At 44.1% G+C, this 270,719-nt stretch overlaps 2 protein-coding genes, 3 long non-coding RNA genes and 2 other non-coding genes across 18 annotated transcripts; 2 read left to right on the top strand and 5 right to left on the bottom strand.

Moving 5' to 3' along the window:
* Window positions 1–22,977: 22,977 nt before the first annotated feature.
* On the top strand, window positions 22,978–127,565 carry LOC137846720 (ubiquitin-conjugating enzyme E2 R2-like). 4 transcript variants are annotated; one of them, XM_068664835.1, is made up of 7 exons: window positions 23,110–23,250; window positions 60,451–60,575; window positions 63,203–63,355; window positions 109,074–109,160; window positions 118,696–118,793; window positions 123,248–123,382; window positions 124,722–127,565. In XM_068664835.1, exons 3-7 carry the CDS (start codon window positions 63,245–63,247, stop codon window positions 124,939–124,941), a joined length of 651 nt encoding a protein of 216 aa, XP_068520936.1. In that variant the 5' UTR covers window positions 23,110–23,250; window positions 60,451–60,575; window positions 63,203–63,244; the 3' UTR covers window positions 124,942–127,565. The 4 variants fall into 4 exon arrangements, with proteins under 4 accessions (XP_068520935.1, XP_068520936.1, XP_068520937.1 ...); XM_068664836.1 differs by having other exon boundaries at window positions 63,244–63,355; XM_068664837.1 differs by lacking the exon at window positions 60,451–60,575 and having other exon boundaries at window positions 23,116–23,250; window positions 63,244–63,355.
* Window positions 64,275–66,563, top strand: LOC137846747 (uncharacterized). The gene is made up of 2 exons (XR_011090629.1): window positions 64,275–65,926; window positions 66,096–66,563. It is a non-coding gene; the product is annotated as an uncharacterized lncRNA (long non-coding RNA).
* LOC137846735 (uncharacterized) lies at window positions 78,160–83,263 on the bottom strand. The gene is made up of 2 exons (XR_011090616.1): window positions 80,115–83,263; window positions 78,160–79,591 (listed from the first exon to the last, which is right to left on the bottom strand). It is a non-coding gene; the product is annotated as an uncharacterized lncRNA (long non-coding RNA).
* A 969-nt stretch (window positions 127,566–128,534) lies between the features above and the next one.
* LOC137846700 (ubiquitin-associated protein 2-like) lies at window positions 128,535–243,581 on the bottom strand. Of its 9 annotated transcripts, none has more exons than XM_068664783.1 (30): window positions 243,523–243,581; window positions 227,051–227,190; window positions 223,277–223,354; window positions 221,569–221,679; window positions 198,267–198,420; window positions 196,444–196,521; window positions 180,623–180,677; window positions 179,995–180,098; window positions 173,264–173,323; window positions 172,054–172,106; window positions 166,815–166,882; window positions 157,810–157,999; window positions 156,843–157,056; window positions 155,227–155,501; window positions 154,536–154,708; window positions 153,254–153,464; window positions 152,034–152,073; window positions 149,541–149,724; window positions 147,176–147,242; window positions 145,780–145,888; window positions 144,364–144,455; window positions 143,454–143,501; window positions 135,608–135,686; window positions 134,619–134,681; window positions 133,929–134,143; window positions 133,056–133,155; window positions 132,865–132,972; window positions 131,478–131,545; window positions 130,276–130,467; window positions 128,535–129,690 (listed from the first exon to the last, which is right to left on the bottom strand). In XM_068664783.1, the coding sequence occupies exons 1-30, from the start codon at window positions 243,572–243,574 to the stop codon at window positions 129,595–129,597; spliced, it is 3,477 nt and encodes a 1,158-aa protein (XP_068520884.1). In that variant the 5' UTR covers window positions 243,575–243,581; the 3' UTR covers window positions 128,535–129,594. The 9 variants fall into 9 exon arrangements, with proteins under 9 accessions (XP_068520884.1, XP_068520883.1, XP_068520878.1 ...); XM_068664782.1 differs by having other exon boundaries at window positions 143,454–143,504; XM_068664777.1 differs by having other exon boundaries at window positions 145,690–145,888.
* LOC137847576 (small nucleolar RNA SNORD121A) lies at window positions 155,018–155,102 on the bottom strand. Its single transcript, XR_011090972.1, has one exon. It is a non-coding gene; the product is annotated as a small nucleolar RNA SNORD121A (small nucleolar RNA).
* On the bottom strand, window positions 157,409–157,492 carry LOC137847577 (small nucleolar RNA SNORD121A). Its single transcript, XR_011090973.1, has one exon. It is a non-coding gene; the product is annotated as a small nucleolar RNA SNORD121A (small nucleolar RNA).
* An 8,715-nt stretch (window positions 243,582–252,296) lies between the features above and the next one.
* LOC137846741 (uncharacterized) lies at window positions 252,297–261,516 on the bottom strand. Its single transcript, XR_011090624.1, has 3 exons — window positions 261,438–261,516; window positions 253,888–254,425; window positions 252,297–253,187 (listed from the first exon to the last, which is right to left on the bottom strand). It is a non-coding gene; the product is annotated as an uncharacterized lncRNA (long non-coding RNA).
* Between the last annotated feature and the right edge of the window lie 9,203 nt (window positions 261,517–270,719).

Raw genomic sequence — 270,719 nt, forward strand, 5'->3', positions numbered from 1 at the left:
TATTTGATAGTGCCTGCATCGGGAACACATATGGGTCGGTGCGAGCGGTTTTGGAAAAGGTAGCCAACGAGGCATGCCTGTGGGCTACTGTGCACTGCATGCTTTTGTCGGATGGGGATGGTGAGGATAAGCGGGCCCCTATGGAGCTGCCAGTAAAAAACAATCTAGAGGAGGGGTCAGGACAGGTGAAGGAGGAGGCTCGATCTGGAGATGAAAATAATGTGGAGCAGGAGAAAGAAGAAGGTGGGAACCCCCTTGTGGCCCCCCCGCGAATTCGGTTAGATCATGAAAAAATAGCAGTGCCTAGTGCTCCCACGGCAGAAGGGAACGCGGTACATACTTCATTGGACGGGTCCTTTTGGGGGGTAAATAAGAAGGGCTCCCTTATCCTATTCCCTGCCGGGGGTCCTGAAGGGGTAGGGGTGGCATCCGGGCAGGCGCCGGCGTTTTCGGGCTCCCTCCGGCCGCCGCTGTATGCCCCTCCAGCGTTTGACCCTGGAGAGCGGGAGGGGGGGCAAGCACGGGTGGAGGCTTTTTCGGAGAAGCCCCTACCATCGTCCACGTGTCGCGTTCCCGTTCCGTCGGGTGCTGCACCCTGAGAGAGAGAACGAGTGGATAGTGATAGTTCAACAGATGAGGAGTCACGGGATCCTAGACAGGCTACCCTGCGGCAGCCGAAGCACATCCCCGAGGAGGTGCAAAAGGCAAGAGAAAAATGGACCATTAGCGCGAGAGAATGTCTTCTCTCGGGTTGTGAAATAATGCCAAGTCCTGTGCGGATAGGGTGCTATCCTGTTTTCATGGGGTCTCAAGGACATCAGTGGCAGCCGGTGGATTATAAGATGCTGCTACAGTTAAAAAAGGCTGTACAGGAGGGTGGATTTTCTAGCCCACAGACACAGGTTTTGTTGGATGCGGTGGCTTTGCAAGGGCCCCTGATGTTTGACTGGCGGCAGGTTGCCCGAGCCTGCCTGACGGCAGCGCAGGTACCCATGTTTGAGTCTTTGCTGGAAGAGGAGGGTGAAGTCTTGATGGCGTGTGCATGGGCGAACCCCCAGGATCCTTTACATGGCATGCCTGGGGAAGCATTGTTGGGACGAGAGTGGTGGAATACTCCGCAGGAACATCTGTTGCTGCTGCAACCCATGCTGATTGCCGCTGCCGATTTGGGCCGCAGAGCATTAGAGTGGATGAATGCTGTAGTCAGCCCGACTCCCAGTTATCTGCATATTCGGCAAAAACCTGAGGAACATTTTGGGCGCTTTGCAGACAGGGTGCAGACAGCTGTGGCAAGCAGTAATTTACCACCGGAAGCGCAAGATGTTGTTTTGAGGGAATGCTTAAGAACGGGAGCTCTGCCTGAATTCAAGGCCGCTCTTGCAGCGCTTCCGGCTTCAGCAAGCGCGGGCGAGCTGATCGCTCGTGGCTGTGCGTTTGGCAAGGCTCAGGAGATGCAACCTCTTGCTGCTGCCCTCAGTGAGCAGATGATGGGAGTCACGTCTGCCCTCCAGGCGTTTGCCCTCCAGATCCATCCTGGTGGTTGTTTTCGCTGCGGACAGTGTGGTCACATAGCTCGTGAATGTCCCAAGAAAAGGGAACCTGTGGTCGAAGACAGCCGTGTTCGTTGTTGGGTGTGTGGGCGGTCTGGCCACTGCGCTCGGGAGTGCTCACAACGCAAAGGGGAAGTGAAAGAGGGAAAAAAGGGGTGGGCAGTCGGGAAACGCCAACGCCGGGACGAAAAGGGACCCGCCGTCTCGGCCGCAAGCGTGGGTCCCAACCCCCATCGAGCAGGGGTGGACAAGTCCGCCGTCCAGTCTCGGGCCGGAAAATGATTGGTACAGGGAGCTATTATTATTCTACATCAGGGCCAGCTGCAGTGCCTACTGCTTTTTGGCTACGTGTCTGTGCCCCGCGTTGCGTTTCCACAATGGGATGAACTCCTTGCCCTCGCTATAGAGTGGGCTCAAATGAAGCAACTCCTGCTTGTCCTCACCTTGTGCCCTGCAGTGTACGGAGGCTACTGGCAGGAGTATGCTGTGGGCTACCGGACCGCTCCGCTATTTCCAACGCCATACGCTTACAACCTATGGTCTGCTGAGCCAGTACCCAACGGGACACTTCGTGGGCTGTTCCCGCCTGTTGCTTGCCGGGGAAGGAAGCTGACTACCATCCGTATCAATGCCACCGCGCAGGCAGGTATCAATCTGACACATGAAACACATTTGTCATCGGACGGCACCACGCATGCGGCGGAGGACGGAAAAGTAGCCATTCTGCTGGGGACACAATTGTGCGGAAGACAAAATAAAAGAAGAGCAGCATGACGCAGAACAGAATTGGCTGGGGGCAACTCTTGAGGGGCTAGGCCTTCATCTAGAAGGATGGCTTAAATCGCTTTTGCAAACAATATTGCTACTAGTAATGGTATTCATTGTGATAGGGCTAGTATATGCATGTATTAAAGCAAAAATAGCTAGAAGCAGTGTAATGAATCGCAGCATGCTGACCATTCTCACCAAAAATCATGAGGAGTTCCCATTGTCACCACTTGCTCCTGGGACGGATACGCGTCCCTAAGTAATTATGATTAAATCACACTTAGTGTAACGGGTTAAAGGGGGTACGTTACTGCATAAAGAGGGGGGAGATGTGGGGTTATTCTGGGTCGTGCCTGCGTGCACGAGGGGAAGGGTCTGGGGTGCCTGCGAGCACAGTGGGAGGGGTCCTGGGTTCCTGGGTGGGACGCTTTGACACTATATAAGATACTGTCACGCAGAAATAAATTGGCTTACGGCACAGAACGCTGGTCGTTGTGTCCGTTTGTCCCAGGGCTTTCGGTCGGGTTATCCAACAAAACATGGGTTAGCAATAGGGGAAGAGAAAACACAGAGAATAAGACCGTGGAGGTATTTAGGCACTCAGATGTATGCTCGTGTGGTTCAGCCTCAGAAGGTGTTGGTAGTGTGACGAATGTTTTAACAATTTGTGTCAATAGAGAGCTTGAAGGGAAATGTATTTGTAGGCTTTTCCTTGAAGTCTCTGATATCTGGGGGGTTTCAGAATAACTGCTAACTATTATGACTATTGCATGGGACACTATGCAAGTCCCTGATATCTGGCCAGGAGATAAAGGAGAAGGGGAAAGCTGAAGGACGGCTAAAAGACAAAGCTTGCAGGGGACGCTGCACAAGTCTCTGACATACAGCCAAGTTGGACAAAGGAGAAGGACAAGAAAAAAATCCTGAGAGGAAGACTATGAGCCTTCAGCACGAGAGACCCCCAGAGACCCCCAGAGGGACCACTGGAGACTGATACGCATGCTCCAGAGGGAGGGTTTGAATTCCGGAAACTAATTATAATAACCCTGTTTTTTTAGAAATAGTGATTCAAAGATCGAAGCTGGAATTTCTTTAAGTGGTATATTCTTTATTGCAGCGCTGGATGCATGGGGGATCTTTCCACCTATCGTGCATGTCCGAAGTAACAAACCATCTCATATTTATACAGCAAAACGATGAATATTCTATTAACGCCTATACATATTCATTACCTAAACCCGCCTACTCTCACTTTGTATGCTAATTAGCTTATCAGTCCTTGCGCTTGTGCAAAGCCTTCCAAGAACTGTGGGCCGGGGTCTTCAGGATGTGGGAAGTGGTCTTTGGGAGGAAGGCCGTAGGTCTTCCTCGTGATGCACTTTTCACCCTTTGCTTAAAAATTGCCAGGTAGGATGAATCAGTTGTTTTTCAAGCTGAGTTAGCTTTCGGCCTAACTGAGGGTTGGCAGATAACAGGATATCTTAGTTAACAAGACATAACAGAAGGTTGACTCAAGTTATCTCAAGTCTCAGCCTGACTGAGGGTCGACAGATAACGGGATGTTTCAATTAACAAGATGCTTCAACATAACAGAAAGTCGACAGATAACAAGATGTCATTTATTTTGTTCTCATTAATTTTTAACCACAAGATTTATTCTTTCCTAAAGTGAGTCTATACAATATCATTCCCCCCTTTTCTGGAAATTCTAGTAAATTCTTTTACTTAATACAAAAATTTTTCTTCCCAGTCTTTATGATATGTACCCCTCAATACCTTGCCATGCACATTTGTCAAGGAGGCTAACATGGACATTCGTAACAATTTCCAATTCCAAACAAGTAATACAAAAGGCAATATTAAACTTGTACCAACTAATATCAATAAAACAATAATTGGGTGACACGATGTGTTCAAAATCCCAGTTGCAGTTGGCGACCATCCAAAGAGTGTATCCCACCAGTTGTGATTTGTGTCTTGTTTTACTCTTTGCAAAACTCTGCTTATTTCCTTTGTATCATGATGGACAGTGATTAGAGTCTTCTCTCCATTCTCCTGAATGCCTTTTAAAATTTTAATCAGGTCTTGGTGTTTAACTAGTTGCTTCACTAGTGTGAGGTTCATCCCAGTAGGTGTAGGTAATAACTTATGATACATTGTGTTGTTAGACTTGATCAGCTGGTGGGATACCACTGGTGCCAAATATAGAAGATCACACCCGACGATTCTGACAAAGTTACAAATACAGAAATTAGAATGATTTTTGCTAGGGAGAGTTATATTCTCCTTATCTACTTCTACAAAATCACAAGCAGTTCTTAAACACACACACCCTTGACCAATATATACAAGCACAGTCTTTTGACTAGTATTTGGATTAATTTCAAAGTGACAGATACCTTGCTCCGTGTCAAGACATACATCCTGAGCATCAATTGTATTGCTTTCACAAATAAATCCTCGTTGTTCCCCAGTAACACATGATTCTAGATTTACAGACTGCCATTTCCCATTCTCCATCTGTATAGTAAGCACGAAGGCAGTAGCCATGTTAGCAATGGGATCATAAGTACAATTTACCAGGGTCCACAAGGACTGGAACTTCATCTCAAAATCATTGGCATTGTCCCAAACTGCCTTTTGGACTTCAGCTGGAAAAATGCCTTCACTTCCTTCCCTAATGATCAAGGCAGCCGTTGCCTGCAACCATAACTGTGTTTGCATACAACTAAGAGCCAAGGATACATTATCTTGAACCATACTAAGCACATCTATTATTAGTTTGTGCATTAGTTTTCTGCATTTTCCCATCTCGGTAACACTTTTGAAACTTGCCATTGACTAGTTCCCAATGCCAATAAGGATGATTGTAGGGGTTGTTTTAGTTTTGTCAAATCACTTGTTGCTGTGGCTAGCTTATTCATTAATATTTCTGAATCAATTCCATTTAAAACTCCTAACCCTGTTCCTAGCATTCCAGTTAAGTCTCTTTGTGTCCTGCCCCTGAAGTGTGTTTGCTTTTGTGACCATATTGTCCAGTCTTCAAATGATGTCTTTAGGAAAGGAGAACAGGCTGGTTGAACTTCCGAGATGTTGATTTGTATTAGCAATTCAACACGCTTGAGTGACCATTCTGGATTAAATAACAATTGCTGTTGGCCCATGTTCCTTACTACATACGGGCCTGTTTCATAAATTTTGGGTTCCAGTTTTGGAACCGTTCGGTTCCAACCGTTCGGTTGGGTGGGATTTGGTTGCCTGTGTGTGTAAGAGTGTGGCTGAGACGGAACTCAGTTCCGAAGCGAGTGTGGAGGTCTTCTAACCGCGGTTCCAATCTCCCGCGAGGGACTTGGCTGGTGAAGGACCGAAGCGATTCCTATAGGATTCGTGGGTGGGTGATAGGTCCTAAACCCCCTGCAAGACACTTACTAAGGTAACCAAGGGCTGTGGGAATTGCCATAGTAAAATTCCTAGACGGGTCAGACAGAATTGAAGACCAAGGACCAAAAGAAAGGGAGCAAATTACCAGACATACCACCAGAAAGTCCATTAAGAATAATGATTGGAAATTGGAACGATAGGGGCCCCAGAAAGGGAAAAAGTAAATTAAAAATGGTCCAGTATTGTATAATAGAATGGCCAAAGGAGCCTTTAAGACCACATGTCTTCTGGCCTGTTTTTGGATCTTTTGAAGACTGGATTTGCCAGGCCTTAAATATACATGTTAATTCAAAAAAACGTTTTTGCCAGGAAGAACGTGATTATGCAAGATTATGGATCAGGATTTCACGTCCAGCCTCAATATTTACACTAAAAGCAAATGAGAATTTTGAAGAAGAAGAAAAACAGGAAAAAGAAAAAGATGATAAATGGGAGTCACTGGATAATTTACCACCTCCATATCCTAACAATACACCCCCGGTGGCTCCCCCTCCGGTGGCCGTAATATCTCCACCAGTACCACCGTTGTTCCTGCCTCCACCACTAACAGCACCGGAATTAGACCAACCTCTGGCTGCATGTACGAGAAGTAGGACTGCCGTATCTGAGAGAGCTTCTCTATATCCCTTAAGAGAGGTACCCCTCGGAGGCAATCAGGGAGGCATCGGTTTTGTGGCAGTCCCATTAAATACCACAGATGTAAAGAATTTTAAGAAAGAAATGGGGATCCTATTAAATGACCCCCTCGGAGTAGCTGAAAAACTGGACCAATTCCTAGGCCCTAATACTTATATCTGGGAAGAAATACAGTCCATTTTAAGAATCTTATTTACTGCTGAGGAAAGGGGAATGATCAGGCAAGCCGGAATGAGGATTTGGGAAAGACAAAATCAAGCAGGACCCCCAGGAGACCAAAAATGGCCAAATGTGGATCCCCACTGGGATCATCAACAACCCCAAGGAAGACAAAATATGAAGGATTTGAGAACATTAATCATACAGGGAATAAGGGAAGCGGTTCCCCTAGGACAAGACATTAATAAAGCATTTAATGAACAACAAGGAAAAGATGAATCTCCAACAGAATGGTTGGAGAGAGTAAAGAAAAGCCTACAAATGTATTCAGGAATTGATCCAAATACAGTGGTTGGAACCGCACTCCTTAGAACACAATTCGTAGCTAAATCCTGGGGGGACATAAGAAGAAAATTAGAAAAGCTAGAAGACTGGCAAGAGAGAGGGTTAGAAGAATTACTTAGGGAAGTACAGAAAGTATATGTTAGGAGAGATGAAGAAAAACAAAAAGCAAAAGCCAAGATCTTTGTAGCAGCAGTAAGAGAAAGTCAGAAAAAGACCTTGTCCGGAGAGAGGAGAAAAAAAAAAGAATAGAGAAAACCCCTAGGGGTCAGCCTTGTCGAGGGAAATCGACAATTCCTGTCTGTTACTATTGCAACAAGAAGGGACATGTTCAGAGGAACTGTCGTAAGCGGGAACAAGATTAGAAAATATTCAAAGAATAGGGGTGTCAGGGGCTATATCTTCTGGGGACTTCAACATCAGTGTAGCCCTTGATAAAACTATTAATTGGTCCCCATAAAGAGGAAGTCTTATTTTTAGTAGACACAGGGGCTGAAAAATCCACTATTCAAAAACTTCCAAAAGGAATAGAAGAAGGGAAGAGTTATATGTCAGTAATAGGGGCAAAAGGAGAGCCCTTTAAGGTACCTGTTTTGAAAGATGTAGAAGTAGAAACAGAAAAAAAAAAAAAGTCTTAATGATTTACTTTTGCTCCCTGAAGCATGTTGCAGGAAGCACGGCTGAAAGCACGACAGACACCAGTATGGTCAGATCATGCTCCATTTTATTGCCCGAATAGCCTAACTTTTATAGTGAACTTAACAGGGGTGGATAGTGTCTCACACAAGATTATTGGTCAAAAGCACTCAGACAAACAACTGCAAGAAAACAACCCCCCTTGTGATTAGCAGTCACGTAGACCTTGTCCTTGAAGCCAGAGGCTGGTAACAATATTTTTCTAAATTCCTCAATTGGGCGATGTGGGAACAATGTCATGGGAACTTCTCATAGTTATCCTGGTAGCTTGGTTTGCTCAGCTGCAGCAAGCCATGGGATTTTTGCTGTTTCAAAAAATCCCTCAACAGAAGCAGAGTACAATCTACTAGGAAGGGATTTGATTTTGAAATTAAACTTGAGCATTCAAAGCCAAGGGGATAAATTGCAAATTAAATTATACACTTTAACACAAAAGGATGAAGAATTCATTACCCCTTCAGTGTGGTATAAGGAAGGGGAAATTAGAAAGATAGAAATGGACCCCATAAATGTTCAAATAATGGATCCACATCGTCCAATTAGAATCAAACAATACCCTATACCAATGGAGGATCGAAAAGGATTAAAACCTGTAGTTGACAGACTTCTGGAAAAAGGAACTCTAGAACCATGTATGTCACCTCATAATACACCCATCCTCCCTGTAAAGAAATCGGATGGGTCATACAGAATGGTACAGGACCTGAGAGCTGTAAATCAGCAAACAATCACTAAATTCCCTGTGGTGGCAAATCCCTATACTTTACTAAGTCATATCTCTCCCAGACATACTTGGTATAGTGTAATAGATCTGAAAGATGCTTTTTGGGCCTGCCCTCTGGATGAAAAATCCAGAGATTATTTTGCTTTTGAGTGGGAGGACCCTGAAACGGGACGTAAACAGCAATTAAGGTGGACCGTGCTACCACAGGGGTTTACAGAGTCACCAAATCTATTTGGACAAACTTTAGAAAAAGTTTTACAAGATTTTACATTACCCAGGGAGGTAAAATTATTGCAATATGTGGATGATCTATTAGTAGCAGGAGAAACTGAAGAGGGAACCCGAGAAGCTACTATTAAATTGTTAAATTTCCTGGGAGAAAAGGGATTAAAGGTGTCTTGATCAAAATTACAATTTGTGGAACAGGAAGTAAAATACTTAGGACATTGGTTGAGTAAGGGAAAAAAGAAGTTAGATCCTGACAGGGTATCTGGGATCCTATCCTTAAGACCCCCACAAACTAAAAAGGAAATACGGCAAATATTGGGATTATTAGGATATTGTAGACCATGGCTTGAAAGCTACAGTGAAAAAGTTAAATTTTTATATGAGAAATTAATTAATAATCGACTTAAGTGGTCTACAGAAGATGATCAAAAATTTGAAGAAATAAAAAAAAGCATTAATACAAGCACCTGTATTGAGCCTTCCAGATCTGGAAAAACCCTTTTATCTCTTTGTGAACACATCAAACCAGACAGCATATGGAGTTTTTACTCAAGACTGGGCAGGAATTAAGAAACCCGTGGGGTATTGTTCTAAATTACTTGATCCAGTAAGTAGAGGGTGGCCTGCTTGTCTCCAAGCTTTGGTCGCTACAGCATTGTTAATAGAAGAAGTTAGAAAGATCACCTTTAATGCTCCCTTAAAAGTGTATACTCCACACAATGTCAGAAGTGTCTTATAACAGAGAGCGAAGAAATGGTTAACAGACAGCCGGATCCTAAAGTATGAAGCTATACTAATTGACTCCCCTGACTTAGAACTAAGGGTAACCTCTGCTCAGAGTCCAGCACAATTTTTGTTTGGAAAACCATCAGAAGAATTACAACATAACTGTTTGGAGGTAATTGAGACCCAGACTAAAGTAAGACCCGATTTAAGAGATACTGAATTAGAGAAGGGAGAAGCACTGTTTATAAATGGTTCCTCCCGAGTAGTAGAGGGAAAAAGAAAATCAGGATATGCCATAATCAATAAGCACCTGGAACCTGTGGAATCAGGACCCTTGAGTCCATCGTGGTCAGCTCAGGCTTGTGAGCTGTATGTCCTATACAGGGCTCTGGAACTATTAAAGGGGAAAAGTGGAACTATATATACAGATTCTAAATATGCATATGGAGTGGTTCACACCTTTGGGAAAATTTGGGAGGAAAGAGGTTTAATTAATACTCAAGGGAGGAATCTTATACATCAAGAATTAATAATGAAAATTTTAAAAGCATTAAGGGAACCTAAAGAAATAGCAGTAGTACATGTAAAAGGGCACCAAAGAGGATTAGAATACCACACTATGGGAAATAACCTAGCAGATAAAGAAGCTCAGGAAGCAGCTTTAAGAATTCAGGCTGCTAAAATTAACATAGTACAGGAGGAAGAAAGACGAGAAGAAGAAAAGAGAGAAGAAGAAAAGAAGTTTACTCCTGAAGAACAAAACTGGAGAAAATAGGTGCTAAATTAGAACAAGGAAGATGGACATTGCCAGATGGGCGAGAGATGTTACCAAAAGCTTATGCGAAGCAAATATTGGGACGTTTGCATACACAAACACATTGGGGTACAAAAGCATTAAGTAATCATTTATTTAAACAATTTGGTTGCATAGGAGTTTTTGAAAAAGCAAAGCAAATTACACAACATTACTTAACTTGTCAGAAGACAAATAAGAAAGTGTTTTGACAAGTGGCTGCGGGAGGAAGGAAAACAGATTATAGGCCTTTCGAGAAAGTACAAGTTGATTTCACTGAATTGCCCAAGGTAGGGAGGATAAAATATCTATTGATAATAGTAGATCATTTAACACAATGGGTAGAAGCTTATCCCGTAGCACGAGCTACGGCACAAATGGTGGTAAAAATTCTATTAGAACACCTGATACCTAAATATGGGATAATCCAGTACATTGATTCTGATCAGGGCACACACCTTACTTCTAAAATATTAAGATTATTATGTCAATCATTAGGTATTCAGTGGGAATACCATACTCCATGGCACTCACAAAGCTCAGGGAAAGTAGAGACAATAAAACAACAATTGGCTAAATTAATGAACGAGACACAAATGCCCTGGACGAAATGCTTACCATTGGCACTTCTAAACATAAGAACTAAACCACACAGTGAGACTGGATTATAACCATATGAAATGTTATATGGTATGCCTTATTCACAGGGGATGCTTCTGGGGAACAATGTAGTTGAGGATCGTAGCATCCAGAAAGATATAATTACTCTTGGAATGAGATTACAAGAGCTAAGAGAAATTGGAATGATGCCTCAAACACTACCTCTAGGATTTGCTATTCATAAGATACAACCAGGGGACAAGGTCTTAATAAAAACCTGGAGGGAAGAATCATTGAACCCCCAATGGAAGGGACTGTACCTTGTTTTACTTACTGCTGAAACAGCTGTGAGAACAGCAGGAAAGGTTTGGACCCACGCATCCAGTAACTACCGAAACTTGGAGGGTTGTGTCCACCCCGGGGAACTGAAATTAAAGCTAAAGAAGAACTAATATTCTGGCAATAAGGCTCTGCATGAATTAAGGATGCCAAATAAAGGGGACAAGCCTGAAGGGAAGAAAGGGAGAAGGCAAGACCGGGGCAGGACCCTCCACTGTGGTGTGTATATAGTCTACCGAGGGAGGCAACCCCTATGGGTATTGACTGCCAAGTGAGGGGGCCTCGACCGGACTACTCCCGTACTAAGGCCAGGTTGTCCCAGGGAAAAGAAACAAACAAACAAACAAAAATATATATGTATATAATAAATAAGATTTTTTTAAAACCTATTGTAATTAGTTTTCCAGGAGCTGGATCACCCTCAAAGGCTGAACAGTAACACAAGCTCAAATAGATCCTGGAAGTAGGCCCAACCCCTTGATTGAAGGCATTTCTCACACCCCCATGCCACCCCCTGGACAACGCAGAAGGATGTTATACTTCCTGGTACTTTTTTTACAGGGGCAATTAAGCCATGGGCAAGAATGGAGGAATAACTTCATTCTGGGGGAGGAAGTGGCCAAGGCCTTTAACCTTAGCAATTGCTGGGTTTGTGGAGGACCGGGGGGAACCGAAAGTTGTCCCTGGGTAGCTGGCCCGGTTGAACCTATGTGGTGGGTTAGTAATTCAAGTGAAGTTCATAATGGAACACAATTCTGGAAAGAGGAAGAAGGCCCGTGGCAATTTCACTCATCAGAGCGGGGTATATACTGTTTTTTTTAGAAGTAGTAATGAATATGTATTAGTCTAGGAGCATAAAAATCAGCATCTTGATGTAACGGGTGTGTGTTTAGGTGGAGCGGAGACTCCCAGCGCACCCAGCGCTGTTTGCTTACCTCTATTCCTTTAATAAATTGTAAACTTTGATTATAATCCTATTTTGGGACTTAGCCATTTATAACAGTAGTGAACCCAAAAGTAGAAACCTTGAAACAACTGCAAGAGCTCGTAGGCTCAATGCAGTGGCTACAACAGTTTGCGTTGCTAGCACTGAACGAGATGAAGACCTTCACGGACCTACTGCAGGGAGACACAAACCTGACGGTGCCACGATGATTGTTACCTACACATCAAAAGTTGTTGCAGTTTTTTTTTTCGCGCGTGTAGGCGGGTGGGCTCGCAAGGCGGGAATTGGGGAAGGGAATTCAGGCACATATCTTACTACAGCATGAGGGGGTGGTCATAATATTGCACCAAGGGGACAGTCGATGCCCACTGCTTTTTGGATATTGTGTGGCCCCGAAGGTTGCGTTACCTCAGTGGGAGGACTTATTAGCTCTAACCATACAGTGGGCCCAAATGAGAACAGTCAGATGCTCCGGTGTAGAGCCTGTGTCAATTTCGTGTGCGTTATCTGCAACCTCATTGGACTTGTTGCAGAGGAACAGTATGTCAATCCAGGCCGCGTTGGCTGGGTATCCTGGTCAGTTGGAAGTGACGCGGACTTCCCCTTGGTCGGTAATTGTACAATTTGTCACCATACTGCCAGTGGTCCCGCTTGCCCAACAACCGCTGAAGGCCCTCAAAGTGTTCACAGATGCCGCAGGGTCGACACACAAATTTGCGGTGGTATGTGGGAAAAGGAAGTCAGGCAAGAACCGGGGGTGTCACTTCAACAACTGGAACTGAGAGCCGTGTTGCTTGCCTTAACACGCTTCCCAAACGAGCCCTTGAATACTATCACTGACAGTCAGTATTGTTTTCGAGCGGTGCAGTTGTGTCACTCCTGTCCCGCACTGTTACTGCTACACTGTTATACAATGTCCTCTCCAAGAGACCTTGGCCCGTATTTATCCAGCATGTAAATAGTCATACAGAGATCCCTGGATTTATCATTGAGGGAAACCGGGTAGCAGATGCTGCCTGCTATGTACTTGACCTTCGAGAGGCGGCAGCCCAATCCCACTGTCAGTTTCATCAGTCTGCCCTCGCTTTGCACCAGCAATTTAATCTACCATTATCTGAAGCGAGAAACATAGTGGCAGCTTGTCGCGCTTGCAACAGCACAGCACCCTTGCCCGCGGGGGTTAATCCTCAGGGCCTCCACCCCAATGAGTTATGGCAGATGGATGTCAATGAATTTGCGCCTTTTGGGTGACTCAAATATCACAGAATCACAGAATTTCTAGGTTGGAAGAGACCTCAAGATCATCGAGTCCAACCTCTAACCTAACACTAACAGTCCCCACTAAACCATATCCCTAAGCTCTACATCTAAACGTCTTTTGAAGACTTCCAGGGATGGTGACTCCACCACCTCCCTGGGCAGCCCGTTCCAGTGCCTAACAACCCTTTCAGTAAAGAAATTCTTCCTAACATCTAACCTAAAACTCCCCTGGCGTAACTTTAGCCCATTCCCCCTCGTCCTGTCACCAGGCACATGGGAGAACAGGCCAACCCCCACCTCGCTACAGCCTCCTTTAATGTACTTATACAGAGCAATAAGGTCACCCCTGAGCCTCCTCTTCTCTAGGCTGAACAAGCCCAGCTCCTTCAGCCGCTCCTCATAGGACTTGCTCTCCAGGCCCCTCACCAGCTTCGTCGCCCTTCTTTGGACCCGCTCAAGCACCTCGATGTCCTTCTTGTAGCGAGGGGCCCAAAACTGAACACAGTACTCGAGGTGCGGCCTCACCAGAGCCGAGTACAGGGGGACAATCACCTCCCTAGCCCTGCTGGTCACACTGTTTCTGATACAAGCCAGGATGCCGTTGGCCTTCTTGGCCACCTGAGCACACTGCTGGCTCATATTCAGCTGACTGTCCACCATCACTCCCAGGTCCTTCTCTGCCTGGCAGCTCTCCAACCATTCCTCTCCCAGCCTGTAATATTTGCATGTAGCAGTTGACATGTGCAGCGGTATCATGTGGGCTACCGCCAGTACGGGCTAGAAAGCGAAACAATGTATTGCCGCACTTCACATGGCTATTGCGGTCCTAGGCGCGCCTACCACCCTGAAAAACGATAATTGGCCAGCTTATATCAGTCATACTTTTACCTGATGGTGTGCTGCGTGGGGTATTAAGCTCGTTAAGGGCATTCCTGGCAATAGTCAAGGCTAGGTGATTGTGGAACGAGTGCACCGGACCCTCAAGGAGCGTCTTTGGGCGCTTAAGGAGGGGGGAGGTTTGGATACTCTGGAGCTATGCCCACATGCTTTGCTTCTGCGAGCTCTCTTTTCGTTAAACCATCTAGAAGGACAAGCTAATGACCACCTTTGGGATTCTGCAACACCCATTGGTATAGTCCAGACACGGACAGCAGCAGGCCTATGGTCGAAAGACCCGGTACCTTTATTGGTCTTGGGCTGGGGCTATGCTTGTGTGCAGCTCCCTTCTGGACCGACCTGGCTGCCAGCCTGACATGTACGCTCTGTGCCGAGGGGTGAATTCCCCTCGTGAGTAGAGGCTGTTTCGGCTGAGACGGACGATAGAGGAAGTAGGATAATGTTACTGACAACTGACTTATAACAGCCACATACTTGCTATTTGCAGTGCCTAGGGATTCTGCTGTTGCTGCTACCATGCTGCTGCGCCAGCAATTTCTGGCAACAACTCATGAAGCTGACTAGCCACACGGATGCGACGCTCTGCTTGGCTCTTACGGCGGTGGGTGACCCCTTTTCACTTTGCTTGTTCGGCATTCCACAGCCATTAAGCATACCTAGGAATGAAAGTGGCAAAGTGGTCGCTAACGTTTCAGTGGTGACGACCAGTGGTGAGAGCTATGCGCCAGACATCCTGAGAGTCTTGGACCCCATGGGGGTCATAAGTTCGAATTACACCATCGAAACTACATGTGACGGACTTAGAGAAAGCAACGTCAATGACATCTGCAATTTGCAGGTATCAGCAGTGTTGTCTAATGGTCCAAACAACAAGAAGACACAGAACTAGGGGTTCAGTCTCTGGGCTGCAATATTAGCTGCGAATTATAGCACCCCGGTGCTTGAAGAACTCTCTCCCTGGCTAACTTTGGACACAATTATACACAATGACACGTGCAGGAGTGGGTTAATCTTTTTCAACACGACAGAGTTGAAAAGGCGTTTTCTCCCACTGTGTTGGTGGCTGTATGCCACCATGGCAGAGACATTCCCTTCAATGCATCTGCCTGGTACAGAATATGATGATAAGAGGTGGGCAACAATTGTGGTATTTGACAGTCCCTTGATACCTTTGCGTTTGCCGTGGGGAATCTTTTTGCTTTGTGAGGGTGGTCAGGCTTACCTGACTATTCCCCCTAATGCTTATGGCGGACCTTGCGCACTTGGTACTTTGGCAGTTAGTCCCCTTGCACCCGATGACATCAGGAGCGCTACAGGGGAGGCAGGGAGTCGTCACAGGCGTTCGTTGAAAGATTCCACTCTAGATCCGGACTGCGATGACGGATGGTATTTGACTACCCGAGAACAAACAATTGTTGAGACGCTTTTTGTATTCCCGCAGCTTGTTCGAAATACTAAGACGAGCAGTTAGCTTGTTGGGCACTGAAGAATGCTAACCGCACAGCAAAGGCTTTGACAAACCTCATCGACGGCATGGAAGCTCTTAAAGAAGGATTGTCCTCGACAAGGCTGGCTGTGGACTACTTGCTTGCTCGAACTGGCATCAGTTGCTCTGAGTTGGAGGACGCTGGCGTCAAAGGTTTCTGTTGCATTGATTGGACAAAGAACACGACAACGGCAATTGAGCAAGCCAAGGGCGTGGTTGAGGAGTTATTGAAGAGTTAGTATGGAGATCGCATTACTGGGACTGGTGGAGGAAGGGCTGGCTAGATTGGCTGGGAACACCAGATTCGTGGATAACCTCTCTTTTATCGGCAGTTTTGTCGGTGGTGATATTATTGGGTGTCGGTGTGCTCTTCTTGCCCCTGCTCTTTTGACTATTGTGACAGCTGCTTGAAAAGCTAGTCCTGCGAATGGTGAATATTAACCTGCTTCTTAATGACGGAGTGCCTGCCACAAGAAGAGAATGATCGCCTTTAGCTAACACTGTACTATGCTAATATCTTTTGTAACAGGAAAAGGGGGTGCGACAAAAAGGGGCGTGATATATAGCATAAGGAGGAAATGTGGGAGGAGATGTGGGAGGAGGATTGAGAGGGACTGTGGGCAGAAGAAAGGGTCACGGGGATCCAGGGCTGTCGCGTGTACGGGTATAAGAAGCTATGCTATGTAGCAATAAATTGGCACTTGAGCTAGACACGTGCGTATCCGTCTCTGGTGTCCCTGCTCAGGGAGCAGACGTCCAGGCAGCCAATTGGTGTTGTCTCTTGGGCTGGGGTAGCACGGAGAGCGGCAACAAAAATGGTTTGGCTCTGGCTGTTTGGATCAACCCTATATTGTCCTCTGGGCAAAGCCATGTTTTTTTCAGAAGCTGGGACATGGCGTTAATGGAGCAATGCAGGAAAATCCTTGTGTTGTAACATCAGTGGGAAAGGGCACAGTGTGGCCCTCTGGGTTGGGTGCTTCCCCGGACTCATTCGCAATGAAAGCAGAGCATGTGGAGGGGAAGCTGGAAGTGGGTGCTGAGGTGTTTGGGAATGATAGTGTCCATAACATTAAACCTGTGCATTTGGGAGGTGGGGACGGAGGCATGAATGAGGCTGATAGGGTTTGGGGTGCAGGGAGATGTAATGAAGCAGTTAGAGTGGGGCTGTTGGGTTGGGAAGAAGTGGGATGAAGCCAGTGACTCATTGCAGATAGATGGGATGTGACAGGCAGAGCTGAAGTGCTTTCTCTCACTGCTGAGAGCACCATGCCTACAGCCTTTCCAGATGTGGCCCAGATGTTGACGCACTAAGAAGGGTGGCCAAAGCCAGTGTTGATGGAAGCACCTGCCACCAAGGGAGCACTCGGCTCCTGTCCCACATGTCCTGCCAGTCAGCCTGATCCCATATCGTCAAAATGTTAAATCCAGCAACTCAAGATGTAAATAAGAAAAATATGGGACTGAGATCCTGGCAGAAAATATCCCTCCCAGCATGACACAATCCAACCTCTGAAGAGCTCCTCCAACAAGCAGCTTCTCAGCCACACAAACAATGTGGAAGTGTTCACAATCACAGAATCACAGAATCACAGAACTGTCTAGGTTGGAAGAGACCTCAAGATCATCGAGTCCAACCTCTGACCTAACACTAACCAGTCCTCCACTTAACCACATCACTAAGCTCTACATCTAAACGTCTTTTAAAGACCTCCAGGGATGGTGACTCCACCACTTCCCTGGGCAGCCCATTCCAATGCCTAACAACCCTTTCGGTAAAGAAGTTCTTCCTAATATCCAACCTAAAACTCCCCTGGCGCAACTTTAGCCCATTCCCCCTCATCCTGTCACCAGGCACGTGGGAGAATAGACCAACCCCCACCTCACTACAGCCTCCTTTAATGTACCTATAGAGAGCGATAAGGTCGCCCCTGAGCCTCCTCTTCTCCAGGCTGAACAAGCCCAGCTCCCTCAGCCACTCCTCATAGGACTTGTTCTCCAGACCCCTCACCAGCTTCGTCGCACTTCTCTGGACTCGCTCGAGCACCTCAATGTCTTTCTTGTAGCGAGGGGCCCTTACTGAGGGTACACTCAATCCCCTCATCCAGATCATCAAAAAAGATATTAAAGAGAACTGACCCTAATACTGAGCCCTGGGGAACGCCACTAGTGACCGTCCTCCAGCTGGATTTGACTCCATTCACCACAACTCTTTGGGTCCGGCTATCCAGCCAGTTTCTAACCCAACGAAGCGTACACCAGTCCAAGCCAAGAGCAGCCAGTTTCTTGAGGAGGATGCTGTGGGAAACGGTGTCAAAAGCCTTGCTGAAGTCAAGGTAGACCACACCCACAGCCTTTCCCTCATCCACCCAGCGTGTCACTTTGTCATGGAAGGAGATCAGGTTCGTCAAGCAGGACTTGCCTTTCATAAACCCATGCTGACTGGGCCTGATCACCTGCTTGCCCTGCAAGTGCCGCGTGATGACACTCAAGATAATCTGTTCCATGAACTTCCCTGGCACCAAGGTCAAACTGACAGGCCTATAGTTCCCCAGGTCTACCCTCCAGCCCTTCTTGTAGATGGGCGTCACATTTGCTAGCCGCCAGTCAACTGGGACCTCCCCCAATAGCCAGGACTGTTGATAAATGATAGAAAGCAGCTTGGCCAGCTCCTCTGCCAGTTCTCTCAGTATCCTCGGGTGGATGCCATCCGACCCCATGTACATCCAAGTGCCGTAGCAGGTCGCCAACCATTTCCTCATGGATAGTGAGGGCCACATTCTGATCCAGATGTCCAGCCCACAGGCTGAAGGCCTGAGAGCAGAATTAAACAGCTTTCTGCAAACCTGTGCCAGTCCTGTCAGGGACAGTTTCTGGGGTGAGATGGGATGTTGCAAGGGCCTGTACCCCTGGCATGTCAAACTGCCAAACCCCAGAGTTTTTTACAGCCACAGGCTCAGGACCAGGCACCAGTGCCGGCTACAGAGCATTTCTGGAGAAGGTGATGGGGGCCTCCTTGGGGAGAGCTGGAAGAGCTGGAGGAGTATGAGGGGCGTAGTGGCAGGAGGAGGGAAGGGAGAAAGCTGTGCTTGCCGCAGGGACAATGGCAAATTTGTCCTATTAGCAGCTGGTGCATGGGGCAAGTGTGGTGTAATTGCCTGAAGTAACTAGGAAAATAAAACTAACATTCACATTTTAAAGAAAATGTACAGCATTGAAGAGGCTTTCAGGGTAGGGCATAGCTGCATTACCTGAGCGTTCCCTAGGCTTCCAACCTTAAATGCTATCGTGCTGGGGAAACCTGGTGTGCTAGCCCTAAGGAACAGTACGGAGCATAGAGTGGAGTGGAGACACCACGGCTAGGCTCTGTGACCAGGTGGGGACTCGATTGTTCTTGTGCACACCGAGATCGATAAGCCACGCTTTTTGCTACCCTGAGCCAAGGACCTGTCATGTTTTGACAAATGCTGTACCCTAGTGTACTTTTGCTCATTATAATATCATTATAATACCAAAACACACCTCCATCCCAAAAGCGACCTGCCTCCAAGGTGCGACCACCCCTCACTGAGCATGTGCCCTGAATTTCTCGGAGCCTATTACTTTAAACGGAGACGGGAGAACTTTTTACCAATCATAACTAAGATATGCTTGACTAGAGTCACTCAAGCTCCACCTAAAAGATAGAAAATAATATAAATTGGCCTAAGAGAGTGTCGTGGTTCCGCTCGAGTGGGCAGCCGAGCTCCACCACAGCCGCTCTCTCACTCTCCCTCCTCAAAGAGGAATGGGGAGAAAATATGTGAAAGGGGCTCAAGGATTGAGATAAGGACGAGAAAATCATGCAATAATTAGTGTAACGGGCAAACCAGACTCAGCATAAAAAGACAGATAGTAAAATTTATTGCTCATTACTAACAAACTAGAGAAGTGAGAAACAAAGGAAAGAAACCAAAAGCACCTCCCCCCCCATCCACCCTCTTCCACCTCCTCCCCCCGAGCGGCGCAGGGGAACGGGGGAATGGGGGTTATGGTCAGTCTACAGCGCTTCTTCTCTGCCGCTCCTTCTCAGTCACTCTCGTCCCCTGTGCTGTGGGGTCCCACCCACGGGATACAGTCCTTGACGAACTGATCTGACGTGGGCTTCCCACAGACAGCAGCTCTTCCAGAACTGCTCCAGATATGGGTCCGTACCACGGGGTCCATCCCTCAGGAGAAAACTGCTCCAACCTGGCTCCCCTACGGGCAGCAGCTCCTGCCAGGTCACCTGCTCCTGCGTGGTCTCCTCTCCACGGGCTACAGGTCCGGCCCGGAATCTGCTCCGGCAGGGGTCTTCCACAGGCGGCAGCCTCCATCGGTGCAGGGCCACCTGCTCCACCGTGGTCTCCTCCACGGGCTGCAGTGTGGAACTCTGCTCCACCATGGTACTCCATGGGCTGCAGGGGGACATCCTGCTTCACCATGGTCCTCACCACAGGCCGCAGGGGACTTCTGCTCTGGCGCCTGGAGCACCTCTCCCCCTCCTTCTACACTGACCTTGGCACCTGCAAGGCTGTTTCTCACTCCCTTGACTCTCCCGGCTGCTGTGTGGCGCAGCGTTTTTTCCCTGTCTTAAATATGCTCTCACAGAGGCGCAAAACAACATCGCTTATTGGCTCAGATTTGGAAAACAATGGGGCCCTTCCCAAGCATGGGGCAGCTTCTAGATCTTTCTCACAGAAACCACCCCTATGGCCCCCTGCTACCAAAACCTTGCCACGTAAACCCACTACAGAGAGAGGGGATGTTAGGGAAGATACCATCGTCAGGGGAGATACCATCTCAAGGAAATACAACATCCTTAGGACCAATTAGGATTTGACTCCTGGGACCAGTTGACGGGCTCTTCCCCCCCATTGGGACGCTTTTGGGTGAGATTTGAACACTTGGTTATAAATATTTCTAGAGTCTTTGATCCTTTTAACACATTAATTTCTAGGCTGTGCACCTGTAACACCTGTGTATTTCATGCATGCTAGCTTGCTTTTGCAGACAGCCACTATCTCCGGTAATCCAAAGAACCTGTGTACCTGTTGCTGTAATAAATCGCACTTGATTGAATTGTTACAGCTCTCATTAAACGCAACTAGGGCAAGGGTGGTTATATGTTACTGGTGAATCCGTGACTGTGGTAGTTCAGTGTTCTGAATCCAACCAGACCCCTGACGGTTAATGCATTATTGGTGAATCCGACTGGACCCCTAACAGTTAATGCGTTATTGGTGAATATCTGACCAGACCCCTAACAGTTAATGCATTATTGGTGAAATCTGTGATTGTGATAGTTCAGTACCCTGAATCCAACCGGGCCCATAACGGTTAATCAGCTACACCCCTTAATGCGACAGCAAGCATGCTGCCTTCTCCCAGGGCCACGGTCTGGGGAGTGAGACATGGCTCCCAGTGCCAGGAGGGGACTTCAGTGTCCACCTGCAGCACAGGCTGCCCCAGATCACTGCTGGATCCGTGACAGTTATCCCATGCATTCAGGAAATTCCATTGGGTCTGGAAAAGGTGGATTACAGGTCTAATGGTTACCCCTATGGCTGTCCTCAGGGTGGAAAAGCAGTGAGTGGTGGTGGAGGAAAGGCAGAAGGGTGAATCTACACAGGGGTGGAGGGATGGTCAGGCACAGCTTCTCCAGGTTGTTTGTCCAAGTACCTTGGGCCACTGCAAAGTGAAGTAGCCCTGCCATGTGCAGAATGATGAAAGCAATGCCTAGCAGAAATGGATTAAGGACCAAATTCTGGACAGAGTAACTTCCTGCAGCACTGAGTCCCATGGTCCAGTGAAGTAACCATTTGCCATTATCGGTTCCCACTGTCTGGACAGTGCCCTGTTCTTGTTGCCTGTGACTGCTTTGATCTTTTTAATTAATCTCATCTCTAAAGTAAACACTCTTCAATCTCTATTGCAGCATCTCAAGGTCCTTTACCATTTCATCCCTAGACTCCACGTAATCCAATGCCATAGATTTACATCAAGGCATTATATGATTTTTGTTTTCATTCATCCACAATTTTTATTTGACCGTAAGTACACAGAGAGCAGAAATATCCTTCTAGTAACTCTGACATTTTGGGGGACGTTACAAATAATTCAGAACTCATCATAGCATTTAGCTATTAAAATGATCCCCATTAGAACCCCTTTAATTCCGTATCAGGTAATACGCATCGACTTTTCCATGTCGGTGCTGTGTTACCTCCTCATTATTTCTCCTGTCTTGGCCGAGGAAAGACTTCCAGCTCACATGTGCGTCTGTGCCAGGCACGCTGCAAGCAGCTGAGTGGCCCCATATGCTGACAGGCAGGTGCATGCATTAATGCTTCCAGAAGCAAGACCCAGACTTGTGCCATCTGCAGTTGTGCTGTGCTGTTTGTCCTCCTTCTGGATCATCGCTTTTTTCTTTGATTCCATATAGACTTGCTAAGGAATATGAGCTCACAGGCACTGTCTCAGGTCTTAACCATGCTTTTGTGTTCACAGCCCTGTGTGTGGAGCTGTGGTGGGCACCGCCTTGACCCTGGAGGATTCTTTCCTCCTTGGGTGGATGGGAGGAAGGAACCCAACCATTTTCTGGCTGTGGTACCTCATGCATCTGTGGAGCTATGTGAAAACAGCGCCAATGCCTACAGGAGCACTGTCTGTTTCGATGTCACCGTTGGGTGTTTGGGGATCGCTATGGGATGCTTGCCATTTCCCAAAACACCTCTGTGTTTGGACTACCAGCCTCTGTGCCCAACAGCTTCCATGGGAAAATGGCCTCCGGACCATCAGCCTCTACACCCTTACCCTGCAGTGCAGCAGCTCCATGGAGGACCATGGACCAGGATGTCAGGGAGAAGCCATGCCAGGATGGTGGCCACCCACCCTGTCCCTATCCCAGTGGTGCTCTCGCTGTCACCCAGCATCATTTGCTCACCAGGAACAGCGAACACATTGCTGTGGCTGATCCTTCCCCAACACCACACTGACATGGCTGTGTCCTCCTCCCTCCACAAGCCACCACTAAGAACATGGCAGGCATGCGGGGGGGGAAGGGGGGGCAGTAGTGAAAGGAGGGAGTGCTGTTCCTTTAAGAACTATGGTGGGGGCGTATCTCCACCAGACTGGGGCGTGGTTCCACGGGGTGGGGGCGGGGCTACACAGGGGGTGGGCGAAGTCACACATGGAGCGGGCGTGTCTCCGCGGAAGAGCGGGCGTGTCTACACAGTGAAAGGGCGTGGCCACAAGAGGGGTAGGCGTGGCTATAAGGTGAATGGGCGTGTCCTGGTGGGCGGGGCGTGTCCCGGGGGCGTGGGGCGTGGCGCGGCGCGCTGAGGTCAGCGGCGAGCGGGTGCCGTCACAAAAGGAAGTGGCGGCAGCAGTAGGGGCCGGTACTGTGGGGCGGGGCGGGGGCTGGCGGCCGAGGCCGAGGCCGAGGCCGGCGGCGGCGGCCGTGCTATGGCCCAGCAGCAGATGAGCAGCTCGCAGAAGGCGCTGATGCTGGAGTTGAAGTCGCTGCAGGAGGAACCGGTCGAGGGCTTCCGCATCACCCTGGTGGACGAGTCTGACCTCTACAACTGGGAGGTGGCGATCTTCGGGCCGCCCAACACCCTCTACGAGGGGGGGTATTTCAAGGTACGCCTCGGCCCGCTCGCCTGCCCGCAGGGCCTCCGACACAACCGCCGCCCCGGCCGCCGGTCTCTTTGTCTCCGCCGGGAGGTCCCGGCCTCTCCTCGCCAAGCCTCGGTGGGGCCGTGCCGTGCCCGGCCCCCCCCGGTGGCCGTTGGGAGCCCTTCTAACTGGAGGCCTCGCCCCCGAGGGGTTGGGATGAGGCTGGGGGGTGAAGCCGCGGCTTCCCGGCCTTTTCTTCCTTTATTTTCTGCCTTTCTTTAATTAATTTACTTTATTTTTATTTTTTTTTTACTCCCTCCCTGTGTTTTTAGCTAAAGCAGAGGCTCCGTGGTGAGGTGAGGCCCCCCCCCGGCTATGGTCACCCGCGGGGGGGACCTTGGTTGGGTGGTAGCTGGGGGTGCTGGCCTTCCAGGCTGTGCTTTTTGTCAGAATCTGATGGTGCTGCAGTGCTGTGCGTTGGGTTGTCCCCCGGTTGTCATTCTTTCCATCCCCAAACTTAAGCAGATGGCCCTCAAAGGGCTACAGCAATGCTTCGTGGGCAAAGGTAGATAATTGCTTTCAATTCCTCTCGATCTTCCTATTAGTCAAAAAAAAAACAAAAAAACTTTTGTGGTTGTTATTTCCCCACTTGTAAACCCAGAAAGCAAGAAATCTGGCACCTCCTCACCCAAAAGGAACAAGACTTAAAGAAGGCTGGTGCATTTTCCTTAAAAGAACCAAAAGCTTTGGTGAAGCAAAAGATGCGTTGTGCTGGGCATCTCTCTCTGTGCTTTGTGGCTATTTGAGCTCTGGCAAAACCATGTCACTTGGCTTGTATCTCCCAGGAGTTATCGATTTAGTGGTACCTCTGACATCTTCCCTCTATTGCCAGTGCCCTTTGGCTTCTGTCAAACCAAACAAAAGCTCAGAGGATCTCTTTGCTTGTCTAGCATGCATCTTCGGTGCCTCTTGGCCTCTGAACCAGGGTTTAAGCACTCTGTCCCACAAAACCAAAATAACCTGTAGCTTGGGGAATAATGGATTTAGTCACGTTCAGTTTGGCCTCATTATTTGGAAGGAAGGGAAGATTTCGGCATGAGGCTTTCCTTTTGTAATGAGTTGGCTGGCTTACTCATGTAGGTGTGATATGTGTATTCTTAGACTCACCTCTGTTATTACTTTGTCAGGAAGTCCCTGCAATCTTGGATTGGTAACTGAGCTATTCCTACATCAGAATGGACTGGTCACCTCTTCCTGTACTTGGATTAGTCATCATTTTTATTTTATTTTTTTTTTTTTCAGAGAAATTACGAAGGCGTCAAAATACTTGGTTTAGGAGCCACCTGACCTATGCATTTGTAATTGTTCTTGGAAAGAAAGCTGAAGCAGCCAGTGGAATGACTTGAGGATGTGCCTCTAGCAAGTGCAGATATTGGCATGAGTGCTGGCGTTACTTTACCCCAGAGCTGTGATTGCGATGGCTCTTGCTGTTTGGTGTCCTTGAACTGTAGGGCCTTTTCCTCTAAATTCCTCTCCTGTTTGAGAGTGGGAGGTCTCATGATGCCTCCGTCCCCTCTGCAGCAGAGAATTCACTTCAGGCAGTGTGACCAGAGCCTGTCATATGGAGTTTCTGATCTCTCCTCTATAAGGAACCGTGCCTGCTCAGTTTGTTTTGGTAGTGTTCAGTCTTTAGTTATTCACCCTAAATTCTCAGCTCCTCAAAAAGCAGTCTTAGACGCAAATTTTCTCCCAAGAGAGGGTTCATGTTGTCCTGATCATGAAGTTCCTGACTTCTCTTTGTAGTGAGCCTTTAAGGCAAACCTTAAGGTATGTTAGGCTTGGCTTAGTGAACATTTTAGAGATGAGACGGGTAAAACTGAAACTTTATTTGGTGGAGTTAACTTTATCATGTACTCATATTTGAGTTGAATGCCACTTCAAATCACTACCTGATTTATCCTTAAGGTTTCTTGTTTTGATAACTTAAATATCTATCTATTCCGCTCTATGTTTTTAGTTTTCTAAGACTAGGTAAGTAGAACTTGAAATAATAGCAAAAAATAAAAGGTTACATTGTGTAATTGTGTAGAATTTCCTGGCAATGAGGGTTTGGCAGTTTTTCTTCCATTTGCTTGAGGTGTAGTTTGAGGACAGGGACTGGAAGGAAAGTACAAAATCTTTTGGTTAAACTTAAATGAAGGTATTCCTCAATATATTTACACTTAAAGTGACTTTATTGAAGTGTTAGCAATGCTTGATTCATGGTTCATGGAATCAGATGAACATATATCACAATGGTCATGAAGCTTTCAGAACTGGTAACATCAGCTTTTGGCACCTCATTTATTCTTGGAGAAATATGACCTTTCTCTATGGATTGTTGGACTAGCTGAATAAACTGAAATGAGTGAAGTGCTCTCTCTGCACCTCTTTGAAAGGAGCTACTGCTGTTCAAAGTTGGTCTAACACTTCAACTGCTTCTGGTTTCAGTTGCTAATCCAGTAATTTTATCACTTGATAAATTTAAGCAGAAAACATGTCTTGCTTAGTGCTTTTAGATTATTGATACCTTAGTGCAGGCCATAATAAAACCAGTAACTTCTGAAAACTTTAGTAACTGTTTTTTGCTAAGCTTATATCATCAACTATTCCATCCTGCTTAGCTCTGCTGCAGGACTTCATAGCTCAGGACCTCTCAGCTGGACGCATAGGGCAGTAGCTTTCAGAAATGTCCATTTCACACAGAGCTTGGTTTGGGTAGAGCTGTCCTGAACCTCACATCCCCATTGTACAGTTAGCTGAAGGTGCATGTCTGCAGTGGAGGCTGGGTCATGAGTCCAAGTGTGTCTACACAGCTGTCCTCTCCCCTGATGGACAGGCGTTGTCTGTCAGTTTGACCAAAGCTTCTGCCAGTGTTCTGGCCTAAATCAGTTGTATTGAGATACAGGTACTTGATTTTTTTGATCCCTGACTTATTCAGAACTTGCTTAAAGGAGAGAGGTGAGTAGACCTTGGGTGTTTAAGGTATGATTTCCTCACAGCTGATTCAGATATTGAGTTTTTTTTGAATGACAAAGGGAAGACTCAGAATAAAATGTTTCCTGCCAGGGTCATAAATGGAGTTGTTTCTTTCTTCAGCTGGGGAGAACATGGTGTGATGGAACAGATCTGTATTAGCTTGAGCTATGCGGTAGTTGTGAATTGCTCTTGAAATTGTGGGAATATTTCTCCGGCTTTTCAGACAATAACTGTAGTGAACTGTATGGTGAAACTCTTGTCATATCAGTTGCTGGTTGGTCTCTGGGTAACGTGTCTCTGTCTGCTTTGAAATCGATGTCATGCTTCAGTGCTTGAGCCTTCAAAACTTGGGGACTGATAAACTTGAGGGTTTTAATCAAGTGATGCTCTGAGGACACTAGCAAAACTATTAGAACATGCTTCCTGGTGGCTTACTTAAAGTTCTGTTTGTTTGCTGCAGTTGTACCTTTGCAGCACAACTTCTGTCTTCTACAAATGTAAGTCTTCGCATTTTATAGTTGAGTAGTGTTCTGCTTAGGTTGTGAGCAAACCTTTCAGTGAATGTGCAGGTAAAAGTTTCTGTTTGTAAAATTTCCTATTAATCACATAGAACTGCCTAAAAGCACAGTTTCACCAAGTATGCTGTGTTGAGAGGCATGTTTAATGTGGAGCAAGAGTCAATATTAAAAGCTCCTTCAGAGGTGATTTGGGCTGGGTAGATGAAAAATGAGTATACCTAACATGAAAGGAAACAAGCAAAATTAACTGGTATTGTTAGTTGCTGTTTGACGGTTCTTCTCTTAAGGCAATTTATTTCAGAAGGTATTCCTGCTACTTGAATGAGCAAGTCTTGACATGTAAGCTGGTGTGTGAGGGGGAAAGCAAGCATTATGCTTAGTTTTCTTAAGTAATTTGAGGGCTGAGGCATTGTTCTCCATGGTTTTTGTAACTTTTTAACCATGTGCTGAGTTCTGTGTTGTTGGATCTCAGCTTCTTCGAAGGGACTTGCTTGAATTCAAAGCAACTAGCAGGAATATATTTTTCATAGCAGATCAGTACAGGACTTTCTCCCACTTGTCTGATAGCAAGAATGAGTACTATATTCAAAAACTTGATACTGTAGACCAGTGCCCAGAAAGCTTGAAATTAAATGCTCAAGAAACTTCTATTTGTTTAAATGTTCTACCAGTTACATAGTTCTAACATTGCAAAAATATTTCTTGGGTAGAGCAGTCCTGAACCTCACATCCCCATTGTACAGTTAGCTGTTACTTCTACTTCTCTTGAAGTGTGGTACTATCTGCACAGAAGCTGACTTCTACAAGCCTCTGAATTGCAAGCTCATAGAGAATTTCTCTCAGTGTACATAATTTTCAATTTTTGTTGCCTTTAGGTATTATCGCTAATAAGCAGAGGTTTGCAACTAAGGGGCATGGAACTGCTTATAAACAGAATGTGCAGCTGCTGCTGCAGGTCTCAAGAGCTCCCATGTGGAGCTGGCAGTCCCTGAACTGGAAGAACAGCTAAGCCATCTGCAAGCAGGGAGGGAAGATGCTCGTGATGCTGGTTCACTGACGCTAAGCACAGTTATGATTTCTGGCTCAAAGGCCTAAGAAATGTTTAACTGACTCTTGCTGTGCTGTTGCATGTAGATTTTTAGTAGGCTATACCTGTGGGCTGCACAGGCCCCTCCAGACCACTTTCTTCAGGGCATCTGCCTCTCCTCAGGAGGCAGCAAGCAAGGTAATGATGACAACAAGCCCATAGTTCTTCCCCTAGGGCTTCTCTCAGCCAGGTGGGATTCTTGTACATGTTCTGAAGGCAGATAATGATTTGCCAATCTGTTGATACCTGAAAATACAAGTTTACATGCAATTAGGCACTACTGTATGACAAGAGGAAAAGCTGTGGCACAACCCGTCTCTTTCATTTTCAGTCTAATGACAAGCTTTTGATTTGGAAAAGATTAAGTACTGTTGGCTTGCTTTTTTTTTTTCCATTGTTTGGCTCTATTTCTATGAGTTTGCACAGAGTGATTCTCAGACAAGGTAAAATACATTATTTTTATTCTTAGATAGCAATGCAAAGAATTGTGCCTCTAAAATTCTTGCCAGTCTGTTCAAGAGAGAACTGTCTACATGCTTTTAATTACTAGGTCTGGCTAATATTCTGGGAATTAGTGGAAATATTTGAATTTCTCGTGTTAAGAGGGTGTTCTTAACTTTTTGTTCAGCTAGTAAATCCTGAAGTTCTCCAGTGTGCAATGGGTGTCTGAGTGTGAGACAACTTGTGTAACTTCTGAGAAGTTCAAGCATGTTCTTACCTTGCTGTTTCTGAAGTCATACTTACACTCTCCACTGTTTCACAGGGAGATAAATTCACACCAGGTATCTCCTTTTTAGTAGCATTTTAAGTCTACTGCATGATGCTCATTTTGCATTGGAAGGTAGGAAATGCCAGGAAAAAAAAGCTTGTTGAACCTTAACTCAGGTGTTTTTGATGTGCAGTTTGGCCTTGTGGTTTTTGTCTGTCCTCAGGTATTCATGATAATGAATGGTGTGGACTAAATGGTGGACGTTGAATTTGAATGTAGCTGACTTACATTTGGAAATATAACCAAATTACAGATGGACAATATTGTGGATGGACTAGAGGTTTTGTTAATTATAACTTGGGCTGTGTGTGATCAGATGTGAGAACTCATGAAACTTGCTTGCTGCTTTCCAGAGTTCTAGTACTTCATTTTTAAAACCTTAGTATTTTATCTAGCAATGAGTTAGTAATATTAATAGTAACTCCCCTAAGCTTTAGCAGTAGCTACTTACTGGGAATGTCTAGTCCAACCAGACCAGTTCAATGGTATAAACGGTGGCCTTGTGTGCCTTCCCCTGAAGTAGCAGTAGCAGCAATAACTAGCCTAATTTTCTGAAATAACTGAAATGCATTAGGATTCGACCAAAAAGGGGGTAAATGGTAAAGCTACTGAATTAGGTTATGAGTAGGATACTTTGGGATCTCTGCTTGAGGTGTAATGTGACCAGGACTCTCTGAAACTTTTTTTTTAGTTGAGGATATCACACAGGGAACAAGGGGAACATACAGGGGCTGTTTGTTGTAAGTGAATCATGCTTTCAGATATCATTGTATTTGTGATTAACAAAGATCTGGCAGGCAGGCTGTATCTTACTCCTTAAGGTCTTAGTACTGAAAGCATGACATGATATTCCCACTGGTCTATTTTGTTCTCTTAAAATCATATAAGTCATTTAGAGCTTCAAGTGAAGGGCTCTTACTGCAGAGATGCAACTTGGAGATCATAGCAGTGGAGACATGTTTGCGATACCATGTGACTTTTATTCTAGCTAAGATGTACACCCTGGTTAAAGAACTTAAAATGTGTATTTTCATGTTAACAGCAAAATACTTAGGAAGGTTGTTGAAAAAAATCTTTGCTAGGGTATTAGAATAATGGAAAGACCAGTGTTTAACTGGCTGTTACGTCAATTCTTGGGTGATAGATGCCTGCTATGCAAAATTTCTTGATTTTAAATCAATTCTTATACTCTTCTACAACTGGGGAACTTTCACTGTCAGAACTGGCAGAGGCTGAAGTGAGATTGCTGCAAGAAACACACTCCTTGGCCTTGTCAAAACAGAGCCATGCATAACCATGGTTTGTAACACATTCAGTTTAGACTCCATTTGTTCTTGTATCAAGTCTGCTGGCCTATGCTTCTAATTTGTGGATGTAAACTACACTGTGTGAGTGTTTGCTTTATCTTGGCTAGAATAACGATCTCTAAAAGTACTCACCTTTTATTAAAATAAAAAGCTTCTTAGAGTGTATTGAAGGAAACTGAATTTCGTTCTGGTTCTCTTGATTATTTATCTTGCAGAATAGTAACTGTACCCCCACTTAGTAGCTGAATGCCTTTTGGTAGTGCATTAAACAGGATAACGTGAGAGGTTAATATTTCTTAGAACCATAGAATATCCAGAGTTGGACTTGATGATCCTTATGAGTCCCTTCCAACTCCTGGTACTGCACAGGTCTACCCGAAAGTTTAGACCATGTGGCTAAGTGCACAGTCCAATCTCTTCTTAAATTCAGACAGGCTTGGTGCAGTGACTACTTCACTGGGGAGCCTGTTCCAATGTGCAACCACCCTCTCGGTGAAGAACCTTTTCCTGATGTCTAGCCTAAACCTCCCCTGCCTCAGCTTGACTACATTCCTGCAGGTCATATCACTGGTGATTAAGGAGAATAGGTTGGTGCCTGCCCCTCCACTCCCACCCGTGAGGAAGCTGTAGACCACGATGAGGTCTCCCTTCAGCATCCTTGTCACTTGGTCTGTTCAGCCTGGAGAATTCAGCTGCTCCTCATATGTCTTCCCCTCTAGGCCCTTCACCATCTTCATCACCCTCCTCTGGACACTGTCCAACAGTTTAATGTCCTTAGTACAAACTGTGGTGCCCAGAAATGCACGCAGTATTCAAGGTGAGGCTGCACCAGCGCAGAGTAGAGTGGGACAATCACCTCTCTTGACTGACTAGCAATGCTGTGTGTAATGAATGGCGAAGTCCCAAATAGGGTTACAATCAAAATTTACAATTTATTAAACAAGCAGAGGTAAGCAAACAGCGCTGGGTGCGCCAGGAGTCTGCTCCACCAAGACACGCACCAGTTATATCAAGCAGCTGATTTTTATGCTCCTAGGCTAATACATATGCATTACTACTTCTAAAAACAACAGGGTTACTATAATTAGTTTCAGGAATCCAAACCCTCCTACTGGAGCATGCGTATCAGTCTCCAGTGGTCCCTCTGGGGGTCTCTCATGCTGAAGGCTCATAGTCTTCCTCCCTCTTGTCCTTCTCCTTTGTCCAACTTGGCTGTATGTCAGAGACTAGTGCAGCATCCCCTGCAAGCTTTGTCTTTTAGTTGTTCTTCAGCTTTCCCCTTCTCCTTAATCTCCTGGCCAGACATCAGGGGCTTGCATAGTGTCCCATGCAATAGTCATAATAGTTAGCAGTTATTCTGAAACCCCCCAGATATCAGAGACTTCAAGGAAAAGCCTACAAATACATTTCCCTTCAAGCTCTCTATTGACACAAAATGCTAGACCATTCCTTTGCAAGGTACAAGAACTATATACATTAACCACTCTGTTTTTCTTAGACTTGTGGTTATACAAGGGTATGTAAGACAGAAGGTCACATTCCTCATACCATGTGGCCCTAGCATTGTTCCATACTGACACGAATCAGATGAACACATTTCACTGTGCTTGATGCATCCCAGGATACAGTTGGCCTTCCTGGCTTCCAGGACACAATGCTGGCTTATAGTCAACTTGCTGTCAACCACAACCCCCAGATCCCTCTCTGCAGGGCTGCTCTCCAGACTGGGTGATGAGATGCTGCGTGTATAGCCAGGGTTGAGGGGTGTTTTCTGCCCCCTATCTAAATCCCATCTAATCTTTAATTCACATAGTAACAAAATGCCCAAATGTTTCAAATGAAGGTTCATGCTGCTGCTGCTTAAGTTAGAAAGAGAAAATCTTGTCTGTTCTTCATGATACTGCTGCTTTTGCTGGATCTGCCTGACCCAATTTTTATGGCTTTCTTGCAGTAACACATATTGTGACCATAAGTTATTCAAAATGATAAGCCAAAAAGGCATTGAGGCTCAACTGTTCTTGAAAGCTTAAGTGTTAAAATTCTGTGAATGACAGTAACATTTCTTCTCCTGTATAATTCTGTAAGTGCCAAGTAGCTATCTCTTGAGTCAACTCCAGTCATATCTAAACAATCCTCTATAGAGGACCTGTTGTCACTTCCCTTATGGAAGACTAGTAAACTTGTAAATTAAATTAGGCATTTCATATTGCTGTATGAAGCATATAAAAATTAAAGCTTTGAGACAACATATGGAATAATTTCCATTTTTCAATGACTTCCAGAAACCTGAAGGCTTTTGACTAATTTGACTAACATGCATTCTGTGGAATGTAACTGATTTTTTTTTTCTTTTCCTGCTGATAGCTGTCTTCCACTTCTGTGGCAGAAGCTTGGCTGCCTTTGGCCTGAAATATGGCAGTAGTGATACTGCTAGGGGAAGCTGGATAGGTAAGGTAGACTTCAGTGAGACCAAACATCTGGCTTTTACGCTGTGAAATGGGCTGGATTATTTTTGAAAATTCATTAATGAAGCTTGTTTTGATCCTCAGAGGATTATGGGTAGGATTGTCAGGAGCTAAACACCAGCCTAGTCAGGGTTGTTGCAGAAAGTCACTCTGGAGCTCCATTTCAAGTGTCAATAACAGCACAGTCTGCGTCTCGGACCCATATATCTATGGCTATTCTCCAGCTAGAAAGAGGTTGTAGTTGTATTGGTTACTGCTGATAAGGGATGAGACCAATAGGCTGCTGGTTTTGGCTGCTTTCTTCTGGATGTTATGGAATAAGTCTGGCTTCTAGTGCTGTTAGAGGTAATATTTGGATTTCACTGATTTGAAGCAGCTTGCTTAATGTTCAGCTTGGATAAACTGAAATTTCATCCAAGTTGTAAGGTTATACGGTACCTACTAAGTATGTAAATGTTCATTTCTGTGATGTAAGCAATATGTTTCTGCTGGGGCTTTTCAACTGGGGACCATATTTGGCCTTCAAGGGACAAATAAGTAGCATGCTATGGCAGTCAACAAAGCTGTGCTGCTTAATAGGAACATCCATGGAGGCTGCAGCAAAGCAGGCTGGTGCAGGCATGTTGCAGAGTGTTGGGGCAGGCCAGGTTGGGCTAAGGGCTGTTTATAACCATCCCAGAGCATGGCACTGCCTGTTTTTCAGGTCTGATAGGGATGCAATGAAACATCACATAAGGATTTCCTCAACAATTTTTGGCATATGCTTGAAATACTTCTTACTGTCCAGGCAGGAAATGCTGTCTACTGTGAGGTTAGATGTGTTAATATGGCAGATACATCTAGGTGTGCTTAGCCACAAAAGACCTATCACTGTGGTGCTGTCAGGATTTTTTTTTAAATCTGTCTTGGGGTCTTTGGGGATCCAAGCCTACTTCAAGTGTCTCCCTTCTCCATCATCTCATTCCCTGTACTGGGCTGGCTGAACTTCAGGGCATGACTGAGAGCTGACTGACATAAGGCCACCACTTGTGACCTAACTAGAGCTCCTGGTGTCCTAGCCTTGTTCTGTTTGATCTTTCCCTCTGCAGCTCTCAGCTTTAAGAACGTGGATGACTTTTGCCTATTTCCAAGAGAGTAATGAAGTACTTTTGCACCTGCCTACTCTAATCAAGACTTCAAAGGTGGCTAATTTCTGCTACTAAAACAACAACAAAAAAAGCTTGCTGGTGATGTTAAGGGAACCTAGGTGTGGTACTTCAGCAAATCTAGCAAAGTTCTGCGTAGAGGTTGGTGGACAGGACAAAACTCTTCAGGTGTTGGAATCTTTGTCAACTATATCTCAAACTCCTGTGTGCACAAGTTTACTTTTGATCTCCTAGCTGTACTGATCAGAGGTGTATTGCCAAGGCGATTGGCTCTGGGGCAGACACGTTCTGCAGTGGAGTGGGGGATTGGGACAGGCAGGGCTGCTTTTTTTTTTTTTTTTTTTTGTCAAGACAGCCAAGGGAGCTGCCAGGGCCCGGACTCTCTGAGGGAGGCTGACAAGGCATAGGTGGAGCCAGCAACATACCTCTAAGCTGATAAAAGCAGCCCCTAGGGAGCATGAGCAACCAGGAGCAGGTGACCAGGATGGGCAAACAGTGTGGTGCATCAGAAGGGTGGGGCATGGCAGTTCCTGCAGGCAGGGTGAGCAGGGAGGGCAGAGCAATCCCCCTGCCCATAAGAAAAAAACCCTCTAACAGCTGTCTTCCACTAGCTAGGCCGCAATGGTCTATGCTAGTCAGAGAGCGCTCTCTAGGAAGTCTGTATCCACCCAGACTGACTGCCTGCTCAAAAGTACTTGAACTTCCCAGACTTATCCTGGAAGCACAACACAGCCCAGAGAAAGCAGTCTAGGAGGTTTCTGGAGAGCATGGAAGATAGCTTCCTGATGCAGCTGGTTAGTGAGCCTACCAGGGGAGGTGCCCTGCTAGACCTTCTGTTCACAGACAGAGAAGGACTGGTGGGAGATGTGGTGGTTGGGAGCTGTCTTGGGCAGAGTGACCATGAAATAGTAGAGTTCTCTATTCTTGGTGAAGTCAGGAGGGGGATCAATAGAACTGCTGTCTTGGACTTCCAGAGGGCAGACTTCAAGCTGTTCAGGACACTGGTTGGCAGAGTACCTCGGGAGGTAGTTCTGAAGGGCAGAGGAGTCCAGGAAGGCTGGGCACTTTTCAAGAAGGCAGTCATAGTGGCGCAGGAACGGTCTGTCCCCACGTGCCCAAAGACGAGCCGGTGTGGAAGAAGACCGGCCTGGCTGAACAGAGAGTTGTGGCTTGAGCTTAGGAAAAAAGAGGGTTTATAATCTTTGGAAAAGAGGGTGGGCCACTCAGGACTATAAGGATGTTGCGAGGCTGTGCAGGGACAAAATTAGAAAGGCCAAAGCTCGTATGGAGCTCAATCTGGCTACTGCTGTTAAAGATGACATGTTTTTATAGATATATCAATGCAAAATGGAGGACTAGGGAGAATCTCCATCCTTTACTGGATGCGGGGAAAACCTAGTTAGAAAAGATGAGGAAAAGGCTGAGGTGTTCAATGCCTTCTTCGCCTCAGTCTTTATCGGCAATACCGGTTGTTCTCTGGATACCCAGTACCCTGAGCTGGTGGAAGGGGAGCAGGATGTGGCCCTCACTATCCATGAGGAAATGGTTGGCGACCTGTTACAGCACTTGGATGTGCGCAAGTGGATGGGGCTGGATGGGATCCACCTGAGGGTACTGAGAGAACTGGCAGAGGAGCTGGCCAAGCTGCTTTCCATCATTTATCAACAGTCCTGGCTATTGGGGGAGGTCCCAGTTGACTGGTGGCTAGCAAATGTGATGCCCATCTACAAGAAGGGCTGGAGGGTAGACCTGGGGAACTATAGGCCTGTCAGTTTGACCTCGGTGCTAGGGAAGTTCATGGAGCAGATTATCTTGAGTGTCATCACGTGGCACTTGCAGGGAAGCAGGTGATCAGGCCCAGTCAGCATGGGTTTATGAGAGGCAGGTCCTCCTTGACGAACCTGATCTCCTTCTATGACAAAGTGACGCGCTGGGTGGATGAGGGAAAGGCTGTGGATGTGGTCTACCTTGACTTCAGCAAGGCTTTTGACACCGTCTCCCACAGCATTCTCCTCAAGAAACTGGCTGCTCTTGGCTTGGACTGGTGTACGCTTCGTTGGGTTAGAAACTGGCTGGATAGCCGGGCCCAAAGAGTTGTGGTGAATGGAGTCAAATCCAGTTGCAGGCCGGTCACTAGTGGTGTCCCCCGGGGCTTGGTACTGGGGCCGGTCCTCTTTAATATCTTTATCGATGATCTGGACGAGGGCATTGAGTGCACCCTCAGTAAGTTTGCAGATGTCACCAAGTTAGGTGCATGTGTCGATCTGCTCGAGGGTAGGAAGGCTCTGCAGGAGGATCTGGATAGGCTGCACCGATGGGCTGAGGTCAACTGCATGAAGTTTAACAAGGCCAAGTGCCGGGTCCTGCACCTGGGGCGCAATAACCCCAAGCAGAGCTACAGGCTGGGAGATGAGTGGTTGGAGAGCTGCCAGGCAGAGAAGGACCTGGGAGTGAGGGTTGATAGTCAGCTGAATGTGAGCCAGCAGTGTGCTCAGGTGGCCAAAAAGGCCAACGGCATCCTGGCTTGTATCAGAAACAGTGTGGCCAGCAGGTCTAGGGAGGTGATTGTCCCCCTGTACTCAGCTCTGGTGAGGCCGCACCTCGAGTACTGTGTTCAGTTTTGGGCCCCTCGCTACAAGAAGGACATTGAGGTGCTTGAGCGAGTCCAGAGAAGGGCGACGAAGCTGGTGAGGGGCCTGGAGAACAAGTCTTATGAGGAGCGGCTGAGGGAGCTGGGCTTGTTCAGTCTGGAGAAAAGGAGGCTCAGGGGTGACCTTATAGAGAGCGATAAGTACCTTAAAGGAGGCTGTAGCGAGGTGGGGGTTGGTCTGTTCTCCCATGTGCCTGGTGACAGGACGAGGGGGAATGGGCTTAAGTTGTGCCAGGGGAGTTTTAGGTTGGATGTTAACTTCTTCTTATCTTCTTTCATTGAGTATAAATCAATGAGTCCTGTACTCTAGCAGGAAGAGTAGATAACTGTCTTTCTTGAATCAAACTTGGTGTATGTATATATTTTTTTCTTTGCTTTTGTAGTTGTAACTGTTATGACTATAAAATATGTATATTTATAGAGATATAATGAAGTATGTATGAAGAATGTATTTTATGGCAGAAGAGCATAAATATGGTGTAGAAGAATCCTTATGATTAGAAAGAACTTCAGTTAAGTTAAACTACTTGGTTGCAATACATTACTTGTGCAACTGTGGTAATCCAGTAAAGCTGAGGGTGAGGAAACTTAGGCGGAGCCTAAAGCCTACTGTTAATCCATGGTTAGATCATAATTTGTAGATTAATGATTAGATGTCAACTTGAAATAAAAAGGTTATGGGAGATGAGTTGCTTCCTTTTGGGAAGGATTTGTCTGTTTCTGGATGCTCTCATGGCCATCCAAGCATTGTCTTCTGCTAGGTAGCAGCTAGCAGGTTTTCTTCAGAATCTGTTTTGTTGTGTTTTTTTCTTTTAGTACAGGTATTAAGTGTGACACAGAAGTATTTAACTCTGAATGTGAATGGCAGTAATCTGATGTCAGACTGGGTGAAAGAGATGCACAGTCCAGAATTCATCCTCTGTTACCCTTTTGTGTGGGTGAAGCATGGCACTTGTCGAGAACAGTCTGTGGGTACTGCACAAACAGGATGAAAGAGCCGATACAATGCATTAGTTTAGATCTGTTGAGGACTGTAAGAAGTGCTCTTCTGAAGGCTGTGGGGCTAGGATTGGAAGAGTTCTATAGAAGTGTGAGGGTTCTGTATAGCTTTGATTGTCAAGGAACACTTTGGCCCTACCTTACAACAGTAAGAGGCAGTATAATTTAGTGAATAAGATATGGACCAAGTCTCTTATCTGTAATGGGTTTGTGTGCATGATCCTAGTTAAGTTAGCATTTTTATATAAAATGGTTATAATAGCATGGGAAATATTCCAAAACAAATTCAACTTGTATGTTTACAAGTACAGTATTTAATTTTGGAATAGCTTTCAGGCTGCTTAAGCACAAAAGCAAAGGGATTTTCGCAATAAGAACTTCTACTTATTCCTGGCTTAAAAAAAAGAATTAAAGAGCAATCTTCTGAAGTGCCCCAGCACAGATCCTGATGTACTGACAAGTCACACTCTTCTTCTAAGAGCAAAAATAAAGTTGGGGTTGTGTAACTTAACCTGGGGGAAGAGGGGGACGTTCCTGGTGTTGAAGAGAAAGCAGTCAAGGCTTGGGCTTCGAGACTTGCTGGGGGAGACTTAGGATATGCAGGCTTCACAAATAATTCTCAAAAACAGTGTATTGAGAAATAATCTGGGTAAACTTCTGAGTGTTAGAGAGGGTAGAACTATGTTCTGGCTGTCTCATCACTTCAAATGTCAGAGGGATCTGCGCTGATTTCAGAGCTACCCAGATCTGAAATCGGCTCTCATTTCCCACCTCTGAGACTTGTCTTGTACTGTCTTAATTGTTCCAGCTCCTGTGCTCTTCTACTGCAACCAGCCCAGGTCTTCTCTCCTGTGCTTTGAAGATTAGGTTCAAAATAAAGCCTCTCAGCATAGTGAAACTGGCACGCAGGATTTGTGTGAAATGTGGAACAGCTCACGGCTCTGTAGCATGGCCAGGGGAGCAGCCTGGTGCTTTGCTTTGTGGACCTGGTATGTTTGCAGAGCAGGACTTGGTTCTAGTAAGTTAAGTTGAGATTTTAAAGTGTATTATTGATGTGCCTCCAAGTTCTGTTATGCTTGTCACCCAAAGTGCAATTACCCAGGCTATGCCACAACACCGAGCTTAAAACACATGGGCAGAAAGCCAAATTCTACACTTAGTAAGCACTTTAAATAGAAAACTACAGCATGACTGACCTGCAGGTACCTTTCCTTTTACAAAGGAAGCTGGTGTTTCTAACTGCTAAAGGCTTATTCGCTTTAATCTTGAATGTACTGATAAGTGCTGTTTAATTATATGCATTCACCAAAGTAATGTTTGACTGTAGCTTAATGTGATTGCAGTGTAGAGTTTGAGGTTCACTTTTACTTTTGTGAAGCTTTTAGGAAGTGAGCAGTGTCCCCCAAGGCCTTGGCTGCTGGCTGAGCTCAGCTGGCCTGGCCAGTGGCTTCTGTGGTTACCTGGGAACTGGAGGCTGGCAGTGACTTGCCTTGTTAAAATGTGTCTAACTCCCTTATTAGTTTCTCAGTGGAAGTTCTGTGATGTTCAAGTATAAATAAATAAATATGTATTATGGGTGTGTTTCAAAGGTTGAATTTGATAAGTATTCTAACAAATACTGAGTCACTCTGCTCATGGTAACAAAAAAAAAAGAGACTTAAATTATTGGAAATGACAGCACAGGCATGCATAAACTTGGTTTGGATGTGTACCTCTGATCATATTTTCTGCTTCATCACCTCAGTGCCCTGGAATTTAAGGTATTAAGCTTCTAGCTTTAAAGGAAACCTTTCTTTTGAGAGTATAATTGAAACAAATCTCTTTCTACAGAAGAGGAAAGGTTCATATTAAAGGAAATTGAATTTCTTAGGATAGAAGACCTCAAAAGCTAATAAAAGCTTAAAGAAAAAGCTGAACTTCAAAATGACTGCTTCTGGCAGCTGATTGCCTAGAAGTCACAATGAACTGAAGGGAAGCCTGAGATAGATGAGCTAAGGTGCTGGTGTTGATGAAGCAGTTGTCTTGGCAACTGCAGTCACTCAAATATCTCTAGGAAAATAACTTGCAAAATTTAAGATTGGGAAATGGCAATGGTTGATGGCAGCACCCAGAGCAATGAGCAACTTGAGATTTATGCAAGGAATAAATTGGACTACAATAGCAAGTTGCTGTTTTCAGTGGTGGGATTATTCAGCAGTGCCATGCTGATGGTTCTCTTATAACCACTGTCTGGCTACTCTCTTGCTGTGTGAAGCAAGATCCTTGGGGAAGAACACTGACTTCTCTAGGTACATTCATGCTCATAATAGTGGGAGATAGATGTGATGGGAATTCTGCTACTACTGAAGTGCTTCATTCTGCAGTCCCTCTGTTCAACATAGTTGTGCAAATATTGCAGCAAAAAAATGGTGCAAGACAAACTCTGTATGGAGGAAAAAAGCATGAATTGTATATTAATATCAGAACTAAATTACAGAACCTGTAACTGTTGGGGACTGTTTTAGGCTCTCATAATGCTCATTGTGGTGAGAAATTGAGGCATCTTGTGTTTTGTTGTGATTGTACATGCTGTTTTGTGGTTTTGTAGGTAAAACTGGTAAGTTTTAATATTTTCCTTATGGAGCAGTTAATTCTTTTATATTGGCACAAAAACAAACCCCAAAGAAAGGCTGACTGAACAAAACAAGCAGAGATGAGCCAATTGTTTCCTGCTGCCACAAGCATATTTGTAACTGCCAACTATGACAGGTATTCCTACAGGCACTGAAACTTAAGCAGACCACCGGGTGTTAGGAGAAGTTATGGAAGACTAAGTGTACATCTTTTGCCTCTCATCCAATAGCTGTTTCTGAGTGTCTTGAATGTAGTAACTTGTGAGAAGTCACAGTTTAAAAACTTCTTTCAAATTCAAGTGGGAACTCAGAAGTTGCTACTTACTGCTAAGGGGTGGAAACTAGTGGTAGGATCGCTTATCACCTTTTTTCCTTTCTTTTTACTGGAAAAAAATCTTACCCTACAGCAATAAGAACAGTCACTATATTTCTATGTGATTTTTATCTATGTCTAAAAGCTACCTGTCTCTGATTTGTGCTCAAGATACTAGGCAGGTTCCTGTAATGCAGACCTAGTTGGTGTTCCAGTTAATTCAGTCAAAGCTTCCAGCATTTGACCAGCTATTGCTGCATTGACTGTACTAAAAATGTAGCCAAGTCTCTTCTAACTTTCTCTAATAGCAATGTAAGTGTTACAATTTATAGGTGATTGGACTTGTGTATCCTTGCCAAATTAGAGGGAAGTTTTCCTTGGCGAGTGACATCAGCTTCTGCAGTACTGAAACTTTAAAGTAAAAATTCCAGTCCCTGACATAATGCAGGTAATTATGGCAGGATTTGTTATTTGTGAGTAACTTTTGCTGAAATAGCAATGACAGAAATACTTAAGCCAGAAAGGGGGGGGGGGGGGGAAGGGAAATGAGCTTTTAACCTCTTACATGTTCCTCTGACCCTCCAAGGTATTCTTATATTGGAGAAGTACTAATAACAGATTCAGATGCCTCAAGACCTGTAACTTCATCTTGCACTATGACTAAGGTTCAGAAATAACCTCTGAAAATAGTTCTGCATTTGCCAAAAATTCCCTATTGTGGGCAAAGAATAATGTAAGGGATAAAATCACTGTCAGTACAGGATGAAATCCGGGTAACCTGATGTGAATGCTTTGAATTCTACACTAATAGTGAGCTGCTCAGCTGTTTAGATTGACTCTTCTCTTTCTGTGTCTGCTTTGACTATTTTAACAGCAGAAGGTTCCAAAAAGGCCTGGTACAATCAAAACCACCCTCCTGTCAAAATGATGCTTGATATAGGGAGCTTGATAAACTATTGTGGGAATAAAAACGTTTTTGCAGAGTTACGTAGAGGAAAGGAATGTGGTATTGAGATATGCTTACAGTGATGAGAAAACTTAGCAGGTGACCTTGTAAAATGCAGCCAAGCAGAATCTTTAGAACAATTAGGCAGAAATCACCGTGTAAGAAACATTACCACCTCAAAGAGTAGAAAAGTCAAAAGAAATTTGACGTATAACAGGCCGGCAACTAAAGGCCATGTATTGTCTGTGAAGCATCAGATTGTGAACCTGGATTACCCAGTCAATGGGGAAACAGGAGAGGGTCCGGTAATTGGGGGGGGGGGGGGGAGTATATAAACTCTGTTACGCAACTAGTAGACACGCTCTCCTGCTTGTGGGACACCCACCATTGCAATCGCAAATAAATTGCTACTTCACTGAAATCCTCGCCTGATCCTTTGTTTCAGGCTTGTTGTTTTAACAAGTCACTGGCTATGGAGTGTTTCTGACAATTTGGGGGCTTGTCCAGGATCCAGTCACCTACTGGGGAGCCCCACCGCAGCAGCAGGAAGGCATGCCCCGCTGATTTCAGCGGTCCTGTGCATCGGCGGTGGTGGTTCTGTGGAGAGCTGACAGAGGGCCCGAGACTGGTTAAAGAGGCAGGATCCGTGAAGTAGTGGGGGAAGGAAGAAGGTAGGCACTCCGGGGTTTAAGAATTGACCCAGTAACTCTGTGCACAGACCAAGGTAAGAAATACTAAGTATTGCCTTGGGGGTTGGGTGAGACTCTGTGTGATGTGTGATTGAGACAAACTTTTGTACGAAGCCAGTGCGGAGTCCCGATCTGCGGTTCTGTAGCTCCACGAGGGGCGCACACGGAGACGGACGAAGCATGAGATAAGGGAGAGAAAGGAAGAGTCTTGGGAAATTTGGTGTACGGTAAGCCCTTGCACAGTGAAGTGCTTGGCAGTGCACCTGCGTTTTCCGGAATTTGAACGTTAGTGTGTGGTACCCTGCAGGAGGGAAATTTCTGTAGCAGCACACTGACAAGGGCTAGGAGAAGTAGCAAAATATGGGTTCCAGGGGACTGGAAGGTATCCCTGGAGTAGTGCCTACCGACAGTTCTTCCTGAAGAATGATAAACTGGAGAAATAATATCAAAATTAGAGGAGATGATAAAAGATGAAAATAGTTAAATATTGTGTATCAGTCTGGACAAAAGAGCCAATTAAGGAAACAGCAGTGTTCTTGCCAAAATACGGGTCTGATGAAAATTCAGCCTTTTTAAATTTGTGTGTAAACACTAAGGTTCCTTTTTTGGAGAAGGAGCCAAGTTATGCTCCCTATAATCCTAATATTGCACTGGTGGCAACAGCAGTCGCTCCAGGAAGGGAGACGGGGACTGCAATTAACACTGTCCCTAGAGAAGGAGCGTACTCTAGGCTCTGTTAAGAATTAGAACAAGGTAGAAGAGATACTGAGAATCTTGCCTTCCCTGGTACTATCAGTACTAACACTGTGTATCCTCTTAGGTGAACTTCCCCCCCCCCCTCCTTACCAGCAGAGAGGTTAGGACTTCTAAGAAGGAGAGGAAGTTTTTAATTGAGGACCCCATCAGGCTAGCTGAACTATTAGGTCCTAGGAACTGGTTTAACTTCTACTCTTGGGGGAAATGATGTGTATACGAAATAAGTTCTTTACAGGGAAAGAAATGGGAATGATCAGGAGGAGAGCTGCTATACAAAAATGGGAAAGAGAGCTCATCCTCCAGGACTGGGGGTAATAGCGGCAGGTACTTGCCGATTCTGGCTGGAATAATAATAGCGTGCAACACAGAAATCATGAGACACTTGGGGGCAGAATGAGAAAGTACTTGAGGATGAGTCCCGAGGACCCGGTATTCCAAGGGCTCTTGAACGTTCATTGTGTGATTAAAGCCTGGCAAGATACACGAAAAATGCTCCAGAAGGTGGGGGGATGTTGCGAACAGTCACTGGGGGACCCTGCTGCGGGAGGCCCTGGAGGGTGTGTGTCCGGAGGGGAGACGAGAAGGAAAAGCAGAGAGCGAAACTAATGGTATTGACAGCGCAGCAGGTAGTGAGGCAGAGGGTTGGAGAAAGGAAGAAAATCTTCAGGGGGAGTCAGGGCCAGGATGGAAAGGAGAGGAAGAGAGATGAAGGAATGGCAGGCAAGGAAAGCTACATGTGTTGCAGCCTGAATCCTAGCAGGGACAGGCTTTGATAAGATGTTTTGTGTGGCCAGGCTGGCCACTTCGAATAGGAATATCCAGAGTGGAAGAAGGAGAGAAGGAAAATGGAATTGTTATATATGGAGTGGTAATTCGTGTCGAGAAAATGGTTGATATTAATAAAGAAGGGGGAGATTTGGGAATGTGGCCATGGGGGTTGGAAAGCACCATGGTTGAGATAACATTAGATGCTTAACGACAAGGCCATCAGGAATATAAAAGAGTTTAGAGGGAACAAAGAAGGGTGATTCAGGAGACTCCATGCAGTCTCAGGGTTGCCTGTTCTGCAGCTGGTCTCTTGTTCTCCAGCCATTAAGGCATGGATGTTTCTGGGTGTTTGCTGTTGTTGTTACATTCAGAGTTGTTTGACCAATGAAAAGTTGTCTTGAAAAGAACTGCTGTGGAGAGAAGGGTATAAGAGGGGAGCCTGCCCTCAAAATAAAAAAGAAAAAGGCAGCACGATGAAGTTACATCAATAAAGAAGCAGGAAAAAGAAGTGAAGAGGAACAGGCTGTCAGAATGGAGACCAGGATGGGAACAGGCACTTTGATTGCCTCATGAAGATAGGTTCGGCCAGACTCAGCAAACTGCTCAGAGAAGCTCATCGCTGGAAATAGGTGCACCGGAGCTGGAGAGAAGCTCGAGCTGAGAGAAGTGGACCTGTGCACACAACTGCCTGTTGCTGGTAAGCAGTTGCACAGTATGGGGAAGCATACGTCCTTAGGAACAAAGACTGTCCTGGTAACCTTACAGTTCCTTCTCCTTATTAAGGGTTGGACAGTTTATGAGCCTGAAATATGGGACCAAACTGAGGTCAAGGTGTGGGACTCTGCAACTAAAAATGACAAGGTTGCAGTAGGATTGCTCGGCACCTGGCGAGCAATCTCTGAGGCCTTAAAGAGCCATGTGGAGCCACAATCGCAAATGTGTGGCTTGCCAGACAGTGAGGGAACTGCGGGCTCCTTTACTGATCTGACTGCTACGCCATCGGCCTCTCTGCTGCTACAGCCATCAAAGGCTTTTGTTGTTACGCCCCCTGGTGACCTGGACGTGCCTTTTGACCCAGGCCTCTTGGCCTTCACAAGGAGACAACTTAAAGCAAGACATTGTTGAAAAGGAATGGAAAATGCAGACTGTTAAGTTATGGAACTTAAAGGATTGTTTACTTGGTTACCTATCCTGATTGTATGTATGTATAGGCATACTCGGGTTATTATGTAAAGCAATGTTCTGTATACATGTATTTAGAACGTTTGTTTGTGTGTGCGTGTTGGCAGAGCGCAGACTCCCAGCACACCCAGCGCTGTTTACTTGCCTTTTATGCTTTTTATAGCTCTTATACCTTTTAGAAATACTTGTTTTATAAATATTACAAAATTCAGATTGACTTGAGACCTCATTTATAACAGGATGAAATATGGTATACTGATATGTTGTTTCAGCATCCTGGAGGGAGAAAGGAATGGAATTAAGTTGGCTAATGACTGAGCCTTTGGTGAAAGTACAGGTTGGAGAAAGATAGAAGTGTTTAAAAAGGGTTACTGAAGGTGTTAAAGGTGTGGCATGTAGCATTTGACAGAGCTGTTTGAGGCTGAATGAACAGGGAAAGGGGATGTAGGCATTATCTAAGTAACAGTCTAGAAGTTTTGGTATAAGTTTTGGTATACTTGCTGTGGTGTTTGGTCAGTTTCCAGAGTATCGGGGAGGGGGGTGGAGCGTGAGGACAGCCTGCTCCACCAAGGGCCTCTCCACAGGCCACAGGGGGGGCTTTGGCTCTAGCGCCTGGAGTGCCTCCTCCCCATCCTTCTGCTCTGACTTTGGTGTCTGCAGGGAGGTTTCTGGCTCCTCACTCTCCCTGCCGCTGTTGAGCAGCAGGCTTTTGTTTCTTTCTTTGTCTTCGTGGATGTGCTCTCACAGAGGCACGGAGTGTGTTGCTGATGGCTTGGCTCTGGGCAGCGGTGTGCCCCTTTGGGGCAGGATGAAATTGTCCCACATACAAACTTTACTATTTAATGTTATTAATGAGCCCCCTTCCAATCATAAATCCACGGAACTTCAGGAAAACACCTGAAACACTCAGTCTTCTGTCTTCCAGACAAACATTACCACCTTTTCCACAAAATTTACATTTCAGCAGGACCGAATTTCAAGCCGAATGCCAATTTTTCCCATGCATTTGTTAGTAAGCCCATACAAAACAAGGAATCACTCCTGTGTATCCACCAATAGGGGGGTTTAAAAAGGTATTGACGCCTAAATAAATTTGCTCTCCCCCTTCTTACCAAATTCCCAGGGATCAAGCCCAAACCACCAAAGAAACGACTCTCTCCGTTCTACCGCTTTGATAATCAGTCAGCCCCCTCCCCCCAATACTTGGGAAACTGACCAAACACCACAGCAAATATACCAAAATTTCTCAACTGTTAGTTACTTCGATAATGCTCCCACCTTTCTTGTCACACTCAAAGCATTTAAGAGCAAAAATAGGATCACAAGATACACCGCCAGGCCGATATACTGGGCACCACCAATCAAAACTTGGATAAAACAGCACTTCCTTTCCATCTGTCATGCGCTTCGTTCGTCTCAGGACGCTCCCCTCGTGGAGAGTTTTACCTCAGGGGTTTACAGGGCCACCAATTTATTTGGGCACGTTCTAGAAGAAATTTTGGATGAAATTGTCCCTTATCTGCCACGGGGAGCCTTCTGGATTCTTCTCGTGGGGGCTGCCACTACAGTGGCCTCCCCCCCCCCCCGCCGAACCTTGCCATCAAACCCAATACACTCGGGCAGCTAGGTCATTACTGGCCTGTAAAGTATCAAGGGTTAAATTAACTAATGAAACCCTAAAAAGTGATGGGGGTAGAAGGGGCTGGGATAAACGTGCCAATTTTGGGGGATACCAAGCTGAGACTAGGGGATAAAATGATCAGAGGTGAATATATCTTTGTTCTCAGGGCCTGAGAGCACCCCATTAATAACACTGTTATTCCAGTCTAACAATTTACTAGTTGAATGCCCAATTTCATCATCAAATCCCTTCCCAACAAGTTAGTCCCTGACTCGGATACAAACAAGTATTGCCCAGTGATCATTGGGCCAGGGTCTCCAGGATGTGGGCAGTGGTCTTTGGGAGGAAGGCTGTAGGTCTTCCTCGTAATGCACTTTTCACCTTTGCTTAATCAGTTGTTTTCCAAGCTGTAAAAAGGCTGAATTGGCTTTCAGTTTAACTGAGGGTCGGCAGATAACAGGATGTCTCAGTTGACTCAAGTTATCTCAAGTCTCAGCCTGACTAACGGTTAACAGATACCGGGATGTTTTCAAATAACAAGATGCTTAAGCATAACAGAAGGTCTACAGATAACAAGATGTCATTTACTTTGTCCTTGCTAACTTTTAACCACAAGTTTTATTCTATCCTAAAGTGAGTTTATACTATATCATTCCCCCCTTTTCTGGAAAATCTAGTACATTCTTTTACTTAATACGGAAATTTTCTTCCCAGTCTTTATGATATGTACCCCTCAATACCTTGCCATGCACATTTGTCAAGGAGGCTAACATGGACATTCATTGTAACAATTTCCAATTCCAAACAAGTAATACAAAAGACAATATTAAACTTATACCAACTAATATCAATAAAACAATAATTGGGTGACTCAATGTGTTCAAAATCCCAGTTGCAGTTGGCGACCATCCAAAGAGTGTATCCCACCAGTTGTGACTTGTGTCTTGTTTTTTTAACTAGTTGCTTCACTAGTGTGGGGTTTATCCCAATAGGTGTAGGTAGTAACTTATGATACATTGTGTTGTTAGACTTGATCAGCTGGTGGGATACCACTGGTGCCAAATATAGAAGATCACACCCGACGATTCTAACAAAGTTACAAATACAGAAATTAGAATGATGTTTGCTATGGAGAGTTATGTTCTCCTTATCTACTTCTACAAAATCACAAGCAGTTCTTAAACACACACACCCTTGACCAACATATACAAGCACATTCTTTTGACTAGTCTTTGGATGAATTTCAAAGTGACAGACACCTTGCTCCGTGTCAAAACATACATCCTGAGCATCAATTGTATTGCTTTCACAAATAAATCCTCATTGTTCCCCGGTAACACATGATTCTAGATTTACAGACTGCCATTTCCCATTCTCCATCCGTATAGTAAGCACGAAGGCAGTAGCCATGTTAACAATGGGCATGAGTACAATTTACCAGGGTCCACAAAGACTGGAACTTCTCAAAATCATTGGCATTGTCCCAAATTGCCTTTTGGACTTCAGCTGGAAACATGCCTTCACTTCCTTCCCTAATGATCAAGGCAGCCGTTGCCTGCAACCATAACTGTGCTTGCATACAACTAAGAGCTCAGGATACATTATCTTGTGTCCACTCTTCTCCTAGTTTTCACCATTCTGATGGTTTATGTAAATAGTTACCATTTGTTCACCAGATGACCATAACTGGTAACCTTCCATTAAAGTTTTTATCCTCTGTTGTTACGGCTTTAGTTCAAGGCCACCCACCATTCTCTGTTATCACAGAAGCACCTTCTTGAATCACAATTACAACTATAAGCCATAAAAACAAAACAATTCTATGAACAAATTTTCTGCCAACCATATTACCAAATACTCCCGACCATAATGTCCTCATCTTGTTCGACTAAGCTTTAGTTTCAGTTCATTGTCACCTAGTGTTACTTTCCAAGGAGCTCCTGGAGCCTTCTTCACTCGGGAATAGTGGATCCAAGCGGCTTGTTCTCTGATCTTGATAGCAGTGTGAGTTGTCAGCAACACTTGATACAGTCCATTCCATTTTTCCTGTAGGGGTTGTCCTGAAAAAGTCTTTATATATATTCCGCAGGCTTAAAGGGGTGGATTGGTTGATCCAACCCTCTAGCCCTGGTCCCTAAAACAAATTTATGTACTTTATTTAATTGTTTTTGAAGTTCAGTTATATAAGTATATAAATATTCTGATCCCAGCTGCATTAGATCCTCTCCACTAAATAGAAATTGATATGGCCTTCCATATAAAATTTCAAAGGGGCTCAAATTCTCCTTTACTCTAGGTTTAACTCTGATTCTAAGTAATGCTAAAGGGAGGGATCGAGGCCATGACAAATTAGATTCTTGTCCGATTTTAGCTATTTGTTGTTTAATTAAATGGTTCATTTTTCTACCTGTCCACTTGCCTGCAGTCTATAAGGAGTATGCAGTTGCCAATCTATCTTTAGAATCTTACTTATCTGTTGTACCACTTGCACACAAAAATGTGAACCTCTCTCAGAAGACATTGCTACTGGAATCCCAAAGCATGGTATTAGTTCATTTAACAAGTCTTTAACCACTTCTCTTGCTTTGTTTGTTCGACAAGGAAAAGCTTCGGGCCATCCTGAAAACATGTCAGTCAGAACCAGTAAATCACAATACCCCCCTTTTCTAGGGAGTTCTGAAAAAATCAATTTACCACTGTTGTCCCAGATAATTTCCTTTACCGATTATTCCAAATTTTATTCTATTCCTGGTATTGGGGTTATTACATAAACAGATGCTACATTGTTAAGTTACTTGTTTTATTGTTGTGTATAAATTTCATCCCACTAATGTCTGACTCAGGCTCTTATGCAATGTGTCAGCTCCCCGATGTGTTTTATTGTGTTCTGTAAGAACTATGGGCCATATCAAATTAGAGGGTATTATTACACAGTTATCTTTCAAATATACTCATCTATCTGGTTTCATTTTACCTTTCAAATCTTCAATTAATTTTAAGTCTTCTTTTGTATAATTTGGCTTTTTGGTTCATGTATATAGTTTGGATTTTACCGTCTGGTATTAAAGACAATGCCTTCACCTCAGTTATTTCAGCTGCCTGTTTAGCCTCCTGATCTGCCAATCGATTTCCAATTTCAAAATCAGAGTTTCCCTTTTGGTGTCCTTGACAATGCATGATAGCTACCTTTTCTGATTGTTTTACAGCCTGTAACAATTTTAAAATTTCTTCAGCATGTTTTCTTTTTGTTTTCCCTGAGCAGTCAGCAATCCACGTTCTTTCCATATGGCTCCATGAGCATGTATCATGCCGAATGCATATTTAGAATCTGTCCAAATATTTATTTTCCTTCCTGCTGCCAGTTCCAGTGCTCGTGTAAGAGCAATTATCTCTGCTTTCTGGGCAGATGTCCCAGGGGGTAATGGTTTAGACTCGATTACCTGTTGAGCAGTTTGTTGCCGACAGAAGGAAGACCCAGACGCTCAATATGAGTGAACCCTCTGGTATCATAGCAGGATTAGGTAGACCAGGTAATTGAGCTATCTTTGTATTCCGCGGCACATGCATTGGAGGAAACATTGCAGAAACTATAATCTGTATTTCCCCACAATAGTCTTTATCTATAAGTCCAACCAATATTTGTAATCCATTCAAGGTAGCAGACGATCTTCCGATCAATAAAGCTCCTACAGGATCACCATTGACAATAACTGGTCCCATAACTCCTGTTCCTACCCTGGTGGGTTTATAGTCCAATAGCATTACATCTACTGCTGTTGCCAAATCCAAGCCGAGACTCCCTCTGGTGACTGGTCGGAGGTAAACGGTGTCGTTCCGGCCGCTGTGGTAAATGCCGCTTTTTGTGTCGTCGCGGGGCGGTCCTTCCTGCTGCTCTGGCCGTTTCCTGACGCACCATACCGACAGATGACACCACACTGATCTTGTTTTGCACTCTTGTTTCCTATGTCCGGTGATCCCACAGCGAAAACAACGCGGTTGCAGTGAAGACCCTCGGCCAGTAGGACGGCCTCCGGGCTTTGCAAAGGAGCAAGGGCAGCGAGTACTAGATTCTGCGATTGCTGTGCAGTCTCTCTGCATACCTGTGCCTGTTCTTTCATGCTATTCCCTAGTTGTTTTATAACATCTACCAACATAGCCTGCGGACCCACGGGTACCTGAGCCATCCTTTCTAAACCCTCCTCAATTGTCCAAGTTCCCGGTAACGTAGCTAATATACTACGAGTTGAAGGGTTGCAGTTTTGAATTGCACACTGCTTTAGAATAGTGCCCTTTAGATAATCAGGTACCCCAGCCGCTTGTATTGCGTTTGCTACTCGATCAATAAACAACCCAAATGGTTCCTCCCTTCCTTGCTTGATGCCCATATAGGATGGTATCCCCCCTGGCTCTCTAATTTGGTCCAAGGCTCTTCGAGCCAATCTCATTGATTCTTTAGCTTTGTCTGGACCCAGCAATGCTTGTGTCTCTAATCTATAATATGGTCCGAGTCCCATCAATTCCTCCAACGTAACACCATACAACGGATCTCCAGGTGCCCTTATCACAGCTACTGCCTCTTGACAAACACTTTGCCAATGCGCATTAAAAAGAAGCTGTTGATGTTGTGTTAGGATCAGCTTCATTATACCACGTATGTCCCCGGGGAGCAATATATTAGTTCCCCAAATATAATCTAACATTTGCCGAGTGGGTTCCCCCTTTAAACCAGAATCATTTACTGTAGATCGTAATTGAGTTAATAGTTTCCAGTATAAATTTGTCATATTAACGGTCACATTCCCCTGTGCATCTGGTGGCGAGTATACTACCGGAAAAGCTTGTGTTAACTGTGCTGCCGTTTCATAATTCCCTTCACGCAGTGCCTCATTTGCTATTTGCCTCCATCGCTCCTTTCCAAGGCCAATAGGGCCTGGGTCAAAAGGCACGTTCAGGTCAACAGGGGGCATAACAGCAAAGGCCTTCGATGGCTGCAGACCTTCTCTTCCCTGCGCCCCCGTTGTGAAGGGATTTATATTTGATAGAAATGAGTTAGTACTGGTCCTTTCACTTGCTCCTTTCTCACTTTCTATTGGAGCAGTTGGAGCTGTTGGTAGTGAGAGCTCCTCCTCTGCTACAGAAGACATTGTCACAGGCACCCCCGAAATTCCCGAGGCCCCCTGTGTAATAGTAGAAGTTCTAACGGAAGGTGGCAACGGGCAATCTGTTCCTTCCATATTTATTTGCTGTGGATTAACATTATTAATCCTTCTTGGTGGTCCTAACCACTCTGTTGCAGCAGCGGCAACTCTTTGTTCATCTTTATGTGTGGCTAATGCATTAGCCACTGCTCTCCATGGCCTCATCAAATCTCCCAGTAAACTTAACATCGTTCCTAACATCATCAAACAATTTATTTCCAAATTTACGCCACTCTGTTTGTTCAAAAAACTGTATCAGGATTTGTAAAACAACCCTTAGCTATCCCATATACTAATAACCCTGGCAAATCTTTTTCTACAATCTGTATCTAAAATGCTCCGCTTTTCTAAAAAGCATTTGAGCAAATAATACGCCGCTTATCTTTTCATACCTTTATATACGTCGATTGCAGCCTTTGCAAAGACCTCGGCGGCGCTTTTCCGGCAGGACCCTAAATAGGCTCATCCCGGGTGCGGGGACTCCCTTTCACCTTCCGAGCTGCAGATCTCGGCGACGCGCGACCGGCGGGATCCACTCCCGGGTGCGGGGGACTCCACGTCCTTTTCACCTTCCCGGCGCGGGTGCGGGGATTCTTGTCCTTTTCACCTCCTGGGCTGCGTTGCAGGACCGGCTTCTCCTTTATTCCGGCCAACCGTGGCCCTGGATCACTGCCAGCAGTGTCCAAATCCCGTTCAGACCGGACCCTGTTCGGGCGCCAATTTGTTGCCGACGGAAGGAAGACCCAGCACATCAATATGAGTGAACAGTGAACTTCAACTTTAATGGATAGCTCAGTCGTCTTTTATCTAGTTTGAACATAATCAACTCATACATATTGCAGAAACTAAGCTCAGGATTGGTTAACACTTCCTGGGCTTTTCAGTCTGGTCCTCCTTCTTTTGGCTACCTGTCCCACCTTAGGGACTTTCCCGATCGCCCAAGGGCATCGTGTCCTTGAGCCTGATTGACTCTCAGCCAGCTGCATACGTGCCAAGGCTCACGTGAGTTGAGTACGGTACTTCACCAGCCCATTGTCTCCCAACTGCTCAACATTCACATGTCCTGCCTCACTTAACGATTCCTCCACAGCAGTTGTAACACCATATCCTGGCTTACGTTGTCCTTGTTTTACAAAGCTGCTCCCATCAGTATACCAAGATTCATCAGCATCTTCTAAAGGTTCTTCTTTAAGATCGGGTTGATTAGAATACACAGTCTCCATTGTTTCTGTACAATCATGGGTTATAGGTTCATCCAGAGTTCCGCTAAGGAAAGAAGCTGGATTTGCGACGTTAGTGACCACAATTTCCACATCATCTTGTTCTACTAATATTGCTTGATATTTTAAAAATCTTTGTGGTGAAAGCCAATGGTTTCCTTTTTGTTCCAAAACTGTTGAGACCGTATGGGAGACTAACACTGTCATTTTCTGTCCCATTGTAAACTTCCGAGCTTCTTGTATATTGATAACAACAGCTGCAACAGCTCGAAGGCATCCGGGCCATTCTTTACTTACTTCATCTAATTGTTTAGAGAAGTAAGCTACTGCTCGTTTATAGGGACCCAGTCTTTGTGCTAGTACTCCCAAAACTATCCCTTGTCTCTCACGAGAAAACAACCAAAAGGGTTTCGAGAGATCCGGTAATCCCAAAGCTGGAACTTGCATCAATTCTTGTTTAAGTTTTTTTAAAGGCGTTTCATGCTTCTCCAGTCCAGACTAACTTTGACTGATTACTCTTTATCAATTCATATAGAGGCTTTACCATTAGTCCATAATTATAAATCCAAAGGCGACACCAACCTGTCATTCCTAGAAAGGTTCGTAGCTCCTTTACCGTTTGAGGTTCTGGAGTCCGGCAAATGACTTCCTTACGTGCAGTTCCTAGTTCTCGCTGACCTCCCGAAATTCCAAATCCCAAGTAGGTCACGTGTTGTTGAACCAGCTGGACTTTCTGTTGAGAGACTCGATATCCATTTAAACCCAGAAAATTAAGGAGACTTATAGTCCATTGAATACAACTCTCTTTAGTCTTGGTAGCTATTAAGAGATCATCTATGTATTGTAACAAAGCCCCTTCAGTGTCCGGAGGTATCCGAGTTTCAAGTTCCTTTGCTAATTGGTTTCCAAAAATAGTGGGGCTATTCTTGAATCCTTGAGGTAGCACTGTCCACGTTAACTGTGTCTTTCTGCCTGAGTCAGGGTTTTCCCATTCAAAGGCAAATAGGTTTTGGCTTTCAGTGGCTAAAGGTAGGCAGAAGAAGGCATCTTTTAAATCCAGTACGGTAAACCAGACTTGACTATTCCTTAATTTAGTCAGCAAAGTATAAGGGTTTGCCACTACTGGATGTATATCCTCGGTGATCTTATTTATGGCCCTCAGATCCTGAACTAGCCTATATCTTTTTCCATCTGCCTTTTTAATTGGCAATATGGGTGTATTGTATTCTGATTCGCATTCAATCAATAATCCATACTGTATAAATCTATCAATTATCTCTTTAATTCCTTTCCTATCTTCTATCCTCAAAGGATATTGCTTAACCTTAACGGGTTTCTCTCCTGGCTTTAATTTAATAATTATTGGGGTCACATTTTTAGCTCTTCCAGAGACTTCAGTGGCCCAAACTCCTGGATATACTTGATTTATGATCTCTAAGGGTATTTCACTTTTAGGGTCGGTTTGTATTAGTGCCAGGCTTAACACATTTATTAGTTGTTCTTCTCCTATCCTTAATTCCATTTTCCTTTTTTCAAAGATAATTTCTGCTTCTAATTGTTCTAACAGATCTCAACCTAATAGAGATTTTGGAGATCCAGGTAGATATAAAAACCTATGTATCCCCATTTGTTTCCTGTTATAAATGAGGTCTGAATTTTGTAATATTTATAAAACAAATATTTCTAAAAGGTATATAAAAGGCAAGTAAACAGCGCTGGGTGTGCAGGGAGTCTACGCTCCACCAACACGCACACACAAACATCAAACGTTCTAAATACATGTATACAGAACATTGCTTTACATAATAACCCGAGTATGCCTATACATACATACAATCAGGATAGGTAACAAACAATCCTTTGAGTTCCATAACTTAACAGTCCCCATTCTGCCAGCCTGTTCCTCTTCACTTCTTTTTCCTGCTTCTGTACTGATGTAACTTCATAGTGTTGCTTTTTTTTTTTTTTTTTTCTTGAGGGCAGGCTCCCCTCTAATACCCTTCTCTCCACAGCAGTTCTTTTCAAAACAACTTTTTAATTGGTCAAAGAACTTTGAATGTAACAACAACAGCAAACACCCAGAAACATCCATGCCTTAATGGCTGGAGAACAAGAAACCACCTGGAGAACAAGAAACCCCAGACTGCATGGAGTCTCCTGAATCACCCTTCTTTGTTAATATCAACCATTTTCTCGACACGAATTACCACTCCATATATAACATTTCCCCAACTTGTATTTCAAAGGTTCACAAAAATAAGCCTTTTCGGTTGCACCCTTTTACCTTAACATAATCATTCCGTAAAGGCATTAATGCTTGATTTAGAACTGAATACGTTGCCCCATATCAATAAGAAATTTCACTTCTGTTCCTCTCCTAACTTCATTATAATCAGTGGAGGATCTGCTAGGGTAGATTCCCCAGGTCCCCATTAGACCTGTTGAAATCAGGGGCCGATGATTACCCTAGAAAAAGGCTAGTCGATTTGTCCTCTGAAGCCAGGTCCAAACCGTTTTTTTTTTTTTGTTTTTTTTTTTCTTTCTTCCCCATTACATTTCAGAGTTGGTCCAAAAATTCCACAGGGGTTTCTTTTAGACCTTGTTGGAAGCATATTCTCAATTCCCAATTCGTCCAGATTCTAGTATTTACTTAACCATTCATAATTTCATAAATTCATCACCTTCTGACTTAACGGACAGTTCCAGATGACCGGTCTACCAGAAAACCAAACCAGAATAAAGAATATACTCACTTACAATGATGGGGTCCTTGTCTGCCTCCGCAGTGATCCGGTGAGTCGAGGAGTCCCTCCGGGAAATCCCGGGGGTACCCTAGGGAGTCCTGTCCCCAGCGGGTCCTGCGGACCGGCAGAGAGGTTGTCCCATCTGGGGTGCCAAATTGATTTAAAGATCAAAGCCAAAATTCCTTTAAGTGGTATATTCTTTATTGCAGCTCTGGATGCACGGGGGATCCTTCCGCCTATCGTGCATGTTCGAAGTGACAAAATATCTCATATTTATACAGCGAAACAATGAATATTCTATTAGTGCCTATACATATTCATTACCTAACCCCGCCTACCCTCACTTCGTATGCTAATTAGCTTATCAGTCCTTGCGCTTGCGCAAAGCCTTCCAAGAATTGTGGGCCGGGGTCTCCAGGATGTGGGCAGTGGTCTTTGGGAGGAAGGCCGTAGGTCTTCCTTGTAATGCACTTTTCACCTTTGCTTAATCAGTTGTTTTCCAAGCTGTAAAAAGGCTGAGTTGGCTTTCAGTTTAACTGAGGGTCGGCAGATAACAGGAAGTCTCAGTTAACAAGACAAGACAGTTGACTCAAGTTATCTCAAGTCTCAGCCTGACTAATGGTTAACAGATACTGGGATGTTTTCAAATAACAAGATGCTTAAACATAACAGAAGGTCTACAGATAACAAGATGTCATTTACTTTGTCCTTGCTAACTTTTAACCACAAGTTTTATTCTATCCTAAAGTGAGTTTATACTATATCAAACCCATATTTTGCCACTTCTCCTAGCCCTTGTCAGTGTGCTGCTACAGAAATTTCCCTCCTGCAGGGTACCACACACTAACGTTCAAATTCCGGAAAACGCAGGTGCACTGCCAAGCACTTCACTGTGCAAGGGCTTACCGTACACCAAATTTCCCAAGACTCTTCCTTTCTCTCCCTTATCTCATGCTTCGTCCGTCTCCGTGTGCGCCCCTCGTGGAGCTACAGAACCGCAGATCGGGACTCCGCACTGGCTTCGTACAAAAGTTTGTCTCAATCACACATCACACAGAGTCTCACCCAACCCCCAAGGCAATACTTAGTATTTCTTACCTTGGTCTGTGCACAGAGTTACTGGGTCAATTCTTAAACCCCGGAGTGCCTACCTTCTTCCTTCCCCCACTACTTCACGGATCCTGCCTCTTTAACCAGTCTCGGGCCCTCTGTCAGCTCTCCACAGAACCACCACCGCCGATGCACAGGACCGCTGAAATCAGCGGGGCATGCCTTCCTGCTGCTGCGGTGGGGCTCCCCAGTAGGTGACTGGATCCTGGACAAGCCCCCAAATTGTCAGAAACACTCCATAGCCAGTGACTTGTTAAAACAACAAGCCTGAAACAAAGGATCAGGCGAGGATTTCAGTGAAGTAGCAATTTATTTGCGATTGCAATGGTGGGTGTCCCACAAGCAGGAGAGCGTGTCTACTAGTTGCGTAACAGAGTTTATATACTCCCCCCCCCCCCCCCAATTACCGGACCCTCTCCTGTTTCCCCATTGACTGGGTAATCCAGGTTCACAATCTGATGCTTCACAGACAATACATGGCCTTTAGTTGCCGGCCTGTTATACGTCAAATTTCTTTTGACTTTTCTACTCTTTGAGGTGGTAATGTTTCTTACACGGTGATTTCTGCCTAATTGTTCTAAAGATTCTGCTTGGCTGCATTTTACAAGGTCACCTGCTAAGTTTTCTCATCACTGTAAGCATATCTCAATACCACATTCCTTTCCTCTACGTAACTCTGCAAAAACAACATTTTTATTCCCACACCTTGTAAATCTAAATCAAATTTAGATTTTTTTCCCTTGAAGCTGTTTTCTAACTTTGTATTATAACTGTTTGGTAAGCACTACTTGAAGTGTATAATGCACTGAAAGTAATACTGGAGTAAATATGGCTTTCTGAAAGCATATCCTAAGAAGGATTTGGAAGTATAAATGCTGACTTCTGGAGTGTATCATCTGGTGTTTACCTGTCTGTACTGGAAAGATCCAGGGCAAACACTTTGCAGCCTTTAAGTGGCAGAACAAAATGGCACACATCCTATTTTGAATTGCTTTATTTTTAGCCTATTATAGAGTATTCAAAAATAATTTAGAACCTAATGACCTAACAGTTCAGTGGGAAGAGATCAGAGCTGTTCGGGCATGGAAATTTCAGATTAAATGTTACCACATATAAAACCTTCCAGTTGGAGCTTTTTGATTACGTGTTGGGGAAGGACTAAAGGTGTTCAGCGAAGTTAAAGAAGCTTCCTTGAATAGGAGGTTAGCGGAGGCTATTCCAAGCAAGCAGGCTAGGTGGCCATTTAGCTTCTTCTGATAGCCTGGCATCACAAGCTCTTATACTTCATCAGGCTTTATACTGATGCCCCTGAAAATGCTATATAAGTGTCTGGTGCAACTCAGCTGATGACCTAGCTGAAATATTTCTGCGATCGGAGTGCCCTGACTTCACAGACTTACCAGGCGTTTGCATCACAGCTCATGCTTCAGATTCTATAGAGGAGCTGCTGCTCTGCCTTATAAACACTGCTTAGCAGTTGAAGAAATGCTGGTTATTAGAGCTGAATTGCAGATATTTTTTTGCCATAGTACAGAACTCCAACTAAGCAGCTGCAGCTGGCTTCCTGGGATAGTGGAGCAGGAGCTATGAGCAGATGAAATGTTGTTCCCCTTGTGCTGCTGGACTCATTGACTGGCTTGTCAGTGTTGTCTAATCAACTTGCATCGCAGGGCTGTTTGAAGTATACAATATTTGGAAGGCATTGGCAAAATCAATAAGATGTCACTTGTTTTGTTAGTGCCTAAATTTAAAAAGTGATGATGCAGTCACAGGCAGACATCTTTATCCCTTGTTGTATTTCCTGTTGACTTGCGGAAATCAGCCTCTATAAAAATCAGACTATAACCTCAGAATAGTTATAAAGCAGGTGTGTTTATACAGCGCTGCGCACATGCTGGGTGTGAGGGGATCACTTCGCCTAACTTGTGTACCAAGGGTTACTGGCAGTGTGTCTATATCAGTGGAACAAATACATATTCATTTCATTTCCCTTAAGGCTCTTGCATATTCATCAGGTCTCCAAAGAATAATTAACATAGGTTCTGTCTCTATTTTTATGTGTAATGGAGTCCTTGGGTGGTCATCTGGCGTACTCTGGTGGTCTTTTGATGAAGGCCAGAAGTCTTCCTCGCTGCTAATCTTCTGGCCTTTCCCGTCTTTGACAGACTTAAGCAGTCAAGCCAGTTCTTGCTGGTTCCATTATCTATGCATACAGTCTTTTACTCCCTTATCTTTGGGGTCGTTAACATACAATTGTGCTAGCTAAGGCCTAGGAATCAACATGCTTCATCTTGTTCCCTGTCTCACTGTGGTAGATGTGGGTCATGATTTGTGTAACTCCCAAGTATCCTGTGAGGAAGGTTAAGAATTCCTAATATTAGTGCAAATGTTGTCCTTCTTAGCATGACATAGGATAACTACCTAAGGATTTTGAATTTTTTGTTATCCTAATGAGTTGTGTGCTGTTGTTACTTTAATACTGACTCTTGCTTTCTAGCAAGCTTTGACCTGACTTCCCTAAATGTTGGGAATATCAAAAGGACCCTTGAAGAAAAGTGATCTTTTTTTAGAGCTTCTCGCATAGTGGATACTGCACAATAACCTTCAGAGTGAACCTGGGATACCTGCTGTAAGCTACCAGGCAGGAATGTGTAGGAAATGCCATTTGTGGTGGCTGGGGGAGTGACAACTTATCCAAACTTCAAAGCATAGTATGATAAGTTGAAGCTGGATGTGTATTGAATTAGACTCCTTAAAAAAAAAAAAAAGACTAATCCTTACCCTACTGCTAAAACCTAGCTTGATTTGAACATATATTGAATGTTGGTGTTGTGTATTAATTCCAGTCTGTTGTTAACTTTAAAGACCATAATCAGCAGCAGTGTGGCCAAGATGTGGAGACTGAGCATCAAGAAATCTATAGCTGAGAAGGCAGATGCCCTGTTTGGGAGGAGGAAGTCCTTGTTGAGAAATGTTTTTTCATTTTGGCACGTTCTAAGTTTGACTTGAAACAAGAGCATGTGTAATGGATGTTGTCAATACTGTACGTGGATTCTGCTGCTTCCTGTGATAGTAATGGCTTTGATTCCCTCTAAATTCACATACTATACTGGTGGTGAGTGAGCTGTCTTGCTCTCCAGTAGCTTTCAGAAAGCACCAGATTCTGCTGACCTAATTGATGCCAAAGGTGATAATTAAGCTTTCTAAAAAGCTCTGAAGGCAGTCCAATTAGTAAGTATTCATGACTGTACTAATAGGTGGGTGAAAAGTGGGAGTTAAAAGAAATTCTCTTATTTCTGTGTGATTGCTATTGCCATGCAGGGGAGGAGAGCTCATCTGTTACTGCAAAGCATCTTGTAGTAAGGAGATGCTCATATTCAAGTATAAGTATTGCCTCTGGGTGTGTTCAGGTGCACCAATGTGTTATGTTTAAAAAAAAAAAAAAAAGCGTTTTTACTTTCATACTTCCCAGAAGTTACTTTTTTGGTAACTAAATATATGTATTGATAGCAGCAGTGTGACAATGTCTTTGAAATTAACAAGTTCAAGATGGTAGTGCTTGTGTTGGTAGATGTTAACATAGCAACAGGTGTCTTGGTAGTGAAACCAGTACTGCTACTAGCATAAATGCTCGATTTGATCTAAACAAAGGATAGTTAAGAAAATATTATGGGTACCTGGGAGATTATTGCTAGGTGAATGAATAGTTTGGAAACTAAGGTCAAACCAACCTTACAGTTTGGACTGGGACCAAGGGCTCAGAGAGCATGTGCAAGAAGATGAGGTAAAAAGTCCAACTCTGATGAAGACATCTTGCTTCATCTGGACGACCACCAGAGAATACTACACAAGCGCAGAAGGACTGATAAGATAATTAGCATACGAAGTGGGGCTAGGCGGAGCTAGGAAATGAATACGCATAGATGCATTGCAAAACTTAATGCATATGTAATATTTTAGGGTATAAAAGAGAACGTGAGTGAACAAATCGGACAAAATTAGATTTAGGCAGACATGCCCCTAACTTCCGGCACCTAATAAAAGCACCTTCATATAATCATTTTGTGGTTATGTGTCTTTGTGAACGCTAACATTTTGGTGACCCAGATGGGACCTCGTGGGCACTGCTGAGGCGGCTCGCAAACTGATCAAGCTCCAGCCGACACCGAGGAGTTTCTCGGGGAGCCATCGGCTGCGACCAACCCTGCTGCTCACAACACACCTCTGGAAGGGTAAGAGAAAAGGTGCTTTCTGGTAATCGGTACCGATCTGGTCTGGGAGCCTGCCGGTCAGACACAGCGAAAGCCACGCACGGTTGGGCTAGGGAATTCCCGGGGTAAGCCTAGGTGTCGTCCGTAAGACAGTCGCGAAAGCGCTGCAGGTTCGGCATCAGTGGTCTGGTTTGGTAAAAGGTTATAGCTATAACAAATAGAAAAACTTAAAGGTATTCTGGACGGCAATACTCCCGTACTGCGATCTTCCCCTTTGGGCTGTTTACTAGCACATTGGAAGGAGGGGGGCTTTGGACAGGAGTTACGAAAAGGTAAACTAGTTGATTATTGTAATGTTTGGTGGCCACAGTATGAATTAGAAGAGAGTTGGCCAGAAAATGGAACCTTGCAATACAATACTATCTTACAATTAATGTTATTTTGTAAGCGAGAAGGCAAGTGGGATGAGATTCCTTATGTAGAGCTATTTTTCTATTTGCGAAATAAGCCTAAGTGGCAACGCGCTTGCAGGATAATGGTGGTTAAAATAACTGTTGATGAGCAATGTAAAGCACGCACAGGAGAAAAGCGCTGTATAGGGCATCAAGCATTAGAGAATGGTATGTATTATAGACGGGACAATGGAAATACAGATTTGGAAGTAGCACCATCAGCCCTGTTAGAACAAGGGCAGACTGTCAGGGGAGAAAGTGAGGATAGTGAGGGGAAGAAGGGAGAAGAAAAAGGAGCAGTAGCTTTGGCTACCCCGGTATCATATAGAACTTGATGACGAGACCAGAAAGGTGCTGCTGAATGTATGATAAGAGAGAAAGACGGAATAAGACAAAAGAAAAACATAATTGCTTCACTTAGACAAGGAGTAGGGACAGAAGGGCCAGTATATGTTAAAGTACCGTTTACTCCAGGAGACCTAGTAATTTGGAAACAAGCAGCAGGAACATATCGGGAAAACCCGGATAAAGTAGCTAGGGTAATGAAAATGATAATTAAAACCCAGAATCCGGACTGGGATGATCTTCAAGTAATATTAGATACATTAATGGACTCAATAGAAAACGATATGGTGTTAAGGGCAGCTAGAGAAAGAGCGAGAGGATATCTGGAATAGATTAGTCCCAGGAAACATAGATCAGAACTTCCTGATGGAAGACCCGCAATGGGACTATAACACAGGGGAAGGTATGAGGAGATTGAAAAGGTATCAGGATTGGGTCTAAATAGGGGTGCAGAGTGCCATGCCCAAAACTATAAATTGGTCCAAATTGTATAATGTTAGGCAGGAGAAAACCAAATCTCCCTCCGCATTTTTGGAAAGGCTTAAGGAAACTGCAGAGAAATATACTGACCTAGATATAGAAACAGAACAAGCTAAAGCATGATTAGCTCTTATCTTTTTAGGACAATCACAGGAGGATATTCGGAAGAAATTACAGAAACTGGAAGGAGGAGACCTGAGAAATATAGATAGGTTGTTAGAAATAGCTTGGAAAGTATACAACAATAGAGAGAAAGAATCCACTAGGAGGCAGCAACAGAATTTGTTAGCAGTAATTCAAAGTAGAGGAAACCAAGGATTCAGAGGGAGAGGAAGAGGATTTGCTAGAGGACAGGGGGTTAGTATAGGAAGGGGTCGCTGAGACCTTCCTGGAAATCCAGGAGGAAGACTAGGATTGAATCAGTGTGCTTATTGTAAAAAGGAAGGGCATTGGAAAAATTAGTATCTATTTAGAAGAGATCAATTCTCGGGAAATTCATTTCAGAATCAGGAGGCTGCTAAGGCAATGGTATTAGGAGATTTTAGTAGCTGACTACATACAGAACATAAAGCAGCCAAGGAACATTTAGTAAAGATTCAATTAGGGGATAAGGAAATAAGGTTCTTGATAGATACAGGAGCAACATATTCAGTGTTAAATTAAATTGTTTAAAAGGACAATTAGGAACTAAGACAACTGCAATAATTGGAGCCACAGGGAAGGAGGAGGAACGGCCATTCTTACAACCCCTTGATTTGCGTTTTGGAGCTAAGAAACTAACCCATGAATTTCTGTATGTACTAGAATGCCCAATTCCACTCTTGGGACGGGATCTATTAGCTAAATGAGATGCAACAATAACATTTGAGGATGGAAAATTAATAATGAAGGTACCTGAGTCCAAAATAGGACAAATCCTGATGATCAAAGATAAACCCTTTGTCAATATCCCAAGAGAAGTAGAAAATGCAGTTATACCAATAGTATGGGAAACAGATGTACCAGGGAAGTCAAAACTGGCACAACCGGTAAAGGTGGAATTAAAGGAAGGAGCCAAACCTGTTTGAATCAAACAATATCTACTTAAGATAGAAGCTAGGCAGGGGATAATGAAAATTATTGACAAATTTCTTAAATATCTGATTTTGGAAGAATGTAAATCGGAATATAATACTCTAATTTTTCCAGTAAAGAAGCCAAATGGTGAATATAGATTGGTACAAGATCTTAGAGCAATAAATGAAATAACAAAGGACATTCACCCGGTAGTAGCTAATCCTTATACATTGTTAACATCTGTGAGAGAGAAATATAAATGGTTTACCGTGATAAATTTAAAGGATGCCTTCTTTTGCATACCTCTTGATAAAGATAGTAGAAAATTATTTGCCTTTGAATGGGAAAACCCGCAGAATGGACGACAGACACAATGAACTTGGACAAGACTTCAAGAATAGCCCGACCCTCTTCGGAAGTCAGCTGGCCAAGGAACTGGAGATCTGGACAACGCAAGGACAAATACAGGTACCCAGAAGTCAGTGTTTGTTGTTACAATATGTAGATGATATTTTGATTGCCACAGAGAATGAGTCGCTCTGCACCCAAATAACCATTGAGATTTTAAATCAGTTAGGAATGGGTGGCTATAAAGTTTCAAAGGAAAAAGCACAAATAGTTTGCTCAACTGTAACATATTTGGGGTGTGAGATTTTTCAGGGACAAAGAAGTCTGGGTATCAACAGGATAAAAGCTATATGCGCTATCCCGGAACCTCAAAATCTCCATGAGCTAAGGGCCTTTTTAGGAATAGCTGGGTGGTACAGATTATAGATAATGGATTACGGACTCATAGCTAAGCCCCTTTATGAAGCTCAGAAGGGGCATAATTTTATTTGGGGAAAAATACAGAAAGAAGCTTTTAAGAAACTTAAAGATGCTCTAATGAAGTCACCAGCTTTGGGTCTACCAGATTTATCAAAAGATTTCCAGTTATTTGTACATGAAAGACAACGACTAGCACTAGGGGTACTAACTCAGCAACTGGGAAGCTGGAAAAGACCTGTGGGATACTTTTCCAAGCAGTTGGATGCTGTAAGTGCAGGATGGCCCTCATGTTTGCGGGCAGTAGTGGCAACAGTTCTCTTAATCCAGGAAGCGAGGAAACCTTGGGAAATCATACTGAAGTTTTTGTACCACATATGGTAACAACTGTTTTAGAGCAAAAGGGGGGCCACTGGTTATCACCCAGCCGGATGATGAAATATCAGGCAATGCTAACTGAACAAGATAACGTAACCTTGAAAACGACTAACCTGTTAAATCCAGCAGTATTTCTAGGAACTGTTCCAGAAGAAGGACCATTGGAACACAATTGTGTGGAAATAATCGAACATGTTCATGCCAGCCACGAAGATTTGAAGGATGTACCCCTTGAAAGGTATGACTGGGAACTTTTTACTGATGGTAGTAGTTTTGTGGAGAATGGAACATGATATGAAGGGTATGCAGTAACAACCCTGAAAACGGTAATCGAAGCAAAACCTTCACCACCTGGAACATCGGCACAGTGAGCGGAACTGATAGCTCTAACTTGAGCACTGGAACTGAATAAAGGAAAGATAGTAAATATTTGGACAGATTCAAAGTATGCCTTTGGAGTGGTCCACGTTCATGGAGCATTACAGAAAGAAAGAGGGTTGTTTTCCTCACAAGGGGCCAATATAAGATATCAAGAGGAGGTGTTAAATTTGATAAATGTGGTACAAAAACCAAAACAAGTGACTATTATGCACTGTAAAGCCCATCAAGGAGGAACCTCGAAGATATCAGAAGGGAATCAGTTGGCTGATCGAGCAGCTCGACATATTGCTCAGAAGGTGTGGAATGTGATGGCTTTGGTACCACTCAAGGTAGGCCCCACTCGTCTTAATCTTCCCAAGGAACCAAGATATTCACCAGAGGATGAGAAATTAGCAAATCTATAGGCCCAAAAGAACTCTGATGGATGGTATGTAACTGCTATGGGCCAGGTAGTAATACCCCCCTTGGTGATGCGAGAAATACTTCAGATAAGGCATAATGAGTGTCACTGGAGCGCAGAGGCAATAGTAACATTTCTAAAATGTAGCATTATCTCTACACATATGTTAACAATGGCAAAATCAGTCATGTCAAAGTGTGAGATTTGTCTGAAAAATAATCCAGTAGCGAGAAAACATGCTGAAATGGGAAGAGTCAGAATAGGAATAGAACCAGGAGATTACTGGCAAGTTGATTTTATAGAGTTACTTAGGACTAGGGAAATGATTTATAAACTTACAGGACAAGTAGGCTCGTGAGAGCCATGAAAGAAGGCTTTAGAGATTTTAATATCCAACTACAAGCTACAACTAAAATGGTTCTACAAAATCGATGGGCATTAGATACACTGTTATTAAAGGAACATGGGTGTACGGATTTCTAAAAGATCGCATTGATCATTGCTGCATCCACATACCAAATGTGACTATTGATGTAGAACATGACACAGAACGGCTGGCTAGAGTGGAACAAGATGCAGAACAGGAAGAGAAAGATATGACAACAAGCTGATTGGATAAAAATTTTAGCGGATGGAATATTAGTAATTGGGCTAAATCCTTACTGGAAACGGTAATTATATTGGTAATTGTAGGGGTATTAATTTGGTTAACATTGGTAATGCTGAAAAGTCTGATCCTAAAGAAGACAACATGGAACCAGAAAGTGATGCAGACCATTGCTCGGCAAATGGAACCACATCCTCAATACCCTCCGCCGGCATATGACAATTTTGGATTTCAGAGAGAACCTGAGGAATCCAGGGGTTAAAGATGGCATCCACTCCAGATTAAATGAACCCAATCAGGAAGGCGAATACGACATAAAGCAGAAGTAGTGGATTTCAGATTTACGGAATGTTGTGACAACCCTAATCTTTGTAATTTTCTTGATTATGTTATTGGTGTGTGCTGAGTGTGAGACATTTTAATTAGTTAGTGAAAGCATTTGCCCTCCTTGAAGGAGTGAAATACTTTCAAAGGGGGGAAATGTTGGTAGATGTTAACATAGCAACAGGTGTTTTATGTTTAAAAAAAAAAAAAAGCGTTTTTACTTTCATACTTCCCAGAAGTTACTTTTTTGGTAACTAAATATATGTATTGATAGCAGCAGTGTGACAATGTCTTTGAAATTAACAAGTTCAAGATGGTAGTGCTTGTGTTGGTAGATGTTAACATAGCAACAGGTGTCTTGGTAGTGAAACCAGTACTGCTACTAGCATAAATGCTCGATTTGATCTAAACAAAGGATAGTTAAGAAAATATTATGGGTACCTGGGAGATTATTGCTAGGTGAATGAATAGTTTGGAAACTAAGGTCAAACCAACCTTACAGTTTGGACTGGGACCAAGGGCTCAGAGAGCATGTGCAAGAAGATGAGGTAAAAAGTCCAACTCTGATGAAGACATCTTGCTTCATCTGGACGACCACCAGAGAGTACTACACAAGCACAGAAGTACTGATAAGATAATTAGCATACGAAGTGGGGCTAGGCGGAGCTAGGAAATGAATACGCATAGATGCGTTGCAAAACTTAATGCATATGTAATATTTTAGGGTATAAAAGAGAACGTGAGTGAACAAATCGGACAAAATTAGATTTGGGCAGACATGCCCCTAACTTCCGGCACCTAATAAAAGCACCTTCATATAATCATTTTGTGGTTATGTGTCTTTGTGAATGCTAACACTTGTGTGAACCTTAAAACAAATGCAAGTGATGTTACTTTCCTATGTTTAAGGAAAGGGTGTGTGAGAAACACTCTGTAGCCAATAACATAGACTCAGGTGAGGATCTCAGTGAAGTAGCAATTTTATTCGAGATTGCAATGACATGTGTCCCACAAGCAGGAGCATACCTACTAGTCACATAGTACAGTTTATATACTTCTCGATAATTGGGACCCTCCCCTGTTTTCCCACTGACTGGGTAATCCAGGTTCACAACCTGTCTGATGCTTCACAGGCAATACATGGCCTTCAGTTGTCGGCCTGTTAAATTTCAGATTTCTTTTGACTTTTTATTGCTCGAAGTGGTAATGTTTCTTCACTTATCTGACTTGACACTGTGATTTTCACCTAATTGTCCTAAGGAATCTGGTTGTCTGCATTTTACAAGGTCGCCTGCTAAGCTTTCTTATCATTGTAAGCATATCTCAATACCACATTTCTTACCTTTAAACAATGAAACTCTGTGCAAAACCAACATTTTTATTCCCACAGGTGGAGCTGGTACTTAGGGACGTGGTTTAGTGGGTGACATTGGTGGTAGGGGGATGGTTGGAGCAGATGATCTTGGACGTCTTTTCCAACCTTACTGATTCTATGATTGTAGTTGTTTGGTGCATGGGGAAGAGGTGACTTACTACATGCCATTTTGTTGAACCACTTTGTCCTTTAAAGTCTGAGAGTTGTTGAGTTCAAGATGTTTGGCATAATTAAAAAAAAAAAAAAGTATTTTGAGGTTTTGATTAGTGGTGTAAACTTGGAGGTACTGGGGGATGTGCTGTATTGCATTAGAGCTAGCAGTGCTGGGTTTGAACCAGTACAATGCACGGATGGAGAATAATTGTAAGGATCAGCTATGCGGCAGTTCTTAGGGGCAGAGTAATGCTTGGTTGGGCTGTTTGTGTGCCTGACACAGAATGAGAGCGGTGGCGTGGCTGGGATCCCTGGCACTTGATCCTTCTCTGCAGCGTATACAAGTGTATTTTGCACTAGTCACCTGAAATCCTGTCTTGGTGTACCCTATGGGTATTGCTGGGGCTGTTCCTGGGAGATGCATCATCTTTATTTCACAGGGCTGTTTGGGGCAGGAAGGATGAAGACTGCTGATCTGTGAAATGCTATGCCTTTTGGTACAGGAAGAGGGGATCTCAGATCTCATCCTCAGCTTCCCAGGCTTCCTTAAGTGCCAGCCAAGATTACTGCTGTTGCTGCCTCTGATGAAAACTGTTTTGCTTGGCTCAAAATGTTTTTCCTTAGAGGCCACAAAAATTGGGACAAAGTGGGGTAGGAGAGGTTCCAGAAAGTGGAGCAGTGGTTATCGTCAGTAATGCTGAGTTGTTAAGAAAGGGTGCAAGGGTGATTGTGTGTTTTTTCTAATGGTGAAAAGTACTTGGAATCAGTTCCTGCAACTGTCCCCCATGCTCTACTGCTGTTATAGTGCAGGTATTTCTACCACTTGTTCCTTGAAACTCTTTGCAGTATGGCAGTGCATAGTCAGAGATGGTTTTGTGAGCTGACTGTGTTCAGTGATTGCCCTTGCATGGCTAGATACTGCTTAAATTAAAACCATATGTATAGCATAAAGGCTTTTCCTAGTCCAAAATTTCCAGCACATGACTGCTCCTGTACAGAAGCACAACTGAGGAAGACAAGGAATAAAGCAGCTGTAGGAAAGCTGTTTGCAACTGTTGGTGACTTTGCAGGGTTCTCCCATCCCAGTAAATAGCGTGCTGATCTGACTCTGCCAAGACATACAGAGCTGTAAATGCATGCTGTTGCATGCTTGCTCCACAGTAGCATCTTGGTTATTCTGATTTATTTTTTTTCAGGAAAAGATTTCATACAGGAACATAATTGTAACTACTTGAAACTATAGCTTTGCAGACTACATAAGGGAAAGGAATTGTATTTGACTTCCAGTCAATTTGCAGTGTAATTCTCATCCAGAGATCTAACACAGCAGCAGGGTTTATTATATTTATAATTTAAATAATATATGATGATGCTTAGCTTTCTATATATTATTTATTAGGCAGGGAATGCCTTGAGGGCTATACTTTCTGTTTTAGTATATCCAGGTCTTCCAAAGCGAGCCCTGTCAAGTGGCAATTGCTGCAAGTGGGCTTTCAGTTGGTCTGCATGCAGCTGTGTAATTTCTGGTACTATTTGAAAAATAATTCAACTTCAGTTCCGTTAATTATTTTTTTTGAGAAATTTTAGTTTGCATATCAAGCACAGTCATGAAATAGAGATCTATAGCTTCTTGTGAAACAAATCTTTCAGCTGCTGAAAGACAAACCTTTCTGAAGTACTTTAACAGTACCCAGCTTGTAGCTGCCATTGCGAAGTGCTGAAACAGCATTAACCTTTTCGACATCTGAACCTTTTAGCAGAAGCTGGCTGCTTTGCTCAGTGACTGATGCCAGCTGATGCTGCACGTCCTCCAGTTCTTTAAGGGCCCTTACTGGAAACTACATGGCATGTGGGTGGATGCAAGCAGATCTCCAAATTATTTTGGACTTGGCTTCTTGTGCTAGGCTGAAGAAAACATTGTCAGTATTGGTGATTAACAAAAAGCGTAATATTTCCAAGCTTTCTGAGGGAGTGAAACTAGCTCTCTGCTTTTTGCTATACAGCACATCAGTATGCCTTCGTACTTGGGCTGCAGGAGTTATGGGGAGCTGGAGGTCGGCCTCTTCTGGCAGATAACTAGCAATAGGACAAGAGGGAATGGCCTTGAGTAGCACCAGGGGAGGTTCAGGCTGGAAACTAGGAGATCTTTCTTCTCAGAAAGAGTGGTCAGGCATTGCAACGGGTTGCCCAGGGGAGTGGTGGAGTCACCGTCCCTGGGGGTGTTTAAGGAAAGGTTGGACGTGGTGCTTAGGGACATGGTTTAGTGGGTGACATTGGAGGTAGGAGGATGGCTGGAGCAGATGATCTTGGAGGGCTTTTCCAACCTTACTGATTCTGTGATTTGAGAAGCTGTGTAGCTGCTGAGATCTGTTTGCAGGCTTGCCAAATGGAGTGCAAACAGGAGAGGTTGCAGTTGATCCTGTCAACAAAGTGCATGCTCTGGAAAAGTTGTCTTCTAAAGCAGCGTTGAACTGAGAATGTTCACATATGGAACATACTGCCCTAAAGTCGGTGTAAAATTGCTCAAAGGATTTGTTTCTGTGGTGCAGATTTTAAATATCCTTATGTTCTGTGTGCATAGACACAATTTAATTAAAAATAGTAGTTGGTCTGTCTGTGGGACTGGATAAATCAGGTATGAACACTGCTCCATGCTCTAGGAAGCTTTTGGAATTCTTTATTCAGTTTTGTGTTGGGTCTATGTGGGATGGAGTCACCTTTCCCTGCAGCAGCCCACACAGTGCTGTGCTCTGCACTCGTAGCTGGAACAGCACTGATATCGCTCCAGTGTTGTGTCTATTGCTGCATAGTGCTGGCACAGCATCAGGACTCCTTCCAAGCCCCCAAGAGCCAGCAGGCTGGGTGTGGGCAAGTGATGAGGAGGGGACATTGCCGGGGCAGCTGACCTAAACCAACCAAAGGGATATTCCATAACACCTGATGTCACACTCAGCAATAAAAAGGGGGGCTCTCGTGGGGGAGGGGGCTGTTCCTCCTGAACAACCACTACGTGTTTTGAGGCCCTGCTTCCCAGGACATGGCCAAACATCGCTCGTTGATGGGAAGTAGAGAATAATTTTTTCCCTTCTCTCTGTGCTTCCACGCAGCCTTATTGTTTCTTTTGTTTATTTTTCTCCCCATTCCCTTTCCCTTTAGTTAAACCATTCTCATCTCAAACCTCAAGTTCTCTGTGCTGTATTTTCTCCCTCTTCCTCTTTGAGGAGAGGGGGGAGTGAGAGAGCGGTTGTGGTGGAGTTTGTCTGCCCACCCGAGTAAAACCACCACAAGTTTGTATACCAAATGCTATCTGCAGTCTGAGGAGGACAAGAATTATTGAATCAAGGCAATGTAAAATCAGTAGACAGAGCACCATTTAAATCAACTTACTCGGCATAAAGTGTTTTTGTGGCTTGCAGATGCTGATTGCTGGTAATCCAACTAGAAGCAATGCATTGATAGGCCAGCACAACTGTCAACAAGCTTGTTGGCACTTGGCCTTGTTGAACTTTATCATAGAGTTGACCTCAGCCCATCCGTCCAGCCTATCCAGATCCTCCTGCAGAACCTTCCTACCCTCGAGCAGATCGACACATGCACCTAACTTGGTGTCATCTGCAAACTTACTGAGGGTGCACTTGATCCCCTCATCCAGATCATCAATAAAGATATTAAAGAGGACTGGCTCCAGTACTGAGCCCGGATGTAGGCATCTCAGCTCAAGTGTCACGTAGCTGAGGTGCTGGCTCGGATCAAACAACTGAACAACATTGGGCTTAAGTTTTCAAAAATTCATCTTGTAAGCTGGGGAAGCATATCATTGTGGGTTCATGGCTAGCATATAAATAAGGGTGAATTTTCTGTTCTCTGTCACTTCTTGGTTTTGACATCCCCAGTTTATTCCATGTACAAACCAGCAAGTCCTGTGCTCAAGTCTCAGGCTTTGTAGATGTGCAGGTATAACTCTTCTCTGAATGAAGAGGTGTTAAAAATTCCCAAATAGGCCATGTAGATGTCACAGCTTTTGAGTGTGACAGTGTGCTGGAGCACTCTGCTGGAGGTATCAAGGGGCAGTGGGCGCATTTGTGGAGTAAGCTGCGACGGTCTCTATAGTTGCAGGTACTTGTGTGTGCTTAATCAATGACAGAGTGTCTAGAGGAATCTTTGCAGGAAAGCAGTATGACTCATTCCTGGGGAGGCTTCAAAATAGGAAGGTGCTGCATGACTGCTGTCACACAGGGGGAATGCTGGGTTTTATCATCTGTCCTGGCATTCAGTTAGTGTCCTTAAACTTCAAAACCTTAAAGGAAGGGTGAACCTGAAAAAGAAGCCTTGAAGAATTCACCAGAAGGCTCTAAATAGAAAGCAATATTTCACAATAGAGAGCTTGCTCTGTCTTTTAAGTTTCTTAAAATATTTTCTTCAGGCATCAGCTATTCCTACAACTGTCCATAGCCATAGTTGTAGCATCGCTTGCAAGAGCTCTCTTCCTGTGAATCTACCTCTGCCATTTAATCTTGTTGCTCAACTTTGTGAGAAACACTCTGTAGCCAATAACGTAGGCTCAGGCGAGGATCTCAGTGAAGTATCATTTTTATTTGTGATTTCAGTTGTGGGCATCCCACAAGCAGGAGAGCGCCTACTAGTTCCATAACACAGTTTATATACTTTTTGATGACAGAACCCTCCCCTGTTTCCACACTGAGTGAGTAATCCAGGTTCACAATCTATCTGATGCTTCACAGACAATGCATGGCCTTCAGTTGCTGGCCTGTTAAATTTCAAATTTCTTTTGACTGTAGATAGCTGTAGAGAATGCAGATGGGAACCCTGATATTGCTATCATGGAAGGGAAAAGCAAAGAGAGACTTAGAGTCCTCATTTCTCCAGGCAGTCTTTTCTAGGTACAATGCAATCATACATCACATCCCCTGGGAATCCTTGGTCCACCCCCATGGGAAGGGCACTATCTGGGCAATCGGTCATCCCGAGGCACAAGCATTGCAATTGCTATGGTCGAGACTCTGGACAGAGTATTTGACCCATTCTATCCAGGCATTCACATCCCCATACCCTGTTTCAATCTCAAATGTTTGAACTTCCGCATTTCAAAGAGGGCCTCCTGTTTTCTCTCCTGTTTTCTCCTCGAGTTTCTCCTTCTCTGATGGCAATAGAGGATCGTTTCCATACAGCTATTCTCAATCTGGCTGTTGGGTCTCTCCCAGTTATTTGCTCTCTCTGCTCGATTGTCGTTGGGCATTTAAATCTCCCCAAGCTAACGCCTCACAAGCATCAAACATGACAGACATAACCCTCTGTCACAGTCACCTATATTTTGAGGGGGTATCCTGTCTTTGCTGTTATCTGGTCATGCCTTTTCCAAGTTGCCAATTGACCAAGGCCTTCTCTAAGGCCTACAAATACTTAGAAACAAAATTAACAGTTGAATTTTCCCTGTCATTATTTTAAACCTGTAGGTTTCCAAATAATTATCAATACAAAGAATAAGATATATGTACTACTAGAACAAAAACCCCTTGGGAGCACTTCGATTTGCTATAGGTCTGTCCTTTCTCTCAATCACAAGTCACACTCGTTAGTTACCTGTGAAAATAAAAGGTTAGTTTACAGTTGTAAGCTTTTATCCCACTCAGAGTCCACTATGAGATTTTTCTCTTTGATTTCAACTTCCAACAAGTCCGTCTTCTGTAAGAACAGCTTCCCAGGTACTAGGGTCAACGGATGCCTTCACTCGAGTATAGTGAGTCCAACCTTTTTCCTCGGTTCCTATGGCTGTTTCAGTGGTTAGTAATGGTCCTTCCCTTTCAGGCCGGAGTTGATTCTTTACAGGTCTGAATCAGGACCCAATTTCCTGGGTGATGGTGGTGAATGGGGAATTCCAAAGGTGGGGTTTGAGCCAACAGCCCACGGGTCCTGAGAGATGACAAAGAAGAGGACAACCCCAGAATAGAGTTGTTAAGAAAACTCTCTCTTGTTTTGAATTGTGGTATCTCATCCCTTCTGCCCTGATAGGGCAATCCGAACAGCATCTCATATGATGAAATTCCTATATCCTTTATCCTATATCCTTTCTTGGTGCTGTTTGAACCTATAGGAGTAAGCATTTCACCCAAGGAAGTTGGGTTTCTAACGCTAATTTAGTTAATTGCTTCTTTAATGTCTGGTTCATTCACTCCACCTTCCCAGAAGAGGAGAGGTGCCAGAGGGTGTGAAAATCCCACTCAATCTCTGAGGCCTGCATTAACCCTTACAGTACTTCTGAAGTGAAATAACTTCCTTGATCTGAATCAATGTTTTCAACTATACCCTATCTAGGGACTATTTGCTCCAGTGATACCTTAGCCACCATGTTTGCAGTGGCAGATACCAAGGGGAAAGCTTACACCCATCCAGTCACGTGGTCAATTAGGACAAACAAGTACTTAAGTCTGATTAAGGAGGTATTGGGGAGGCATTGGGGAGGCAAGGACAATCCCCAGACATGGACTGTATATCTCGAAACAAGACACTGGAACTCATGATAAGGAAGCGGCAGTCGGACAGAGAAACAAATGTAAGGACTATAAATCTCAAAACTGGACATTGGAATTCATTATAAAGATACAACAAACGGAAGAATTAGCAACAACCAGCTCTCGCAATTAAGAAACGTGCCAATTCAGCAGATTCCTGACCAAAGGTGAAAAGTACACTGTGAGGAAGACTCGGGGTCTTCCTCCCAAAGACCCCTGCCCACAATTCTTGGGAGGCTCTACGCAGGCGCAAGGTGCCAAAAGGCTAATTAGCATGAGAAGCGAGGGAAGGCGGGGATAGGTAATGCATATGTATAGGCGCTTGTAGAATATTGATAGATTGATTGTATAAATTCAAGACTGCTTTCCGCTTTGGGTATGCACGATAGGTGGAGAGATCCCCCGTGCATCCAGCGCTGCAAGAAAGAATATACCACTTCAAGGAATTTCGGCTTCGATCTTTGAATCAAGTCTCCCTACTTCAGGTAACCCAGTAAAGTCTACCTGTATCCTTTGGAGAAGTCAAATCCCTGGCTCCCGTCCCCCTCTAGGTGGGTTACGGATGACCTTTTTATTTACCTTTTGACATGGTACATCCTCTGCATATTTGCTTCACTGAAGTGTATATTCCTACACAGACATAATTTCTTAGCACAACATCACACATTGCTTGCACCTCCCGATGACTCTTGATGTAAAACAATTAATATTTGCCTCATTGGTGCTTTATTCAGCATTTCTCTCCCATCAGGGAGTATCGATTTTCCTTCAGACTTTGTGGCTCCTGATTCCTTAAAAAAATCTCTTAAAACTTTTTAGTTCTTTCTTAGTTTTTAGCAATTCCCTGAATCCTCTCTGGTTTTATTCTTTGTTTTCCCTCAGACATTAGATGCCTTAAATACCTGACTTCTCTTTCTCCATATTGTAATTTATTTTCCAATACTCCCAAACCCTGCTTTCCCAGAAAGTTGAATAGCTTGTTAATGGCTTCCTTCACAACTGTTTTCTCCTGTCCTGACAATAAAAGATCATCCACATATTTGTAACAGTAATACCTCCTCGGGAGGCTGGAATTGCTCCAAAATTTCTTCTAGAACTTTCCCAAATAAATTGGTGGCCCTGTAAACCGCTGAGGTAAAACTGTCCATCTGCATTGCTGCTTCTGCCCCCTTTTCAGGGTCTTTCCAGTCAGAGGTGAATATATCTTTGTTCTCAGGGCCTGAGAGCACCCCATTAATAACACTGTTATTCCAGTCTAACAATTTACTAGTTGAATGCCCAATTTCATCATCAAATCCCTTCCCAACAAGTTAGTCCCTGACTCGGGTACAAACAATTATTGCCCAGTGATCATTTTATCCCCTAGTCTCAGCTTGGTATCCCCCAAAATTGGCACTGTTATCCCAGCCCCTTCTACCCCCATCACTTTTTAGGGTTTCATTAGTTAATTTAACCCTTGATACTTTACAGGCCAGTAATGACCTAGCTGCCCGAGTGTATTGGGTTTGATGGCAAGGTTCGGCGGGGGGGGGGGGAGGCCACTGTAGTGGCAGCCCCCACGAGAAGAATCCAGAAGCCTCCCCGTGGCAGATAAGGGACAATTTCATCCAAAATTTCTTCTAGAACTTGCCCAAATAAATTGGTGGCCCTGTAAACCCCTGAGGTAAAACTCTCCACGAGGGGAGCGTCCTGAGACGAACGAAGCGCATGACAGATGGAAAGGAAGTGCTGTTTTATCCAAGTTTTGATTGGTGGTGCCCAGTATATCGGCCTGGCGGTGTATCTTGTGATCCTATTTTTGCTCTTAAATGCTTTGAGTGTGACAAGAAAGGTGGGAGCATTATCGAAGTAACTAACAGTTGAGAAATTTTGGTATATTTGCTGTGGTGTTTGGTCAGTTTCCCAAGTATTGGGGGGAGGGGGCTGACTGATTATCAAAGCGGTAGAACGGAGAGAGTCGTTTCTTTGGTGGTTTGGGCTTGATCCCTGGGAATTTGGTAAGAAGGGGGAGAGCAAATTTATTTAGGCGTCAATACCTTTTTAAACCCCCCTATTGGTGGATACACAGGAGTGATTCCTTGTTTTGTATGGGCTTACTAACAAATGCATGGGAAAAATTGGCATTCGGCTTGAAATTCGGTCCTGCTGAAATGTAAATTTTGTGGAAAAGGTGGTAATGTTTGTCTGGAAGACAGAAGACTGAGTGTTTCAGGTGTTTTCCTGAAGTTCCGTGGATTTATGATTGGAAGGGGGCTCATTAATAACATTAAATAGTAAAGTTTGTATGTGGGAAGAAACGTGTAATCCCAGAGAATTGGGACATTGGGGAAGAAGATTAGGAAAAGATAGTAAAAACCTGCAGTAAAAAGGTTTGCGTGGAAACTGAAACAAAGGATAGTAACTAGTAAGGAATAGTAATAAATACATAAATAAATAAATAAAAAAGGAGTTGGAAATCAAGGAAATGAGTAATACCCAAAACAAAGACGTTTTAAAGAAAGCCTCCTTGGGTGCATATTGGCACATTCGAAGGATATTGTTAGAACTGGGGGCACAGAAAGCAAGAGGACTTTCAAGTATTGCAGTCACCGGTGGCCGCTACGTAAGCTAAATGGCCACTTTACAGATCAATCGAGCCTTCCAAGAATGTGGGCAGGGGTCTTTGGGACGTGGGCAGGGGTCTCTGGGAGGAAGACCCTGAGTCTTCCTCACAGTGTACTTTTCACCTTTGGTCAGGAATCTGCTGAATTGGCACGTTTCTTAATTGCGAGAGCTGGTTGTTGCCAATTCTTCCGTTTGTTGTATCTTTATAATGAATTCCAATGTCCAGTTTTGAGATTTATAGTCCTTACGTTTGTTTCTCTGTCCGTCTGCCGCTTCCTTATCATGAGTTCCAGTGTCTTGTTTCGAGATATACAGTCCATGTCTGGGGATTGTCCTTGCCTCCCCAATGCCTCCCCAATACCTCCTTAATCAATCCCCCCTTTTCTTTTCCCATGCAAATTCTTTTGCATCAGATACTTTCATTATTTACAGTAACACAACAAAGCAGGCATCTAAACAACATGCACACAAATATTCCTAACACTACTAATGTTATAGAGCAATGAACACTTGTTTCAAACATTGGAAATTGGGCAACCAGGAGGTTAACTTATTCCTTATTTCACTAAAACTCCATGAAAGATCATCTTTACTGATCTCATGTAGGACCCTTGTCTGCTTCCATATTTCTTCCAGGTCGGTAGAGATCCTTGCACTCTGATCTACATACACACAACAACTTGTGTTTATTACTGTACAGACTCCCCCTTGAGCGGCCAGTAACAAGTCTAGGGCCATCCGATTTTGTAATACTACCTGTGATAAACTAGATTTCTCTTCTTGTTGAGCCTTTATAGCATCCAGAGTTTTGTTTTCTAACTTCTCTATAATTGCAGAAATATTAACTATTGCCTTTTCCAATTCACTCACTCCTAACCATGGGATAAACCATCGAACAAAACTATGAAAAGCGGTGTGTCTCTCTATCAATGGATTGTTAATTTTTCGTCTAATTCTCCGGATATGATTTCTCAAATAACCTCGAGGCGCTACATCATGTATGGTCAAATTGGGGACTACTGCTCCAAGAGTGCAAGTTCCCTTCCAATTCTCGGGCAAGACCTTCCGGGCTGTATCATTGCATAGCCAATACCACCCTTTTCCTTCTGGAACCGGCCAGCTGGTTGAATTTGCCCAGCCGCTAGTCGTACTAATATCAATTGCTCGATTACAAGATGTCTGATTTCCCACATAAGTAGTATCCGTATTTATACAATCCTGTTTTCCCATACCCCTAGGTGGGTTACACCTTTGTACACATACATAGTAAGATTCCAACGGCACAAAGCTACTCACTTCTAGTTCCAAAACTTCTTCATATTTTCGACCCCAAGATGTGTTTTCCCACAAATTAGTCCAAGGTAAGTTTGCAGGCAAGGGAATCCTGATTAACGATACACCCTTATTCCCATGCTGTGGCAGATGGGTGCATACCCAACAGTTTGTCTTATTAATTACTTGAGAAATTGTTTGTATCAGGGACAGGTGTAAGTTCTCATCCCAAACTGCCCACCCCGAATCTGAGAACCACACCCCTGCAATCATTAGGATCTGGAAAACCATAATTTTGTTGGTCCAATTGGAGTGGTGGTCCATATCCTCGCCAGGGCCTTCTTCACCCTTGAATCGTGGATCCAAGCTGCTTGCTCCTTAATCTTAATGGCGGTGTGTGTTGTCAGTAATACCTGGTATGGTCCCGTCCACTTTCCTTCCGTTTTTCCTCTAGGGGTTGTCCTGAAAAAGTTTTTATATATATATAATCCCTGAGCTTAAAAGGGTGGATTGGTTGATCCAACCGTCTAGCCCAGGTCCTGAGAACAAATTTATGTACTTTATTTAATTATTTCTGAAGTTCAGTTATATATGCATATAAATATTCTAATCCTAACTGCGTTCGATCCTCCCCACTAAATAGAAATGGATACGGCCTTCCATATAAGATTTCAAAGGGACTCAAATTCCCTTTTATTCTAGGTTTAACTCAAATTCTAAGTAATGAGAATATCTTTAGAATCTTACTTATCTGTTGTACCACTTGCACACAAAAATGTGAAACTCTATCAGAAGACATTGCTACTAGAATCCCAAAGCATGGTATTATTTCATTTAACAAGACTTTAACCACTTCTTCTTGCTTTGTTTGTTCGACAGGGAAAGGCTTCAGGCCTTCCTGAAATCATGTCAGTCAGAACCAGTAAATCACAATACCCCCCTTTTCTAGGGAGTTCTGAAAAATCAATTTGCCACAGTTGCCCCGAATAATTTCCTTTACTGATTATTCCAAATTTTATTCTATTCCTGGTATTGGGGTTATTGTGTAAGCAAATGCTACATTGTTGAGTTACTTGTTTTATTGTTGTATATAAATTTTGTTCCACTAATGTCTGACTCAGGCTCTTATGCAATGTGTCAGCTCCCCGATGTGTTTTATTGTGTTCTGTAAGAACTATGGGCCATATCAAATTAGAGGGTATTATTACACAGTTATCTTTTAAATATACTCATCTATCTGGTTTCATTTTACCTTTCAAATCTTCAATTAATTTTAAGTCTTCTTTTGTATAATTTGGCTTTTTGGTTCATATATATAGTTTGGATTTTACCGTCTGGTATTAAAGACAATGCCTTCACCTCAGTTATTTCAGCTGCCTGTTTAGCCTCCTGATCTGCCAATCGATTTCCAATTTCAAAATCAGAGTTTCCCTTTTGGTGTCCTTGACAATGCATGATAGCTACCTTTTCTGATTGTTTTACAGCCTGTAACAATTTTAAAATTTCTTCAGCATGTTTTCTTTTTGTTTTCCCTGAGCAGTCAGCAATCCACGTTCTTTCCATATCGCTCCATGAGCATGTACCACGCCGAATGCATATTTAGAGTCTGTCCAAATACTTATTTTCCTTCCTGCTGCTAGTTCCAGTGCTCACGTAAGAGCAATTATCTCTGCTTTCTGGGCGGATGTCCCAGGGGGTAATGGTTTAGACTCGATTACCTGTTGAGTAGTTGTAACAGCATATCCTGCCTTACGTTGTCCTCGTTTTACAAAGCTGCTCCCATCAGTATACCAAGATTCGTCAGCATCTTCTAAAGGTTCTTCCTTAAGATCGGGTCGACTAGAATACACAGTCTCCATTGTTTCTATACAATCATGAGTTATAGGTTCATCCAGAGTTCCGCTAAGGAAAGAAGCTGGATTTGCGACGTTAGTGACCACAATTTCCACATCATCTTGTTCTACTAATATTGCTTGATATTTTAAAAATCTTTGTGGTGAAAGCCAATGGTTTCCTTTTTGTTCCAAAACTGTTGAGACCGTATGGGAGACTAACACTGTCATTTTCTGTCCCATTGTAAACTTCCGAGCTTCTTGTATATTGATAACAACAGCTGCAACAGCTCGAAGGCATCCGGGCCATTCTTTACTTACTTCATCTAATTGTTTAGAGAAGTAAGCTACTGCTCGTTTATAGGGACCCAGTCTTTGTGCTAGTACTCCCAAAACTATCCCTTGTCTCTCATGAGAAAACAACCAAAAGGGTTTCGAGAGATCCGGTAATCCCAAAGCTGGAACTTGCATCAATTCTTGTTTAAGTTTTTTTAAAGGCGTTTCGTGCTTCTCCAGTCCAGACTAACTTTGACTGATTACTCTTTATCAATTCATATAGAGGCTTTACCATTAGTCCATAATTATAAATCCAAAGGCGACACCAACCTGTCATTCCTAGAAAGGTTCGTAGCTCCTTTACCGTTTGAGGTTCTGGAGTCCGGCAAATGACTTCCTTACGTTCAGTTCCTAGTTCTCGCTGACCTCCCGAAATTCCAAATCCCAAGTAGGTCACGTGTTGTTGAACCAGCTGGACTTTCTGTTGAGAGACTCGATATCCATTTAAACCCAGAAAATTAAGGAGACTTACAGTCCATTGAATACAACTCTCTTTAGTCTTGGTAGCTATTAAGAGATCATCTACATATTGTAACAAAGCCCCTTCAGTGTCCGGAGGTATCCATGTTTCAAGTTCCTTTGCTAATTGGTTTCCAAAAATAGTGGGGCTATTCTTGAATCCTTGTGGTAGCACTGTCCACGTTAACTGTGTCTTTCTGCCTGAGTCAGGGTTTTCCCATTCAAAGGCAAATAGGTTTTGGCTTTCAGTGGCTAAAGGTAGGCAGAAGAAGGCATCTTTTAAATCCAGTACTGTAAACCAGACTCGACTATTCCTTAATTTAGTCAGCAAAGTATAAGGGTTTGCCACTACTGGATGCATATCCTCGGTGATCTTATTTATGGCCCTCAGATCCTGAACTAGCCTATATCTTTTTCCATCTGCCTTTTTAATTGGCAATATGGGTGTATTGTATTCTGATTCGCATTCAATCAATAATCCATACTGTATAAATCTATCAATTATCTCTTTAATTCCTTTCCTATCTTCTATCCTCAAAGGATATTGCTTAACCTTAACAGGTTTTTCTCCTGGCTTTAATTTAATAATTATTGGGGTCACATTTTTAGCTCTTCCAGTGGCCCAACTTCAGTGGCCCAAACTCCTGGACATATTGATCTGTGATCTCTAAAGGTATTTCACTTTTAGGGTCAGTTTGTATTAGTGCCAAGCTTAACACATTTATTAGTTGTTCTTCTCCTATTCTTAATTTCATTTTCCCTTTTTCAACGACAATTTCTGCTCCTAATTGCTCTAATAAATCTCTACCTAAGAGTGCCCATGAGGAGTTAGGCGTATATAAAAATCTGTGTATGCCCCATTGTTTCCCTAACTTGTACTTCAAAGGTTCACAAAAATAAGCCTTTTCGATTACACCTTGTCCTGGTTTCAGTTAGAATAGAGTTAATTTTTTTCCTAGTAGCTGGTAGAATGCTACGTTTTGGCTTAGGATGAGAAGAGTGTTGATAACACCCTGATGTTTTAATTGTTGCAGAGCAGTACTTATTCCAAGCCAAGGACATCTCAGCTTCTTGCTCTGTCCTGCCAACAGGCAGGCTGGGGTGCAGTAAGAGCTGGGAAGGGACAGACCCAGGACAGGTGACCCAAACTAGCCAAAGGGGTATTCCATACCATCTGACGTCATGCTAAACAATATATAGGGGTGGCTAGCCGGGGGAGGGGGCCGGACTGCTCGGGGTTAGGCTAGGCATTGGTCAGCGGGTGGTGAGCAATTGCATTGTGCATCACTTGTTTGTACACATTATTAGTAGTGGTACTATTATCATCATTGTTTTATTACTATTATTATTATTATTATTTTGTCTTATGAAACTGTCTTTATCTCAACTCACGGGCTTCACTTTCCATTTCTCTCCCCCGTCCCAGAGAGGGAGGGGGAGGGTGAGCGAACGGCTGCGTGGTGTTTAGCTGCCAGCCGGGTTAAACCACAACACACCTTTTACCCTAACATAATAAATCTGTGATGGCATTAATGCTTCATTTAGAACTGAATACGTTGCCCCATATCAATAAGAAATTTCACTTCCATTCCTCCCCTAGCTTCATTATAATCAGTGGAGGATCCGCTAGGGTAGATTCCCCAGGTCCCCGTTATTCCTGTTGAAATCAGGGACCAATGATTACCCTAGAAAAAGGCTAGTCAATTTGTCCTCCGAAGCCAGGTCCAAACCGTTTTGTTTTATTTATTTATTTATTTATTTTCATTACATTTCAGAGTTGGTCCAAAAATTCCATAGGGGTTTCTTTTAGACCTTGTTGGAAGCATATTCTCAATTCCCAATTCATCTAGATTTTAGTATTTACTTAGCCGTTCATAATTTTAGGGATGATTAGGGTCTCAGTGGGGTCGGTCAGGGGAATGCAGTTGTCCACAGTTCCCTGAGCGGTCCCATCGGTAATCTGAGCTCGCACATGAACTCAGGTTGTTTTAAGAGTTAACTGTTTTTCTGTTTCCATAACAACTCTCTCTCGGACCCATCATGATCCATTTGCCCCAAAGGGCTAACACCCATGATTTTAAGATCTCTGCCTAGAGCAGAGGCAGAACTATTAACATTCCTACATCCTCTTTCCCTGCTCATTCAACTTCAAACACCTTTAACACTTTCAACTACCCTTTTAACACTTCCTTTATCTTTCTCCAGCCTGTACTTCTCTAATGCCAACATCAAAGGCTCAGTCAGGGGCCAACTTAATTCCGTACCTTTTCCCACCAAGATGCTGAAACAACATCAGTATACAACATTTCATCCTATTCTCCTTCTCAAAACCAACATTAACTGTAGCAAAACATTAGAGTTTAAAGTTCCATTTAGGGGCCACTTTTCTCCACATTCCAGCTTATAAAGCGGCCACCATTGATTACAAAATTTTATCAATGTTTTCCTGTTCACACTTCCACCGGCAGATCCTCCAATATCCTTCCAGTGACTCAAAACACATCCTAACGCACTTTTCTTAGGAATTTCACTGCTTACTCGCCCCCCCATTTTCCAGTTTACACTTTCAGAATACACGTGTTACTTACAAAAGCGTATCACAAAAACGTATCACTCACAAAATTACAGGCACGCCATATCTTTCAGTAGCGATGTCACAAAGCTACTATTACCAGCAATATTGCTAAAATCACAATAACAATAGTCAGAGTCAAATTCCACATGCGATAAGTCAGAAAACCGAACTGTGTAACACCATAACGATATCTTTCTTATAACAATGCCACGAACCTACTATTACCACCAGAAAAATAGCCAAAATCGCAGTAACAATAACCAGAGTTAAATACCATACTCCATGAGTCAGAAAACCGAAATAGACAACACAATTCCAGATGGACCTTAAAGCAAGCTCTTTCCTTAAGGTCCCCAAATATACTTATGGTGCTTACCACAAAGTATATACCAAACACTGCCTCGCAGAAGATCACCTTCTGACTTACAGACAGTTCCAGATCCAGATGGACCTCAAGGTCCCCAGATATACTTGTGGTACTAACCACAAAGTATATACCAAACACTGTCCTGCAGAAGTCACCTTCCGACTTACTGGACAGTCCCAGATGACCGGTCTACCAGAAAACCAAACCAGAATAAAGAATATACTCACTTACAATGATGGGGTCCTTGTCTGCCTCCGCAGTGATCCGGTGAGTCGAGGAGTCCCTCCGGGAAATCCCGGGGGTACCCTAGGGAGTCCTGTCCCCAGCGGGTCCTGCGGACCGGCAGAGAGGTAGTCCCATCTGGGGTGCCAGATTGATTCAAAGATCGAAGCTGAAATTCCTTTAAGTGGTATATTCTTTATTGCAGCGCTGGATGCACGGGGGATCTCTCCACCTATCGTGCATACCCAAAGCAGAAAGCTGTTTTGAATTTATACAATCAATCTATCAATATTCTACAAGCACCTATACATATGCATTACCTATCCCCGCCTTCCCCCGCTTCTCATGCTAATTAGCCTTTTGGCACCTTGCGCCTGCGTAGAGCCTTCCAAGAATGTGGGCAGGGGTCTTTGGGACGTGGGCAGGGGTCTCTGGGAGGAAGACCCTGAGTCTTCCTCACAGTGTACTTTTCACCTTTGGTCAGGAATCTGCTGAATTGGCACGTTTCTTAATTGCGAGAGCTGGTTGTTGCCAATTCTTCCGTTTGTTGTATCTTTATAATGAATTCCAATGTCCAGTTTTGAGATTTATAGTCCTTACGTTTGTTTCTCTGTCCGTCTGCCGCTTCCTTATCATGAGTTCCAGTGTCTTGTTTCGAGATATACAGTCCATGTCTGGGGATTGTCCTTGCCTCCCCAATGCCTCCCCAATACCTTCTTAATCAGTGTTCTGCAGAAGATGAGGACTGCACATGAGCTGGTTTCTCTTCAGTAACCATTTCCCTAGGCCCATGCTGCAACTGTGAGGTCTGCATGGTGCCGAGCAGGAAGCACTCAAGACGTGGTTCAGACAACAGTAGTACTTCAGAGCCACCAGAACAGCTGAATACCTTGTCCCTGTGACTGCAGCAGCAGCACTTTGTGAGCACAGCACCCACTTTTGTTCAGTGTAAGAGCTAAAGGGGGTCCTCTGCCTGCTGTAAGGCAGTTGTTACACGTAGGCTTGCGGGAGCTGGTACTGCGGTGGTTTCTGGCCAGCATGTGCTTTGGGCTGGGAGCAGGACTGCTTCTTGGAGTGAGTAGCAGCAGCTTTCTGCCGTGAGGTCTCAGTGAGCTGCCAAGTTTTGGTATTGATGTAAGGTGGGTGTCTGCTTTGAAATCATGAAATGAATTAAATATGATTCCAGCCGAATAGCAGGCCGAAGCTCAAATCAAGATGCATACACTTTAATGTTTTGGGACTTATTTTTTTTTAAATGAAGAAACAAAACCCACAATCTGAGGGTTCATCTCATTAATTCTCATCCCTTGCTGTGCTGTTTGCTGGAAGCCCAAGTCATTGCTGCTAATGAGTTAAGCCACACTGATTGTTATGCAGTGAGTTCCAAGTCACTAAAAACATGAGGCAGGGGTGAAAAGAGGTAGAGAATGGCACAAAACTGAATGCTTCTTGAATTTGACTCCTCACTAATAAAAAAGAGACACTGTTACCTTAAAAACAATAGCCTGGAAGCGAGGTTGGGTATATGTATCAGCTAATGCACTTATTTTAGCTTAAACTTAAACTTGATCTGCTTGAAGCAGCCTATTATAATAGAGGTGATAGGCACATCATTATGCAGTAATGTGAAACTACCCTTTTGTTTCTCAGATGCAGGCTTCCCACTGGTGAATGCCTCCTGACATGGCTCTAGTTTCTGCAGGGAGCTGGGAGGCGCTGGGCAGGGGGCAGTTTACAGGGGTGCATCAAACCTTGCTGGCTCAGACGAGATTGCAGACACTTGGCAGGCAATGCATCATACAGTTACATTTATACAGGCTTATAAATCTAAATTAATACAACCCTGACCATGTCTCCTCTCTAGGAGATGGTGGTGCTGTACTTAGTGCTCTGGGTTGGAAGTAGGGTTGGAAGTAGCAGAGCCCAGCAGACATGCTTGCCTGCTGCTGAGTAAGTGCTAGTTGCCTCTGCCTGGACTTGCTGCCTGGGACCAGCTCCCAACAGGAGGGTTCACAGCTGGCAGTGCAGCACCTGAAAGGCAAGAGTCATGGCTGTGTGAGTGCTTAGCTGGCTTCTGTGTGGCAGCCAGCATAGGTAAGTTTCTTGGAGGACTGCATTTCCTAGGTTCAGTTGTTACAAACCTGTCTTGTTTAAATAAAAGCTGGTGTGCCAGCTTGAGAAGCCTCTTGAAGAACTGCCTGCCTGCTGTGATGAGAAATGTGAAGTTGTGTAACACTGCAGCTCTGTGCTTTGGTTTACACTTGCAATGCTATAAATATTCCGTTCCCCTTGCTGCTTATTGTTATATATGGAGTGGTAATTTGTGTCGAGAAAAAGGCTGATATTAATAAAGAAGGGGGAGATTTGAGAGTGTGGCCATGGGGGTTGGAAAACCCCATGATTGAGATAACATCAGACTTTTAACGATGAGGCCATCAGGAATGTAAAAGAGTTTAGAGGGAACAAAGAAGGGTGATTCAGGAGATGCCATGCAGTCTCAGGGTTTCTTGTTCTCCAGCTGTTAAGGCATGGAAGTTTCTGGGTGTTTGCTGTTGTTGTTACATTCAAAGTTGTTTGACCAATGAAAAGTTGCTTTGAAAAGAACTGCTGTGGAGAGAAGGGTATAAGAGGGGAGCCTGCCCTCAAAATAAAAAAAAAGACAACACGATGAAGTTATGTCATCAATAAAGAAGCAGGACAAAGAAGTGAAGAGGAACAGGCTGGGAGAATGGAGGCCAGGACAGGAACAGGCACTTTGATTGCCTCGTGAAGATAGGTTCGGCCAAACTCAGCAAACTGCTCAGAGAAGCTCGTACAGAAAGTCGCTGGAAATGGGCACACCGGAGCTGGAGAGAAGCTCGAGCTGAGAGAAGAGGACCCGCACACACAACTGCCCCTCGCTGATAAGCAGTTGTGCATTACGGGAAATCTGATTAAGGAGGTATTGGGGAGGCATTGGGGAGGCAAGGACAATCCCCAGACATGGACTGTATATCTCGAAACAAGACACTGGAACTCATGATAAGGAAGCGGCAGACGGACAGAGAAACAAACGTAAGGACTATAAATCTCAAAACTGGACATTGGAATTCATTATAAAGATACAACAAATGGAAGAATTGGCAACAACCAGCTCTCGTCCCTGCCCACGTCCCAAAGACCCCTGCCCACAATTCTTGGGAGGCTCTACGCAGGCGCAAGGTGCCAAAAGGCTAATTAGCATGAGAAGCGAGGGAAGGCGGGGATAGGTAATGCATATGTATAGGCGCTTGTAGAATATTGATAGATTGATTGTATAAATTCAAAACAGCTTTCTGCTTTGGGTATGCACGATAGGTGGAGAGATCCACCGTGCATCCAGCGCTGCAATAAAGAATATACCACTTAAAGGAATTTCGGCTTCGATCTTTGAATCAATCTGGCACCCCAGATGGGACTACCTCTCTGCCGGTCCGCAGGACCCGCTGGGGACAGGACTCCCTAGGGTACCCCCGGGATTTCCCGGAGGGACTCCTCGACTCACCGGATCACTGCGGAGGCAGACAAGGACCCCATCATTGTAAGTGAGTATATTCTTTATTCTGGTTTGGTTTTCTGGTAGACTGGTCATCTGGGACTGTCCAGTAAGTCGGAAGGTGATCTTCTGCAGGACAGTGTTTGGTATATACTTTGTGGTTAGTACCACAAGTATATCTGGGGACCTTGAGGTCCATCTGGATCTGGAACTGTCTGTAAGTCAGAAGGTGATCTTCTGCAAGGCAGTATTTGGTATATACTTTGTGGTTAGCACCATAAGTATATTTGGGGACCTTAAGGAAAGAGCTCGCTTTAAGGTCCATCTGGAATTGTGTTGTTTATTTCGGTTTTCTGACTCATGGAGTATGGTATTTAACTCTGGTTATTGTTACTGTGATTTTGGCTATTTTTCTGGTGGTAATAGTAGGTTCGTGGCATTGTTATAAGAAAGATATCGTTACGGTGTTACACAGTTCGGTTTTCTGACTTATCGCATGTGGAATTTGACTCTGACTATTGTTATTGTGATTTTAGCAATATTGCTGGTAATAGTAGCTTTGTGACATCGCTACTGAAAGATATGGCGTGCCTGTAATTTTGTGAGTGATACGTTTTTGTGATACGCTTTTGTAAGTAACACGTGTATTCTGAAAGTGTAAACTGGAAAATGGGGGGGCGAGTAAGCAGTGAAATTCCTAAGAAAAGTACGCTGGGTTGTATTTTGAGTCATTGGAAGGATATAGGGGGGGCTCTGGGTGGAAGTGAAAATAAGAAAACCTTGATAAAATTTTGTAATCAATGGTGGCCGCTTTATAAGCTGGAATGTGGAGAAAAGTGGCCCCTAAATGGAACTTTAAACTCTAATGTTTTGCTACAGTTAATGTTGGTTTTGAGAAGGAGAACAGGATGAAATGTTGTATACTGATGTTGTTTCAGCATCTTGGTGGGAAAAGGTACGGAATTAAGTTGGCCCCTGACTGAGCCTTTGATGTTGGCATTAGAGAAGTACAGGCTGGAGAAAGATAAAGGAAGTGTTAAAAGTGTTGTTGAAAGTGTTAAAGGTGTTTGAAGTTGAATGAGCAGGGAAAGAGGATGTAGGAATGTTAATAGTTCTGCCTCTGCTCTAGGCAGAGATCTTAAAATCATGGGTGTTAGCCCTTTGGGGCAAATGGATCATGATGGGTCCGAGAGAGAGTTGTTATGGAAACAGAAAAACAGTTAACTCTTAAAACAACCTGAGTTCATGTGCGAGCTCAGATTACCGATGGGACCGCTCAGGGAACTGTGGACAACTGCATTCCCCTGACCGACCCCACTGAGACCCTAATCATCCCTAAAATTATGAACGGCTAAGTAAATACTAAAATCTGGATGAATTGGGAATTGAGAATATGCTTCCAACAAGGTCTAAAAGAAACCCCATCCGAATTTCTTGAAAGGCTGAGGGCAGCAATGCAGAAGTTTACCACTATAGACCCTTCCTCTTAGGGGGGTAGACTTCAATTAGTATCTCTATTTTTGGGTCAATCGGCAGAAGATATTAGACGAAAACTTCAGAAAATGAAAGAACCAGACGTAAGGGATTTGGAAAGATTAGTAGAAGAAGCCTGGAGAGTGTTTAGAAATCGTGAGGGGAATGAAAGGCAAAAGTTAGGTGAGACGATTGCAGCAGCCACTGTGGCAGCCCTGCGAAAGCAGGAAGAATCTTTTCGAGGCAGGAGAAGGGGGGGGAAGGTAATTCGACTCCCCTTGCGGGCTGAACAGTGTGCCTATTGTAAAGAGATAGGACACTGGAAAAGGGAATGCCCGAAGCGGCAAGAGGAAAATAAGCTATTAATGGCTACAGAACAATGAAGGAGACCGGGGGACTCTACCCTAGCAGATCCACTGGTTAAAATTAAGCTAGGGAAATTGGGTCGGGAAGTAGAATTTTTAGTAGATACAGGAGCTACATATTCAGTGTTAAATCAGAAGTTGATGCCAGAAGATAAAGATTTTGTGACAGTGGTGGGGGCAACGGGTAGGCACGAAAAAGCTTTCTTTTTAAAGCCATTAGAATATGAATTGGGGAAGCAAATGGGAATACATAGGTTTTTGTATTTGCCGGGATCTCCTAGATCTTTATTGGGACGGGATTTATTAGAGCAATTAGAAGCTGAAATTGTTTTCGAAAAGGGAAGGGTAGAGTTAAGAGTAAAAGAAGACCGACTTATAAGTGCACTAAGTTTGGTATTGATCCAAACTGATTCTTTTAATGAAACCCTTCCGGAAATCCAGGATCAGGTTTATCCAGGGGTGTGGGAATCTGATGTCCCTGGGAAAGCAAAGAATGCTGCACCAATAATGGTAAAATTAAAACCAGGAGAGAAGCCAGTAAAGGTTAAGCAGTACCCCCTTAGAATAGAAGATAGAAGAGGAATAAAAGATACAATAGATAAGTTTTTGAAATATGGGTTACTGGTCGAGTGTGAATCAGAATATAATACTCCCATCTTACCAATTAAGAAACCGGATGGGAAGAGTTATAGGTTAGTACAGGACTTGAGAGCAATAAACAGGATCACTGAAGACATACACCCTGTGGTAGCAAACCCTTATACGCTATTGACCAAGTTAAGGGACAAGTTGGTCTGGTTTACCGTACTGAATTTAAAGGATGCCTTCTTTTGTTTAACCTTGGCCCCAGAAAGCCGAAACCTCTTTGCCTTTGAATGGGAAAATCCTGACTCAGGACGAAAAGTCCAGTTGACATGGACAGTGCTTCCTCAGGGGTTTAAAAATAGCCCTACGATTTTTGGTAATCAACTTGCAAAGGAACTTGAATCCTGGGAAGCCCCCAATTCTGCAGGGATCCTGCTGCAATATGTTGATGATCTCTTGATTGCTACCGAAGACAGGGGAAGCTGCATACAGTGGACGGTGAGCCTCCTTAATTTCCTAGGAATGAATGGATACCGGGTTTCACAACAGAAGGCACAATTGGTTCAAACCCACGTGACGTACCTAGGATTTGAGATCTCAGGAGGACAACGTGAATTGGGGACGGAACGCAAGGAAGCAATCTGTCGTACCCCAGAACCACAGACTGTTAAAGAATTACGAACTTTCCTAGGAATGACAGGTTGGTGCAGATTATGGATCAACAATTATGGATTAATTGTAAGGCCTTTGTATGATTTAATTAAAGATAACTGCATAAGACTAATATGGACAGGAGAAGCCTGAGCAGCCTTTAAGAAGCTTAAGATGGAGTTGATGCGAGCCCCAGCTCTTGGTTTACCAGATTTGTCTAAACCCTTTTGGTTATACTCCTATGAAAGACAGGGTATGGCCTTAGGGGTACTAGCACAAAAGTTGGGACCTTACAAAAGGGCAGTGGCTTATTTCTCTAAACAATTGGATGAAGTAAGTAAAGGATGGCCAGGCTGCCTGCGAGCAGTGGCAGCCGTAATTATGAATATACAAGAAGCCCGGAAATTTACAATGGGGCAGAAGATAACAGTGTTTGTCTCACACACTGTGTCAGCAGTTTTAGAACAAAAGGGGGCTCATTGGTTATCTCCTCAGAGATTTTTGAAATATCAAGCAATATTGGTAGAACAGGACGATGTGGAAATTGTGATAACTAATATTGTGAATCCAGCCTCTTTTCTTAGCGATGCTCCAGCGGAACCTGTGATTCACGATTGCTTAGAAACTATGGAGACTGTGTATTCCAGCCGACCAGACCTTAAGGAGGAGCCCATGGAAGATGCAGAAGAAACTTGGTTCACGGATGGGAGCAGTTTTGTTACACAAGGACAACGTAAAGCTGGATATGCTATAACAACTACTCAGCAGGTAATTGAGTCTAAGCCTTTACCCTCTGGAACATCAGCTCAAAAGGCGGAGATAGTTGCTCTCACGAGAGCATTGGAACTGGCAGCTGGAAAAAGGGTAAATATTTGGACAGATTCTAAATATGCATTCGGCGTGGTACATGCTCATGGAGCAATTTGGAAAGAACGTGGATTACTGACTGCTCAGGGAAAACAGATAAAACATGCTGAAGAAATTTTAAAATTGTTAGAGGCTGTAAAACAACCAGAAAAAGTGGCTATTATGCATTGCCGAGGGCATCAAAGAGGATCCACCGACTTCGAGATTGGGAACAGATTGGCTGATAAAGAGGCAAGAAGGGCGGCGGAAAGAGGTCAAGTGGAAGTGCTTGCTTTAATACCAGACGGTAAAATTCAGACATTAGAGAAAGGACAGGCTCCTAAATATTCAAAAGAAGATTTAAAGTTGATCGAGGATCTAAAAGGGAAGCTGAATGTTGATGGGTGGGCTCATTTGAAGGACAACAGGGTTGTTATGCCCTCTAATTTGGTGTGGCCTATGGTTTTGGGGGAACACAACAAAACCCACTGGGGAGCCGATGCCCTGTATAAACTATTAAATCGAGTCTTGGTAGCAAGAAATCTGTATACCACAATAAGGCAGGTAACCCAACAATGTGACACCTGTATGCGTCATAATCCCAATACAGGAAATAGGGTGACATTTGGTGTCATTGGTAAAGGGAACTATCCTGGTCAGCATTGGCAAATTGATTTCTCGGAACTACCAAGAAAAGGGGGGTATCGGTACCTATTGGTTTTAACAGATACCTTCTCGGGATGGCCCGAGGTCTTCCCTTGCAGAACTAATAAGGCTAAGGAGGTAATTAAGGCATTATTGAATGAAATAATACCCCGATTCGGGATCCCAGCAACCATTTCCTCAGATAGAGGCTCGCATTTTGGTGCAAAGATTGTTCAGCGAATAAGCCAGGCTTTAGGGATAGATTGGCATCTTCACACTCCTTATAGACCACAGGCAAGTGGACAGGTAGAAAAAATGAACCATTTAATTAAACAACAAATAGCTAAAATCGGACAAGAGGCTAATTTGTCATGGCCTCAATCCCTCCCTTTAGCATTACTCAGAATTAGAGTTAAACCTAGAGTAAAAGAGAATTTGAGCCCCTTTGAAATTTTATATGGAAGGCCATATCAATTTCTATTTAGTGGGGAGGATCTAACGCAGCTGGGATCAGAATATTTATATACTTATATAACTGAACTTCAAAAACAATTAAATAAAGTACATAAATTTGTGTTAGGGACCAGAGCTAGAGGGTTGGATCAACCAATCCACCCCTTTAAGCCTGGGGACTATGTATATATAAAGACTTTTTCAGGACAACCCCTAGAGGAAAAATGGAATGGACCGTATCAAGTGTTGCTGACAACTCACACTGCTATCAAGATTAAGGAGCAAGCAGCTTGGATCCACAATTCAAGGGTGAAGAAGGCCCTGGCGAGGATATGGACCACCACTCCAATTGGACCAACAAAATTATGGTTTTCCAGATCCTAATGATTGCAGGGGTGTGGTTCTCAGATTCGGGGTGGGCAGTTTGGGATGAGAACTTACACCTGTCCCTGATACAAACAATTTCTCAAGTAATTAATAAGACAAACTGTTGGGTATGCACCCATCTGCCACAGCATGGGAATAAGGGTGTATCGTTAATCAGGATTCCCTTGCCTGCAAACTTACCTTGGACTAATTTGTGGGAAAACACATCTTGGGGTCGAAAATATGAAGAAGTTTTGGAACTAGAAGTGAGTAGCTTTGTGCCGTTGGAATCTTACTATGTATGTGTACAAAGGTGTAACCCACCTAGGGGTATGGGAAAACAGGATTGTATAAATACGGATACTACTTATGTGGGAAATCAGACATCTTGTAATCGAGCAATTGATATTAGTACGACTAGCGGCTGGGCAAATTCAACCAGCTGGCCGGTTCCAGAAGGAAAAGGGTGGTATTGGCTATGCAATGATACAGCCCGGAAGGTCTTGCCCGAGAATTGGAAGGGAACTTGCACTCTTGGAGCAGTAGTCCCCAATTTGACCATACATGATGTAGCGCCTCGAGGTTATTTGAGAAATCATATCCGGAGAATTAGACGAAAAATTAACAATCCATTGATAGAGACACACCCGTTTTTCATAGTTTTGTTCGATGGTTTATCCCATGGTTAGGAGTGAGTGAATTGGAAAAGGCAATAGTTAATATTTCTGTAATTATAGAGAAGTTAGAAAACAAAACTCTGGATGCTATAAAGGCTCAACAAGAAGAGAAATCTAGTTTATCACAGGTAGTATTACAAAATCGGATGGCCCTAGACTTGTTACTGGCCGCTCAAGGGGGAGTCTGTACAGTAATAAACACAAGTTGTTGTGTGTATGTAGATCAGAGTGCAAGGATCTCTACCGACCTGGAAGAAATATGGAAGCAGACAAGGGTCCTACATGAGATCAGTAAAGATGATCTTTCATGGAGTTTTAGTGAAATAAGGAATAAGTTAACCTCCTGGTTGCCCAATTTCCAATGTTTGAAACAAGTGTTCATTGCTCTATAACATTAGTAGTGTTAGGAATATTTGTGTGCATGTTGTTTAGATGCCTGCTTTGTTGTGTTACTGTAAATAATGAAAGTATCTGATGCAAAAGAATTTGCATGGGAAAAGAAAAGGGGGGATTGATTAAGGAGGTATTGGGGAGGCATTGGGGAGGCAAGGACAATCCCCAGACATGGACTGTATATCTCGAAACAAGACACTGGAACTCATGATAAGGAAGCGGCAGACGGACAGAGAAACAAACGTAAGGACTATAAATCTCAAAACTGGACATTGGAATTCATTATAAAGATACAACAAACGGAAGAATTGGCAACAACCAGCTCTCGCAATTAAGAAACGTGCCAATTCAGCAGATTCCTGACCAAAGGTGAAAAGTACACTGTGAGGAAGACTCAGGGTCTTCCTCCCAGAGACCCCTGCCCACGTCCCAAAGACCCCTGCCCACATTCTTGGAAGGCTCTACGCAGACGAAGGTGCCAAAAGGCTAATTAGCATGAGAAGCGGGGGAAGGCGGGGATAGGTAATGCATATGTATAGGTGCTTGTAGAATATTGATAGATTGATTGTATAAATTCAAGACTGCTTTCCGCTTTGGGTATGCACGATAGGTGGAGAGATCCCCCGTGCATCCAGCGCTGCAATAAAGAATATACCACTTCAAGGAATTTCGGCTTCGATCTTTGAATCAAATCATACGTCCTTAGGAACAAAGATTGTCCTGGTAGCCTTACAGCTCCTTCTCCTTATTAAGGGTTGGACAGTTTATGAGCCTGAAATATGGGACCAAACTGAGGTCAAGGTATGGGACTCTGCAACTAAAAATGACAAGGTTGCAGTGGGATTGCTCGGCACCTGGCAAGCAATCTCTGAGGCCTTAAAGAGCCCTGTGGGACCACAGTCAGACACGTGTGGTTTGCCAGACAGTGAGGGAACTGCGGGCTCGTTTACTGATCTGACTGCTACGCCATGGGCCCCTCTGCTGCTACAGCCATTGAAGGCTTTTGCTGTTCAGCCCCCTGGTGACCTGGACGTGCCTTTTGACCCAGGCCTATTGGCCTTGAATAGGAGCTGTCTATGCTTTTCTTCGATCTGGGAAGAACGGGATACATAAGGCCGGCCCAAAGACCGAGTTGCTTGACAACTTAAAGCGAGACATATTGTTCAAAGGGAATGGAAAATGGAGACTTGTATGTAATCAAGAAAAGGAGTGGAAAATGGAGACTGTTGAGTTGTGGAACTTGGAGGATTGTTTGTTACCTTTTCTGATCGTGAATATGTATAGGCGTACTCGATTTTAGTAAGTTATGGAACTCAAAGGATTGTTTGTTACCTTTCCTGATTGTACGTATGTATAGGCATACTCGGGTTTAGGATGTAAAAGCAATGTTCTGTATATTTAGAATGTTTGATGTTCGTGTGTGCGTGTTGGTGGAGCGTAGACTCCCTGCACACCCAGCGCTGTTTACTTGCCTTTTATGCCTTTTATAGCTTTTATACCTTTTATAAATATTTCTTTTATAAATATTACAAAATTCAGATTCAGTAGAGACTTCATTTATAACACTCCTATTACATTTACATTTACAGCCTAATTAACACAGAGAAAGAAGCTCCCATAACCAACAAAAAAAATCAAGCCTCACTTCTTTATTCCCTAGCTTTATTTCAATCAGTGGACCTGCTAGGCTAGATGCTCCAGGTCCCCATCAGTTCTGACTGTTGTAAGTTTATCCTGCAACCTAAGATAATTTCTTCCCGGTATCAGGGCTGATTGCCCTAGAAAGAGGCTAACCAATTGCCTCTGTTTGTTTTCTGAATCCAGGTTCAAAAAAATTTATATATATATATATATTTATTATTATTATTTTCTCTTTGAAAGTTTCCTGAGCGGTCCCATTGGCAATCTGAACTCACACATGAACTCAGGTTGTTTTAAAAGTTAGCTGCTTTTCTGTTTCCATGACAACTCTCTCGGACCCATCATGGTCCCTCTGCCCCAGAGGGCTCACACCCATGATTTTGAGATCCCTAAGATATCAGCCTCGGGTTGAGGTGGAACTATTAACATTCCTACATCCTCTTTCCCTGCTCATTCAACTTCAAACAGCTTTGTAAAATACTACAAGCCACACCTTTAACACCTTCAGCAACCCTTTTAACTCTTCCTTTATCTTTCTCCAGCCTGTGCTTTTCTAATGCCAGCACCAAAGGCTCAGTCAGGGTCCAACTTAATTCCATACCTTTTCCCTCTAAGATGCTGAAACAACATATCAGTATACAACATTTCATCCAATTTTCCTTCTCTCCTCAAAAGCAACATTAATTGCAAGATAGTGTTATAGTCGATTGATCTGTAAAGTGGCCATTTAGCTTACGTAGCGGCCACCGGTGATTGCAATACTTGAAAGTCCTCTTGCTTTCTGTGCCCCCAGTTCTAACAATATCCTTCGAATGTGCCAATATGCACCCAAGGAGGCTTTCTTTAAAACGTCTTTGTTTTGGGTATTACTCATTTCCTTGATTTCCAACTCCTTTTTTATTTATTTATTTATGTATTTATTACTATTCCTTACTAGTTACTATCCTTTGTTTCAGTTTCCACGCAAACCTTTTTACTGCAGGTTTTTACTATCTTTTCCTAATCTTCTTCCCCAATGTCCCAATTCTCTGGGATTACACGTTTCTTCCCACATACAAACTTTACTATTTAATGTTATTAATGAGCCCCCTTCCAATCATAAATCCACGGAACTTCAGGAAAACACCTGAAACACTCAGTCTTCTGTCTTCCAGACAAACATTACCACCTTTTCCACAAAATTTACATTTCAGCAGGACCGAATTTCAAGCCGAATGCCAATTTTTCCCATGCATTTGTTAGTAAGCCCATACAAAACAAGGAATCACTCCTGTGTATCCACCAATAGGGGGGTTTAAAAAGGTATTGACGCCTAAATAAATTTGCTCTCCCCCTTCTTACCAAATTCCCAGGGATCAAGCCCAAACCACCAAAGAAACGACTCTCTCCGTTCTACCGCTTTGATAATCAGTCAGCCCCCTCCCCCCAATACTTGGGAAACTGACCAAACACCACAGCAAATATACCAAAATTTCTCAACTGTTAGTTACTTCGATAATGCTCCCACCTTTCTTGTCACACTCAAAGCATTTAAGAGCAAAAATAGGATCACAAGATACACCGCCAGGCCGATATACTGGGCACCACCAATCAAAACTTGGATAAAACAGCACTTCCTTTCCATCTGTCATGCGCTTCGTTCGTCTCAGGACGCTCCCCTCGTGGAGAGTTTTACCTCAGGGGTTTACAGGGCCACCAATTTATTTGGGCAAGTTCTAGAAGAAATTTTGGATGAAATTGTCCCTTATCTGCCACGGGGAGGCTTCTGGATTCTTCTCGTGGGGGCTGCCACTACAGTGGCCTCCCCCCCCCCCCGCCGAACCTTGCCATCAAACCCAATACACTCGGGCAGCTAGGTCATTACTGGCCTGTAAAGTATCAAGGGTTAAATTAACTAATGAAACCCTAAAAAGTGATGGGGGTAGAAGGGGCTGGGATAACAGTGCCAATTTTGGGGGATACCAAGCTGAGACTAGGGGATAAAATGATCACTGGGCAATAATTGTTTGTACCCGAGTCAGGGACTAACTTGTTGGGAAGGGATTTGATGATGAAATTGGGCATTCAACTAGTAAATTGTTAGACTGGAATAACAGTGTTATTAATGGGGTGCTCTCAGGCCCTGAGAACAAAGATATATTCACCTCTGACTGGAAAGACCCTGAAAAGGGGGCAGAAGCAGCAATGCAGATGGACAGTTTTACCTCAGCGGTTTACAGGGCCACCAATTTATTTGGGAAAGTTCTAGAAGAAATTTTGGAGCAATTCCAGCCTCCCGAGGAGGTATTACTGTTACAAATATGTGGATGATCTTTTATTGTCAGGACAGGAGAAAACAGTTGTGAAGGAAGCCATTAACAAGCTATTCAACTTTCTGGGAAAGCAGGGTTTGGGAGTATTGGAAAATAAATTACAATATGGAGAAAGAGAAGTCAGGTATTTAAGGCATCTAATGTCTGAGGGAAAACAAAGAATAAAACCAGAGAGGATTCAGGGAATTGCTAAAAACTAAGAAAGAACTAAAAAGTTTTAAGAGATTTTTTTAAGGAATCAGGAGCCACAAAGTCTGAAGGAAAATCGATACTCCCTGATGGGAGAGAAATGCTGAATAAAGCACCAATGAGGCAAATATTAATTGTTTTACATCAAGAGTCATCGGGAGGTGCAAGCAATGTGTGATGTTGTGCTAAGAAATTATGTCTGTGTAGGAATATACACTTCAGTGAAGCAAATATGCAGAGGATGTACCATGTCAAAAGGTAAATAAAAAGGTCATCCGTAACCCACCTAGAGGGGGACGGGAGCCAGGGATTTGACTTCTCCAAAGGATACAGGTAGACTTTACTGGGTTACCTGAAGTAGGGAGACTTGATTCAAAGATCGAAGCCGAAATTCCTTGAAGTGGTATATTCTTTCTTGCAGCGCTGGATGCACGGGGGATCTCTCCACCTATCGTGCATACCCAAAGCGGAAAGCAGTCTTGAATTTATACAATCAATCTATCAATATTCTACAAGCGCCTATACATATGCATTACCTATCCCCGCCTTCCCTCGCTTCTCATGCTAATTAGCCTTTTGGCACCTTGCGCCTGCGTAGAGCCTCCCAAGAATTGTGGGCAGGGGTCTTTGGGACGTGGGCAGGGGTCTTTGGGAGGAAGACCCCGAGTCTTCCTCACAGTGTACTTTTCACCTTTGGTCAGGAATCTGCTGAATTGGCACGTTTCTTAATTGCGAGAGCTGGTTGTTGCTAATTCTTCCGTTTGTTGTATCTTTATAATGAATTCCAATGTCCAGTTTTGAGATTTATAGTCCTTACATTTGTTTCTCTGTCCGACTGCCGCTTCCTTATCATGAGTTCCAGTGTCTTGTTTCGAGATATACAGTCCATGTCTGGGGATTGTCCTTGCCTCCCCAATGCCTCCCCAATACCTCCTTAATCAGACTTAAGTACTTGTTTGTCCTAATTGACCACGTGACTGGATGGGTGTAAGCTTTCCCCTTGGTATCTGCCACTGCAAACATGGTGGCTAAGGTATCACTGGAGCAAATAGTCCCTAGATAGGGTATAGTTGAAAACATTGATTCAGATCAAGGAAGTTATTTCACTTCAGAAGTACTGTAAGGGTTAATGCAGGCCTCAGAGATTGAGTGGGATTTTCACACCCTCTGGCACCTCTCCTCTTCTGGGAAGGTGGAGTGAATGAACCAGACATTAAAGAAGCAATTAACTAAATTAGCGTTAGAAACCCAACTTCCTTGGGTGAAATGCTTACTCCTATAGGTTCAAACAGCACCAAGAAAGGATATAGGAATTTCATCATATGAGATGCTGTTCGGATTGCCCTATCAGGGCAGAAGGGATGAGATACCACAATTCAAAACAAGAGAGAGTTTTCTTAACAACTCTATTCTGGGGTTGTCCTCTTCTTTGTCATCTCTCAGGACCCGTGGGCTGTTGGCTCAAACCCCACCTTTGGAATTCCCCATTCACCACCATCACCCAGGAAATTGGGTCCTGATTCAGACCTGTAAAGAATCAACTCCGGCCTGAAAGGGAAGGACCATTACTAACCACTGAAACAGCCATAGGAACCGAGGAAAAAGGTTGGACTCACTATACTCGAGTGAAGGCATCCGTTGACCCTAGTACCTGGGAAGCTGTTCTTACAGAAGACGGACTTGTTGGAAGTTGAAATCAAAGAGAAAAATCTCATAGTGGACTCTGAGTGGGATAAAAGCTTACAACTGTAAACTAACCTTTTATTTTCACAGGTAACTAACGAGTGTGACTTGTGATTGAGAGAAAGGACAGACCTATAGCAAATCGAAGTGCTCCCAAGGGGTTTTTGTTCTAGTAGTACATATATCTTATTCTTTGTATTGATAATTATTTGGAAACCTACAGGTTTAAAATAATGACAGGGAAAATTCAACTGTTAATTTTGTTTCTAAGTATTTGTAGGCCTTAGAGAAGGCCTTGGTCAATTGGCAACTTGGAAAAGGCATGACCAGATAACAGCAAAGACAGGATACCCCCTCAAAATATAGGTGACTGTGACAGAGGGTTATGTCTGTCATGTTTGATGCTTGTGAGGCGTTAGCTTGGGGAGATTTAAATGCCCAACGACAATCGAGCAGAGAGAGCAAATAACTGGGAGAGACCCAACAGCCAGATTGAGAATAGCTGTATGGAAACGATCCTCTATTGCCATCAGAGAAGGAGAAACTCGAGGAGAAAACAGGAGAGAAAACAGGAGGCCCTCTTTGAAATGCGGAAGTTCAAACATTTGAGATTGAAACAGGGTATGGGGATGTGAATGCCTGGATAGAATGGGTCAAATACTCTGTCCAGAGTCTCAACCATAGCAATTGCAATGCTTGTGCCTCGGGATGACCGATTGCCCAGATAGTGCCCTTCCCATGGGGGTGGACCAAGGATTCCCAGGGGATGTGATGTATGATTGCATTGTACCTAGAAAAGACTGCCTGGAGAAATGAGGACTCTAAGTCTCTCTTTGCTTTTCCCTTCCATGATAGCAATATCAGGGTTCCCATCTGCATTCTCTACAGCTATCTACAGTCAAAAGAAATTTGAAATTTAACAGGCCAGCAACTGAAGGCCATGCATTGTCTGTGAAGCATCAGATAGATTGTGAACCTGGATTACTCACTCAGTGTGGAAACAGGGGAGGGTTCTGTCATCAAAAAGTATATAAACTGTGTTATGGAACTAGTAGGCGCTCTCCTGCTTGTGGGATGCCCACAACTGAAATCACAAATAAAAATGATACTTCACTGAGATCCTCGCCTGAGCCTACGTTATTGGCTACAGAGTGTTTCTCACAATTTGGGGCCTTGTCTGGGATCCAGTCAGCTACTGGGGAGCCCCACCGCAGCAGCAGGAAGGCATGCCCCGCTGATTTCAGCGGTCCTGTGCATCAGCGGTGGTGGTTCTGCGGAAAGCTGACAGAGGGCCCAAGACGGGTTAAAGAGGCAGGATCCGTGAAGTAATGGAGGAAGGAAGAAGGTAGGCACTCCGGGGTTTAAGAATTGACCCAGTAACTCTGTGCACAGACCAAGGTAAGAAATACTAAGTATTGCCTTGGGGGTTGGGTGAGACTCTGTGTGATGTGTGAGTGAGACGTATTTTTGTATGAAGTGAGTGTGGAGTCCTGATCTGCTGTTCTGTAGCTCCACGTGGTGCGCAGCCGGAGACGGACGAAGCGTGGGATAAGGGAGAGAAAGGAAGAGTTGGGAAATTTGATGTACGGTAAGCCCTTGCATGGTGAAATGCTTGGCAGTACACCAGGGAAATTTGGTGTACGGTACCCCTTGCACGGTGAAGAGGAACAAAGCAAAAAAAAGATTTTAAGGAAAAAAAAAAAGGAAAGGTTTAAATATGGCTTGGTCACCTTTTATAAATGGTTAGAGGCAATTGTGTGTGCAGCTACTTCAAACATCCCATCTTCTGCTTACATGTAGGGTAGCAGCCTCTCTGCCAGAGATGGACACCTGAGGCTCACTTGGGCACTGCAAAGCGTTTGAGAATGGCACAGTGCAACCCAGTACTCCTGCTTCTTCATGTTAGCAGAAGGATAATTCGTTGAAAATCTCGGTTAACCTTTGTTGGAATCACTCTGTAGCCAATAACTTAGGCTCAGGTGAGGATGTCAGTGAAGTAGTAATTTATTTGCAATTGCAGTGGCAGGCATCCCAGAAGCAGGAGTGTGCCTACTAGTTCCATAACACAGTTTATATACTTCTTTTTTCTCGATGACCGGGACCCTCCCCTGTTTCCCTATTGACTGGGGAAGAATCCACATTCTTATTGATTGTTACCCACCAGTTCCAAAACCACCTACTAGTTCCAATAGAGTTAATATACTTTTTGATGACAGGACCCTCCCCTGTTTCTCCACTGGGTGGATAATCCAGGTTCACAATCTATTTGATGCTTCACAGACAATGCATGGCCTTCAGTTGCTGGCCTGTTAAATTTCAAATTTCTTTTGACACTTTTACTGTTTAAAGTGGTAATATTTCTTCACTTATCTGACTTGACTTAACACTGTGATTTTCACCTAATTGTCCTAAGGAGTCTGATTGTCTGCATTTTACAAGGTTACCTGCTAAGCTTTCTTATCACTGTAAGCATATCTCAATACCACATTCCTTTCCTCTAAACAATGTAACTCTGCAAAAACAACATTTATATTCTCACAGAGAGGAGTAGAATAAGTCAGTGTCAGACTACAAAATGTCATATAGAGCTAAGGTGGAATAAATACTGAATTTCTAGACAGCTGAATTTAGAAGGGAATCCTGCTCATGTTAGTGTTTCCCACCAAGAGGGAGATGGTATGAATATGTACCTGCCGCTTCAGGTATGTTTCAAGACCTCTGGAAACTCAGAATCATTGCAATAATTATTCATAATGACTATCAGGGCTTAATTCAGTGGTTGGCAGAAACATTAGCTTTGCATTTTCAGGCTGATAACATGGATATCAAGTAGGATTTTATTTTTTTCAGCATATATGGATTTCGCTAGGGCTGTGCCTTACCAAAGCTGGAGACTGAAGGAAACTGAAATCTGAAGTGCGATCATCATTGGCAATGTCAAGGAGCAAGGCAGTAAAATAGGAAACAGCTGAAATGAGTGTGATATCCCAGTAACCTTAAAATGTGGTGTGCTGCGACTTGGGGTTCTTGTGCAGCAACTGTAAATGCCTGCAAAAGGCTGAATCTTCTGACAGTCTGGCCTGTTGAATGGCAAACTAGGGGAGCTCATTGTTAGAAATGGCTCAGGATTCAAATTAGGATTAAATAAAAAATAGGATTTATTAAAAGAATATAAAAGAATAGAGGTAAGCAAACAGCGCTGGGTGCACCGGGAGTCTCCGCTCCACCAGGACACACACCAGTTACATCAAGCAGCTGATTTTTATGCACCTAGACTAATACATATTCATTACTACTTCTAAAAAAAACAGGTTATTATAATTAGCTTCTGGGGTCCAGTCCCTCCTACTGGAGCATGCGCATCAGTCTCCTCTGGGGGTCTCTAGGGGTCTTTCATGCTGAAGGCTCGTAGTCTTCCTCTCCAAGTTTTTTTCTCGTCCTTCCCCTTTGTACTCCTTTGGCACCGTACCAAGTTTATAGAACATCCCCTGCAGGTCTTGTCTCCCAGCCGTCCTTCAGCTTCTTTTTTTCTTCTTCTTAATCTCTTGGCCACCTGGCCAGATACCAGAGGCTTGCATAGTATCCCATAACAGTCACTAGTTGTTATCAGTTGTTCTGAAACCCCCAGACATCAAAGACTTCATACAAACACAAATAGCTTTCTTATTGACACTTCACCAGTAATTAAAACATTCTTCACCAGCCATTCACAGGGACAGTCACACCTATAGCAGTGTTAAGTTAATCTCGAAGAAGACAAAAAAAAGGCTGTAACTGTTAGAAATGGAAGTCCAGAATAACAAAAGCAAACAGGTTCATAAATTTGAGGAGTATTTTCTGAAGACTTGATAAATTGACTAGAATGAGGGGGAGACTGGGACACACTGCATCTGTGGTTCAAGAATTAAATTGCCAGTGCAGGGCCCAGAGGCAGACAGGACTGTTCTTTATGGACATGAATTGTTAAAACATTCCTCACATCATGTTTTTAACTTAGTGTTTTTTTTTCCTCTAGGGACCATACATATGAGTTGGGGAAGGGGGAATGGGTGGGTAATTGGTCAGTGTTCCCCATATCAAGGGCATTCTGTGGTGTCAAAGAGCCATGGTGAGACAGCAGCTGAAATCAGGGTTATTTCTGGTTAATTTAAGAGTCAAACAGGTAAATGCAGTAACGGCTGGGTGCTTGAAGGTGTGTGTGGATGGCAACAAGGTAAATCCGGAGTCCTAAATTCATCTGTTTGGTTGTAATCAGTCTGGGAGCGAGCTGCCCTGCAGCTCTGACACTCCGAGTATGTCGCAGTCCCTGGCTGAGCTTGCCATCTGTGGGAAGCAGCTCAGAGCTGAATTTACCTTAGATTGGTGAAACTGCAGGGGGGAGAATTGTGAGCTACTGCTTTATTTGAAAAATGTGGTTATTGCCTACTTCAGTCCCATTTTCCCCCCTTAATATGTTTAAAATTGGGCTTTTAGTGTGTGTGTGGGGGAACCTGACTTGTAACTGTGGCTGTTGCCGAGTCTCTGCAAGCAGTCTTGCAGTTTGTCTTGGAATTTCTTGGCTAACTTAACCCACCAGAAACTCAAACAGCATGTAGCGAGTGTGGAGTGGTTCTATGTAACTTCCAGTGATAACTTGTGTTATAGAAGAGATGCAGAGTAAACCGCGAGGACCTATTTATAATGCTCTGGGAAAACAGTTGGTTTTGCTTTTCAACTTCTGAATGATCTCAGTGCAGGGACCTGAAAGTGGCGCTTTTTAGAAAATCCCTGCCTGTAGTGTGGGGTTTCTGAGTTCAGGGGCTTGTGGCTCTGAAATCAGGCTTTGTACAGAGGCTCCGTGTGCTTTGTGCTCTACCACAGCATCTCAACGTGCTAAACATGCAGGCTAGTGTTACATATGGAGTGGTAATTCGTGTCGAGAAAATGGTTGATATTAATAAAGAAGGGGGAGATGTGGGAGTGTGGCCATGGGGGTCGGAAAGCCCCATGGTTGATGATAACATCAGACTCTTAACGATGAGGCTATCAGGAATGTAAAAGAGTTTAGAGGAAACAAAGAAGGGTGATTCAGGAGATGCCATGCAGTCTCAGGGTTTCTTGTTCTCCAGCTGTTAAGGTGTTAGAGGATGTTGCAGGAAGCTTGGCCGAAAGCACGACAGACACCAGTAGAGTCAGATTATGCTCCAATTTTATTGCCAGAATAGCCTAACTTTTATAGTGAACTTAACAGGGGCGGACAGTGTTTCACACAAGATTATTGGTCAAAAGCACTCAGACAAACAACTACAAGAAAACAACCCTACCTGCAAGAAAACAACCCCCTTGTGATTAGCAGTCACGTAGACCTTGTCCTTGAAGCCAGCTGCTGGTAACAATATTTTTCTGAATTCCTCAATTGGGCGATGTGGGAATCACTGTCGTGGGAGCTTCTCATAGTTATTCTGGTAGCTTGGTTTGCTCAGCTACAGCAGGCCATGAGATTTGCTGAGGCCTACCCCTGGTTGCTTAGAACAAGCTCAGATCGAACAACTGTTCCACGGACTCAAGTCCACATCCTTTGTGCTAATTCCTAACATTAAGGCATAGAAGTTGCTGGGTGTTTGCTGTTGCTGTTATTTGCAAAGTTGTTTGACCAATGAAAAGTTGCTTTGAAAAGAACTGCTGTGGGGAGAAGGGTATAAGAGGGGAGCCTGCCCTCAAGATAAAAAAAAAAAAGAGGCAACATGATATGATGAAGTTATGTCATCAATTGCGGGTTCGAGACCCTCCAATTTTGGCGTGGGGAAGCAAGTGAACAACTCAATATGAGTGGTAATACAAGCTTCAACTTTATTGCGCATATATCCGTATATTTATACACACAGCTATAATTATGCCTACTGGTCACTACCCTATTGGCTAAGCCTAAAAGTGTTGCAAAAAATACTGTTTCTCCTACTTGTGGTTACAGCGCATAAGCTACTCCCTTATCTTCCCAGGCCTCAGATCCACCTGTTTATCTCTCTCTCAAGGACAGACTGCTCTTTGCATATTTTCACAAAAATGCTTCTCATCTGGCCTACTCCATGACTATAAACTCTCAATACAACAATCAATAAAGAAGCAGAAAGAAGGAATGGAAAGGAACAGGCTACCAGAACAGAGACCAGGATGGGAACAGGCACATTAATCGCCTCATGAAGATAGGTTTGGACAGACTCAGCAAACTGCTCAGAGAAGCTCGTACAGAAAGTTGCTGGAAATAGGCGCACTGGAGCTGGAGAGAAGCTCCAGCTGTGAGAAGCGGACCCGCACACACAACTGCCCCTCGCTGGTAAGCAGTTGTGTATTACGGGGAATCGTACGTCCTTAGGAACAAAGACTGTCCTGGTAGCCTTACAGCTCCTTCTCCTTATTAAGGGTTGGACAGTTTATGAGCCTGAAATATGGGACCAAACTGAGGTCAAGGTATGGGACTCTGCAACTAAAAATGACAAGGTTGCAGTGGGATTGCTCGGCACCTGGCAAGCAATCTCTGAGGCCTTAAAGAGCCCTGTGGGACCACAGTCAGACACGTGTGGTTTGCCAGACAGTGAGGGAACTGCGGGCTCGTTTACTGATCTGACTGCTACGCCATGGGCCCCTCTGCTGCTACAGCCATTGAAGGCCTTTGCTGTTCAGCCCCCTGGTGACCTGGACGTGCCTTTTGACCCAGGCCTATTGGCCTTGAATAGGAGCTGTCTATGCTTTTCTTCGATCTGGGAAGAACGGGATACATAAGGCCGGCCCAAAGACCGAGTTGCTTGACAACTTAAAGCGAGACATATTGTTCAAAGGGAATGGAAAATGGAGACTTGTATGTAATCAAGAAAAGGAGTGGAAAATGGAGACTGTTGAGTTGTGGAACTTGGAGGATTGTTTGTTACCTTTTCTGATCGTGAATATGTATAGGCGTACTCGATTTTAGTAAGTTATGGAACTCAAAGGATTGTTTGTTACCTTTCCTGATTGTATGTATGTATAGGCATACTCGGGTTTAGGATGTAAAAGCAATGTTCTGTATATTTAGAATGTTTGATGTTCGTGTGTGCGTGTTGGTGGAGCGTAGACTCCCTGCACACCCAGCGCTGTTTACTTGCCTTTTATGCCTTTTATAGCTTTTATACCTTTTATAAATATTTCTTTTATAAATATTACTAAATTCAGATTGAGTTGAGACTTCATTTATAACGCTAGCTAGAAAAGGCTCACTGACAGATAGCGTGCTCCTGTGAGTCCTCCGAACATGCGAGTGGTTACAGGCAAGCTTGGCTCTCAGCTGCTTCTGCATGAGCAGAAAAGACTTCTCTAACTTCTCTCCAGTTGCATTTTCTGGTGCCGGAGCTCAGAAGGCATCCTTCCCATGGCAAAACACCAATTTCATTAATTCTCTAATGTTTGCTGTTGCAGGCTGGCAGATTGCCCTTTTCTATTGTAGAGCTATGGCTACAGAACAGGATTTAGAAGTTGGAAACCATCTTCCAGGGCCTATAACTTCTGCATGGCTGTCGTGCACAGAGCCCATGGATGCTGGATGGCTCAGCTTTCCCAGTGGTCTTCACCCAGCCCTGAGGGCTTCATCCCAGTATGTGGGAGTAGAGAGACTGTGTTGTGAGGGATTGGACCTGCTTCCTCAGCCCCCAGCCGTGTATATGGGGTATGAAGATGATGTTGATAAGCTGCTGGCAAGGTTTTTTAGCTGTCTAGTAACTATACCAGTGTAGAAGACACGCATGTAGCTCCTGCCAAGAAATCTTGTAGCTAGCCCCATTCTGAGTTTTGTTGTTTCTTGTATTTTTAATCTCAGTCCTTGGGCTGTTTCAAGCCTTAGATCTCCTGAAACTGCATGTAAGCACAGGAATGGGCTTGGGAAAACCCTGGTAGTCCCAAGAAGTCTGCAGCTATGAGATGCAGTTCTTAAGGTGAAGTAAATCTGCCCTGCCCTTGGTAAATCTCTGCTCTGCTCCCAGTCCTGGGCAGCACATTTTGGAGCCAGATATCGTCTCACTGCAGCAGCTTATTTCTGCAGTGGTGTGGTGATAACAGGCGTTTGCCTGCTCTCTTGGAACAGTGCCATTCATGTAACTGACCTTAAACCAAGGGCTAGGATTGTTTAAGCAAATCCTGAGTTGTTTGCTTGTGAGCATGCTGGGGCAAATTCCTGTGGTGGAAGGACTTGATGCTGCCGTAACATACCCATGTGCCGCCAGTAGCACCAGCAGATGTGCAGCACGTAAAGCCATGTGAGCTGCTCAGCTTGTTTTATAAAGTTGAACAGAAAACCTTCTGTTCTTTGCTCCCTGGAACTTTGGCCCAATAAAAGCTGGGTTATGATGCAAAGATGTATGCCAGTCTGTAAGTAAAACTGTAGCCAGCTGCTTAATCACTCGTGATTTAATTTGTTTGCCTGCCTGCTTATATTTCTGGGACCTGGGACAAAACCTTCCCATGCCTTGTCCTGTGAACAAGGTCAGTGACCACCTCCTGGGCTGGGTGCTTCTCTAGAGATCCCACCTGGGGCTGGCGGTGGGAGTCCTGGCAGGCTGAGCAACACTGAGGGGAAGATTTAGGCTCCGCAGCCCAGAGCATGGTGCATAAGCCCCATTTTCTGAGAGGAGCATTCCTGCCATTTAACCTGTCCAGGTTCAGCCCTTTTTCCCTACTTCGCTGGCTTTTCCAGCTGCTGCGAGTGGCAGGGCAGCACAGCAGTCATATCCAGTGCTGGGATCTCTGCAGCCTCTGCACAACTGACTCAGCTCAGTCTTGCTCCACTGCCGTCTGCTGACCTTGTGCATATGGAAAGGCAATGCTCACTGTCCTGTCCCATCCGCGTTTGGTTCATTGAGTTGCACGGATTTATTAAACAGACACAAACAGCATTCAGACATGTTTGTTGTGGCAAGAAGTATGATATTAAGAACCCAGGTAGACCAGTTTTATTCTCACAAGAAAGGCAAAAAGCCCTGGGTGTCAGTTCACAGAATCACAGAACTGTAGGGGTTGGAAGGGACCTCGAAAGATCATCGGGTCCAACCCCCCTGCCAAAGCAGGTTCCTCAGAGCAGGCTGACCAGGTAGGCATCCAGACAGGCCTTGAATATCTCCAGAGAAGGAGACTCCACAACCTCCCTGGGCAGCCTGTTCCAATGCTCTGTCACCCTCACCATGAAGAAGTTCTTTCGCATGTCAGTGCGGAACTTCCTGTGCTCTAACTTGCAGCCATTACCCCTTGTCCTGTCCCCACAAACCACTGAGAAGAGGTTGGCTACATCCTTCTGTCCCCCACCCCTCAGATATTTATATACATTGAGGAGATAGAAGTCAGTTAAGCAAGTGTTTAACAAATCTTCTCTCTGGAAAGATGAAATTAAAATTTTTGCACTGGCACATATAGAACAGGTCTTCTCATCATAGCAAATGATTTTAGCCTGCTTCTGAACCCAGCAAGAAAACATTTTCTTGTCTTTTCACATCTATTTTGCCCTGTTGAACAACAGTTGCTGGATAGTGCTGCATGAATCAGGACATGGCAAACGCCTTTTGGCTTGTTCTCAGGACTGACCTGGGCTGGTAAGGCTCAGATATTTAAGTGTTGTTTATTTTTTTTTCTTGCTTAGTTACAAAGACTGCTTATAAGAAACTAGGGTTGTACTGTGGTTCTACATGGACGCTGGTATGTAAAACGAACTGCTCAATGGGCTTACTTGAAATTGTTTTCCACTTTTTCATTGTCATGGTAGCTTGTTGATCTCCTGTTGTTCTGTTTCCTAACTAAAATATTTTTTTCTTTTTGCAGGCTCACATTAAGTTTCCTATTGACTATCCATATTCACCACCTACCTTCAGATTCCTGACCAAAATGTGGCACCCCAACATTTATGAGGTAAGGTTTTTAAAAGAAGTTTTCCTAGGCATGTGAGAAGGCTTTCTAGTTCCTTAAATTTTAGTACTGTCCATACTTCCATATCTCTAGCCATAACTAAAGTGGTAAGCTGTTTATGTTAAATGTCAGGTTTGTGGTTCAGCAAGAGTTAATTACTAAAATTTGTAGGAAAAGCTGTTCTTGCAGGCAGGGATGGAGCCTTTCTCCTACCTGCAATTGCAGCCTGTAGCCCCAGATGAAGCACTGTACTGCAAGTGCTGGCAATTTTAGAGGATTCTTGGATGAAAGCTGGTTTGGTCTTTGTGTTACCCTACTGTGATACTTACACAACTAGTGGTTATCTGTATGCTGTTCAAGTACATCTTTGTTTTTGGCTTATCCCACTGTTTTGTGTGATGCAACAAGATGTAACGGGGAAACAAGAAACAATCTTCTGCGAATGAAGGAGCTTGGTTTCAGGGCACTCTGACTGCAGAAGAACCAGAGCTGGGCTAGAGTCCAGCTTCAGGAGTCCTGTGCAGCCTGGTTGCTCTTCAGAAAAGACTGAACAGATACCTCTGGGCTAAATGTCTGCAGGCCAGCTTGGAGCAGCACTTAGTTCAGTGCGTGTGTGGGTCACGTTCAAAGGGTAACACCTGTGGGCTGTTGCATCCGTAATTGGATCATGGTATGAGTATGTAGCAGCTCCGGAAGGGGAACGTTTGTATACAAATGCTCTTCAGAAAGCAGCACTTCCTAGCTTGAAAGTGTTGTCTCTGATGCTGAGAACAGGCTGCCTGGAGAGGCTCGGGGTAAAGGCAGCACGGGGAAGTGCTGTGCTGAGGATGCCTGGTGCATCCCGGCACTGCGTGAGCATGGGGGCTGGCAGGGTCAAGCTGTTCTCCTGTGCCACTGTTTGGGCATAGCACAAATTGCCCTGCGTGTGCCACAAATAGGCTAGGCTGTGTTTCTTGCTGGGCTTTCGTATATCAAGTGATCTTTAGCTTATCAGCCTGGCTGAGCTGAGCTGTCGTGTTACAGAGCAGCAGCTCAAGACAGACTTCAACAGTGCTGGTGCAAAGACAGTGAGAAGGAGTGTTTCGTTTCATGGGTGTGATGTTGCTTCTAATCTTAGTGCAATCAGTTCAAAACTACCCAATTTCAATGAGCCGTATTTGAAAGTTGAAGGCCTGTTTTGGATTAAAATTTGATTTAAGCTTTTAGTGGAGGCCAGTCAGGTTCCTGTTAAACTTTAGAATATTCAAACCACGTGTCAGCCTGCTAGGACTGCTGCTTGGAGTAGTTTGAGAGGCTAAACATTTTTTCACAAATGTTCCTGTTAGTACAGCTCTGTCATCTTGTCACAGGTCTCTGAGTTTCTGCAGGCTTCCTTTGGGTCCCGTTCAAAACAGGAATGTCACTTCCTCACTGTGAACAAACGATGGCTTTGCTTGATGCCTTGGGCTTGGAAGGTCCTTTTCTATAAAGCTGCTGCTGCTGGATGTCCATCCTGAATGAGTACACTTCATGTCACACTAAACTGCACTGATGTTCTAGTCAGAAATGCCCAAAAGCCTGTCCAAACTTCAGTGCAGAGCAGGGTAGTAATCCGTCCTAATTACTGGATGCTCAGGAGGATTGCCTTGTTATGCCCAGGGACTTCCTAAAATCAGACATCTGATAGTCTTCTGGCTTGAGTTTTGGACTTGACATCAAATCTAACATATAGCCAAGGATGGTGTTTTTATGTACAAACCAAATCTTGGAAAGGCCCAGTCCCAGTGGGAAAGATGAAAAATTGACTCCAGGAACAACTGAAGGTAGGAGGAAAAAGTAAACCCGCATTTAATACTGGGGTTTTTATTTTTGAGGTAATAAGGCATTTCAGTTCTGTCATAATAAAGTATAGGCTAGTTCCTGTGCTTTTTCTTCCTCTGGCTTATAAATACACCATCCTCCTTGTTCCTGTCTTTCAGGATATGTGTGTATGTAGGATAAGCTCTCCCCTTGCCTACACTGATCCCTAAAATCTCGTGCTGATCTCAAGCCCCACGATGCTTGTGCTCTTCTAGACTAATGTAGTGCTACCCTATTTGAATTCTCAAAGATGTAATGTTGATTGTTGAAAAAAACAAACAAACAAAAAACCCCACCAAAACCTAACATCCTTATTTCCCTCTTTGTTTTCACATTGCAAAATATCTGTTGGTCTGTGTGCTGCTTGCTTGATGACATGAGGGACTTGCCCAGTGTGCTACAATGCTTTCTTTTGGTCAGCACTAGGTTTTTCTGGGAGACGTTTAATGGAGAAACTGTGTAGGCTAGGGGAAATTATGAATAAATACAGAATAGGCCATAGACATAAATGTAATTTAGCATTAGCAAGGTTAATTTCACCTTAAAGTGATATTAAAAATATTTATGGATTGTGCAAGTCTCTTGGAGCCCTAAAAAACAAAGAAACAAATGAACAAACAAAAAAACAACTGCCTTGTTATGACAAACTGTTCCAGCAACAGAAGCGTATGCCTGGGTATTCAGCAGCTCCAAGTGCTACTTTGCTTTTTGTAGTTATGTTCTTGACAAAAAGCTGCTTCAAAATGACATTGGCTTGCTAAATTAGCATACCTGGCAGGTTCAGTGCGTAGCTGAATGTAGCTGAATTCTGGATACCAATTGCAAGCCTCCACCATTGAAGTAGGATCTAATTTGACTGTAAAACAAATGTCATTGTTAATCATGGTGAACTGAAACATTTGGGAGGCTCCTCAGGTGAGCTGCTGCTATCTGTAGCTGGGATCGCTGCCTGGGGTTCAAAGGCACAGATGCTACCACTGAGAGCAGTGCTGCTGCTTTGTGCTCCAGCTGCCAGGGGCAGAGTGTTGGAGAGTCCTCAGGACATAGCCGAGAATGGGGAGCTGCCTGTTTGCAGCCTCCTACAAAGCTGATCCTCAGTTTCTCTTGTTCTTCTAACCAACCCGTACATTAGATCAAGGTGACAAGTGACAGCCTTGTCATTCACCCCATCCTGCGGGGTGGCACTGGGACCCCACAAGCCCCTGGGGTTGGCTTTGCTGGAGGACATCAGCTGTGGTGAACATTGCTACAGTACTCCTGTGGAGTAATCATGTCAGGGTGCTGTTGCTGATAGAAACCTGTAAAAGTAATTCTCTTAGTGTTTATTGTTGCAGGAAGAACGTCCGAAAACACGACAGACACTAGTATGGTCAGATCATGCTCTCTCTTTATTACCCAAATAGCCTGACTTTTATAGCAAAGTTAACAGGGGCAGATAGTGTCTCACACAAGATTATTGGTCAAAAGCACTCAGACAAACAACTGCAAGAAAACAACCCCACCTGCAAGAAAACAACCCCCTTGTGATTAGCAGTCACGTAGATCCTGGCCTTGAAGCCAGCTGCTGGCAACAATATTTTTTAATTCCTCAGTCGGGTGATATGGGAACATTGTCATGGGAACTCCTCGTAGTCGTCCAGGTAGCTTGGTTTGCGCAGCTGCAGCAAGTCATGGCCTCCTTGCTGTTTCAAAAATCCCTCAACAATTCCCCCTTTTTCTTTTTGAGCAAACCAAGCCCGATGTAACCATTTTGCAAGTAACCCTTTAACCACATTTATTACAATACAACACGCAATGATGATTAACACCACAACAAACAGAATCTTTAATCCCTCTGATTAATCCCAGTAACCATCTATGCATCATTTCAAACAAATCAGTGAGCCATTGATTGAGAGGATTGATATCATATTGAATCTTTCTCATGCGCTCTTTCAGGAAAGTAATGGATTTGTGAATTGACTCATTATGATCAGAAAGGTTCATGCAACACATTCCCTCAAAGTCCTCACACCCATGCCCTTGAGCCAGGAGCAAGAAGTCAATAGCAGCTCGATCCTGTAAGAGCGCATGTCGCAGACTATTTTGATCTGGTAACATCTCCTCAAGTATCTCTGTCGTGGCATGGGCTTGCTTCTCGGCCCAGCATGCCAATTTTTCTAAATTATTAAGCATGGCCGCAGCTGCTGCTCCTGGCACTAAAATTGCCAATGCTGCTCTAGCTGCAACACCAAGCAATTCAACATTACCATTGCAATCCGGTGCGAGCAATGCCCATTTATGTCCGGTGATCTCCCACAACTGTGACAAGCTAGGAGCAAATATAGTAAGTTTACCTAAGTAACATGGACCTCCGATAGCATTTGCAGGGATACCTTGCCAGGCCCTATCCCTGCAAATCAGAAAAACATCAGGAGGTAAGGCCATAGCTGTAAGATTGTTCCAAATGCTGTAGTTGTTACCTCTTGTCTCCGCACCATAAGCCCCTAAACCCTGCCTAGCAGTGTCATTGTAACCACAGGTGTTACTTGTATTTCTGTACCCGTATGGCCCTTTCCAAGTTCCTGTGGCAGGATCTCGGTATAATTCATTCTTATTTGAGGGAACACATTTGGTGCTGCTATATTTATTGTTTGAAAGTGAATACTCGCAGGAGGGTCTTCTCGGTCACTAGTCAAACATAAGTGATTCAAGACAAACACCGCCTCGGACAATCGCTCATCGATGTTCTTGATCTCTTTTAACCTCACTAATTGTTCCTTTAAAACCTGATGTGATCGTTCAACCATCACTTGGCCCGTGGGAGAATATGGAACACCTGTGATATGCTTTACTCCCCACATTTTCATAAATTTTCTAACCCTTTTGCTGACATACGCTGGACCATCGTCCATCTTGATCTGCTGTGGCACTCTCATAATGGCCACACACTTTTGTGTGCTTTTTCTCCCCCCCTGTGCCGTTGCCCATATGAATCTTGAAAAAGTATCAATACTCATCAATTTGTCTGCTTGTGAATTACCTTCTGCTAACCCAATTGAGAACTGATGACTATGCATATGGATAACACAGTAAGGTGCAGTTCTCCCCTGAATGGCATCTCGCAGCTGCAGAATCAATAACAATCTGTCCCTCTTAGTTTGCCGTATCAAGGCATCCTCTATCCGTTTTACCATGTTGACAACATACAGAGAGCCTGAGACAAAATTAATTGGCTCATGCATCCAGCACTGACAAGCCCAAACAACTGCAGACAGCGCCAATGTTTGTAATGAATCCCCTGTCTCCCCCGGAATTATGTATTTCTCCCAACTTCCGTTCTCGTACCACACACACACAGCCTTCCTACTTGCCGCACATGCATCAGTGTATACAGTGCGACCCACCACTGGTTGGGACGAAAGCCGTGGTACTATCTGCCATTTATATGATCTTATAACTTGCCAGAGAGGCCCCTTTGGAGTTCAGGAATGTACCAGTCCTGGGTAATCTAACACAGCTTCTTGTAGTGGTATGGATTGCTGTAAACACCATTCCAAATGATCCTGGCAGATCTCCTGGTTCCTGCCCGCTGATCTCAATACTCCGAGAGCAACCCTCACGTACTAACTGCGATAGCTTCTGCCCGTGTCTGAACACTCGTTTTTGGCTGAATCTGTAGGAAAATCCATTCCAGAACTCGAAAATGCTGCCCTATCATTCCACCCTTGCCATCACCTGTGTCACTTATACTACTCCTATTACCCATGCTGTTAGTGTCAGTGGCATCCTCCTGATACTGTTTCTGTCTTTGTCGCCCCTTACTCTCCCCCTTTTCTTTTTGCCACTGACCAAGCACCGCAAATGGATGAGACACATGATCGCTAATTAGGAAGGAGAGTGCAATGACTGCTATACGGCTGCAACCTTAGAAGCTATTTGTGAAAGAGCCTGCCGGTGGTCATTTGTTAGTGTAATCTGTGGCTCTGCACTCCTGCACCTCAATAAAGGTAGTAATATAGCTAAATTGTCATTAGTAATCCGTACAATGTGGCAACCCCACTGAATATTATCCAGGAACATTTGTACATTTATCAAATTATGTAACACCATAGTTAGATCACCTTTCTGGGGACGAATAGTAGAGTCTGACATTTTCCATCCCAAGTATAGCCATGGCTGTTTCTGTTGAACCTTCTCTGGGGCTATCTTCAACCCTGTTGCTTCAAAAGTATCCTGAATAAACTTTAAATCTGAATCCTGGAAGCATTCTGGCCCACCAAACCGAATGTTATCCATACAATGGTAAATAATTACGTCACACCACGCTGTCCAAATTGGTTGTAATGCCCAGGCCACATATAATTGACATAATGTAGGGGAATTCCTCATCCCCTGTAGAAGCACTAGCCATTCATTGCGCTTTGCCAGGGCCTTTTTGTTAATGGAGGGTACCGTAAAAGCAAATCTCTGACAATCCTGTGCCACCACATCTGGTTGCCTGGACTGATTGATAAATTTAGCATGTGGTTCCCCAGGGGCCTGTTCTACAGATGCGAATGGAGGTGCTTTCTTTTCCCCCGGGAGACTAAGAAGAGCCCTCAGTGCGAGCTGCGCAGCTGTTTGGTGAATAATCGCAGGGAACTGCAACTAAATCTGGGTATTGAGATAAGGACCTGTCCCCTTTAACATCTCTGCAGTAATGCCATACAGAGGGTTCCCCGGTTGATGCGGTTGACCCGCTTCCCCCTGTGGTAACTGCAACCATTCCCTTTCAAACAATAACAATGGGGAAGGAGTTAACATTAAGCGCGCCAAGTTTCGACAGTCAAGTGGACACATTGGTTTTGCTTGAAAAATCCATTGTATTATCTGTTGAGCCGCCTGGGATTGTAATCCATAGTCCAAACCCATTTTTCGAGCTTGTTGTAAAAGCTTGCAGTCATGTGGCTGCCACAACCCAGTGCCTTGCACAGGGTCGATAATAATAGGGCAGGCCAAGGATGTAGCACGCCTATGCCCCTCTATGAAAGCATCACATATGATGTCGGAGCACCTGTCCCTCCTTGGTGCCGACGGTGTTGTAGCGATGGATAATGAGGGAGTCAGCTCTGGTGGGGCAGACAAGAAAGGAGGCTCCTCCGAATCCGTAAGTTTTAAGTTCTCGAATTTTACTAGCAGTTCTTTGAACAACTCCTCCAGTGAAGGTCAATTTTCGCAAGCTGCTGCTGCACCTCTCATTGGCGAAGCATCCCGAGTGGATTTATTGCTGCCTGGCAGCGGCACAGATGCTGGCAGCACAGCTTTATCAAGATTTTGATAAAAATCTTGGCGCAGGGGGTGGGAAGGGCAGCTCCCACTCCCCATCAGCACTCTGCCCCGATAGTCCCTCAGTTATTTCTGCCGCTGACTGATTTATTGGAGAGGTCATACCCCGAACCGCGGTGGGTGCAAGAACCGACGATAAAGATCGTGTCAGCCGCATTCCTGAGGTCTCAGGTTTCATACTCGGCGTTCTGTCAGTCCCAGACGGTACTGAGAAAGCTTGCGCTGCCGCCATAGCCAGCTGCCGTTTCCACAGTTGCCTCCAATCTCCCATAGCAACTGGACTCCGGATGTCCTACGTCTCACCGCAATACGTCACTTTTCCGCGTCTCACCGCGATCTCTATATTTGGGTCTGTGCTCGGAGTCTCTCAGCATCTCTCAGGTCTCTCAGCGTCTCTGGGTCTCAGCCTGTTTGGGCGCCATATGTTGCAGGAAGAACGGCCGAAAACACGACAGACACTAGTGTTAGAAATGGCTCAATCTTCAAAATAGGATTAAAAAAAAATAGGATTTATTAAAAGAATAGAGGTAAGCAAACAGCACTGGGTGCACTGGGAGTCTCCGCTCCACCAGGACGCACACCAGCCACATCAAGTAGCTGATTTTTATACTCCTAGAATAATACATATTCATTACTACTTCTAAAAAAAATAGGTTATTATAATTAGCTTCCGGGGTCCAGTCCCTCCTACTGGAGCATGCACATCAGTCTCCTCTGGGGGTCTCTAGGGGTCTTTCATGCTGAAGGCTCGTAGTCTTCCTCTCCAAGTTTTTTCTTGTCCTTCCCCTTTGTACTCCTTTGGCACCGTACCAAGTTTATAGAACATCCCCTGCAGGTCTTGTCTCCCAGCCGTCCTTCAGCTTCTTTTTTTCTTCTTCTTAAACTCTTGGCCAGATATCAGAGGCTTGCATAGTATCCCATAACAGTCACTAGTTGTTATCAGTTGTTCTGAAACCCCCAGACATCAAAGACTTCATACAAACACAAATAACTTTCTTATTGACACTTCACCAGTAATTAAAACATTCTTCACCAGCCATTCACAGGGACAGTCACACCTATAGCAGTGTTAAGTTAATCTCGAAGAAGACAAAAAAAAAAAAGGCTGTAACTGTTAGAAATAGAAGTTCGGAACAACTAAAGCAAACAGGTTCATAAATTTGAGGAGTATTTTCTGAAGACTTGATAAATTGACTAGAATGAGGGGGAGACTGGGACACACTGCATCTGTGGTTCAAGAATTAAATTGCCAGTGCAGGGCCCAGAGGCAGACAGGACTGTTCTTTATGGACATGAATTGTTAAAACATTCCTAACACTAGTATGGTCAGATCATGCTCTCTCTTTATTACCCAAATAGCCTGACTTTTATAGCAAACTTAACAGGGGCGGATAGTGTCTCACACAAGATTATTGGTCAAAAGCACTCAGACAAACAACTGCAAGAAAACAACCCCACCTGCAAGAAAACAACCCCCTTGTGATTAGCAGTCACGTAGATCCTGGCCTTGAAGCCAGCTGCTGGCAACAATATTTTTCTGAATTCCTCAATTGGGCGATGTGGGAACACTGTCATGGGAACTCCTCGTAGTCGTCCAGGTAGCTTGGTTTGCTCACCTGCAGCAAGCCATGGGATCACTGCTGTTTCAAAAATCCCTCAACAGTTTATAAATGATACGCATTATGAAACTTTGAATGTATATTCAGGTTATAATGCTGGTGAGAAAAACACAGCTTGAGGATTATGTAGCTGTATGGCTTCCATATGCTGCCAAAATATTCTTTCTCTTGCATGCTGGGAGGGAGGGACTTTCTGTGAAACCTTCAGGGAGCATCTCCTGCTTTTTCACCTGATATTTCAAACAGCTATGTCTTTGGGGAGCAGCCTCAGCCTGCCTTGCACCATCTGTTCAACCTCTACGCATCCCAGGAGAAGCACCTGATACCTGATCTAGGATAGAGTGCTAAATCCCTGAATTTAAAGATTCTTGTAGCTAACTCAGTTACCACTGGGGAAGAAAAAAATTAACCCTACTTTAGGTCTCACGTGACTAAAGTTTATCTCTATCACAATGGCAGTATGTGCTGTCTAGAGACTGATTTAGTTTTACGTGACTTTACCAACTGTTGTTGGTTGCTTTGCTACATTCTCTAAACTACATTATCTAAAATATCTTGGCCTGAGATTGTTTTATTTCAATTTGCAGACTAAGGGAAGATTTTGAACATATTAATATGGCAGACCTAGGAAGGATTGAGAACTGTTTTCAGTTCTTGCACGTTTTTTTCATATCAACAAGGCAAAACTGCTCAAACACAGCCAGAGATGGAATTGAGTCTTCAGACCTTTACCTTGAGCCGGGCTGTTCTCAACTTTGCTTTCTGTCTTTCAGAACGGAGATGTATGTATTTCAATTCTTCACCCGCCTGTAGATGACCCGCAAAGTGGAGAGCTGCCATCTGAGAGGTGGAATCCTACCCAAAACGTCAGGTAATAGTGTGAACCAGTGGTGTACAAAGCTGACCTCAGAGGCCTGTCATCTCTCCTAGACTAAAGCCTGCGTTGGGAAAAGGTTTGGAAGGGAATTAAAGACTTTAGGGGGTTTTAGAGCTTGAATCAGGTAGGAACGGGATTCACCAAGCTGTCTGAAGATACTGGGGGTGTGCTCTGTCCTGATGCTGTGTTAATGATGTAGAGCCGTCTGCCATATTCACAGGTTTACATGTTCTTAAAGCGATCTCAAACATTTTAACCTTTCCCAAGGCATGTTATTCAAACTCTTCTAAGATACCAACTAGTAGAAAAGGACATCTCTGAGTATTCAGGCCCTGTAGGATTAAAATTATGCATAGTGCTACCTGCAGTTTGCCTCCTAATACTTGTCCCTATCTCCTGTCCTGTAGTGTGGTGTCTTGAGCAGTTAGCTAGGTAGTTCTTTTGCTGCCAAAACCAAACAATCACTAAGTACCAGCAGCATTCAAGGCTAGTATGTCCATTTTTGAAACATCAACTGGATTTCATTCTAATTTCAAGACACTACCAATAAAGCTACCAATAAAGAACTCACAGAACAAACATCAAATGGCAGATCAGTGACCCATGCAGCAGGAGTGACATAGGGAAATAATATAATAATAAATAATATTTTAAACTGTGTACTGCTGAGCTACGTTGCATTGTCCCTCTGCTCACATGGCTATTAACCATATCAAATGTATGAAAAAACAGTATATCTCCTCCAGTTGTTAGGACTAGACGTCAAGCAAGTTAAACAGAGTTTAGAAGCAGCTTAAGGAATTAATTACTTAGATCACACTCACATTCTAACTATTTCATTATATGCAGCACTGAAAGCTTGATGTAAAACTCATCTTGCCAGTTCTGGTTGCTGCTTTTCCTTACCACAATGTGATTTTTGGTGCTTACTCTCTTAGAATGTTTTGGGCTTAGGGGTGATGTCTGAGGAGAAAACATTCCTTGGATGTGTTGGCAAGTGGCAACAAAACTTGTCCTTAAATATTAGCCCACTGCCTGTTGGGCTGAATGCCTCATACAAATGCTTCCTGCTGGGGTCCCATCTGGCTTTGCAAGGCTCCAGAGTTTGTCAGATTGAAGGCAGCAGGACTGGAGGTGCATGAGGGGAGCACAGTTCTAACGAGCTGCATGTGTAGCCTCCTTAGTTACTGAATTTTGTAAATCCTGCTGAGTATTGGCAATTCACTGCAGCTGCCCACGGCTAAGTGTCTGCAGGGTGGGATATCATTCAGCTTGGAGAGCACCTGTGCTTCCACCTCTAAAGGTGTCAACCATATTTGTTTTTATTTTTTTAACATGGACTTCCCTGTCACTTGGAGCAAGATGAGTTAGCCACAAGTAAGTATGGCAAACATCCAGCATTCCTGTGAAGGAATGCAGCTATGATCTGTGTGGCAGAGAATGCTGCTTATCCTTGTGTCCCCAGGGCCATAAAGCTGAGGAAGTGGTGGCAGGTCTTAGGAGCTGAGGGTCTTTGATCATTTTGGCTACCCTTCTCCATATCTCCCCTGGCTCCACTATGTACTTTGAGGTGTTCAATATTCAGCAGGTACACTCAGCACAATATTTGAGATGCTGCTACATCCATACCTTGTGAAGAGAGGTGATGCCTGGCCTCACTGCTGCTTTGCTTCCTGAGGATGCTGACTTTTGTTGGCTCTTTCAGCTGCCAACAGTGCATTGAGTTGCTTGACAAGCTGTTCATATCTAACATTTGACTTCAGCTAAATGGTAAACCTTTTACTTGATATCAGAGAATAAAAATGTGCTAAGACAAATCTACGCTTACCTCTAAACCTCTGAAAATGGCTTTGAGAAGATATAATGTGGATAGCAGCTGGAAGAAAAAAAAAACAACTTTCAGTAAGGTATGTAACAGGATGCACTGGTTGGGACTCCCAACCAGTCTACGTGATATCTGCTTGGGTTTAGATGATGAAATTCACCTATTTCTGAGCCTTCTATAGATTCAAGAAGACAAAAAGGCACTTAACAGAGCTGATTCCTTGAGCTTCTGCTGGCTTCTCTCCTCTGATGATAAAGGGATCTGGAGGGACTTGCTCTGATGAAGACAATGGCACTGTAAACATTGAAAGTAGTGTGACAGCTGATAGGGAGCAGCTGACAAGGTAACTGTTTCCAGAATGAGGAGGGAAGGATGCACAAAAGCACAAGGCAGGCTTGAAATCCCTGCTCTTCATGCAAACAGCTTGAATATAGTGTGGCCTGAATGAGAAACAGATCCCCAAGAACATTGCAGAAGGTCAGTCTGTATCTAGGATGGTGCAGTTTGCATCTGGTGCTGAGGGTGTTTTCAGTCCCCATGAGTCACTTGTCAGTGGTGTTGGGTCCCATGCACTGGGATCCCTTCTTGTTAGTGTACCTTGTGTACCCACAATAGTAGAGTTTGAGTCAAAGCATTGTACAGTTCCAGAGGTACCAAAATTCCCGGAGCTGATGTAAAACCCTAGCTGGGGATGAGCAGCACAGTCTCACAACTCATGGCCACTGGCCTTGGTGGTGTGCTTAAGTGGCTTTGCACTGACTTTGGAGCCTGGGGCACTGCAGTAGAAATCTGCCCTTTCTCACTTTGTTTGAAGTAAGATGGGTAGAGCAGATGCTAAATCCAGCTACTAATTCCTGTCCTGGGCCTTCCCCAGGTTTTGCATGATCTAATCACTTAACTTCCTGGCTTCATAGCCTGGCTGGGAATAACCAAAGGCCTTTGAATAAATTGTTGAGATGAAGTGGAAGACGGGCACTCTCCTGCCCATCATTCCAGTCTGGCCAAGCAGTTTTTTCCAGAGCTGTCATTCTCTTCCTACTGAATTATGTCCTTTGGAAAGCAAATTGTAGAAGGCTCTCTTGATAGCCATGCTGAGCAGGCTGGCCAGACATAAGTGTTTTGTTTCAAAGTCTTTCAAGAAGCTAAGCATCCAAATGACCGAGCGTTTCCTGGCACTGTATCCCAGTTAAATGCACAGTTAGATGTGCTTAGCATATACTGCTCTGAGTGCACCTCTAAATCAATGTAAGTACAGAGGGGGCCCTAGGTTCCTTTAATCAATTCTGCAGGGCAGTTGTTGCGTACAGCTGTATTCCAGGACCTATTACTTGCCTGTGGTCTTTCCTTCAATTTCCATTGAAAGCTTTTGCCAGTGGGAGAACCTCAGGAGGGTGAAGATGTTGTGGTAGCTGCAGCCAGGTTGCTGCATGTGTAGAGCTGCCTGACGTGACTTGCTGTTGAGTTTTGTGCTTGTTATGGCAGTGTGAGTGCCAAGGGGCTGAAGCTCTGGAGTGCAGAGGGTTGTAGGAAATGCAGGAGAAGGGGCTGGGTGAGATGTGGTGGTAGCCCTCACTGAATGCTTGAGGAGAAGTGTACCTAGCTAGCTTGCTGCTGTTGCTAGAAACCCAGGAAAGCTGTTCATCTGCAGGGTTTATGTGCCTGGTTCATGCTGGTTTTGCTGAGGATTCAGTAGCTGAATCCTGCTGGTGCTTGGCAGTTTGCCTGGATATTGGGAAACATCTATGTTGTCCTTCCATTGCCACACGTGCTGCTGCAGCCCCAGAGGTGCATGGGCTGAGGAGAGAATATATCTGGCCACAGCTCCAACCTCTGGACTTCCAGTTGGGCATGGGGCAGCAGCACAGCCCTATCAGCAGGCCTCAGGTTGCTGCGGTCCTCCTTGTTCTGCAGGGGGACAGGCAAAGAGCCCGTCTCGCTGCTAGGGAGCTGCATGTCACCAGGAGCAGGCTCACCAAGCATGTTTCCAACCCTGTACCATCCCCAGGAGGTGTGGATGAGCTGAGTTGGTCTGAGCTGAGCTCTGCTGGTCACTGCTGTCACAAGGACGTGAACAGAAGTGGTGGGCCAGGTGCCAGAGTGCACTCGGCTCTGTGTTCCCTCCCCACACTTGTTTTCTTTTCTAGTTAGAATACAAGCTCTGGCTTCAGATAGCAGAGGAAAGGCCTCTGCAGCTCAGTCTGTGGGAACCCTTGGGCAAGGCAGTTGGAGCACTCTCTGGGCTGTACTCAATTGGTGCAAAACCACTTCGAAGTCAGAAGTGTTCCCCAGCCCAGCCTGGAGAGGTGCTGGGACCGCCTTAATAGCTTTTTGTGCTAGAGAGCTTCTCCCCTCTAGATTTTCTAGAGCACATTGCTGTCTGTAGTCAGGTCCTTGAGGTTTGTACTGTATCACCTTCCCCACACTGCCAGACATGGTCTGAAGTTCATAAATACCTGCTTTCACTCTAGCTCTCGGTCAGTTGTGCTTAGCTTAGGTTTGACTTTAAACAATGCATTCTGATGCTTTTCTGATACCTCGCCTGGGAAAAAAAAAAAAAGCTGTCAGCATCCATGACCCATGAATGCTTTAGCCCTGACCCTGCTGTTGTGGTTACCTTTTTCAGGACTATCTTACTCAGTGTAATTTCTCTGCTTAATGAGCCCAACACATTCTCTCCTGCCAATGTGGATGCATCAGTCATGTTCAGGAAATGGAGGGACAGTAAAGGAAAAGACAAGGAGTATGCTGAAATCATAAGGTAAGTTTTGTTCTGTGTGAGGCTGTGCTACCAGCCTCCTGCTCCGAATCCTGCAAAACAGACTGATTGCAGAACTTGCTGAAACCAGATTCTCACTCTGATTGCTTCTTTAGAAATTAATTCTACAGTTTTATTCCAAGTCCAGGTTTCTGGTCTCTAGATTTTTCAGCACAGAATTGGTGCAGACCTCTGGAGCAGAAGTACCAGGCTGATCTGTCTTTGAATTGTTCTTTTTTCAGACTAATCTGGCATGATGCTCCGCAAAACCTATTGGCTGCTAGTAAATCCCACTTGAAGTCCCCACTTGCCTTTGAGTACTGCTTGCATTGCTTAGGATGTGATTCAAACTGACTGCATCCTACTAATTCCATGCTTAATGCACTCATGAATCATAATCTTGTCCCTCCAATTTGAAGGAATATCAGCAAGATTTGGCAAGTGTTTGCAAAGCTTGGGGTTTGGTTAGCTGGGAGCACTGTTCAGTCTTGACTGTCCCTTGCTTGGAAGCTCATGGTTCATCAGGTGCTGTTGGAAGATGATATGAACTTGAGCCAGGGTAGCTTGGAACCACAAATGAGCAGCCCCTACCGTAGAGTGGCTGCTGTCTCGCTTGGCAAAATACCAACTACATCTGCATTGACTCAGCTAGCTGGGCATGCAGAGCAGAGCCATGGTTGGACCTGAGCGGGGTGGTTGCTGGCCTGAGCTGGGTGAAGAGCCTTGCTGGAGGTTACCTTTGTCCCCGGCAGCTCCGCTGGCTTCAGCAGAGCTGGCCTTGTTCCAAAACAGAGCAGGAGGCAGCTTGCAGCCCACCCTGGGGTGTTGGGGAGTGCTTGTGTCCTGCCAGCCCTGGGCAGCAGTGGGGTTACAGCTCTGCCTGCTCCCCTGGGGGAGCCGAGCGGTGCCAGATACCTGTGGGAATGCCAGGTTGGGGCATGTTGGGCTGGTCTTTGCTGGTGGGGGAGGCTGCAGATACCACCCCTGAAACCGTGATGGTAAGTCGCCATGGGAAATCCCTGAACAGCTCTTCTACAGCGGGGCAGTTAATGTAAAGAACCTTGCTCTGAGCCCTGGCAGGCTGCTCGTGCAGGGCCCAGTGCAATAACCAACCTCATATGTCGCTGGAAGTGTGGATGCTGCAAACAAACTTGGAGTACTCCCAAACCCAGGGCTATGGGAACTAAATCTGTTGCTGGTGCTGCTTGTGGTGCTTCAGCCAGACACGGGCGGTGGCTGAAACAGCTCCCTGGGCCCTGGGCTGCCAGGAGAGCAGGGCCGGGAGGCGGAGAGCTGCACCAGCGTGCAGCCCCAGTCACGCTGCTCTGTCCTCCTCCCGCAGGAAACAGGTTTTGGCTACCAAAGCCGAGGCAGAGAAGGATGGCGTGAAGGTCCCCACTACACTGGCAGAGTACTGCATCAAAACTAAAGTGCCTTCCACTGACAACAGTTCGGATTTGCTTTACGACGACTTGTATGATGATGACATTGATGACGAAGATGAGGAGGAGGAGGACGCTGAGTGTTATGATGACGATGATTCTGGCAATGAGGAGTCGTGACCTGCTCCCTCTATGCCCTTGTACTGCCCTGCTGACTCAGGCCAGAAGGGAGCAGCGGTAACCTAGCAGCAGTCCAGCAAAAAAAGTGTGTATGTGGGTGGGGGGGATCAAAAACCTATTGTCTCCTTCTGTCTCCTGTTGTATGGATCTGTTTGCTCCTTTTTTATGGATCTCTTAGAGACCCTCAACAGAATGTCTGAATTCTTGCATTCTTAACCCTTTCATCACTGTATTATGATTTCTTTTTTTAAAAAGAAATTCCCCTTTTCACTTCTCTATGAAATGCTCACAGTGAAACAGGGTTGCTCGTGTTTAGGTTCTTGAATTCAATACAGTCTTGCATTGAGATGTTTAATGTATTTAAAGCTAGACCAAACCCATTGGAAGCTGGGTTTTGGGGAGCTCAAGTGCTGCGCTTACTGGGAAGAAAAAAAATCTACACAAATTGCCAAGGTTTAGCTGCTCCATTTACAATAATAGCATGTGTACATTCATTTAGCCTTGTGGTGGTGGCTTTTCCTTTTTAAGGTATGGGGCGGAGAGTGTAAAGCTAGTGTGTGTTGAGCTTGATGGGATGTTACTGAAAGGTACAGTATTCCTTTTCAGCCTGCTCAAGTTAGGAAATAGCTGGCCACTGAAGCCCCGGCAGGCACAATCAGCTTTGTCTCTGAAAAGGCTTGTGATATGAACCCTAAAATAAACACTTAACACTTCACGTCTGTACAACTCAGTCCTGGGTTGCTATTTATTTTTTTTCCAGGATAAATTGGGGTTGAAACAGTCCAGATTAGCTACACTGCTGCGACCTGCTGCCAGCTGCCCCTCTCCAGGAGCGCAGATGTGTCCTGCTGCCCCTGTGGCCACCTGTTGTGGCCAGCACTCATCCCAAACTAGTCGCTGGCATGGGGAAAGACCGATGGCCTCCTGCCCCAGTGCTTGCTAGCAGTGCATGTGCTTCCTGTGCCCTCAATCCAGTGCTGGCTGAGCCTTTTTTCTCTTGCTTGTGTAGATCAGGTGTGGGTAAGTACAGCCCTGCTGCAGCTATGGGCACCAGGGTGGGGTGGTGGTCATGGCAGGGGCCAGAAGGGAAGCAGGGATACCGGGCTCTCCCCCTTCCTCCCTAGCAGCCCCAGGGGTGCAGTGAAAACCCTATGGGGCTTGCCAAGCTTCTCAGCAGCATGCTTCAGCTGGTGCACCTGCATGTTCTTGGGAGCTCATGGCAGAGCTTGTAGCCCTCCCCTGTGGGCAGGGACATCCTGCATGCTCAGTTCTGCAGAACTCTTCCTCAGTACCCTGACCCCTTTGCAATGTGCTCTTTTTGTTTGGCTGTGGTGCAGCAGCCTGAATTCACCTTTAGGATGAGATCGCGAGCAGCAGCCAGCCCTGCCTTCACCTGCTGAGCGCTGGGGCTGCTAGCCCTGTGGGGTCAGACTCTCCCCTCCCAGTGGTACAGAGGAAGTTACCCTGATGAGAGCTGCTGCTGCGGGCACTTACTTATGCCCCTACCATGTATCGCAGGGGTTTTCATGGTATGGCACCAGCTGCAGGGGGAGGCGAGAGCAAACTAAGGGGAGAGGTGGTTGTGGGCATGGGGATGTGGTCCCCGCAGCACAGTGGCTCTCCCAGAGTGAGTGGAGAGGGGGAGAATGTCTGCCAGCACCTGGGTTCCTCAAAGGTTGGCTCTGCCCCCACATCCCTCCCTGCTGGGGGGACAAAAGGCAGTTGTGGTGGTGGCACCTCGTCCCTTAGTGCTCCCTGAGTGTCCTGCTTGTATGGTAGCAGGACTGCGGGACCTCTCCTGCCCTTTGCCAGCCATGGGGTTTAGTGAGGCTGCTGCCCATCCTCCCCTTCCCATGGACTCAGTGCCACTGCCCCTGGCCATGGTGGGCCCAGGGCTACCCCAGGCCCCTGCTCGTCACATCTTGCAGGGAAAGCAGCCGGCAGCTTGCAGTGTGGAATAGGAAGTGGTGCAGCGAGGGCCCTGCTGATGACCTGGTTTGAAATGAGGATACTGCATCTTTCAGAATCGCCCGTGTACTTTTGACTGTTTTCACTGTGTGTATCAGTCAGTCCAGTGACTTGCATCTTACAATACCAAGCTTGAAAAATATATTATCATGACTCTTCCGTTACCCTTTTTTTAAAGGGAAAAAAGTGACCTATTTTGACAATGTCTACTACTAGACTAATTTCTCTTCCCTAGTGTCCCTTGCAGTGTCATTGTTTGTTGACTTGCTGGGTTCCTTTTTCTGAGATGCAAACTGAAGTTTGAGTTTTTTGAAACTATTTAAAAGCTTGAGGAAAAATGTTTACCTGATCTGTGTATTCTGGTTTTTCTTAACCCCCTCGCACCTCTCTCAGCCACTATTAGCACTTACATTTGCAACTACAGCCTCCTTCAAATGCAGTTTTCAACCATTGTCAAATGAGCAGGGTACACTAGATTTCTTAGTAGTTTTCTTATCTAATATCCCATGTCGTCTTTTTTTTTCTTCACTATAATTTACCAGAAAGAATTAACTGATGCTTTTTTTTTTTTGTTGTCCTCTCCTTCAGTAGTTATATTTTGTCTTTTCTGCACATCTGTCTCCTAATAAAAAATAAAAAATGAAAATATCCCTGTACTGTAATGGAGCTGTTTTATTTGCCTGTGTTGTTTAAAGTTCTGAATAACAGCTCCTGAGATGTTTTATGATGCTTTCTACTGTCATGCAGTGCTGTAGGTACAGGTAAGCATACAAGAAAACTAGTGCCACCCATACAGCTAGAGGATGGAAGTTTTGTACCTCGGGGCTGTGGAAAAGCAGTAATGTAAAGGGGACAAGCGTGGGCCAGTACTGGAAGGTAGTGGGGTTAGCAGAGCTGCAACCCCCCCCCCCCCAAGCATGTTTGCAGCAGGTGGCAGTGGGGAGGCTGCCTGCTGCTGGAGGGCTGCCGTTGTAAAGCCTGGGGCAAGCAAAAGGCTTCCAGTGCAGTTCTTGGCATGCTGCTTCAAGTATGTGAGGGGCTGGGTATGCATACTGACTGCTTCCAACACAACATAAGGGGGTGCTTCCAGACCGGGCAGCTGGCAAAAGTGTGGCGGATTTAAGGTAGAAAATCTGGTTATCACCCTTAAAAGTATTTTCTTTCCTTGTCTTCAACCATCAACAGGGCAGTAGTGCAAAAAAGCTCAGCGGCCAAAGATGGCTTCACAGTTACTGCCTCCGCTGCTGCCACAACCAGTGCCAGGCCCTGAAGGGACAAGCTAGAGGCAGCTCTCCCTCAGGAGCCCCTAGCCCTAACCTTCCTCTTGGTGTGCACATGCAGCAGATGCTCTGCCTGCCTAGCAAAGCTGTGCCCCCTCCTTAGGCATTGTGGCTGCTGCTGCAGGGACCAGGAGAGAGCACTGCAACCAAGGACACCATAGGCAGACAGCAGAGGTTGGAGCCCCTGCACCAGCCCTGCATCCTCTCCCTGCTGCAGTGAGAACCCTTGCCTTGTTATTCAGTGCCTCCCCAGCTGAGCTTTGCTCTAGTTGCTGCAGGAACAGGGGGAAAGGAACAGGCAAAACTGCTCCTAGAGCCTTTGAAAATGCAGACAAACACCAGTGATAAGCTCAGACCTTTATTAGATGGAAGAAGGGCTAAAACAAAATAAAACTCCTAACACATTCACTGCAGGACAAGGAGGACCAGGAGCTGCCTCCCTGGTCTTTGTTTTTTTTTAAAAAAGGGGGAACGGACAGGTGAAGTTTCCATTGGTCAGCTCTGGTGATCCTGGGCAGGGTGGCTCAGGGCAAAAAAGAGGTAAGAGACACAGCTTATACTTTTATTTAAACCACTATATTATATTTGCCTCTAATGATGCAAAAGGGAGTTCCAGGACACATTGAGCCATCTGAAGTCTCTTGCTTGAGAAACAAAACCAAAACAAAAGTGTTGTTGTGTTTTTTTTTTTTCCCCCATTATTATTTATTTAAAAATTGGAAAATAAAAAGGTGAGGCTGCAGCTCAGGGCCACAGTGACCAAACTGCCCATGAGTTCATCTTCCACAGCAGGAGGACAGGGGGAGACTAAAGAAAAGGGAAAGACCACAAAACATTTTTTCCTTTTTTTTTTTTTCTCCTTTAAAGTAACAGCTATACTGGGGCTGGAGGCAGAAATTAAACCAACAGGACATATTGATTCTTTTTTTTTTTTTTTTTTTTTTTTTCGGGGGGGGGGGGCAGGTATCCTTATTTGCCTGAATTTAGAACTGCATTAAATAAATGGGCTCCAGCTCCAATAAAAATGACGCAGTTTGCTTTTGACAGAGGTATAAAGCCCATAGAGCTTAAAAGAGGAAGGATGCCCTGGTGCAGATGGGAAATTAATAATTAGTTTTCCTACAAAGAAAATAAAATGGGCTGCAAGATGCAGAAAAAACACATTTAGGCTCTATTACATTTACAAATACATACATAAATATATTACAACAGCAACTCAAAGAGGAAGCGGGTGAGTCGCACAGAGGATGGTTGACTGGCTGCAGTTCTCCCCACACAGACATTTGGCTGAGGAGTTACTTCTCCTAATAATTCCAGAAATGGGCTTCAGCTTCTTTTCTCTTCTTTCTTTTTTTTTTTTTTTCCTCCTCTCCTTTCATTCTCTCCCCCCTCCCCAGTTTTGGATTTAGTTTGTCCAGTATGGAGAAGTGCCATAGGCAGTTTTGGTAGCCTGAGACTTTTGCTGCATGGTGCTGGGCTGGTTGCGCTGACCAGATCCACCCTAGAAATCAGAACAGGAGGAGACATCAGCATCAGAGGCAGGAGGCCACAAGGAGAACAGCAGGGCTGTGGGAAGCAGAGAAGCATTCTCAAGGTGAATAGAGACTGCACCAGCAGGATGTCAAGTGTTCAGAAGGAGCAGTTACTGCCTATTTCTGGACTCCAAAGCAGAACACTTTTTTTTCAGGGAACATTTACAGTGAGGAAAAGAAACGCACCAGTTGGTGAAATCAAATCAGAAACTGGAGCTGACACGCAAGGGGAAGCTTGTTTTTTTGTTTTTGTTTTTCCCAGTCACAGTGCAAATGCTCGTGTGCTCGTGTCCAGGGAACAAACAGCACCAGCTGCCTCAACCTTCCACCCCCCGCACCCCTCTGTGTCCACATTGCAACAGCCTCTTCCAAACAGGACTTGGCCTCCAGCCCTCCCAGGCTAATAAACAGCATCTAGTCTGCTAGCCTGCAACCCTGCCAGGCCATATTCCCAGCAAGCAAAGCAAAACAAAAACAAAATAAAACCAAAATCCCACACTGGGAGGTAAGTGGGAGCAACGTGCGCTTTGCAAAAGCTGCAGGGGCTGACTCACCTGCCCATCTTGTTGAAGATGGTGATGCAGCATCTGGGAATGAGGCTGCTGATGTGCAGGCACGATGTGGAGAAAAGGGGCTGGAGCATAACCTGGGGCAGCACCAGGGTTCAAGGGCCCAGTAGATCCGAGAGCAGAGGGCAGGCTGAAAGGAGGCGGTGTGCCAGTGTGGAATCCCTGCTTGTCAAACGTCTGCACGGGAGGCAACGGGGACAGCATCAGAGACCGGCAGGAACAGCCCCACAGTGACCAAACAAGAACAAGAGTGGCCTGAACACAGATCCCTGCACCTCTCATCAACCCTGTGAGCAAGCCAAGTCAGGCCAAATACCTGTGGGCACTTCAGATTGAGTTCAACTCCTCACCCGTATTTCTGCACTGATGCCCAAAACTTAATTTTATTTCCATGGCTACTGTGTTCCTTTTTTTTTCTCCCAACCTCTTTTTGCTTAGTGGGACATAGGGTGGCAGCAGCTGCCTGAAATCAGTCTATCAGACCTCTCAGGGGCTCAGGCTGAATTATTTGACCTACTCAAGGCATCCTAACAAAAATGCAGGAAGAAACTGCACTAAGGTTTGGCTCCCCCAACCAAAGCTCTGCCCCTAACGCTACACATGTATCCAAGAGCTGCTGTCCTACTCCTGGGCATGAAGCACAGCCTGATGCACACTGCCCTGACAGAGGGTGCAAGGATGGGGAAAGGAGCTGGCTGTAACTCCACTGCATAGCTCATCGAGCACTTTCTGCTCTCCCTGGGAACCTGTGTGCAGAGCAAGAGCCAAAGGTGGAGCAGAGTGGTGCTGGCACCCATGGGAGAGACCCTCAGGTACAGGGGTGGGCACTGCTGGCTCATGTCTCTGAAAAAAGCTAACATCCTCTTCACTTGTCTGCTTTAGAGGCAATTTTGATTGTGCTATCCTGTTTATTTGCACCCACAGCATGCGTGAGACAGCATGTGACAGTGCAGGGAGCTCTGCGTCTGTGCCAGCAGCTTTGGCCAGGAGTGGACATGGCAGAGGCAGCAGAACAGAAAGCAAGACTCCTCTCCAGCTAGCAGAGCCAGCATAATAAATGCCAAAGCCTGCCGACCCCAAGCCCAAGCTGCCTGGGAACTGTCCCCAGCTGCCAGGGCTCTGGCACAGTCCCACCAAACCACCCGTAATCAGGGAGCCACCAGGGTAGAGGGTCCAGTGTTCCTCACCTGAGTCTTGTTATAGACTGAGCCACTGATATCAGGCACACCTGTGTTACTTGAGGTCACAGAAACACCTGGAAAACAAAAAAGCACTGAAAACAAGAAAGCCAAGCAGCACCCTATGTGTGCTTCGCTCCTGGTACCTCAGTGGGGGCACCTGAAACCGCTGCTTCACATGCCCTCCTGCTTGGTGCTCTCAGACTAACAGCACTCCGGCCAGGAGCAGGAGCTCAGCTCCCTGCTGCAGAGCAGGCAACCAGCTGGGGACAAATCACCCATGTCCACTGCGCACAGATTACAGCTGGGATTCAAATGCACTTCACTGGGCAGCAGCTGGCTATGCTGAATACTTTTAGCTCGCAGAAAGCCAGCTTTCCCCCAGGATTAGGGATGCATTTGGCTCTATCACAGCATTCAAGAGCTTTCCAGTAGTGTGCTGAGCAATGAGCCTCAGCAGCTGATACATGCTTATGCCCTTGTCCTTTCGCATCATGCAGAAGGATGAGGCCTGCCCTGCTCCTCCACCCCTACAGAATTAGCATCACTGGCTCAGGCTGGCTTCCACCTGGATCAGCTGGTGCCACAAATGGCTCAGGAACAGACACTTACCAGCAAAGGGACTCTCAAATTGGCCACTCATTTGTAGGTTTACAAGGACAGGATCCGATCACTTGGATCGGATTACAAGCAGTGGTTCCTGTGGCCACTGAATCAGATGCCTGGACTTGGTGGGTTTGCACTGCTCTAAGGCTGTACCCTTCCTAGGAGATTTTACCCTTCCTAGGAGATCTCTCCTTTTTGCAGGCCGCAGAGGAGAGCACGATCAGCTCCTGCTTGAAGACTGATGTCCTGACTAGTCCAGGGGGTGTTTCAAACGCACAACAAGTGCTTGGTATTTGCTTAAGCCCAAGGATGAACTAGTTAGTGCTAAGCAGTTTGGTATACATTTCTCAGGTCTAACCAGCACGTGCAGAATAAAGCTTTCACATGAGCCATGTACATTCCTTAGCCTTTATGGTCACAGAGGACCTGTAGGCATGAAACAATGCAATGAGTTACAGAGCATGGGGACAGCAGCTGAAACAGCCCCAAGATACGTGAACTGCCTGGCTTGCTCTGAATGTACGGCTATCTCAGGCATCTACCAGACTCAAAATCCAGTCAGTGTTTGGCAGAGGACCATTTTGGCAGTAGCATCCCACTACTTCGAGACCATTTACTCTTCACCAAAGCCAACTCTGACAGGGAAAACAGCTCACTACTTCTCCCATGTGTAATTGAGGACAAAACTGCGCATCTCCCATGTGTAATTGAGGACAAAACTGCACTGGCAATGCTGGGAGTTTGCCCTGCTGAATCCCACTCAGGAGTAACCTCAAGTCTCATGTGTTACCTTTCCCAGGTCCAGTGCCAGCAGATTTGTTTTGTGCTTGAGATGACCCACTGTAGCCTCCTTTGCCGAAATCTCCAGCTACCGTTCCCTGCGTTAAGTCATCATAGCCTGCCAGTGTGTACAAGACAAGGTGTTACAGGGTGCAAGCAGCTCTGCAGACGCTCCAGTGAAAAGCGCAGTGACGAGCGTACCTGCTCCATAGCCGTGCTGCCCGTAGCCACTTGCCTGCTGGAAAGGAGTGGACGCGGTGTTCAGATTGACTCCGTGCTGCTTAGCAGATGCCGGAGGTACCTGGACAAAGGAGGAAGGATAACAAAAGCTGCTGTTAGCTGGGGAGCAGCGCACAAAAAGCAAGCTCCCTCTGCCATCTAGTGGGGAAGGCACCTCCAGCTCACATGGGAAATAAATTGGAGCCAGGAGCACTGGAATCACAGGGGAGGTGGCACTCACTGCTGGAGCAGCTCTGTGCAAGCCACATGTTTCCTGCTAGAGCTGCCCTTTCCCATGGCCTTTCTTCCCATTGCAATACAACCACATCTCAAGCTGCCTTTTATTTCATATGTGCAATGAAATTGACTGCAAAAATCAAGTTTTTTGCCTTAAACCAAAACCAAGCAACCACAGCGCTCTCCAGAATCAAACAAAACCAGCTTCTGCCAGAGGTTGTTTCATAAAACGTAGTCCCTACAGTACTCTAAAATAGACTTATCTACCCTTCTGGCCTGGAGCATCACCTCTTCCCAAATAACTTCCTCCTGAGACTACCAGTGCTGCTCTACAGCTTCTTGAGGTCTTCTTTTGACTCTGCAGAAGCTCCTAAGGGTTTTCAGGAACACTATAAACCCATGAGCTGCAGCTGTCTACTATTTACAGTAACCTGTGCCTATGAGTTCTGGCCTTTTGAGTTTCCTCTTGTGGAAGGGACAAGCAGGTATTTTCTCATCCTTGCACAACTTTTTTAGAGATCCTTTGCAGGATGGGGAAGATGTAGGCCAGATTTTGGTGGAGAGAGCAAAACCAGGTAAGTATGAAGCAAGGGTTACAGTTGAAGCCAACACACTTACAAACATGGTTGGCCCATACTGGAATGCGCTGGGTATGCCTGGCATCCCAGCGTAGTAAGGGAGCCCGGTATAGCTGTACCCCGGTGGCAGGGTCGGGTTGAGGAAGGGCTGCTGAGTCGTGTGGTGAGTCTGCGTCTGGTTCTGCTGCGGCTGGGCTAGCGTGGTAGTGGGAGCAGGGGAGGCAGAATCCCCACGGCCAAATTTTGTTACGTCACCTGAGAAGGAAAAGACTGATCAGAAAGGGATGAAAGCTTCTCCACAAGGATCCTCTGAGTACACATAAACTAACAAAGAGCACACCCTACACTTGAAAGGCTGCAGGTTTTCATGGGAAGAACTTTCCCGGTCTCTATTCCTGATGGCCACAGGGACATGGCCTGTTTGTGGCACAGAGCTCTGTGCCATGGCTAATCCATTGATAGAATGGAGACACCGATACTTACCCATCTCATGCACACCAAGCAGATTCATTACTATCAGATCATTGCAATAAAATATGCTAAAAGCAGAACTATGGTAAATAGCCAAAGTGCAAATGGTTGTTGGGTTAAAACATGACTCTCCTGGAGGTTAAACTGATTAGCCAAGCTTCATGGGCTGAGAGCAAGTTAAGATTTACAGGCAGTGTTGGGCATGTTTTTGTCAATGTTTATTTATGAAGCGTGACTAGTTAGATGTCCGGTTCCTCACACCACCAAAGTTCTGGAGACAGTAGCTGAAGGCCAGGAAAGCAAGGCTTGCATCGTGGACCACCTTATTGAAGAAGTAGGAAGGGAAATTGGTTATTAACCCAAAATCAACTCCCAAGAGAAGTGACTACGAAACAGAAAACTCCAAAACACTTGCATTTTTCTGACAGCCTACAGAGCAGCATGTTCATATGTTGCTGTTTGTTTTTTTTTTTTTTTAAACAAGATGACACATCGTATCTCATTCCTGACCAGTACTCCTCTTTGTTGGTTGCCAAGAAGAGTGACAACATTCAATAACTGTGTTATAGGAATCGTAATACCTATGGCTACAGTTTTAAGCTGTAATCAGATGGCAGTGGAAGAAAAGCTCTTGCTGAATATGCTGTACAGCATTAATATCATCTTTGCACATTGATAACTGAAGAACAAGAATGAGGAAGAGCTTCTTAGACCACATGCTTTTGGGAGCGAAATCCATTAGATTTGAGGAGGGCAGGGGAGAACCTGCTAGAGGCAGCTCCTGGTGGCAACATACAAGTGCTAAAATAGCAATAACCAAGCACAGGTTGCAGCTGAAAGGGTTCTAAAAGGGTCTATTCCAGTGCCAAAAAAAGGAAAGCCAGCCAGCTGAATTTCAAGGAAAAGACCAAATAAACTATCAGGTATCTTCCAAGCACCTGTATGTGCTTGGGAAAGGCACTAGATGACACTGGCATTTACATTTTTAACAATTTTGCACTTGCTCTCAAAGACTATCCAACTTTATCCCAGAAGAGGTCATGTATGAATTCCCAATTAAAACCATGAATAAAAATCCATGTCAAAATTGAGAGGGAGAAGCTTGTTTTTATTTACTTATTTTCAGATTGGTGGATTTAAATTGCCTACAGAAGGGAAAAATGACTGCTCCGTCAGCAACAGCAGGATGACCTGCATTTAGAAACCAACACATGTCACTTATTGTCCTTGTCTTTAAATAGCACTCACCTGAGTATGGGTTGTTAGCAAGGCTCCCATCTCTGCCTGTCAAGGTTGCAGGAGCAGGGAATGTAATTCCGTAGTAATCCTTAAACAAAGGTGACATCATTTATTAATAGTTGAAACCATAACAGAGCTGAGTAGCTCTTACAAACCCTGCTTTATAAAAATAAGAATTTTAAAAGCACGGAATAAGGGAAGCTATAAGGTCAGTTTCTGCCCAAGCTTAAAACAGCTAAAGATTTACCAGGATCCTCAATTTCACACTAAACCTGCTCTATGGACACTTAATATCGTCTGCAGTCACTTTATCTCTTAATGGCAGCTTCTGCTTAGCCTGCTGATACATCTAAGGGCAGAGAGGAAGGTCACTTCTTGCTGAGCATCCACCTCTGCTCAAAGGCAATGACTAAAAGCTCTTCTCTCCCAACCCTCAGCTTAGAGCTGTCATCAAGAACAGACCCTGCAGGGTGCCAAAGACTTGAAGTCAGGCCAGGACCATAAAAATAACGGGGATGTAGTCTAAAGGTCTTATACAATGCCCTGTTCTCTAAAAGTAAAAAAAAAAAAAAAAAAAAAAACACAGAAAAAGAACAAACTTGAAAGAAAATTGGAGCAAGAAGTTGCTACCTGATGACAGAAAAGATTATTTAAATTATGTCACAGAAGACTGTAGATCAGTGGACTGCAAAGTGGGGTGCCTAAGACAATCTACTGGAGTATATGAAGATTTTTTTTTGGATACCATTAATAACATGAAATAAAAAAAAATAAGGGGCTGGGTGCTCAACCCCTTACCCCCTCCCCAAAGTGATAGGGGTGCATGATCAAAAGAGGTGGAGACCACTGCTTTGGATCATATTCTAGGTCCTCTACAGAAAGACAGTCCTCACCCTGGCAGGCTTGCACTCTGAGATAACAGAGCACTCCAGCAAAAACAAAGCAACATTTCATTTTCAGTTAGGGTGAAGAAGTTGCCCTTCCCTCTCTGGGTGAGCTCCACCTGGGAGGCTGGTACTCCACCAAGCAGTTTTCCTCCTGATGTTCACTTACTCCTCACCATCCAGAGCTAGTTAAATGCCCTCACCACTCCTCTCCCCATTTACACATTCTCCAACACCGGAAAAGTATCCTCCTCCACGCTCATCTCTGCAAATTCCCTGACACCTCAAATGCTTTCTCTAATTTAATTGGACCTTCTACCTTGCTGCAATTCTGCGTCTCGCTGTCCTGTTTCATACACATCATCCTCCTCCATCACTGAACATGAAATAACCTGGCAAAGATTTAGGATTGCAGGGACTTTGTGTAACTTGAAACCACACCATATTTCATCATTCTTTCCTTCCCAGGTAATTCTGTCTTATCAACTCATCAAATGTAAACAACAAAAAGTAAATAAAGGGAAACATACATAAACAGAAACACAAAGAGTATCAGAGCATTATATAAGAAAAATTGATTTGGGTAGGCAAGGAAACCTGAAAATAAAACTCAAGCAAAACAGTCCATGAAAGCAACAAAAGGGAAACCCTAAAATGCTTCTGCAGCACAGCTGCCCCAACCGCCCCTTGCCACAGTGATTTCACATCCCCCACCCAGCCACATTGGCCTGCAACCAGCCTGACCCGCAACTGGGACACCCCAGCACCCCGACAGCAGTGCTGGGAAAAATGCGTGCTGCCCCTGCTTGCAGCATGTGGGCACACCTCGCCTGGCTCCACAGAAGATTGAAGGAAAAAGGCAAACAGAAAGCAAAACCAAATGGAAATAGGGGAAGCTGGCTGTGTCTGTGAGAGAAAATAAAAAGGGTTTTTTTAGATATGTGAATGGAAAAAGGAGAACTAAAGAATACATAGGGCCGCTCCTTGATAGGGAAGGTCTCCTCACAGACAATGACATAGGCAAAGCAGAGACGCTTAACGCCTTCTTTGCCTCTGTCTTCAATGCCGATGATGGGCTTCGGGACCCAGGGTGCCCTGAGCTGGAGGACCGGGACGGTGGGGATGACAAACTCCCAACCGACCCTGAACGTGTGCGGAATTTGCTACTCCACCTGGATCCCTACAAGTCCATGGGTCCGGATGGGATTCATCCCCGGGTGCTGAAAGAGCTGGCGGACGTCATCGTGGAACCTCTCTCAATTATTTTTCAACGATCCTGGGAGTCTGGAGAGGTCCCGGTAGGCTGGAAGCTGGCAAATGTTGTGCCGATTTTCAAGAAGGGTCAGAAAGAAGACCCTAGCAATTACAGGCCTGTCAGTCTCACGTCAGTGCCTGGTAAAATCATGGAGAAGATGGTTCTCGAACTTATTGAGGCGCACCTGGGGGACAAAGCAGTCATTGGTCCCAGCCAGCATGGGTTTGTGAAGGGTAGGTCCTGCCTAACTAACCTGATTTCCTTTTATGATAAGATCACCCGTATGGTGGACCAAGGGAAACCAGCTGATGTGATTTTTTTGGACTTCAGCAAGGCTTTTGACACGGTTTCCCATAGGATCCTACTGGACAAAATGTCCACCATACAGCTAAATAAAAACATCATACGATGGGTGAGCAATTGGCTAACGGGCAGGGCCCAAAGGGTTATGGTGAATGGGGCTGCGTCAGGCTGGCGGGCGGTCACCAGTGGGGTCCCTCAAGGCTCCATTTTAGGGCCGGTACTTTTCAATATTTATATAAACGATCTGGATGTAGGAATAGAAGGTATTTTGAGCAAGTTTGCTGATGACACCAAACTTGGAGGAGTTGTGGACTCGGATGAGGGTGGAAAGGCCTTGCAGAGGGATCTGGATAGGTTGGAGAGATGGGCGATCACCAACCGCATGAAGTTCAATAAGAGCAAGTGCCGGGTCCTGCACCTGGGACGGGGAAACCCTGGCTGCACGTACAGACTGGGCGATGAGACGCTGGAGAGCAGCCTAGAAGAGAGGGATCTGGGGGTCGTGGTAGACAGCAAGCTGAATATGAGCCGGCAGTGTGCCCTGGCAGCCAGGAGGGCCAACCGTGTCCTGGGGTGCATCAAGCACGGCATCGCTAGTAGGTCAAGGGAGGTGATTGTCCCGCTCTACTCTGCGCTGGTGCGGCCTCACCTCGAGTACTGTGTGCAGTTCTGGGCACCACAGTATAAAAAGGACATGAAACTGTTGGAGAGTGTCCAGAGGAGGGCTACGAAGATGGTGAAAGGCCTGGAGGGGAAGACGTACGAGGAACGGCTGAGGGCACTGGGCCTGTTCAGCCTGGAGAAGAGGAGGCTGAGGGGAGACCTCATCGCAGTCTACAACTTCCTCGTAAGGGGGTGTCGAGAGGCAGGAGACCTTTTCTCCATTAACACCAGTGACAGGACCCGTGGGAACGGGGTTAAGCTGAGGCAGGGGAAGTTTAGGCTTGACATCAGGAGGGGGTTCTTCACAGAGAGAGAGTGGTTGCACACTGGAACAGGCTCCCCAGGGAAGTGGTCACTGCACCGAGTCTGACTGAATTTAAGAAGAGATTGGACTGTGCACTTAGTCACATGGTCTGAACTTTTGGGTAGACCTGTGCGGTGTCAAGAGTTGGACTTGATGATCCTTAAGGGTCCCTTCCAACTCAGGATATTCTATGATTCTATGAATTCTCTCTGGATGATGACGAAGGGAAAGATGCTGCACCACATAAAGCCCAACACACGGCAGCACCCTGAGCATTGCTACCACCCACACCACCACCCAGCCCCAACAGGCTCCTGCCCAGAACAACTCAGGCCCCACCATGCCTGGGCCCACAGCCCTACCACCAACAGGCATCTACGGCACCCTGGCGTTCCCGCTCCTCCCTCACACCTCCTGCCAACACCTTCTCCTGCAGTCCCCTGTGCCTCCACGACAGCGCCTTCCCCTGGGACAGCCTCCAGCTCCTCCGGAACATGGCTTCCAGCCCCACACAGCCCTGCCCGTAACAACACGCACCTTGCTCCTTCCCAGACACCCTCCTAGACACCAACAACACACAGCAAGCCGCACACACTGCCCTCCACCTCCTCCAACAACTCTTTGACATCCTCAGCAGCCCCAGCACCCCCGCGCACTGGCTCCACACCGCACGCCACAACCTCCTCAACCAGCTCCAGCACCACCTCCAGAACCACACCTACAGCCCCTGTGCATGGGACCACATCCGCCTCGAGGCTCATGCCTGCTTCCAGCGCATCCACTGCCTCACCCATGCCATGCTCTAAGAGGAGCCACACACATTCCTCCCACACTCCTCCTATTTATCTATTTATTGCAAACAAATTAACCTCACCTTTTGTAGAAACTTTGACAGTGGCTCTTGTCTCACCAGCACAGAACCTCCTGCGGGGGCAGCCCACCTCCACACACAACCACCACACTGAGCTCCACACAGGGACACAAACACGGGGCCATCTCCCCTTCCCTTACGTCCCTCATGGCAGCCAGAGCTGGTATAAGGCAGCGGGGAACAAAAGGCTGCTCCAGCGTGCTGGGATCAGTCCTAAATGCTCATATCCCCAGGGCCTCCACAGGTGCTCCACACTCAGGCAGCACCAAAGGAAAAGACATGCCACCCTCACTCAGCGTTCAGCTGGACATGCTGGAGATGTGGCACAGGACCTTCTTGCACACCATGTCCCCATGCTGCTTGCTGTACCGCTCAGACCTGCAGGTCACCCACAGAAGGGCAAAGGCCATACACAAATAATTTGTACTATCTTGACTTCAGATACTGCCTTTACATGCATGCAACCCTTGTAGACCTGCCAGGATGGACTTAACTCCATTCCTTTAAGTCTGAACTTCCCATTCTTGTCAGCTTGCTGAACCCGTGTGCAGAACTGCCCAAGAACCTACAACTCCATTATGTATTAATCTATTTGTGAGAAACAAAGTTATGTTTTTGCAGTAGAGAACTAATTTTCTGTATTCCAAGGTAGTTGTGTAGTCATAACAAGGAGAAATGCTAAGTAGATAAGTGGACAGTAGAAGGCCTCACTGTTCCAAAATAAGGTGGAAGCTTGAGAAAAACAGGATGAGCAGTGTGAGAACAGTAAAAAAAAAAAAAAGATCACAAGTTCTCAAAGCATAAGAAAGGAGAAATTAAAGGGTTGAAAAAAAGAAAAACTGTACATATATGGTATAGAGGAGTGTCGAGTAGCTTGTGAACCTGTAGTACTCAGCCAATGAGGAAACAGGGGAGGTGATCAGGTGTCAGGTAATAGGGAATAAAAGGTTATGATTTGTTTACTGAAATGCACTCCTAATTGCCAGGACGCCCGCCATTGCAATCGCGAGTAAAATAGCTTCACAGAAGATCCTGTCTGAAGAAAATTATTTGAGATGTTTCTCACACACAACTTTTTTTTTTTTTTTTTAGAAAAAAAAGTGAACAGATAACAGCAAAAATAATAGTATTCCTAAAATATTTTTATGTAAGTCACATGTTTAACAGGCACAGCAGGGAATGGTTACAGGCAGGTGTGCATTCACAGCCCCACACACAGATCTCCTGCACAAGCCTTATTTTCTCCCCCACCAAACCCACACTGGCAGCTGCGGACAGCTGCTTTGAACTAATTCCAGTGCTGCCCTGAAACAAAAGCAGCCTCACTGACATTCTCCTGTCCCCATGACACCATTGGTACCCCATTCCTTGTCAGCTAAATGCAGGGGTAACCCCCAAATGTCCAAGCTGACATGGACACTGTCCCTTACTGAATGCACACACTTCAGAATCAGCCTGCCTGAACCTTCATAAAAATCACTTCGGAGATGTTGCATCATATCCAGCAACCGCTCTTCTCTGCTACTTTATTTATCTAACTCTTTTTCCTCTCTTCACAAACCAAAACCTACAGCACCAGATCCCCACTCCAGCATCCTCTGCTTTTATGGGAATAACAGGGGAAAACCCAACTACACCATCTTTCCAGCAAGAACCTTCAAACAACGCCCATGGAAGAGTAGGGGTGAGGCAGGAGATCCCAAACACACTCCCCCCAACCAACAGCCGTGGGCCAAGACACAGGCTTGGACAGCACATGTTTTGTGTGACAGCAGCCCCAGGCACACACCCTGACGTCAGCCCAGCAAATCCTGCACTTCTTGCTCTTCTGCACTGAGCCCAGGCTACAGCTCATACACTCACTCCCTTGCCTCATTTCTTCCACCTACGCTTCCTGGAGAGCCTTCCCATGTTTCCAGTTTCATTGCCTTGTCATTAATGAACTCGCATCATCACAGACACATCATCACAGTCTGTTCTGTGGGAAGTACATCTGGTGTAGAACCATGAACCTACTCCTAACACTCCTCCTTGCAGTAGACCTGTCATAGTTTTCTTTTTTTTTTTTTTTTGATCCAAGCATGTTCTTATTTTAATACCAATATTGTCATTTCCCTAATTCATTATAGTATTTCTTACTTGTTTTGAATAGCTTCACCTCAATTTGTACAACATATCTGCTATATTTTTGTAGCCATCCTATATTTTTTTTCCAGAACTGATATCAAGCTGCCAGGTCTTTGTTTAGCTAGGTCTTTCCTTTTATCTCAATGTGACTTTATCTGCTCTCACTGCAACTTTCCTGGGTTTCAAAAAACTTTCACTAGAAAGTAAGACATCCTCATACAAAAGATTTTCCAGAAACCTTCATCACTTATTTCCAAATCATTGTGTGCTATTTATATTGGACATAAATTTAAGGTCTTCTGCTGAATACATGAACAACTTCCAAATAACAGAAATGTTAGTTTTCCACTCTAATTGTCTGACAGGTATGAAGCCTCTTCTGAAGCTAAGTACTTTTTCCATGGCCTTGATTTTCCCATTACAGGAAATATTCTACCTTTTTTCATTACCTTATTTTGGGTCTCACTTTTAATTTCTTCTGGCAATACTTTTTTTTCCCCCCAATTTAGTATTAATTATCAGATATTGTCCACATTTTTTTTTCTAACTAATTCCGTTATCTGTTAGACTGGTTCTTCTGAAACACCATTTTTCTCAAGTGGTTTCTGTTTGCATAGAATATTTCCAAATCTTAACCGCATTATCACTTGTGGCCTACTCTTCCTTTGATTTTGATGATGAGCAGACAGACAGGGTTTTGTCTGGGACATCCCTGTACTCCATTTGGCTAACCCCCAGATTCCACATGGAAGACTCGGTACTAACTTGCTTAATTACAATCTTCATCCAGTAATACCTCCTTCCAGATCACTGCTCACTCATTGCTCCAGTTTTGCCTTTATGGATACAGTGCATTAATCAATCCTTTGACTTTTCTCAGTTACATACTACCAGCCTTTCTGAGTTCCTTACCCCAGTTTTGGGGTGGGGGGAAACAACTTCTCACCTTTCTGCATTCTAGGCTGAGGTTCCCTGTGAATCTAATTACCCGTGATTCAAGTTTCTCCAATACATCATTTATATTCTGGATTCATTTAAGAAAGAAAATTGTGTACTTCCTCTCCTGCAGCTTACCTGCCGATGCATTTGTTACCACGATGCATGCAAAGAATTCCAGCTTTAATAGCTTCAGCAACTTGTTAGTGCACCCAGTGGCTGTCAATTTGTGTACTATGTCTTGTTGTTCAAGCCCACCCCTTGCTAAGAGAGAAGCTCATGCTCAGATTTCAACTAGCTTTGAAAAGACTTCGAAAAGATGGAGTTTGCAGATGGACAAATGTAACAATCGCTCTATACCCATTTATATCACCTAAAGAAACAGTGGATATTCAAAAAACAGAACATAAGGATAAGCTCTTAATCACCACTGAGCAAAGCAATTTGTGTTGGACAGAGGATCAATACTGAAGATAATGCTTAAAATGAAATAAACCAAGCTATTTACTTACCATTGGCAGCCTGGATTGAAGCATCTGTAGATCATCATAACCATAAATCTGCTTGAAGACAGATAAAAATACAACATCATTATAACACTTTTCTCTGATGCTGACAAATTTGGGGCTTTAAACACAGTTTGATCTAGGACAAGTCTATGTTAAAGGTGTATGGCTCTATGCTGTATTGTGTAATCATGAAGCACTGTAGAATTGTAAGGCTAGTAGAGCTTAAAATGGCTTGTCACTCTAATATTGTTTTCAGGTGACAGTAGTCCTCTGAGGAGAGTCTGCCTGTGCAGTCTTCAATACTGTTTTTACAGATGTATCATTCATGAATTAATAAAGATCTACTGGGCATTCAGATTTGGGAATAAAACCAAGTCTTTTCTGCAATTATTCTTTCAGAGAATATGACAAAGACATAATGAATAGGCTATCGAGCAAACTATAGCTCACCCCTCACATTCAATGCAATAAGTAAAGCAGTTAGAACAGTTTCTGATTCAAAAATTATATAGCGAGATGTTGATCTTGGTCAGACATCAAAAATCTTTGTGCAGCCTTTCAAACTATGACAGACAGGACACATCGCACAGTCCGACCATTACTATGGTAAGTCTATTCCAGTAACACAAACCTGAATAAGTCTAAATTTAATGAAAAGGCCTAAAACCTTATACCACCAAAAACCACAGCAGAACACATGATCAACTTTGACAGCAGCCACACCAATTTTGAAATTTTCTATGAACAGTAAACTCCCACTGAATATATTGCATATTTCTTCGGCATTTGGAAGAAGAATTCCAGGTGCAATACATGACAAAACAAATGCCTTGGCATAGACAGCAAGAGTTCTGGAGGGCCCACTTGCACCAAGGTTTAAGTAAACAAGGACAGGTACAATTAAATTGCTTACTGGGTAGGCAGGCAGAAGTCCTCCAGGTCCCACAATATACTGGTTATGCAACAAGGGCGGTACACCTTGGGGCAGATTTGAGGGAGCTTTGCCTGTAGAACCAAAATGCAGACACTTTAACAAGCCTTTAGAAAAGAAAAGGCTTCAGCACCGAGACAACATAGCTCACGAGCCCTGGCAGCTGCACTATCATAGCTTTTAAAGAACAGTAAAATTTAGTGCTAATTGATGAAAATGCTCAAAATAGCCTGAAAAGTTGAACCATACCTAAAGGAAGGGAAAGCACAGACTACTTCAAATTGAAAACAGCCTCTGCAGAAAACAGCCAAATTTTGTCATTTACTCTGAGCGGATTACAGAAACTTCTCTCCTTTCCTTGGTCCCCTCCTGAAGGTAAAACGTAGGCATTGTTCTTGATCTGAGAGCAAATTATTTTCTTTCATTTTCTGCCCTGTCAACACATTTCCCCTTGCTGCCAGCAAGGGACCAGAAAGCACTAAATATCGCTATTAAACTTTTTGTGGGTTACTTATTGCATTTGGGAAAATAAAGAAGATTGAGACAGTCTCAGGTGCCTCTATGAAGCAGAGCTAGTAAGCAGAAGGGTAAAAAGGCACTTTGGCTAGTCAGACGCTTCATTTACAAAGAGTGGGAATAGGAAATGAGAAATTCTTGTGTATTTAAGTTTGATCTTAATATTTACATCATTCACTTCCCTCCACAGAATTTCCTTTTAGCAGGTTATGTTGATTAGAAGAGCAAAGAAATTTAGCATTGCTTCCACTTCAGTGGAAGAAGCCTCCCCACCTTCTGTCAGTGGATGCTTTGGAAGAAGTGATTATTGCTGTGGAATAACCCACACATCAGACAGCTTTTTTCCTCTCTGCAGATGTAGCAGTAGGGATATGACACATGATAATGAGGACACTGCAGTGTACTTTGATACTACCGAATGAATTCAAGTCACAGAGAAGACTGAAAGGAAAGCTAATGTAAACTGACGGTCAAAAGCTGATCACAACCTGGAATATAAACTGTGCAAGTCTTCTAGTCCAAAACTTGAAGTGAGAACTGCTCTGGTGTCTATTTATAAAGCTCTTTAGGGATAGAACGTGCTATATAAATGCCATACATCACACCCTAACAAATACTTCAAATACACAAAATCAGACAGCTTCATTTTATAAGCCAGCAAATAAAGCATACTGAAAATGCTATTCAAGAGTGTGGATTTCTTAGCATAGTTATTGCTGGTGAGATGCTCAACTGACAGCCCTGCAGACTGGAGTCCTCTGTCTATCCATGTGATCTGTTAATATTGCAAACCTGAAGACACTAAGGGAGCTGCCCGCGTGGTAGCAGCTAGTATAGACACACTGGTAACGCTCAGGCCAAGGCTGTTTGTAGTGTTCATACTGCTTGCCATGCTGACAACCGAAGAGGTGGTGCTACTAGTGGCTGAGGTTGAAGCAGTTGAAAAGGTTGTTGAGGGCTGGAGCGAAGTTGTGTTCTCAACACTAGTGTGCTAGAAAGGAAACAAAAAGATTGAGGATCACAGAGCAAAACCACAGTGGAAGACGCTGTGGAAAAAAGACAATCTTATAAGTAACAGCAGCACATGCAAGAGAATGTTTAATAGTAAATGCATTACTTATGTACCAAGCAAGCAACTAAGTCGCATGCTTGTGATTTTCAAGTATTCAAAGAAAATTATTAAAGTTTAAATTAGGCAGCTATATCATCACAGAATTGTATCACAAAAACTCAAGCATCCCTCCATTGCATTCTTTCTTTGACTGTTTACTCATTTCAGCTAGTACTTATTATATAAACTTCTATATTCTTCCAAAAGACAGTATTTTTTTCAGAATACAGGACACTGCTATTGTCATTTCCTCGATGCACTTTGCGGAATTTAAAACATTAAAACTGCAATGCCCCACAACAAAATCAATGTGGTAAGCAACCGCAGACCAGATATATTACAGGAACACAAGTATAACAGAGTTCCTGGTTTGAATCCAGCAAAATACAGTGCTTTAACTGTAAAAGCTGATGACACTTGCAAAACAGCGTCATCGACACACAGAAGCTAAAACAGCTCCCACAACAGGGAAGAAGGACATTTGCCCAAATGTGAATTTTCAAGTTACACATTCAGTCAGGATGAAGTATTACAAACTAAATAAACAAATAAAAGAAGAGCAAAAGCCTATCAGCACACCCTAACTGGGATTGTACAGAAGTACACTATCACATAATAAAGCAGTGTCTGACTTCCATTTGTGTAATCTCACCTACAGTACTGTATTCAATACCATTTGCCTCACTCTAATGAATTACTCACATGACAACATCATCACATGGTAAACTCCAGTATCATCTGTCATGAAGCATTTGTCATGATATATATCATTCCATCACACCACACTTTGCCTGCTAACCTCTCCAGTGTAGATTGCTAACATTCCACCTTTTGAAGCAGTTTCAGACAGCCACTTCTAAATATTATTTTTAATACAGTTGCTGCAAGAAATTCTCTTCACTCCATCTCCCTTTCCTGGGTAAAATTTTTTTCTGAAGCTGTATGACTGGCCAGTCTCTAATATTTAATTCTTGATCTAGTACAAATCACAAGTAGTAATGACAATCTTTTTGTCACTAGAGGGCTAGCAGTCCTTCTCCCAAGACAAGCCTCTTGTCTCAGTTCCTGGTGTACTGGGACACAATGAACTTTAAGAGAGGGTCTTCATCATCGGGTTAACACTGACTATATATGCCAAACATCTGTTGAAACGCAAACAGGACTTACTGCATGTGATGTGCTTGAAGACAACACTGAGACAAGGGAGAGGCTGCTCTGATGATTGGAAAGGGAGCTAGAAAGAAATTGCAAAGAATTAACAATGAATTTTTCCTAGAAAAAGCTATATACACACTGTATGTATATGCACACACACACACCCCTACAGGTAAATTTTCTTTAATACCTACCTACTGTTTAATAAAAAAATAAGAGAACTATTAATAACAAGAAACATGATAAACACCAATCATTTCTAATTATCAGTTTACTATATTTTTAGAAAAAAAACAATAGTTGTTTTAGCAATTATACAGCAATGCCTCCAAGTCATGTAAATTCCAAAACCAGAACATACCAGAAAGTTTCACATAACACATGGCTTGTTAATTAGTCTTTCCCTGAGCAACTGCTGCTGGATATCACAGGGGACAGGTACTAGGTGAGGCAGTGCTTTGATTTGATTCACAACATTTCTCATGTTTTAACTGCATTTCTTTAGTTCAGCTAACTAGATCTGTTAAGGTATGTGCTCCATAACTCTGCCAACAGCCTCGATACTCTCTTCAAAAGGCAAGGCTCAAAATAAAAAAGCAAACAAATAGCACCTGTGAAAGCAGGAAAATTAGACATACTACTACAGAATTTGTTAATTTAATCAATGCTTGTTCAAACCACTACAACCCCTAAAAGCCTTTTCCTTATTCAGAAGATGAATCAGAACAATCAGTTCAGTTTTATACATACTGTAAAATTTGAGAATAAGGAAATCACTGATGAAAAACATTTGAGATAACTTCATTTTAGAAAGCAGCTCTGCATTAGCACCACTTTTTTCCCTAGCTGACCAGGCCTGTGAGTTTGAGGTAGTAACAGCAGCACCAACATTCATTTGCAATCCAAAGCTCTTTAAATGTCTCCTTGAAAAGCAACAAACTGGTTTGCAAACATTTACACTTAAAAGTTCTACCTTACATTCAAGGTCAAGAACACAAAAAAGTACAATATAAATAAGCAAAATAACCAAATGAATACTGAACAAAGCCAAACAGTCATACAAAGCACTTATGATTTGGTGTTTAAAAAGCTCATAATGTGAATCAGAAGCAAAAGAGATCCTAATAACAACATGTATTTTAATATTCTCCATAGAAATAGCTACAAGAAAATAGAGCAGTGTTTTTTAACAAAGCTCTTGACTGAATCATATGACCTATTTTAAGGGCAAAGACTTCTGTCACAAGCTCTTCAAGGTGCTGGGTCAGACTATTATCAGTTTCAACAGATTAATTTTCCTTCAAGCCTTTAAAACCAATTCCCCATCTGGAAGAAATAGGATGACACCAATTCAGGCAGCAATAAAATAAATGATTGAGTCCAGCATACAGTTTTAAACCATTTCCTTGTCCACCCTTCCCTTGTGAGAATCCTTCATTAATTCATTATCTGACCTATGGCAAAGACTCAGACAACAGCTACCAGCACAACCAAGTCAGACATGCCTGGAGTTCAGGCATCATCTTGTCATGGCACTGATTCAAAGATCGAAGCCGAAATTTCCTTAAGTGGTATATTCTTTATTGCAGTGCTGGATGCACAGGGGATCTCTCCACCTATCGTGCATGTTCAAAGTAACAAACCATCTCATATTTATACAGCAAAACAATGAATATTCTATTAACGTCTATATGTATTCATTACCTAAACCCGCCTACTCTCGCTTTGTATGCTAATTAGCTTATCAGTCCTTGCGCTTGCGCAAAGCCTTCCAAAAATTGTGGGCCGGGGTCTTCGGGATGTGGGCAGTGGTCTTTGGGAGGAAGACTGTCTTGATGCACTTTTCACCTTTTGCTTAAAGAATGCCAGGTAGGATGAATCAGTTGTTTTCCAAGCTGCAGAAATGCCGAGTTGGCTCAAGCTATCTCAAGTTTCAGCCTAACTGAGGGTCAGCAGATAACGGGATGTTTCAATTAACAAGACGCTTCAACATAACAGAAAATCGACAGATAACAAGATGTCATCTATTTTGTTCTCATTAATTTTTAACCACAAGATTTATTCTATCCTAAAGTGAGTTTATACAATATCAGTACTCAGTATCTGCCCAACAGTTAACAATTTTCCAACTAAAACTCCTACCAGCATGCATAGAGCCCCTTGAAACACAAAGGTGTTTATATGCCATGAAAATTTGAGGGCAGCACTGTTGTAACATAAAGAGGCAGCCCTACTTTGCAAACAGAAACATCCTCTTCTGAATCTCTTAATTCCAGTTACTGTCAGAAAAGAGCACCCTGTCAGCCGATAACCCCAATGTCAGCCACCCTTATATTTGCCCTTTCCCCAGAACAGGTTACCACAACTCCTACCATACCTGCTTAACTGGGAAAGTGAGCTGCTGGCCAAGTCACTGGACTGAGACAAGCTGGGCAACGTTGCCGCATGCTGCGATGCTGAAGACAGAAGCGAAGTGGTGGTGGACACCACGCTAGGCATAGAACCAGCAGAAGATAGTGAGGGAGAAGGCTCTGTCTTAGACACTGGAACTGATGAAGTAGCTGCAATGAATTGAAAAAGAGGCAGTCAGAGACAAATTCCAGCATACCTGACTCCCAAGCTGGATTCAGGAACATTAAGTATTCTACCTTGGTTTACAAAAATCTGGCTGTTAAGAACAAGGAATGGTGTTAAGCCATCTGGCTATTAAGGAAAAGTCAGATGGCACCAGAACTATCAATTTCTCTCTTTAAGCTCTTCACTCACAGAATTATAATTTTTACTGGTACACATGTAGTAAACTACAGTCTTCTATGCTTCACCTCCCAGTATCTGATTATTAGCCTTTGCTCACAAGTCCATCCTCATTTCAAAGTTCTTTGCATTTGATTCCAATCCCTTTCTTCAAACAGAACGTGTTTGCACTCTTAAAGGCGCTGCAAAAGTTTACCTACAGCTCCAATTCTTCACTCCAACCTACACAGCACTATTGATGCCTGAGATTTGGATCATTGGGGTACAAAGGCCACATAAAACTAATCTGTCTGGAGTACTGACTCAAACATGTAACACTTTAAAAATAAAATCTCATCAATGTGTATAAATACCTGAGGTGTGGGAGACAGAGGGATTTGGCCAACCTCTTCTCAGTGGTTTGTGGGGACAGGACAAGGAGTAATGGCCACAAGATAGAGCCAGGAAGTTCTGTACCAACATGCGAAAGAACTTCTTCACAGTGAGGGTGACAGAGCACTGGAACAGGCTGCCCAGGGAGGTTGTGGGGTCTCCTTCTCTGAAGATATTCAAGGCCCATCTGGGTGCCTACCTGGGCAACCTGCTCTAAGGAACCTGCTTTGGCAGGGGAGTTGGACCCAATGATCTTTTGAGGTCCCTTCTAACCCCTTCAATTCTGTGATTCACTCCTTGAAATCAAAGTAGACACCCCCAGTATAAGGGACAGAATCACCATCTTCATTAAGAAGAAAACCAGAAGACAAATAGGATGGTCAGAATTATAATCCCAGCATGTTTTGAACAGCTTCATGTTTAGGAAGGATGAGACCTGGACATTAAAGAGCACCAGTAGGAAAGATGAGAGATGACCAACTAAGGATATTAGCGGCATATACGGAAGGAAAACAGTCAGTGCTTTCAAATGTTTACAAAAAGACAATTTCAAAATAGTTTGGACACATGAAATAGATACACAGTAGAAGGCTGATTCTGGTTTATGGGCCTGAGATAAAGAAAAAAAGAAATGCTGTCAAAGGAAACCAGTATAGAAAAAGGGACTAATAAAACTGTTACACAGTAATTACAAAAAAAATCTCAGATCTTTGTTTTCCATAGCAAAAAGACAAATCCCGTAGTGAATTTACAAAATGGTTAATTCTATACATGAGAGTAAATAAATTTTCTATTTGCAAAGTTGTCCTATCCATTAAAATCTTTAATAAGTAACTATTTAGGCATATACCCTTCCTCCTGCTCACTTGAACAGAAATTGGCATTAACAAAACAGTTTATAGGTCTGAATACTCAAGTTCTTGGCACTCAGAAATATAAAAAAAAAAACTGTCCTGCTGCTGACATACCTGAGATGTTTAAAAGATTGATAGACTTAAAACTGAAGTGCTGGAATTCCAAAAGATTTTAATTCAAGCTGCTAGAAACTTCCATAACCCAGAATATAAAAGTCAAAAAGAGTGAAAATTACATTTTAATTATTTTGACTCTGGGAAGAGAGCTACTGGGGTGCTACAAGTAAATTTCCACATGCCAAGAAAAAAAAAAAAAAAAAAAAAGGCCAAAATGAAGAGAACAGTATTGTCTGTATCAGACAACACTGTTAATCTATTGCAAGATAGCAAGCAACCCAGCAGAAGGAGCATGTTAGTCACCCTTATGTCCCACAGGGTAGCAATTGAGCATTACAATTACAGCAAGAGGTGCTTTCAAAGAATGACTGTTTCATTGCCACTAAATGCTAATTGCAGCTTTCCAAACAAGAGCTGGAAGAATGTATAAGAAATTGTATATTAAGTAATTTGCAGTAGAGAAATCCAAAAAGGGAAAAAAAAAACAAAAAACAGCAAAGCAGCTTTTCTAATGTTTAAGACTGCTCGGGGTTATACACACTGGGTACAGATTCAATAGAGCTGTTTCCGTATTTCAGTTTTCTCCAATAAGCAAGCAGTACATCCTCTGTAAGTACAAAATAAACTCAGATTGATCAGCCAAAAATTAGTCAGAACTATATAAAACCTTAAACCAGATGTCATATTGCTACAACTGTGTGCATACCAATTTGTAAGGAAAGACTAGAAAGAGTCATTAGAGTCCTGTACACATCCAAGCTTTGTAAACTTACTGTCAAGAGCTGCCTGTGTTCTAACACCACTGTGTCCATTCTGTAAACACAGGAGAAATTAATAAATCATCTCAGAGGTATATCACATTTTCCAAATGAATCACACATTTAACGTGCTTCATGCAAAATTCTATATTCATTCTAAATTGAAAGACAAAACAGGCAGAAAATTAGCTTTTTACTGCCTTTAACAAAACCACATAAAATTCTCAAGCACAAAGTGTCCTGAACATACAGAATCCCATACACTGCCCATACTACACCCATCAGCAGGAGACCTTCCCATGTACTGTATATAACAAACTTCAGGGTCACACCAATATGAAAGAAAGGATTTAATTAACATCTAGGAAATGGTTGTGCTTTTGAACTAATGCAACTCACAATTTTAACTATCCAAGTTACACAGACGCCATTTTTTTTCCATTGAAAGATAAGACTTGAGAAGCACCAGTTGTTTTTTGGATAACGCTGGAGTATAGAAGTGGATAGTCTACGCTTGATCCTCACTAGTACATACGAGCTAGTGCAGAAGACAAGTGTGACTGAACCATTACATAACAAAGGCCAGAAGTAAATAAACTTACAAACTCTCACAAGTTCCTTAAACATTCAATAAATTATTCTTTTTAAACAAACCTACATTCTGCATACAAAAAGTAGGTGCTTTTAAGTATCTCCCAAGAGATACTCTGTCCTTGATCAGATCTCACCCTATCCTTTTAAAATAAAACAATACTAATTCCTACTGGTGTTTAAATCCAACAAAAGAATAACGCTAGAGGGGCCAAAGCCAGTTTGAGATCTATTTGCTAGATTCCTTATAAATTTAATAAATTATATGCCTTTGGATAGAAACTGTCCAGTTATGGCAGAATACCATGATTAATATTTACATTGACAGTGAGTTCCTTTTTTAAAAGCTAAGCTTCAGGGAAGGAAACTCAACTAGAATGTTGAAGTGTTACTAAGAAAAAAGGTCAGGCGGCAATTTAAGATGTCAAGACCCATAAAATCAGAGGACGCAATTATATCCCAAATACAGTACAGCCCAAAATGGCTACACAATAGGAAAAGAAAACACAAATAACAGGGTGGGCTTGGGAATCAAAGAAACCACTTGGCTTGGTTAAAAACATTGACGTAGCGGGGTTATACGAGTCCAACATGAATAAGAATATTTCATCTTTTTCTAGGTCTTATTTCTGAAGTTCACTCACCGTAACTGCAATAGGGGGTGGTTCAGATGGAGCCATGGAGCTTTGGTACGCTATCCTACTATGCACAGAAATCTGTTCATAGGAGGAAGTTGTTGTTACCAGGCTAGTGCTCTGGGATGAGCAGGTCAGGCTAGAAGAGGTGATGGCAGAGGTTGTGTAGGTGGACTCCTGTACTGTATTGGATATTGGCAAAGAGGTATTCAAAGAATCACTGGAAAAAGTAAAAATTATTTACTATGATGGTAAATTAGATATCAAACACCTTCATGAAAATATCAGCTCCTACACAGCTATCTAAAACTACTTAAATAAGACATAGTCAGATTTACACTATTTATTTTAGAAGAAATCATGAAAAAATACAGTTTTGTTTTGGTCCCCAATAATTACTTCAAAAACACCAGCTGCTTTAAGCACCATTCACCTTCCTCCTGTAAGCCCAACCAAACAATACTTGACACACACTTGTCAACTTATTTCCATCCTCTCAAAGGATAAATTCATGATTATAACCTTTCCTAATAAACTAGATCCATAAAGTCCAGAATATGATGATAAACACCTAATCTTTTTAGAATAGAAATCTAACATTACAGTAGCAGTCTAACACAATATGCAAACAATAAAAAAAAACCAACCCTGAAACATGCAGAAGTTTTATTTTCTAAACAGCTTAAATCATTTATAGAACTAGAAATGAATGTGGAAGTTCGTTTTTACTAGTGTTTCTGAATAAACTTCAGGAAGCTTTCTACTGAAAGCTAAAAGAGTAAGGAATAAAAATGGGTTATTGACACATTTGTCTTTATCATCACCTATTTCAGCATTTCAGTAAAAGCTTCTGCAGACTGAAAAGCTTGGCTTTTCTCATTCTATAGGAGCATCAGATCTGCAATCTGGTGCCAATCTACTGACACACATATATGGTACAAGGTTCATCTATCCTTGATCAAAAGCAGAAAAATTGAAGTTGTAAGGAACAAAGCCTCTGGCAAATTAAAAAAATCGGGAAAATCAAGCATGAGGAAGCAATTCTATAAAAGGTAGCTTGCTTTAAGGTTCTTTCCATTCATGTCATCTGCAGCTTCAAATCAACCTGTCCGTGAGGTTTTGATTGTAATTAGAAGAGAGACTTCTTTTAACATGCCATCCACAGAAAACAGCCTTACAAGCCACCCTATTTCCCCCTCCCATTACACAGTAATGGTGCCTTGACATATTTTACAAGAACTTGACCCTTCAAGAGGACATTTCAGAAGGCACAAGGGGAACTCACACGTACTTTACAGATTTTGAGTACGAGCTATTGTTGGTCGCCTGGCTGGTATTCTCACTGCTTGAAGTTGATCCAAACTCCGGGAGTGAAGACTCTGATCCAAACTCAAGAGCTCCAAACTGAACATTTAACCCTGTCACATCAGCTGACCCAGGCATCTCCACTGCAGAAGCAGGAATCTTAAAAGGGAAAGATAAGCCACAGTTCCTTTCTGTGTACTATCTGTATTAAAGATACCAGTGACTGACACTCTTCTCCCATAACTAGACTTCTTCAGCTACTGCCTCAATCTTTCCTCTTAACTACATCTGTCACAAAGCCCCAGTTTGCATCGCAAATTAATTCCATTATTTCAATCTGAAATTCATTTATAGATTCTTAGATCCAATCTGGGGCTGAAAGCGTTAGCCACTGTATTTTGTGATACGCAACCATCACCCATGCCCACCCCCATTCATCCAACATTCAATTTGCGGCCAGTTAAGTCAATCCAAAATCACTCAGCATCAGTCATTTTCCACACAGAACAATCAGGTATGTGCTTGGAAAAGACAACATCATTCTATTTTGGACTGTAGAACTATCTAGCTTAGAATTCCCTGCTCTATAAACAGAAAACATATGATGGTCTTTGCCCCTCTTCTCCCTAGAAACTTATACGCAATGATTAAGTACTTGGTGCCACCAAATTACCCACCTTGGATGCTGGAGTTATCCTCCGTTTTGGTGGTTTTATCTGTTTCTGCTGGGTTTGATGGGCAGTCCCTGCCTGGTTCTCCATAGACATACTGGGCAGCTGTAACATTTTGCTGACAGCTGTAGAGGTGTCTACCGGGGATGGCTCTCGGAGTTTCACCTGGGATGAGAAGGACTCCAGCCCAGGAGGAGGAACAGGGACTGCCTGTGTTTGTTGCTGCTGTCGCTGGGTCAGCTGGCTCAGAACTGGGGATGGTTCAGGCTGGGATTTAAAGTCTGGACAGCAATCGGAAAAAGAAAAATTAAAGCATTAAACTCTGCTCTTCATGAAAGAATCTGGGTGACTTGACACACTTGACAGCTATTATTTTCTAGTGCATGCATCACACAAGTTCCATATAGAATATTACCATTGCAATAACAATGCCAACATTTGATATTCCTTATCTTAAATGAACACATTTCATCAAGCATTATTTAGCTTTCTTTACGTTAGGCATCAAAAAGCTTGTGGATTATTTTAGTCAAAGATGGCAAGTTTCACTGCAATTAACTGTACCAATAAACTGTGATAACTTTCAAGGTGTTTGGAGTTGCAATTTAGATGTATTATGAGTTATGATTTCCTGCCCCACAAAGGCAAAGATTTTCAACACAAGGAGGAATTCATCTACCATCTCCATCTGGCTGAAAGTCAAGACACACTGGATATAGACAGTTTTTTCCCCTATGTTTTTCTCTTCCCCAGTTTTCAGATGTGAAAGCCAAACAACAGCTTGAAGCATTGGCCATCAACCATAAATCCATATCACTTGCAATCTGACGGGGTTTTTTATTCAGTTGGCAAAGTGCATTAGAAAGCAACTCAAAATGCATACAAACATTTTTTTCAGAATTACTGCATGTAAAATATTACAGCTGCTATCAAATTGGCTGCTTTATCTATTTGAAAACACACACATACAAGAGCTAGATACAAGAACTATCATTCTTTAGTGAGAACACTGCTACAAACTGAACTGCAAAGAACAGCTTCTTATCACGTTCACCGCTGTTCCTGTCAATTGTACTTAATTAAATGAAAAATCCATCCAATTACAAACAGACAAAATTAGTAATCTGCATCATTCTGAGCACATGCAGACTTCAAACAAGGAGATATGATGCACTTTATGAAGAAATTATGTAGTGCTCATTCAAAACTCATGTAATAGTTATAAGAGGAAAAAATGGGAGAAAAAATATGGTACAACCTTATATTCAGCTAGAAGCAGCATAGGCACAAAGACTAAAATACTTCTTTTCCAGGATTTGCTGAGAATGAAGTCACATCAAAGTTCCACTTAAATAGACAGGCATACCAAATCAAAGATGTCACTATATGAAGGCTCAACAACTTCTAAAGACTCTATGGATAGGCTTTAGCCCATCACAACTTAGTTTGTGATATATTTGTAATATCTATTACCAGCAGATAAGCTTAACTTAAACCTTGCAACCAATTTTATTATTAGAATTACATTTTAAAAAGCCTTTCATCAAGGCCATTTTAAACTGTCATCGGCGTTAAGAAATTTTACAGACTAATAGAGAGAGAGATTATGTGAAAGCACTTACCAAACTGACTGAGGACTGAGGACTGAGTAATGGGTGGTTTTAGATCCCAAGACAATGTGGTAGTTGTGGTAGTGGTGGTAGAGCTACTATTGTTTTGTTGAGAGGTAAATTGATCCAAATCTGGAGATTTCAATTGGTCCAAGATTTGGGATCCAGTAGAGTTTGCCAATTTAGAGGATGCAAGTTCTCCAAAGCCAGAACAAAGAACTGCAGACTACCAAAAGACAAGGAGAAAAAAAAAAGGAACAGAAGAATAGAGTTAAAGATTTAATAAATCACTTGAAAATAATCATAAGATCAGAGTCTACAGCTGCTATTTGGCAGCAACTGAAACCTCTTCAGCCCTAGATTACTAATAAATGACAAATGAAAAATTCAGATGTGGCATATGGCCAGATCATCTCATTATCACTAATAAACTTTTACCACTGATTGCAACAAGTGATTTTCTTGAATCCACACATCCCAAAAACATTTAATTACTAACAGCTGAAGAAATTTTCAAAGAATACAAGTGCCCAATTTTAACTCTCATAATCATTAAACAAGGGAAGCCTTTTTCATCACTCCAGAAAACTCAGAAACAGTCATGTTTCCACAAAAAGCAGTTAGATATGTGCTTGGAAATGTCACATCATGGTTTTCTGGCATAGAACTCTTTGGCACAAACGATTCAATCCTAAATCAGCATGCAGTAAACACACCTGCTCCCCACGCAAAAATTAATACAAGTAACTTCATGTAAACCAAGAAAAAATTGCCTAGCAAAAAATAAATAAAAAATAAAAACAGAAAAAAAGTTTTTTGTGTATGTGTGAGAGAGGCTATTCTTAATCCCAGTTCTTCAGCATTTGGGACACAAATTTTACTAATACTGAAACATTTCATGAAATGACCAGTATTGGAAAAGCTGCTTAACCTGAAGTATTTCTTCATGAAGAACACTCAAAGAATAAGATAATTTTACCAGATTCTGAGGAGAATAGGAATTTACAGCACTGGAACTGCCAGTTCCTGATGCCATCTGGGTGCTGTGCTGAGAATTTATGAAGACTAGAGCTTGGCCAAAGGTCTGCTGCTGGGGAGTCTCAAATGAGTTGCCTTCTGTCTCTTGAGTGGAAGTCACAGGCTTCTGAAGCAATGTTACCAAATTAATACTGTAAGAAAAGTAAAGTTTGGCTAGAATAAACATGATGATTTGGCTGTGCTGAAACTGAAGAAAGCAGTAACAATATTAGATAAAGCTGCCACACCAGCAATAGAACTAATACTGATCAATAGCTTTTAAGAATATTGCTTGTCTGCCACAAAAACTCTACACACAAAGAGGAAGAATAGAGGAAGAAAAATCCTGCTAGCTGACACATTCCACTACAATTACAATCGAAATTATCTTTGCACTCTGTCTGAAAAGATCAACTTTTGTAACATCACATATCACATAAATAACCTATATGATCACTATAATCAAGTAACTGAAGACAAGTTATAAAAGATACGTCACATTTGAGTGGATCCTACCTGCCAGCCCATTATATATATATATATCAATTATCCACATTGTACATCACACTATCCCTCTAAAAACATGCAGGGATCTACCCTCTGTACACGATGGGTTTGACGACAGTCAAGAATCAAGTCACAAATACGGCAATTGAGTGAACATGTGGTGACATGGAAGTCCTAAGAACAGCAGAAATAAATGTTTCTCAGACAGTAGCCACATATCCAAAATTACACTACCACAAATACCTAAGCAGAATGAGAAACATGCTTTCTTACACTTAACATGGCTTGTTAATATCTAACAGAGGTTTATCCAAGGAAAATAAAGCATTCAGACAATATAAGATACCAGAATTTTTGGAAAAGTTTTCCTAAACACACTGCAGGCTTGGGCTGAAGAGTTGCTCTCAGTGCTTTCATCACTAGATTTCTTAATGCCCAAAATTTTCTTCTGGCAAGTAAAAAATTACCAAAACTTAATGTGATGAGCTAAAATATTTTCTAACATAATTTGGGGGGCATCCACTGGAAGAATATTTGTTGGGAATTGGCATACAGAACATGGACATGTGCCCGTGGAACAATTGTTCAATTTGAGCTTGCTTTAAGCAACCAGGGATAGGCCTTAGAAAATCTCAGGGCCTGCTGTAGCTGAGCAAACCAAGCTGCTAGAGTAACTGTGAGAAGCTCCCACGGCTATGACTCCCACATCGCCCAATTAAGGAACTCAGAAAATACTGTTACCAGCAGCTGGCTTCAAGGACAAGGTTTACGTGACTGCTAATCACAAGGGGTTCTTTTCTTGCAGGTGGGGTTGTTTTCTTGTAACTGTCTGAGTGCTTTTGACCAATGATCTTGTGTGAGACACTGTCCGCCCCTGTTAAGTTCACTATAAAAGTTAGGCTATTCGGGCAATAAAATGGAGCTTGCTGATCACTCATATTGAGTGTGCTTGTCTTCCTTCCGTCGACAACAAATGGCGCCCGAACAGGCTGACAACTGAATGGGATCTGGACACCGCTGGCGGTGAACCTGGGCCACGGCTGGACGGAATACGGGTACCGGTCCTGTAATGCAGCCCAGGAGGTGAAAGGGATGTGGATCGTGGCTTGGTATGAAAGGTGAAAGGGACGAAAACTTGGAACCCCTGCACCCATCCGTTTCGCCGCGGTCTGCAAGGTGAAAGGGACGAAAACTTGGAACCCCTGCACCCGTGTCTCGGAAGGTGAAACGGAGTCCCTGCACCCGTGAGCGCCTATAGAGGGTCCCGCCAGATACGCGCCGCCAAGGTCTCGCAAAGGCTGCATCGGTGCTAATATAAATAAAGGTATGGAGAGACAAGTGGCGTATGATTTGCTCAAATGCTTTTTAGAAAAGCGGAGCACGCAGCTTATAGACTGCAAAAAGGATTTACCAGCATTATTAGCATTTGGAGTAGCGCAGGGTTGTTTTATCAATCCTGATACAGTTTTTGAACAAACAGAGTGGCGTAAATTTGGGGACAAATTGTTTGATGACGTTATTAATGAAAATAAGGCTGCTAAAAAATTATTGAAGCCTTGGAGAGCAGTCACTAATGCTTTAGCTATACATCAGGCTGAGCAGAGTGTCACTGCTGCCGCTACAGAGCGACTGGAATTGCCGGGAGGTGCTGCTAGTGTTAACCCTCAACAGGGAGGGATCGAGGGAGCTGGGGATTGCCCATTGCCGCCTTCAGTGAGAACGATAACGCTGCCTCAGGGGGCTATGGGGCAATGGGAGCCTCCCCCCCCCTCAGTCACCGCCACGAGCAGCGTTGCGCTCCGAGCTCCGCAGAATCGAACGGGAGTCGACCCTCACCATGTGGCGAGTCGGCACAGAGCGGAGGGACGGACATCAGGACCCTGCAGCCTGTCTGACGTAACCATGGAAGCAGTGGCAGCTGTGCTGCTTCTCTCTGGCATTCTTTTTATAAGAAGTTTATCTTGCAATGCAAAAAAGACTATTCGTCCCCAGATCGGTGCTATAATTATGTTTCTGGATAACATTCCGTGGGGTTGCCACATTCTACAGATTACTAATGACAACTTAGCTCTATTACTACCTTTATTGCAGGGCAGGAGTGCAGAGACGCAGATTACACTGCCAAATGACCACCGGCAGGCTCTTTCACAAACGGCTTCTAAGGTTGCAGCTGGCACTGCCTGCAGCCGTATAGCAGACATTACACTCTCTTTCCTAACTAGTAATCATGTGTCTCATCCATTTGTGGTGAATGGTCAGTGGCAAAAAGAAAAGGGGGAGAGTAAGGGGCGGCAAAGACAGAAACGGTACCAGGAGGATGCCACTGACAGTATCAGCACGGGTAATAGGAGTAGTATAAGTGACACAGGTGCGGGGCGGTGGCGGGCACTGCCGCGCTGTGGGGCACTCTGCCTGCTGCTCGCCCTCACCTGCCTGTGCACTGCTGCTGACAGTGCTAGAGTAAAATGTGAAGACTACTCAGATGGCAGTGATGAGAGTGCTTGTGTGAAGAAGACGTGTGCTGAATCTGACTTTGTGTGCAACAGTGGTCAGTGCGTGCCAAACAGATGGCAGTGTGATGGGGATCCGGTCTGTGAAAATGGGTCTGGTGAGAGTGCTGATCTGTGTCCTATGAGAACATGCCAGGTAAATGAAATCAGCTGTGGTCCTCAGTCAACCCAGTGTATCCCAGTGTCCTGGAAATGTGATGGTGAAAAAGACTGTGACAGAGATCCTGACTGCAAGGACTGGGGTGATGAGTCCCTGAAGGAATGCATCATAAATGAATGTGACTGTCCAGCTGGGTTTGAGTTTGTAGACAAGAGAAACTATGGAGATATTGATGAATGTCAAAACCCTGGTATCTGTAGTCAAATCTGTATCAACCTGAAAGGTGGCTACAAATGTGAATGTAGCCGTGGCTATCAGATGAATCCTGCTACAGGAACCTGGAAAGGGCTATATGGGTATAGAAATACAAACAACACCTGTGATTACAATGACACTGCTAGGCAGGGTTTAGGGGTTTATGGCACGGAGACAAGGGGTAACAACTACAGTGTTTGGAACAATTGTACAGCTTTGGCATTACCTCCTGATGTTTTTCTGATTTGTGGGGATAGGGCCTGGCAAGGTATCCCTGCAAATGCTATCAGATGTCCATGTTACTTAGATAAACTCATTGTATTTGCTTCTAGCTTGTTACAGTTGCATGAGATCACCAGACATAAATGGGCATTGCTTGCACCGGATTGCAATGATAATGTTGAATTGTGTGGGGTTGCAGCTAGAGCAGCATTGGCAATTTTAGTGCCTGGAGTGGCATCTGCGGCCGCACGTAACAACTGCTCGGCTGCGGGGATCGGCTGCGGTGTGGACGCCCCTAGGTGCACCCTGAGCGTTTTGTTTGGAGGGGACTCCACTCTCAGCTGCTTACCGCAGGAGCAGACAGAGATCTCCTGAAGCTGCAGACAAACAGTATGTTTTCAGCTGCTGGAGGGATACTAACTGGAGTGTTAATAATTGCATGTGTTATTCTTAAATGTCCAGGTATTTTGTGTTGAAAGTATTTGTGTAAGGGTAAGGTTTTAAAACAAAGTGTTGCAAGTCACTTCACGAGGAACACAATGAGAGACAATACTTGTTTGCTTGCTTATCATTCTAAATTATATTCTTGTGGTATGATTGAGGTTGTGGTATGATTGAGAGTGAGATGTGCCAGAGGCCTCTGGGTGTGCAAGTGTGTTGTGTGTGTGCGAGTGTGCTGTGTACTGTGTTAGTGAGAGCGCGTTCATAATGAGTCAATTCACAAATCCATTACTTTCTTGAAAGAGCACATGAGAAAGAGTCGATATGGTATCAATCCTTTCAATCAATGGTTCACTGATTTGTTTGAATGATTACTGGGATTAATAAAAGAGGGATTAAGGATTCTGTTCACTGTGGTGTCAATCATCATTGCATGTAGTATTGTGATAAATGTGGTTAAAGGGTTACTTGCAAAAATGTTATAAAATGTTATAGAGATCTTGAAGTGGTGCCGGAAACAGGTACCCAGTGGATCACTGCAAAGTGGACTGAAGCAGCTTTAGAATCTGCACACGCCGAAGACGACCATGAAGAGGTTCCTGATAATCATTCTGACAATGACGTGGGCTGTGACACCTCAAGGACTGTCAAGAACAGCCTTCGATCACCATCAAGTGATTAGGTTTAAGTGTGTTACTATTAAGTTGTGTTGCTTACTATTAAATTGTGTTACCATTAAGTGCTTACAGTAATTGTAGTGTTATTAGGGTTAAGTTGTATAGTTGTGTTATGTTATGTATTCGACATCTGATGAAAAACCAAGTACTGCTTGTACAAAAAGAAAACGGGGGAATTGTTGGGAATTGGCATACAGAACATGGACATGTGCCCGTGGAACAATTGTTCAATTTGAGCTTGCTTTAAGCAACCAGGGATAGGCCTTAGAAAATCTCAGGGCCTGCTGTAGCTGAGCAAACCAAGCTGCCAGAGTAACTGTGAGAAGCTCCCACGGCTATGACTCCCACATCGCCCAATTAAGGAACTCAGAAAATACTGTTACCAGCAGCTGGCTTCAAGGACAAGGTTTACGTGACTGCTAATCACAAGGGGTTCTTTTCTTGCAGGTGGGGTTGTTTTCTTGTAACTGTCTGAGTGCTTTTGACCAATGATCTTGTGTGAGACACTGTCCGCCCCTGTTAAGTTCACTATAAAAGTTAGGCTATTCGGGCAATAAAATGGAGCTTGCTGATCACTCATATTGAGTGTGCTTGTCTTCCTTCCGTCGACAACAAATGTCCTCGCAACAATATTTACATCAGAACAACGAATGTATTAGCATATCACGTTTAAGAAGCAAAGGAATATAAGTTCCAGAAGAACTGACACCGTGACTCCTCCAGGTTTTAACCATGTTACATGGATTATAACCATGTTACATGGAAAGTTTTGCTGCAATGTGGAGTTCAGCAATACAGCTGTACCAGGATATTCGGGACCGTTAGGCCATCTAGTTTTCAGATCTCATGGTATCTAACTCTCCTCTGACCTGAGGAAATGTTAACTAATGCAGGCAACAGATCTGTACCACCACCTGCCAGGCACTCAGTGAAAATGAAGGCAACCACAGCAAGGCTGCAACTGCTGTTTTTTTTACACTCTGATCTTCCAATCATGAGTAAAGGCAAGTAATCACGATGCTTATCAGCAATTTCAGCATCTTGCTAATGCAAACTTTTCTGTTAACATATTTGTCAAATGCTGCATTCTGAATACTTTTTGACTCCTCGGGGCAGGATTTCTGTTTCCTGGACAAAGCAAGTGCCTCCTTTTCAACAGCACAAAACTTCCCAGCTATCTTCATTCTTGCCTGTAACTAGTCTTTGTGCAGAAGAGTCTTCTCACAGACTCACAGAATTTCTAGGTTGGAAGAGACCTCAAGATCATTAAGTCCAACCTCTGACCTGACACTAACAGGTGCCTTCTTGGCCACCTGAGCACACTGCTGGCTCATATTCAGCCAACTATCAACCAATACAACCAGGTCCTTCTCCGCCAGGCAGCTCTCCAACCACTCATCTCCCAGCCTGTAGTTCTGCTTGGCGTTATTGCGCCCCAGGTGCAGGACCCGGCACTTGGCCTTGTTGAACTTCATACAGTTGGCCTCAGCCCATCGGTCCAGCCTATCCAGATCCTCCTGCAGAGCCTTCCTACCCTCAAGCAGGTCGACACACGCACCTAACTTGGTGTCATCTGCGAACTTCCTGAGGGTGCACTCAATGCCCTCGATGAAGATATTAAAGAGGACCGGCCACAGAACCGAGCCCTGGGGAACGCCACTAGTGACCGGCCTCCAACTGGATTTGACTCCATTCACCACAACTCTTTGGGCCCGGCTATCCAGCCAGTTTCTAACCCAATGAAGCATATGCCAGTCCAAGCCACGAGCAGCCAGTTTCTTGAGGACAATGTTGTGGGAAACAGCGTCAAAAGCCTTGCTGAAGTCAAGGTAGACCACATCCACAGCCTTTCCCTCATCCACCCAGCGTGTCACTTTGTCATGGAAGGAGATCAGGTTCGTCAAGCAGGACCTGCCTTTCATGAACCCATGCTGACTGGGCCTGATCGGCTGCTTGCCCTGCAAGTGCTGCGTGATGACTCTCAAGAGGATCTGCTCCATGAGCTTCCCTGGCACTGAGGTCAAACTGACAGGCCTATAGTTCCCCAGGTCTGCCCTCCTGCCCTTCTTGTAGATGGGCATCACGTTTGCTAGCCGCCAGTCAACTGGGACCTCCCCCAATAGCCAGGGCTGCCGATAAATGATGGAAAACAGCTTGGCCAGCTCCTCTGCCAGTTCTCTCAGTACCCTTGGGTGGATCCCATCCGGCCCCATCGACTTGCGTACATCCAAGTGCCATAGCAGGTCGCCAACCATTTCCTCATGGATAGTGAGGGCCACATTCTGCTCCCCATCCCCTTCCACCAGCTCAGGGTACTGGGTATCCAGAGAACAACCAGTATTGCCGCTAAAGACTGAAGCAAAGAAGGCATTAAGCACCTCAGCCTTTTCCTCATCTTTTGTAACTAGGTTTCCCCCTGCATCCAGTAAAGGATGGAGATTCTCCTTAGTCCTCTGTTTTGTGTTGATGTATTTATAAAAAGATTTTTTGTTGTCTTTAACGGCAGTAGCCAGATTGAGCTCCAGATGAGCTTTGGCCTTTCTAGTTTTGTCCCTGCACAGCCTCGCAACATCCTTATAGTCCTCCTCAGTGGCCTGCTCTTTTTTCCAAAGATTATAAACCCTCTTTTTTCTCCTAAGCTCAAGCTGCAACTCTGTTGAGCCAGGCCGGTCTTCTTCCACGCCGGCTCGTCTTTGGGCACGTGGGGACAGACCGCTCCTCTGCCATTAAGATTTCCTTTTTGAAGAGCGCCCAGCCTTCCTGGACTCCTCTACCCTTCAGAACCGCCTCCCAAGGGACTCTACCAACCAGTGTCCTGAGCAGCTCAAAGTCAGCCCTCCGGAAGTCCATTACAACGTTTTTACTGGTCCCCTTCCTGGCCTCGCCAAGAATAGAGAACTCCACCATTTTGTGGTCACTCTGCCCAAGACAGCTTCCGACCACCACATCTCCCACCAGTCCTTCTCTGTTTGTGAAGAGAAGGTCTAGCGGGGCACCACCCCTGGTAGGCTCACTAACCAGCTGCGTCAGGAAGCTATCTTCCATGCTCTCCAGAAACCTCCTTGACTGCTTTCTCTGGGCTGTGTTGTGCTTCCAGGATATGTCAGGGAAGTTGAAGTCCCCCATGAGAACAAGTGCTGACGATTTTGCAACTTCTGTCAGCTGCCTGTAGAACTCCTCATCTGTCTCCTCATCCTGGTTCAGCGGTCTATAACAGACCCCAACCAGGATGCTAGCCTTGTTGGCCTTCCCGCCAACCGAAAGGGACTCAACCTTGTCATTCCCAGCCTCGAGTTCCACAACATCGAAAGATTCTCTAATATAGAGAGCCACACCACCACCCCTTCTGTGCTGCCTGTCCCTTCTGAAGAGCTTATAGCCAGGCATTGCAGTGCTCCAGTCATGAGAATGGTCCCACCACGTCTCCGTGATGGCAACCAAGTCGTAGCCTGCCTGCTGCATGATGGCTTCCAGCTCCTCCTGTTTGTTACCCATGCTGCGTGCATTGGTGTAGATGCACTTCAGCTGGGCCATTGCCTTCTCTCCCGGCCTTGCCATTGTTCCCCCTGGCACAGCTCCAACAAGCCTTGTTTCAGCCCCATCCTCCATCTTACCTAGTTTAAGGTAAGTTCTCAGTATTATCCTCAGTTCTCAGTATTATCCTAGTTCTCAGTATTATCCTCATGGATTTGGTAAGTTTGGCTACACATCCATAGACCAAAAACAGGATTATAAGTAATACAGGAACCCACAGAACCAACTATTTGCAAGCAAGGTTAAGCTGCTTTCAAAACTGTAAAAGCCAATCTCTGACCAGGGCCATCCTCATGTTTCATAGAATCACAGAATTGTCTAGGTTGGAAGAGACCTCAAGATCATCGAGTCCAACCTCTGACCTAACACTAACAAGTCCTCCACTAAACCATATCACTAAGCTCTACATCTAAACGTCTTTTAAAGACCTCCAGGGATGGTGACTCAACCACTTCCCTGGGCAGCCCATTCCAATGCCTAACAGCCCTCTCAGTAAAGAAGTTCTTCCTAACATCCAACCTAAAACACCCCTGGCGCAACTTTAGCCCATTCCCCCTCATCCTGTCACCAGGCACATGGGAGAATAGACCAACATCCAACATCACAGACAACATGGGCGAACAGACCAACATCATCCAACATCTGCTTTAATATGTGCAAGATAACATTGCTTCACTAGCAGAAGCTTTTTAAGATATAGGCGAAATGGGGAAGAGCTTACCTTTGCCCAGGAGTCACATGATTCTCAGCTGGAACAGAGGAAGCAGTAAAGACTTTTGTTTCAGAAAGCTGAAAAAGAAAAAAAATAATCATACAAATGTTCTTGCACCTCACTGCTGCAATATCTGAAGAAGTTCCATCCTGGTCATGTACTGCCAGATAAAAGTAAATGCCAAACTACTTCTACAACCGGTTATGCTGCAGCTGTGCTTAAAAAGACAAAAAAACATAGTGAAACTTCAGCAAAGTCTTTACCACAGAATCAAGTACCGATTTAATTAGTGTTAGGAAATTTGATCTACTGAACACACAGAATGATATACCATGGTACCTACTCTAGTTTGGGCAATAATAACTGAAAAATATTCCAGTAGAAACTACTTAATGTGGCAGTATATTATCAGCATAAAGATAACTTTTGTGGACACAATTTAGGATGCCATAGAGCAATAAATCCCCCTGCAGAAGTCTAAGGCACTGCACTGTTCCCCTTTACTCACTTCACCTATCCCTTTGTTTTACATATCAGCTCACCCCACCAGCAGACGCAGGTTTGCACCCAGGTGTACACCAGGAACTAGCATTCAAAGTTCCTTCTTGGCATTTTTGCTAGGGACAGCAATAACATCTTAAACTCTTTGCTCTGCAAGCATGAGTTTGAAAACTATAATAAAGGAAGAGGCATGTAGATGTTTCATAGAATCATAGAATCATAGAATATCCTGAGTTGGAAGGGACCCTTAAGGATCATCAAGTCTAACTCTTGACACCGCACAGTTCTACCCAAAAGTTCAGACCATGTGACTAAGTGCACAGTCCAATCTCTTCTTAAATTCAGACAGGCTCGGTGCAGTGACAACTTCCCTGGGGAGCCTGTTCCAGTGTGCAACCACCCTCTCTGTGAAGAACCCCCTCCTGATGTCAAGCCTGTACTGTTTGCACTAGTACAACCAGTTAGTCCATCCACAGCAGAAGCCTGTAGTGTTTACACCATTCTGTTACAATAGATAGCTGCACACATAGGAGGAAAAGGGGAGGGGGGCTGGCTGGTTGGTTTGGGGAGTGGGGAGGGCAAAGGGGGTGATTATTTTTTATAGCTTTCCTTTTATAAAAATAGCTACACAGCTACAACTTTGTAGGGCTAATTCGCTTCTGTTGACAGGAATACTTATAACCAAAATAGGTTTTAAGCCAATACAGGTTGGGTTTTACAAGATTAAAAATACACATATAATAGTAATATTTTAAATTAAGGGTGATTTTCTGCAAATTTAACTACTATGGTGTAACTTTGCATTCTGAATAGCTTGGTTATTCTTTACTCGAACAGTTACAAAGGATCCTTTTAGAAGGGGACATCTGACTACAGCTCTTGCAGGAAATTACACCTTTTTAATTGCATACGCTGCTAGTGGCCCAGTTTAAAAGCACATCACAGATACCAGCCAATTTCACCTGCCATCCCATGGGCAGCTCTGCTGAACACACACATCCATCCATGCATGCATGTGTTCAACTGATTAGGCTTCTGTGAATTGCTGCTGATTTAAGCTGTCTGGAGCTGAGTGGGAAGTGATAGCTCCCACTCAGAGGCAAAGTTCATTTTTTTCCTCATACACTGCTACAACTCTCTTATTCACACCACAGTGGGTCATGAAAAACTGAAACTCACCACAGTTCCTCCATTTCCCTCCCATCACTGCCAAGACAAAGTATTTTAATCCCATCTTTTTGGAACATTTCTCATCTCTGTCCTGTGCATCACACTGCAAGCCTGCAACTCAATGGACTGATCAAAGCTTATAAGGAATCAACTCATTATGTGATCAAAAAGCCTCTTCCTTTACTGTTCAGCCCTTTCTCAACTACATGTGTTATTTTAGAACACCTTGTACTGTACTTTTTGTAGCATTATGAGATTCCTGCATTATACAGTATAAGGAGGTCAACTAATAGCAGAGCAACAGCTCTGATCTGCAATCCCTTGGTTAAATATTAAGTTATTTGTAATGTCAACAGTTTCTTCTGCCCACACAACACGGGGAAAGACCAACTGTGGCAAAACCACTGATGAATCCTGAAAACTAAGCAAATCAAGGAGCCCAAGGATGTTTGTGACAGCCTAAAAGTATGCTCAAAGTATGTGAGAGGAAACAGTCTCCTCAGGTAAAACAGCATGCAAAATAACTCCCAAGTCTTCAGCTACCAGTTCTGCTACATTTAAATTTACACTTGCACCCTGTCCCAGCAAACTGCCACAAACTTAAATCAAGCAACTAATTCTGAAGTCTGGGGAATAATGGCATTTATCCAAACACATACTTTGTGCAGCAGCTAACAGATTTATTTGGTTACACAGATGTATTCAGTATTTCTTATAGGTAGCATTACTGTCTTTTGACAAAGTCATTTATTCTCACCATATACCATGTTCGCAAATCTTTCACTGAGGCACTGTCAATTCCCCAGAACCAAATGAACAGTCACGAACCATTTGCATGTGGCAGCTTCACAGGGATATTTCCTCCATCTGCAGTGAAATAAATTCCTGTGCTTTTCAGTACTTGTTCCTATTATAAAATTGTTTTCCAATCACCAAGCAGATAACACATTTAACAACTAGTTAGCTCCTCCTATGGCTAGTTAATATGAAAAGGAACAGGAAAACATATTTGAGCATTTACGGTACCTCAAAATTTGTCTGGTCCTTCACTGTCTGTGTTCTAAATGTCCCTTCAAAAAAATACAGCCTCCTATTTTCACTGCAAATAGTTTCCACCCTATTAAACATCACGCTGACAACCTACTGTACTCATTACTTCATCAAAGATAAATACCAGCCAGGACTATCAGATCACAAAAATCTAATTCTACTCAGATCAAGCAACATTAAATTTCACTCGCCTGTTCAAATACTGACCTTGCAATATATCTGACTAAAGAACAAAAATTTAAACAAAAGTGTTCTTCAGAAAAGCACCTGGTCTTTATCAGCAGACAGCATATACATCAGCTTCCTTGATCGTTTCCATCATTACTCACACTGCTAGACTTGTTTAATTGCACATTTAAATGTGTGGCTCCATTTTCCACACACAGGATCATATTATGCCTTTCTGCTAGATTAGGAACTGAACACATATGCTAATCAAGTAACCCTTTTCAGATTCAGTAAACTATGCCAAAGAAATTGAAAATCTCACTCTAGCACCTCTTCTATCAGTTAATACTTTTCAACTATTTCCCCCAGTCAAAAAGTTATTTGCCTATAGGCAAAAAGACTGCAGTAGCTTTTTTTTTTTTTCTTTTTTTTTTTTGCCACAGCATCAGCCCTTTAGGAAACCATGCTGAGCTGCTCTTTTTGCATCATGCATTAAAACACTAAAATATTTTCAGTTGCTGCTTTCCAGAAACCAGTCCCTTGTTCTGGAGATACGCCTTGCATTCTTTATTCCTATGTAAGGAAAAAAAAGGCTGAGGGGTAGCATTTGGCTATATTAAAACATTTTTCATCTGAACAAGTCATATCTAACAGTGATCAAGATTTCTCTGCATGACTAGTTTACTTTTATTACCCAATAATTTTTTGGTTTCCCAAATATTTTATTCAGCAGTGATTTTATTTTTTACTTCCAAAACATTGATAAAGACACTAGATTGCATCTGGCCTAGGAATGGATTGCTTTGTAGCCCTCTCAGAAGTACCCACGTTCAGTAAGGATCCTCCTGCAAAAGGCTATTTGCCAAAATTTACAAGAAAGATCACAATCTACTTAGTGTGGTTTTTGGTATCATGAAATTATTTTTAAAAGACAACAAAAGATATAAAATGAAATCTCTTACAAGGACATACTTTATCTTCACACTTAAATATAATCTTGGTCTTTAAGTAAATTAAAAGTTATTTGGACTTATTTTCCATAAAGCAACACTGAATTGCACAAACTGTATTCTGTACTTCCCTTTTTTCTTTTTTTCTTTTTTGACTCAGATTAATCAAATTTCCCTTTATTTTTCTCCAGGCACATTCTGGACTAATTTGCCTGCAGTTTTCCATTTCATTCTTTCTGAGCATCAACACATGAATAACTTTCTCCTAGGTTACAGGGATTCTTCCAGCTTTCCATAATTAATGAAAATTAACAACAGGATAGAGATCGTACCAGTCCTAAACAGAGTAGAGAAACAATGCCAGACATTTTCATTGTCCTTAGCCTTCCACTAGCATCTACTGCAGAAATAGAGGACGGCTTTATAGAAACAAACAAAAAAGCAGCATTTGATGGAGGTAACCAATACAGAGAACCTAGGACTAGGTCATATTTTAGAGTTCTTTTAATTTTCTCAAAAGATATGGCCTCCTTATTGGGTAAGGACAGTTTTGTATCTGTTACGTGACCTGTTAACACATCTCTGAGGATAACACCGATGTGCCACCCTACAGGAAGCAAAAGGGATGGCTTCTGAAACAAGTTTACTCTTCAAAAAATAATCTTGAGATGATAGATGTTTCTATAAAAATGAAAAACCTCTTAAACACTAAGGTTTTCTCTCCCTATTTCTTGCTATCTCATTTGTTTTCTGAACTGCTTAATCTTTATTATGATACTGAAAACTTAAATCACAAACAAACAATAAATGTCAAATATTTTGCAGACGTCTCTTGCCTGATAAAGAAAAAAGATTGTTCCAGTACTTTAGACAACACATCATGATGAAGCAACAGGAATGAAGCAATTAAGTATCATCTTCAGCACACTACTAGCTCTTCTTTTAATATTCTGAATATGAAGAGGACCAATTGGAACAATTATGCACATTTCAAGAAAAAAGCATCAATGATGGGTCTAAACTTGATAGTAAGCTTCAGCACTTCAACATAAAATCTTGTGATCTTGTGATAATATGGCTTGACATCCCTACATAATATTGGGGGAGGTATGCAGATACCACCCATCAAAATTAAGCAGTAAAGAACTATAATTTGCTAATATTTAATTTGGGACAAAACTTAACATTTTATTATCCATATATAGGCCACTCAGCAAAATAAAGATATTTCTTGACTCAATTTGATTTAAAATTAAGCTTTTCTAAATATATGCTCTTAAATGGGAATTACAGCAAGAAACATCACTGCATAACTACAAGAAAGAATTAGAGCACTGAGGTTTTGAAAACAACGTAAAGACTGAAAAAGGTAAATAATGAATGCTGTCTATCTAGGAAGGGACACTTACATCTTCGTTCCAGTCTTCTGCTGTCCATTCTTCTATTGAATTCTTCCATGCTCCTATTACAATTTGGGGAAGGAAAGAAAACAGTTACCAGCTAAAAATACGTCATATTTCAACCCTTCTGCATTATAAGCATTTCTGTTTTGATTATTAGTAAAACAATGTGAGGAGATGGTGGCTGGAAACATGGGCAGCCCTAAGAAATTGGTCAGCAGATTTGAGCTTTTGAGAAGTATTTTTTTTTAGCTCTGGTCTATGATTTCAGGAGTTTCTTAGCCACTGTGGTCCCAGACATAATTTACACAAAGGCATGTCTGCAACCAGTGATTAATATCAAACATTATCAAGAAGTTCCTCCTATACCCACCCCCATGACAGGGAGGGATTGCTCAGCCCCTCCACAGGATTTCCCAGCTCCATAACAAATTCATACAACCAAAACACCTGCTCTGACATCCATAATCCCACTTTCAACGTACTCAAACTCAAGACCCAAGATATGCTTCTGGAGGCTCCTTTCCAACCTGTTAACCCTCTCCTCAGGGCAGAGGGACCCAAATCCCTTTTCCTCCCAGAAGGATTTGATCTTAAAACATATATAATTGATATCATGGCAGCAGAAGAGTCAATAAGCTTCCACCGTAGCTGCAAAACATTTCTTCCCATCACTGGCAGCACAATTTGGCAAACACCAGAGCACAGTACCCAGTCCATAGCACGCAGCAAATGTAAAACTCCAAGAAACGACCCTACAGATTTAAAAACCTGATCCCTTCCCTAGGAAACAGCAGACACAGACATGCAAGAGCAATGAACGGACTGCCAGGCCTTGCCCACCAGCATAAGCACAGGGAAGGGTAACCCAGCAACAACCTGAGCTGCCATCTGAACTACAAAACCACAAGCCAAGAAAACACCAGCATTTGAAGTTCCTGGTACCATCTCCTTCATCAAGCACAAAAGCAGAAGAACTATGACTGGACTTCCATCCTTTGTTGAACCAGAAACCTCCTGGAGACACATCAGAAACAAAAGCCCCCTAAACACAGCACCAAATCCCACTTGTGCTGACAGGATCACTAAATTAGTGATACCTTCTGTACTCTTTTAGAAAGCAGCAGCCAAGCCAGAGCAGGGCTGAACGGCACTAATCTAGTGATCTAGGCCAACCACAGAGAGATACACACAAGGAGAGAAGGGAGGGATTTTATACCTTGGAATCCAAAATTATTTGGCAAGTCCTGAGCAAGGTAACATCCACTCTGGATTAGCTCTGTGGAACAATATAACGTTGCCTGAAATATCTTGCTCTTGTTTTTACCACAGCCCCTAACTAGGGGAATCTTTCTTACTGTGAAATATCAAGGCACTTGAAAAATAACTACAGATTATATGAAAGCACACCAAAATTAGCACCTCAAATTTATAGCCTAACCCACCCCTTTCCACAAAAATAATGGAAAGGACGCAAAGCCTCATGAACAGGACTCTTGAGAGAGTTTTTCTTTCCCCTCTCCTGACCAGTACACAATCTCTTCCTCTGATATTTCTTCTTTAAAGAAATTCATCCCCATATTTGCCCTGCCTGGATTTGTCTCACGTTGACCAGAGCAAGGCCCATTTCTTACCAACAGGGATGGGCTTGTTAGGGATGTGAAGGCTGGGGGCAGCTTGGGATGCAGTGACCATGAGATGGTGGAGTTTAAGATGGAACTTGGTGGAAGAAGTAAGGCAAAAAGTACGACTGCAACCCTGGAGCTTTGGAGAGCCAACTTTGACCTCTTCCGGGACCTGCTTGGGAGTATCTCATGGGCTAGGTTGCTAGAAGGCAAGGGTACATGTGAGAGCTGGGCAACATTTAAACAGCACTTCTTCCAAGATCAGGATCAGTGCATCCCCAAAGAGTAGGAAATCGGGGAAGGGGGGTGGGAGACCTGCGTGGATGAGCAAGGAGCTCATCAATAAGATCAAAAGGAAGAGGAAGGTCTATGAAATGTGGAAAAAGGGCCTGTCCTTTTGGGAGGAGTAGAGAAGTGTTGTCAAGGCCTGCAGGGATGCGACGAGGAAGGCTAAGGCCCACCTAGAGATGAGGCTTGCATTTGAGATAAAGGATAATAATGTCTTTTTTTTTTTTTTTAAATGTGTAAACAGTAAAAGGAAGACTAGGGATAATGTGGGCCCCTTGCTGAAGGAGGAGGGTGTCCTGGTAACGGGGGATGCTGAGAAGGCGGAGATACTGAATGCCTTCTTTGCTTCAATCTTTGCTTCAAAGACTCCCCCCTAGGACTCCTGGACCCTGGCAGGAGGAGAAAGGGTCTGGGAAATGGAGGGCTCCCCCCTGGTTGACAAGGGAGTGGTTCAGGAGCATCTGAGTGGGATCAACGCACATAAATCCATGGATCCCGATGGGATGCATCCACGTGTGCTAAGGGAGTTGGGAGAGGTGATCGCTGAAACGCTCTCTATCATCTTTGAAAGATCCTGGAGAACAGGAGATGTGCCTGAAGACTGGAGGATAGCCAATGTCACTCCGGTCTTCCAGAAGGGCAAGAAGGAGGATCCGGGAAACTACAGGCCAGTCAGTCTCACCTCTGTCCCTGGAAAGGTGTTGGAACAGCTTGTTCTGGATGCCATCTCCAAGCAATTGGAAGAGAAGAAGGTTATGAGGAGTAGTCCGCATGGATTCACCAAGGGGAAGTTGTGCGTGACCAGCCTCGTTGCCTTCTATGATGGCATCCCCAGCTGGGTAGGATGGGGGGAGAGCAGTGGATGTACCTTTACTTTAGCAAGGCTTTTGATACTGTCTCCCACGACATCTTGCTAGCAAAGCTGAGAAAGTGTGGGATAGAGGAGTGGACAGTAAGGTGGGTTGAGAACTGGCTGACTGGCCGAGCTCAGAGGGTGGTGATCGGCGGCACAAAGTCTGTCGGGAGACCCATGACTAGCGGTATTCCCCAGGGGTCGGTGCTGGGTCCAGTCTCGTTCAACATCTTCATCAATGACCCTGATGAGGGAATAGCATACACCCTCAGCAAGTACGCCGATGATACAGGGAGGAGTGGCTGACACGCCAGAAGGCTGTGCTGCCATTCAATGAGACCTGGACAGGCTGGAAAGCTGGGCATGGAAGAAACCAAATGAGGCTTAACAAGAGCAAGTGTAGAGTCCTGCACCTGGGAAGGAACAACTGCATCTATCAGTGCAGGCTGGGGGGCAACCTGCTGGAGAGGAGCTCTGAGGAGAAGGACCCTGGGGGTCCTGGTGGACGACAGGTTGACCATGAGCCAGCAGTGTGCCCTCATGGCCAGGAAGGCCAATGGGATCCTGGCATGCATTAAAAGGAGTGTGGCCAGCAGGTCAAGGGAGGTGATCCTCCCCCTCTACTCTGCCCTGGTCAGGCCTCACCTGGAGTACTGTGTCCAGTTCTGGGCTCCCCGGTACAAGAAAGACAGGAATCTCCTGGAGAGAGTCCAGCGGAGGGCCACAAAGATGATACGGGGCCTGGAGCATCTTCCTTATGAGGAAAGGCTGAGAGACCTGGGTCTGTTCAGCCTGGAGAAAAGAAGACTGAGCAGGGATCTCATCAATGTGTATAAATACCTGAGGTGTGGGAGACAGAGGGATTTGGCCAACCTCTTTTCAGTGGTTTGTGGGGACAGGACAAGGAGTAATGGTCATAAGATGGATCACAGGAAGTTCTGTACCAACATGCGAAAGACCTTCTTCACGGTGAGGGTGATGGAGCACTGGAACAGGCTGCCCAGAGAGGTTGTGGAGTCTCCTTCTCTGGAGATATTTAAGGCCTGTCTGGATGCCTTCACTTGGGCAGCCTGCTCTAAGGAACCTGCTTTGGCAGAGGGAGATTTGACCCGATGATGTCTTGATGTCCCTTCCAACCCCTTCAATTCTATGATTCTGTGATCTCTGCAGCAGACACACCTTGCACTGGTGCCAGATCTCCCCAACAAAGCTCAGAATCTGGTAAAACAAAGAAAGAAAAGCCTTGGCAAAGCACACCTGAGCCCCTTGCATTTCTCACCACACCTTCTGGAGACTGGAGCTGTTTGGAATAACACTGGGACATTTTCCTAACACTCCATGTAAACATTTATCTGTTGCTTCTACTCATGACTACACTTCTGTGCATTCACACCTTTCAAATACTGAACGCAACCCATCACCCTTTAATTAGCTGACCCAGGCTAAGTTCATCATCGTCACTTATTAACACACTGCCTTCCAAAAATCAATCCTTCCAACGTCAGATGTTTTATTGCTCTTCTCTGAATTAAATCCCCATTGCTAACAGCTTCCTGGCATTGACAGGCTTTAAGTCTGATCTTGCCACAAGTCTAACAATTTCCTTTTTGTCCATAATCCACCTTGGTATTATTGTAGCTCCATAAATCCTCTTCCCAACCTTTACCCCATGCCTTGCAAAGTATTACTGTTTAACAGTTCTGTTTTCCACTGAAATTATGCTTTATGTTTTCAAGGATCCTTGTCTATCAGCTTCAACATACACTCCCATCTCTGACCGTTTCATGTTTTCTTCTGCAAAAAGTTCAGTTTCAGAAAGTCATCAAGCCAATAAAGTATAACATATGGTTCTGGTACAGCTTCAACTATTTTCCTCCAATTCCTCACTTCCTGTCACTTCCCCCTCCCCTTTTTTTACTCAGCCATATGTATTTGCCCCCAAATTATTTTATTTTGGTCTATCTCAAACTTCTGTATTAATAAGTATATTAATCCTTTTCTTCTGGGTTATATCTTCGAAAGATCTGAATGATTCCTTTAAGTGTTCCTTCTGAATCCTACAGCAGTCCTGAAAAAAAAAAAGCTTCCTTGCAACTTCCAAGCTACCCAATTCCCTTCTTCCCCCTTGACAGATACACTGTAATTTATTTTTTTCTTTTTTGGTTGTCATTCTTCAGTTTCAGAGTCATTGCAGGCTGCTCATAAACAAGATGATATGAATAAAGTTTTTCTGTGAAATTTATGAAACACTATCAAAGTCAAGGTAACAGTAAATTACCACAATACAATATCCATTTTTAGTCTACTTTGAGAGGTGAGCACCTCCATCCTCATTTATTTTCTTAAGAACTGGTGCAATTTGTTGTTCAGGATCTCCCATTGCCTTGGGCATTACAAAAAAAAAGTAAGAGAATGAAAACTCAGCATGCCTCTAAGAAAGCATCAAATGAATTGTTCAAGTATAATCCCTTTTGGATAAGACTTGGTCATTTTGTTTCCTTCCACTTGTCCCTTCCCTTTACCTTTCTGTAGAATGTTACTTCTATAAGAATTAGGATGCTGAATTATTTGGAATACAATTACACACATGGAAGCAACATTTTGGAAACAAATAATGTGTTTGTTTTTAATTGAAAATTTTTAAGTTAATCCTCTCCCAGCACTGGCTTAAAGAGGAAATACTTTGTAAATACTTATTCTCCAAATTTAAGTTCTCTGTGGAGTTCTGTCTTCAGAAAACATTTTAATATGCAAAACTGGCTTAGCTTTTCCAGGTAGCTGCACCCTACCTCCTTTTTAATGAAATTGCAAACAGAAGACATTAATCCTCCACATAACAAGAATGCGTTAATTTTGTTTCTTTCATTGTGGATGAAAAGATATGGGACCAACACTTGTCTAAAGAAGAAACACTGCAAAATAAAATTTTCTCCCTATACTGATACATATATACAGGCATTTTGACTTTGTTTTGTCAGTTATGGTGCCTTTACACTCACTGAAAGTAAAGGAAAATTAGCAGCAGAAAGTTACTTAACATCCATAAAGAACATTCACAGTCATCTACTTTACGTTTCCACTCACCGAATTATTACGGAGGAAATTCCCTATGTTGACAAACACCCCTATATCGCAGGAAACTCCCCACACTCATACACCTAAGAGCCAACTAGGCCAAGCAAACCTCTCCTCACACTCCCCAACATCCCATACATGCCTTAAGTTGCTTCACTGAAATCCAATGCAGTTCTCGCTAACATGCGTAGGGCCTAACAGCAAAAATGGACATGTCATCAAAAAACAAGTTGTACACACACAGGCTGGTGTGCTTTTAATTTCCACTGATTTCCTTCACAGCAAACCTCCTCATGTAGACACATTTATTCTCTCCAAGGGATCTGTTCAGCTTCACCCACTCTTACTCCTGGGCAGAATTCTTCCATTACTGAAGACTGAGGAGATGCCCACAAGAGGAACAGGTTGCAAGGAGGCAGCATACATATACAAAGGCTATACAGTTCGCAGGGAGGGTCACCACCATTCAAGCTCACTTAGGAAGCAGAGCACAAGCCAAAGTCGTTTATAAACCACAGCCTCCTAACTGTGATCATTAATAAATAAACAGGGAATTTTCTACCTCTGTTCCAGCGTCCTCATGCCTTTCTTGAATATCTTTAGTCAGTCAACTTTATTGCTTCTGTTATACTTGTGACAACACATCTTGTCCTCTGCTACCATACAGCAAACATCAGCATCAGTATTCTTAAGGGTATTTTCAAGTCATTAGCTGCTCTTCTAACTCCTTACCTGATAAACTTATTTGAAAAACTAACATGAGTGAAAGTAAAAGGCATGCTCCTGTTTGTGCTACACCACCACATCACTTAAAATGCAATTCCCCGGAAAGATACCATATTTGGCAAAAAGAGCTCCCCTTCCAATGACCATTAATGTCCTCAGTGCCACTCTCCCACACTGGATTGCCAGGCAGTAGTAGCTCTCAAGTGACAAGACAGCTGCCTAGTAAGATCACCTAAACTCTGAGCCTGTTACTGCCTTCTCTGGTTAAATGAAAAATGGCTTTTATGAAGTTTAGAAAGCTGCACCTCAAGAGGTTCACTGCAGTGCTCTACGAAGCACACGATGGCCTCCAATATCAGTCTTTTCCTTCCACACTTGACGTGGAGGTTGTGAAAAAAATCATCTCAGCTAGCTTCAGCAATGAAAAGATCATAAGAGTCACTCTACTGGGTTTTTAAAAACAAGAAATCTCTCCTGTCAGTCAATGGTTTCCAGGCGTGAATGATAACATACATTAATTTCTCCATCATGGCACAGGCTTCCCTTGGTCTTCATCTCCTGCCACAGACTATGAGAAGCAGCAATCTTGTTTTTCCAAGTCACAGACAAGCACATCACATTCTTTATTTCTGAATCACCATGAAACGACTGTGAAGTGGTTCCTTTCCAGACCATCTTGTCTCTTGCCTTTAGCCAGGAGTGCACGCTTCATACTTGAAACTCCATGTAGAAACATACAGCTGCCTCTATCTTCAGAGGCAGACTGCTCTTCTGGCTTCCGTTCAAGTGCCTACTCAGGTTTTAGTTAATAATTCTCTTCAAAGGCACCAGATCTTGGAACTCTCCTCCATCCCAGAAACTCACATGCTCAAGTTCATGTGTTGTATAAGTAGAGCTTCCACAGTCATCGCAGTGTCACAAAGTGGATTTATATTTATCAACAGATTTTCCTTTTTCTTTTTCTACTTACGTATTCAGATCCTACTACTCAATGCCTGTGAACCAATCATTTTCAGTGGTACTTGCAATCTTAACTTCAATTAGGTGAAATCTTAAGCAGCACTTAAGATATCTAAACAATTCTCTACATACAAGGTTCTTCCAATAACTCTTCCAATAACCCTTTGACTTTCAAGGGATTGTTAGTACTAAAACAAAAAATTGCAAATTGCCTTCCCCTCAGTTTAACCGGAGAGTCACTTGAGCTACAGCATGCGCTATGCAATTCAGCAGTAGTTAAACTATAAAAATGAACTACTATCTGTGCCATGTGAGATGTATTCACATTTTCAGAAGGTAGCTGAATACTAACAGAACAGTTATTTTAACTGCCATTTGCTACAGGTCTTCATTCCAATCCTTCCACTTCTGGAAGCATCTTACCAGTTCCATCATCTGCATCATTCTGATCAATCTCCCAAATCTCTGATTTTGTCCCAAAGCCATCAGTGGCAGAAGACTCCGTATAGTCTGCAGGGTTAAATGTCCTAGAGTTTTAAAAGTTAAGAAATGGAAGAGAACACATGGGTCATTCATTGAACAAAACAAAAGTTTTGGTTTCCAAAGATTTTTTTTTCCTCTATGAGCAGACACGGATTAAAAAATAAAAAGAAGAAAAGAGAAAAGAAGGAAGAAAAAAGCATGGAAACTGTAGAGAAACTGAACCAAAATAAGAATTCCTGAAAATGCAGTTAACAGCATACCTAACTCCTCCCCATCCTCTAAAGCATTAGTTTATATGCTCAGCTGTGGTTGTTACTGATAGGTACAAATGGGTTCTTCCAAGTTTGACACATTAACATCAAGTGAACTTAGATTAGGATTCTATAGATGTATCCAGTCAAACGCTGGATTAAGACAAAAGTAATCCAGTTATTATCTAACGGATATATGAATTTTTGCATCTGTAGTGATTTTTTCATACATACAGCAATATGAATACGTACAGTGGCAAATAATCTTGCTACTGAGTTTGACCCTCTCCGAAATCTGTGCTCTGTATGTTTCTTACCCCATGCCTTGGGCTGAAAACCTCCCCGCTCCTCTCCCTCTGCCACGTCCAAACCCTAGGAGAGAAAACACCATTTAACAGCAACAGCAGAAAAGGAGCCGGTCACTAGTCTGTCACATTAGAAAATGCTATGATTGAAGTAAACTACCACAGTAAAATATATTTCCTTCCCAAATTTTCTCACAGGAGAATGTTTCCCTACCATACGCAAGCCACAGTTCGCTGCACGTTTCAGTAGTACTTCCATTTGCTGGCTTTTCTGTAACTAGAGAAGTAGCTCAAAATTCTAACAAAAGGACTTACCTAAAGCCTCATCCCAAATGAGTCTGCCATTGCCAAGTCAGTAGCCATTGTTCAAAAATTTGTCTCTAATTTCTCACTCTTGCCTAAGCAGCTCTAACAGCCCAGCCCTCATGCATGGTCTGGTCTCTCCAGAAATTCTCTGTCACTCCTTGTTGGTGACAAGAAAATTTAAGTACACCATTTATTTCCTTCTTTCCATCAGACTCCCTTGTCCACCTCTACCTTCTTGCACTTTCTCCTGCCTGCAACCACACATTCCTTGCATTTGCCCCTTGTAGTCACTGACATGAAAATTACTCAATTCAGATTACTCAAACAACTCCCATTATCACCCGCAAAAATTTCTTTCTATTTAAACAAAAAATTTGTTGTCCCAAATTTTGATTCCAGCCTCAGTTCACAAGCTTCTTGCTCCAGTGAATGGCTTTATTTCTGCATGCAGCTTAGCACCAACAAGGCATTTAGATTTTATTACTTAACCATCCATACAGTACAGCTCTACATAAGCCTCTAGAAACTAATTTCTTACATGTATCATTTTCTATAATGATTTTATTTTTATGCCTTTTTAGGATATCAATATCTGAGGCCTTTCCAGTTGTGTGTTTGGTTTTCTTTGAGAACTATGATTTCATATTACAAGGACAGGAGCAGGTCAAGAGCTGCAGACTGAGAACAAAGCGATGTCTATTTTAATGACAAAATTATGCAGTAATTACAAGTTAGAAAGCAACTACAAGTTTACCAGAATACAAATATTATAATCTTAAATCCCCAATGCACGGGTTGTCCAAACATCAGAACTACCTAGCATAGGCAGTTTGAAATTGGATCAAAATTACCCCTTATTTTCAGGGTACTATTTAAAATGAGTTAGAGCAATAGTTCCAGGACATGGTAAAACCAGTTCGGGAAGTTCCTTTTCTAATGACTTTCCTTTCCTTCTGCTCACCACTCGTTCTCCCCCTTGCCCTAGTTCACTGTGCAAGTTTTGAAAGATTTCTTGTTATTTAAAACGTTTCCTACCTACATTTTTAAGGACTTCTCAGAAGCATTGAGATACCAGGATAGCTTTATCCACATTTTGTCAGAGTTTACCCATACTCTATACAAGATACTGCTAGCTACAGGGAAGCTTTGAAAATCTGCAGAAGGATTTCCATCCAGGCACACATGGTATTTTTGTGGAACAGGAACACAGAGCTGAAGCCTGACAATAGGCCAGGCCTGCTATCTCTACATTTTCCTCTATTTGCTCTCTTTTCACCATTGGCTGGAGAAAGGAGAGAGGTTAGCAAGGAGGTAACACCAGCTGCCATCCAGCAATTGCCAGCCCTCTTCACTGAGGGCACAACATGGGGCTGTGTATTTAGCCATAAATGTAATTCCCCCAAACCCCACTGTACCAACTGATCCTAACTCAGGCTCTGAACCTCCTGTTGCAGCCTCATGCCTCTCCTTCACCCAGCTGATATCCCCAACCTGGGGAGCTAGTCCATGGCATAAAGGGGTTGCAGCACTCAGACTCACAAAGACAGAAGCCAGTGCAGCATTTATTAATGGAGCACACAACAGAGGACAACATTTTTTTGGAAAAGCTCAGCTATGAAACAAATGAGGAGCTGCAAACCACAGAAACAGACAAGCAGCAATACATTTGACTAAGGCAGACATCAGATATAGAAACATCAGCTAGAATAGCTAGCATGAAAGGAGGTAAAGCCTTCCCAGCCTCTCAAGTTCAAAAATCCCAAAGAATGACCTTAGCATATAAAGCGGAAGATGGTTGTAGCAAGTGAGGCTTACATAAGATGATGTATCAGCATCTGCACAATAAACTACCAGCTAAAAGCAACATTAAGAATCTCTAACAACTTTAAAGTATTTTGACTGTAAAAGAAATCACACTGTTTACGTTACAAGTCTTAGAAGACTATTAGCCAGCAAAGATTTGTCTGTATCAGATCACTTTGGAAATTAATCCCGAACTTGAAATTCAGTGGGTTCCCTTAATTTCACAAAACCATGTCAATGCTTTTTGTCAAAACAAATTCATTAACATTTTATCAAATGCTTACTCATTTCTGTTCCAGGAAACCAAGAGTGGGGAACTATGTTTCAAGTTGATTCCAATTAATATTCCTGCTACTACCCTATCCAATGCCATAATTTTAAGTGATGAAATATTCAAAAGATTTTGTTTTCTTTAATATTTTAACACTGTTCAATCATGTGTTGTTTCCTTTTATGCTCTCCAGCACATCTCAGTCAACTAGGTTCACATTGGTATCACTTGGTCACTTTACAGTTAACTTCTCCAACATTCATTCCAGAAAAGAAAGCAGGTGGGGAGATTTTCTGTTTCCAGTGGGAAAATACACTGGGAAACACACTGGGAAACACACTGGGAGTTCAAAACTCCCATAATCACATGAGTCTTAACTCTGATACTTCTCCTACATAAGGAAAAATGCTTCAGCTCACTCAATTTCTTCCCCAAAACAAATGTACACTGACAGGGAGCACAAGATGAATGTGTAGTCCCACAACCTAAATGGGACTATCCCATTAATGTAATAGCCTATTTTATAGAAAACAGATTAGTTTACGGACTGAAATCCTTTCGCAGAAAGGTACACTATTTCAAAACTAAGATTTTCACACTGACTGGTTTAAATTAGACAAAAATATTATCAAGGTTAAGAAAGAGGCCTAAGAATAACTGAAAGGGAAAGGAAACAGACTGGAAGACCAGGTAACGCTCAAGAGCTGTGTTTATCTCAGACTACAGAGTAGTTGGTGTAGTGGGTTTACGTGGCAAGGTTTTGGTAGCAGGGAGCCATAGGGGTGGTTTCTGTGAGAAAGATCTAGAAGCTGCCCCATGTTTGGTAAGGGCCCCACTGCTGACCAGAGCCGAGCCAATAAGCGATGTTGTTTTGCACCTCTGTGAAAGCATATTTAAGACAGGGAAAAAAATCACTGCGCCGCACAGCAGCTGGGAGAGTGAGAGGAGTGAGGAACAGCCTTGCAGGCGCCAAGGTCAGTGCAGAAGGAGGGGGAGAGGTGCTCCAGGCGCCGGAGCAGAAGTCCCCTGCGGCCTGTGGTGAGGACCATGGTGAAGCAGGATGTCCCCCTGCAGCCCACGGAGTACCACGGTGGAGCGGGGTTCCATGCTGTAGCCCGTGGAGGAGACCACGGTGGAGCAGGTAGACCTGCACCGATGGAGGCTGCCGCCTGTGGAAGACCCCTGCCGGAGCAGATTCCGGGCCGGACCTGTAGCCCATGGAGAGGAGACCACGCAGGAGCAGGTGATCTGGCAGAAGCTGCTGCCTGTGGGGGACCCAGGTTGGAGCAGTTTTCTCCTGAGGGATGGACCCCGTGGTACGGACCCATATCTGGAGCAGTTCTGGAAGAGCTGCTGCCTGTGGGAAGCCCACGCCGGATCAGTTCATCAAGGACTGCATCCCGTGGGTGGGACCCCACAGCACAGGGGACGAGAGTGACCGAGAAGGAGCAGCGGAGAAGAAGCGCTGTAGACTGACCATAACCCCCATTCCCCCGTTCCCCTGCGCCGCTCGGGGGGAGGAGGTGGAAGAGGGTGGATGGGGGGGAAGGTGCTTTTGGTTTCTTTCCTTTGTTTCTCACTTCTCTAGCTTGTTAGTAATTAGCAATAAATCTTACTATCTCCTTATGCCGAGTCTGTTTTGCCCGTTACAATAATTACTGCATGATCTTCTCATCCTTATCTCAACCTTTGAGCCCTTTTCATCATATTTTCTCCCCGTTCCTCTTTGAGGAGGGGGAGTGAGAGAGCGGCTGTGGTGGAGCTCGGCTGCCCACTCGAGCGGAACCACCACACTTATGTTAAACCTAAGTTCTGGTTAATCTCAAAAAAAAAAAAATCACATAATGCTAACTACAGCGAAACTAAACAGACTTCAAACTGTGACCTCCAGAAGGTCTGCTCTGCATTCCTGTTTTAGAAAAACAACATCCTTACTAGTTCTGGCAAAGCAAATTCAAAATATGTTCTTTTCCAACTGTGCTAAGGTTTTAAAACAAGAAAATGTTTAGATATGCAATTCTGGTTACAGAAGCTCATTTTCTTCCAGATATCTTTTCTTCTTAACTTTTTAAGATAAAAAATAGGCTATCACAAACACAATTTGGACTAGTCTGATATTTACGAAAAAGGCACACTGCTCTATTTTCTTACGAAACCAGGAAATGTTTGAAAGGTTCCTTGTCAGGTACTTTAAATCCAAAATTAAAACCTCATGTTTTCCCCTTTCACTTTTATTTCTGTTTCGCTAGATTGAATTTGGTGTTGGTCTCCACATTTTTGCCATGTGCACATTGCTCTGGAAGAATGAAAAGGAAAGGAATTCAGGAACAGAAGTACAAGTGATAAATCCACTTTCACTTTGCAAACGAGTTGAATTGCTACACATGTATCTAATAATTTATGTGCTGAATGAAGCCGAGAAGTAGATCTACGTACAATCTTGTCATTGACTACTGTCAAAGTCTGTGGAAACGTATAAGAGTTGAAACCACAACACCATTCCTCTGGACACAATCCTGATCTTCAGCCATTTGTAGCTCAGACACTTCCTGAGCCAAACAATTTACATAATTCACCAGCCTTGTTCATTCAGCATTGTTTTTCAATTTGGTTAGTTAGTTTGTTGTTATGTTTGTTGTTTTTTGTTTTTCTTTTTCCTGTGATTTTTTTTGAATACATTTGTCAAAACACCCCACATATAAATTTTCAGCATCCACAAGACCTTAAGTAAAGAGTTTCTCAGGTTAACTTCATATATTAAAACCACTTCCTTACATTCGTTCTGAACCTATAACTTACTGATTTAATATCCTCTCACTCTCATATTTGCATGAGTGATGAACTCATTTCCCCACAGAACTTTCTCGCTAGAAACTTTACAGATGTCTACCACAACCCTCTGTTTTGCAGTCTGCGAAGTCCTACTCTGGAGATATTCAAGGCCCGTCTGGATGCCTACCTGGGAAGCCTGCTCTAGGGAACCTGCTTTGGCAGGGGGGTTGGACCCGATGACCTCATGAGGTCCCTTCCAACCCCTACAATTCTGTGATTCTGTGATACTTTGCTTATTATTCCTTACATCCCATAAAAGCAATCTTCCCAGTACCTTTCAAAGTCTTTTTTCTTGCTCTACCATTCCCTTTTTAACATAGGGTAGAAGAGAGGGGGAGAACCAGACCTGCACTTAAAACTGAAAATGAGGGAATAGTACCAAACAGAAACATCAAGAACTATTGTGCCTATATAGTTCTTTAATTTATATATAGCACTGCAGCTGTATGAAACACAAATAAAGGGAATGTTTCAAGAATAAAGAGTCTTGAAGACATAACCATCAAATATAATCACTTTGATGCAATTATCAATAACCATTATAGTATGTTTCTAACAGCAAAATAAAACTCATTCAATAAATTCATTTGTGGAAAGACAGACGGGAAGGCGACATTACAAAACCCAAGTTCCTTGACTCCTTTCCAAATGAAAGTTTACAAACACTTCAGCAAGCACAGATTAACAGCTGAGAAGCAAAGCAATTCCAGCAGGGATGTGTCCCGAATTGCATCCTGTGGCACACTTCTGCTTTCTCTTAATCCCTCAGTACTGCATACTGAACTGGTTTCAGATAGGATAGTTAATTTTCCTCCTAGTAGATGGTAGGGTGCTGTGTTTTGAATTTAGGATGAGAAGAGTGCTTATAACATGATGATGTTTTAACTGTTCCAGAGCAGCGCTTACACTAAGCCAAGGACTTTTCAGCTTCTTGCTCTGTCCTGCCAGCGGGCAGGCTGGGGGTGCAGCAGGAGCTGGGAGGGGACAGACCCAGGACAGCTGACCCAAACTAGCCAAAGGGGTATTCCATACCATCTGATGTCATGCTGAACAATATATAGGGGTGGCTAGCCGGGGTGGGGGGGCCGGCTGCTCGGGATTAGGCTGGGCATCAGTTAGCAGGTGGTGAGCAATTGCATTATGTATCACTTGTTTTGTACACAGTAGTAGTAGTACTGTTATCATTATTATCATTTCCCTTTCTTTTCTGCCCTAATAAACTGTCTCTATCTCAACCCACAGGTTTACATTTCTTTCTGACACCCTACCCATTCCCAGAGAGGGAGGGGGGAGGGGGAGCGAACGGCTGTGTGGTGCTGAGCTGCCGGCCCGGTTAAACCTCAACAGTCCTTTTGGCGCACAACGTGGGGCTCGAAGGGTTGAGATAATGACAGATCTGACCAGAGTGTGTTAAACTAAAATTGGTATAAGTATTAGACCTGCTTAATAGTTGCTAGTCACAGCATTGATTGCTTTAATCTCAAGTCTGCTGAGCCTGTTTTCCAAATTGAGTATTATAGCACGTTACTTTCTGTATGTGCTCCCTGTTGTGCTGTTTATCCTTTCCAGGCCGTGGTTTAAGGTCATTATGGTACTGTGCAGTGCAACAGTGGCTTATGATATGATGAAATTTCTGGTCATGATTCTAACCTGCTGATTTGTACTCAGCACTGTCATCAACTCTACTTTGGAAACCATATCTTGGAAACTATTAACAATTACACCTATTGCTTTTTTTCTTCAGGGAGCCAATCTGTTGAGGGGAAAGGGGAAGATATTTTTTCCTACTTGTTCACTCTCCCTTTCTCCTTCACCACCCTCTTATCCTCTGAGATACTTACAATAGTTCTCCAAGATGTTGGATATCCTTGGGATGTTCAGACTAGCATGGTGTTATTGTTATGTCTCCTGAATGCGCTTCAGGTTTTGTCTAAGGTTAAAAACCTACTTTGGAATCTCATCCAGAGATGTGTCCTGAGGCAGGATAGTTGTGAGTGGCAGGGAGTGTGGGAGGATATAGGCAGGAATCTAGAGCAGTGGGCACCTCCAGTGCTTTGGAAATTCACCCCTGAACAACTGCAAAATCCTAAAATACTGATAGAATGCTTGAAAAAGGGGTGTCATGACTCTGGCAATACCACAGAGACACAAATCACTACAACGTGCTAGGGCCTGGCCTATGCCTACTGAGCTGCAATCAATGCCACTATAACCCTAGTGACAGACCCTGCGGCCACTCCAAGTCCCATGACAGGCCCAACGGCCACTCCAACACCTGCAGCCACTGTAACCCCTACGACAGACCCCACAGCTGCTCCAGCCCACGACAGGCCCTGCAGTTCTTCCAATCCCTGTGAAAGGCCCTGCAGCTGGGTCAGGGAAAAAGACTGTAGCAGTGCAAGTTGCCCCTGTAGCGAAGATAAAACAACGGATGCAAAAGTCATGTCGTTTAGAACACAGAGACACTCCTACTGGGGAGGAAGACAATGACAAGATGGGCTACTCCGAAGTGGATGGGCCATCACATGAACGGGAAGATGAAGAAGAAGATATCACAAAAGCATCAATAACTTCAGAAGGCCTATCCCAGCATGAGCTACGAGATGTGCAAATAGATTTTGGTCACTGAATAGGTGAGCAGCTTGTCACCTGGCTGCTCCGGTGCTGGGACACCGGAGCCAAGTGTGTGGAATTAGAGGGCAGGGAATCCAGGCAGCTGGGATCCTTTGCTAGAGACGCAGGCATTGACAAAGCAATTGCAGATGGAGCACGACCTCACAGCCTCTGGAGGAGTCTCCTCTCAGCAGTGAAGGAAAGGTATCCCTTCAAGGAAGAACTTGTATGTCTACCAGTAAGTGGGCCACTATGGAGAAGGGAATCCAGTACCTGAGGGAATTAGCCGTACGGGAGGTGATTTATGAGGACCCAGACCTCAGACAAACATCCACAGATCCAGATGAAGTCAAGTGTACACTACCCACGTGGCAGAAGTTTGCACGGAATGCACCATCATCATATGCCAGCTCACTGGCAATAATGGCCTGGAAAGATGATGAGGAATCCACAGTGGATGAAGTGGCTAAACAACTCCGGCAGTGTGAAGGAAGTCTCTCCTCTTCCTTACAGGCCTGCGTCTCAGCTGTGGAGAAACTTTCTGAAGAGTTCCAACAACTTAAAGATATTCTATCTTCCGCCCCACCTGAAAAAAACAGTGTCCACCAACTAAAAGAGAATACTTTTGAGAAATTGTCTGAAAAGTTCCACCAACTTGAAGAGAGATTATTTTCCTACCCACTCGTACAAACCGGTGTCTCAGCTATCAGGGGTAAGTGTTCATCCGCACAAGGAAGACGATATGGTGGGTACACACCCCATGCCACCCTGTGGTTTTACCTAAGTGACCATGGAGAGGACATGAGAAAATGGGATGGAAAATCTACCGCGACCCTAGAGGCACGGGTACGTGAGTTGCAAAAGAAAACAATCAGGAAAAAGGGGTTCTCTGAAAAGCTTGCTGCTCCAACTTCCAGCAGGCAGTCCTTCAAACACAGAAACGAAGAAGATTCTGACCAGGATTAGAGAGGCCTTTCCTCCAGCCAGGGGAAGGAAAGGGACAATCGAGTTTATTGGACTGTGCGGATTCGATGGCCTGGCACGTCAGATGCACAAAAGTATAAGGCTTTAGTAGACACCGGTGCACAATGTACTATAATGCCATCAAGCTATAAAGGGCCAGAGCCCATCTGTATTTATGAAGTGACAGGGGGGATCCCAGCAGTTAACTGTATTGGAGGCTGAAGTGAGTCTGACTGGGAATGAGTGGGAAAAGCACCGCATTGTGACTGGCCCAGATGCTCCATGTATACTTGGCATAGACTATCTTAGAAGAGTATATTGCAAGGACCCAAAAGGGTTCCGGTGGGCTTTTGGCATAGCTGCCTTAGAAACAGAGGACATTAAACAATTATCTACCTTGCCCGGTCTCTCAGAGGACCCTTCTGTTGTGGGGTTACTGAGGGTCAAAGAACAGTGGGTGCCAATCGCCACCACAACTGTGCACCGGTGGCAATATCACACAAACTGAGACTCCCTGATTGCATCCATAAGCTAATTCGTCAATTGGAGAGCCAAGGAGTGATCAGCAAGACTCATTCACCTTTCAATAGTCCCACATGGCCAGTGTGAAAGTCTAATGGCGAGTGGAGACTAACAGTGGACTATCGTGACCTGAAAGAAGTCACACGACCACTGAGTACTGCTGTGCCGGACATGCTAGAACTCCAGTACGAACTGGAATCAAAAGGCAGCCAAGTGGTACGCCACAATTCATATCGCTAATGCATTTTTCTCCATCCCTCTAGCAGCAGAGTGCAGGCCACAGTTTGCTTCACTTGGAGGGGAGTCCAATACACCTGGATTCAGTTGCCCTTGGGGTGGGAACACAGCCCTACCATTTTCCATGGACTGATCCAGTCTGCGCTGGAGCAGGGGGAAGCTCATGAACACCTGCAGTACATTGATGACATCATTGTGTGGGGTGACACAGCAGAGGAAGTTTTCAAGAAAGGGAAGAAAATAGTCCAAATCCTTCCGAAGGCTGGTTTTGCTATAAAACAAAATAGTCAAAGGACCTGCACGAGAGATCCAGTTTTTAGGAATAAAATGGCAGGATGGACATCATCAAATCCCAGTGGATGTGATCAACAAAATAACAGCTATGTCTCCACCAACTAGCAAAAAAGAAACATAGACTTTCCTAGGTGTCGTGGGGTTTTGGCACATTCCAAATTACAGTCTGATTGTAAACCCGCTCTACCAAGTAACCCGCAAGAAGAATGAGTTTGAATGGGGCCCTGAGCAACGACAAGCCTTTGAACAAATCAAGCAGGAAATAGTTCATGCAGTAGCCCTTAGGCCAGTCCGAAAAGGACCAGATGTAAAGAATGTGCTCTACACTGCAGCCGGGGAGAATGGCCCCACCTGGAGCCACTGGCAGAAAGAACCTGGGGAAATTTGAGGTCGACCCCCAGGGTTTTAGAGTCAGGGATACAGAGATGGAAGGCTGCTGTATGGAGTCCTACACAACGAATTGCAGAAGCTGCTGAGGGAGAAGGTGAATTGAGTCAGTTTTGTAAAGGTATGCCACGTAGATGCTCATGTGCCCAAGAGTCAGGCCACTGAAGGACATCAAAACAACTAGCAGGTGGATCAGGCTGCTAAGATTGAAGTGGCTCAGGTGGACCTGGACTGGCAACATAAAGGTGAATTATTTATAGCCCGATGGGCCCATGACACCTCGGGCCATCAAGGTAGAGATGCAACATACAGATGGGCTCGTGATCGAGGGGTGGACCTGACCATGGACGCTATAGCACAGGTTATTCATGAATGTGAAACATGTGCTGCAATTAAGCAAGCCAAACGGTCAAAGCCTCTTTGGTATGGAGGACAATGGCTGAAATATAAATATGGAGAGGCCTGACAGACTGATTACATCACGCTCCCTTAAACCCGCAACGGCAAGCGCCACATACTTACCATGGTGGAAGCAACTACCAGATGGCTGGAAACATAGCCTGTACCCCATGCCACCGCCCAGAACACTATCCTGGGCCTTGAAAAGGAAGTCCTATGGCTACATGGCACCCCAGAAAGAATAGAGTCAGACAATGGGATTCATTTCCGAAACAACCTTTTAGACACTTGGGCCAAAGAACATGGTGTTGAGTGGGTGTATCACATCTCCCATCATGCACCAGCCTCCGGGAAAGTTGAACGATACAGTGGACTGTTAAAGACTACACTGAAAGCAATGGGTGCTGGGATATTCAAAAATTGGGATACGCATTTGGCAAAGGCCACCTGGTTAGTCAATACTAGGGGATCTGCCAACCGAGTTGCACCTGCCCAATCAAACCTGCTATGTAATGTAGAAGGGGACAAAGTTCCTGTAGTGCACGTCAGAAACATGCTGGGTAAAACAGTCTGGGCTACTCCTGCCTCAGGAAAAGGCAAAACCATTCGTGGGTTTGCTTTTGCTTTTGACAGAATTGGACAAGCACAGAGATGTGATGGAATGAGAACGGGCTTCAATATCTGACGATCTAACACCACATACTATCTCTTCTTGACATCAGGAGGGGGTTCTTCACAGAGAGGGTGGTTGCACACTGGAACAGGCTCCCCAGGGAAGTGGTCACTGCACCGAGCCTGTCTGAATTTAAGAAGAGATTGGACTGTGCACTTAGTCACATGGTCTGAACTTTTGGGTAGACCTGTGCGGTGTCAAGAGTTGGACTTGATGATCCTTAAGGGTCCCTTCCAACTCAGGATATTCTATGATTCTATGATTCTGCCCTAAAAAGACTGCTGTGACAGATGGAGCCCCAAGTCAGTCAAGACTAAACAAATTTAATGGACATTTCATATACATATATGAAGGTGGTGACTAACTGGAACGTATTGGGAAGCATGGAATCTAAGCATGACATAAATGGTATGGAATAAGGGGTGGATATTGTTCTGGTTTCAGCTAGGACAGAGTTAATTTTCTTCCTAGTAGCTGGTAGGGTGCTGTGTTTTGAATTTAGGATGAGAAGAGTGCTGATAACATGCTGATGTCTTAATTGTTGCTGAGCAGTGCTTACACCAAGCCAAGGGCTTTTCAGCTTCTCGCTCTGTCCTGCCAGCGAGCAGGCTAGGGGTGCAGCAGGAGCTGGGAGGGGACAGACCCAGGACAGCTGACCCAAATTGGCCAAAGGGATATTCCATACCATCTGATGTCATGCTGAACAATATATAGGGGTGGCTAGCTGGGGTGGGGGGCATTGGTTAGCAGGTGGTGAGCAATTGCATTTATTATTATTATTATATTTATTATTATTATTATTATTTTCCTGTCTTAATAAACTGTCTTTATCTCAACCCACAGGCTTCATTTTCATGATTTTCTCCCCCATCCCAGAGAGGGAGGGGGGAGGGTGAGCGAACGGCTGTGTGGTGTTTAGCTGCTGGCCGGGTTAAACCACAACATGGATCTACTTCAAATCCCTGCTCTCCTGAGTGCCAACAACCAGCACTGTTTGTATGCTGTCTACATACTACCCTTCATAGTTGCAAGGAATGGCACAGTCATTAACCGAAGATCAGTCTGTTAATGGCACAGTCACAGAAGATCTACCACATCAGTAAACTACAGCACTTAGTGCTGCCTACAGCACTAAAGCTGAAATGCTTATAATCAAGCTTTGCTTTTTTCCTCCCCCAATGAATACTTCACTATCACCACAGAATCTACCCCATTTCTGCTGGTTTCAGTGCATGTCATTTCTTAAAAATTTTTTCTACAATGAAGCAGTAATGTGATGGCCCAGCAAATCTCTCTCTAGAAAGCAGCCAGTAAGATAATTCCAGCCTGAGAAGGTACCTTAAAATAGCTGGAGTACGTTGTTTGCATATTAGCTAACCCCTAATTTTGTATATGTTTCCTAGATTCCTACAAACACACTGCATGAAACATTTCCAAAAAAAAGGTCTCTGTTGTGATTACTGTTATATATGGAGTGGTAATTCGTATCGAGAAAATGGTTGATATTAATAAAGAAGGGGGAGATGTGGGACTGTGGCCATGGGGGTCGACAAGCCTCGTGGTTAATGATAACATCAGACTCTTAACGATGAGGCCATCAGGAATGTAAAAGAGTTTAGAGGGAACAAAGAAGGGTGATTCAGGAGACTCCTTGCAGTCTCAGTTTCTTCTTCTCCAGCTGTTAAGGCATGGATGTTTCTGGGGGTTTGCTGTTGTTGTTATTTGCAAAGTTGTTTGACCAATGAAAAGTTGTTTTTGAAAAGGACTATTTTGGGGAGAAGGGCATAAGAGGGGAGCCTGCCCTCAAGATAAAAAAAGGCAACGTGATGAAGTTATGTCATCAATAAAGAAACAACAAGAAGGAATGAAAAGGAACAGGCTAGCAGAATGGAGACCAGGATGGGAACAGGCACATTGATCACCTCATGAAGATAGGTTTGGCCAAACGTAGCAAAGCGCACAAAGAAGCTCATATAGAAAGTATCTGGAAATGGGCGCACCGGAGCTGGGAAGAAGCTCAAGCTGAGAGAAGCGAACCCGCGCACACAACTGCCTCTCACTGGTAAGCAGTTGCGCATTATGGGGAATCATACGTCCTTAGGAACAAAAACTGTCCTGGTAACCTTACAGCTTATTCTTCTTATTAACAGTCAGACAGTTTATGATCCCGAAATATGGGACCAAACTGAGGTCAAGGTGTGGGACTCTGCAACTAAAAACGACAAGGTTGCAGTGGGATTGCTTGGCACCTGGCGAGCAGTCTCTGAGGCCTTAAAGAGCCCTGTGGGACCACAGTCAGAAACGTGTGGTTTGCCAAACAGTGAGGGAGCTGCGGGCTCCTTTACTGATCTGACTGCTACGCCATGGGCCCCTCTGCTGCTACAGCCATCAAAGGCTTTTGCTGTTCCGCCCCCTGTTGACCTGAACGTGCCTTTTGACCCAGGCCTCATTGGCCTTGAAAAGGAGATGGATATGCTTTTCTTCAATCTGGGAAGAACGGGATACATAAGGCCTGAAGACCGAGTTGCTTGACAACTTAAAGTGAGACATATTGTTCAAAAGGAATGGAAAATGGAGACTGTTAAGTCATGGAACTTAAAGGATTGTTTGTTACCTTTCCTGATTGTACATATGTATAGGCATACTCGGGTTTAGCATGTAAAAGCAATGTTCTATATATTTAGAATGTTTGATGTTTGTGTGTGAGTGTTGGTGGAGCGTAGACTCCCCGCACACCCAGTGCTGTTTACTTGCCTTTTATACCTTTTATAAATATTCCTTTTATAAATATTACTAAATTCAGATTGAGTTGAGACTTCATTTATAACATTACCAATCTATATACTTTTAGCTGAAGTACTTTATCCCCAAATGTGACTATTATTTTATTTAACAGCAAATAAAGACTACTGAATAAAATGGCAAAAGCTTTTTTCTTATATCTACTAATAACCAGGAGGTTATGCATCCCTGAAAAGATGTGAATTACACAGCTTTATGTTATTCCCTGCAGATTTCAAGGGCTTGCATTATTAAATTAAATTAGGTATTTCCTGCCATATAACACACACACTTGTAATATAATGATCCTGAAGCCATTCAAAGGATTTATTACAGACAACTGAGGAGACTTCATCAAGACACTTTGTTCACATGAATGTAGAGTCTAAACTACTGGGTAGAGATACAGATACACTGTATACACTATCCCAGCGAACAGAAATTGGTTTAAGTTGTTCCTGTTTCTTCAGTCAGGTATGTCAGTTTGATACTGATGATTAAGTGCCTTGGCTTGAGACGTACAACGTTCATCTGGAGAGCGACAGAGTTGACAATGAACACAATGAATTGCTCTTAAAAACAAATCAAGAACTAGAACTTGAAATTAACCTTTAAGTTTCATGCAACAACTTAAAAAAAAATCCTAACTTTGTATTTACAACTTGTATAAAGAATTATTGTATAAAGCAAACACTTAAAGACTTAAGTTCCACCTATAACACTATATACCACGCCCTCCCCTGCAAAGGGCTTTCTGCACAAGCCATTTCATGACTGCTGATCTGCTGATTACATGCACAACCAAGTCACTCACAACCCTCTGGAAGCTACATGTCTTTGCATCTTTCCACTCCCTTCAAGATACAGATTTGGAGACAATGAAGTTGGATGTGCCAGTCATTGAATGCCTCGTTACTGGATATTCCAAAGAGAAGAGTCCTTTTTTGAAGGTAGGAATGTTTTTCCATAACTTGGACATTACTTATTATGTTAGCCCTGCTGTGCACTTCATCAGTTTAATACCCATCTCCCAATACAATCTTAGGTTACCCATTTCCCTTCCTCTTGCTTTAAGAAAAACAAGCTTCTTTCCACTCAAACCCATGAAAATCCAAACAAACTATGCATCCCTTGATTCCGCATCAAGTCCATTGTCAACATCTTTCCCATCTCTTTTACAGGATGCACAATTCTACCTGTGACTCCACAGTGATCTTTCCACACCTCTCCTTATCAACAACTTCATGCCAAAACTTCTCTCACCAAAAAGCCGCTAAGTTAGCTAATGCTCTCTGACTGGGTACTGAAAGCAGAAGACAAACCTAACAACAGGATCTACCCCAAAGAAATGGGGCAAGCACACAACAAATCCCTCCCCGAGAGCTCCACAGATGGAATCTTGTGCTTTCCTGCTACCAATGTACATCTTGAAGAGCCCAGTGCACTCCAACTTCCAGGCCACCATTATTCGATCTGGGAAAACAGCTCTCGATAGCCAGAGCACACCAGCATACCACACGAAAAATTGCAAAAATAATTGATATAAATCACCTTTAAGTCACTCTAAGACCAAACAATGAGAAGGGCTATGGGGGGTGGCAAGTAACTAAATTAAAAGTGGATGAAGTGCTTATGGAATCAAAGGATAACCAAATACTTAAGTTTTTAAGTAAGCACATGCGGGGGGGGGGGAGGGATTCCATTTCAGGAAATGAAATCAGGGCCAGTCCCACACCAATGCCACCATCTCACCTCTCCCACGGCCACGTTTTCCACAATCTGAAGGCCTGTCTCCTTGATTGTTGTCCAATCCATTCTCTTCATCTCTAACTGTGGAGAGAAGACAGCTTAACAGAAATTTTAGAGATTCATACATAAGACAATATAGCCATCTGCTTAAATTGAATCCTTTGAAAAGGAAATATAAGATTTTCAGAGTGGTATGGTCAAGATATCAGTCACCCCTCTTCTTTGCAGGCCTAGCCACAAGCAAGTTGCTTACTTGGAATTTGACAATTAGAAAGGAAAATGTCCGTTAAGAGGGAAACATATCAGATGCTTATTTTTTGAAGAAGTGCAGCGCTTTGCAGCCTACCCTATTAAATTAGTTATAGTCCCACTTCTCTGAATAGGGAAGAAACGAACTGCCTCATACTTCACTTTCTTGTGAATGTGTTAGTTGGCAACAGTGGAAGAATAAGGGATAACCAAGAATACCAAATCTCCTATCTGTCAGTGTCACATCCCTACACAACAAGGAGAATTTAACTCTCCTCTGTATTTAAATCAGAGGATGATGGTGACAGAAGGCTAGATGTTTGAAAAGCACTACAACTTCTATTTTGTGGGAAACTGCTGAGTAGATATGTAGATATTCTGAAAGATGGCTGGCTCTCTGAAGAAAATTGATGACTGTCCACTTAAAACACTGCTGAGTATTTTGTATTGCACAGTTTGTCCTAATAGCAGCAGCAAAACCATTAACACATGCATAAAAAGGTGGGAAGAAAACACAAGATCTGGTAACCACCTGAAAATCTTTAGTTTCAGTTTAGGAAAGAAACAAACAGCATCTGTTTCTGGCAAAAATCTTGCCTCTCACTTTCATTTTTGATGTTACTCTATCCTACAGAGCTTCTCAATGCTTTCAACGGCACAATATTTTAATATATTCCAATAATTAATTAGAAAAGTTGGTGATTGTTATAAATACTTTTTCCTGCTTCTCAAGGAAAAGGATTGTTCTTTTTTTCATCTCTCTCCATTCTCTGCTCATTTATCAGTGCTGTTGATGGCTCTTATAGGCAATACATGTAGCTTAGACATTGCTAAGAAAGCTTAGTAGAAAAAGGCTATGTGAATCCAATAGCAATTTAATGTGTTTGAGGTCTTGTTAGTGTTAGGTCAGAGGTTGGACTAGGTGATCCTGGAGGTCTCTTCCAACCTGGATGATACTGTGATGCTACCTGCTTTGGAAAATATTAGTCCTCTTTTGCACAAGGTCCTATTAGACCTGTATAAACTGTAGCTTTTTCTTTTTTTCTTTTTTTTTTTTTTTTTTAATGTTTTAGTTCACAAAGCACTTTCTCCGTTGTAGTAACTCACCCGTGGCTGGCTTACATCAGTAATACATGCTAGAGATCGATAATGATCCCAGTCTTTTCATTCCCCTTATGAGAAGATGAGAACATTTTCAGGTTATCCCACTCATAAAAGGAGATGGAGTCAAAGCTGGATATTTTTTTCATTAAAAGAAACAAAGTATATCAGCTGTGCAGTGAAATACTTGCTCTCAGTCTTACAAAGACTCAATTATAAAACTTAAATAAAAGACCAGTAAGCACAAGATCAATTAATATAAAAAAAAAGGACAGAAACTGAAAAATACAAGCACAGACTATCCCAAAACTAAGTCACATAGAGAGATCAAGCATACCTGTCACGTAAACAAGTTATAACCACTTAGGCATGGAGCTATACCTCTGACGTTCTTATTCCATTACGCATTTGCTCTCAATCAGTTTCACCTGCAAGAAAAGTGCCTGAAGCTTTTAAAAATGAACCTCCGTACGTACACTCTCGGCAACGGCTGCCTCCTCTTCCCCGTCTGCTGGAACTTCCCCGTCCACGACTCACTTCTCTGTCCCCTCGTTTTTCTCTGTTCTCTTTGTTTTCTGAACTTTCTTTTCCAAGGCTTTTCTTCTTTCCCCCTACAGTCTCCCAAGAAGTCTATTTGGATAGAATAGAATTAGATATAAATGTCAAAAAGAAAGAGGCTTCTCTGTATACTACTGCCTCTCACCCCTCCAGGTAATAGGAAAAAACAAGTTTTTGTATAATATCACATCAGTAAATACCTACCAGAAATTACACTGACACAAGTGGAAAACCAGGCTGTATTTTTTAGGAAAAGACAAGAAAGAAACAAGTTACAGAAGTTAAACTTTCTTATGAATGGGAGAACACCAAATATTTCCAGCTACACATTAATTATAAAAATTTTATATATCAATTTTAACTAGTCCAAAGAAGCCTAAATAAAACCACAACATAGAAAAAAACAGAGCAACATTTTCCCTTTTAACTACCTCCATAAACCTAACAAGGGAAAACGCACAGAATGTAGTATAATTGCCTAAAGCAACTAGTAAAATAAAAAAAATATTCACATTTTAAAGAAAATGTACAGCATCTGTAGCAGGAAGAATGGCCGAAAACATGACAGACACTAGTATGGCCAGATCATGCTCTCTATTACCCAAATAGCCTGACTTTTATAGCAAACTTAACAGGGGCGGATAGTGTCTCATACAAGATTATTGGTCAAAAGCACTCAGACAAACAACTGCAAGAAAACAACCCCACCTGCAAGAAAACAACCCCCTTGTGATTAGCAGTCACGTAGATCCCGGCCTTGAAGCCAGCTGCTGGCAACAATATTTTTCTAAATTCCTCAATTGGGCGATGTGGGAACACTGTCATGAGAACTTCTCATAGTCGTCCTGGTACCTTGGTTTGCTCAGCTGCAGCAAGCCATGGGATCTTTGCTGTTTCAAAAATCCCTCAACAATTCCCCTTTTTTCTTTTTGAGCAAAACAAGCCCAATGTAACACTTTTGCAAGTAACCCTTTAACCACACTTATTACAATACAACACGCAATGATTGCGTGATTAACACCACAACAAACAGAATCTTTAATCCCTCTTTGATTAATCCCAGTAACCATCTAGGCATCATTCCAAACAAATCAGTGAGCCATTGATTGAAAGGATTGATATCATATTGAATCTTTCTCATGCGCTCTTTCAAGAAAGTAATGGATTTGTGAATTTACTCATTATGATCAGAAAGGTTCATGCAGCACATTCCCTCAAAGTCCTCACACCCATGCCCTTGAGCCAAAAGCAAGAAGTCAATAGCAGCTCGATCCTGTAAGAGCGCATGGCGCAGACTATTTTGATCTGGTAACATCTCCTCAAGTATCTCTGTCGTGGCATGGGCTTGCTTCTTGGTCCAGCATACCAATTTTTCTAAGTTATTAAGTGTGGCCGCAGCTGCTGCTCCTGGCACTAAACTTGCCAATGCCGCTCTAGCTGCAACACCAAGCAATTCAACATTATCATTGCAATGCAGTGCGAGCAATGCCCATGTATGTCTGGTGATCTCCCACAATTGTGAAAAGCTAGGAGCAAATATAGTAAGTTTACCTAAGTAACATGGACCTCCGATAGCATTTGCAGGGATACCTTGCCAGGCCCTATCCCTGCAAATCAGAAAAACATCAGGAGGTAAGGCCATAGCTGTAAGATTGTTCCAAATGCTGTAGTTGTTACCTCTTGTCTCCGCACCATAAGCCCCTAAACCCTGCCTAGCAGTGTCATTGTAACCACAGGTGTTACTTGTATTTCTGTACCCGTATGGCCCTTTCCAAGTTCCTGTGGCAGGATCTCGGTATAATTCATTCTTATTTGAGGGAACACATTTGGTGCTGCTATATTTATTGTTTGAAAGTGAATACTCGCAGGAGGGTCTTCTCGGTCACTAGTCAAACATAAGTGATTCAAGACAAACACCGCCTCGGACAATCGCTCATCGATGTTCTTGATCTCTTTTAACCTCACTAATTGTTCCTTTAAAACCTGATGTGATCGTTCAACCATCACTTGGCCCGTGGGAGAATATGGAACACCTGTGATATGCTTTACTCCCCACATTTTCATAAATTTTCTAACCCTTTTGCTGACATACGCTGGACCATCGTCCATCTTGATCTGCTGTGGCACTCTCATAATGGCCACACACTTTTGTGTGCTTTTTCTCCCCCCCTGTGCCGTTGCCCATATGAATCTTGAAAAAGTATCAATACTCATCAATTTGTCTGCTTGTGAATTACCTTCTGCTAACCCAATTGAGAACTGATGACTATGCATATGGATAACACAGTAAGGTGCAGTTCTCCCCTGAATGGCATCTCGCAGCTGCAGAATCAATAACAATCTGTCCCTCTTAGTTTGCCGTATCAAGGCATCCTCTATCCATTTTACCATGTTGACAACATACAGAGAGCCTGAGACAAAATTAATTGGCTCATGCATCCAGCACTGACAAGCCCAAACAACTGCAGACAGCGCCAATGTTTGTAATGAATCCCCTGTCTCCCCCGGAATTATGTATTTCTCCCAACTTCCGTTCTCGTACCACACACACACAGCCTTCCTACTTGCCGCACATGCATCAGTGTATACAGTGCGACCCACCACTGGTTGGGACGAAAGCCGTGGTACTATCTGCCATTTATATGATCTTATAACTTGCCAGAGAGGCCCCTTTGGAGTTCAGGAATGTACCAGTCCTGGGTAATCTAACACAGCTTCTTGTAGTGGTATGGATTGCTGTAAACACCATTCCAAGTGATCCTGGCAGATCTCCTGGTTCCTGCCCGCTGATCTCAATACTCCGAGAGCAACCCTCACGTACTAACTGCGATAGCTTCTGCCCGTGTCTGAACACTCGTTTTTGGCTGAATCTGTAGGAAAATCCATTCCAGAACTCGAAAATGCTGCCCTATCATTCCACCCTTGCCATCACCTGTGTCACTTATACTACTCCTATTACCCATGCTGTTAGTGTCAGTGGCATCCTCCTGATACTGTTTCTGTCTTTGTCGCCCCTTACTCTCCCCCTTTTCTTTTTGCCACTGACCAAGCACCGCAAATGGATGAGACACATGATCGCTAATTAGGAAGGAGAGTGCAATGACTGCTATACGGCTGCAACCTTAGAAGCTATTTGTGAAAGAGCCTGCCGGTGGTCATTTGTTAGTGTAATCTGTGGCTCTGCACTCCTGCACCTCAATAAAGGTAGTAATATAGCTAAATTGTCATTAGTAATCCGTACAATGTGGCAACCCCACTGAATATTATCCAGGAACATTTGTACATTTATCAAATTATGTAACACCATAGTTAGATCACCTTTCTGGGGACGAATAGTAGAGTCTGACATTTTCCATCCCAAGTATAGCCATGGCTGTTTCTGTTGAACCTTCTCTGGGGCTATCTTCAACCCTGTTGCTTCAAAAGTATCCTGAATAAACTTTAAATCTGAATCCTGGAAGCATTCTGGCCCACCAAACCGAATGTTATCCATACAATGGTAAATAATTACGTCACACCACGCTGTCCAAATTGGTTGTAATGCCCAGGCCACATATAATTGACATAATGTAGGGGAATTCCTCATCCCCTGTAGAAGCACTAGCCATTCATTGCGCTTTGCCAGGGCCTTTTTGTTAATGGAGGGTACCGTAAAAGCAAATCTCTGACAATCCTGTGCCACCACATCTGGTTGCCTGGACTGATTGATAAATTTAGCATGTGGTTCCCCAGGGGCCTGTTCTACAGATGCGAATGGAGGTGCTTTCTTTTCCCCCGGGAGACTAAGAAGAGCCCTCAGTGCGAGCTGCGCAGCTGTTTGGTGAATAATCGCAGGGAACTGCAACTAAATCTGGGTATTGAGATAAGGACCTGTCCCCTTTAACATCTCTGCAGTAATGCCATACAGAGGGTTCCCCGGTTGATGCGGTTGACCCGCTTCCCCCTGTGGTAACTGCAACCATTCCCTTTCAAACAATAACAATGGGGAAGGAGTTAACATTAAGCACGCCAAGTTTCGACAGTCAAGTGGACACATTGGTTTTGCTTGAAAAATCCATTGTATTATCTGTTGAGCCGCCTGGGATTGTAATCCATAGTCCAAACCCATTTTTCGAGCTTGTTGTAAAAGCTTGCAGTCATGTGGCTGCCACAACCCAGTGCCTTGCACAGGGTCGATAATAATAGGGCAGGCCAAGGATGTAGCACGCCTATGCCCCTTTCCCGGCAGCAGCCCATACAGTGCTGTACTCTGTACTTGTAGCTGGAACAGCAGTGTTATCACACCAGTGTTGTGTCTACTGCTGAGCAGCAGTGGCACAGCATTGGGCCTTTCTCTAACCCTCCTAGGGGGTGGGCAAAAAGTGAGTAGAGAAACATCACTAGGGCAGCTGACCTAAACCAATCAAAGGGATATTCCTTACCATGTGATGTCACACTCAGCAATAAAAGGTGGAAACAGGAAGAAGAGGGGAGGGGTGGGCTCTCGTTGGGAAAATGTCGGTCCTCCTCCCGAACACCGGCTACGTGCGTTGAGGCCTTGCTTCAAGGACGTGGTCAATCATCGCTCATTTGTGGGAAGTAGAGAGTAATTTCTTTCCTCTGCACTTCCATATAGCCTTCATTTATTTTGTTTGTTTTCCTCCCTTCTTTTTATTTTTCCCTTTTCCCCTCCCTTTTCCCCTTTCCCTTTTTATTTCCCCTTAGTTAAATTGTTTAGTTCATAATAATCTTTATTTAATTATTATTATTATTTCCCCTTAATTAAATTATCCTTATCTCAACCCGTGAGTTGTTCTTTGCTTTACTTCTCCCCCTCCTCATCTAAAGGAGGGGGAGTGAGAGAGCGGTTGTGGGGTTTAGCTGCCCAGCACGGTAAAACCACCACAGTCCTTTTTGGCGCCCAACGTGGGGCTCGAAGGGTTGAGATAACAATAGAATTGATTAAACACATACAACTAACACACTTGCTTGCTAGTAACCATGTACATTGTCCTGTTAATAATAGCTTTGTTCATATGTCATGCAATCCGTGTCATATTCTCCTTTCTCCTATATATCCGATCCGACAAAGTGCTACAATCTGTGTTCACTTTTTTTAATTTGCTGTGCTGCCAAGCACTGACCTTGGGTTTAATCTGGAATTCAGGCTCTGCGCTGTTATCATTTGGGTCTCATGGAAACTATCTTTCAGAGAATGTTCAGAACTACACTGCCTTCCTTTTCTCATCTGGACACCAGTTTATTAATAATATTAGGAATGGTACCTTTCCCTTCTTTCACAGTGGGCTAATTACAACAGTTTGGGGGTATTTTGAAGATCCATCTGTAACCCATGTATTGCTATTTCTAATTCTGAATAACAGGTTTCATTTTCTTTCTAAGATTAGTCGATTGTTTAGAAAACTTACTTGGGAATCTGTCCTGAAACAGTCTTGTGGTGAGTGGCAAGGTGTGTGGGATGATGTTGGCAGATACCTGTCACGAGTGTCTCCTCCAATAGTTTTGAACTTCACCCCTGAGCAAGTGCTAAATCCTAAAAACTTGGTAGAATGTTTGAGAGTTGTATGTCCTGACCCTGATAATGCTGGAGAACGACAGCTTGCAGCATCGTGCTGGGTCCTGGCTTATTCCTATCAAACACTGTTTAACATCATCCAGCAACTTGAAGAGAGGGAGGAAGTCTCTGAATCTGATGACCAAGTAACACACGCTGTGGCTGACCCAGAGGACCAACCAACTATGGTATCAGTCGCCCCCATAGTCAAGTCAAAACAATGGAAACGGAGGTCAGCTCGTTTAGTAAGGGAAGAAGCCTCTCCTAAGAAGGAGGGAGAAGGGGAAATGGCAGGCACCTCTAAAGCAGAGCCATCACAAAAACAGCAGGAAGAAGAGACGGAAATCATAAAGGAATCAGAAATCACTCGATCCTTATCCCTGAGTGAGTTGCGAGAAATACGAAAGGATTATAGTCGACGCCCAGGTGAACACATCCTCACCTGGCTACTTCGATGCTGGGATGCTGGGGCCAATAGCCTACAATTAGAAGGCAATGAAGCCAAGCAGCTGGGATCCCTCTCTAGAGAAAGGGTAATCGACAAAGTAATTGGGAGAGGAGCACAGGCCCTCAGCCTCTGGAGACGACTCCTGGCAGCTGTGAGAGAAAGATATCCCCATAAGGAAGATATTGTATATCACATAGGCAAGTGGACCACTATGGATAAAGGTCTCCAGCATCTGCGGGAATTAGCTGTGCGGGAGATGATTTATAGTGATTTGGACAACGCCCAGACACCTCAAGACCCCGATGAAGTCCAGTGCACAACATCCATGTGGCGTAAATTTGTGCGGGGTGCACCATCAGCCCATGCCAGTACCCTGGCAGTAATTCACTGGGATGAGGGGATGGGACCAACAATGTATGATGTGTCCTGACAGCTTCAACAATATGAAGACAATCTCTCTGCTCCGCTACAGTCCTGTGTCTCAGCTGTGGAGAAAATGTCTAAAGGACTTGACCAGCTCGTGGAACAAGTATATTCCCCCTCATTTAGACAGAGTGATACTTCAGCCACTAAGAATCAGCATTCGCCTGCTCAAGAGAGAGAGTACCCAAGACGCACACCACGTGGCACCTTGTGGTTTCATCTGCGTGACCATGGGGAAGATATGAGGAAATGGGATGGTGTACCTACTTCAACCCTAGCTGCTCGGGTACGTGAACTGAAAGGAAATACAGTAGCAAGAAGCAGCAAGAAGAGGGGCTCCTAAGAGAAATGCTGCTCCAGTTTCTGTTGGGCAGTACCCCAGAGGCAGTAGAAGCTGATGTTATTCTTGACCCTGATGAAGGGACCTCTGCCTCTCATTTGCAAGAATTAAGTTGCAGATGCTCCAGCCAGGACTACGGGGGCCCTGCCTCTGGCCAGGTAGAGGAGAGGGATAACCGGATTTATTGGACTGTGTGGATCCGATGGCCTGGCACATCAGAACCACAAGAATACAAAGCTCTAGTGGATACTGGCGCACAATGTACCCTAATGCCATCAGGCTACCAAGGGACAGAACTCACCTGTATCTCTGGAGTGACAGGGGAATCCCAACAACTATCTGTACTGGAGGCTGAAGTAAGTCTAACTGGGAATGAGTGGCAAAAGCATCCCATTGTGACTGGCCCAGAGGCTCCGTGTATCCTTGGCATAGACTATCTCAAGAGAGGGTACTTCAAGGATCCAAAAGGATATCGGTGGGCTTTTGGCATAGCTGCTTTGAGCACAGAGAAGATTAGGCAGCTCTCTACCCTGCCTGGCCTTTCAGAAGACCCTTCCGTTGTAGGATTGCTGAAGGTTGAAGAACAACAGGTACCAATTGCTACTACAACGGTGCACCGACAGCAATATCGCACCAACCGAGACTCCCTGATTCCCATCCATGAGTTGGTTCACTGACTGGAGAGTCAGGGAGTAATCAGCAAGACTCGCTCACCCTTTAATAGTCCTATATGGCCAGTACGAAATTCTAATGGCGAGTGGAGGCTAACAGTGGACTATCGAGGCCTGAATGAAGTCACGCCACCACTGAGTGCTGCAGTGCCGGACATGCTAGAACTTCAGTACGAACTAGAGTCAAAGGCAGCCAAGTGGTACGCCACAATTGATATTGCTAATACATTTTTCTCCATCCCTTTGGCAGCAGCATGCAGGCCGCAGTTTGCTTTCACTTGGAGGGGCATCCAATACACCTGGAATCGGCTGCCCCAGGGCTGGAAACACAGCCCTACCATTTGCCATGGACTGATCCAGTCTGCACTGGAGCAAGGGGGAGCTCCTGAGCACCTTCAGTACATTGACGATATCCTCGTGTAGGGCAACACAGCAGAAGAAGTTTTTGAGAAAGGAAAGAAAGTAATCCAAATTCTCCTGAAAGCTGGCTTTGCCATTAAACAGAGCAAGGTCAAGGGGCCTGCACAGGAAATCCAGTTCTCGGGGGTAAAATGGCAGGATGGACGTCGCCATATTCCAATGGTTGTGATCAACAAAATAACAGCAATGTCTCCGCCAACTAGCAAAAAAGAAACACAAGCTTTCCTAGGCCTCGTGGGATTCTGGAGAATGCATGTGCCAGGCTATAGTCAGCTTGTGAGTCCTCTATATCGAGTGACTCGAAAGAGAAACTATTTCGAGTGGGGCCCTGAGCAAACACAGGCATTTGAACAAATCAAACAAGAAATAGCTCGTGCAGTAGCCCTTGGGCCTGTCCATACCGGACCAGCTGTGCAAAACATACTTTACACTGCAGCTAGGGAGCATGGCCTCACCTGGAGCCTCTGGCAGAAAACCCCAGAAGAAACTCGAGGTCGACCTCTGGGCTTCTGGAGTCGGGGCTATTGAGGATCAGAAGCCAATTATACCCCAACTGAAAAGGAAATACTCACAGCATATGAGGGTGTTCAAGCTGCTTCAGAAGTTCTGGGTACAGAAGCACAGCTCCTCTTGGCACCGCGGCTACCTGTGTTACATTGGATGTTCAAAGAGAAAATTCCCACTACACACCATGCAACTGATGCTACATGGAGTAAGTGGATAGCGTTAATTACACAGCAGGCTCGAATGGGAAAACCCAATCGCCCAGGAATCCTGGAAGAGATTATGGACTGGCCGGAAGGCAGAGATTTTGGAGTGCCAACAGAAGAGGTAACCCGTGCTGAAGAGGCACCACCATAAAATGAGATGCCAGAAGACAGAAAGCAGTAGGCGTTGTTTACTGACGGATCCTGCCGTGTGGTAGGGAGCCATCGGAAATGGAAAGCTGCTGTGTGGAATCCCATACGACGAGTTGTGGAGGCCATGGAAGGGGAAAGTGAGTCGAGTCAGTATAAAGAAGTAAAAGCCATACAACTAGCCCTAGATATCGCCGAAAGAGAAAATTGGCCAGTACTGTATCTTTACACTGACTCATGGATGGTGGCAAATGCTCTGTGGGGGTGGCTGCAGCAATGGAAACAAAGCAACTGGCAGTGCAGAGGTAAACCTATCTGGGCTGCTACCCTGTGGCAAGATATTGCTGCCCGGGTAGAAAACCTGGATGTTAAAGTACGTCATGTAGATGCCCACATGCCCAAGAGTCGCGCTATTGAAGAACATCAGAACAACGAAGAAGTGGATTGAGCTTCAAAAATTGAAGTGGCTCAGGTGGACCTAGACTGGGAATGTAAGGGTGAGCTGTTTGTAGCTCGATGGGCCCATGAAACATCAGGACATCTGGGGTGGGATGCCACTTACAGATGGGCTCATGATCGAGGGGTGGACTTGACCATTGAAGCCATCACACAGGTTACCCATGAGTGTGAGACATGTGCTGCACTCAAGAAAGCCATGAAGGTAAAATCTCCCTGGAACAGGGTGAGATGGCTAGGGTTTCAATATGGTGAGGCCTGGCAAATTGACTATATCGGACCACTCCCACAAACCTGCCAAGGCAAACGGTACATATTCACCATGGTAGAAGCAACTACTGGGTGGCTGGAAACATACCCTGTAAACCATGCCACGGCCCGAAACACTATCTTGGGCCTGGAAAGACAAGTATTATGGCGTCATGGTACACCAGAGAGAATTGAGTCTGACAATGGGAGTCATTTCCGAAACAATCTTGTTACCTCCTGGGCCAAGAGGCATGGTATTGAGTGGGTGTATCACATCCCTTATCACCCACAAGCCTCTGGGAAGGTTGAGAGGTACAATGGACTGTTAAAGACTATGTTACGAGCATTAGGTGCTGGGACATGGAAACAATGGGACACAAATCTACCAGAAGCCACTTGGCTAGTTAACAATAGGGGGTCTGACAGCCGTGCTGGTCCTGCCGAAACAAAACCCCTACACACTGTGAAAGGAGCTAAAGTTCCCGTAGTGCATGTAGGAAGGTGGATGGGGAAGGCAGTGTGGGTTGCTCCTGCCTCGGGAAAAGGCAAACCCACTCGTGGGATTGTCTTCGCCCAAGGACCAGGGTATACCTGGTGGGTCATGCAAAAGAATGGGGATATCAAGTGTGTGCCTCAAGGAGATTTGACATTGAGAGAAAACTAATCTGTAATCTAAGTTATATGTTGTAGGAAGATGCTGTAGGATCAACAACAGGTCCACTTTGCAAGGAGCCGGGCAGTGCAACAAGGACTTGAGCTAAGCTGGTGCTGGTGTCCAGACATCCAACTCCACCTGCCTTGAGTGGCCACTTTGGCAGATGAAGACCTAATCATCAACAGTTCTTATGAACATTTTCCAAGAAAGACCTATGGAATGAAAAGATACACCTGCCTATTAATCCTGTCCTGTTAAATCCTTGTCCTGTTAAAGGACAAGGAATAATGATGAGAATGCTTGTATGCTAAAGTATGGGGATCTGAGTGTGACACAAATGTTATGGAATAAGGGGTGGAGGTTGTACTGGGTCTGGCTGGAATGTTAACTTTCCCGGCAGCAGCCCATACAGTGCTGTACTCTGTACTTGTAGCTGGAACAGCAGTGTTATCACACCAGTGTTGTGTCTACTGCTGAGCAGCAGTGGCACAGCATTGGGCCTTTCTCTAACCCTCCTAGGGGATGGGCAAAAAGTGAGTAGAGAAACATCACTAGGGCAGCTGACCTAAACCAATCAAAGGGATATTCCATACCATGTGATGTCACACTCAGCAATAAAAGGTGGAAACAGGAAGAAGAGAGGGGGGATGGGCTCTCGTTGAGAAGACGTTGGTCGTCCTCTCAACACCGGCTGCGTGCGTTGAGGCCTTGCTTCAAGGACGTGGTCAATCATCGCTCATTTGTGGGAAGTAGAGAGTAATTTCTTTCCTCTGCACTTCCATATAGCCTTCATTTATTTTGTTTGTTTTCCTCCCTTCTTTTTATTTTTCCCTTTTCCCCTCCCTTTTCCCCTTTCCCTTTTTATTTCCCCTTAGTTAAATTGTTTAGTTCATAATAATCTTTATTTAATTATTATTTCCCCTTAATTAAATTATCCTTATCTCAACCCGTGAGTTGTTCTTTGCTTTACTTCTCCCCCTCCTCATCTAAAGGAGGGGGAGTGAGAGAGCGGTTGTGGGGTTTAGCTGCCCAGCACGGTAAAACCACCACAGGAGGGCAGCCCCCTCTCCCCATCAGCACTCTGCCCCGATAGTCCCTCAGTTATTTCTGCTGCTGATTCCTTTATTGGAGAGGTCATATCCCGAACCGTGGTGGGTGCAAGAACCAACGATAAAGATCGTGTCAGCCGCATTCCTGAGGTCTCGGGTTTTGTACTCGGCGGTCTGTCAGTCCCAGACGGTACTGAGAAAGCTTGCGCCACCGCCATAGCCAGCTACCGTTTCCACGGACGCCTCCGATCTCCCATAGCAACTGGACTCCGGATGTCCTGCGTCTCACCGCAATACGTCACTTTTCCGCGTCTCTCCGCAATTCCTCTGTTCCCGCGTCTCACCGCGATCTGTATCAATCAATCAATCTCTGCGTCTCACCGCAATCTCTATCAATCTCCACATCTCACTGCGATCTATGTATCAATCTCCAAGTATCACCGCTATCTCTATCAATCAATCTCTGCGCCTCATTGCAATCTGTCAATCAATCTCTGCATCTCACCTCAATCTGTATCAATCAATCAATCAATCTCCACGTCTCACCGTGATCTCTATCAATCAATCTCCGTGTCTCACCGCGATCTCTGTATCAATCAATCAATCTCCGCGTCCTACCGTGATCTCTATATTCGGGTCTGTGCTCAGAGTCTCTCAGTGTCTCTCAGGTCTCTCAGCGTCTCTCAGCATCTCTCAGCCTGTTCGGGTGCCATATGTTGCAGGAAGAACGGCCGAAAACATGACAGACACTAGTATGGTCAGATCATGCTCTCTCTTTATTACCCAAATAGCCTAACTTTTATAGCAAACTTAACAGGGGCGGATAGTGTCTCACACAAGATTATTGGTCAAAAGCACTCAGACAAACAACTGCAAGAAAACAACCCCACCTGCAAGAAAACAACCCCCTTGTGATTAGCAGTCACGTAGATCCCGGCCTTGAAGCTAGCTGCTGGTAACAATATTTTTCTAAATTCCTCAATTGGGCGATGTGGGAACACTGTCATGGGAACTTCTCATAGTTGTCCTGGTAGCTTGGTTTACTCAGCTGCAGCAAGCCATGGGATCTTTGCTGTTTCAAAAATCCCTCAACAAGCATCGAAGAAGAGGCTTTCAGGGTAGGGCATAGCTGCATTACCTGAGCGTTCACTAAGCTTCTAACCTTAGATGCTATCACGCTGGGGAAACTTGGTGTGCTAGCCCTAAGGAACAGTACGGAGCATAGAGAGGAATGGAGACACCACGGCTAAGCTCTGTACCAGGTGGGGACTCTATTGTTCTTGTGCACACCAGGACCGATAAGCTGCACTTTTTGCTACCCTGAGCTAAGGACCTGTCATGTTTTGACAAATGCTGTACTCTAGTGTACTTCTGCTCATTATAATATCATTATAATACCAAAACACACCTCCATCCCAAAAGCGACCCACCTCCAAGGTGCAACCACCCCGCACTGAGCACGTGCTCTGAATTTCTTGGAGCCTGTACCATTAAACAGAGACAGGAGAACTTTTCACCAATCATAACTAAGATATGCTTGACTAGAGTCACTCAAGCTCCACCTAAAAGATAGAAAATAATATAAATTGGCCTAAGAGACAGGGGATGTTAGGGGAAGATACCACCGTCAGGGAAGATACCATCCCGAGTGAATACACCATCCCAAGGACCTCCTGACTCCTGGGATCAGTCGACAGGCTGAGCCTCTCATCCACCCACTGAGATGCCTTTTGGTGAGATTTGAAGACTTGGTTATGACAGAATCACAGAATTGTAGGGGTTGAAAGGGACATCAAGAGATCATCAGGTCCAACCCCCCTGCCAAAGCAGGTTTTCCCTAGAGCAGGTTGCCCAAGTAGGCATCTAGACAGGCCTTAAATATCTCCAGAGAAGGAGACTCCACAACCTCTCTGGGCAGCCTGTTCCAGTGCTCCATCACCCTCACCGTGAAGAAGGTCTTTCGCATGTTGGTACAGAACTTCCTGGGCTCCATCTTATGACCATTACACCTTGTCCTGTCCCCACAAACCACTGAGAAGAGGTTGGCCAAATCCCTCTGTCTCCCACACCTCAGGTATTTATACACATTGATGAGATCCCTTCTCAGTCTTCTTTTCTCCAGGATGAACAGACCCAGGTCTCTCAGCCTTTCCTCATAAGGAAGATGCTCCAGGCCCCGTATCATCTTGGTGGCCCTCCGCTGGACTCTTTCCAGGAGATCCCTCTTTTTTGTATCGGGGAGCCCAGGACTGGACACAGTACCCCAGGTGAGGCCTGACCAGGGCAGAGTAGAGGGGGAGGATCACCTCCCTTGACCTGCTGGCCACACTCCTTTTAATGCATGCCAGGATCCCGTTGGCCTTCTTGGCCATGAGGGCACACTGCTGGCTCATGGTCAACCTGTCGTCCACCAGGACCCCCAGGGTCCTTCTCCTCAGAGCTCCTCTCCAGCAGGTTGCCCCCCAGCCTGCACTGATAGATGCAGTTGTTCCTTCCCAGGTGCAGGACTCTACACTTGCTCTTGTTAAGCCTCATTTGGTTTCTTCCATGCCCAGCTTTCCAGCCTGTCCAGGTCTCATTGAATGGCAGCACAGCCTTCTGGCGTGTCAGCCACTCCTCCCTGTATCATCGGCGTGCTTGCTGAGGGTGTATGCTATTCCCTCATCAAGGTCATTGATGAAGATGTTGAACGAGACTGGACCCAGCACCGACCCCTGGGGAACACTGCTAGTCATGGGTCTCCAGACAGACTCTGCGCTGCCGATCACCACCCTCTGAGCTCAGCCAGTCAGCCAGTTCTCAACCCACCTTGAGTGTCATCACGCAGCACTTACATGGCAACCAGGTGATCAGGCCCAGTCAGCATGGGTTTATGAAAGGCAGGTCCTGCTTGACGAACCTGATCTCCTTCCATGACAAAGTGACACGCTGGGTGGATGAGGGAAAGGCTGTGGATGTGGTCTACCTTGACTTCAGCAAGGCTTTTGATGCTGTTTCCCACAACATTATCCTCAAGAAACCGGCTGCTCGTGGCTTGGACTGGCGTATGCTTCATTGGGTTAGAAACTGGCTGGATAGCCGGGCCCAAAGAGTTGTGGTGAATGGAGTCAAATCCAGTTGGATTTGAACACCACTAGTGGCGTTCCCCAGGGCTCGGTACTGGGGCCGATCCTCTTTAATATCTTTATCGATGATCTGGATGAGGGGATCGAGTGCACCCTCAGGAAGTTCGCAGATGACACCAAGTTAGGTGCGTGTGTCGACCTGCTCGAGGGTAGGAAGTCTCTGCAGGAGGATCTGGATAGGCTGGACCGATGGGCTGAGGCCAACTGCATGAAGTTCAACAAGGCCAAGTGCCGGGTCCTGCACCTGGGGCACAATAACCCCAAGCAGAACTACAGGCTGGGAGATGAGTGGTTGGAGAGCTGCCAGGCAGAGAAGGACCTGAGAGTATTGGTGGATAGTCGGCTGAATATGAGCCAGCAGCGTGCTCAGGTGGCCAAGAAGGCCAACAGCATCCTGGCTTGTATAAGAAGCAGTGTGGCCAGCAGGTCTAGGGAAGTGATTGTCCCCCTGTACTCGGCTCTGGTGAGGCCGCACCTCAAGTACTGTGTTCAGTTTTGGGCCCCTTGCTACAAGAAGGACATCAAGGTGCTCGAGCGAGTCCAGAAAAGGGCAACAAATCTGGTGAGGGGTCTGGAGAACAAGTCCTACGAGGAGCGGCTGAGGGAGCTGGTTTTGTTCAACCTGGAGAAGAGGAGGCTCAGGGGCAACCTTATCGTTCTTTTTAAGTACCTTAAAGGAGGCTGTAGTGAGGTGGGGGTTGGTCTATTCTCCCACGTGCCTGGTGACAGGACGAGGGGGAAGGGGCTAAAGTTGCACCAGGGGAGTTTTAGGTTGGATATTAGGAAGAACTTCTTCTTTACTGATATGGTTGTGAGGCATTGGAATGGGCTGCCCAGGGAAGTGGTGGAATCACCATCCCTGGAGGTCTTTAAAAGGCGTTTAGATGTTGAACTTAGTGATATGGTTTAGAGGAGGACTGGTTAGTGTTAGGTCAGAGGTTTGACTCAATGATCTTGAGGTCTCTTCCAACCTAGACAATTCTGTGATTCTGTAATTGGCAGGACACCCACCATTGCAATTGCGTATAAAATAGCTTCACAGAAGATCCTGTCTGAAGAAAATTATTGAGATTTTTCTCACAATTTGGGCGTTCGTCTGGGATCTTTTTGCCTACCGAAGAGTTTTTGCTACCACTGACAGGAAGGTGCACCCCACTGATTTCAGCGGTCCCATCAGGGGTGGCGGGTTGTCTCGGTATGGCCAGTAAAGGACCGAGACTGTTAATCTGAAGACAGGCTCCGTAAAACATTGGGGAAAAGGGAAGCCACCATGGTCACAGGGATAACTGCTGATAACCCAGAACAGGAAGTCCATGCACAGACCAAGGTAAGGGAAACTTTACCGTATATCGCCTTGGGGTGGGTTCGGGGAGACTCTTGTGTGGAATGTGAATGAGATGCACTTTTAGTGCAAAGAGAGCGTGGAGTTCCAATCTTTGAGGTTTTGTAGTCCTGTGAGGGGATGAACGATGTTCCCTGGGCTGGAGAGGGACGAAGCGAAGGAGAGATGAGCAAGAGAGAGTCTCAGGGGTTTGGGCCCTTCGGTGTACAGTGAGGTGCTTGGCAGTACACCACACTAATCCTAGGTGAAGGCGTGTGGTACCCTGTGGGTGGTAAAGTCCACAGCAGCACGTCAGGAAGAGCTGGGGATTAAGGGTTCCAAGAGTCAGCAGGGTGGGGTTGGAGACCCTGGGATTGTGCCTAAAGACAGTCCTTTGGAGAGAATGGTAAGGATGTGGAAAAACAACCCAAAAACTAGGGAAAAAGATTTAAAATAAAAAGTTACATATTTTGTAATTGTCTGGCCTAAAAAGCCAATAAAAGGAACTTCAGTATTTTGGCCAAAATACAGGTCTGCTGAAAATTCAGGCTTTGAATTTATATGTAAACAATAAGACTCCTTTTTGAGAGGAGGAATCAAGTTATGCTCTCTATAATCCTAATATTGCACCGGAGGCAGCGGCAACTGCTCCAGGAGGGGAGACAGGGACTGCAATTGATGCTGCCCCTGTAGAAGAAGTACACTCTAGGCTCCGGTAAGAATTATAACAAGGTAGAGGAGATATTGATAATTTTGCCTTCCCTGATGCTAACGGTACTAACACTAACCATGTATCCTCTTAGGTGAACTCCTCCGCTCCTTACCAGCAGAGAGGTAAGGAGTTTAAACTTAAAGTGTTGTTTCTTAAAGGTCTTTAATTGAGGACCCTATAAAACTAGCAGAGAAGTCAAATCTATTTCTGAGGCCTAATATGTATTCCAGGGGGAAGGGGGAATGTCAATCGGGGGAATGTCAATCTTGAGTATGTCATTCACTGGAGAAAAATGTTTAGGAGGGGAATGGAAGGCAGGCAAAGCTGCCTGTGATGCAGCCTAAATCCTAGCAGGGACAGGCTTTGAGAAGATGTGTCCACGCTAGCCACTTCAAAAATAGGTATCCTAAACAGGAGTATCTAGAGCAGAAGGAGGAAGAGAGATTGCTGTTATGAATTCAGAATGGGGGGGGGGGGGGGGAGCTGCCGTCAGTCTGAGTCTGTGGTGCTTTGTTTCCACTGGTCTTTCACAGTCACTCTCTCCCCTGCTCTGGCATGGGGCCCCTCTTGTGGAATGCCAACTTTCCTGGGCTGGTCCTGTGTGGATTTCTCCACAGGCAGTGAAAAATGGGCTCTTTGGGAGCTGCTCCAGGTGTTAGTCTGTGCCACATGGTCTATATGTCAGGAGGGGGTTGGTCTGGCTTGGGACCCCCTGGGGTCCACCCCCTGCCCCTGATCACCTACTCCTGCATGGGCTCCTCTCTACAAGCTGCAGCATGGAAATTGCTCCACTGTGGTACACCATGGGCTGCAGGGGGGGCTCTGCCTTCCCCACCACGGGCCTCTCTGTGGGCCACAGAGGGGCTTTGGCTCCAGCACCTGGAGCACCTCCTCCCCCTCCTTCTGCACTGACCTTGGTATCTGCTGGGAGGTTTCTCACTCACTCTCCCAGATGCTGTTGTGCAGCAGTTCTCCTTTTCTTGGATGCTCTCTCACAGAGGCACAAACTGCATTGCTCATTGCTTGGCTCTGAGCAGCAGTGGGCCCCTTTGGAGCTGGCTGAAACTGGCCCTTATCTAACCTGGGGCAGCTGCTGGATTCTTCTCACAGGGGCTACCACTGCAGCCCCCCCACTACCAGAACCTTGCCATGCAAACCCAATACACTGAGGCAGCTAGGTCATTACTGGCCTGTAAAGCATCAACGCTTAAATTAAGTAATGAAACCCTAAATGTGATGGGGGTAGAAGGGGCTGGGAAAACAGTACCACTTTTTGAGGACACCAAGCTGAGACTAGGGGATAAAATGATCACTGGGCAATAATTGTATGCACCCGAGGCAGGGACTAACTTGTTGGGAAAGGATTTGATAATGAAAATGGGCATTCAAATAGTAAAGAATTAGTCTGGAATAAGTTTTATTAACGGGGTGCTCTCAGGCCCTGGGAGCAAAGATATATTTGCCTTTGAGTGGGAAGACCCTGAAATGGGGTGGAAGCAGCAGTGCAGATGGACAATTTCACCTCAGGGCTTTACAGGACCACTGATTTATTTGGGGACATTCTAGAAGAAACTTTGGAGCAATTCCAACCTCCAAAGGAGGTGTTACTGTTACAAATACGTGGATGATCTTTTATTGTCAGGACAGGAGAAAACAGTCATGAAAGAAGCCACTAACAAACTATTCAACTTTCTGGGAAAACAGGTCTTGAAAGGACTGGAAAATAAATTACAATACATAGAAAGAGAAGTCAAGTACTTAGGGCATGTATTGTCTGATGGGGAATGAAGAATAAATCCAGAGAAGATTGAGGGAATTACTGAGCTACCCCTGCCCGAAACTAATAAGAACTAAAGAGTTTTAAAAGAAAGAGGTTAAGGAATCAGGAGTCACGAAGTCTGAACTAAAATAGATACTCCCTGAGGGGAGAAAAATGCTGAATAAAGTGCTAATGAGTCAAGTATTAGCTGTTTTACATCAAGTGGATCATTGGGAATTCAAGCAATATGTGACACTGTTCTATGGAAATATGTATGTGTAGGAATATATACATACACACACTGGCTGAACAAGTATGCAGCAGTTGTGTAGTATGTCAAAAGGTAAATAGGAAAATTATCCAGTCAGCCTAAAGGGGGGGGGGGGCAAGAACCAGGAATTCAACGTTTCCAAAATGTACAGGTAGATTTTACAGAGCTCCTTAGAGTAGGTAGATGTAAATACTTATTAGTCTTTGTCAGTCATTTGTCAGGGTGGGTGGAAGCTTTCCCTTCAGTATCTGCAACTGCAAACATAGTAACTAAAGTAATTCTAGAACAAATAACTCCCAGGTATGGAATTGTTGAAAATATTGACTCTGATCAAGGAAATCACTTTATGTCAGAAATATTGCAAGGGCTAATGTGGACTCTAGGAATGAAGTGGAAATTTCATACTCCTTGGCGTCCTTCCTCTTCTGGAAGGGTGGAGAGAATCAGACAGTAAAGAAGCAATTGACTAAGTTCTGGAAACTCAACTTCCCCAAACAAAGTGCTTACCTTTGGCACTTCTCCGAATTCAAACTGCACCAAGAAAAGATGTGGGAGATTCACCATATGAAATATTATTTGGATTGCTGCACATGGACAAAGGGAATGGATTGCCTCAATTTGAGACAAAAGATGCTTTTCTTAAGAACTATATACTCTGTCATCCTCTTTGTCATTTCTCAGGACCTGTGGACTGTTAGCTCAAACCCCACCCTTGGAAGCCCTGATCCATCCATTCCGAGCAGGAAGTTGTGATCTGATGCAAACATGGAGAGAATTGAAACTGCAACCTGAGTGGGACAGACTGTTCCAAGTGCTCCTGACTACTGAAACAACAGTAAGAACAGCTGAGAAAGGGTGGACTCATTCCTGGGTAAAAGCATCAGTTAACCCTGATACCTGAGAGACTGCCTTAACAAAGACTTTTAAGATTAAAACTGTTAAAACTATCTATTGTAAACCTTTACCTTTTCCTTAGAAGAGTGTTTCCAGGGAACACTCCCTGTAAGTGGGAGAAGGCGGGGTATTTAATCCCCGCCAGAAGAATCCTTATTAGTTTGTGTACTAACACTGTACAAGGTACAAACCCATCTCAGCTTTAATATAAAAATCCAACCCCAAAATAAATTCAGGGATAATATCAGTTCCACATGAATATCTGTAGGGGTTGAAAACAAAATGCCTAAAACACTTGCTAAGTATAGCACAGCAATTCATTATGCAATTGCATGGTTAGTCTATTGAGCCATAGTTGCAAAGCAAAGAAAGGTATTATTGGTGAACCATTAAGATAGGAGATGCTTTTATTGTCTCCACCTCTAGGAGCTTATAGTCTGGATAAGGTATTCAAGCAGGAAAACTGCATATGCAGATAAGGTGCTGTCAAGCGTGAAGCACTAGATTGTACTGGGTCTGTCTGGAATGTTAACTTTCCCTGCAGCAGCCCATACAGTGCTGTGCTCTGCACTTGTAGCTAGAACAGCAGTGGTATCACACCAGTGTTGTGTCTGCTGCTGAGCAGTGCTGGCACAGCATCAGGACTCTCTCTAACCCTCCTAGGGGGTGGGCAAAAAAGTGAGAAAAGAAACATCACCAGGGCAGCTGACCTAAACCAACCAAAGGGATATTCCATACCATGTGGTGTCACACTCAGCAATAAAATGTGGAAACCGGAAGAAGGGAGGGCTCTCATTGTGAAAACATTGGTCCTCCTCCCAAACACTGGCTACATGCATTAGAGCCCTGTCTCAAGAACGTGGTCAAGCATTGTTCATTTGTGGGAAGTAGAGAGTAATTTCTTTCCTCTGCACTTCCACACAGCCTTTGTTGTTTTTTTCCCCCTTCCCCTTTTTTCCCTTTAGTTAAAATTGTTTAGTTAATAATAATCTTTCCTTAATTGTCTTTTTTTCCCCCTTTAATTAAATTATACTTATCTCAACCTGTGAGTTGTTCTTTACTTTACTTATTCCCCTCCTCATCTAAGGAGGGGGAGTTAGAGCACACTTGTGGTGTTTAAGCTGCCTAGCACAGTAAAACCACCACATAGATAGAGCCCATGGCTTCACAACAGGCAACTACATGAAAAGAAGGTTGACTATCAGTAATTTGGGTCCTGTGATCTCTTAATTCACACAACAGCAGCTCAGAAACCCTCTCAAGGTAGGCAGTGACCAGCTAATCCCATCTGCCTAGAATAAAAAAGAAAAAACTAACATTACCAAACAAGCAGATGGCAAATCAGCTTGCAAGTATAAAGTCAATGTTTTAGTGTCTTGTTTGAGAGATTAAGTACTAAAAGAATGGTTACTCATTTTTTGTAGCAGTATAGGTTAGAAAGAAGCTGAAGTCACTTTTCAATTTCATATCTGGTATTGAAGACTACACTACCATAGGACAACTTAGGTAAAGCACAGATGGTGCTGATTAGAAGTGCAAAACTACTTGTTTGAGCAATGCCATGTTACTTGTTTAACTGAAAGCTTGGTCTCCTCCAGTAACTATCACATGACTTCACATGTCACAGCCTGTGTAACTGCATTGCACACTAAGACCCTCCAGGAGTTTGAGATACTTTAAAGGAGAATAAAAAACTGCAATGACAACTTAAGAACCAAATCTAGATGGTTCAGAATGCACTACATTGCTAATGGGTATGGTGCCAAGTGATCTTCAATTGTTTTAAGAAATCTCCAAAAATGGATGATTCTACAAATCTTAAATAAAATACTATAGTAACACCTTATACAACCTAAGTATCAGTAAAAAGAACTATAAAAGCATCAGATCCATGCTTTATCATAAGTAAGATTTTCAGACAACCACAAGGATTTCAGGATTTGTGAAGTTTATTATTATTCATATAGGGAAAAAATCAATGTAATTTGGAAGAACACTGAGAAGCTGAGTATAGCACTATCTCTGGGCACGGATATGCGTCATAGACCAAAGCTGCCTGCCTTTGTAAACTACAATTTCAGCTGAGGATGCTGAATTACCATTATGGACTTGACCCTTGAAAATATGTAACAGAAGCCTTCTTGCTGCCCTGATCTCGGGGCGCAGGGGGAAAAGGAATCTGAAGTGTTCCCCCTTTAATCTACCTTCCAAAGTTTTAGAAATTAAAATACGTTTGTTTTAGAAATTAAAATACGTTTGGGCATAAAATGGCTCTTACTCCTGTAGCAAGCTAAACAAACAAGTCTTAGGCAAAGAAGCATGCCCTTCTCTACTCTCCTCCAAAGCCTGACTGTCACAACAGTTGCAACTGAAAAATCTTCATAAAGAGAGTACAAAGCCTTAAGGATCACAGCCTTAAAAAAAAAAAAAAAAGCTGGCAGAGTACTAAAGAGATTATAGACAGACTCCATAGCTATCACTCCCTGCTCTAATTCCTCAAATTGGATAGATACATATTCTTCCAAATGAGGTATAAAAAACATGTCGTGCAAAGCCAAGTGAAGCTAGAAACAGATTCAGGAATCTGCATTCAGAACAAGTATTACCTCTGCTTCCAACTTTATACCAAATCCATGGTAAAGCTCTTTTGAAGGAAAATGGCCTCACAACAAACCCCTGAAGTTGGAGGGTCCACACTTCCATAAGCAATGTGCCTTCACACACTGATGTAGACCCTTCTAATTTTTTCCTCCTCCCTTGTCCAGCCCTTCACGTTCTCTGTATTTGAGTTGCATTTTCTATAGTGAGAACAATGGGTTCAGAGGGACTTGCCAACATAACAGAACATGGATGTGTTGCCTCTTATTGACAGATGAGTTCAGAAAGTTTCTTCCATGTCATGATCAATTATAACAGTCTACTAAGGTAAGAAAGCATTTGACATTCTTCAACCAGAAAACTATTCTGAACTAGAAAATGACAAGTACAAGACAACACAAAAATGGATAGCACATCACCAAGATACATTTAATCAAGGTGAGATGCTCTCTTCTCCTACCAACTTACCCACACACTCAGCATTACATACTTTTATGCTTGAGATGATCAACTCTTACAAATAAAAAATAGAATAAAAATAAAAGTCCTCTTGGTTAGAATTATATGTGGCCTAGATTTGGGGCACGGGGGGTTCATTTCCTCATTAACACTAAGCAACAGAACACATCCTGATAAATCACAGGAAGCGCTACTGAACATTTGACAGTAAAGTAACCAAGTCCGTGTTTCTTTCTCAATTTATATGAGAGAGAATCTAGTTGACTGTCTCAGATAAGCTGTTAGAAGCCCCTCCAGCAAAAACTTCAACCACAATTTCTTGAAAACTCTTGGGATAAAAAAAAAACAAAACAAACATGCTATGCTAACACTGTTCCTATATATACAGTTCATTTTTCTCTTTCAGTTTCTCCGTGAAGTAAGGCTAATGAGCAACAGTGGAAAAAAAGCAACTACTTTCTGTATTATCTTCTGCCACTATTAGTTTTCAATGCATCTTTCAGATATGGAACACTCCTCCAAACCTCAATACTCGCAATGCATACCTACAAAAGTTATGTGACTTCAAGTATCTGCCTCCCTTTTTAGGTTTACAAAGATTTCCCTTTGTGGCACACAGTATCACCTCAGGTCTCATGACTGTGGCGCTACAGAGTAACTACAAACAGGTCAGCAGAACACAGGACAGTGCCCCACTGAGCTCTGCTGCAGAGAAAATAGTAGCACTTATATAAAAGATGGAGAACTCTGCAGAAGACCAGCAGAACACCCACACCATTTTCAAGTTTCAGCCTTTACGCACAAGATAGAGAAGCCGCCCTGATCTCCATTTCTTCCAGAGGAATTTCAGTGGAGACATGGAAAATCAATTTCTTAAATATGACTTTCCCAATTATTTTCTCAAAGTAAATTGCTACAACAAGAAATAAGAGCAGTTTAATAGAGAAGGAAAACCTTACCGTGTCTGAACTTCCTTCCAGCAATATGTTGATAGCTCTGTTCACATCCCCATTACAGTCATGTAATGCCACTATGCACTCATCCTGGTTTTTCCCCGTCACTTCCATAAGCTGGCAATAAAAGTCACACATTAAAATATCCAAAGTATCATCATAAAGTAAGAGTTAATACCACCACAGATTCTAAGCAAGTATGCAGTTGTGTCAGAGCAATCTAAAATCCTAAATAAAAGTATCTACACTTCACAGATCTGCTTAGGGTTCAGGTAAGAGGCAGGATGAAACAAGTTTAAATAGTAATCAAGAAAGCACTCTCTTGTACTTTTTCCCTTTATGCTTGCAAGTTTGTTTACAAGCAAATGCTGTCACCCCATAGATACCTGTATATGAGGGTAAAGACACCAGAAATCAGGACAGCTCCATTATCTCCCCCTTTATCTCACTGTGTGAGTACAGCCATAAACCATGGTGGAGAACAAATACACCTCGAAAAACATCCAGACTGAGAAAAAGATTAACTTTTCCAGTCAGCTCAGCTCCTTCAATCCATTGTAGCATAAGACCACGCAAACAGGCTACGTGATGACTGCTTAAGGAGAGCTGGTACTGAGCTATGCTTTGTGGGCCTGCAGTACACAACCTGAGGAGTAGGGAATGGATATAAACAGCCTGTCAGGGGGCATACAGTACCCCCACACAGAAAAAAAACCACAAAAAACACGAGCTAGAAATATATATGCACATGTGAAATATTGTACATTTCCTAAGCAGAATTTAACTCTTATCATTATTCCAATCAGCAGAGCTACAGGCACTACTGATCAAAGTCCCTTTACTTCAGAGCATACAGGACTTCACTTCTAGTACTGCAACAAAACAAGTTTATAAACAAGAATAAAAAGCAGTTAACAGTGACTGAGAAGTTTTAAAAAGGGAAGGAAATTGAGAAATCTGCCCCCTCTGCTGTATCAATGCATTCACAATAACTCTCCTCTCTGAGTGCATTCCTACATTCTACATGAGTTGTGACATGCTCATTAAGATAAAAACACCAATACCTTGAGCAGAACAGGTAGCTGAATCCTCAGTACTGCTTGAATTAACAATCTCAGCTCTAACAGCATAACGGAAGCCTAAATATATATATATCCAAAGCTCAGCATGGTAGAAGAAATGGTGTTAGATTTTGTTTGCAGTGTAATTCCACCATTTTCACATACAGATTTGGGAGGTCAGATTAAAAAAAACTACACAACACACACCACTTCACCTTTAAGCTTTGATTACATTTTTACTTTTCCTGAAAAACAGCTGTTTTAGCAAACTCAGTTTACACAGGTGACAAATTTTTCCCCTGTGCATGTACATGCAGGCAAGCTGAATGCACTCTTTAGAATAAAGATTATTAGGACCATACTAGAAATACGGAGTCTGCAAGAGACATCAGCACAGATGAATTTTGGCTGAACGGCTCATCTACAAAGGATAATACACCAGTATGACTACACAGCCAGAGCTATATTACCATACAACGTCTTATAAACAGAATTTTAATAGTGCAATAAGAGCATCTTTTCCTAGTTAAACTTATGTAATTCCAAAAAACATTTAATCTAAATCATAAACAGCTACTCTAACTCCAAAATGTAAGCCAGCCTAGAGACACCTTAGTGCAGGGTGTAAGAAGTCTGTGCCGTAAGGAACATACTTGTTTCACTTTATCTTCAAAGTCTGCATCGTTCTTATCATAGATCATCTGAGCAAGGCGAATCTGTTCTGCTGTTGCCTGAAAAAAAGGCAAAAATCCAATGAAGTTCACTGAAAGTAACAATATCCTTTTAAAAAGTATCGCCTAGTATCACTATCTTCTCCACCTTTTCTCAAAGAGAACGCAACAAACACTGAGGTGCTACAAGGAAGGGATTAACACTTGCTCTTCTACATTCATTTTACATTAAAAAGAAGTTTACTAGAACAGAAGCAATTTCAACACTTGGTTTTGATGCTTAAACCAGTTACAGGCCATTACATAGATAACTACATAATAAAATTAAATTTACTATGGAAGCCTATATTTTGATATTTTACTCCTACTTTTATTTAGCAACTATCACTCCAAAGTTAGTTTTATCATAAAAAGCACATTTTCCTAAATTAACCCCATCTGTGATGATGCCCACTCACATCACCTTCCATGACTCCCCCAAGAATGTGACCATAGATTTATAAGCACTTCAAAGAAGACAGGGTTGCACCTCAAGACTCTGCCTATGAATAGCTGCACTAACACTCATCTCTGAAAATTAGTAAAGGATCTTGCTATTTATATTTGCGTAGTGGGTTTACATGACAAGGTTTTGGTAGCAGGGGGCCATAGGGGTGGTTTCTGTGAGAAGAAGCTACCCCATGTCAGGTAAGGGCCCCACTGCTGACCAAAGCCGAGCCAGTAAGTGATGTTTTTGAGCCTCTGAGAGCAAATTTAGGAAAGAGGGGGGGAAAAAAAAAAAGAAAAATTTTGCTACACAGCATCTGGGAGAGTGAGAGAGGAGTGAGAAACAGCCTTGCGAGCACCAAGGTCAGTGAAGAAGTAAGGGGAGGAGGTACTCCAGGCACCAGAGCAGAAATCCCCTGCAGCCTGTGGTGAGGACCATAGCAAAGCAGGATGCCCCCCTGCAGCCCATGGAGTACCACAGTGGAGAGCAGGGTTCCACGCTACAGCCCGTGGAAAGGAGCCCACACAGGAGCAGGTAACCTGGCAGGAGCTGCTGCTCGTGGGGGACCCAGGTTAGAGCAGTTTGCTCCTGAGGGATGGACCCCGTGGTACGGACCCATATCTGGAGCAGATCTCGAAGAGCTGCTGCCTATGGGAAGCCCATGCAGGATCAGTTCGGCAAGGACTGCATCCCATGGGAGGGACCCCACAGCACAGGGGATGAGAGTGACCAAGAAAGAGCAGGGGAGACAAAGTGCTATAGACTGACCACAACTCCCATTCCCCCATGCCTAGGGGAAGGAGGTGAAAGAGGGCAGATGGGGGGGAAGGCATTTTTGGTTTCTTTCCTCTGATTCTCACTTCTCTAGCTTGTTAGTAATAGGCAATTAATCTTATCTCCCTACTCTGAGACTTTTTTGCCCATCATGATAGTTGTTGAGCGATCTCCCCATCCTTATCTCAACTCTTGAGCCCTTTTCATTGTATTTTCTCCCCCTTCCCCTTTGAAGAGAGGGAGGCGAGAGCGCAGCCATGGAGGAACACAGATGCCCACCCAAGTAAAACCACCACAATTCAATGCCTATGTAACATTTCTGGACCACAAAGGCACACTTGCAGCTTCTCCAGTTGTCAGACTAAAAAGGATGGATGCAGTAAAACAAATCCTAATATGTTTATGGTTGCCCCACACAGAAAGCAACTCAACACCCACTAATGTCTCAGCAGATACAGCTACTCTTCAAAGCATGGCATTTTTAGTCCACTTGAACTGGGTTCCCATGAAAATGCCGAAGATAACTGTATGTTACATGATCCTGAACCTAATTTGATTTCTGCTCAAATAGTAAAGATGTCTGTCTCTTGCTGGAGAAAGCTGATATTGAAGAGCTAAGACCCAAAATGCGTGTTTGTGTGCTGCAAAATACTTCATTAAGAAAGGGATCACTTCATCCACTGAAATTCTTGAGTAAAAGGATTCATCCCGGACAGCTGACTGAACCTCACCTTCCAGAGTATCATTTCAGAGAATACCAACATGTTCTGAGCCTCAGGAGTTTGATTCAGCCCCACCCTGCTTTGCTGTTGGAGTTTACCACAAATACAAGCTCTGGAGAAGGTCACTAAGTACAAATGCTGAGAAGAATCTAAAAATTATTCCTCAGCAAATAAGCAGCTGATGGTGTATGGTGGAGTTACTGCAGCTGTCCCAGATCCTTGAGGGAAGTGACATTTGCCACGCTGAGAGGCAACATTCAAAGACAATTAGTGTTCGTAACAGAGTTAAGCACACCTTGCTATTTTACATTTCCCAAGTACCGTACCGACAGCTTCCTACATCAGCTGGTAACACAGAGAGACTACCCTGGAGTTCCCAGCCCCAAGCCCTGCGCTACCCAGAGCACTATACCACCACAGAAGCCTCCAGGCCCTGCACAAAGAATCCCTTGCTTGGTGTCCACTACGAGCTCAGAGAACAAAGAGGAAAATGTCCACCACATTCAGGACTCATGCCTTACTGCAACCTTTTGCTCAGTCTCCTCAGGCCCACTGTAATTTTTCAACTCAAGACATTTCCTTTACAGATATCCAGAGAAGAAAAATTCAGACAACACAATTTCCGTACAGACATGACCACATATTTGACCAGAAACAGGAAGTCATTAAGATTCATTTATTAATGACTTTTTTTTTTTTAAAGTCCACATTAGACAGAAATGCACCAATTTTATAACAATATGAAGTGTCTGACGGTACCTTCAATTTTCCTGTGTAAGCAGAGAGCTTGGAAATTCGCTAATGTTTATGCCAGTGGACTACACTCATACAAAACTAAAGACCCAAAAGAAAAACAAAGATGGTTTTATTACACAAACACCAAATCATTGTCACAAGAAGTTGTCCCACCCCAGCAACTGGTTGTTCTTTGTTTAAGACACTATCTTCATAATACTTTATTAACCTATAAAATAGTATAAAACATTACTCAACCTTACAAGACACATGATCTTTGCAGTGTTAGGGAAGGTTATTCTCAATTAACAACTTTGAACTCCCAAAAAAAGAGAAATGTGCAAAACACAAAGCTAAGTGAAAGTAATAGGCCCAGATCTGATAATAAAATGGTGTACTTATTATCCATACACAATGGAAAATATCTGCAGTGTAATTTCTTACTGAAGTGAACTGAGAGAACTGGCGGAAGAACTTGCCAACCCAGATAAGTACACAAATTAACTACTCTGCTGCTGAAAAAAAATCAAGACAATGAGCTAATCTCAGATACTCAAAAATACTTTTTAATCCACTGATGATTTTCACTTCGCTTTCTGTGAAGACATTGCAAGCAATTCTGTGACTTGCAGATAGATTGAATCATGCTGTAGAACACAGCATGTATCTAATAAAGTTTCTCCCACGCACCCAAACACCTGTATCAACCAGAGATCTTCTAGCATCATGAGACTAGCATACAGAGGAGAAAAATCTGAGGACACCAAGGTCACAGAACAAAAATCCTGACAAGCATAGGCACAGAATTCCTCACTGATGGGAAATATTGCTGAAAAACAATACTCGTGTAGAGACAAATACAGGAACAAATTAAGGCTGCGGTAGATTACTAAGCAATTGAAGTGAAATTTCAAACACACTCTTCCAAATAAGTCTTTAATTTTTCCATCTTTTCTTAGTTTTTACTGACTTGTAATGATATGCACTTCTTCCACATGCTTGCTTTGAATTCAAAGATCATTATACAGTGGCACGTACCTGTACTACTTGTTTCTGTTGTTGTATTGGCTGTGTGGTTGAAATTTGCGTTTTGTCCCGAGTGCCCCGGGGACGTTCACTGCCCACCGAAGTCATCATATACAGTATATACAAAACAATGTATGTACAAAATAGAAAATCTGAAAGAAAAAAAGCATGAGTTAAGATATGGCTCTGATTGAATACCCAGATAACATAAATGCAGTAGCTTCAGCTTACTTGCCTTTACCAGAAACTCTTGTAAAGACAAGATTCCTGAGGAAGCAGCTTAAAAATCCTATTATTAGATTTATCACAGTCTTTAGAGTAAGAAGAGGGAATAGAGTAGATTAAAAAAAAAAAAAAAAAAACACATTCTTACGAGTTGACAATGGTCTGTCTAGATTTGTACTTGCAGATTACATCTCCCAGATTTTTCCAGGTCTTTAACGTAGACTTTATCTGCTACTCTGCTGGGATTCCAGCTCCAGCTATAGGACTCCTTCAATTTCTATGCTCTCTCCTGTCCTGTTTTGATGACTAGAATTTCACCACACTGGTACCCACTCAGAACACTAATGTAAACATCATATTCACAAACCAGACTGTTTGTCTCTTCCCTATCATTATAGGTGTAGGAGAGATTTAAGGAGGTCACTGCCAACACCCACTCAACTCCTCATCCCTCATTTGCAAGAGAAATGCTGATCCTTGCCTTTAAATCCAGGCTCTGTAGACAGGGTTTGTGTTTTCTGTTCTCCCTCATACTAACAGAAACCATTTACCAAACTACCTATTACTCTGCTTTAAACACACTTTTGTTGTAGGTGTTCATAAAAGAAAAACCCAACCTCCCTACACACACACCAGTGCTATCTTGTCTGTGACAGTCAGCTTTCATTTCAATTTATCCTCCATCACTAAAAACACTTGGAAAAAAAGCAATTTCTTATTCCCCCATGTTTCTGTGGCACCTAACACAAAACTACCTGATGAATATATAGCTTTTAGCAGCTCTGATAACTGAAAACAGATCTCAGAACAGCCACAGTCAACTGCCAAGTTTCTGTCCCCATGACACTGGGAAGTAAAACTGCAAATTTATGGAACCAAAGACAAAGACACACAAAGCTGCAAAGTCTTTTTTACTGCAGCCCCAGCGCACAACCTAGCAGAGCAAATTGCTCTGGCACAAGTTTGGTATTGCTGAGCTCAGGGCACAATAATGCTCAAATGAAAACTGAGCAAACCACTGTGATTACACAGACAAGGATGTGCTCAGTACCAAACCGGTCACTAGCCTTCAAAAGCGGTATATATCTGAAACCTAAGTTGCAACAAGCTGCCACTGTTCAAACACTGATCCCCAGCGCTTAGGAACCTTACCTAGATATCAAAAAGACAATTAACCCTGTTATGATCTTCAGTTTAGAAATATATTTTTGTTGGCCAAAATTAAAAAAAACAAAAACAGAGCATCTCGTTCAACGTGATAGTTAAACCGTTCAACAGAACCTGAGGAAAAATGTATTTCCATGAACTTTTCCATATTTAAGAAGAAAAGGCTTGCCTTTACCAGGAACCAACCGTAGTATGATCTGAACAGGAACACAGTGTTTCTCCAGTTTCATGAATACCTTCACCAAAGCCAAGCTGTTTCACAGTCCCTTTGGGTGGTCTAACTTGTGTGTCTGCAAAAGGCCTGAACAAACAGGCCTTGGGATCACCACATTTTGACAGACACAGTCAAAGAGGTGATTAAGGAGGCATTGGGGAGGCAAGGACAATCCCCCAAAGACTGTATATATCGAAACAAGACACTGGAACTCATGATAAGGAAGCGGCAGTCGGACAGAGAAACAAATGTAAGGACTATAAATCTCAAAACTGGACATTGGAATTCATTATAAAGATACAACAAACGGAAGAATTAGCAACAACCAGCTTTTGCAATTAAGAAACGTGCCAATTCAGCAGATTCCTGACCAAAGGTGAAAAGTACACTGTGAGGAAGACTCGGGGTCTTCCTCCCAAAGACCCCTGCCCACAATTCTTGGGAGGCTCTACGCAGGCGCAAGGTGCCAAAAGGCTAATTAGCATGAGAAGCAAGGGAAGGTGGGGATAGGTGATGAATATGTATAGGCACTTATAGAATATTAATAGCTTGATTGTATAAGTTCAAGACTGCTCTCCGCTTTGGGTATACATGATAGGTGGAGAGATCCCCCCGTGCATCCAGTGCTGCAATAAAGAATATACCACTTCAGGAGATTTCAGCTTCGATCTTTGAATCAGAGGGGTAACTCAAACACCTGACAAAGTGTTTGACAGGAAGCAAAATATTAAGTAGCTGTGGACACACTCTGAACAAGTTCAACACTTATCTCAGGCTCTCTGCTCATGGCTGTCCACTGATACTTTAAACATGTTCACAGAATTGTCTAGGTTGGAAGAAACCTCCAAGATCACCTAGTCCAACCTCTGACCTAACACTAACCAGTCCTCCTCTAAACCATATCACTAAGTTCAACATCTAAACGCCTTTTAAAGACCTCCAGGGATGGTGATTCCACCACTTCCCTGGGCAGCCCATTCCAATGCCTCACAACCATATCAGTAAAGAAGAAGTTCTTCCTAATATCCAACCTAAAACTCCCCTGGTGCAACTTTAGCCCCTTCCCCCTCGCCCTGTCACCAGGCACATGGGAGAATAGACCAACCCCCACCTCACTACAGACTCCTTTAAGGTACTTATAGAGAGTGATAAGGTCGCCCCTGAGCCTCCTCTTCTCCAGGCTGAACAAGCCCAGCTCCCTCAGCCGCTCCTCATAAGACTTGTTCTCCAGACCCCTCACCAGATTTGTTGCCCTTCTCTGGATTCACTCGAGCACCTTGATGTCCACCAATACTCCCAGGTCCTTTTCCGCCAGGCAGCTTTCCAACCACTCATCTCCCAGCCTGTAGCTCTGCTTGGCGTTATTGCGCCCCAGGTGCAGGACCCGGCACTTGGCCTTGTTGAACTTCATGCAGTTGACCTCAGCCCATCGGTCCAGCCTATCCAGATCCTCCTGCAGAGACTTCCTACCCTCGAGCAGGTCGACACACGCACCTAACTTGGTGTCATCTGCGAACTTCCTGAGGGTGCACTCGATCCCCTCATCCAGATCATCGATAAAGATATTAAAGAGGACCGGCCCCAGTACCGAGCCCTGGGGAATGCCACTAGTGACTGGCCACCAACTGGATTTGACTCCATTCACCACAACTCTTTGGGCCCGGCTATCCAGCCAGTTTCTAACCCAACGAAGCGTGCGCCAGTCCAAGCCAAGAGCAGCCAGTTTCTTGAGGAGAATGCTGTGGGAGACGGTGTCAAAAGCCTTGCTGAAGTCAAGGTAGACCACATCCACAGCCTTTCCCTCATCCACCCAGCGTGTCACTTTGTCATGGAAGGAGATCAGGTTCGTCAAGCAGGACCTGCCTTTCATAAACCCATGCTGATTGGGCCTGATCACCTGCTTGCCCTGCAAGTGCTGCGTGATGACTCTCAAGAGGATCTGCTCCATGAGCTTCCCTGGCACTGAGGTCAAACTGACAGGCCTATAGTTCCCCAGGTCTACGCTCTGGTCTTTCTTGTAGATGGGCATCACATTTGCTAGCTGCCAGTCAACTGGGACCTCCCCCGATACCCAGGACTGCTGATAACTGATGGTAAGCAGCTTGGTCAGCTCCTCTGCCAGTTCTCTCAGTACCCTTGGGTGGATCCCATCCAGCCCCATAAACTTGCATACATCTGAGTGCTGTAGCAGGTCACCAACCATTTCCTCATGGATAGTGAGGGCCACATCCTGCTCCCCTTCCACCAGCTCAGGGTACTGGGCATCTAGAGAACAACTAGTCTTGCCGCTAAAGACTGAAGCAAAGAAGGCATTAAGCACCTCAGCCTTTTCCTCATCTTTTGTAACTAGGTTTCCCCCTGCATCCAGTAAAGGATGGAGATTCTCCTTAGTCCTCATTTTTGTGTTCATGTATTTATAAATACATTTTTTGTTATCTTTAACAGCAGTAGCCAGATTGAGCTCCAGGTGAACTTTGGCCTTTCTAATTTTGTCCCTGCACAGCCTCGCAACATCCTTATAGTCCTCCTGAGTGGCCCACCCTCTGTCATAAACCCTCTTTTTTCTTTCTAAGCTCAAGCCACAACTCTGTTCAGCCAGGCCGGTCTTCTTCCACACTTGTTTGTCTTCGATCCTTATTTCATCCCCATCCCCCTTCTTACCTAGTTTAAAGCCTTATATATCACAATCTTATACTGTATACAGTCTTTGGATCATCAGTGGGAAAACAGACATGTATCACCTTTCCTGAGGAGCAATCCTTGATGCCCAGCCTCCTGGATGCTTGTTAGCATTCACTTGTTGTGAAGAAGGACCTTATAAATCTTTGGAGGTGCTTTTATCAAATAGGAAAGGAAGGTATTACCAACCAACATCAGGACAGTTTGCCTACCGCAGCATACATCTATCTAGAAGTCATCTGGTCATCTTAATATTTCCCTTTCACAGGCCAAACATGTAATATCCATCCCTCCTCTACCAACAGCCCTACCTTGGAAAGGCTTGCTTCCTCCACCAGCTCATTAACTCAGTGCAGGCCCTGCATGGGGAAGAAGTGGCAAGCCAGACATTTGTCTTGCAAGACAGGGCTGGCTGCCTTGGAAGATCTTCACATGGCTCCTTCCACCAAAGGTGGCTTACTGCAGACTAATAATTTGTACAGCTTTCTCTGAAATGAGCTCAGGGGTCAGCTAGAAGCCTGGGTGAACTCAGGACACACGCACAGAGGTGAGGAGATAGCTGTAGAGTATGAACAAACAAGTTATGGATGTTCTCTTCAAAGACTACATGGAAAGGACATATGATCTCAGGTCACGCTCTGGTTAAGCTATCAATACCACAAGGAAAAAAAAAGTATCTAAGCAGCCAAAGTACTTCAAATAAGACTGGTGTTGACCACTAAAGCTGCACCGTGGTATGTATTCTTCTATTAACCGCAACTGACTTGTCTCAAAACCCCTGTTCCCCACACCTCTAGTAACAGTGTCAGGAAGATACTTTCAGAACAGTTTAACTGTGGTTTACATAAGTATGTACAACACTAGACATGTGCATGCATCAAGGACATGTCAGGCTTGCATCTGTCAGTCCCACCAACTGGAAGGCACAGGAGTTAAAACCAAGCTTTCAGTGAATCTCCTATCAATCACTACCATTACCACCAGGTTAGCTATACCCACAAGATGAGTAATCCACGCAACAGCAGAAACAAAATGTCAGCTATTAAATCACACAACAAAAAAACAACTTACTAGGAAAGTTAATCATAGTTTAAACTGGTACCAGAACTAAAGATGCTGAACTGCCGGGGTACAGCTTTGGCTACTGAACTAAAAAAGGTGTATTGCAGCGATTTGCTCTGGTATAACCACCCATATCTACACAGCCCCCCCCAGATTAACCCCATTTTACACATTCAAACAGCCCCATAAGATTCAGGCTGAAAGCCAGGTGCTCCAAGCAGCAGAAATCAACAGCTAACACGAGCTGGGAGACAGGCCACCATGCAGACCCCAGCATTTGCTCTGAACAGGGTCCCATCACCACGGTGGCACACAGAAAGCGGCACTAGGTGCAGGGCATGGTAAAATCACAACCTCACTCCCTTCTTCCCTGGCTCCCTCCCACATCACTGCACTGCGCTTCTCCTGGAACAGCTTCCAAAGGAATTCTCTGAATAGAAACAGATACAAGCAGCAGGGCTAAAAATAGCCAAGTAGGAGTTGAGACATTTATGACATCCTCAAACTGGTGGAAATGTATTCAACTGCCTCAAAGAATGGCACCAAGTTGTTTCACAATATGACAGACACTGAGGAACAAAGTAGGGAGTGCCACCACGAAGCGAACTGGAAGGGGAGGGGGCAATTCTGACTTGCAACACCATCATCAGATCACATTACAGCACTACAAAAAGCAATGGTTAGATTACAAGCCACAAATGAAATAAAAGCAAATGCACGAAGTAACCCGTAAGGCTGCTCCTCTGAAAAGGCGTTAAAACCTCCCAATATCAGATTTTGGAGCCTACTTTCAGAGATTTGTTGGCAACACTGAAGAGCTCAGATACCATTCCTATGCTTCTACCAAGCCCTGCTTCTTGAACTAGATCCTCAGGGAAAAAACTGCAAGACTGATACTTGTGGACACTCGCATTGACAAAAACAATATAAACCAGAAGTCTCACTGACATAAAAATCCTTTAAATATAGCAGGATATTCCTGAATATCTTCCTGTAACTTCCCCAAGATCATATTTCACAGGGTTCATCTTAAGCAAGATAAGAATCCACCAAAATAAAAACTTTTGACTGACATATACCATACGTCACTCAAACAATAAAATAACAGTAAAAAGTTCTACCATCTGGAATAAAAAATTCTGGAAAGAAGAAGCAATAGTTTTAAGACAGCATTGAAAGTTCCCTTCCTTAACCATCTTAAGCTTTTACTGTGCATAAAAACTTGATGAAAACTCATGGTTGTTTGATCAAACTGGAAAAAAAAAAACACATCCTTTGGGAGTCTTTTAGCTGTCTTTCAGCCCCACACTCACTGTTCTAGTCTCCCACTATTTTTATTTATTTTACCTGGCTTGGCTGCCACTCACTTTCTGCCAGCAGCAGGAGGCTCTCACTCCCCTCACTAAACCTCCCAGAGCTACACCAGTTTATAATACAGGTGAATCTGCACAGAATCTCTTATGATTTTGAAAAACATGTTTTTCTTCCTTCCAGAACATCCTTCCTATCAATGGACCATTAAGAAATCTGTTTTTGCATTAATTTATTCACTTGTTTTCATAAAGCTTACTTTCTATTTCAAATGTGTCTTCTCGTATTTCGCAGGGTCATTTATCACTGTGCTGTACTAAACAGCCCCTGGTTCTGCAGAGGTATGCCAACTTCTCACTGTACAACACATTAGAAACCCCCAAAATGTGTTTTCTGGAATATCCTCAGAAGGCATTAGCTACCTGTCTATTTTACCAACCATCCAAGAGACCAAGCACTGTGCTGCAAGATCAAGTCACTTTTGACAGAAGTGGGCTCTTCACATCTCAGTTTCTGAACCAGCTAGCTTATTTATATTAATTGCAGCACCTCACCCTTAGCGCACATGTGAGCCCTGAGATTGCATCTGGAATACACACACTTAATTGCAGCATACAACTCTAACAGCAGCATTAAAATATTACAACTATCAGCTTTAGCGATTACACTGTACTTATAAAAACACTACTGAACAAATGCTTTGGCAGTGACAGCCTTAAAGGCTTAAACCATTTCAGCAGATGTGTTGTAAACACCAATTTCACCCTAACAAAACAAAAAGCTGTATGGATGTGAGTGGCAAGCAAGGGATGAGCAAGGGATAAGCAAGATAAAACATTACAAGTTTTAGAAGTTGCATTACAAGCTTAAGTAACAGTTGTTTAATCACAATAATAATTTTCAGCCATTTACAGAATGTTACGTAGAAATCCTAGCACAACAGGGGACTGTTACTTTCTGTAAAAGCCATGACACTGTAAATAAATTAAGAAAGCAACAGGAGGCAAGTTTAAAATGCAGAACATTTTAAAGATGGTCTCAATTTAACACGAGGGCTGTTTTCATATTCAATGAGCACGCTGTGCAAAACATGGGTTTTTGAAAACTAGTGAGGAGAAGCTGACACATGGGTACAAGGTGAACATAAGTCATAATTAAGAGCAAAAAAAACCAACACAGCAACTCACCATTTCACATTCCTCCTCTGATAACAGCAAGAACCCTGAAAAGCCCACTCATCTAAGAGGGCAGCATTCACCCAAAGTTGCTATCAGCAGCAAGTGAACTGCTAAAATGCCACTCACCATCACCACTTGGGCACCTGCATGGGTTTGGGGGTGTTCACAAGGATGGGGGCCTCAGACATGCAGGTATTGCCATTTTGGTCCCTTCGCTTTCCCTTGTCTAAAACCTGGACAACAATACTTGCCAACCCTTCTGCTGTGCTCTAAAACTCCAGGGAAGAAGGTATTAGCATACAGAGTTCTGATGTGCCCAAAAAGAATCTTGAGTTTTTCAGATTGGTTGTCATAGAAGTTTCTGTGAGATCACAGCTACATCACAGGAAATTTCTCCCCAGGATCGAATACAAGAATGGTTGAATGCGATGAAGCCACTCTCAATACGTTGCATTTAAACGTCACTCAATACAGCACCTGAGAACAGCAATTTTAAGGAGAAATAAGTTTTACTTCCACTTATTCATGCAAGCCATTTGAAGAGTTATGAACACATCCAACAGAAACATTATGCCCTTTCCAGATTTTTTTTTTTTCAGAAAAAGAAGACAAGAAAAGCATGTTTAAATAGATTATCTTGTTCCCAAAGCCAGAGACATAAAATGATTCAAGTGAAGTTCCCTTAAGTTGTTCAATATTCTACACATGATGAATAAAAGCCAGAAAATTCCCAGAATGTGAAGCTTCAAGAGTAAGGCCTTCCACATGAGTTAGGCATTAACATACATTCAAATGTGCAAGAACTTTTGACAACAAAAACCTTTGTCCAGTTGAATTGTCACAATCCCCATCAAATTAAAAAAGTAAAACATAGCCCAAAGAATGCAACTGAATTGGGTCAGAAGAAAAATTAGGATTAAGCCTGAAGAGTCAAAAATCAACCTTACACACTCGTGGATCCATAACAGGCTGTAATTTTAGTTTATAGGCAACTAAAAATAATCCAATGTTTATCCGGGTCTCACTTGTCAGTGGAGATTTCAACATAGTGAAATACAAGTTGTTGTTTAAAAGCTAAAGTATACTGATGTCAATCTAAAATTCTTTCACTGTAAAGAAGCATTTCCTTGGCCAAACTTCCCAAATCTTCAAACATCCAATTGCTGCATAAGATTTGAAAGCCTAAGTTCAAAAAAAGTGTAATCCTCATTACCAGAAACCACCTTTTGTCATCACAAAAATAGGCATTTTAAAGGCACAATTTAATACTTGTTCTATTTTTTTTTTTTTATTACCTTTGGTTTCAGTTACAGCACAGTACAATAGTGTTTTAGTTAGCTTTCAGATTCTTGGAGCCAAAATGTTTTGGATTTAAATACAGTTGGAAAATATTCCTGGCATCATGGAAATTTTTTTACACCTGTCCTAAGCATAAGAGTCTTCATTTTATACAGCCTTAGAAAAAAATAAATCAATGTCTTCCTTCCACTTTTTTTCTTAATTTTGGTCATTTCAAAAATATTACAACATCTGAAACAAAGGAGTAGATGCTAAATACAGCAGGTCAATATTTTCACAGACTCTGATACATCCCAGAAGCTGAACCACTTGGAAATTCAATTTAAAATAGGCCCTGGAAGAGTTAAGCACGCCACTTCCCAACTGGTCTTTGAGATTTCAAGACAGCAGAGCTCCCCTCTTCTCTAGTCCTAAAATCCCATACTGGTATAAATATATCCCAACACACCTTTGGAAAAAACAGCTTAATGTAAAGCTCTATTTTCTGTCTTTCATGCATTGCCTTCAGCTGGATGTTTTTAGACCTCAACTAGAATAAAGCAGATATCATTTAGATATGCATTTTGGCAAAGCTTTGCAATTTGAGCTCTGCTTATGTGAGGTCACTTCACCTGGCAGAGAAGTTCCAAAGTACAAAGTTGAGATTCTTCAGGAAACGTAAGAGGTGGTTAAGGTCTCAGCATAGTAAACAGAAGGACTATGCGAGTCAGTCTCTAAATAGAGATGGCTTTCCCCACCACGAGAATGCCAGGAGAGAGAGCTTATCCTTTCCCTTTCAACATTTCTCCCTCAAAAGAAAACAAATATTATCTTTTATATATATATATATATATATATATATATATATATATATATATATATATATATGAATGATGTATTTCACAGTATGTCTGTTCATATACAAGCTTCTAGGAAAAAGGCAACTCAGTGCTGCACTACACAGACAAAAGCAGAACAAAAATGCACTTACAGGAGTACCAGGAGAAATAAGGTGCAAACCAAGCCCTTAACTTTCCAGCTGGCATTACTGCAGTCCAGCTGCTACACACTGAGCAACACCAGTTCATTACTCTCTTACAATTACCTGAAAGGAAGGTGTGGGGAGCTGGGGGTCAGCCTCTTCCCACAGCTAACCAGGGATAGGACTGGAGGGAATGGCCTCAAGTAGCACCAGGGGAGGTTCAGGTTGGAAATGAGGAGACATTTCTTCTCAGAAAGAGCAGTCAGGCATTGGGACAGGTTGCCCAGGGAGGTGGTGGCATCACCGTCCCTGGGGGCGTTTAAGGAAAGGTTGGACATGGTGCTTAGTGACAGGGTTTAGTGGGGGATATTGGGGGTAGGGGGGTGGTTGGAGCAGATGATCACAGAATTGTAGGGGTTGGAAGGGACCTCAAAAGATCATCGAGTTCAACCCCCTTGCCAAAGCAGGTTCCTTAAAACAGGCTGCCCAGGTAGGCATCCAGACGGGCCTTAAATATCTCCAGAGGAGACCCCACAACCTCCCTGGGCAGCCTGTTCCAGTGCTCTGTCACCCTCACTGTGAAGAAGTTCTTTCACATGTTGGTGCGGAACTTCCTGTGCTCTATCTTGTGGCCATTACTCCTTGTCCTCTCCCCACAAACCACTGAAAAGAGGTTGGCCAAATCCCTCTGATCCTGGAGGCCTTTTCCAACCTTACTGAGTCTCTGATTCAGAGACACAGCTGCAGGACCAAGTATTTCACTGGGCCGATGTAAGAAGGGGTGCAGAGAAGAGGTTCCCATTCCTCCTCCCTGGGTGTACCAGCAGGGTTCCCTATTCCTGTATTATTTCATTACTAACTTTCAGGGCAACTCAAAGCAGGAATTTTGTTTTCAAAGCAAATCAAAGGAGAAACCCATCCTATCAGCGCTCAAACCAAACTCTTCCCCCTTCCCAAACCTGTTGCGTAACCACCCCAAGCCACATCCTCCTCCTGTCCACCCACACTCCACAGGCCGCTTGTTGCCTCTCTCCCCCAACACATTGCCTTAAGACCTGTTTAGTCAGAAGGAAAACACCATCAAAAGAGCATGCCAGCAACAGACCCCAACTTCTCTCTTATACAGTGCAGCAACTGGAAGGGGCGGAAGAGTCGCATGTCAGCTTGCAGTCAGCATCTATTGATAAAGGGACCTATGACCATAAAACCAGTTCCCCACCACCCACCTCTCCCTCAGGTCCTGATGAGGGAACCAATGACAGCTCCAGCTGCCACGCTCTCCCATTTGTTCTCTCCTGCAGCCGGTTCCCATCCCAAACAGCCACTTGGCCTCTGCTAGGTGGAAAAGCTTTTCGTTACCACAGCCTGACTCAATGTTCAAAACCTGCTTGTTCTGGCCTGCAACGTAAGATGCATCACTCAGTGTGTTTTTATGCTCAAATTTTGCTTAGATATTAAAATCAGCTGAGAAGGGAGAGTTCTGGGGTTCCTTGCCCTATGTTTGATCATATTTTCCAATAAGCAGGTCATTTCATAACTACAGAAACTTAGAATGCCTTCTATTGACAACTTATTTTAATGGATTTGTTTACTGAGATGAAATATACAAGTTAAATTTTCTCTTCCCTCACTCCCATGACTCAAGCACTCAAAGCACTCCCCAGTAATGAACAGAATCAGCAAGGGAGATGTCATAATTATTTGAGGTAAATATCCTAGCAAAAAAATAAATTTTACCGAGGTTTTGTTTCAGAAGACTGCATAAAAAGAGCTGTCCCAGCTTCTCTCAGATTCAAGATCCCCAACTATGAAATACTTTTAGCTATCTAACTTTGTTTTAACCTTTGTCTACAGCTGGGAGGGGGGGTCTTGGGGTTTGAGGGAAGACGGCTGGATTTGCAAGAACTGGAAAAATAGGTAGATCTAGTTTACTCGTATTTTACCAGGACTTGTCTAATTCCAGAAAGTTTCGGCTTTACACTCATTAAAAAGTAATTCCAAAAACCACGTTGACACACAGAGCTTCATAAAATGGACTGCTCAGTATACAGAAGTACAAAAAGACCTTTTGTGAAAGGTTAGGGTGAGTTAAGTGCACATTAAACCCTCATTTACAATCCGTGCAATTCCTAGACAGAATATACGTGGGACTTTGTCAATATTATCACTCCCAGATGATCAAATGTTTGACCCATTTCCCTCACAGAACTGATGAATTACAGCCCTCAGTACAGCTAGCACCAAGACACCCAATTACCCCTTATTTACAAGCAAAGAAATCACTCTGATTTAAAATACCTTATTGCATTTTCACAGCATTTCCCTACACACATCTCCAGCACCCACTCAACTTTCAACCTGCAAGCAGTCACGGATGACTGTTACCTCCGCCCCTCCTAAACTACATCCCTAATCCGCCGCCTTCTCAAAGGCATGCAGGAACAGATGGCCTTGGGTTTGCCCAAAGGACTATGGATTTGTCAAGCAGTTGAACCCAGAGAAGGCAAAGCTTGAGGGGGATCTCATCACTGTGTACACAAACCTGAAGAGATGGTGGAAAGACAGAGCTAGGCTCTTTTCGGTGCCCAGTGCCAGAACAAGAGGGAATGGGCACAAGCTGGAACACAGGAGACTCTGTCTGCACAAAATGAAATGGGTTTTCACTGCACAGGTGCTGGAGCACTGGAACAGGTGACCCCAAGAGGTTGTGGAGCCTCCCTGCTTGAAGACCTTCAAAAGCCACCTGGATGTGGTCCTACCAGCCTGTTGTAGGTGACCTGCTTCAGCAGGGGGTTGGACCAGGTCATCTCCAGACACTCGCTGCCAACCTCAGCCAGTCTGTGGCTGGGTGAAGAAAAAAAGGAAGCAAATCTTAAAACTAGAAAGCTGTATTAGAAACACACCACAAGCAGCTTCATTTGGGACAACTCTTAAGCTCCAGCAACTCTGCTCAGACAGTCATAAATAAAAGTGAAAGCTTAATCATTCCTGCAATTAAACCAGGCAGTGAGAGAGTCATTAGGACTTCAATCCAGCAACACATCAAGAGATGAAACGGTAGTCAATGAAGACTGGAGTATACGTATACAGTTGCGAGCAATTTTGTGTTTACAATCATAGCAGAGACCTATTCAATAAAGATAACATCTTTTCCTAAGATGAAAAGAGAAGTTCCTGGATATGGCTGTTATCTGAACATCAAGAAGCAGCAAAGAAACCCAACAGGTTGAGGATGTGTATCAGGAGCCAGAAACTTTTCTTAAACAATTGAAACAACTTCTGCATGTTAGTTAACTTGCCTCCACCAAGCTCATAACACTGGATTTTGATTTTAACACTGAATTTCAGACAGCTACCCCTTGGCACCTCACCACATTCAAAACACTCAAATCCATTCAGTGGCTATCAAAATGAAGCAAAACACAAGGTCGGGAAGCACAGTACTGCTCCTCCTCATCACATTCAGGCACCCAAGGTTAACAATGATAAGCCAGGTCATTCATATTCATCTTAAAATGGATCACAAGTCAGTGCTCTGAAGAATGTGGGACTGAAAGCTAGAATTAAAGCCCAGCAGAAGACATCTGTCCCTTGGGGTACCCCCCCTCAAAAGCACGGAGCACAATTTCTCAAATGCAGCGCTGTACATACAGCCCAATAGCAGAGCAGGGTTTAGCACCGGGATGCCTCACACATCCACATTGCTAAAACAGCATCTAAGACAATAAGCACTTTTAAAAAGTGAGGATGAAAACACAGATTTTCAAAGAAAAAATAAATCAGTGGTTGCCTCCAAGAACAAAGCAACAGACACTGTGTGATAATACAAAATATCAGTCCCATGTTTACCATAAAACAGCCATGATTCAGTTAACATTTAAAACCAGAGAGGAAACAAAAGCTTTAAAAACTATATGCTCTATTCTACATTATTTTATCCACCACTCTCAAAACACCTGTCATTAAATAGTTTTCTCAAAAGGAATCTCAATGTGGTCTCTAAAGCAGCTTCCACAAAGACAACTGGACAAAAGAGAATTATTGCAAAGGAATTGAGAGTTACAAGAGTTACAAACAACTCTGCCCAAAGGAGCTGTGCAAAGTTGGTCACATAACCTATATCTTGCCAGCTCTACAACCTGGAGAGAACACCAACAAAACAACGTGCTCAGCAAGAGTTAAGATGCAGTAAAAGCAAGCCATGAGATCTCAGGCAGAGCGTATCAGCTTTAGTCTGCCTGTCTTCAGCCACTGTTCACTCCTCACAGTATTGAGAAGTCATGGGGGGAAAAAGGGCTGAACACACTTGTGAAACAGATTGCAAGAGCCCCCGGATGGACTGGGAGCTCTGATGGTTGGTTGGCCAAAATTAAAGAGCGTCCTCTCACATTAGAGCAAAGCAGAGAATCCTTTTGTACATTTTTTTGGAATATGTGAACCTTAAGTAATTGCAGAGGAGCTTCTTTACAACCTTTCATCCCAACTCACACTTTAAAGAGCATAAGTTGTTTAGGGAAGCTGTATGAAAAACAGTACAAGCCCAAACTAGGTCCCTGAAAAGCAAAGAGGACGCAATGGGCTACCAGTGAGCAGACTGCAACAGAAAAATAAATAAAAGCTCCAGCAGAAGGACAACACTGAAGTAGGTATTACTTGTATTTCCTCTAGCACCTTCTATTCACTAGTTTTGAAGCATACAAATATAACACCAAGTTTCTTTCAATCTATCATCTAATGAAGGGGACAAATCACTGGGCTTCTCTTTTACCAAGGTCATACAAGGCTGCTGCAAGTCTGAAAGCAGGACACACTTCTTCAGAGTCCTGCTCCTGTGCTTTTTTATCAAACAAGATGCAAAGATAAAAAGATTAATAAAAGATAGATATTTATTTTCTTACTCTTTGACCAATAACCTATTCCAAGTATGGTATTAAACAGTACCAAAATTATAAGTAAACATTACTAGTAATGCTAATTATCAGAATATTAATATTCTATGATACATACATTTCTGAAGCACTATTAAACAGCTTATTATTCTGCTATGATCACTATCACTAGGGGACACCAGCAACAAAAATAGAACAGAGCAAAAATGTGATGATTCCTTCATTTAGGACCATAAGTCCATGGAAGAAATAGATAACATCAGAAATTACTTCCACAATTGCAAAAAAGACAGCTAAAAGTAAATAAAAAAAATAAACCCAAGAAATAGTAGATACTAGTAACTGGCAAGACTTTGTTGATAGGATTTTTCTTAGCTTCCCCTACACTGTAGCAGCAAATCTAACTCCCATCTGGAATGGTCAAATCCTTTTGTAATTCATGGCACCAGAAGCTTTTTTGAAGCCTAGCCAAAACAATGCAAGTGAACCTGCCTAAATGTCTGAATTTCCCTGCATTTGATTTTATTACTATAAACAAATTTGTAATCAATACACAGATAGAAGTGCAGCTAGAAGAAAGAAGAACAGAGATTGCCCAATTCCCACTCCTCCCTCCCTCCTTGAAGTTACCAAATGCTCACCCATTTTCCAGACTACACATCAAAATCAGTTTACACCAGTTAATCCAGTTTCTTCGTGTAACCCTCCAGGAGTCCCAAAACATCATTAATGCTACAAACTGATTTAGCTTAGCTTGGTTCAAAGTTACCTAGGATAAGATTAAAAATAAATTCTTTCAACAAGTTAGGTCAAACCACCATAGAAAGATCAGGCTGAGGTATAAACACTGAATTAGTCAGGTAAGAATTCAAACCCATACTCCTCTGGAGAACGTGATACAACTGAAAGAATTGCTGAAAGGGCCTGGTAAATACAAGAAAAAAAAAAAAAAAAGCTGAGCTGCTGCCCTTTGCCGTACAAGGCTCCATTTCATTGGAAAGTGCAGTTCCGCCAGGCCTGGCACATCCTCCCCCTCCCCTCCCTCACACTCAGCTCGAATTTCTCTCATTGGTGGGGGGGGGGAACGACAAAAAAAAAAAACAAAAAAAAAACACACTGCTCTCACACCAGGACGGCCCCTCCATTTCACCAGCCACCCCAGAGGGGATCACCTTGAACTGCTGTTTTGTTCTGAGCAAACATCACTCAAATTGAGAGATGACTGGGGCCTGAGTGCTGCTGGAGAATGGAAAAGCAGGCTGGTCTCACGACCTTCCCCAGGCAGAGCCCAGCACAAAGCCCTCAGTTTCTGTTTCACAGGGCTCTGCATGCTCCTCCCAACACCACCAAGAGCCCTGTGCCTCCACACACACCTGTAAGAGATCGACCTCATACCTAGCTCCCCCTGAACAAGCCTCATGTGCATTAGAACTGCAACACGGGCATAGCAGCACTTATTTTTTATTATTTATTGCAGATTTTGGAGTTGAGCTCCTCACCATCACACACAGCAGGCCTGATCTCCACCCAGCTTCTTCTAGAAGGACTCATTTTCCTGCTGTAAATTTTTTTTTTTACTATAACGTAAGCAAGACTGACGGCAAAGCCCTGCCTTGCCGCCCCCCCCTCCTCACGTAGGGGCTGGGTGAAAAGCCAGAGGAGACCCCCAGCGAGCGGAACTCCTTCCCCAGGTAACCCTCCGGTGATCGGGGACACCTCGTCGTGCCACCACCGTCCCCCTGAGCACCAAAGGGACACCCAGCAAAAGAAACAAGGAAGGCGACACGGAGGCGAGGCCGGGCACAGGCCACCAGAACGGGTGCGGAGAAGGCCCCGATGGCCCACGGGGGCCACGAGGCACAAAAGGAAGGGGGGCAGGCAACGGCGCGGCGCCGCCCCCGCTTTGCCCCGGTCGGGCCCGAAGAGCCGAGAGCCGCCGGGCCAAGCCCAAGCGCTGCCGAACCGCCCAGCGGTTACGGTGGAGGAAGAAAGGGGGGGGAGAGTTGTTTAGCGCGCGGGCTCCCCCCCGCCCTCCGCCGGTACCTGCCCAATGTGCTCACAAAGCAGCAGCATCCACCGCCGTCACGTGACTGACCCCTGCTCGCCTCCGCGCGCGCCGGGCCGCTACCCCCAACCCCCACGCACTCCCCGCCACGTGACACCGCGCACGCCCACCCACCGCCTTTTTTTTTTTTCTTTTTCTCTACCCTCTCCGCGCGCCGCAGTCCTACACGCACCAGCAGCGCGCGCCCATCCGCTAAACCTTCCACCTAATTTCCCCACCTTTCCTTCCCCCCCCCCCCCCACGTGAGTAGGGCGAGGGAAGTCGGCCGCTTCCCCCTCACGTGACCGGGACACCACCTCCCCGCACGGCGGAAGAGGAGGGGTGACCACGCCTACATGGAGGGAAGGGGCGCTGGGGAGGGGCTTGGCCTCGCCCCATTCCGCTTTGGAGGGGGCGGGGGAGGGTGTTGGGTGCGCGATAACACCAAAGAACGTTACCACCTGTAAGATCAGTGTGGTTACATGCCTTCAGGAGTCCTACTTCAAACCGTTTCCTACCACTATTGTCACCCCCTAAACCCTGTCCCAAAGCACATCGTCCAACCTTTCCTTAAACACCCCCAGGGACGGTGATACCACCACCTCCCTGGGCAACCTGTCCCAATGCCTGACTGCTCTTTCTGAGAAGAAATGTTTCATCATGTTATATATGGAGTGGTAATTCGTATCGAGAAAATGGTTGATATTAATAAAGAAGGGGGAGATGTGGGAGTGTGGTCATGGGGGTCGGAAAGCCCCAAGGTTGATGATAACATCAGACTCAATGATGAGGCCATGAGGAATGTAAAAGAATATAGAGGGAACAAAGAAGGGTGATTCAGGAGATGCCATGCAGTCTCAGGTTGCTTGTTCTCCAGCTATTACAGCATGGAAGTTTCTGGGGGTTTGCTGTTGTTGTTATATTCAAAGTTGTTTGACCAATGAAAAGTTGTTTTGAAAAGAACTGCTGTGGAGAGAAGGGTATAAGAGGGGAGCCTGTCCTCAAGAAAAAAAAAGGCAACACGATGAAGTTATGTCATCAATAAAGAAGCAACAAGAAGGAATGAAAAGGAACAGGCTAGCAGAACGGAGACCAGGATGGGAACAGGCACATTGATCGCCTTATGAAGATAGGTTTGGACAGACTCAGCAAACTGCTCAAAGAAGCTCGTATAGAAAGTATCTGGAGCTGGGAAGAAGCTCAAGCTGAGAGAAGCGGACTTGCACACACGACTGCCCCTCGCTGGTAAGCAGTTGTGCGTTATGGGGAATCATACGTCCTTAGGAACAAAGACTGTCCTGGTAACCTTACAGCTTGTTCTCCTTATTAACAATCAGACAGTTTATGATCCTGAAACATGGGACCAAATTGAGGTCAAGGTGTGGGACTCTGCAACTAAAAACGACAAGGTTGCAGTGGGATTGCTTGGCACCTGGCGAGCAGTCTCTGAGGCCTTGAAGAGCCATGTGGGACCACAGTCAGAAACGTGTGGTTTGCCAAACAGTGAGGGAGCTGCGGGCTCCTTTACTGATCCGACTGCTACGCCATCGGCCCCTCTGCCGCTACTGCCATCAAAGGCTTTTGCTGTTACGCCCCCAGGTGACCTGGACGTGCCTTTTGACCCAGGCCCTATTGGCCTTGAAAGGGAGATGGATGTGCCTTTCTTCGATCTGGGAAGAACGGGATACATAAGGCCTGAAGGCCGAGTTGCTTGACAACTTAAAGCGAGACATATTGTTCAAAAGGAATGGAAAATTGAGACTTGTTTCTAGTCAAGAAAAGGAATGGAAAATGGAGACAGTTAAGTCATGGAACTTAAAGGATTGTTTGTTACCTTTCCTGATTGTACATATGTATAGGCATACTCGGGTTTAGCATGTAAAAGCAATGTTCTATATATTTAGAATGTTTGATAGGTGTAGGAAGGCTCTGCAGGAGGATCTGGATAGGCTGCACCGATGGGCTGAGGTCAACTGTATGAAGTTCAACAAGGCCAAGTGCCGGGTCCTGCACCTGGGGCGCAATAACCCCAAGCAGAGCTACAGGCTGGGAGAGGAATGGTTGGAGAGCTGCCAGGCAGAGAAGGACCTGGGAGTGATGGTGGACAGTCGGCTGAATATGAGCCAGCAGTGTGCTCAGGTGGCCAAGAAGGCCAACGGCATCCTGGCTTGTATCAGAAACACTGTGACCAGCAGGGCTAGGGAGGTGATCGTCCCCCTGTACTCAGCTCTGGTGAGGCCACACCTCGAGTACTGTGTTCAGTTTTGGGCCCCTCGCTACAAGAAGGACATCGAGGTGCTTGAGCGGGTCCAAAGAAGGGCGACGAAGCTGGTGAGGGGCCTGGAGAGCAAGTCCTATGAGGAGCGGCTGAAGGAGCTGGGCTTGTTCAGCCTAGAGAAGAGGAGGCTCAGGGGTGACCTTATTGCTCTGTATAAGTACATTAAAGGAGGCTGTAGCGAGGTGGGGGTTGGCCTGTTCTCCCATGTGCCTGGTGACAAGACGAGGGGGAATGGGCTAAAGTTACGCCAGGGGAGTTTTAGGTTAGATGTTAGGAAGAATTTCTTTACTGAAAGGGTTGTTAGGCACTGGAACGGGCTGCCCAGGGAGGTGGTGGAGTCACCATCCCTGGAAGTCTTCAAAAGACGTTTAGATGTAGAGCTTAGGGATATGGTTTAGTGGGGACTGTTAGTGTTAGGTTAGAGGTTGGACTCGATGATCTTGAGGTCTCTTCCAACCTAGAGATTCTGTGATTCTGTGATTCTGTGATATTTGTGTGTGCGTGTTGGTGGAGCGTAGACTCCCTGCACACCCAGTGCTGTTTACTTACCTTTTATAAATATTTCTTTTATAAATATTACTAGATTCAGATTGAGTTGAGACTTCATTTATAACAGTCATTTCCAACCTGAACCTCCCCTCGTGCTGACATGCGGAAAGCAAACTCCACAATCAGTAAGATTGTAAAGTAGGTATGTTTATTCAGCGCTGGGCAGCACAGAGGGGTAGACCCACCAAAGTCGTGTGCACCCCAACACAGCACTTGCCTTGTTTATATGTGGTGAAGAGTTACATATGCATGAAGTTTCTTGAGACTGTGGGAATAGAAATGTTTTTGCAGAGTTACATTGTTTAAAGTTAAGGAATGTGGTATTGAGATATGCTTACAGTGATAAGAAAGCTTAGCAGGCGACCTTGTAAAATGCAGACAACCAGACTCCTTAGAACAATTAGGTGAAACTCAGGGTGTCAAGTCAGATAAGTGAAGAAACATTACCACTTCAAACAGTAAAAATGTCAAAAGAAATTTGAAATTTAACAGGCCGGCAACTGAAGGCCATGCATTGTTTGTGAAGCATGGGATAAACTGTGAACCTGGATTACCCTCTCAGTGGGGAAGGGTCCTGTCATCAAAAAGTATATAAACTGTGTTTTGGATCTAGTAGGCGCTCTCCCACTTGTGGGGCCCCACCATTACAATCGCAAATAAATTAGTACTTCATTGAGATCCTCGCCTGAGCATCAGTGGTGGTGGTTCTGTGGAGAGCTGACAGAGGGCCCGAGACTGATTAAAGAGGCAGGATCCTTGAAGTAGTGGGGAAAGGAAGAAGGTAGGCACTCCGGGGTTTATGAATTGATCCGGTAACTCTTTGCACCAAGGTATTTCTTACCAAGGTAAGAAATATTAAGTATTGCCTTGGGGGTCGGATGAGACTCTGTGCGTTGCGTGATTAAGACGTACTTTTGTACGAAGCGAGTGTGGAGCCATGATCCGTGGTTATGTAGCTCCGTGAGGGGCGCGGCTGGAGACGGACGAAGCATAAGAAAAGGGAGAGAAAGAAAGAGTCTTGGGAAATTTGGTGTATGGTAAGCCCTTGCACAGGGAAGTGTTTGGCAGTAAACCCCCATTTTCCAGAACTGGAATGTTAGTGTGTGGTACCCTGCAGGAGGTACCCTGTAGCAGGAGGTACCCTGTAGCAGCACACTGACAAGGGCTGGGAAAAATGGGACGTATGAGTTCCAGGGGACAGGGAGATATCCCTGGGGGAGTGCCTACCGACAGTTCTTCCTGAAGAATGATAAGAAATTGGAAAAATAATCTCAAAATTAGAGGAGATGTTAAAAGAAAAAAAAAAAAAAGGTCAAATATTGTGTATCAGTCTGGACAAAAGAACCAATTAAGGAAACAGCAGTATTTTGGACAATATATGGGTCTGATGAAAATTCAGGCTTTGTTGCAGGAAGAACGACCAAAAACACAGCAGACACCAGTATGGTAAGATCATGCTCTCTCTTTATTACCCTAATAGCCTGACTATTTTTATAGCCAATTTAATAGGGGCGGATAGTGTCTCACACAAGATTATTGGTTAAAAGCACTCAGACAAACAACTGCAAGAAAACAACCCCCTTTTGATTAGCAGTCACGTAGATCTTGTCCTTGAAACCAGCTGCTGGCAACAATATTTTTCTAAATTCCTCAATTGGGTGATATGGGAACATTGTCATGGGAACTCCTCGTAGTCGTCCAGGTAGCTTGGTTTGCTCAGCTGCAGCAAGTCATGGCCTCCTTGCTGTTTCAAAAATCCCTCAACAATTCCCCCTTTTTCTTTTTGAGCAAACTTAGCCCAATGTAACACTTTTGCAAGTAACCCTTTAACCACATTTATTACGATACAACACGCAATGATTGCGTGATTAACACCACAACAAACAGAATCTTTAATCCCTCTTTGATTAATCCCAGTAACCATCTAGGCATCATTCCAAACAAATCAGTGAGCCATTGATTGAAAGGATTGATATCATATTGAATCTTTCTCATGTGCTCTTTCAGGAAAGTAATGGATTTGTGAATTTACTCATTATGATCAGAAAGGTTCATGCAGCACATTCCCTCAAAGTCCTCACACCCATGCCCTTGAGCCAAAAGCAAGAAGTCAATAGCAGCTCGATCCTGTAAGAGCGCATGGCGCAGACTATTTTGATCTGGTAACATCTCCTCAAGTATCTCTGTCGTGGCATGGGCTTGCTTCTCGGTCCAGCATACCAATTTTTCTAAGTTATTAAGTGTGGCCGCAGCTGCTGCTCCTGGCACTAAAATTGCCAATGCTGCTCTAGCTGCAACACCAAGCAATTCAACATTATCATTGCAATGCAGTGCGAGCAATGCCCATGTATGTCTGGTGATCTCCCACAACTGTGAAAAGCTAGGAGCAAATATAGTAAGTTTACCTAAGTAACATGGACCTCCGATAGCATTTGCAGGGATACCTTGCCAGGCCCTATCCCTGCAAATCAGAAAAACATCAGGAGGTAAGGCCATAGCTGTAAGATTGTTCCAAATGCTGTAGTTGTTACCTCTTGTCTCCGCACCATAAGCCCCTAAACCCTGCCTAGCAGTGTCATTGTAACCACAGGTGTTACTTGTATTTCTGTACCCGTATGGCCCTTTCCAAGTTCCTGTGGCAGGATCTCGGTATAATTCATTCTTATTTGAGGGAACACATTTGGTGCTGCTATATTTATTGTTTGAAAGTGAATACTCGCAGGAGGGTCTTCTCGGTCACTAGTCAAACATAAGTGATTCAAGACAAACACCGCCTCGGACAATCGCTCATCGATGTTCTTGATCTCTTTTAACCTCACTAATTGTTCCTTTAAAACCTGATGTGATCATTCAACCATCACTTGGCCCGTGGGAGAATATGGAACACCTGTGATATGCTTTACTCCCCACATTTTCATAAATTTTCTAACCCTTTTGCTGACATACGCTGGACCATCGTCCATCTTGATCTGCTGTGGCACTCTCATAATGGCCACACACTTTTGTGTGCTTTTTCTCCCCCCCTGTGCCGTTGCCCATATGAATCTTGAAAAAGTATCAATACTCACATGCACATATCTTTCAGTACTGTATTCCGGCACATGCGTTACATCCATTTGCCATACCTCAAGTGCCTTAACACCCCGTGGATTAATACCCAAACCTAACCCTGGTCCATGATGACTACAGGAAGCGCACGCTCTTACTATTCCTTTTGCCTCTGTCCAAGCAAATCCAAGTATTCTCCGAAGACCCTTTGCATGCTGATGGAACATTTTGTGCAACACTCGCGCATGTGCAAAATCACTCTCAGGCCCCTCTGTGACTTTTTAACTCACCTAATTGTCTGCTTGTGAATTACCTTCTATTAACTCAATTGAGAACTGGTGACTATGCATATGGATAACACAGTAAGGTGCAGTTCTCCCCTGAATGGCATCTCGCAGCTGCAGAAATAATAACAATCTGTACCTCTTAGTTTGCCGTATCAAAGCATCCTCTATCCGTTTTACCATGTTGACAACATACAGAGAGCCTGAGACGAAATTAATTGGCTCATGCATCCAGCACTGACAAGCCCAAACAACTGCAGACAGCGCCAATGTTTGTAATGAATCCCCTGTCTCCCCTGGAATTATGTATTTCTCCCAACTTCCGTTCTCGTACCACACACACACAGCCTTCCTACTTGCTGCACCTGCATCAGTGTATACAGTGCGACCCACCACTGGTCAGGACGAAAGCCGTGGTACTATCTGCCATTTATATGATCTTATAACTTGCCAGAGAGGCCCCTTTGGAGTTCAGGAATGTACCAATCCCGGGTAATCTAACACAGCTTCTTGTAGTGGCATGGACTGCTGTAAACACCATTCCAAATGATCCTGAGTCATCAGCAGACTAATATCTCCTGGTTCCTGCCCGCTGATCTCAATACTTTGAGAGCGACCCTAACGTACTAACTCTGCGATAGCTTCTGCCCGTGTCTGAACACTCATTTTTGGGTGAATCGGTAGGAAAATCCATTCCAGAACTCGAAAATGCTGCCCTATCATTCCACCCTTGCCATCACCTTTTTCACTTATGCCATTCCTACTTTCAGTGCTTTTAGTGTCAGTGGCATCCTCCTGATACTGTTTCTGTCTTTGTACAATGTGGCAACCCCACTGAATATTACCCAGGAATGTTTGTACATCTGTCAAATTATGTAACACCATAGTTATATCACCTTTCTGGGGACGAATAGTAGAGTCTGACATTTTCCATCCCAAGTATAGCCATGGCTGTTTTCGTTGAACCTTCTGTGGGGTTCAAGTGCAACCCTTTTGCTTCCAACGTATCCTGAATAAAGTTTAAATCTGAATCCTGGAAGCATTCTGGCCTACCAAACCGAATGTTATCCATATAATGGTAAATAATTATGTCACACCTGATTCAAAGATCGAAGCTGAAATTCCTTTAAGTGGTATATTCTTTATTGCAGCGCTGGATGCACGGGGGATCTCTCCACCTATCGTGCATACCCAAAGCGGAAAGCAGTCTTGAATTTATACAATCAATCTATCAATATTCTACAAGCACCTATACATATGCATTACCTATCCCCGCCTTCCCTCGCTTCTCATGCTAATTAGCCTTTTGGCACCTTGCGCCTGCGTAGAGCCTCCCAAGAATTGTGGGCAGGGGTCTTTGGGACGTGGGCAGGGGTCTTTGGGAGGAAGACCCCGAGTCTTCCTCACAGTGTACTTTTCACCTTTGGTCAGGAATCTGCTGAATTGGCACGTTTCTTAATTGCGAGAGCTGGTTGTTGCTAATTCTTCCGTTTGTTGTATCTTTATAATGAATTCCAATGTCCAGTTTTGAGATTTATAGTCCTTACATTTGTTTCTCTGTCCATCTGCCGCTTCCTTATCATGAGTTCCAGTGTCTTGTTTCGAGATATACAGTCTTTGGGGGATTGTCCTTGCCTCCCCAATGCCTCCCCAATACCTCCTTAATCAACACTCAGCCCCTAGACTTTCACAGAAAGCCCAGGAGCAACCACTCTAGTAGAAAGGAATCCTACCTCACAGCAAAGTAGGGGAGGGGGCACATGGCCAAGATAGCATAAAAACAGGGGAAAAGTCATTTGGAGCAAATATAATAAAAAGGGTTTTCAAAATCCCTTCATGTAAAGGATCAAGGAGGTTAAAGCAAAAACTGGTTCAAAAAGATGTACAAAACTGTTGGAGACCAACAGAAAACTCTGCCAAAAATAACTTGTGTTTAAATCATAACTCAATGGCATCACACAATTTCATTGTTGAAAAGAAAATAAAAGAGAAAAGAGAAAAGAGAAAAGAAAAGAAAAGAAAAGAAAAGAAAAGAAAAGAAAAGAAAAGAAAAGAAAAGAAAAGAAAAGAAAAGAAAAGAAAAGAAAAGTGATATAGTATAAACTCACTTTAGGATAAAATAAAAGCGTGTGGTTTGATATTGTATAAACTTACTTTAGGATAGAATAGAACTTGTGATTAAAAGTTAGCAAGGACAAAGTAAACAACATCTTGTTATCTGTAGACCTTCTGTTACGTTTAAGCATTTTGTTAGTTGAAAACATCCCATTATCCGTTAACACTCAGCCAGGCTGAGACCTGAGATAACTTGAGTCAATTGTCTTGTCTTGTTAACTGAGACTTCCTGTTATCTGCCGACCCTCAGTTAAAACGAAAGACAACTCAGCATTTTTACAGCTTGGAAAACAACTGATTAAGGAAGTGCATTACGAGGAAGACCTACGGCCTTCCTCCCAAAGACCACTGCCCACATCCTGGAGACCCCGGCCCACAATTCTTGGAAGGCTTTGCGCAAGCGCAAGAACTGATAAATTAATTAGCATACGAAGCGAGGGTAGGCGGGGTTAGGTAATGAATATGTATAGGTGCTAATTGAATATTCATGGTTTCGCTGTATAAATATGAGATAGTTTGTCACTTCGAACATGCACGATAGGCAGAAGGATCCCCCGTGCATCCAGCGCTGCAATAAAGAATATACCACTTAAGGAAATTTTGGATTTGATCTTTAAATCAAAAGAAAAGAAAGAAAAGAAAAAAGTGGAAATCTGTGTAAAGATCAGCATTTGTAAAGAGTTATCATTAGCTCCAGAGACCAGCGTAATTCCCATGAAGTCCTGATGGAAGGGGGCCTCCTGCCACAAAGAGTTTTGTTCCAGACGAGTCGTAGCAGTGGGTGTAAACAGCATTTGGGAAGAAATTAATTTCAGAAAAATAATTCCTCCAGGTTTCATCATGATTCTGTTAAAGAAAAGTTCAGACTGTTACTGATGCCAAACAAACAGGAAGCCTTGTTTCACAGAAGCAGAATGTAGTTTCCAGAGCCTAAGAGGGATCTTTTCCTTTGTTAATACTACCTGAAGCTTCAGACAGAACAACTTGAATTGGAAGATACCAGATCCTTCCTGAAGCTTTTTCTGAGGAGGTTTGAACCAAACAGTGGAGGTGGGGAGGGTGAAGGGTAGGGAAGATAGCAAGTCCCATTAATTTTTAAAGTTGCAACACAACGATAAAAAAGATAATGAAGTTAGACATAGCCATTAACTGCTTTATAGAAACATAAATGGACATTGAACTCAAGTGCCTGCCATGGCATTATTTCAGGAAACCAGAGTTTCTAAAATTGTATAAAGTTAAACTAAATCTCTCAGATTACCACATTAAATTATCACACTTTTAAGGTAGACAACATAACTTGTTTGATGTACTAACAACTAGAAGATAGACTACAATCAAAACTATGAAGAGGGAAAAAAAACTAGTTAAATTATGGATCAGTGGATAAGCAGAGTAGTCAGTACGCCTTACATTCAAGCAGCTGGCCACTCAATACCTTTGTGAAAACAATCTTGCAGCATTTCTTGATTTTCATTATTACAGATAGCTCCCATTACTATAAAAGCAGCTTGTTCAAGCCCTATAGCTACAAGCTACTACTCACCAGCCAACCTTCCCCCGTAGTCAACTTCAAAATTTCACTTCCTCCTAATTTCTGCTTCTGTCCATAGCAGGCACGTGGGGGCTTTTCATCCAGGAACCTCTGGGCTCTGATATCATAGAACAGTAAGGAGCCGTGTCCTGTTCCCACTGTGATGATGTGTTCGTAGAAGCTCACTGATCGAATATCTGACAAACAGAGAAAGGACACACAATCCAGTGAGGATGTCCTGGTTTCAGTTAGAACAGAATTAATTTTCTTCCTAGTAGCTGGTGGAATGCTGTGTTTTGGCTTAGGATGAGAAGAGTGCTGATAACACCCCGATGCTTTAATTGTTGCAGAGCAGTGCTTATACTAAGCCAAGGACATCTCAGCCTTTTGCTCTGTCCTGCCAACGGGCAGGCTGGGGGTGCAGTAAGAGCTGGGAGGGGACAGACCCAGGACAGGTGACCCAAACTAGCCAAAGGGGTATTCCATACCATCTGACGTCATGCTAAACAATATATAGGGGTGGCTAGCCGGGGGGGGGGGGGGCGGACTGCTCGGGGTGAGGCTGGGCATCGGTCAGTGAGTGGTGAGCAATTGCATTGTGCATCACTTGTTTGTACATATTATTATTATTTCCCTATTATCACCATTGTATTATTATTGTTATTATTGTTATTATTATTTTGTTATTATTATTTTCCTGTCTTATTAAACTGTCTTTATCTCAACTCACGGGCTTCACTTTCCATTTCTCTCCCCCGTCCCAGAGAGGGAGGGGGGAGGGTGAGCGAACGGCTGCGTGGTGTTTAACTGCCGGCCGGGTTAAACCACGACAGTCTTTTTGGCGCCCAACGTGGGGCCCGAAAGGTTGAGATAACGGCAGATCTGACCAGAGTGTGTTAAACTAAAATTGGTGTAAGGATTAGACCTGCTTAATAGTCACTTGTCATAATGCTGATTGCTTTAATCTCAACTCTGCTGCGCCTGTTTTCCAAATTGAGTATTATAGTACATTATTTTCCGTATTTGCTCTCTGTCGTGTTGTTTATCCTCTCCGGGCCCTGGTTTCAGATCATTATGGTACTGTGTGTTGTAGCAATGGCTTATGAGACGATGAAATATGTGGTCATGACTCTAACTTGTTATTTGTATTCAGTAACATCGTCGACCCTGTACTTTGGAAACTGTATCTTGGAAACTATTAGCAATTATACCTATTGTTTTTTTCCATTAGGGAGTCAATCTGTGGAGGGGAAAGGGGAGGATATTTTTCCTTACTTGCTTACTCTCCCTTTCTCCTTCACCACCCCTGTATCCTCCTGGATCACTCTGCCTTCCTCCTTCACCACCCTCTTATCCCCTGAGCTTGTCACAATAGCTCTCCAAGATATTGAATATTCTTGGGATACCAGGCACGCTTTGGCTCTGCAGCGCTGCTGCTTGATGTCTAATGCTTTCTTCAACAAAAACTACCTTCTAGTTTTCTCCACATCAGTTTTCCCATTTCTATGGAGCAGTGTAGATAAATCCCATTTATACTACTGAAGCAGCAGCTTCAATTGTATACGTAATATAATATACATAATAAATATAAAATATGTAAAATTGTATGTATGTATGTGTATATACACACACACACACTATTCCCCTTCTCCTCTGAGGCCATCTACTCCACTGGTGGTGCATAGCAAGAAGCTTCATTCTCAGCAGGCCCCAGCTCTGCCAGATAAGCAAAGATCTAAGATGTTTAAGATCAAGAGCAAGCTTGTTCTGTCTGCAACGAGCCTCTAAGTCAACCATCAGGAGCGAGTGCATGGCAGCACATAGCGGAAAGGATGCATATTGGTGTCTCCCACGAGCTCACCCTTATCTAGCTACCTGCCAAACTGGGAGAAAGAGCCAATGAGAAAAATTACTCTGCTTCCACCACATGCATCTTGCAGATCTAGAGCAATAAAAGTAGTTCAAAGTAGTAGGCCATTGTAGTTCAAAGTAGTAGGCCAAAAAAATAATGGGCCATTGTGGCTGGCCCAGAGGCTCCATGCATCCTTGGCATAGACTACCTCAAGAGAGGGTACTTCAAGGATCCAAAAGGGTACCGGTGGGCTTTTGGCATAGCTGCTTTGAGCACAGAGAAGATTAGGCAGCTGTCTACCCTGCCTGGCCTTTCAGAAGACCCTTCCGTTGTAGGATTGCTGAAGGTTGAAGAACAGCAGGTACCAATTGCTACCAGAACAGTGCACTGACGGCAATATCACACCAACTGAGACTCCCTGATTCCCATCCATGAGTTGGGAGAGTCAAGGAGTGATCAGCAAGACTCGCTCACCCTTTAATAGTCCTATACTATTAAATTACAGTTATTTACACAGCGGGCTTGAATGAGAAAATCTAATCACCCAGGAATCCTGGAAGAAATGGACTGGCCGGAAGGCAGAGATTTCGGAATGCCGACAGAAGAGGTAACCCATGCTGAAGAGGCACCGCCATATAATCAGTTGCCAGAAGACAGAAAGCAGTATGTGTTGTTTACTGACGGATCCTGCCATGTGGTAGGGAGCCATCGGAAATGAAAAGCTGCTGTGTGGACTCCCACACGATGAGTTGTGGAGGCCATGGAAGGGGAAGGTGAGTCGAGTCAGTATGCAGAAGTAAAAGCCATACAACTAGCCTTAGAGATTGCTGAAAGAGAAAAATGGCCAGTACTGTGTCTCTACACTGATTCATGGATGGTGGCAAATGCTCTGTAGGGGCTCAGGTGGACCTACACTGGGAATGTAAGGGTGAGCTGTTTGTAGCTCGATGGGCCCATGAAACATCAGGACATCTGGGGAGGGATGCCACATACAGATGGGCTCGTGATCGAGGGGTGGACCTGACCATTGAGGCCATCACACGGGTCACCCATGAGTGTGAGACATGTGCTGCACTCAAGAAAGCCATGAAGGTAAAATCTCCCTGGAACAGGGGGAGGTGGCTAGGGTTTCAATATGGTGAGGCCTGGCAAATTGACTATATCGGACCACTCCCACAAACCTGCCAAGGCAAACAGTGCATACTCACCATGGTAGAAGCAACTACGGGGTGGCTGGAAACATACCCCATAAACCATGCCACGGCCCGAAACACTGTCTTGGACCTAGAAAGGCAAGTGCTGTGGCATCATGGTACACCAGAGAGAATTGAGTCTGACAATGGGAGTCATTTCCGAAACAATCTTGTCACCTCCTGGGCCAAGAGGCATGGTACTGAGTGGGTGTATCACATCCCTTATCACCCACAAGCCTCTGGGAAGGTTGAGAGGTACAATGGACTGTTAAAGACTATGTTACGAGCATTAGGTGCTGGGACATGGAAACAATGGGACATAAGTCTACCAGAAGCCACTTGGCTAGTTAACAATAGGGGGTCTGACAGCCGTGCTGGTCCTGCTGAAACAAAACCCCTACACGTGGTGAAAGAAGCTAAAGTTCCCGTAGTGCATGTAGGAAAGTGGATGGGGAAGGCATTGTGGGTTGCTCCTGCCTCGGGAAAAGGCAAACCCACTCGTGGGATTGTCTTCGCCCAAAGACCGGGGTATACCTGGTGGGTCATGCAAAAGAATGGGGATATCAAGTGCGTGCCTCAAGGTGATTTAACCTTGAGAGAAAACTAATCTGTAATCTCAGTTATATGTTGTAGGAAGACGCTGCAGGATCAACGACAGGTCAACTTTGCAAGGAACCGGGCAATGGAACAAGGACTTGAGCTAAGCTGGTGCTGGCGTCCAGACATCCAACTCCGCCTGCCCTGAGTGACCACTTCAGCAGATGAAGGCCAAATCGTCAACAGTTCTTATGAACATTTTCTGAGAAAGACCTATAGAATGAAAAGACATACCTGCCTATTAATCTGTTAAAGGACAAGGAATAATGGTGATGAGAATACTTATATGCTAAAGTATAGGGGAATTTGAGAGTGACACAAATGTTACGGAATAAGGGGTGGAGGTTGTACTGGGGGTGGCTGGGATGTTAACTTTCCCTGCAGCAGCCCACATAGTGCTGTGCTCTGCACTTGTAGCTAGAACAGCAGTGGTATCATACCAGTGTTGTGTCTGCTGCTGAGCAGTGCTGGCACAGCATCAGGACTCTCTAACCCTCCTAGGGGGTGGACAAAAAAGTGAGAAAAGAAACATCATCAGGGCAGCTGACCTAAACCAGCCAAAGGGATGTCACACTCAGCAATAAAATGTGGAAAAAGGAAGAAGAGGGGAGGAGTGGGCTCTCGTGAAAACTTCCATCCTCCTCCCGAACACTGGCTACGTGCATTGAGGCCCTGCTTCAAGGATGTGGTCAAGCATCACTCATTTGTGGGAAGTAGAAAGTAATTTCTTCCCTCTGCACTTCCACATAGCCTTTATTTGTTTTGTTTATTTTCCCTTTCCCCCTCTCTTTTCCCCTTTCCCTTTTTTTCCCTTTAGTTAAATTGTTTAGTTAATAATAATCTTTCCTTCATATTTTTTTTTCCCTGTAATTAAATTATCCTTATCTCAACTGGTGAGTTGTTCTTTAATTTACTTCTTCCTCTCCTCATTTAGGGAGGGGGAGTGAGAGAGCGGTTTTGGTGCTGCCTAGCACGGTAAAAGCACCACAACTCTGTCCTGCCAGCAGGCAGGCTGTGGGTGCAGCAGGAGCTGGGAGGGGACAGACCCAGGACAGCTGACCCAAACTGGCCAAAGGGGTATTCCATACCATCTGACGTCATGATGAACAATATATAGGGGTGGCTGGCCAGGGCTGGGGGATCGGCTGCTCGGGGATAGGCTGGGCATCGGTCAGCAGGTGGTGAGCAATTGCATTGTGCATCACTTCTTTTGTACACATTAGTAGTAGTAGTACTATTATCATTATATTATTATTATTATTATTATCATTATTATCGTTGTTGTTATTATTATTATTATTTTCCTGTCTTAATAAATGGTCTTTATCTCACCCCATGGGCTTCACTTTCCTGTTTCTCTCCCCCATCCCAGAGAGGGAGGGGGGAGTGTGAGCAAATGGCTGTGTGGTGTTTAGTTGTCAACCGGGTTAAACTACAACAATATCTAATGCTATTCTGTTTTCCCAAGCCATTTTGCTGGTGGCATCTAGTTGTTCAGCGATTCCTCTTATCACATCCCTTGTATAGTTTACGAATCTCTTCTGAGATTCATAAACTGTGGATTCATTCCACATTCTTATTGATTGTTACCCACCAGAACAGTGACTCAGTGACTCAAACCCTGCAGCAATTTGATTCCTGGCTTTCTGTTCATCAGGAACTCCCCTAGGCACCCCTATAGAATCTATGCATACTCTGTCATCGAATGATATTCCTAAGCTTCTTTGACTTCTTCTGGGTATTTCTGATATTTCTAATGCCAGGGTGAAGGGTATAGTTAATTGAACTTGTGCACAAATGCCTCCCCAGTTAGGTGGTTGTAGGATAACCCGACCGAAAGCCCCGGGACAAACGGACACAACGACCAGCGTTCTGTGCCGTAAGCCAATTTATTACTGCGTGACATTATCTTATATAGTGTCAAAGCATCCCACCCAGGAACCCAGGACCCCTCCCACTGTGCTCGCAGGCACCCCAGACCCCTCCTTTCGTGCGCGCAGGCACAACCCAGAATAATCCCACACCTCCCCCCTCTTTATGCAGTAATGTACCCCCTTTAACCCGTTACACTAAGCGTGATTTAATCATAATTACTTAGGGACGCGTATCCGTCCCAGGAGCAAGCGGTGGCAATGGGAACCCTTCATGATTTTTGGTGAGAATGGTCAGCATGCTGCGATTCATTATACTGCTTCTAGCTATTTTTGCTTTAATACATGCATATACTAGCCCTATCACAATGAATACTATTACCAGTAGCAATATTGTTTGTAAGAGCGATTTAAGCCATCCTTCCAGCTGAAAGCCTAACCCCTCGAGAGTAGCCCCCAGCCAATTCTGTTCTGCGTCACGCTGCTCTTCTTTTATTTTGTCTTCTACCTGGGCTATTTGGGATATGTCATGTTCTACATCGGCAGTTACATTCGGAATGTGTATACAACAATGGTCAACCTTATCTTTAAGGTATCCAGACGCCGTGTTCCTTTAACAGAAGCATATCCAGGGCCAATCTATTCTGCAGGGTCATTCTTGTTGTGGCTTGTAACTGTATATTTAATTCCTTAAACCCCTTTTCTGTTATGTTGGCCAGTCTATGTACTTGCCCCATCAAATTGTATATCAGCTCCCTGTTGTGGTAGGAGGCTATCGGGGCAAACAACGATTCTACCACCCATCCTATCTTTATCCCAGTGGACGGTTCCTGCCACTCATCATCTTCTTCACTTACTTCTCTTTTTGTCCTTCTATCTATGAGAGGAGATTTTTTCCAAAGTGGGCAAAGGGTGGGCAATCCTCAAGTTATTTCTTTAACTGGGCCATCCAAACTTAAATGAGTCGTCCAAGTTCCATCACTGGCGGCCCACACAAAATGTCCCATGCTTTGTATAGTCGAAAATTTACAATTCACTAAGGTCTTTTCCCTACCAGTCTGGCTGGCTATATTCCGATTGGTTATACTCATGTTAACTTGTAGACCTCTGCATGCACATCCAGTGGCTAAGGCTATCTTTACCGGAAGCAGAGATATTGTTTCTAAAGCAGTGTCACAATTGAATATTTGTGTACAATTCCACCACGGGACTGCCTTTACCCTCTCCTGACTACTAGTTTCCCTCTGAGCCGTCTCATATAGTAAACTCTGGTCATTATTCGTCCTTCCTACCCACTGCAAACACCAAGGAGTATTCCCCCCATATTGGTATTTCTGCAGTATACTTAATGCCCATGCTGACTCCCAACCCTCTAATCCTCCTAACTCGTTACCTTCTTTACACTTCCATATAACCTTTTCCTTTTGTCGTGTGCATGGCGCATCATACTCACACATCCCTAGTCGTCCATCCTCGTTGTCTAGGTCCGTAAATATGTAATTTCTTTCCTTTTGACACCCAGAATAAAAGCGAATCTGACACTTTCTATAAAACCCTTCCAGCCTTTCTGTCTCTATGACTGTTTCCGATTCACATTGGATTGTCTTGTTTTTCTCAATCTGGGGTATCGGTGATGTGATTATACCCCAGGGTATAGGATCACCTGCGGATTTAGGTATAGGTAAACAAGCGGTCACTTGACTCACATTCTGCATTTTTGCGAAATCTCTAATTAACCCAGTTATAAATGATGAGAACTGCTTTGTATCAAAATTGCCTAGCTTTGGATTATTTACTAGCACAAGAAGGAGAAGTCTGTGGAAAATTTAGCTTTAGTAATTGCTGTTTAAAGATTGATAAAAAGGGTGTTTCTTCCTAGTAGCTGATAGAATGTTATGTTGTGGTTCAGGATGAGAAGAATGTTAATAATATGCTGATGTTTTAATTGTTTTTAATTGTTACAGAGCAGTGCTTACACCAAGCCAAGGACCAAGCCAAATCCAGCTTCTCACTGTCCTGCCAGCAGGCAGGCTGGGAGGAGGGCCGGACTGCTCGGGGTTAGGTTGGGCATCGGACAGCAGGTGGTGAGCAACTGCATTGTGCATCACTTGTTTCGTACACATTATTACTAGTAGTACTATTATCATCATTATTGTTATTATTATTATTGTTATTATCTTCTTGTTTTTATCTCAACTCACAGGCTTCACTTTCCCATTTCTCTCTCCCATCCCAGAGAAGGAGGGGGGGGAGGTGAGCGAGCAAACACAAACCTGGAAGGATATGGAATGGGATTTATTTTCATGGCTGCCTGGTGGACCACGGGTTAAAAGAGTGTTATTTTTATTGTTATGTGGTGTAAAGATGTTATTGTTTATACCTTGTATGATACCTTGTCTTACATTATTAATACACCGGGTGATAAATAGTACATTGGTAATAACTTCATTAAAAAAGGAAGGGAATATGTCAATTATGATGCTTAAGAATTGGACCCTCCAAGAACAAACTGATGAAATCCAATTATTAATAACAGAAGAGACACGAATTGGGGATATTAAAAAGAAGATAAGGGATTGTGAGGAATGTTTTAACAATTCGTGTCCATAAAGAACAATTCTGTTTGAATCCTGTCTGCCTCTGGGTCCTGCACTGGCAATTTAATTCTTGAACCACAGATGCAGTGTGTCCCAGTCTCCCCCTCATTCTAGTCAATTTATCACGTCTTCAGAAAACACTCCTTAAATTTATGAACCTGTTTGCTTTTGTTATTCCAGACTTCTATTTCTAACAGTTACAGCCTTTTTTCCTGTCTTCTTCGAGATTAACTTAACACTGCTATAGATGTGTCTGTGAATGGCTGGGGAAGAATGTTTTAATTACTCGTGAAGCGTCAAATAAGAAAGCTGTTTGTGTTTGATGTCTGGGAGTTTCAGAACAACTGATAACAACTAGTGACTGTTATGGGATACTATGTGGATCTTTGGTATCTGGCCAGGGGGCCAAGAGATTAAGAGGAAGGAAAAAGAAGCTGAAGGACGGTTGGGAGACAAGACCTGCAGAAAGTGTTCTATAAACTTGGAATTGTGCCGAGTGAGTACAAAGGTGAGAGGAAGACTACGAGCCTTCAGCATGAAAGACCCCTAGAGACCCCCAGAGGAGACTGATGCGCATGCTCCAGTAGGAGGGACTGGACCCCAGAAGCTAATTATAATAATCTATTTTTTTTAGAAGTAGTAATGAATATGTATTAGTCTAGGAGCATAAAAATCAGCTGCTTGATGTAACTGGTGTGCGTCCTGGTGGAGCGGAGACTCCCGGTGCACCCAGCGCTGTTTGCTTACCTCTATTCCTTTATATTCTTCTAATAAATCCTATTTTTTTATTTAATCCTAATTTGAATCCTGAGCCATTTATAACAACCCTATCAATAAATTTTCCTCTTGATTGCTCCTTGCTTGCTGTATTTACTGAGCTGACCTTTTATCTCTCATTTTTAACAACACCAGAATTTTACAGACTCCTCGGGTTGCTCGAGGTCTGCGAGCAGTGCGATGCGGCCACAATAGCAGACCCATAGAGCACAAACCAAGTGTCGTGTTAGCTGGAATCACCTTCCAAGCACGTTCCTGAGAACAGAGCAACCAATAGGGGTTAGGTAAACGCCAATGAACAGAGTTCGAAACATGCGCGACGCGGACCGATTGATAAAGGGCTGTCGCACGGCTATTTACAGTCCAAGCATCCCCAGGGAAAAAGTCCACCGGTGTAGGAGCTTGGCCCGGTGGCCCCACCCACAACCAGGCCACCGACTGATTGCGCACCGTGGTCTTAACTGTCCACGGCGGAACGGTCACATCCGCTATTGTCCCATTGTCCCAAACATCAATGGAGCCGCACAATTGCGCCACTGGCAGAACGGTTTCTTTTCCGTCCTCCATCGCATGTGTGGTGCTGTCCGATGACAAGTGTATTTCATGTGTCAGATTGATACCTGCCTGCACGGTGGCATTGATACGGATGGTAGTCAGCTTCCTTCCCCAGCAAGTAACAGGCGGGAACAACCCACGAAGAGTCCCGTTGAGTACTGGCTCAGCAGACCGTAGGTTGTAAGCGTATGGCGTTGGAAACAGCGGAGCGGTCCGGTAGCCCACAGCATACTCCTGCTAACACTAATGCATCATGACCTAACAGAGATATAGGAATGGCTAGAACGTAGGGTCTGAGGGGCCCCACCTCCTGCCGGACACCAGCGTCATCCCAGCGAATCAATACTGGATGACGGCTGTTTTCGATCACAGGTTCCCTTTTCTTGGAACAATCACGAGCTACGTGACCACGCTGTCCGCAACGAAAACAACCTCCAGGATGAATCTGGAGAGCAAACACCTGGAGGGCGGATGTGACCCCAACCATCTGCTCACTGAGAGCAGCAGCAAGAGGCTGCATCTCCTGAGCCTTGCCAAACGCACAGCCACGAGCAATCAGCTCGCCCGCACTTGCAGAAGCTGGAAGCGCTGCAAGAGCGGCCTTGAACTCAGGTAGAGCTCCCGTTCTTAAGCATTCTCTCAAAACAACATCTTGCGCTTCCGGTGGTAAATTACTGCTCGCCACAGCTGTCTGCACTCTATCTGCAAAGCGCCCAAAATGTTCCTCAGGTTTTTGCTGAATATGGAGATAACTGGGAGTCGGGCTGACTACAGCATTCATCCGCTCTAATGCTTTACGGCCCAAATCAGCAGCGGCAATCAGCACGGGCTGCGGCAGCAACAGCTGTTCCTGCGGAGTATTCCACCTCCCCCGTCCTAACAATGCCTCCCCAGGCATACCATGTAAAGGATCCTGGAGATTCGCCCATGCATGCGCCATTAACACTTCACCTTCCTCTTCTAGCAAAGACTCAAACATGGGTACCTGCGCTGCCGTCAGGCAGGCTCGGGCAACCTGTCGCCAATCAAACATCAGGGGCCCTTGCAAGGCCACCACATCCAACAAAACCTGTGTCTGTGGGCTAGAGAATCCCCCCTCCTGTACAGCCTTTTTTAACTGTAGCAGCATCTTATAATCCACCGGCTGCCACTGATGTCCTTGAGACCCCACGAAAACAGGATAGCACCCTATCCGCACAGGACTTGGTGTTATTTCACAACCCGAGAGAAGACATTCTCTCGCACTAATAGTCCATTTTTCTCTTGTCTTTTGCACCTCCTCGCGGATGCACATCGGCTGCCGCGGGGTAGCCTGTCTAGGATCCCGAGACTCCTCATCTGTTGAACTCTCACTATCCACTCGTTCTCTCTCTCGGGACGCAGCACCCGACGGAACGGGAACGCGACGCATGGACGATGGTAGGGGCTTCTCCGAAAAAAGCTCCACCCGCGCTTCCCCCCCCTCCCGCCCTCCAGGGTCAAACGCGGGGGGAGCTGCATACAGCGGCAGCCGGAGGGAGCCTGAAAACGCTGGCGCCTGCCCGGATGCCACCCCTGCCCCTTCAGGACCCCTGGCAGGGAACAGAATAAGGGAGCCCTTCTTATTTACCCGCAAAAGGACCCGTCCGATGAAGTATATACGGTGCTCCCTTCCGCCGGAGGAGCACTAGGTGTTACTATTCTTTCACGATCCAACCGAACTCGCAGGGGGGACACAAAAGGTTTCCCACCCTCTTCTTTCTCCTGCTCCACATTATTTTCATCCCCCAATCGAGCCTCCTCCTTCACCTGCCCTGACCCTTCCTTTAGATTGTTTTTTATAGGCAGCTCCATAGGAGCCTGCTTATTCTCACTGTCCCCATCGGACAAAAGCATGCGGTGCACAGTAGCCCACAGGCATGCCTCGTTGGCTACCTTTTCCAAAACCGCTCGCATCGACCCATAGGTCGGTAGTAAAGTCTGCGCCTCTTTGTTCCCGATGCAAGCGCTGTCACATAAATCCCGTCCCACCGCTTCTAAAGTAGCCTGTCTCAGGCAATGAACAGGAGACCCCACCAGATTCCGGCGTGTCGCCCAAAACAAGAGGGACCGTACGTCCTTCTTTCGTAAAGCTATTCCTACTTCCTTGGCCAAGGATTTTAAAGTACTCACCACCTCATTGACTCCAGGCCCCATGGCCTCCCGCGTACCTAGCACGTACGCACTGCGCCTAACTCGCGCCAACCGGTTGCACGTCGGGGTTCGTATCACGTCGGGGTCACCATATGTAGGATAACCCGACCGAAAGCCCCGGGACAAACGGACACAACGACCAGAGTTCTGTGCCGTAAGCCAATTTATTACTGCGTGACATTATCTTATATAGTGTCAAAGCATCCCACCCAGGAACCCAGGACCCCTCCCACTGTGCTTGCAGGCACCCCAGACCCCTCCTTTCGTGCGCGCAGGCACAACCCAGAATAACCCCACAGTGGTAGGGTGGACCGTAAGGTCTTCCCTCCACAGTACCACCAGAGATCTGCCCTGGGGATCCCAAGTCTTGCACAGTTTCCCATCAAGTCCTTGGTAGCATTCAAGGTCCTTGTGCACAAGGCAAATTCTCCCAGGTGACGGGTAGCACTCACACCCTGCTGTGACAGGCAAGCTGTAGGGTTACCTATAGCTGTAGAGAATGCAGGGGGATCCCTGATATTGCTATCACGCAAGGAAGGAAACAGCAAAGAGAGAGACTTACAGGCCTCATTTCCCCAGGCAGTCTTTTCTTGGTACAATGCAATCATACATCGCATCCCCCGGGTGTCCTTGGTCCACCCCACTGGGAAGGGCACTATCTGAGCAATCGGTCGTCCCGAGGCACAAGCATAGCAATTGCTATGGTTGAGACTCTGGACAGTCCCCGAGACTCACACCCGAGTACTCCCCCACCCCGACCCCAAGTCTCCCACATAACCCCTGTGCTGCACACTATCACCGCTCCAGCCAGGATCGGCAACATCCCCATACCCTGTTTCAATCTCAAATGTTTGCCTTATATCTTTTATTTCTTTAACTGTGACAACTGCCGCATTTCAAAGAGGGCCTCCTGTTTTCTCTCCTGTTTTCTCCTTGAGTTTCTCCCTTTCTCTGATGGCAAGAGAGGATTGTTTCCATACAGCTATTCTCAGTCTGGCTGTTGGGTCTCTCCCAATTACATCTGCTCCGAGGCCATAAGTACTGTTAGTAATGTAATCAGCCTGACTAATTGTTATAGTTATTGGATTACATTGTAGATGCTGACAATTGGGCTGAACAGTTCCTTTAAATATGTTCATTTGTTTCTTTAACCTCATAAAGTCAACTGTTGAGGTGGGTGTATGTGACCATTCTTTATGATTAGTCATCCACCATATATTAGTCTGTATTGGCAAGGGGGTCCTTAAAACATTACGCTAGTTTTAGGTTTTAGAACAGAGATATTTGTGCTCTCTGCTCAGTTGTCATTGGGCATTTAAATCTCTACAAGTTAACACCTCACAAGCATCAAACAGGGATATTGATCGCATCATGAAGATAGGTTCGGCCAAACTCATCAAACTGCTCAGAGAAGCTCATACAGAAAATCGCTATAAATAGGCGCACCGGAGCTGGGAAGAAGCTCAAGCTGAGAGAAGCGAACCCGCGCACACAACTGCCTCTCGCTTGTAAGCAGTTGTGCATTATGGGGAATCATACGTCCTTAGGAACAAAGACTGTCCTGGTAACCTTACAGCTTATTCTCCTTATTAACAATTGGACAGTTTATGATCCTGAAATATGGGACCAAACTGAAGTCAAGGTGTGGGACTCTGCAACTAAAAATGACAAGGTTGCAGCGGGATTGCTCGGCACCTGGCGAGCAGTCTCTGAGGCCTTAAAGAGCCATGTGGGACCACAGTCAGAAACGTGTGGTTTGCCAAACAGTGAGGGAGCTGCGGGCTCCTTTACTGATCCGACTGCTACGCCATCGGCCCCTCTGCCGCTACTGCCATCAAAGGCTTTGCTGTTACGCCCCCTGGTGACCTGGACGTGCCTTTTGACCCAGGCCCTATTGGCCTTGAAAGGGAGATGGATGTGCCTTTCTTCGATTCGGGAAGAACGGGATACTTAAGTCCTGAAGGCCGAGTTGCTTGACAACTTAAAGCGAGACATATTGTTCAAAAGGAATGGAAAATTGAGACTTGGTTATAGTTAAGAAAAGGAATGGAAAATGGAGACTGTTAAGTCATGGAACTTAAAGGATTGTTTGTTACCTTTTCTGATTGCATAGGCATACTCGGGTTTAGTATGTAAAAGCAATGTTTATATTTAGAATGTTTGATGTTTGTGTGTGCATGTTGGTGGAGCGTAGACTCCCCGCACACCCAGCGCTGTTTACTTGCCTTTTATAAATATTCTTTTATAAATATTACTAAATTCAGATTGAGTTGAGACTTCATTTGTAACACTAAGGTTTAAAAATAATGTCAGGAAAAATCAATTATTAATTTTGTTTCTAGTGATTGTAGTCCTCAGAGAAGGCCTTGGTCAATTGGCAACTTGGAAAAGGCATAACCAGATAACAGTAAGACGGGGTACCCCCATCAAAATATGGGTGAATGTGACAGAGGGTTTTCTAGCACAATCCATCACGTTTGATGACAACTGAGCAGAGAGCACAAATATCTCTGTTCTAAAACCTAAAACTAGCGTAATGTTTTAAGGACCCCCTTGCCAATACAGACTAATATATGGTGGATGACTAATCATAAAGAATGGTCACATACACCCACCTCAACAGTTGACTTTATGAGGTTAAAGAAACAAATGAACATATTTAAAGGAACTGTTCAGCCCAATTGTCAGCATCTACAATGTAATCCAATAACTATAACAATTAGTCAGGCTGATTACATTACTAACAGTACTTATGGCCTCGGAGCAGATGTAATTGGGAGAGACCCAACAGCCAGACTGAGAATAGCTGTATGGAAACAATCCTCTCTTGCCATCAGAGAAAGGGAGAAACTCAAGGAGAAAACAGGAGAGAAAACAGGAGGCCCTCTTTGAAATGCGGCAGTTGTCACAGTTAAAGAAATAAAAGATATAAGGCAAACATTTGAGATTGAAACAGGGTATGGGGATGTTGCCGATCCTGGCTGGAGCGGTGATAGTGTGCAGCACAGGGGTTATGTGGGAGACTTGGGGTCGGGGTGGGGGAGTACTCGGGTGTGAGTCTCGGGGACTGTCCAGAGTCTCAACCATAGCAATTGCTATGCTTGTGCCTCGGGACGACCGATTGCTCAGATAGTGCCCTTCCCAGTGGGGTGGACCAAGGACACCCGGGGGATGCGATGTATGATTGCATTGTACCAAGAAAAGACTGCCTGGGGAAATGAGGCCTGTAAGTCTCTCTCTTTGCTGTTTCCTTCCTTGCGTGATAGCAATATCAGGGATCCCCCTGCATTCTCTACAGCTATAGGTAACCCTACAGCTTGCCTGTCACAGCAGGGTGTGAGTGCTACCCGTCACCTGGGAGAATTTGCCTTGTGCACAAGGACCTTGAATGCTACCAAGGACTTGATGGGAAACTGTGCAAGACTTGGGATCCCCAGGGCAGATCTCTGGTGGTACTGTGGAGGGAAGACCTTACGGTCCACCCTACCACTGTGGGGTTATTCTGGGTTGTGCCTGCGCGCACGAAAGGAGGGGTCTGGGGTGCCTGCAAGCACAGTGGGAGGGGTCCTGGGTTCCTGGGTGGGATGCTTTGACACTATATAAGATAATGTCACGCAGTAATAAATTGGCTTACGGCACAGAACTCTGGTCGTTGTGTCCGTTTGTCCCGGGGCTTTCGGTCGGGTTATCCTACATATGGTGACCCCGACGTGATACGAACCCCGACGTGCAACCGGTTGGCGCGAGTTAGGCGCAGTGCGTACGTGCTAGGTACGCGGGAGGCCATGGGGCCTGGAGTCAATGAGGTGGTGAGTACTTTAAAATCCTTGGCCAAGGAAGTAGGAATAGCTTTACGAAAGAAGGACGTACGGTCCCTCTTGTTTTGGGCGACACGCCGGAATCTGGTGGGGTCTCCTGTTCATTGCCTGAGACAGGCTACTTTAGAAGCGGTGGGACGGGATTTATGTGACAGCGCTTGCATCGGGAACAAAGAGGCGCAGACTTTACTACCGACCTATGGGTCGATGCGAGCGGTTTTGGAAAAGGTAGCCAACGAGGCATGCCTGTGGGCTACTGTGCACCGCATGCTTTTGTCCGATGGGGACAGTGAGAATAAGCAGGCTCCTATGGAGCTGCCTATAAAAAACAATCTAAAGGAAGGGTCAGGGCAGGTGAAGGAGGAGGCTCGATTGGGGGATGAAAATAATGTGGAGCAGGAGAAAGAAGAGGGTGGGAAACCTTTTGTGTCCCCCCTGCGAGTTCGGTTGGATCGTGAAAGAATAGTAACACCTAGTGCTCCTCCGGCGGAAGGGAGCACCGTATATACTTCATCGGACGGGTCCTTTTGCGGGTAAATAAGAAGGGCTCCCTTATTCTGTTCCCTGCCAGGGGTCCTGAAGGGGCAGGGGTGGCATCGGGCAGGCGCCAGCGTTTTCAGGCTCCCTCCGGCTGCCGCTGTATGCAGCTCCCCCCGCGTTTGACCCTGGAGGGCGGGAGGGGGGGGGAAGCGCGGGTGGAGCTTTTTTCGGAGAAGCCCCTACCATCGTCCATGCGTCGCGTTCCCGTTCCGTCGGGTGCTGCGTCCCGAGAAGAGAGAACGAGTGGATAGTGAGAGTTCAACAGATGAGGAGTCTCGGGATCCTAGACAGGCTACCCCCGCGGCAGCCGATGTGCATCCGCGAGGAGGTGCAAAAGACAAGAGAAAAATGGACTATTAGTGCGAGAGAATGTCTTCTCTCGGGTTGTGAAATAACACCAAGTCCTGTGCGGATAGGGTGCTATCCTGTTTTCGTGGGGTCTCAAGGACATCAGTGGCAGCCGGTGGATTATAAGATGCTGCTACAGTTAAAAAAGGCTGTACAGGAGGGGGATTCTCTAGCCCACAGGACACAGGTTTTGTTGGATGTGGTGGCCTTGCAAGGCCCCTGATGTTTGATTGGCGACAGGTTGCCCGAGCCTGCCTGACGGCAGCGCAGGTACCCATGTTTGAGTCTTTGCTAGAAGAGGAAGGTGAAGTGTTAATGGCGCATGCATGGGCGAATCTCCAGGATCCTTTACATGGTATGCCTGGGGAGGCATTGTTAGGACGGGGGAGGTGGAATACTCCGCAGGAACAGCTGTTGCTGCCGCAGCCCGTGCTGATTGCCGCTGCTGATTTGGGCCGTAAAGCATTAGAGCGGATGATGCTGTAGTCAGCCCGACTCCCAGTTATCTCCCATATTCAGCAAAA

The sequence above is a fragment of the Anas acuta genome, chromosome W, assembly GCF_963932015.1.
Source record: "Anas acuta chromosome W, bAnaAcu1.1, whole genome shotgun sequence".
Classification (NCBI taxonomy): domain Eukaryota; kingdom Metazoa; phylum Chordata; class Aves; order Anseriformes; family Anatidae; genus Anas; species Anas acuta.

What these genes read in the sequence shown, in the direction of transcription:
- LOC137846700 (XM_068664776.1), bottom strand. Translation starts at nt 243,574, where the DNA reads ATGAGTCCTTCTAGAAGAAGCTGGGTGGAGATCAGGCCTGCTGTGTGT. An exon ending in CCTATTCTCCTCAGAATCTG is followed by an intron (nt 157,057 to 157,809) that starts GTAAAATTATCT and finishes GTCTTTTGGTAG; the next exon opens with TCTGCAGTTCTTTGTTCTGG. An exon ending in GACTTCTGCCTGCCTACCCA is followed by an intron (nt 143,505 to 144,363) that starts GTAAGCAATTTA and finishes TCTGTCTTCAAG; the next exon opens with CAGATTTATGGTTATGATGA.
- LOC137846720 (XM_068664834.1), top strand. Translation starts at nt 23,074, where the DNA reads ATGGCCCAGCAGCAGATGAGCAGCTCGCAGAAGGCGCTGATGCTGGAG. An exon ending in AATCCTACCCAAAACGTCAG is followed by an intron (nt 118,794 to 123,247) that starts GTAATAGTGTGA and finishes TACCTTTTTCAG; the next exon opens with GACTATCTTACTCAGTGTAA. An exon ending in GAGTATGCTGAAATCATAAG is followed by an intron (nt 123,383 to 124,721) that starts GTAAGTTTTGTT and finishes CTCCTCCCGCAG; the next exon opens with GAAACAGGTTTTGGCTACCA.